The sequence below is a fragment of the Vicugna pacos genome, chromosome 2 (genome assembly GCF_048564905.1).
Source record: "Vicugna pacos chromosome 2, VicPac4, whole genome shotgun sequence".
Lineage (NCBI taxonomy): Eukaryota > Metazoa > Chordata > Mammalia > Artiodactyla > Camelidae > Vicugna > Vicugna pacos.
This window is the reverse complement of record NC_132988.1, coordinates 83,011,999-83,258,097: the sequence shown is the minus strand read 5'-3', so window position 1 is coordinate 83,258,097 and position 246,099 is coordinate 83,011,999. Positions and strand designations below refer to the sequence as shown.

The following is a 246,099-nucleotide window of genomic DNA, read 5'->3' as shown; positions in this document are numbered from 1 at the left end:
TCACTCCTCATTCTAGGTCACTCTATTTATTATGCTGACAATTCTTTGACTCGACGATCTCTAGACAATTGATTCTATCACCTACCCTTCGTCTAAAAATCCATCACTTTCAGTTTCCTCTTTATCAAGCATAGACATCATTTCCTTGCATATACCTTAAATTCTCCCTTTCCTTGAACTGAAAACTCAAATCTTACTTGTATCCAATTACTGTAACTACTCTGCACCTGTACCTAAGAAGCTGAACATGGCAGGGAAAGAAATCAAAGATGCTGACTCTTTTGACTTGAAATGTGTGGCCCTGCAAATCAGGGGCCCACAACACCCTGTGAGAATGCTTACACATTTTCCTGGTTAATTCACATGTAACCTCTACCCTGTAAGTATTTCACACCTTCTCTGTACTCAGACCTTCTATCCTCCCTCCTCACTCTCAGCCTGCTCCTTTTTTCACTGAGGAAATGGAAAGAATGAGAAAAGTTTCTCAGTCACCAAATCTCTTAACACATCTGTGTCCATAGAACTTCCTTCCCTCCTCGTATAGCATGATGGGTCTCTCCTCCAGCTATTCCATCTAGTTGTGATCAGTATTCATTCCTTCTACCATTCAAAAGACTCCTGCAGTTAACCTCACATTCTAGTCATTTTTGCTCTGTAGGCTTGTTCCCACTTGCATACGTACCTCCCATTTCCACTTGCCCATTCTAAAACCCTCCTAAACCCTACCATTCCGTTTTTTGTACCCTTCATACCAAAAATTCCTTGGAAAAGGGTTGAATATACTCAGCTCATCCCACCTTTCCATCTTGAACTATTCTAATCACGCTTTATTCCAATTACTCCAGTCAAACCATTCTTTTCAAGGCCCCAACAACCCCCATGTGTTCTGTATTTCAATTATTACCTTTTTCTCACTTAGTATTTCCACTTGGTGCTTTTGTTGTTGTTGAAGTATGTCAGTTTACAATGTGTCAATTTCTGGTGTACAGCACAGTGCTTCAGTCATACATGAATATACATACATTCTTTTTCATATTCTTTTTCACCACACTTAGTGCTTTTTTGTTACTTTCTGTTGTTATTTAATACCGCTCCTATTTTTCTTTGTGGAAGGGTTGGGTGTAGATACAGCTTTAAAATCATGCATTGGGGCAGCTGGATCTATAAAAGGACTGATTAATGAACTTTATTTGAAACAAGACCCATCTATATATATGTATATAATTCAAAACATAGAAGGGGGAAATCACTACAAATACATCAGGTATCAAAATTTTTTAAATGAAGATGATTATATGCTAATATATAAAATGGATAAATTCCATGAAAATTTAAAATGCTGAAATTTGGTACAAGAAATAATGCAGAACTCCACTAGAACATGTGTTAAAGAAATTGAAAGACAGTCAAATGAAAGGGTCTGGGATTTTATTTTACCTGAATTGCAAGCTAATGAGTTAACCTATTACTGTTTCCTAAATGCTGGCATAAAATAGAGACTATTGGATCAGAGATAAAGGTCTTTATTTTTCACGGCCCAGCAAGCAGCATAGCATCATGTTTGCACTGGTTCGCTGTACCTCTCCAAACCCCACGGGACAATGTGGAGGGACCCAGGGGACCACTAAGCATGCAGAGGTTCGTGTCACAGCCTAAGAACGCTGAGCTTAGTTACTCCATCTCTTTTATAGCAAGCAATTAGTGAGCCTGCCCTTTGTCCCAGAATGATACATTGCTTCATCCCTCGAGGTTGCTCACTGCAAACACAGTGCTGAGACAGGGCCCGAGTAAAGATCATTCAGGGCCTTGTCTTTCCTGGCACACCTACAACAAGAATATAGAGGGATTCCTCAGGGTCCATGGCAAATTGCCTCTCCCAGGGATGATCTACCCCTTAATCCTATACATTCTTGGCCAAACTTGAGTATGCCACTCCACTGACCACCTGCTCAGCAGAGGCTGGGACAATGTGTTCATACAGCATAAATGAAGGTTACTATCAATAAGATTACAAAGTAGAAGAAGGAGGCTAACCAGTAGTGCTGACCTCAATCAAGCCTCCCAGGATCCCAGACACAACCAACTGTAGCTGTCACGGGGAGCAGTGGGTGTTATCTTAGGCATCTAGGAGGTAGTCTAAAGTCAACCTGTTATTCATTATGACTCATGCAATTTAGACTGGCCTGCTAATCTCTGGTGTCATTGCCAGCAGGGCAATAGATGAGCAAAAAAGCCACTCTCATCCACAGTGAAGAGTCTGTGACCATCTCTCTTCCACAGACAAACAGCATGAAGGTTACAAGTCACTCTAGTGTGGAGTATGTTGTTAAACTTGATTTGGATCGTCATTACATTGGTTTGGTTGAGAAACCAGGGCTACGTCCCTGGGTAGCTGCAGCCTTGAGAGCTGTACATGGCAAAACCCAAGGCTGCTCAGCTGTCGGGAGAAGCACGGGAATTTGTATCAGTAAGATTTTAAAAAGTTTGTGCTGGTCTGTGTGTTTGTACATGTACGAGGCAGAGTCCACATCCAGGAGTGACCATCGAAGGCATTAAGCATAGAAAAATAAATGGTTCAAGAGTGGATGAGCTCTGTTTGCGTAGCACGTGGACAGGAATGACAGACACAGCAGCAGGTCAGACTGCCAGCCACTGCAGTTTCTTGATTCAGGCAGACCATATGATTTTTTGCCAGGCTGCAGTGTAGGCTCTTTGTAGGGGACAAAGAGAGCATTCATTGCTATTAGTTTGGGCCCCGCTCAAAATATGCTGATTTGTGGGTTAGCTGATATAAAGGACCGAATAGAATGCCCAAGTGAGGCACATACTGTCTCCAGTTCCCCAAAAGTCCAACAAGAAGCCAAACCTCCTTTTTGGTCAGGGAGAGGAGGGAAAGGGAGCAGAGCTACAGCTCTTTTTTCTGGGGTTCCCGAGGAACAGAGGGCTGTGAATCTGCCCATTTAATCCCAAGAAACTTCACTTGGAAAGCAAGCCTCTGAATTTTGTTGAGGTTTATCAGCCACCCTGCTTGGATAAGCATCTGACTAGCCAACCAGTTGGATATCATTTATAGGGTGAAAACTTTGAAATCAGAGGGTAAGGAAAGGCACACATGCCAAATCCTGGCTTACCCACTAGTGACAAATGGCAGTGGAGTTTGTCCCACTAACATGTCTACTTTCTGCTCTTGCCTGATTGGAGTAATCCTCTGTGACACTTACAGGATGGAAGCATAACACTCAATTCCTAACACTTACTCAGATGTACAAGCAACAACAGCACACTGAGTTAGTCCTTAAGTTCGCACCCATAAAGTCAAATCAGCTTCTCTTCCCCATTCAGGACCCTGCCCAAATCCCATCAGTTAAATTCGAGCATCATTGGACGAGGTAGGATGGCAACTTGGATGGCTATAATCCAAGGGAGCCATAGAAATTTAAGTCCTCCCCTCCCTGAAGTTCCTAAGTATATTTGTGCAGAGTATGTATGGCCTTCAACCTTGACACAGTCATTTGGTTCCTTAAAGTATCAAGACTTTCCTGAGGTCAGGAAAGAGAAGAAGGCACAGAGGGAGAGAGCAGCTCCTACGTGTGGGTGAAGAATGTCACCTGCCACATCAGTAACAAAAGACGTTGCAGCCATCAAGCCATCAGCCACTGTAGCAGCCCCAGACTGTACACCCTGAGGGGATTCAGGATGCAACCAGGACACTGGCCCTGGAAAGCAGAAGTTCATATCAAAGGAATGGTTTCAGTGGCCCAGATTCTTGCATCTTCCCATACATAGAAAAGCACCAAATTCATTAACTCAAGGTGTCTGTTTTTCTTTAATTAACAGTAATCTTTTGATGTTTTCACTACCTGGTTTTTGTTGCAGAAACTTGTATATATCCTGGCGCCTCCCTTGCCTCTTTGGGGCAGTCCCTCAGAGCTATCTGAGAGGCTGTCTTTGGCACTTAAGTCTTCAGTTTTGTCCACCAAATAAAACAAAATTCTCAACTCCTAGGGGTTGTACTTTTCTTTCTTTTTTTTTCAGTTGACATCCCCAATAAGCAAAGCTTTGCACTGACTTCTGGTTTCAAGTGCCTGAACCAAAGTCCTGTGTCTTTACTGCTGACACTGTTTGTTTCAACAGCCACAGTGGGTGGCCTTTTGACTGGGGCGGAGGGGCTTGCTGCCCCATCGTCATGACGACATCTCATTTCTGTCCCACCTGAGGAGGAGAAAACTGTTCAGACAGCTTGTTTCAACCCCACCTCTCATTGCTTAGCCTCTAAGTATTTTCATTAACAGGTAGGACCGACTGGGACTGCTATGTCCTCCCTGCCACCCAATGCTTGGGTGAGAGAGCATGCTCGCTACTACCAGTTCCTGCACCAGCTCCACCTGTCCCCTAACTTCATCCCTTCTTTTCCAAGAGCCACATCTGTCATCACCTATCCTTGTCACCCAGATTGAAGAACTGTGAGTGTTCTGAGACTTTGCCCTGCTGGTCGCCTGGCATGGAGCCTGCCACAGCTTCATGAGTGCCAGCAGAAGACATGAGGCTTCTGGGTCAGGGACGAGGCTCGTTGTCACTGCACAGCAGGCGGTCTGAGTTTTACACCAGTTCATCGTGTTCCCAGATCCCACAGGGAGCACGCAAGAAGGCCTAGCTGGATACTGCACCTGCAGTGGGTTTATATCACAGCTGAGGAGCCAGAATTTAGGAAACCTCAGTCTCCTGTAAGGGGCTTCAAGCAAACCTGCCAACCTTTGCCCTGGAAGAAGGTCTCTTTCTTGTATTGGACAGAAAACAAAAGCTGCCCCCTGCTCTAGGATGACACTATCTCTACCCTTCCAAGGCTATACAAAAATCCTTGAAAAGGTAGTCCAGAATGAAGACTGTCCATGCCTCTGCTAAAAAGACACAGAAATGAGAGCTCTATGGAGAGTTGTCCACCAACACTTGTAATGTTCATTGTTTTCTCTTGTGGTAAAATACACATAAAATTTACCAGTTTAACAATTTTTAAGTGTACAATTCAGTGGCATTAAATACATTCTCAATGTTGTAGAACTGTCACCACTATCCATTTCCAGAATTGATTTTCTAGCATTTAATTTGGATTTTTCCTCTATACTCATAGGTGGCACTGGCCCTTAGTTATCTTTTGTAGGGAAACAGCATTGTCTAGCTTTGTTGTCATGGTCATCCTAGCTTCCTAGAATGGGTTGTAAAATCTCTTTTCCCATGCCCTGGAACTCTTGGCATTACATAGAAATTGTCTCCTTAATAGTTTGTTAGAGCTGACTTATGAAATCACCTGGGTAGGTGTATTTTTTAGAAGAAAATATTTGACCACCTTCTCAGTTTCTTCTAAAAATATTGATCTATTCCAATTTTCTCTCCTTTCTCAAGTTAGTTTTGGAAACTCAGTTTTTCTGGAATCCGTATCTTAATTATTTCTCTTTTCTTGTGAAATATTTACTTTGTGTGTCTCCTCACTGAATGACCTTTTCCTAGGAATCAACTTTTAATTTTGCTGATCAAATCTACTGTTTGATTTGTTTATTTTTTTGGCAGGGAGTGGTAAATTTGGTTTGTTTGTTTGTTTGTTTTAATGGAGGTACTGGGGATTGAATAGGAGCTTGTGCATGCTAACCATGTGCTTTACCACTGACCTATACTCTCCCCCCGATTTGTTTTCTGTTTCATTAACTTCTGCTTTCATTCTTTCCTTCTGCTTTCTTTGCTTTTATTTGCTTTCATTCTTGAGTTATATATTCAGTTTACTTTTAATCTTTCTTAAATTTCCTCTAATAACTTTAGGCTATTTTGTCATTACTTTTTGTCATTACTTTCTAGATTCCAATTTCAGTTCTGGATTATTTAAACTGGGGTCACTATATAATTTATCATCCAAATTGGGATACTTTTGTGGGGGAAATGTACATATTGTCTGGATAATAGGTGTGAGCTGGGACTGTTTTGGATGAATCACAAAGTATGATCACCGTATTTTTAACATGAGTTACTTTAAAGGAAGTTTAAAATTTTTCACATAGGATTTTGTTACAAATTCCTAATTTATTGAATTTTAATCAAAGAATGTGGTGTGCATGGATTTTGTTGTTTGGAATTTATTGAGGTTTTTGGGGGGGTGCACTAAAACTTGGTAAATTTTTGTGACTGTTTCAAATGGTTTTGTACAGAATGCATATTTTCTGTTTGTTGGATACACATTTCTTTTTTGGGGGGGATAATTGGGTTTATTTATTTTTAGAACAGCTACTGGGGATTGAACCCAGGACCTCTTGCATACTAAGGATGCAGTCTACCACCTGAGCTACACCCTCCCCCAGATACGCATTTCTTGATATCTTTTAGGTCAAGCTTGTTAATTTTCTAAAAATTTATTTTTGTCTATGTGATATCAATTTCTAAGAAAAGTTAAAACGTCTCCCACAATGAGAGCAGATTTATAACTGCTTTCAATTTTTGGTTTAAATAATTCAAATTTTCTATTGTTAGATACATAAATTTTCAAAACTGTTATTTTTGTTGTTGGTTTGTACCTTTTATTTTAGCATTTAGTACTCTTAACCTTGAAATCTCTTGTATCAGATATTAATATTGTTCCTTATGCTTTCTTCTCTTTTTTAACAGCTTTATTGAGATATAAATTATATATTTCCATAAAATTCACACATTTACATTGTATGATTTGATGATGTTTAGTATAGTCACAGGGTTGTGCAACCATTACCACAATCAATTCTAGAACATCTCCATCATCCTAGAAAGAAACCCTACACCTATTAAGAGTTGATCTCCATTTTCCCTTCAACATCCCCAACCATGCATCTACTACTGTCTCTATAAATTTACCTGTCTGGACATTTGATATAAGTGGAATCATACAGTGTGTGCTCTTTTGCGTTTGGCTTCTTTCATTTAGCATAACACTTTCATGGTTCATCATGTTGTAGCATGTATCAGTACTTCATTTCTTTTATTGTTGAATGTTCCATTGTATGGATAATACCACCTTCATTTAATCTTATTAATTAGTTGATGGACATTTTGATCATTTCCACTTTTGGCCATTATAAGTAATGCTACTATAAACATTCAGGTACATGTTTTGTGTGGATATATGCTTTCACTTCTCTTGGGTGTGTATTTAGGAGTGGAATTTCTGGGTCATATGGTAACTCCGTATTTAATGTATTTAGGAACTGCCAGCTATTTCCCAAAGTGGCTGCACCATTTTACATCACCACCTGCAATGTGTGAGGGTTCCAATGTTTCTACATCCTCACCAACACTTGTTATTATCTATCTTCTTTTTAAATTATTTCTATCCTAGTGGGTGTAAAGTGGTATTTCACTGTGGTTTTGATTTGCATTTCCCTGATGCTTAATGGTGTTGAGCACCTTTTCATTTGCTTATTGGACACTTGTATATCTTTGTTGGAGAAATGTCTATTGAGATCCTCTGCCCATTTTATTTTTTTAATGTATTATTATTGAAGTATGGTCAGTTTACAATGCTTTGCCCATTTTAAAAGTGTAATATTTCTCTTTTTACCTGTTGAACTGTACAAGGTCTTTATATACTCTGCATGCAGGTCCCTAATCAGATACATATATGATTTGCAAATACAGGTATCCCCCAGTCATCAAAAGCTTGCTTGATGCCATTCACTTTTACCAAAGTCCTACATTAGTACCTGTTTTTGCTAACTAAAAGAAATCCAAGAAGGATTTTTGCTTTTACCAAAAAAAAAAAAAAAAAAAGGCAAAAAGCAAAAACAGTGTTCAGCATTGGTTTTGCAGCAAGCTGTTCTACAAAAGGCACACATCCCAAGCAGTGACAGTGGCAGTGCCAACTCCTTCTCTGAGAACCACACTCAGCATCTCAGCATCCAGCTGCCATAACTTTGAACTGTGTCTGTGAGCATGTGTGCTTTATCTCAATTTATCTTGTGCATCTATTAGCAAGAAGTGTTCTAAGGTAATTGCTTCTTTGCTTTATACTATTTCAACTTATGAAAGTCTCATAGGAATGTTCTACTTTCAGAATTCAGGGCCACCTGTATATTTTCCCATTCTGTGAGGTATATTTTCACTTCCTTGAGGATATTATTTGCAGTACAAAAGTTTTTAATTTTGATGTGGCAGACATGGTGGGATATAGACCCTTGAGGCTTTGGAAGTCCAGGGTCTAACTCAGCGTTTCTCAGCCTTGGCAATACTGACATTTTAGACGAGATAATTCTTGGCTGTGGGATGCATTGTTCTGTGCATTGTAGGATGTTTAGCAGCATCTCTGGCCTCTACCCACTAGATGCCAGTAGTAGCACCTACCAACCAGCTGTGACAACCAAAAATGTCTCCAGACGCTGCCAAATGTCTCCTAGAGGAAAAATTATCCACACTTGAGTACTGGTTTAACTATATAACTTAACTATATAATTTCTTTTGCACATTCTTTGACCAGTAACTTCTAATATAGCAGTTAAATGGTTAAAAATTTTCAAAATTCTTAACGTTTTGCATCCTCCTTTAGTATTGTTAAAGTCTCTGAAAATCCGTGTCTTGCATGCCCTTGCATGCCAAAAGTGGAACAGGGGACTGAGACCTGCTTTGATGTGCCACACTGTTATTGTAGCCCCACACGTGGTAACTGTGAACCAAGGTCTTTGCAAAGTGAGGGGGAAAAGTAGCACCTGTCAAAAGTGGTGCCTGATAACTTCTGATTTGTGAGGCCCATGAGACCTAGAAAGTTCTAATATGAGCATAAATTCTCTATAACTCTTTCAGTATTTTAAGAGTGTATAATTGGGTGTTCCTTGCCCTGCAAAATTAAGACAGTAGACTTACACTTGATTTATGTAAAGCTGAATTTTTCTTGAGTGTGTATTCATGTCTTTGGCAAGACTACAATAAGTCAAGAAAAGACTCCAGTTACATAGGTTCTACGCATTTAATTTTTGGCTTCTAGTGCTGCTAGATCAATTCAAAGGGAACTTGCTTAACCCTTTATAAAATTCATTATGCTTATTTGAAATAAAGCAGACATCATTTAGAATACGCAAGCACTGAACAATGAATGATACCTATATTTACAAAAATACACAACCATATTTTACTCTGGTAGTTAATTAAAATGTTTAGCTAGAAAAACCCAGCTGGATAAGGCAATAAGCACTAGATTCTCCCTGTATCAAGGTTGCTCCTTTAAGTAAGGTATCTGCATTAAATTTAGAGTAGTCCTGTTTTTGGCATTGGGACATCTGACTTAAGATGGCATACCTATTAGGGTTAACCTTCATCTGCATCTTTGGTCACAAATGATTTGTTTTGTTTTGTTTTTTGCTTTGTTTTCAATTTCTTGTTTAATAATGATACGAAATTATTTTTAGGATCTTTGCAGGCGGAGTGAAGAAAAGATCACCAGAAACTGATTTCCAAGTTCCATCGAAATAGTCACTGCAAAACATGGAGAAAAAGTCTCAGTGCTTCCAGTTTGGCCACAAAAGGAAAAGATAAATCATTTTCTTAAAATTTCAAAGTCAATGTTTAATTTCATCATGGCTGGGGCCAATAATGCTCAATGTCAGTGTAACTTTGTTCAGACATACAGCGACTCAGCAAAGCAGTTACGAGCCTCTTCTGTGTGGCATCTTTCAACTTGTTTGACTTTCCGGAGTCCCAATGCCATTTCTCACTGTTGGGGTTCTGCAGGGCGAAACTCCCTCTGGAGTCCAGGTCGCTCTCCTTAGTCTCCGGCTGATCCAGGTACCAGCGGCTGGATTTGCATGCCGAGGGGTGGTCCCGGGTTCTTGCGCCAAGTGAGCCTCCCTGGGTGCCCGCCATAGTCACCTCAGACCCCAGGGTTCAGCCGACCCTCGGGCCATCCCCCGCAGGGGTGGGGAGGGCACTGACCAATCCCACGCCCTTCCCGGTGCCCGGCTCAGGTTTCTGGGCATCCCGCCCCCCTCAAGGAAGGGAGCGGTCCGGCGCGCGTCTTCCCTCGAGGGCGCGAAAGGGAACTCGGGGCTGCTCCGCGCCAGGGCCCGGCTGTCCAGCGGCGAAGCCGGGCGGGGCCGCGGCGCGGGTCCGAGCGCCCGAGGCGCGGGCGGAGCATGTGACCACGCCGCGCGGGGCCGGGCGCGCAGTGCCGCGCGGTGGCGGCGGCGGGGAGAGCAATGGAGGCCGCGGCCGCCTGAGAGGCGGGTGCGCTGCCGGTGCTGCTGCGGAGGCTGCTGGTGCTGCGAAGCCGCCGCGGGCTGTGCATCCGCGCTCGCCGCCCGCGCAGGATCGCGGGTCGCCGTCTGGCCGCTCTGCCACCCCTGGCGCCTGACCAGGACCTCAGGTGAGCGCCCTCTCGGCCCGCGGCCGGAGCCAGACAATGGGTGCAGCGCGCCGGCTTGTCCCCTCCCCTCGCGACCCCCCGGGCCAGGCCCCCGCGGCGCCCCGGGATCCTCGATCTTGTAGCTGCCCCAGGGGTGTGGGCTCGGCGTGGCGGGCCGTGGACTTCGGGGCGGTGTCCTGGCGCGTGCTGCGGAGACCCTCCCCGAGGAACCGGCGCGTCGTGTGCGCCGCTTTGGATCCCACGCGAGGAACCTGAGGACGGGCTGCGCCCTCGGGAACTTGCCGAGAGCGTGGGACCTTCTAATTCCCTCTGTCCTTCCCGCGCCGCGGCGTCCTGCCCCGGGGTCCCTGGCTCGGGTGCGGGCAGCGGCCGGGGTCAGAGAGAGACCTCGCCGTCTGGGATCACGGACGCTGACCCGGCTCAGCCTTCTCCCCTCGCCAGAGCTGCATTGCTTTGTTTAACCTCTGCCAGGCCATTTCGCACCAACTCTTGTTGCCCCAATTCTGATGAGCCACCAGTTCGATGGCTCTGAGGCAAGACAAAGGTTTTCCCTGTTTACAAAGGCTGGAGCTGGGAAACTGCACACTGCTGGTGGTGTAAAATGTGTTTTCCTTATCTTCTCCCAGGGGTTCTTGCGATGGTTTTCCTGGTTCTATAACCGTCCTTTCTTGCAGAGCTCTGTAGTGGCGAGATTGGACCTCCTAACCCTACCGAGACGGTGGGTGGGGTATGGCTTTATTCATCCTTATCAGTAAACAGAAGGGCAGACTTTCACATTTTAGATGTTCTCAGAATAGAGGCATAGTAATCATTTTCTGAGTTCTGCATTTTAAGAGAAAATAAATATTTAAAGACACATTAATTTCGTGGTTGGGCGGGGTGACAGTGGGGAGAAAACCTAGCAACTACAACCATGTGTTGTGAAATTTTAATATGGTTTTAAGAATAATGGCCCGGAAACTGATCTGGGGTAGGTGAGGGAGTGCGTGTGTGTTGGGGGTGGGGGTGATGGAGAGGGAGTGGTTAGAATACAAAGGATAAGGCAATTTTAGTAAACGGTTCTTAGTAAATATCTTGTACTAATTTTCAGTTCATCAAGTTGTCATTAAATTATTGTTTCCCTGTAAAAATCACCTATAGTAGTTGTTGAATTATATATAAAATGGCTAGCAGGTATTTGGCATTGTATGTGAGTCAGGAATATGGAAACAGCAATCAGTTTTGAGTAATTTTAAAAAGTCAACAAAGGAAAGACACTTCCACTACTCCCTCCTTTATTCTGTGGGAAAACGGAATCCTAGTTTAATATATTCAACAGAAAATAACCTGTAAGAAAAAAATTTCAAAGGCAAGGTTTTTTAAAGAAGCATTGTGAGAAATGCATCTTATATAGGTGATAATGGTTGCATTGCTTCAACTCAGATATGTGAAAGGAAAAAGAGCAGGCTACTAGATTGGTCCTTTCCAGTATTAAAATGTATTTTCTTCCAGACGCGATTTGAAATGGAGAAACTTTCACTCTAAAGACTTAGCAGTCATTTAGTGCTGAATTTGGAGTCAGGAAGATAATATTACTAACCTGACATACTTAGGTAATTGGTATGAGAAACAAAAGCTTCCACATAGTTCTTTCCAAACTATGAAGTACTTTAGTAAATGTAAGTTACTATGATTGCTAGATAAGGAGGCTGTATTTTCTAATTTTCTCTCACACAATTTTGGGAAAATTAATTGAAATTAATGTGAAATTATCCAGTCTGGCATATAGTAGATGTTCAATAAATAATTGAGGAAAGAATGAGTTAATGAAAAATAAAATGCAAATGGATAGAACATACATTCAGATCGAATTGGTTTACTTCTTTTAGTTTAATCAATACTTACTGAAGGCCTACTGTGTGCCAAGAACTGTGCGGACTGTTTCCACGTACAGTTCATAAAAGCCTGGTAATCTTCCTTTTTTGATTGTGTGATGTATGTTTCCATAAAGAATGGGGCCCCTTAGGTCATAGTAATCATCATCGCATATAACTGAGTAGCACAGTAGAACATTTCACTTGTTTTATGTGCAAATACTTTCTCACAGTGGCCTGTGGGGAGGCAGGGCAGATGCTATCATTCCCGTTTTGTAGGTGAGGAAATCCAGACACAGCGAGATTAAATGACTTGCCAGCTCCTCACTACTGAAGCAACAGTGCCAGGGACAGAAGCTGGACCTCAAGCCTAATGCTTTCATCTCTGAACCACACTGTCTTCTCCAAGATACACTGCACCTCCAGAAAATCTCTCTTGATTTAGGCCTCATGAAATAGTCTATCTTTGGGGAAGGAGAGTATAGCTCAATTGGCAGAGTGCAGGCTTAGCATGCATGAGGTCCTGGGTTTAATTCCCCAGTACCTTCTTTAAATAAAAACAAACAAATAAACCTAATCACCCCCCAAAAGCCTGCCTTTGGAATAACTTTAAGGAAAAGTTATATCTTACAAGCTACTACTTAGTGAAGTGGTTAAATATGCAATTTCTGGAGGCAGGTGACTACATTTGAACATGAGAATGAATAAATAAAAATACTTAGCACAAAGTCTAGTAGAAACTAAGCATTCAGTGTCGGCTAAATTATTTTTATTCTCATTTTTATAATGAAGCAGTGGCTTTTAAACTTTTTTGGGGGGGCCACAATAAGAGATGCTTTTTACTTTGCCATCCAGTATATTGATACATTACAAATGTGTTTAATTAAAAAAAATCATGAATCAGTACTTAGACTTCCTATGTGCAGTGCATTCTTATATTTTTCATTCTGTTTTATTGAGAAATTTAGGATGAGAGACACTGAATGATTTCACATCCCATTAATGCGTCAGGACCTGCAGTTTGAAAAGCACTAATGTAAAGGATAATCAGATTAATAAGTGCGTTAAAGAAGAATCTATCATTTAATCTTTATACTTTCCCCTTCTAATGATTGACAACATCAGTTGGAATTTGAATATTAAATTATACTGAAAATAGATTCTTAAACATTTCTTAGCAATTCTAACTGTATATGGAGTACTTACTGTGGTCTAGGTACTGTGCTGAGCAGTCTGTGTGTGTATGTTATCTAATTTAGTGCTTGAGACAGCCCTGTAAGGATGTCTTGTGTTTCCATTTGATAATTAACATTAAGACTCAGACTGGTTTTATGAACTTGCCCAAGGTCATAAAGTTAGTGAGAGATGAAGCAAGAATTCAAACAATTCTGTTTGACCCCAACCCTCTGTTCTGATGTTCTCTCACAGTGACTTCTGAAGATACGTCATTCCTTCTCTTACATAAATTTGAATGGCGTCTTGAGAACTTATGTGTTGGGGTATATCTTTTGTAGTTTCCTTTGAAAGGACCAATTTGAAGAAAATTTTCAAGTTAGTAAAGTAAGAGCATACTGGGTAGCATTAGTATTAGACTAGTATTTCACTTTGACTTTGATGTAAATATTTTGGAATAGCTTCTCAAGTTTTTATGACAGTGTCGATTAATTGGTCAGTTTTATTGAGCACCCGAAGTTTTAATATATCTTCAGAGGAGACATGAAATAGCTGTGTAACTATAAAAAGACTTCATTACAAATGAATGTCAGCTTTTGTTAAGGCACAAAATGAAGACTTAAGAGCTACAAAGAGTACTTTATATTATATTGATTTGTTTCAAAATCACCAGACAGTGAAAGTATTTATTTTGTTAAGTACTTGTAAGACACCACCACTAACTGTGCTATTAATTTTTTTGTTGTATTTCAGTTCTTTGCACGTGTTTCTTAAATTTTTAGCAGTATTTTAATTTTAACTTTTTAGTAGTTCTGGGACTTTCTTCCTCTTTAAAAAATATTGTGAGAAAGAATTAAGGAACTGTATTTTATAAGGAGTACTTAGAAACACAAGTAGATAATTTTACATGACAGTGGAAAGGAAATTTCACTGTTTCTTTTCACTCATGTCTTCCAGACTCAGACTCTTTCAGTGTCTGGTTTGCATATTGCTGTTGACATGTAGGAGTGTATCTTATAAATAAAATAATTACCAGGTGCTTAAAGATACATAGATATGCTCTGCTTTTGCATTACAGTTTCCCTGTACATGGGGCTTTAAACTTTCAATGGTATGTTTAGTTTATTTGTTGAATTAAGGTTAGGGTTTTCAAAACTGATAATTTTTTAAAAAATTAGAGCTTGTGTAGCTCATGATAATCTTATTAGACAAAGAACAGCAGTTTCATGGTTTATGTGGTTTGAAAATCCACATACTTCTTTTCATCAGTCATCATTTCTAATAAGATTAGATAAAAGTGAGTATATTGTTTCACTTAATGTTGGACATCAGATTTTACCCTTAGATGAGCCCTCAAAAAATCGTTTTGCCCCTAACGAAATTGTGTACAGTTGTCATAAGCTTATGTTTTATGCTTATTTTGTTAACTTATTCCTTTTGTCTAACACTTGACCCCTAGTGGATTGGTATAGTTTTTGTGAGCATCAAGGCATATTCCAGCTATTGAATGGTCACTGTAATTTTTCTTTGTTTAGGCAGGTAAACTGGATTCCCATTACATTTTGTACTACTTTTATTCTTGATGTGAGAATTCTTAGAGATAAAAAGAGCAAAATCAATTTAGATATATAGTTGTACTAGTGCCTTTGAGACAGATACATATGCATATTTTAGATTTACATATATGTGTGGTTTCTGAAGTTATATGAGAAGTGCAAAATTACAAACTCTTAATCCATAAATTTAGAAATTATCTTAAGTAACTCTGTGGAAATACAGAAGCTGCATAAAACCTTTAAGAGTTGTTAAATGCTTTAATCACTAAATGCTTAATGTTATCAGAAATATTTAAGAAGCCAAATAGAACAACCATATATAATAGCTTTTATAGTCTAGTAAGTTTATATATGGAAAGGTGATGCCATTTAAAATTGTGAAAAATGAAGTACAGAAATATTTTCAGTCAGATTTTAAAATCGTCACCAGCTCTTCCAGATATTTGCAGAATTTTTCAAATAGTATATTTCGGGGCTTACGTGGAAATTTCAATAAACTTGCTTCCAAAACTGGTACTATTTTAAATATGTTTGAGGAAAAGATATAGAAGTTGCCTCCCTGAAACACTTTGGGAAGTATTTAAATTGGGAGTAAGTACTCAGCTCACTAGAGACAGGCTGTTAGAATAGAATTTAGAGCAGATACCAGCTGCTGAGAAAAATTATTCCCAGGAACAAGAAGGGAAGGGAAACTTGCAAAAAAATGTGTTGGTCTTTTTACCAGGGAGGGTAAGACCAACCCACCCAGAGGTCCACAGTCTGGCTCCAGTCCCTGGAGAGCGATTGGCCGGCACTAATGGGGGAGGGGAGCAGGCAGGGGGAGGGGGCAACAGAGAAACTTAGTTATTGTTGAAATCTAGGATAAGCCAGATTCATTAAATAATCTGTTTAAATTCTTGTGTACAATTGTTAACCCACAGTTTCCTCACTTGGGAGAAATAAAAAGGATAGTCCATGGTTCCCATGGAAGAGGAAACATCAGAACCCCATTGTCAAAGCCATTTATGGTCTCAGGTCGAGGCCACAGCTGATGCTCTTAGTTAGGGAAGCTTGTGACAGGTTCAGCAGAGCTGGTAAGACACTGCTGATGATTTCCAGGCTGTCCTAAATGATTGTATTCCGGGTTTTCTTCTTTTTGAAAAGTTCTTAGTAAATATAGAGTGACTTTTTCTCTACCAGAGCATCACTGTGACAGACGGAGGGGGCTTGCTTGGCGCGCCTTCTGATGCAGCTGCCCGTGCATGTTTGTGATGGGTTAACTGTTTTCTAGAGTTAATGAGGTCAGGGTCACAGGTTCAGTTCCTGGGAAGGCCAGTTAGCTTTGCTTTGTTCTCTGATCTCATATTGTACTCTTAACCCAGACCAGCCATCTGGCGAAGGCAGATCATTGATCACAAAGGGACTAATAAGCGAGACGGTGTGGGAGGAGCAGCGTGAATCTTTCTCAGTGGATGTTGAGTAATTAGAGAAGCAATTCCAAAAGCATGTGCACGTTTGTGTTTCATAGCATTATCTTAATATGTGCAAGATAACGTGGCTGCCACATAACTTTCTTTGTCATTTCTGTTGAACTCCCATTTTAACGGTTGTTTTTTCAAGTTACAAGTTCTTAGGAGCCTCATTCATTCTGCAGTTATACATTGTCTCAAAGATTCTTAGATTCCCTCTCCGTTTGTAGGACAGCGGCTCTGTTTGTGAGAACAGGATAAGTCTGAAAGTAGTAGATCAAACTACCTACTTGATTGTTTACAGATCCAACTCCATTGAGTTAAAAAATAAAAGTTAAAAAAAAGCAAAAACACTTTTGGATGAGAATAAATAGATTGAGAATATCCAGGAAAATACCTTGCAGTTTTTCTAAGCCTCTTTGCATCTATAAATCTCTTACTCCCTTTATTAAAATTACTTCTAGTGTCAAGAGAAATATCTGAAATCATCTAGACCTGTGCTGTCTGTACCTGTAGCCACTGGTCCCCTGTGGCTATTGAGCATTTGAAATGTGGCCTGTCCAAATTGGAATGTGCCCTAAGTTTAAATAAGCACCAGATTCCAAACGCTTGGTATGAAAAAAAAAAAAGTAAACTATGTTATTGATAATTTTAAAATACCAGTAACATGTTGAAAAAATGTTTTAGCTATGTTAGATTGACTAAAAACATCATTCAAGTTAATTTTAACCTTTCTTAATTTTTCAAAATGTGCCTCCTAGAAAATTAAAACCTACCTATGTGACTTGCGTTATATTTCTCTTAGGTAGTGTTGTTCTAGACCATCCCTTCATTTTACAGATGAGAAGGCTAAGTTCAGAGGTTAAGTAACTGAGCTGAGTTCTTTCCACTGCCTGTAATCTCTCCCTGCTAATGGGTTAGGTGCTCAAGAAAATGGGGACTCTTTGAACCATTAAAACACCATTTAGTCCATGGCAATTACCGTATGTTGCAAGGTCTGCGTCTAAGTCATTGCGTGTTAGGTATTATGCCAGGGGTGTGTGTGTTTGTATAGGAGAGGTGCTTGGTTTCATTTATAATGTTGCTATTTAGGGTCTGTCCTATATAGGTCAGAGACCCTCTAGCTTTATTCAGTTCTGAGAAGAGCACATTCAATGATTAGACATTAACAGTTGTAACTCTGGGATAAATGAGATGTGGTGCTCATTTGGGTGGGTACTTCAATATATATTTCTTGTTGCCAAGTTTTGAATGAACCTTAAGGACCAAGCAGCAAGCGTGTCAGGCTGTATTCGTTTTGGAAGGAGGAGAACTGCCGTGAAGAGAGATTACTTAGCCTGTGTTCTGAAGAAAGAGCTTATGAGCTGTTAGTCACCATCTCTTACCCATGGATGTGCCTTATGTCCCAGACGAAGAAGTAGCCAGGATTGAGTGCTGCCAAGCTCTGGTGCCAGAATGGGGGCTTCCTGTTAGTTTTCTGACATAATAGTCTTTAACTGGCAACGATAAAAAGGAAGAAAACCTCAGGACCAAATTTGTTATTTTTAGTGGAGATTTTTTGTTTTCCTAATCAACATAGGCAGCTCAAATGAACATTTTTTTATTGAGTTATAGTCATTTTACGATGTGTCAAATTCCAGTGTAGAGCACAATTTTTCAGTTATACATGAACATACATATATTCATTGTCACATTCTCTTTTTGCTGTGAGCCACCACAAGATCCTGTATACATTTCCCTGTGCTACACGGTACAGTCTTGTTTATCTATTCTACATTTTGAAATCCCAGTCTGTCCCTTCCCACCCCCCATCCCCCTGGCAACCACAAGTTTGTATTTTATGTCTATTGAGCCTGTTTCTGTTTTGTTTGTATGTATGTATGTATGTATGTATTTATTTATTTATAGATTCTGCATATAAGTGATCTCATATGGTATTTTTCTTTCTCTTTCTGCTTACTTCACTTAGAGTGACATTCTCTAGGAACATCCATGTTGCTGCAAATGGTGTTATGCTGTCGGTTTTTATGGCTGAATAGTATTCTATTGTATAAATATACCACATCTTCTTTATCCAGTCATCTGTTGTTGGACATTTAGGCTGTTTCCATGTCTTGGCTATTGTAAATAGTGCTGCAATGAACATTGGGGTGCAGTTGTCATTTTGAAGTAGAGTTCCTTCTGGATATATGCCCAGGAGCAGGATTCCTGGGTCATCTGGTAAGTCTATTCCCAGTCTTTTGAGGAATTCAAATGAACATCTTAAAGGTGTTATGTTGTTATGTTATGCAGTTTCAGATCTAGCCTTTCTTTTTTCTGCCCACAGCGTGCTAAGTTGCTATCAGTTTGTTATCTGTGACAACTCGTGAACAACTTTGTCAGGCAATCCCTGACACTTAAGTTAATCTCATCGTCCATACTAGTTGGTAATGTACATGAATTTATCCTTTTAGTAGGGGTGGTGTGGAGGCTTAGAGAAGATATACAGCCACTTCCTTATAAAAATATTTCCGGATCATCATTTTCCTATGCTTTTTGTCTGTTATGAACAACTCAGATTTGATCCTAGGTACAGAGAAACAAAACAAGAGAGCAACCTTTGAATGGTTACCTTGGAGTAGGGCAACATAAGTAACTGTGGTATGAAGTTTAATGAGAAATACCATGACCATCCACATCCCATTGTAACCCCAGTTTACAGTGAGTCATTGTAAACCCAGTTTATCTTATGTCAGCGGACATGTGTTGAGTACTGTGCACCCTGGGCTGGGCACTATGGGCTTAGCACCAAAAGAACTAAGTTGAGGGGGGAATACAAGTTGCTTGAATGTGAACTTTGGTTGTAGTTTCTAGTTGAGAAAAGAAGGTAGCATTTTTGCATTGCTGCAGGTTGAATGAATGAATGCATTAGGGTTTATGTTCGACAATTCACTAGCTGATTTCATGTGCTGTCATGTTTAATGTCATGTCCCGTTTCTAGCAGTAACCAGCTTTTTTCCTTTGTGTCTCTGGAACAGTCATTTGGGATGTTGGGAGGTGTGTTGCCCCGTGGGGAGTCACATTGAACGTGGAAGGGTAGCACTTGTACCCTGATTCCTCCTCCTTTCCCAGATCCAGTGGTTCATACCAGGCACTGTGGAGTTGCTAGTGAATATAAAAATGAAGAACTCACAGTCTAATGAAGAAGAAAGACAAGGCAGAATGTAAAGCGTGCTATGATAGAAGGTCGAAGTGCTGTGGGAACTCAGAGGAAGGGGTGTTCTGGTGAAGGAGAGAATGAAGAAAGATGAGGAGGTAGCTTACAGAGGAAGTGATATTTGAGCTGGATCTTGAAGGCTGGGTAGAGTTTTGACAGATGGAGAGGATTGAAAGGGTATTGTAGAGGTAGGGAACAGAGTGAGCAAAGATAAGGCAAGCGTGAGAACCATGGTATACTGAGGTGGCAGGAACATCAGGCATGGCAGAGAGTGGTGGGAGGCAAGACTACAAAGAGAGATTTGAAAGGCTAAAGAGTGCCAACATTTTTCAGGCACTGGGGGGGAGCTATCAGAAGCAAGGAGTGGTGTAATTGTACATAATCTGGAAGGATGATTGGAAGTTAAGCCTGTTTCAAAGGCCAGGTTTCCCTCTAATTAACTTAGTGACCATGGGCAAGTCACTTTACTTCTCTGGGCCTCAGATAATCGCATGTATAAAACAAAAGGGCGGGGCAAGAGTTACCCAGTCAATCAGTAAACAAATACAGTAATTACCAGGAGCTTGGTCTGTGCCAGGTGCTGTTGTTGGTGCTGGGATATGAAAGGAAACATACAGGGGACAGGGTATGGCTCAGTGGTAAAGTGTGTGCTTAGTGTGCATGAGGTCCTGGGTTCAGTCCCCAGTACCTCCATTAAAATAAATGAATGAATGAATAGTAAATAAATAAACTTAATTACACCCCCCCCCCAAAAGCAGACATACAGTCAGGGCCCATTGCTGTGGAGATGATCTTCCGGTGTACGTGTATAATACAGCATCAGGTGGTGATAAGTGCTATAAGGAAAATCCAGCTGAGCGAGCGGGGTGAAACGTGGTCCTGTTTCGAGAGAGAGCAGCCCGGAGAACTTTGAATGAAGTGGAAGAAGCCATGGGAACATTTGGAGTCTCTTCCAGATCTCGAATCATACGTATAACTAAGTGAAAAGCTATGGGAGTTCAGTCTCTTCTTCAACATTGATTAAAGTCAGTTTCCAAACAGATGTTGTTCTTACAGTTTTGATTAGTGTTCCACCACTAATGGTTATTGATGGGCAGACTCCTTTGAGCACTCCATCTTTGAAATAGCTCGACTAAGTACAGCATAATCTCATTTTAGAAAACAATTTCTTCAGTGTTCTGAAAGAATGCCCCTTGTGTTGGTAATCCTCCACCTCATCCGCCAGCGCATTACCCATCTCAAAGCTTGTGGCTTAGGGAAGGGGAAGCATTTAAGCAATGAGATTTAGGGTGGTAGTTCAATATATCAGATGGCTCTTATAAGTTATTTTAATATAAATTAAAATTAAGTGGGAGCTCTGGGACAGCCTTGTTTTAATTAGAGTTGGAATGCATCTTAGGAGACCATTTCTGCCAGTTATAATCATAACAGTGGCATTATATTTTTTCTAAAAAAAGAATCCTTAATAAGCTGGGTCTTTCCTGAGGTCTTAAGAAGTTTATTTTATAGATGATTCATATCAAATCACGTCTTTGGCCCTAAACCTTTTCCTTGGAGATGTGAAACAATTGCACAGTAATCCTCAGAAGAGGATGCTTAAAACTGTCTTGTTCTTGACATGCACTGTTAGGTTGGGAAATCTGGACTTAACAATGTATCAAGGACCATTCACAGGAAGTTTTATTTTACTTTATTTTTTTCCATTTTTAAAAATTGAAGTATAGTCAGTTTACAATGTTGTGTCAGTTTCTGGTGTACAGCATAATGTTTCAGTCATACATATACATACCTATCTTCCTTTTCATATTCTTTGTCATTATAGGTTCACACAAGCTCTTTAAAATTTTTTTTAATTTTAAAAATTAAATTTATTATTTAAAAAAAACTACTTTTTTGGGGGAGGTAGTTAGGTAGTAAACCTGACTTATTTATTTATTTATTTATGTTTGCTAAGCATGTGCTCTACCACTTGAGCTATACCCACCTCCCCCAAGGTATTGAATATAGTTCCCTGTGCTGTACAGTAGAAACTTGTTGTTTACTCATGGAGTTTTAAATTGATTTCCCACAAGTTAGGTCTGAAGTGTTGGGAAGCTAGAGTGAGCGGTAAACTACTCTCAGAGAGAGTGTAAGGTGGGATCCCTGACCTTAACGTTGGCGTGGAATCCAGGCTGTTGCTTTGCTTCCTTGCCTAGCCGTTCACAGCCAGTGACACTGGCCCTGCCTGAATTATTTAGCTCATCTTATCCTTGAAGATAGTTACAAGGAGTTGTTCTAGAACCAGATGACTTACAAATTTGGGGCTTGCACATGTATTTTTGTCTTCTCTTTGTTCCCCCTCCTCCTGAAGATAGAAATACCTCCTAGTCTTTGGTTCTTGCCTGCTGGTTGTTTATAATCCCTGCTCTAGATTGCCTCATTCTGCCAGTCCCTGTTGCAATATGATTTATCGTTTTAAAATTAAATTCTCATTATAGTTCCCTCATGCATCTACCTTCCTCAGAATGTTTAGTTGTGCTATAGAGCTTAAGAAAGAGAGGTAAGCACAAAATGTTATGATAAATCACAGAGAAAAAATTGTGAAAAAAAAAAGAAAGAGAGGTAAGAAAAAGGAAGGAAGAAAGGAAGGAGGGAAAAAAGAAAGGGAATTCTGTTTGAACCTTGTACTAACAGGTCATGTTAATATTTGATTAGCTCATTATATCTGAATTTCCAATACTCTTTCCCCTCTAAATGTTAAAAAATATTTTTATTGTAAAATATTTATACAGTTTACCATTTTAACCGTTTTTAAGTGTACAGTTTATTGACATTAGGGGCATTCAAAATGTTATGCAACCATCACCCCATCCACTTCCAGAACTTTCTCACATCCCAAACAGAAACTCTGTATCTGTTATCAACAAGTCCTCATTTCCCCCATTCCCTGGTAACCTCTAATCCACTTTCTATCTTTGTGAATTTGCCTATTCTAGGTACCTCATGTAAGTGGGATCACATAATACGTCTTTTTGTGGCTGACTTATTTCATTTAGAATGATAATTTCAAGATTTATTTATGTTATAGTATATATCAGACCTTTATTCGTTATGGCTGAATAAGATTCCATTGTATGAATATAATACATTTAAAAAAAATCCATTCATCTGTTGATGAACACTTGGGCTGCTTCCATGTTTTGGTTGTTGTGAATAATGCTGCTTTGAACATGGGTGTACAAATATCTCTGTGAGAACCTGCTTTCAGTGTCTTTGGATATGTACCTAGGAATGGAATTGATGGATCATATGGTAATTCTATTTTTTGAGGAATCACCATACTGTTTTCTATGTTGACTATACCATTTTAAATTCCTACCAGCAAAGCTCAAGGGTTTTGATTTCTCTACATCCTTGCCAACTATTGTTTCTTTTTTTTTTATAGTAACTATCCTGAGAGATGTGAAGTGATATCTTGTTTTTGATTTGCTTTTCCCTAAGAATTAGAACTTGAATATCTTATCTTGTGTTTATTGGCCATTCCTGTATCTTCCTTGGAGACATGTCTGCTCAAGTTGCTTTCCCACTTTTGAATCAGATTGTTTGCTTTTTTGTTGTCAAGTTTTAGGAGTTCTCTATATATTTTGGCTTTTAATCCCTTATCAGATATATGATTTGCAAATATTTTCTTCTATTCTGTGGTTCCCCTTTTACTCTGTGGATAGTGTCTTTTGATGCACAAAATTTAAAAATTTTCATAAAATCAAATGTGTCTGTTTTTTCTTTTGTTACCTGTGTCTTTGTGGTCATATGCAAGAAATCATTGCCAAATCCAATATTGTGAAGCTTTTGTCCTATGTTTTCTTCTAAGAGTTTTATTGTTTTAGATCTTACAGTTTGGTCCTTGATTCATTTTGAGTTAATTTTTGTATGTGGTGTTAGGTAAGGGTCCAGCTTCACCTTTCTGCATGTGGATGTCAACTTTTCCTAGCACCATTTGTTGAAAAGACTGTTCTTTCTGCATTGAATGATCTTAGTGCCCTTGTCAAAAATCATTTGACCTGCGGGGGAGGGTATAGCTCAGTGGTAGAGCACATTTTTAGCATGGGTTTGATCCCCAGTTCCTCTGTCAAATAGAAAATAATAATGATAATAAATAAATAAAATAAATATTACCCCCCCCCCAATATCATTTGACCCTATGTGCAATAGTTGATTGCTGGGCTCTCTGTTGTATTCCATTGGTCCATACGTCTTTCCTTATGACTGCATTGTTTGGATTGCTATAGCTTTGTATTATGTTTTGACATTAGGAAGTGTGAATCTTCCAGTTTCGTTCTTCTGTTTCAAGATTGTTGTGGCTATTAGGTGCTCCTAGAGATTCCATATGAATTTTAGGATAAGTTTTCTATGTTTGCCAAAAATCATCATTGGGATTTTGATGGGGATTGCATTGAATCTGTAGATGGCTTTGAGTAGTATTGACATTTTAACAATATCAAGTCTTCAAATCCATGAACATGGGATGTGTTTCCATTTATTTTTATTTCATTTCTTTTAGCAGTGTTTTGCAGTTTTCATTATACAAGTCTACACTGTCTTGGTTAAGTTAATTGTGATGTATTTTATTCTTTTTGATGGTATTGTAAATGGAATTTTTTTGTAATTTCCTTTTCAGATTGTTGATTGTGTGTAGAGATACAATTGATTTTTGTGTGCTAACTTCGTATCCTGCTACTTTGCTGAATTCATTTTTTCTAACAGCTTTATTGTGGAGTCGCTAGGGTTTTCTACAGAGATAATTTTACATCTTTCTTTCTTTCCAATTTGGATGCCTTTTTTTCTTTTTCTTGTCTAATTGTTCTGGCTAGAACTTCCAGGACTATGTGGAATAGAAGTGGTGAAAGCAGACATCTTTGCTTTGTTGCTGATACTAGGGGGGAAACTTTCAGTCTTTTGCCATTGAGTATGATGTTTTCTGTGGGTTTTTATCTGAATAGACCAATAACAAATAATTTAGAAAATAAAAGCAATATAGATTTTCCCCTGTGATTTAATCTTGGTAGTTTTTTTTGTTTGTTTCAGGGAATTTGTCCATTTCATCTAGGTTATCCAATTTTTTGGCAAACAACTGATCATAGTACTCTCTTTTAATACTTTTTATTTCTGTAGAATTAGTGGTAATGGCCCACTTTCATTCCTGATTTTAGTAATTTGAATCTTTTATCTTTTTTTCTTAGTCCAATGAAAGGTTTGTCAATTTTGTTGATCATTTCAAAGAACCAACTTTTGGTTTCATTGATATTCTCTGCTATTTTACTATTCTCTGTTTCATTTCTCTCTGCTCTAATCTTGATTATTTCCTTACTTTTGCTAGTTTGGGGTTTAGTTTGTTCTTTTTCTAGTTCTTTAAGTTGTAAAGTTAGGTTGTTGATTTAACTCTCATTTTTTAATGTAAATATTTATAGCTAATAATTTCCCTCCTAGCACTGCTTTTGCTGTGTCCCATAAATGTTGGTATGTTGTGTTTTCACTTTCATTAATCTCTAAACATTTTAAAATTTCCCTTGTGATTTCTTCTTTGATCCATTGGTTGTTTAAAAGTGTTTTGTTTAATTTCCACAGTTTTGTGAATTTTCCACTTTTACTTTTGTTATTGATTTCTTACTTTATCCTGTTGTGGTCAGAGAAGACACTTTGATATCTGTCTTTAAAATCTATTGAGACTTAATTTGTTGTCTAACAGAAGGTCTGTCCTGGAAAACGTCCCATGTATACTTGTTGGGTAAAGTGTTTTGTATGTCTGTTGGATCTAGTTGGTTTATTTTGTTGTTTAAATCCTCTCTTTCCTTATTTACCTTCTGTGTGGTTGTCCTACCCATTTATTGTGAGTGGAGTATTGAAGTCTCCAACCGTTATAGGTCTTCCTTGAGTTACAATGGGGTTATGTTCCAGTAAACTCATCATAAGCTGAAAATATCATAAGTTGAAAAAGCACTTAATATATCTTACCTACTGAACATCATAGCTTAACCTAGCCTATCTTAAATGTACTCATTTACATTGGCCTACAGCTGGGCAAAATAATCTGACCCAAAACCTATTTTATAATAAAGTGTTTAATATCTCATGTAATTCATTGACTGCTGAACTGTAAGTGAAAAACGCAATGGTTATTAAGTATATTGGTTGTTTAGCGTCATGATTTTGTGGCTGACTAGGAGCTGCAGCTCGCTGCTACTGTCCAGCATCATGAGAGAGTATCATCCCGCATATCTCTAGCCAAGGGAAAGATCAAAGTCTGAAATTCGAACTACAATTTCTATTGAATGTGTATGACTTTAACACCATCGTAAGGTCAAAACACTGTAAATTGAACCATCATAAATAGGGAACCTGTTCCTGGGTCATGTGTTTTTATCTATTCTGCCAATCTGTGTCTTTTGATTGGAGAGTTTAATTCATTTACATTTAAAGTGATTACTGATAAGTAGGGATTTACTTCTGTCATTGTGTTATTTGTCTTCTATTTGCCTTCAGGCTTTTTTATCCCTCATTTCCTACATTACTGTCTTTTTCTGTTTAGTTGTTTTTTTATAGTCAAATGTTTAAAGTCCTTTCCCATTTCCTTTTGTGTATATTCTGTAGCTATTTTCTTTGCGGTTACCATGGGGATTACATTTAACATCCTAAAGTTGTAATACTCTAATTAGATTTTATACTAGCTTAACTTCAATAACATTCAAAAACTGCCCCTTTACAGCTCTTTCCCCACCCCTTTTGGTTGTTGTTGTCATAAAATTACATCTTTATGTTTATTGTGTGCCAAAAAATGTACTCTAATAATTCTTTTAAATGCATTCATCTCCTAACTTACATAGAAATCAATATTTGGAGTTACACACATTGTTACAGTAATACTAGCTTTTACATTAATAATTATTTTTTCTCTTAAATCATGTAGAAAGCAAACAAAAAGTATAGTTACAAACCCTTGTTACAATAATACTAGCTTTTATAATTGCTCATGTGGTTACCTTTCTTGAGATCTTTATTTCTTCATACAGCTTTGAGTTACTGTCTGTAGTGCCCTTTCATTTCACCTAGCAGGACTCTCTTGAGCATTTCTTGCAGATCAGGTATAGTGGTCATAAACTCCCTCAGTTTTGGTTTATTTGGGAAGGTCTTAATTTCTCCCTCACTTTTGAAGGACAGTTTTGGTGGATATTGGTTTCTTGGTTGACAGTGTTTTTTGTTTGTTTGTTTGTTTTTTAGCACATTGAATATACCAGCCCACTGCCCCCTGGCCTCCAAAATTCCCATGAGAAATCTGATGATAATCCTGTTGAGGAACCCTTGTATGTGGTGATTTGCTTCTCTCTTGCTGCTTTAATGTTTCTCTCTTTGTCTTTTGATTTGTTAATCATTGTGTCTTGGTGTGGTTTCTGAGTTCATCTTAGTTGATATTCATTGAACTTTTGGGATTTTTATATTTATGTCTTTCATCAAATTTGTGCAGTTTCAGCCAGTACTTCTTCTAATATTCTCTCTGTCCCTTTCCTTTCTCTCTCTTCTCACTCTAGGATTCTCATGATGCATATGTTGGTTAGCTTGATGGTATTCCACAGGTCCCTTAGGTTCTCTTTGCTCTTCTTCAATCTTTTTTTCTTTCTTTTCCTCAGCCTTAATAATTTCTATTGCCTGTCTTCGAGTTCATGAATTCTTTCTTCTGCCTGCTTAAATCTACCTTTGAATCCATCTAATGAATTTTTCATTTTGGTTACTGTACTTTTCAGCTCCAGAATTTCTTTTTAGATTTTGTATTTCTTTATTGATATTTCCATTTTGTTCACACATTATTTTCTTAACTTTCTCCATCTCTTCCTTTAGTTTCTTGAGCATCTTTAAGATAGTTGTTTTGAAGTCTTTGTCTAGTATATCTGTCATTAGGTCTCTCAGGGACAGCTACTAGTCTACTGATTTATTTTTTCCTTTGAATGGACCTTGCTTTCCTGTTTCTTTGTAAGCCATGTGATTTTGTTGTTGTTGAACACTGGACATTTGAGTCCAACTCTGGAAATCAGAGTCTCCCTATCCCCCGGGGTTTGCTATCTTCTGTTATTTTGTTGTTGTTTTGATTGTTGTAGGTTGTCCCTGTGCTGAGAATTAGCCTGAAGAGTAAACTTAATGTCTTCTAAGTTCTTTTCTGAACCTTTCCCAGGGTATATGTGATCACTTCTAATTTTTCCCATATATGCAGTTGGTTTTGGATATCCTGGTCTTGAATGTCTGACTCCCAAAAGGAAAGAAAGTGAAAAAAGAAGGAGGAGGGAAATGGGTATTGGCCTTTTAAGTTCCCAGAAGTCACTTCAGCCACAGGGAGAGGAGCTTATAACAATGGGAAGAGATATAGCAACAATGGCTGCCAGCTCCTTTGCCTGCACCTCTGTGGTCAGGAGTAGCAATCAGCAATCACAGCACAGCTCCCCAGTATTTGGCAGGGGCAGAGCCCTTTTTGCCCACCCTGGCTCTCTCATGCTGTGTGCAATCTGCTCTAGGAACCATGCACAGCTGCCTGCCATGTGGCTGAGGGTGGGGGATGGATAACTGCTGTGGTGCCAAGAGCTAAAATTGCTGAAATTGACCAGAATTTACAGTCCAGGTCTTCCCCTGGAAATTTTAAGCTTTCAAGAGATTCCCAGCTTCCAAAATAGTTGCATCAAACAGGTTCTGCCAGTACAGTTGTTTTCTAGGTAGGGAGACAGATTCTCTGCCATCCTCCCAGAATCCCTCTCCCCTTTGCCCATTTTTGAATTGGAATATTTGCCTTCTTTGTTGTTGAGTTGTAGGAGTTTTTTTCTATATTCTGGATATTGATCACTTACCAGATACATGATTTATAAATATTTTCTCTCAATCTAAGGATTGTCTTTTCACTTGTTAACATGTTTTCTTAACAGTAGTAGTTAATATAGTTTCAAAGGCAAGCAGCAAACACATACTCATCTATTCAGGTAGTTACTAAGATTGATGCTGTTTGATGAAGACTCCCAGGAGATGACAAGATGAAGAAGTCTCTGAATCCCAGTCTGGATTCAGATTCCCTGAGAGTTTACAACTGCTCCTTCTAGGAAGCCAATGGGCAAAGCCATGAGTGAATATTGAGAAATGTAGGGCTTCCTACAGCCAGGGCATCTGACATAAAGTGGAGTTGGCTATTGGTCATTCATGTGTTTTTCCTCCATGTTGCTTTCCAAACTTTGCTGATAACCCCATGTTCTGGTTTTCTTATATATTTCCATCTGCTTTGATTCGGCAGTGATGCTCTGCCCACAGTGTTCACCTGCTTTTCCCTGTCATATCTGTTTCTGTGCTAATTGTCCCTTCTGTGCCCATAGCGCATGTTGGTGAGAGAAAAGCTGCCCACTAGTTTGAGGAGTAACCAGATAAGCTTTCACTCTGGTTATTTCTTTTGGGGACAGGATTATCCATTACAGTTCCATCTACAAGATTGTTTTTTTTATTGGAAGTCTTCTGTTTGCAGCTGCTGTATACAGCTTTCTCAAGAAATTTGCTTTTTGACTGGAATTGTCATTGTTTGTGTACAGCCTAAAGCTTGCAGTGGTGGTGCTTACGGTTTTCACTGTCTGAATGAAGAAAATTGCCTTTATTACTCTCTCCAAACTCATACTTAGGACACTGGGAAGAAAACACAATTGCATACTTAATGGTTCTCTCCATCTGGCAAAGACTACTTTGTGGTGGTACATGGGGGCTGAGTAGGGAAGCAAAAAAACCGCACAATACATGTTTTCAGGAAATCGTCTCTGCAGTGTGAAGATGGAGAAACAGTATGAGGAGATAGCTTGAGTTCTCAGTATGTGATCCCTTGTCTTTAAGTCTAGTAAGTGAAATGAAAACAAAACAGAAAAAGTTCTCTAAGAGACTGAAGATCATTAAGAAGTGTAGAAATAGTCATGTTTTCTGACTTGTCTCTGTAGAGATACAAAGATACTAACTGCTATAGTTCCATCTGTATTTGATGAGAGAGGTGCATGGGAGGGGCTACTTTTTGTGCATGAAATCAACTCCAAGTGCAGTGGGCTGTAGAATTAGCATTGACAGATAGATTCATATCAAAGCAGGAATAGAGCTATTAATCATGCCCTCTTTCTATTCCCAGGGTGCCATCTCTGTTTTCAGGTATGGGTAAATTTCACATCCCCAGTATTGCACAAATAGATTCAATCATTATAGAATTTGGGGGCGGGGCACTTTTGTCCTCTTGTAAGAGAACAAGAGTTGTTCTTAGATGCAGTCAAATTTTTAGTTTTAGTTAGTGAAATAATAACATCATCAAACTGCTTTGCTAGAATAATTTTATGGTTACTGAATTTTCTATGTGTATGAACATGAGTGTCCACCTGTACATATGACTTTGTTTTTATGCAATCTTATTTATAAATCATTTCTCAAAATAGAATATTTGGTTTTGATAGGTTAGAGAGCCAGTCTCTTTAAAAAGGTAATAAGGAAACAAATATTTCCTCAGAGAATATTTTAGAGTTTTACTACACCAAGTAATGTTTCAGTGTAAAAGAAATGAGCCATTTCTGTACCTAGCCTCAGGTTATTGAGTCTTGCAGTATTTTTTGGCCTTCTTCCTTCAGCTGCGACGAATGTGTTAGCATCTGTCCCAGAGCTAAGAATAGCTTAATATAAATTCCATACCACCCACCAACCTTGCAACAAGAGAAGGAATAAATAAGGACTTTCTCATTCTGAGTTGATTGAAACTTTTGAACCCTGGCAGATCTTATTTTGTCCAGCATCTCTAAATGCCTCTGTGCTTTTTCAAGGGTAGAGACAGCGAGGCTTCACGATTGGACTTGGAGCTCATGGACTCATCTCCAGCTGTGGCATCCTGTGGACTTCTTTCTCCAGACTCTGCAGACTGGAGCTCCCTTCTCTGAGTGCAGTGTTCTTGCCTTTCAGTGCCCCCATTTTCTCATAGTGCTCTTCTTTCCTTTTTGCCTCTATTCTGAGTTTTTCTCCTTTTTTTTACCCCCTCCTGTTTGTTCAGTGCATCAGTCTCCTACCTACCCTCATGCTCAGCCTGGGGTCCGAGAGCAAACGTGTCAGTACTCATCAGTACTCCCCTCCTGGCACCCCGGAGACACCCCCCGGAACCCCAGCTGTTACACAGCCTGGAGCACTTCCCTTTACTGCCAGCCTTCGTCACTGCTTCTATTGCACGTTTATATTGCCGGTCCTTGACTCAGCCGTCATTATTTGTCAGGACTAAAAGGTTCCCAATAAAATACTAATTAAAAGTTTCACTGACTTCTTATGTTACTGCCCTTGACTCCCTAACACATTCTTCAAAACATTTATTTCAAACTTCATCTATACACTTCAAATCTGCCTTCAATTTTGGATGACTTTGCCTCTTGCTTTGCTCAGAAAATTCAGTGTGAACTTGCTTTTCTTCTCTTTTTCTCAAGTATTTCAGTTTCCATAACTGTCTCACTATCTTAGGTTTTCTCTAGATCTCAGTTTTGGTTTTTTTTCCCCAGAAGGGAGGTAGTTAGGTTTTATTATTTATTTTTAGAGGCGGTACCCAGGATCTCGTGCAGGACCTCGTGCATGCTAAGCATGCATTTTACCACTTGAGCTATACCCTACCGCCTAGATCTCAGTTATTTTAACAGACGTGTTTTGAATGCCTGCCTTGTTGGCATTTGGTAGATGCTGCGTGGTACTAACTCCCGTTAGAGTGGGTCAGTACATGTCACAAAGTACTCACACACACATTATCTCACTGAATCACTGTCAAGCGCCTCTTTAGTGTTCTGGAAGAAAAACTTCTCCTTTTCCAAAGTTGGACTTTGTGTTTGTTCTCTTGACCTTATTCCCTCCCGTATTCTCAGAAACTTAGGTCTTAGATTATCCCCTTTTCCCCACCAATTTTTTCCCTACTTACTCTACAAGTATCTTTAGGCCTGACTTACAATGTAAAATTTTTTTAAAAAACCAAATTCTCAGGACTTACTTCCTCTTTGAGATGCTGTTCTGTGTTTTTGTCTTCACTCACTCACAGATTTTCCACAAGTATAGCCTTAAATCTCCATCTAAACTTTTAAATTTTCCACACTTCCCTTATCTCATGCATTCTGGTTTCTTATTCTCATCTTGAACTGAAACTACTTTGTAAGGATTCGCCAATAATTTAAATCACAGCCCCCACAAAATGCAGTGCCCTTTGCCATCTGTATCTGGACAGCAGCTGGTCACAGACCAGTCATCTAAAGTGATTCTTCACCCGTGAAGACTACTGAAGTCGTCTGAGGTTTGGCATCGTGGCTGTGGTTGTCGGGCAGTGGGCGGAGGACATGAGCCAAATGCAGTAGGCTCTCCAGGTGACTGCCTCTGGAACCTCTTGACATGAGCCTTGATGATCACACCAGTGACAAGGGACTGTTATTTTCTATGGAGATATAAAATTGAGAGCCTTTAGTAGGGGTAATGTTTAAAGCAATGAGCATACCAGAAATTGACACAACACTGTGAACTGACTATACTTCAATAAAAAAAATTTTTTTAAATAAAGGTAACATGCAAAAAAAAAAGTAAAGCAATGAGTGTGGATGAGATCCTCAAGGAGAAAGTGTCAGAAGAGAATTGCTCCGTGAACCGAGTCCTAGGGCTCTCCTATGTTCAGAGGTTGGGCATTGAGGAGGATTTAGGAAGACTGGCTGGTGAGCTCTTTCTGGCAGAAATCTGGCAAGGAGCCCTGAATCTTTCTCCCTTTCTGAGCATCAGGAGGAAAAATTATGTGTTGAGTTACAGACCTTCTACCTTGTGCTCAAGTCGCTTTTGTTCTATACTAATCTCAAGGTGTCTTCCACCAGGGGACAGTTTATATCAGGAAGAAAGCATGGGGGGCCCTTTCTCTTGTTCAAGAATGAGCTTGTGTAGAAGGCTGCCAGCATACAACTGAAGCAGCAGAAAAGCTGTGTTTCCCGTTCTTCCCTCTCCACTCCAGAAGAGAGAATATACCAGATCAAAGGAGGAATTAGAATCAATTAGAGAGTAGGCTCTTTCAAATCGTCGTAGCAGGTTGAGACTAGAAAGGCCTTAATTAATGTGTGCACAGCTCAGCACAGCTCTATGTATAATGGGTGAGCAACTTTCGTAATTATTATTAGTTAATAGCTATTTTCTAATCCTAAACCGTCACTTTATAGATAATGAAATTGAGACTCAGACATTCAGGAACCAACAGTGATTCCTTTAAGCTATACAGAAAGAAAGAGAAATCAGTGAAAAGTCATTAGCTTGGCACCCAACACTCTCTGCTTTCTGGTTCCAACCCCATTTCCATTCAACCCTCGGCCACCGCTCGCCCGTTCGACCTCTGCTTGGTACCTCCACTCACCCCCTCTCTGTGCTGCCAGTGGCCCCTGTCAATTCCATGCTTCCCCCATGAGTGCTTTGCCTGCCGCCCCTCCCACTTCTCTCTCCTGGTCCAAGTTCTGGCCCATTTTCATGGCCCGTTCATTTCGTGAATTCCATCCTGACCTGTCCAGTCACATGATGCTCTTCGTTGAAATTCTCTAGCACTATTTCCATGACAACATCTGGGTGCTGCAGCTATGGTGGTGATGGTGGTGGTAGGAAGTAAAATGCTATTAGCCTCCAGTCCCCATCCCTCTCCTGCAGACATTTCTTGCCTATGCTGTGGAGCAGAACCTGCTGGGTAAATATGGGGCAGGGGAAAGCAGTCCAGGAGCTGTGCGATGTGTGTGTGTGTTTGTGTGTGTGTGCACCTGCACACACCTGCACACGTACCCTCTTGGACAGGTACCTTTGGGCTCCCAGGGAAGGGCGAAAAATGGTCTCTTTTGCTTAGCAGTTGGTCTCTTTTGCTTAGCAGTTGCCCGGACGAATCCCTTCTAAACAGAAGTTGTGTATTGTGTCTGGCATGGCCTGTGTGACATTTTGCCAGTATTTATCACCTTGCTGTAAAAAGACCTTGTAAAGCTTTGAAGTTGGATCCCTCTCATAAGAATATCTGAGTTAAAATCGCAAGCGTAATAACCCTATTTGTACTGAGAACTTCTAAGAATCAAATAACTTAACTTCTTTTGGTGAGACTTTTATTCTCCTACAGTTTTTGTACTAGGATAAACTTAGGATAACCCTGGAAAAGAGAAAACTGATTTCTTTGTGAGAAAGATACTGATGACAGTGATGTGTGCTGGTGCTAACTGGTGTCTTTTCAGGTAAACAATTTCTGGCTTTAAGGGCTGAGAAATGACAAAGCTTCCCTGGTGATAGTAATGAAGGATCAGTCCTTTTGTATCTACCTTTGCTCTTCTGCCCAAAATTGTATTTACCTTGTTGATGGAAGACCTAGGTTATTTTTCTCTACCTTAATATGTTGTGATGGTAACATTTCCTGTTAGTGCGGGTTGTATTTATTTATTGAATTCTTACAAAAGTTTCAAAATTGGATATATGGGTCCAGATAAAGTATGAACTCTGGCTAAGTTACGTAGTATAAGAGACATAAATTATGCATGTCTTTATACTTCTACACTCAGAAGTTATTTTATATATGCTTTTCTATCAAGGTACATAATTTTGTATTACACTTTTTATATAATGAACATTTGTGTACGAGTTTTTGAGTGAATGTATGTTTTCAGTGTCTCAGGTGTGTTCCTAGGTGTGGAATTGCTGGGTCATACGGTAACTCTTGTGTTTAATGTTTTCAGGAAATGCCAGACTCTTCCAAAGTGGCTGCACCATTTTACATTCCCTCCAGTAGCGTATGAGGGATCTAGTTTCTCTACATACTTGCTAGCACTTATTATTATGAGTGTTTTGGAGAATAACTATCCTGTGGCTCTGAAGTGGTATCTCAGGGTGATTTTGATTTGCATTTCCCTGATGGCTAATGACGTAAAGCTTTTCTTTTGATGTGCTTATGTCCATTTGTGTATCTTCTTTGGAGAAATGTCTATTGAGATCCTTTGCCAATTTTATATTGGGTTGGTTTTTTAAAATTTGTTTTGTAAGAGTTCTTTATATATTCTAGGTACATGATTTGCAAATATTTTCTTCCATTCTGTGAGTTGTCCTTTCACTTTCTGGATGATGTCCTTTGAACCACACAAGCTTTACATTGTGGTATAGTCCAGTTGATCTATTTTTTCCTTTTGTCATTTGTGCTTTTTGTGTCAAATTTAAGAAACTGTTGCCTAATCCATGGTCACGAAGATCTATGCCTATGTTTTCTTCTAAGAGCTTTATAGTTTTAGCTCTTGCATTTTAGGTCTTTGACCCCTTTTAGTTAATTTTTGTGTATGGTGTAGGGTAGGGCTCCAGTTTTATTCTTCTGCCTGTGGATGTGGTGTTGTCCTGGTAAGAAAAGTCTGTTCTTTCCCCCCCTGAATTGTCTTCACATCCTTGGTGAAAGTCAGTTGTCCATAAATAGGAGGGTTTACTTTTGGGCAGTTGATTCTTTTCCATTGTTCTGTATGTCTGTCCTTATGCCAGTGCCACACTGTTTGATTAATATGGCTTTACTCTTTTTAATACTCACATTACAAAAGGGAACACTTAATTGTATACACAGGCGTTGTCTCTTATCGGATCAGATAGTAAAGCCAATGGGAAAGGCACAGAACAAACACAGGAGCAGTTTACCCTTAAAAATCCTTAAGAAGTTGCAGTGTTGGAGATCAAGCACCATATTTCATTGGTTCAGCACGGCCGCTTTTTACCTGATTGTTTCTTTAGTTGAGCACCAGCTGAAGAAGTCAGCTTCCATTCAGGGGCTCTGCGATTTGCAAAATACTGACCTTTGAACACTAGAATTTCAGTGCACACAGAAGTTGGGTCCAAGGCAGATTCACATTTCTTTTCCCAGGCCCTCACGGTGCAGATGCTCATTGGGTAATGGCTGAACTGCTTACAATATTCATTTCCATTGGTCCTTCCTCCCTCCTCCTCTACTATCCCTTTGTCTTCTGCCTCTTTCTGCCTCTCTCTCCTCTTCACTGCACCCCTGCTCCCACCCACTACTTACCTTTCCCCTTTTCCTCCTCTCTTTCTTTCAGCTCCCCCAAACCCCCAGCACACTTTGCTGAATTTCTGTATCTTCATGTAGCTGTGATACAGGCTGTTATAACCCTGAATTAAAATGTAAATAAAATGAAAAAAAATGTAAATAAAATGAACCAACCTCTGTCTCTTACAGTTTTTTTAAATCTTTTTTATTTTTTTGTTGGGGGGAAGTAATTAGGTTTGTTTGTTCGTTCCTTTATTTTTTTTAATGGAGGTACTGGGGATTGAACCCAGGACCTCATGCATGCTACGCATGCACTCTACCAATGAGCTATACCCTCCCCCCTCTCTCTTACAGTTTAGATTTGAGCAGTTAAAGTTCACCTTGTGGCAGGCAGTCAGATATTAGGATACTGTAGATACTTCTGAGGGTCTCAGCTGCCGGTGGTCTGGCAGTGGAGGTGATGTTTTCGCCAGTGGATGCTGTTAAAGAAATAAACCCTGAGACTTGTATTCACACAATGAGCCGGTAAGGGGTTGCCTTTCTCCAGTCCTGGACGCATAGCCCCTGGCCTGCCTATTGGTGGCTTCTTTCCCAGTCAACAGCCTTGTCCATTTATCTTGATTTCACCCACATGAGGATCTTCAGGGCGGGTGGGGCGGGGAGGAGAACACACGGTGTGACCTCTCTCAACGCAGCCCTTCTGGACAACTAGTAAGCAGTTTTCTGTGCTTTAACGGATCTCTAGAATTGAGATCTGTCAACATTTAACTATGCTGGCTTCAGATGACCAAACTCTTCAAGATCAATGGCAAGTGAGAGATGGATGAATAAATAGATAATAAAAAGCAGTTTGCTTAGCTGCCTGATTAAAGAGGATGTCACACTCATGGACAGAGAATACAGACTTGTGGTTACCAGGGGGGTAGAGGGTGGGAAGGGATAGACTGGGATTTCAAAATTGTAGAATAGATAAACAAGATTACACTGTATAGCACAGGGAAATACACACAAAATATTATGATAAATCACAGAGAAAAAAATGTGACAGTAAGTGTATATGTGTCCATGAATGACTGAAGGATTGTGCTGGACACTGGAATTTGACACAACATTGTAGAATGATTATAGATCAATAAAAAATGTTAAAAAAAAAGAGGATGTCACATAATCATTGTGAAAAATGTATGCAACTCAGAAGAGTGTTAAAACAGTAAAGATCATCCTATTAGCCACATTGGGGTCACACATAATTTTAGTTCGGAATTATTTACCATCGCACGCCCTTTAGCTGAACGTTGATCTGGCTGTTTTTAATGAGGAGTGTGCATTCTCAACAGGGAGGGTGCTGCCTTCAAGCACTCAAAAACTGGTTCTTGGAGGGGCCAAAGTCTTAGATATAACAATGGTTTGTGGCCCTTCAAAGGGCCACAGCATGTAAACAGATATTTATGTTTCGTGTGTGAGGGGAGTGACGAGGGGAAAATGTCTCAAAAGGCTCCCTGGCGGGTGCTTCTCCCTCAAATTCATGTGTTGAAAATGTTGACATCCTAACCCCTCATACCTCAGATGCTGACTGATTTGGAGATAGGGCCTTAAAGAGGTAATTAAGGGTAAAATGAGGTCATTAGGATGGGCCCTAATCCAACATGACTGGTGTCCTTATAAGAAGAGGAGATTAGTACAAAGTAGAGCAGAGAGGAAAACCATGTGAAGACAAAGGGAGGAGATGGCCATCTACGAGCCAAGGAGGGAGGCCTCAGAAGAAATTAACCCAGCTGACACCTTAATCTGGGACTTCCAGCCTCTAGGATGGGGAGAAAATAAACTTCTCTTGTTTAAGCCACCCAGCCTGGTGCTTTGTTATGACAGCCCTAGTGGACTAATGAGGGCGGGGGGCAGTGATAATGGCAAAAAGGTTGAGAAACACCAGTGTAGAATAAATTCCTCTGTTTTATGTTCTTTTAACTTCAGTTCTATTTCTTTCCAGTTCTCTATGTTAATAAAAATTACAACATTGGGTTTCAATTTTATAATCTTATTAATAAGTACCATTCACCAAGGGATTTACCCATCCCCATCAATATCTAATTTGAACCTCAGAATTGCTTTCTACGGTGCTTGGGCATTCAGATTTCTATTTTATAGATGCCCCTGGGCATTTATACATGTCAGTCCGTTGCCTAGAAAGACATTTCCCTACCCACACTGTGCTATCCCTTTTCTCCACTAAATTCCTTCAGGACCTTGCTCCTCCAGGAGGCTTTTCCTGACCTGCTAACATGCTTCTTAGCACTGTTTCCCCACAATGGTGCTAATCACCCTTACGGTGTTACCTATTTATTTTCTGTTTCCTTTACCAGACTGGCAGCCCTGTGAGTGACTGGCAGCTCTCTGTTTCTTATCACTGAATTTCCGGCATCCAACAGAGTGCCAGGATATTTTGTTGATGAATGTATCAGATTATATAGCTAATAAATTGAACTTAGTTTATTCAGCATCTAAATTCAGATCTTTCTCAACAATACTGTGCTGCTTCTCTGATAATTCATCAGAATTATTTATCATAGTGGGTGTGGCTTTGTCTCTGTGTACAAAAGAATATTCGTGGGGTCTGCTCTCTGCATGTGCTGTAGACCCCTGCCGTACTCTGACAGTGTGGCGTATATGTATGTGTGCATGCATGTGTGTGTGTATATAGTGGACTCAGCCTTGACTTGTTCCCCAGAGGATTTCCTGCTGCCTACCACATCAGAAAAGAGTCCTGTTAGTTCTTCTGTAATTTGCCAGTAACTTCTTAACGGCGATCGTGATGCAAAAATGTGCCTTCTTCCTTCCAGTAGTTGCTAGAGGTGGGTTTTGGACAATGTTTATGATATAACATGAAGTTAACAAGGCTGAATCCAAAGTATATGTACAGCACAGTTGTAACTGTAATTGTTTCAGTCCTTTTCACATGCGACTTGCAAGTGGTGTGTGAGGTCTTGGGTTATATAAGGTGACTACGAAAGGCCTTTAGAGGGGAGGGTATAGCTCAGTGGTAGAGTGCCTGCTTGGCATGCACGAGGTCCTGGGTTCAATCTCCAGCGCCTCCATTAAGGAATAGATTAAATAAATAAAACTAATTACCTCCCCCTCAAAAAACCACAACAAAACAGAAAGGCCTCTGCTCTCATGGCGCATACAATTTTTTGAAGACTAGTCATGAAAACAGATGAATTCTGCAGGATTGGTGCTACAGCAGAGATGGGAAGAGGATGCTGCAAGGCCTGACGAGCCCAGCAGATGCTCTGCTGGGAGGTATTTTGGGAAGGCATCATACATGAGCTGGGTTTGAAAGGAGAATAGGAATTTGCCAGATGAAAAATGGGAAAAAATACACAAAGGCACCAACCTAGGGGAAGGTCTCGTCTAAAGAGGAATGTGTACATGGCAGAAAGCTGGAAAGGAATGGCCCCAAGTGAATCGCTGGTGTTCCATGGCTGTGAAATTATCAGTTTTCTTTTTTCTTTTTCAGAATTTCCTTTAATACTGTAGCTCTGTTGTTTTCATAACTCAAAATAAAATGAAGTAAACACCTGTGATGGTTGTATTAGAGCATTAGAATGAATTACTTTCTTTTTCTTAAAATTCTTTTATTTCATATTGCCTGTATTTGTACTTAAGTTGACATCCAGATTAAAAAAGCTAGTATTGCCCATTTGACTAAATTGTTATTAGGTTTTCAGGAGAGGGCACAAAACAGGATACCGTTTGGTTCCTTTTTTGATAAACAGACTCCGAGTTTCCTTTTGCCTTGAGTTTTCATTGACTGGCTCTCCCCTTGGCTGCCAGGCTAGGCCTGGAAGTGTCATCTTTTCTGAGGTACATGGGGAAAAGGTGTCTTCAACCTGGTTGGCAGAGAGAGTTTACCCTGGGTGCAATTAGTGGAGTGCATTCAGCCAAGGAGGTGCGACAGCAGGGTGGCTGGAAGGGGTCTGGGAGAGACTGGATTATTTTAGTTACAAGGGAAGAATCCACAGATGGAACTCTCAGAGGCACAGCAGGTCCAGGGAATGGAGCAAAAAGCACTGGGCAGGTGAAGCTGGGCTGTACAGGAAACGAAGTCTGCAGACACTTGGCTGGTGATGGAAGGTTCCTTTTATGTGGAGTCCAGCATGTCTTGCCAGGGCAGGGGAAGCCATTTAAAGGCACCGTGCCGGCCCAGACACCAGGCACTGGAGGTTTTCCCAAAACAACTTCAGAGCCAGGCTGAATGGACTTCTCAGTGCACTGTGTATACCGAAGGTTTCAGCCAACTCTAAAGGTCTACATGCAGAGATATCTCCTTTCTGATTTCATTTGTGGAGGGAAGATTTTAAAAACAGATTTTAAATTACTTCATATTTGAATCATCACACTGTTTTGGATTTTTTTTCCTGCTTCTGAGGAGGTAGGAATAGACATGGTTTATGCGGTAGGCACTCAAGATTTGGCCTTTTGCCTAATAATTGTTAATTGCATCTGGATCAAAACCAAACTTATTTCTTATGCCCCCCCAATAACTTTTGCTTTTAATCTTCCCCTTCTTTAAAAATGAAAAAACTCAACTTTAACTGTGCGGTAGCAGATTTCTCTTTCCCCCAAGAAGGTGAGTGTAGGTTTACCATTTGAACGGTTTAATAATTTGAAGGATCAGAATGTGAGCACTAGCAGAGTGACATGAGAGGGGAAATGCCGGCCAGGATGAGGGAAACGGCAACTCAGAAGGACCGTTTTCTAATGCTTCTGAGTTGTGTTATTAGCTGAGTATCAAATATTTTAAATTACCTTTCAGAACAATGTTACAAAACATGGTAAAAAAATGAAAGGAATTATTTCAAAATAGTAGCATTTGCTGGAAATGTGATTATGGGTTCTGGCCCATAAAATGCTGTATTTTTTTTCAGAGATAGTACAATTCTAAATTTGATGTGTGTAAATCATCTTATATTATTTGTAAGCAACCAGGTCCACTGGATCAGATACTAAGTTGCACCAGATCTTCCCCCGTCTTCAGGGCCTATTGTGCCGTGTCCAGAGATCACATGTCACGTCAGCTTAAGAAGCCCTACATACGTTTTCTTTTGTTTTCTCTTTTTTTTTAACAGGGCTGTTACAACACACACACACGTTACTACATGGGTGATTAAAAGCTTCTTGTTTTGTTTGTCAGATAATCTCTGATTATAAACTAAAGAGTGGTTCACACCCTCACGGAACCTCCTTTGAGCTAGAGTAGGGCACAGGCTGTGGTAGATGGTGGTAGCTTGCCAACTCGTTAGTAAGGTCAGTTTTCTAGAAGATATAGTTACAAAATAAAGTCCCCTCTCTCATCAACAGATAGTTTCAGTGGCAAAGTCAAAGTGACAAGACTTAAAATATTTATTACCCCTAAAGGCACCCACCCAGCAACCAGGACATCAGACCTTTATTAACAGAGACAAATGATCTGCTAAGAGTAGTGATGCCCTTCTTTCTAAAAACAAAATTCCTAAAAATGTCTTATTTCTCAAGCTACATTAGATCTGTAAACTCATTTTCTCTTGTCCCAATTATCTTGTTACCAGAGATCAAATTAAACACCTACATCATGTCTTTTTTTTTTAATGAAGTATAGTCATCTTATGATTTTGTGTCAATTTATGGTGTATAGTATAATGTTTCAGTCCTATAAATGTGTACATATATTTGTTTTCATATTCTTTTTCATTATAGGTTACTATAAGATAGTAACTGTAGTTCCCTGTGCTATACAGTATAAACTTGTTGTTTATCTATTTTATATATAGTAGTTAGTCTGCATGATGTCTTCTGTTCAAATTCTTTCATATCAACACCACTTTATACTTACTGCCATTTTGCCTAAGACTCACCTGGATGGTTTATGGAGAATGTATCACATATAGTTTTATTTTTAATGATCTGAGCACCTGCACAGTATGACTGTCAGAAATTCAAAGATATCCTTGAGGTAGAGTGCTCAGGTTAATTACTGATTACTTTTCTGACCAAAGTATTGTTTGTTTCCTGCCTCTATTCATTCAACTATTGGGAGGTCCATACTTAATATTTAAGGTAGTTAATATTTGTGTTTGATAATGGTGGCATCATGAAAAGTTAAATAATATATTAAGTGAAAGCATCAGTATAAGAGATGTAGCAGGACCCAAGGAATCAAATTAATGCTCTGAAGTTATAAAGGAAAAATATCATTGTAGGCTAGAGTAGTTAAGGAGAGCTTTGGAAAGACTGTAGGGTTTTTGTTCATTCATTCAATAAGTGGTGCTGGGACCACTGGACAGTTACGTGTAAAAGAATGAAATTAGAACATTTTCTCACACCACATACAAAAATAAACTCAAAATAGATTAAAGACCTAAATTTAAGACTGGATACTATAAAACTCCTAGAGGAAAACATAGGCAGAACACCCTTTGATAAAAATTGCAGGAATATTTTTTTGGATCCGTCTCCCAAAATAAAGGAAATAAAAGCAAAAATAAGCAAATGGGACCTGATTAAACGTAAAAGCTTTTGTATAGCAAAGGAAACGATTGACAAAATGAAAAGACAACCTACTGAATGGTAGAAAATATTTGCAAATGATATGACTGACAAGGGATTACTACCCAACATATATAAATAACTTGTGCAACTCAACATCAAAACAAACAAACTGATTAAGAAATGGGCAAAAGAACTGAAGAGACATTTTTCCAAAGAGGAGATGCAGATGGCCAACAGGCACATGAAAAGATGCTCAACATTGCTAATCATCAGAAAAATGATCTAATATGATCTAATAGGAGTGGCTGTCTTCAAAAAGAACATAAATAACAAATGTTGGCGAGGATATGGAGAAGAGAGACCCCTCGTACACCATTGGTGGGATGTAAATGGTGCAGCTGTTGTGGAAAACAATGTGGAGGTTTCTCAAAAAACTGAAAATAGAACTACCATATGACCCAGCAGTTCCACTTCTGGGTATATATCAAAATAAAACAAAAACACTAATTCAAAAAGATATATATCCACCCAATGTTCACAGCAGCGTTATTTATAATTGCCAAAATATGGAAACAACCTGTGTCCATCAACAGATGAATGGATAAAGAATATGTCTACAATGGAATACTACTCAACCATAAAAAATAGTGAAAGTAGATGGACTTGGAGGGCATTATGCTAAGTGAAATAAGTCAGACAGAGGAAGACAAATACTGGATAATATCACTTATATGTGGAATCTAAAAAATACAACATCCAGTGAATATAACAAAAAAGAAGCAGACTTACAGACATAGAGAACAAACTAGTGGTTACCAGTGGGAGGGCAGGGAGGAGCAAAAATGGGGTGGGGAGGGTGGGAGGCACAAACCATTGGATATAAAACAGGCTCAAGGATGTATTGCCCAACACGATGAATATAGCCAATATTTTGTAATAACTATAAATGGAAAGTAACCTTTAAAATTGTATAAAAATTAAAAAGTTTAAAAAATAAAAAATAATTTTTAAAGAAGTTTATTGAGATCTTACTAAGTTCCTGGAACCTCTCTAGGTATTGGGCATACAGCAGTGGACAAGACTGACCAGTCTTCTGCTCCTGAAGTTCTTACATTCTGGTGGAAGAACAAGACAATAAACAAAGGAAAAATCTATTTAACAAGAAATCGTTGACAATGGCTCTGCAGAACTGTAGGATTAGTTCCTATAGGGTGGTGTGATAGAGTGCCTTGGGAGGTTACTTTAGACTGTTGGTCAACATAGGCTGCTTTGAAGTGGTGACATTTTAGCTGAGGCCTGAATGACAAGGAAGCAGCCATGTGATGACATCTGGGCCCCTCAGATAGCAGGGCATCCAGTGCCCAAGCCCTAACGCAGGAAGGAGCTTCATATGTTTAAGGGACAAAAAGATGAGATCAGAGAGGTTGGTAGGGAGCAGATCATGTGAATGTGTATGTAGGTTTTTGGATAAGAAGTTCGGATTAAATGCTAATTGCAATGGCAAACAATGGGAGGTGTTTGAGCAAGGGAGGGCCGTGAGCTGGTTTCTGTTTTAGAATTTCATTGTGGACACTGTGTAAAGAATGGATTTAGGGAAGGCAAGAGCAAAAGCCGGGGTACTAAACAGGGAGCAACTGTAGAAGTCCAAGTGAGAGACTTACGGTGTCTTCTACAGAAGGGTGATAGGGGCAGGGGGTGAAGTGGGTAGATTTGGGAAATACTTGGGGTGTAGAGCCCACAAGATCTGTGCATGGCTTTGAAATGAGAGACGAGGAAATAGAATTCAAAGATGAGTTCTAGATTTCTGGCCAAAGCAACTGGGTAAATGATGGTGAACTTTGAAGAAAGGATAGAATTTGGAGAAAAGGAACCAAAAATTTCATATATGGAAGTAGGAATAGATATAACTTGTGGGGTAGGCTTTTAAGATTTGGTAAAAATCAAAAGCTCCTTCTCAGGGTTCCAAGAACAGAGGGCATAACATTCTATTGAATAAAATTTTAGAAATGTTTTAAATGTATAGTTTATTTTTTGCATGATGGCCTGTCAGGAGCAATGGAACAGGAAGGTTGGGGAAAAGAAGAAAGAGTGGAAAATAGAAACAAGAGGAATAGGTAAGTCAGAGAGAAAGACAGAGATGGAGAGATACAGAAAGAAAAACTACAGACTAAAGAGGCAGATGCTCAGAATTAGAGACACGAAGGACACGTGTTCCTGTGCAGGTTCTGCTTTCTCCTGCTTCTATACTCAGAGCCAAAGACGGATGCTGGAGGCAGTTGTAAGGAGGTGAGAATAGTTTTTCCTTATTGTAATTAACTGTAGAAGTGATACCAAGATACCGACCAAAAGCAAATGAGACCAGATCTTTTTCAGAAGTAGGAAAATTGCCTTTCTTTCATTCTTTGTTATTATTAGAAAGGATCTTGGACCCTGAATGTTTCCAGGATAAAATGTTTTTTACAGTTTGTTATTAGGTAAGCAGTGGATTAAATAATGGCCTGAAAAATGTATCAGTGGCAGTGAACAATTAATTCGTTTTTTAAAGACAAGGGGCTCCCCAAAAGAGTTCTTTCTCCTTAATGGACAAAGTGAAAAGTTAACTGTCAATTGACAGGTTAAGTTGAGCTGCAGGAGTAAACACATAAACACATGCATACGTTCTGTCCCCTATCCTGTCATACCATAGCATACCCAAGCCCACCTACATTTCTTGATGCAATAAATAGGCTCAATTTAGAATAGAAAAACACTTGGAGTTTTTTTGTTTGATTATTGTAAGTAGGATCTATATCCATCCTAGATTCATTGTGAATTTTCTTAAAAATTGATTATTGGTTAAAATGTGTTTACTAGAAATCCACAAGGACCTACAAATGAATCAGTTCAATGGGGAGCTATAAGGAACAAGATATTAGACGTGTGTAATTAGAAGACCAAGCAACATGCTAGGGTACTGTAAGGACAGGTGAGTTATCCGCTTCACCCCAAAAGACCAGTGAAAGTATCACAAATAATAAAAGTAACTGGGAGAGTTCAGGGGCCATGGAACTACATTGGGCTGAGGATTTTTCTTTTTATCCCTCTCCTCACCTCCTTCCCTCTTTCCTTCTCTCCGTCTTTCCTTCTTTTTTTCTTTTGAATTTTTATATTTTCCTAAGATGACATGAAAAGAACACTCACTTAAGACATTATACTTGGGTTCTATTATTTATGATTATGTCCTAGTATTTTCGTGAAAAAAATTGGGCTTGATTCTAAAACTTAACATTCAGAAATAATCCTCACTATGAAATTTGCATTTCTCCTTTTGTCCCGGCTTCTTGGTTGTTAGGATATTTATGATGATGTTTATCATATTGTTCCTGTCGGGTCAGCTCTGCCCGGCTCCGGGACAGAATGAAGCCAGGGGCACTAAGAAATGTCTGATGAGATGACTGGGGATGTGTTGTGATTTATAAAGTCAGATAAATTATCACTGCCCTTTCTTAGTAATGGTAGTAAATAACTGCCCCAAGCGGAGTTGTTTATGAATGGCCATGCAGGGCAGAGAGGTAAAACGGAGAATCATCTGGTTAGTTGGAAAGATTTATGCAGGGCTTACTACCATATGAATTTTCTTTGGACGTTTCAAGGTGAGTTTTGATCATTACACATTATTCATCAAAGGTTAGGTAAATGAATTACACAGAAAACTGTTTTAAGTATTAAAAGAGATATTCTAGCGGGGTGGGATATAGCTTGGTCATAGAGTGCGTGCTTGGCATGCATGTGGTCCTGGAATACCTCCATTAAAGGAAAAAAAAAGAGAGAGAGGGACATTTTGACCTGGGTCACCACTTAAGCCACATGAAAGTCTCTTGGCATGGCCTTCACTACAGGTGGTGTGATTGTCACAGAGCTTCACAGTTTGGTTTTATGCGTGGGTTTGAGTGGAGTGCTAGTGCCTGGCCAAGCTCCCTGACATACCTTCTCTGCAAACGTTCCTATCCAGGTGACAGAGATGAGAATAGATTTCAGGAGGCACCTTAGGAGGAAAAGGGGAATGTAGAAAAGGCAAATCTGAGGGATGTGTGTTGTCCATCACTAAATATTTCCCTCCCATTTCACATTTCTCAGCCAGGAGTCCTTAAAAAAATTTGTAGTAGAATCTTTTATTTTAACGTTTTATGTACGTGGCTCTCTCAGAGACCTTAATGATTCCCCTTTTTTATTTTCAAGTGGGAATTAATACAAGTCTGTTTGGCTGACAGTCCTATTAGCTCTGCAGGGTGTGGTTGGGAGAGTGGGAGTCTAGGATTCTTGTGGGAGTTCTCCTGCAAAACAGGTGTGTGGCTTCAAGAAAGTCTGCCCTCCTGGGCACCAAAATCTTCATCTGCACCAGGGGAAGAAGTTTTCTTGTAATAGACCAGGAAGTAAATATTTTAGGCTTTCCAGGCTGAGTATGGTATCTGTTGAGATTCTGCTTTGGTTTTATTTGTCTTTTATAACCCTTAAAAAAATGTAAAGAACATTCTTAGCTCCTAGGCCACATGTAAGCAGGGTGTGGGCTGATTTGGCCCCTCTGTCTTAGTTTGCCCACCCCAAACTATATAAAGGAGAAAAGGAGGAGAAAAAAGTAAAAAGAGTTTGAACTGACAGTTGTTTAGATATAAGACTCCAAGGAACATCAAACTGAAGAGTAGATTCTGGAGGCAAGGGGTTTTGTTTGCTTGTTTTTTGTTTTATTTTAAATATTATGTATTTATTCATGATATAGCTTCTCTTTTGTAATTTTCTCGGTTTTAAATTTGATTTCACTTCTCAGTCCTGTTTTTCAACTTTCCAAGCATATTACTGTTTACCCTTTGTCGCACTCCCCCAAATTTCTTACTGCATACAAATTGTCTAGAGAAGCAAACTAGTTAGAGGAATGGCTTTCTTTACAGATGGAGATGTGACCTTTCTCTTACAAAAAGGGAAGCAGCCATTTTATTGCCCTCAAGCAAAGAAATGAGTATTAAGTAGGCCTGACCCCAGCAACTCTGATTTCTGGAAAGGAGCTGCCAGGAAGGAACAGGGAATGGCAGGAGGAGGCGGCGGGAGTGAATGTTAAGAAATGCCCCAGTCCTTCCTTTCTGGCAGAGTTCTGATCGAGTCCTGTCACTCACACTTAACCGGCAGTCCAGGGTTCTAGTTAAAAGTGTCCCCTTAGTTCATGTTGGGAGGTGCTGGCTTTTTGATTTCCTGGAGGAAAAGTCCCAGAAGGGGGCGCAATGAGCCACACCCCCCAAACTCCCCCACTTTCCCTCTACCTCTTCCCCCACCCATACGCCCCAGTCCAGGGCCCCCTCCTGTTTTCTCCTCTTGCCTGATTTCCATGGCAGTCGGGAGCTGTCCAGCCACATCGCTTTCCCAGCACAGCCCAGAGAGTTTCTTGCAGCTTCCTCCACTGTTGCTGTTGGTGGGGCAGTTGGTGAGGAGGCCCAGCCCCCATTCATGCCATGGGGTCTGATTATGACCTTGAGGTTTTGATTCCAGAACCACTCTGAACACTTTCCTCCTGTCCTCGGGCAGGCACATTTGAAAAAGAAGTCTACACTCCATGTTTTCACCTTCTATTCACTTGTTCATCTCAGTAATTTGGTAATAGTTGCCCCCGACTCTCCAAAAATGCACTGTCTGCCCTTTTTTCTTTCGGAAGAGTCACTAGTGGTTTTGGCTTTGATACATGGAACGACACTCTTTCAGTCCTTCCCGAACTGAGCATCTTTGTTGCAGAGACACTGTTGGCCACTGATGCACTGAGATGCCTTATTACCAGGTTGCTTGGCTCCTTCTCGTGCTTCTCTGCCCCTTTTCATGCAGTCTCCTATCTTGGCTCGCTTTCTGCCCACCGCTTTAGTGTTGTGGTTTCCCTCCCCTGGGTGCTTTCCAAAACTATCTTCCCCTACATGCTTTCTTGAGCTGGTTTTGTTCATTCTTGAGGTGTTGACTACCGCCTCCATGTTTGTGGCTCTGCCAAAAGTGCCAAAAGTGCATCTCCACTCCAGCCTTTCCTCCTCAATCTCACACTCCTTTATCCAGATGCCTGCTGGACGAACTAGTTAGACTCCCCACAGACATCACAAAATTCAGTCTATGCAAAACTAACTTCAACACCATCTCCCCAAAACTTGAAGCTCTTCTTTTGTTCCCCGTCTCCATCAACCAAGTCACCCAAGCCAGAAGCGTGAACGTCCTCCTAGATCTTGAAGTTTCTCCTTTGTCTACTCCCTTCCTACCCAATCACTTAGCAAGTTCTGCTGAATTTGTCTCACCACTGCCTCTCCTGTGTATCCCTCCTCCTCTGCCACCAGTCACTAATTCGAGCCCTCGTCACCTCTCTCTGCTTTCCTCTTTTCTAGTTTTGTCCTCCATAAATTCATCCTTCCCTCTGTAGCCACATCTAAAATTCACACCTCTTACCACATCACACTCCTTGAAAGTCTTTAGCAGCAACCCATCATCTACAGAATGAAACCCCACTTCCTTAGGTACCTCCATGCTCTGGCTCCTCCTCCTCTTCAGACCCAGTTCCTGACGTTCTTTGTCCACTTTTCCCTCTAGTAATACCACCTTTGCAGACTTCTAGGAGCAGTCCATGCTCTTTCATGCTTACATGCCTTTTCTTGTTCTGTTCCTTTTCATGGACTTCAAAACTCAGCTCAGATTTGATCCCACACATTGTACATCCCTCTCTCACCACCTTTGTTGCAGTTATTTGTTGATATCGATGTCTCCCTTATGGACTGTGCTCTCTTCTAAGACAGAGGAGTCTTGTTTGTTCCTCATTGAATCCCAAAGCCTCCCTCTCAGTGAACACTCATGATAACCCTGTGCAGTTGACATTATTATACTCAATCTGTGGATGAGGAAACTAAAGCTCAAAAGAAGCTAAGTAAATATCTTCCTAAATGTCATGTAGGTAGTGTAGCAGGTGAGCTGGGATTTTGTTAGTATTTACACATGCTAGTCATACATCCAGAGTAAAGCAATAACTTGCAGTTGTAAATTTAAGAAATACTCACTTTACCACTATTTACCTGTGAGTTTTGAGGCTGTAGAAAGAACAGTAGAGAGAGGACGGGGAATGGGACGAAGGCATTCAAGAGGTACCGACTTCCAGTTATAAGATAAATTAAGTGCTAGGGATGTCATGTACAACATGATAAATATTAACACTGCTCTATGTTATATATGAAAGTTAAGAGAATAAATCCCAAGAGTTCTCAACATAAGGAAAAAAATTTTTTCTGTGTCTTTAACTTTGTATCTATATGAGATGATGGATATTCCCTAAACTTATTGTAATCATTTTATAATGTGCATAAGTCAAATCTTTAGACCATACACCTTAAACTGATAAAAGTGCTATACGTCAATTATATCTCAATAAAACTGGAAGGAAAAAAGAACAATGGGTTTGGTGTCAAAGGCCTAGGTTGAAGTATTGTCTCAGCCATTTCTAACCAAATGGACTGATGTCAAGTTACTTCCTCCCTCGGAGCCTTTACTGAAACCGTATACTGCATGTGGAGGTGCTTTGTAGGGGTCATGCAAATAGGACTTATTACTTAGTTTTTATTTGAGTTTATGTATGTGGGTGCACCTCAGAGACCAGATGCTGGCAAATTATTTTCATTTTTTCACAGTAATACAATCTCAAATTCTTTATAGAGATCGTTTCCTTTAGTTTTGAGTAGATTAATTAATACTTAGAATCGCCAGCAAAGCGCGCCACGTAGAACGCCCTGCAGAAGTCTAGGAGTACAAACGTACGTGTCTTGAAAAGTGCATACCTCAACTCCGAAGCGGGACTGTGTGTGCCAGCTAAATTGGGCCACTTTCTCGGTGAAAGGAGCTTGTATTGCTCCAGACACAGGGCTTCTCACCCTTCTTTTTGTAAAGCTGCAGACACGATGCTTCCCTCTCCCTCACTGCTCCGTTGCTGCTTTTGTTACCCGAGGGTTCACTTTGCAGGTTTTTTTCTGAGCCCTATCACTTTTCTTGACAGGATGTCTGCTGTTAAGCTGCCGCCCATGGGCTCCACTTCCTGTAGGGAAGCTAGCTAGAGCGTACAGGAGTCCTTCAGACAGCGTAGCTTTGGGGAGGGTATTATAGGATGTCGTGGTCTGCAGCATTGGATTCCCAGTTGAGTTGCTCCAGGTGCCCACTTACAAAGGAGGAGGATTTATTTCATTGGCTGATAGAATTTCAAGCTATCATTAAGTTGTATAAAAAGTTTTTAATGAGGAGTTTTAAATTTACTCTATGTCTTCACCTTAAATTTTCCTTTTAAAGTAGTTTCATTTAAACAGATATGTTGAAAGGCATCTATGTGCTAAGAAACTGCTGGTGAGGAGATACAGACCAGGAGGGACTCATATTCTGCCTTCCTTGAGTTTACGGCATACTCTGAAAGGTAAACTTTAAATAAGTGGTTACACTTATGTGTGATGAATATAGTGAGAGGGGAGATGCAGGATTTAGGGGAGCTGTGGTGGACTTCAGTGGGTTTGTCTGCCTGGCACCCCTTTCCTAAGAATTACCCCTTATACCCAACCATCCACGTGGTCATTACGAGTGGAACCAAAGCTGAAGTCACAGTTGATTGGCTCAAAGGTGAGCACCTGTCGCTGGGCCAATGACTGTTCTCCCCCAGGAATTTTGGAAATGGAACAGAGGCAGGAAGGCCAAGGAGTTTCTGGGTGTCTAAACAGTAATGTGAATGCATGGGAACTTTCAGGGTCACCATAAGGCCTGGATGAGGGGAGGAGGCCATAGGAAGAGAATGGGAGGAAGTGAATCCAGTACTCAGAGATGTGGATACCAGAGATGGAGAGAAAGTTACATCTCCATGAGATCCATTCAGAGTTCCCAGAATCTTTACGATACATTTCCCTTTTTTGCTTAAGGTAGTTTGGGTTGAATTTCTCCTGGATGACACCAGCGCAGTCTTTTCTAATACAGACACGTGTAGCCCCAGGACCTAACCCGAATCAAGGAATCAGGGAAAGCCACCTACAACATATTTTTACACAGTGTTGTCATTGTTGGTTAGATTCCCAGGATAACCCACACAGGATCATCTAACCCATATAGTGTAGCTGGAATTGATTTCTGTTTCTCCTTAGAATGGATTCATTCATTCATACTGAAGGCCTGCTGTGTTCCAGGAATTATACCAGGACCTGGGGAAGTAAAGTGATCACAGGGCACTGGGCCTTGGAGGAGCTTTTGCTCTTTGCTAAACCACCTGCTGACACTGTCTTGTGTACTGTTATCTCCTCCTAGGTTTTGGTTACATTATGGGTTAAGTAGACTTTGGTGGGCTAGTCCAGGAAACTGACCTCCATATGACATTGTTTCTATGGTAAATGCATTTCCCATTTGATGGGAAGAATTTATACCCTTTGGCTATAGCAGTTCATAATGCAGCAAATATTTTTTGAATACCTTCTATGTGTTGGATAGCATTCCAAGCTTTGGAAACAGTGATGAAAGACATGGAAAAGGCTTGGCTGTCATGAAACTTAAATGTTACTTGGGGGAGGTGGGCAATAAACAGTGGACAAATAAATGAACAGATAATTTAGCCAGCAATACGCGCCATGAAGAAAAGTAAAAGAGGATATGGTGGAGGAGCGTGACTGGGGTGGAGTGGAGAGCGACTTTGGGGTCAGGAAAGGCATCACTCAAGAAGGAACTTTTCAGATGAGAGACACCTGACCCAGGGAAAGAAGGGAATATGGTGCTTCCAGGAACATGTCTGTCCATTCCACTAGCTGTGAGATGGAGAAGACTTACCAGTCTTGGGCCCTGAGGGATGGCCTCTTTGCTTACGGGAGTCAGAGTGGTATAGACCTGGGCTGTCCCAGTGCCAAGATCACTAGCCACAGTTGACTTTCAAGCACTGAACAGGGCTAGTCCAAATCAAAATGTTCTCTTAGTGTGAAATACATGCTGGATTCCGAAGACTTAGTATAAAAAAAGACTGTAGGTATTTTCAGTAATTTTTATATTGATTGCACGATGAATTGACAACATGTTGACATATTTGCTATATAAAATATATAATTAAAATAAAATTTTACTAAGTGCTTTTTGCTCTTTTAACGTGACTGCTGGAAGGTTAAACATTGTTTCCATGGCTCGTGTTACGTTTCTGTTGTGGTGGTGTGTGTGCTGTGTGGATACACAGTTTTTTGGACTCAGACTGATGGGGGTTTGAGTACCTGAGGATTTTGTTGTAGTTTCTGTGCTTGTTTTGGACAATTTGTTTGATTCTCCTCTGTCCTGTGTCATCTATCAAATGGGGCTAGTAATACTATATTGGATTGTTTTGAGGGTTAGATCGGATTTGGTAGAGTGCCCACCGTGTACTAGGCCCTGGGAAATCACACTTGCTGCTAGTTTACAAATGTTTGTTTCCTTCCCTCACTTTCTGATGTGACACAAGTTAGTCACACGTGCCTGTGGGTATTTGGGGATGCGTTTGGAACTCAGAGAGTGACTGTGTTGAGAAATTGCTATGTAGGTTCTTTACGTTATTTTAATTTTTGGGGTTTTTTTTTTGCCTTGTTCTTTTCGTATGAGGTTTCTGAGGTCTTTATTGTATGATGAAAATAATTACTCCCATTTTACAAGTAAAGAGATTACGTTATATCCGGAGTGGCTCCAGGGAGTTTGCTAGGCACGTTGAGCCTGGCCTCATGTTTCCTGCAACCAGGCCAACTTCCCTTCTCATAAATGCTGTAGTCTTTCTCCGCAAGGTAGGTGAGTCCTTCCGCCGCAAACCCTGAATAGGAATTCTGGTGCCAGGTTCCAGGCCAGAGTGATGCCTTATCTTCTGAATGTTTTTGATACTCTTGTTCTACGGAAGTGACAATATCAGAATTCTGAACACCTTATTTATGCTTCAAGAGGTCAGGTAACCAGAGACCCTTCTGGCCTAATGCCATTTTAGATAGCGATTAGTTGGAAGAAAATGCTGATGCTTTTTTTTTTTTTTGGCAGAAACACAAAGGTCTTCCCTTCCCTGGTGGTCTCTGTTTCCCTGCTAGTAATGTACGCACTGTGGCTGGAAGTTCCTAGGCTTCAAGTTGGGACCCTGGTAGTCGTGATAATTGAGGTTATCAATGACCAAAGTCATTTGGTTTGAATAAGGACACCTTAAAATGACATTATTTGGAGGACTGAATTTGGCTCCTTGTTAAGATAGTCACCAGGAGTTGTTGGCATAGCATGGAAATGTTTGCTTAAGTCTTAGTTCAATGCAAGTAATAGTTACTGAGTCCAATGTCAGAAAAATAGTTTGCTGCTTTATTAGATGACTGGGGAATTTGAAAATTGTATTTGAAAGAAAAACTATTTGAAATGAAGTGAAAGCTAGATTGGTTTACATGTATCTTTTCTTGCAATAACTACTTGTTACTTTTAAATTTTTGCATCTCAAGGAGCTTTCTCCTTCTTCCCTAAGGAGTCACAATAATATTTGCAACTCTATTCTATTGACTCCTGTAGTCTTTTAATTGGAAATGTAAGCATAAGAAAATATGGAAGGAATTTCTATAATGACTTTATACATATGTTCCATAACTCCATATACATTTGTCTATATATATTTAACAGAATTATCTATTAGAAATCTTTAAAAAATTACATTTCTTGTAATAAAAATATAATTTATTTTGGATACCGATTTATACATCCACCAGAAAAGTATGAGAGTTACAATTTATCTACATCCTTAGCACCCCTTGCTGTTGGCAGATAGCTTGGTTTTTGCCCATTTCACAAGTGTAAAATGGTATTTCATGTTTGTCTCAGTCTGCATTTTCCAATCAGCAGTGCAGTTGAGCATCTTTTCTTAGAATTATTGACCTTTTGAACCTCCTTTCTCTGAGTTGCCTCATCATCAGGGTCGTCCATTCTTCAATTGATGCATTTTTTTTCTTTCCGCCTTTAAGGAAGTCTTTATATATTTTGAATCTTCTCTCCATCTCTTTGTTGTCTTTTAGCTTTATTTATGTCATCTTCAGTCAGGAAAAAGTAAAGCAACTTATCGGTTCCCTCCTTTATTATTTGTACTGTTTGTTTCTTTTTAAAGAAATGGCATAAAGTTATATCTGAGTCAAGAAAGATTTCGTAAATAAGACATTAAAATGCATAGGAAATTTTTAAAAGAGTGATAAATAGAGTATATCAAAATTTAAAACAATATAATATATCGTTTAAATCATATGTTCATCATACTTTCATTCATTCAACAATTATTTATTGACTACTGTGCATGAGGAACTCTTCTGGGCTCTGAGAATATCTGTGTAGAAAAAAATTCCTGCTCTCCTGCACTGACATTTTAGTGAAGGAAACAGACAGTAAACTAAAAATAGGAACACACAGTGTATCAGTACCATCAGTACTGCAATGGGTAAATATTGATGACCTCCACAGAGAACAGTCAGAGAAAGGAAATAGGGAGTGTTACAGTTATAAATAGAATTGTTAGGGAGGCCTCACTCAGGAGGCGGTATTTGAGCAAAGACCTGAAGAAACCGAGGTGGGAGCCTGTGGTTATAGTGGGAAAGAATGAACCAGGCTGAAGACAGAGCACGTGGAAAGGCTCTGGGGTGGGAATGTGCCTGGCTTGTTCAAGGAGCAAGATAATGTGTCTGGAATGGAGTGAGCTGGGGGAAGAGTAGTGGGAGATGAGGTAACCTGATACCCTCGTGCAAGGCCTTGTAGGTCATTGCAAAGACTTTGGCTTTTATCTCAGAGGGATGGAAAGTCGTTGGAGGATTATGACAGAGGAGTGATATAATCTAACTTATTAGGGTCACTCTGACGTCTGTGTGGAGAGTAACAGTGAGGGGGAGACCCAGTGGGAAACCCTTGCTCATCTCGTTGAGATATGATGGTGTTAGCTATGGAGTAGTGAGAAATGGTTGGATTTTAGATATAGTTTTATATGTTTCATATTTTTCAAAGGTGGAACTAACAGAATTTGATGTTATATTGGACTTGGGAGATGAAAGAGAAGAGTCAAGGATGGCACCAAGTTTTCTGTCTGAGCCATTGGAAGGATGGGCTTGCTAATTACGGAGACGAGGAAAGGCTGGAGAATGAGCATGTTTGGAGGGGAAGATCAGAGGTTCAGTTTTGGTTATAATAAGTAGAGATGTCTGTTAGACATTCAGGTAGAGATGTAGATGAGGCAAAGGAATACATATGGCTGGCGTTCAGAGGCGAGATCTGGGCAGAAATACAAATTTGGGAAGCATCAATATTTAGATATTTAAAGCTATGAGACTATATGATGTAACCCAGAGAGTAGGTTTAAATTACAAAAAGAAGAGGTTCAAGGACTGAGTCCTGAAGCACTTCAGTGTTTAAAGGCTTGGAAGGACTCAACAGAGACTGAGAAAGTCTCCAGTGAGGTAGTGATGGTGAAGTTCTAAAACCAACAGAGGACAGTGTTTCAAGAAAGGAGGAAACCACCTGCAGCCTCTAGCGCTGCTGAAAGGTCAAGGAGGATGAGGACCGTGAACTGACCACCAGATTATTGGTGACACAAACAAGGGCAGTTCAGTGGAATGGTGGTGGAGACAGACTGATTGGAATAGGTTTAAGGGGTAACAAAAGGAGTTGAATTAGAGACACCAAATAGAAACAACTATTTTTTTTTAATGCAGGTACTGGGAATTGAACTCAGGACCTCATGTATGCTAAGCGTGCACTCTACCACTGAGATTTTTTCCCTCCCCCCAAGACAACTGAGTTTTGCTGTAACATGGAGCAGAGAAATGGGACCAAAGCTATAAAAGAAAGCAAGTGTCAAGAAAGTTAATTTTTTTTTATTGAAGTACAGTCAGTTACAATGTGTCAGTTTCTTGTGTACAGCACAATGTCCCAGTCATGCATATAAGAAAGTTATTTTTTTAAGATGGGAAATGTAGGATGTTTCTGTGCTCTCATATGTGCCAGTGGATACCTAAGTAGAGTGGGAAAATAAATGAGGCAGGAGAAATGGGAAGAACTGCTGGAGGCTTCCCCTCGAATGGTTAAGAGTGGTTGGGGTCTGGCACAAAGTGGAGGGGTTGGTCTTAGGGAAATGGACGCATCATCCATAGTAATAGGAGGGAAAAGGGAATACCATACGTGGGCGGTCCCAGCTACAGGTGGGTGACTAGTGCAGTGGTGAGAGCTCGTGGCCTGTCTCTTCTGGTTGCCCTCTCTTCCATCAGCTGAGAGTAAGAGAGTGGGGAGGCCCTGTTGGATGTTGGAGGAAAGGGGATAAGCTGCAGAACAGTTGTCCAGGTTGGTGAAGAATGGACGGTATGGTCGTATCTTAGGATTGTGACCATTCTAAGTGCTCTGTTGCTTGAAGTTTGTGATCATGAATTAAAAATTTGACTAGTCATTCTAGTTAACTGTATTTTCTCTAGACATGTTCAAAAACACTGGTACTGTTGTGGAAGAGGTAAGGATTAGGTTTTACTGGATTTGGTGTTTTGACCCGTGAATAGGATGAAACGAGAAGAAGGCTAGGGAGGTGAAGGTGTGTACAAGGAAGGGATGATTATGAAAGACCATGGATCTATCTGGCTGGCTAAGAAGAAACCTGAGGACAAGAAAATAGTGAATGATGGTGAAAACGGCATGGGGTCAACGGCTTGCAGGTATAGTGGGGACAAGGAATTGTTAGAGATGTTTGGAGGGAAAAAAGGAAGTGATAGAGGATTAGGTGGAGGGGGTTGCTGTTATTTATAATTTAAGAGAAGCGGTGTTTTAATTTTTGATTTGATTTTTAGTTGGCAATTTTAAAAGAATTATCTCTTTGGCCTGCTTTCCCCTCTGTTGTTAACATTCTATAAACCAATGCTTAAATTTCTCCGAGAGCTCTAAAATGAAAATATTTATGTGTATGTTTAGTTTTCAAAAAGAAGGTTTTTTAAAACCATCGATGGTTGCTGGTTTTTGCTGCTTCTTTAAAATATTTTTAAAATGCCCTTTGGCAAATCCAATGAATTTAGATTTTCCTGTTTGAAGTTCTGGTGCTTTAAGCTAGCTTTGCACATTGACTTGACAAATGTTTTACTGCAGCATATGTAGAGTGCATAGTGAAGTTTCTTTGAAATTGAACTAGAATTATCTGGCATTTAAAGCATAATGTGAAAAACAGTAAGGACTTAAGGTTTTCTGGTAGAGCAATGTGATAGATTTTGCTATGAGCAGGTTGTAATATAAACTCTGCCTTGATTTTTCATATTTTCATATATGAAATTTTGAAAACAATTTTAGTTTTTCATTTTCACATATGATGCCATAAGTTCAGTGTTAACTCTTTATGTGCGTCTAAGTATATAAATTTGATAAAAATGTAAGGAACTATTACTATGACCTTGGGAAATTCTACAAAGTGTGATCAACTTTAAAAAGAATATTAATTACTGAGGCTTATTCTGACCTACTCTCTAAGAGTAATTTTAGTTGTCACAGATTTAGAGCACTGTTGCTTCATTTTTAATAACTGATATAATTAACTCTTCTTCCACTTAATAATAACGAGAACTTGAGGTGTCAACAGGATAATTCCCAGTGGTTGACAGCTTGTTTCAGGAGACCTCCTCTTTTAAACTTGATGCTGCCACCAGTAGCTATTCTTTACCAAGATAAACAGCATGAACTCTCTGCTGAATTCCTGCACTGTTAATTACATTAGAAACATCATTTGCATAGATCCGATGACCATTCATTGAGGAGCAGGTAGCTGTTTAGTTTCACTTGAAGGTATAGGTAACTGTGGGGTTCTGTCTGAATCATCAAAGTCTTCTTTGAGAACTTGGTCCTCCATCTGTCGTGAGTACCTTTAGAGTCACATGGCAGACTTTGGGTAGGCTGGACTTGTATATCTGCTAGTGATTATCTTATTCAAGTACCGTTTTTAGGGCCAGGATCTGACATTAGTATTTGATGTTTTCTGTTTCCTCTGGCTCCTTTATTTTTCCAGATGAAGTTGGGTCTTATAAAATACTGCTTTTTGGGGACATACTTTGATAATGTACTCACCTGTCTTTCGTGTAAGGTATGCCTTGGCCAAAACCACAGTTTCCCCAAATGAAAAGTAGATATGTCCATGGCTTAAGGCACAGTGTCCTTCAGCTGCCCTCACTGGACATTTAAGGTTTTGGCATGTTGACTGTTCCGAAATGGCCAGTTTCCATGACTCCCAGTGTCCTTTGATGGTTTTACCCTAATGAGACCTGGCTCTCTTTCCTGTGACTTACATGCTCAAGAAAGGAGGCTCTGTGTGGGTTAGCAGACATCGAGACTTCTGCAGGCCAAGCCAGCAGAGTTCAATTTGTCACTTAATTGGGCTAAATTAAGTGAGCAACATGCTGGAAGTGGGACAGACTGGCCAACTGTACATCATACAATGCTGCATGTGTTGCTGTGGACTAACTCCGAAATGGCCATGTCTCTCTGTTAGCAGAGCCTATTGAAATAATATGCTGGAGAAATCATATGTCTGTGTCATTTTTGGCATCAGACATTAGTTCTTGGAAACCAGTTGTGTGGTGTGTTTCCAACCAAATTATTTCTAGAAAATGAATGAGATTTTTTTTAAAAGAAGACATCATTATTTAATTTTAATGTCAGAATGAACCTTGCTTGACTATCATAAATAGCTAAATCTAATCATTGATTTACTCAGCTTTAAGCAGCCCTATATACAAATTGTCCCCAAGTTAATTATGAAGAAAGTGTGATGTTTTAGTGACAAGAAGTAAACAGTTATAGAATTAGAGTAGTTAAATTTTTTAAATCAGTGTATAGTTGTTGTACAATATGAGTTACAGGTGCACAATATAGTGATTCGCAATTTTTAAGTTATACTCCACATATAAAATATTGGCTATCTTCCTGTTGTGCAATATAGCCTTGTAGCTTCTTTTATACCTAATAGTTAGTACCTCTTACTCCCCCACGCTTATGTTACCCCTTCTCCCTTCCCTATCCCCATTGATAACCACTAGTTTGTTCTCTATACCTGTGATTCTGCTTCTACTGTTATATTCATTAGTTTGTTGTATTTTCTAGATTCCACATATAAGTGATATACAGTATTTGTCTTTCTCTGTCTGACTTATTTCATTTAGCATGATGCCCTCCAAGTCCATCCATGTTGCTGCACATAGTAAAATTTTGTTCTCTTTTAAGACTGAATAGTATTCTATTGTATGACTACCACATTATCTTTACCCATTCATCTACTGATGGACACTTAGGTTGCTTCCATATCTTGGCAATTGTAAATAATGTTGCTATGAACTTTGGGGTGCACATATCTTTTCAAATTAGTGTTTTTGTTTTTTTCAGGTAAATACCCAGGATTGGAATTGCTGGGTCATATGGTAGTTCTACTTTTAGTTTTTAGGGAAACCTCCATACTATTTTCCACAGTGGCTGCACCAATTTACAAATTTAAATTAGTAGTAAGTTAGTAAATTTTTGCTACTTCCTCCCACAAACCTATTAGTATGAAAGATTTAGGGCTTTCCTATTGTTGTGGGTTGAATTATGTCACTACCAAAATTCACATGTTGAAGTCCTAACCCCTAGTATCTCAGAATGTGATGCTATTTGGAGATTAAGTCTTTACAGAGGTAATTGAGTTAAAATGAGGTTGGGCCCTAATCCAGTATTAGTATCCTTACAAGAAAAGCAAAGTCGGACTCAGACACACACAGAGGAAGACAATGTGAAGACACAGGGGAAAGATAGCCATGGATAAGCCAAGGAGGGAGTCCAGAAGAAATCAACCCTGCCTTGATCATGGACTTACAGCTTCCACATCTGTGAGAAAATAGTTTTTTTGTTGTTTAAGCCTCACAGTCAGTGGGACAGTGTTACAGGAGCTCCAGCACACGGGCACACATGTCATGTGTGAGCAAGAGGATAAAACACAAGATTTCATAGATAAATTAGTAAATGCAAATTTTAAAACCTTAAGTTAGATTATACATGATCTGAGTGGGGAAAACCAAGGCTTATCCCCCCTGTCGCCAGTGCCAGAGCCCCAGCTGAGACGGGGGAGCATGAAGTACAGTAGAAAACCATGAGATTTTTAGATCTGGAAAGGAAGGACCTTAGGCACCATCTCTTGCAGCCTCCTTATTTATAGAGGAGGCAGCCAACACCAGGAGCACATGGAGGGTTCATTCAGGGCTGCAGTTAGTTACGGGCACATCCGTGCCCAGGTGTCTCCCTTTCTGGTTCAGGCCATGCCCACCTCCTTCTCTTCCCAATGCTGTGTGTGCATACACATCAGCAGTTCTGCTGTTTTGGTATTTTTGATTTAGAAAAGCAACCTGTTTTTCTTTCTCCCTTACTCCTGTCCTTTTTTGTGTGTGTTAAGAATATTTTTCTATATACAAAAAAGCATAAAGATAATATAGTAATTACCTTGTGCATCCACCACCTACTTGAACCTGTTAAAATATTACAAATCAAGTTAAAGCCCCTTCTCTGGTCATATTTCCCTCCCTTCCCCTAGCGATGACTAGTTTTCCCATGTACTTTTGTACTTTTATCAAAAATGAATGTATTACTCTATGTATAAAGCAGATAAACAACAAGGACCTACTTATAACACAGGGAGCTATATTCAGTTTCTTATAATAACCTATAATGGAAAAGAATGTGAAAAGAAAAAAGAACACATATGTATATGCATAACTGACTCGCTTTGCGATACACCTGAAACTAACATTGTAAATCAAATACACGTCAATAAAAAATTTAAAATTTTTAAATGCATTTATTACTAAACAATAAATAGTGTCATTATACATATCTTAAACATTACATAAAAGATACCATGTCAAGTATATCCTCAATTTGTTTTCTTAAGTTTTCTTTGTGGGAGGAGGTAGTTAGGTCTATTTATTTATTTCTTTTTAAAGGAGGTGCTGTGGATTGGACCCCAGACCTCATGCATGCTAGGCATGTGCTCTACCACTTGAGCTATCCCCTCGCCCTCAGTTTGTTTTTATCCCGCTCAGTGTCGCTTAAGAGGTCTGTCCTTGTTGCTGTATACGTGCTCCATTGTGTTCATTCCCACCGCGGTCTAGGTGTCCTTGTTATGACTGTGCTATCTTTCTGTAGCCTTCTGCTGATATTTAGGCTGTTCTATTTCGTTCAGAAATGCTGCTGCTGTAACTAGTCTTACGTATGTTTCCTTGTGCGTAAACGTCCCACGTGTGAAAGTTTATTTAGCGTAGGCATCTGTGGGTGGAATTGCTAAATCATGGGTTGTGTACATGTTCAGTCTCTCCAGATACTGCCCAACTGCGCTGCAAAGTGGCAGTACTGGTTTACACTCCTCCTTAATAGTATGAGGTCCTGTTCCACATCCTTGCCGGCAGTGGTTTTGTGTCAGTTGAATGCATTTTAATTTCTCTAATTGTTAATGAACATTAACATCTTTCCCATATTTATTGGCCACTTGGGTTTTTGAAGTGTATCTTTTATTTTCTTTCTCTAATCAGAGTCCCAGGACCACAGCAGGAGGAGTGGTCCATTGCCCATTTCTTCATTTTAAAAAGGCAGAAACGAAAGAAAACACTAGAAAAATGTAGTGACTAGTTCATCATCCCCAAATAGATGAAAAAACTTCCACAAAACAGTCCACTTTTCTTTCTCTTATACCAAAGAGTCAAATCATGTGTTTGGATGAACTACTTTTTTTTGGTGTCGTTAAGAACAGAGTCCAGAGCTAAAGAGATGGATCTGAAGAGTTTAATTGGTGAGTGTGTGAGGATTACATATATGCTTTTGTTGGATCAGAATTTTCTGCAAACCCGAATCATCACCTCCTTGTTGAAAACCGTGTAGGCTCCCCATTGCTTGCTGGAAAGTCAGGACCACTTAACCCAGTCTGCGGGATCGGGCCCCTCCTGTCTCTTCAGGCTCTCCTGGGTCCCTCCTTGGCTCTCCTCCAGCCACACAGGCTTTCTCTTGTCTTCACACTTGCCCAGCCCCTTCCTCTGTGGGGCCCTTAGTTCTCCCTACCTGCAGCTCTTAGCTCAGTCACTTCCGCAGGGAAGCCTTCCTGGACTTTCCTACTAGACCGCATCCCTGCTTTATGCTCACAAGGCCGTCTGCCTTTCAGAGCACTCAGCCACAGTTGTAGATGTTCATTTATGTGTACGATTATTTGTTAAGGTCTCTCTTCCCCGTCCGTCCTCAAGTCTCATGAAATCAGGGACTGTTTTTGCTCACTCACCATTCCATTCCTAGTTTTTAGCAATGAGCCTGATATATGGTTGGAACTCAGTCGCTATTTGTAGAATAAGTGAATGAATAAAGGGTCAGAGTCTTTAAGAAGTTCATCTTACCTAACTCCCTGGAGGAAAACTATATCTAATTGGGCTCACACATTTCCTTCTCAGTCTAGCCCTGTGCTGCATTTCTCAGGAAAAGAGCAATACCAGATGGGCTGTATTAAAGACTGACATTCATGCCTCAAAGGATATGGCAAGGGGATAGACAGAATAGCAGAAAAGGGGGGGAAATGAATTAGCCATTGGGAGGGGGCATGCTGGATCAATAGCTCCCTAATCAGGCAGCCCTCAGAATGGGCCATGTGAGCTTTGAGGGGTTCCAGTGCAGCTGGCTGGCTGGATTTTGTTACTTTAATCCTTAAAGAATAATGGAACTCCTGGCAGAGTCGAAATGGTGAGAGCCTAGTCCAACTCTAAACCTTGCTTTTATTATTAGGTTTTCTATTCCATGTCTTTTGTAATCTCAGCATTACCTAAAATAGAGGAGGAGACATCGCTACCTTTTTGAAGGCATATCCACAGTTCTTAAAACATTAAATAGCTATAATTCTTCTCTGTTATTAATTCACCATCAAAAGAAATACATTCTCCTTGAACTGTTCGCTAAGCAATTGGTAGTCAACACGTATTTTCAAGATAGATGATAATGAATTGTCATATTTTTCTGTTTAGCTTTGGTATCTATTTCTTGGGCAGGGAGTTAAGAACTTCTGCAAGTCTTCACTTTGCTCACAGCCTTGGGAACTCAGGGTTCTCAATGGAACACACTCTTTGAGCTCTATGTTTTCACTAAAAGCAAAGGGCAACTCTGATGTTGCAAGAATGCCGTGGATGAACCTTGAAGCTAATTAAACAAAACCATCTGCCCCCAAGTAATGTCTTATGTTATAGAATAGAAGATACTTGCCTGTAGTATATTATTAATCTTTCAGAGGACTCTTTAAGGTAGTTATTATGAGCATCCAGTTATTTTGATTTTTGAAGAAGTAAAAATAACTGAAACAGGGAGCTTGAGTTGTTTCATGTATTAGGAGCGAAGTGCACACTTAAATCGGTTTTCATGTTTAATTAAATAATGGAACCTACTAATGTGTAATTAAAGGACCTACCTCATGTGAGGTAACAGAAGTAAGTATACAGGTTTAGAGCTGGCCTCCCACATAATAAGCTCTATGTTGAGTGTTACTTATTATTTATTGTTATTACTATTATCTGATGCCTTTCACTATAGCAAACCTACGTAGTCTTTTTCAGTGAAGAAAGAGCATCCTTTCCAATCCTTTAATACCTTTGTTTTCTGTCAAAATGTATAGAGTCTGAACATGAACTAGAATATGATTCTAAATGTGGAATATCTATGGTATTTGCTGGACATTATTACATCTGATCCTAATCCCTTCCTTCCGTTGCTGATACTCTGCAAATCCATCCCCAGAAAATTGAATTCTTTCTTCTGATCTTTGGGCGAGTGTTTCCAAGTCATCCTTCTTGTGACCTCTGACTTCCTTTGGGGTTCTTTTTCTAACACCAAGCTCTTATCCTCATTAAAACCTACTTTCTGGAAAGTTGCTGTGTGTTATGTTGAAGTTACTATGTTAGAGCTTGGTCTCTCGAGGAGGACTGTCAGACCAGAGTGAAAAGTTGTGTTGGGCATTTTTCTGGGCTGCTTCCTTTCTGACCTCCCAGTTGGGAGCTTGGATGCAGAGGCCAACTTTCCCTGCAAGTCTGGGCTTCTTGTCTTTTTAAAGCTCTTTATTTTTTATTTTATTAAAAAAATTTTTTTTTATTGAAGTACAGTCAGTTACAATGTGTCAGTTTCTGGGGTACAGCACAATGTCCTAGTCATGCATATACATATAGATACTCATTTTCATATTCTTTTTCATTAAAGGTTATTACAAGATACTGAATATAGTTCCCTGTGCTATACAGAAGAAACTTGGGTTTTTTAAAAATCTATTTTTATGTATAGTGGCTAACATTTGCAAATCTCAAACTCCTAAGTTTATCCCTTCCCACCCCTTTCCCGGTAACCATAAGATTGTTTACTATGTCTGTGAATCTGTTTCTGTTTTGTAGATGAGTTCATAGTGTCCTTTTTCTTTCATTTTTTTTTAGAGTCCACATATGAGTGATAGCATATGGTATTTTTCTTTCTCTTTCTGGCTTACTTCACTCAGAATGACGGTCTCTAGGTCCATCCATGTTGCTGCAAATGGCATTTTTTATTCTTTTTGTGGCTGAGTAGTATTCCATTGTATAAATATACCACAGCTTCTTCATTCAGTCATTGGTCGATGAACATTTAGGTTGCTTCCGTGTTTTGGCTATTGTATATTGTGCTCCTATGAACATTGGGGTGCGTGTATCTTTTTGAACTAGAGTTCCCTCTGGATATATGCCCAGGAGTGGGATTGCTGGATCATATGATAAGTCTGTTTTTAGTTTTTTGAAGAATCTCCATACTGTTTTCCACAGTGGCTGCACCAAACTGCATTCCCTTCAGCAGTATAGGAAGGTTCCCTTTTCTTCACATCCTCTGCATTATTTATTAAAGCTGTTTATAATTTCATTTGTCCCCAGGCCACACATCTTCAAGCCAAACCATCTCTGTCCTTTCAACTTCTGCTGGAGGTGGGAAGGGCCTGTGGGATCCTCAGAATTCTAAACTGTAAATAGCCAAAAGCACGGTGAGAGGAGACATGAAGTTCATGTCTCAAGAGTGGATCCTACTCTGCAGAATTAAAAAATGAAACTCTGGAGACCGCTAGTGTTTAAAAGCACTTGTCCTTATTGAGGGAGATCTATGTTTTTCTTTACCTTTCTGACACTGTCAGTCTGAATAGTGTATTTGGAAAGTTCCTGGGCTGGCAAGATGGATTTATTCCAATCTGCAAACCTTTTCAGTGTTAGTTGTGTGGAAATTTTCTCATCAGCCTTAAGAAAGCTATTTTATAGTCAGAGCAGGTCACAGAGTTCCCCAAAGCAAATAGTAGGCCAGCTTATCTGAGTGCAAGAAGGGAAATCATGATTCTTTTTTCCTCTTTTTTCTTGGTTCCTCTGTAATAGGTTGCCCTTTAATAATCAGATCTCATTTGAGTTGTACAAGAACATGAGAACTTTTAATGAACACCATTGAACTATGAAGGTTGTCCTTGTGGAAGAGCACAAATATATTTACTAGAAAACCACAAAGCATATTTAAGGCCAAGCTCTGTTTTCACACTAAGGCTATGCAACGTAAGATAATAGTGCCTTGGGTGGTACCAGAGATAATTGGTGAAACTTGCCAACCATGCACATGAATTTCTAGAGGAGGCAGTGGACATAATATCTGAAGAGCAACAGTGGCTAAGTCAGACAGCCTGGCCACTTACTGTATGACCTTGGACAGGTTATTGCCCTCTTAGTGCCTCCATATCTCCCCTCTGTACAATGGGGGCAGTGATGGTACCCACTTTACAGGGTTACTGCTTTTTGATAATGCACTCAACAGTGTCTGGCACATATTTCATAAATTTTAGTGACTGTTATTCCTTTTCTTCTCTTTTCTTGTTTCTAAACCTATACTTTTTTCCATTTCTTCTTTCCTCTTTCCAGTTTTCCAACTTCTCATTTCTTTAGTTTTTGGTTCCCTCAGGGCCCACAAGCACTGGCGGTCCTTTTGGTCCATTCAGGGCTCCCTCTTGTAGTGAAAATGGGGTGTCCTTTTCATTTATGGAGTTTCCAATTTAGAGCTTAGTCTTCAGATCATCCAATCCAGATATGTATTCTACTTTTGGGAAGGTGAACACAAATGTTGTCGTTTCTGAGATGGGCATTTACTGCTGGGAGGCAAGATGAAAATGGATTGATAGAGGTGATGGGGTTGACACATTGTATATGATTTTTTTCCTTGTCAGGGAGGTACCTATATTTTTGTACAAGCTAAGATTCAAACATTAGATCATTGCTAGTTACTTGCCAAATTTTTAGTCTTATTTAACAAAAGGAGCCATAAAACCACTACGTATTTAGATCCCCAGACTGTGTTAGACCTAAGGATGTTGAAAATCCTGTTGCCTTGGATGACTACTTATTTTTGAAGTTTTCAGGAGGAAAAGGTCCCTTTTCTGTTTGTTTTAGATGGAATACAGGAAAAACAGTAAACAAGTTAATCCAGAGCACCTCCTTTTGGTTAAAATGGGCTGATTAACTTAATTGCTTGCCTGCCTGCTACCTTTTCTCAATTACAAAGGGAAAAATACTACATTTACAGTTGAGAAACATGAGAGACACCATCTTAACTAAGTGATCAAGATTAAGACCTCCAGGAGTGTAAATTGGTGCAGCAATTATGGAAAACAATGTGGAGGTTCCTTAAAAAAAAACTGAAAATAGAGTTGCCATATGACCCAGCAATCCCACTCCTGGGCATATATCCAGAAAAATTTGTAATTCGAAAAGATATATGCGTGCCTGTGTTCACAGCAGCACTATTTACAACAGCCAAGACATGGAAGCAACCCAGATGTCCATTGACAGATGACTGGATAAAGAAGATGCAATATATATACACAATGAACTACTACTTAGCCATAAAAAAAGAATGAAATAATGCCATTTATGGCAACATGGATGAACCTAGAGATTATTATACAAAATGTAGTAAGTCACATAGAGAAGGACAAATATATGATATCACTTACATGTGGAATCTAAAATATGATACAAATGAACTTATTTACAAAACAGAAGTAGACTCACAGACATAGAAAACAAACTTATAGTTACCAAACGGGAAACGGGGTGAGGAGGGGTAAATTAGGAGTTTGGGATTAGCAGATACACACTACTATATATAAAGTAGATAAACAACAAAGTTCTACTGTATAGCATGGGGAATTATATTCAATGTCCTGTAATAAACTATAATGGAAAAGAATGTGATAAAGAATGTAAGAATATATATACTTATTTGAGTCACTTTGCTGTACACCAGAAGCTAACACATTGTAAATCAACCATACTTTAATTAAAAAAAAAGAGATCAACACCACCCAAAATACAATATATTAATATCCTTGATATGATGCACTTTGAAGGACACACATAGTTTCTCTGGTATTTTTGTAAAAATGCATAACCTCAATCCAATCATGAGAAAATATCAGACAAACTCAAACTGGGAGGATATACCAAATACTGTGACTTGACTGGTACTCATCCCAGGTATCAAAGTATGAAAGATAAGGAAAGACTGAGGATCTGTCACAGATTGGAGATTAAGGAGCCATAACAACTAAACGGAGTGTGGGATCCTGGAACAGAAACGGGTCTTCAGGGGCAAAACTGGTGAAGCTTGAATAAAGCCAATAGTTTCATTAAGAGTATTATAGCAACATTAACTTTCTGGCTTTGCTAATTTTGCCATGATTGTGTATGTTGTTGACGTCAGAGAAAGTGGAGTGAAAGTTACGTATGCACTGTAAAATTCTTGCAGCACTTGTGTAAATTTAAAATTATTTCAAAATTAAACATGAAAAAGAAGGAATTAAAATACCATAGGTAAATAAAAAATATAATGAAGAGGTTTGGAAGATAAAGTTGAGGAAAACTCTCAGAAGACAGAGGAAAAAAGACAAAGATAAAAAATTTAAGAAAGTTAGAATATCAGTATTGGAGGCCCAACAACCCAATCACAGGAGATGCACAAAGGAGTAATGGAAGGAAGAAAGTTATCAAAGAAATATTTCACAGATTCCCAGAACTGGGGGCCATGAGCTTCTATATTGAAAAGGCCCATTGAGCTCTCAGCACAATAGATGCCAGTGGACCTATAAAGAAGACTCCTGGTGTGACATGGCAAAATATCCAGGATAAAGAAGACCTTAACAGCTTCTAGAGAAAAGGGCAAAGCGTTACATACCTAAAGGTAAGAGAGTCAGAATGGCACTGCTGGAACACAGAGACACAGTAAAGCAGTAGAAAGAATACAGTAAGAAAATGAAACAATGCCATCAAAATTCTGGAGGAAGTATTTTCACCCTAGGATTCTATCTTTTGGCAAACAATGTATGAGGGTAGAATAAATACATTTTCAGGCATTCAAGGTCTCAAAAATTTTACTTCCCAGGAAGTTACTGGAAGATACGCTTCATCAAAGTGAGGTTGTCAAAAAAGATAGAAAAACACGAAAAGCAAGAAAATAATAGATTTAACACAAAAAATGAGGCAAAGGGACTCTTCAGGACGACGGTGAAGGAACATCTCAAGATGAGAGCTTTGCTGGAGGGCCGGGGGAAATAGTCCAGATTTGAGCAGATCAGAAATATCAGAGGCCATGTCTCCCAGAGGATGAAATTGACAGAATTCTTGATTCAGCTCGTGAAGAGAAGTTGTAGACACTTTGTGGAGAATTTTCAAAATAACTGGTGTTAAATACATTAAAAAACGAAAAAAATAAGTCAGTCCCTGAAGGTGGGGTTAAGGTGGGAATAGGAGTTTTTCAAGAAAAGAAGAATTATTAGCGTACCACATGGCTCAGCAGTAAATAGCATTTACGCGATGATAATGTAGACTTCGAATATAGAACCATTCAGAACGATGGTATAACTATAGTGGGAGGATGAGAAGTGGGGGTGTGTGCGTGTGGCTTGGGAGGAGGGTTGATTTCCATAATGGGAAAGCAAAAGATAATAAACTCTTATAGCTAAAAAGAAATCAAGAGTAGCAACATAGCTTTGCCTTTGAAGATACGGAGATCAGTGCCAAAAGAAACAACGAAGAAGTTTGAATGTGGTTGCCTCTGGGAAGTGGGAAAAATGGGATGGGAAGACACTGCTTGTGTAATGAGCCTTGCAGAACTATTTGATTCTTTAAACTGCCTGTATGTGTAACTTTGGTGTCAGGAAACATAAATATAAAAAAGGAAAGCAATTAAATAAAAGTGAAAACTAGTGCCCCAAATAGAAGTTACTTGAGAAGTTTAAAATATGTAATTTGCCCGAAGAAGTGAATTTTTTATGGTCCCAAGTGGCAACCATAAGACTAAAGAAAAGAACGATGAAAAGCAGCTGAAGGATTTGTTAGAGGCACCGACTTTGTGTACATGACAATTTGCCAGTTGTCCTGGTTACCTAAACCTTCTTCAAAACCTTTTGTTTTCTTTGAGGAAAAAAAGACACTCATAGGCTAACATAGAAATTGCACCTAAACCATATTGTTTGAAATCCATGTTTAACCCAGTCCTTTGCTCTCCTTCACCCCCATTTCTTCTGGCCAGCGGGGGGTCGGGCATGGTGTTTGTTTGTACTGGGGTCCTGGTTTTTTAAGTTAGTTTCAATTTTAGTAATTAGGCTAAGTTAATCTTTGGTTTGAAAATACAGCCACTGTGACTAAAGGTTTTGGATCTAAGACAAAAAAAATCATAGTATAGACTTAAGTGTGTCTGTCTGTCTGTTAGAGTCTGATTATAATGTTGCAAACAGTGTATTAAGGTCACTGCGATCTTAATGTGGACTTTGCTCTAATAGCTTGATTCGATTAGCTAAGTTGCTGTATTAATAAAAATCCTTGTTTCTAAGTTTGTTGTTTTAAGTTTTTGTTTTTATCTGACAAAATTTACTGCCTTATTGTTCTGGTTAGTCCACTGTCTGTTGTTCTAGTGTGTGATGATAAATAAAAATATCAGTTATCTTTGGTTGTTGATCTTTTCCAAGTGCTAAAATAGAGGTCATTTGACACCCACTGTTGCACCAGTTTAACTGACAAATGCAAGGTAACTGTGATGTGAAGTGACAGGCAGTAAGCCTTTTCCTAGTTTGCAAAAAGCTATTCGGAGATTTAATTGAAAAAACAAAATTCTTTTCCATGGGATGTTTTTAGCGATCATAGAAGGGTTTCACTGGAAGCCATGGGAAGGTATTTCTGCACATTATTCCACTTAAAAATAATCTTTTTCGATGCATTTTTAGAGGAGAAATGAAGTTGCTAAGACAATTGAACAAAATTTGTTAGTTTTTATTGCCCTTTGAAAGGCGTGTGAATCCCTTCTGTCTCATCTTGGCCTCCCCCACCACTCCCCAGTGCCCTGTAGGCACCTGTCATAGCATTTATCTCATGATACACAGACCTGTTATCTCTTTATTTCTTGTACCAGACTATAAGCCTCTCAGTCTTCTATTCTTTGTGGTACCTTCAGTGACTAGCACTGTGCCTGGGGATGAAATTAAACAAATACTTTACAATTTAAATTTTTACAAAAAGGGATTCTTTTCTATGAACAGATCACAGTAGGCATTTTCCATACTGGACATCTCCAAAGCCTTTCTTGTGTAAGTAAATGCACTGGAGGCCCTCCATAATAAATTCCAGAAAAGATTCCCTTCCTTCTAAAGACTCCCATCTCCCTTCTAAAAAAAATTTACCTCTCATGGAGGATCATTGAAGTCCAAAAATGTGTACTGAGTATAAGACCATTTTGGAATATGTCCAGCTATAAATAACCAAAATCCTAAAAGTGGCTTAAGCAAGTAAGGCTGTTATTTGTCTCACATAATGAAATGTCTAGGGTGTACAGACCGTGGCTGATCTGGTGGCTCTGTGATGTTGCCATGGACTTGGTTTCCTTCTCTTCTTATGTTCCTCCTTGTAGATCTTGTTCTCATACTTGTCAGTAGGTGTCCATCACATCCCCAGGTGTCGCCTGCACATTTCAGACAAGAAGAAGGGGAAGAAGGGCAAAGGGCTGACGGGCATCCAAGAGAATCCAGCCCCTTTCACAGATGTTCGTAAAGGCAGTCCATTGACTCTGCTTACACCTCATTTGCCAGAAATGGGTCATGGCCGTGCATAGCTGCAAGGGAGTCTGGGAAGATAAGTATTTAGCTTTGCAGCATCTGTAGGAAGATGAGGAATAAGTAGATTGTGAATGACTTTTGGGTAGTCCAACTATGAAATGCATTTCAGAAAACAGATCTTCCTTTAAATATTTCTTTCTCTTTTCAAAACTTTTCTCGAGCACTAATTTTCAAACCGGAGGGCAAGATTCATTAAAGGGTCATAAACGTCAGTCTAGTCCATTGCTATGATTATTAAAAAGAATGAAATAGAGTAAAATGGAAAAGAATAGAGAATTATCAGAGTGTATCTTAACTTTTTTTTTACTTTTTTTATTGAGTTATAGTCATTTTACAATGTTCAGAGTGTATCTTAACTTGATTAGGGCAAGTGTTTGTGAAACACCTGTTTCATTTAAATATTTCTATTTATATGTAGTATATGTGTTCTGGGGCACAATGTAAAATACTTCTTACCTGTGCATTCTAGTTAAAAAAAAACATCGAAAGCCATTGTTCTGGAGAATCATTGATTTTTCCAAGGATTTATTTATTATTACAAGGAATATGACGATCTTATATGAGATAAAGCATGTGCATCAATGTTTGTAATCCGGGAAGAAAGCTGTATGTGCTGTAAAAGATACTGATTAAAAAAAAACGCTGTGGAAGGTCACTGGAGTTCAAGTTATAGTAATTCTAACCCCTGGAGGGGGTGGGGGTGGGGTGAGCAGAGGTTCAGAAAGATCTCTGAAGGGAGTGTGGCATTTGAACTGAGACTTGAAGCATCAGAGGGCTCTCCTTTTTTCCTGCTCCTGTAAAGCACTGAGCATTGTTCACACCTGTGTTAGAGCTGCTCATGCCTATTTAAGAACACAATGTTTTAGAGCTATAAAGATTTTAAAGTACTTTTATTTCACTCTGGACCTATTCATTTTGCCTTAAAAAAAAAAAAAGACTGCATTTTCTAAATCCCAGAATATTAGGGTGACTTTTGGACAAATCGTCTTTACCTCCAGATCTCAGATAATAATTAATGTTCTTATCTTACTGGAAAAAAATATGATCATGTATGTACTCCTTTATTTTTCCAGTGAGATAATGGCAAAGCCTTTATAGAAATAGAAGATTGGTGTTGCCAGCCAGTGAAATAGAGCAAAGTTTGTTTGTTTGTTTGTTTATTTAATGGAGGTACTGGGGATTGAACCCAGGAGCTCCTGCATGCTAAGCAGGCACTCTACCACTGAACTATTTCTCTCCCCCTAAGCATAGTTTGTTTTAAAATCGAAGTTTAGGAATCTAGACTCAGTTTTAGTGTTGGAAGATGCTTCAGAGATAGGTGGTCCACCCTCACCTAACTTGCACTGAGAAAGTGGAGATTCAAAGATGTTAAAGTAATGAAGCATAAACCAGGAACGCAACCGGAGTTGTTGACTTCCGAGCCGTTGCTGGTTTTTTTCACTATTTCTCCAGTTAGCAACTTTGAGAGGGATGAGGAAGTGAGAACCCGAGAGAAAGCTATTTCAGGACCGTCTCTTCTTGTTAGAAACAAAATGATTTCATACCTTGCAAATTATGTGATACTAACGTAGCCAGAACCACCAGAGTTAATTGTTTTCATCCCTACTGCTCTGTTCCTCTGGTCAGCATTCTCTGTTTTACTGACTGATTTTTACAGTCACTAGAATTCTGAGGCTACTGCTGAGGATACAGTGACCCATTTTCAGAATCCAAAACATCAGCTCATCTGTCTCCTTGCCAGTCAGTGTTAGGTGTTGGCAGCGCTGTGCTTTCCTCTGCCTGCACTCTTGAATAATTGCTTTAACCAGCAAGCTTAGTCATCTTCTCTGTCTGGAAGGTGATAAGTTGTACCAGTTCCAGCCTATCAGAGATTATAATAAATGTTCTTTCTCCTGTGGGTACGTGGATCTTATCCAGTTCCGTGAATGACACCACTTCTGCTCTTTGACTCAGGAAGCCTAGCACTGATGTTCTGGTTTCATAATAGCATTGGGGAAAAGAACTTTTGTAAGAAGGAAATGAATGGAACCAATTTTATCCAGAGCCTAGACATGGCAGGATAAACCCTATATAGACAGCCAGTGTGGGCATCATGGTCTTCATTTCTATGGGGCAGACATTCTTGTCTTCCTTTTACAAGGTCGGAGTCAGTAACAGAGCTGTAATTGAATCCCAGGTCCTTCTGATTCCTGTGTCCTGCACAGTGGTGATCATATAGGACGTAGAGAAGGATCTTTGCTTAAGAGTAGGTTTCTTAAAAGGACTGGATATTTACACTCTCTGCTGCAGTAATTTCAGTTCTCATCACCAAGTTTGTCAAGTCTGCCCTATCTTTTTTTAGCCTCCTTATTGTAAGTAAACTTAAGCAGTTTAAAAATATGTGCCATAACACATCTTCCTTTTTTGACTTTTTCCAAGTGACTGGATTTTTAATTTTTCAAAATTGTAGAATAGATAAACAAGATTATACTGTATAGCACAGGGAAATATACACAAAATGTTATGATAAATCACAGAGAAAAAAATGTGACAATAAGTGTGTATATGTCCATGAATGACTGAAAAATTGTGCTGAACACTGGAATTTGACACAACACTGTAAAATGATTATGAATCAATAAAAAATGTAAAAAAAAAATAAGAAAATGCCAAAAAAAAGTCAAGATATTGAAGTCCATTTCAGTCTTTCAAAAACAATTGAGATGACTTTTCACACGAATTAGTAGGTGTATAGTAGTTTAAATAAATTTCTCGTTTGTCCTATTTCAAGATAAAAAAATAAAATAAAATTGCTTTTTCATAAAAACAGCAATACTTTTTGAATATTGAAACAGCAAAAATGAAGCCTGTTCTCTGTATCATTTGTTTCTATTCTACTGACAGATTTTCATCATTAATGGCAGTGGACACATGTCATGCCATTATGATGAGAGACATCGACCATACGCTAATCATCAACTGGACCAGAAGGGACCGCAGAGGTCACCTTGCGCCCCTCCTTATTTTGCCTACAATCCAGATTATCCCTTTTCTTGTCCTGCATGCTCCTGAGTTCTTTCTTTTGTTTGTTTGTTCATTCATTGATATATTCATTCATTAAAACACTACTGAGTATCTACCACACGCTAAGTACTGGTTTGGGTTCCGAGGCTGTAGTGATGAAAACAGTGCATTTTTTGACTTCAAAGTGCCTACAAATCTAAGGGGAGAAACAGTCTCCCACTTGGCTAATTATGATACAGGCTGATAAGTGGAGTAATGGAGCCATAAACCATGGAAGTTTTGAGCACATCTTGGTTAGTTCTGCCCTAAAACATTTTCATCCTTTGTTGTAGTGGATGATTAGGAAACCTAGGGTTTTGTTTTATTTTTTGTTCATGGAGTCTTGAACTGTTTAAAGTAGGAAAAGATCAGAGACCTCGGGTTGTTACTAATATCAACAGGGAAAGAATACAAGAGTGCAATTTCCTTCAATGCAGTAACTTCTCAATCAAGTTCTTCTATAGAGTGACGATTGTATGTACATAATCAGAGAATATACTGAGTCTGTATTTATTATATAGTGAATTTTGTTTTACTGAAATCAACAAAATACTCTTTATATGGGCCATCCTTTGGGAAATTAAAATAGAAGTTAAAAACATATTAACAATACAGCCAGTGTTTATTAAGTTCTTGCTGTATGGCCAGAATTCTCATAAGTTCTGTGGTGGATTCATCATCACCATCATAGTAGCTAACATTTATTGAGTGCTTTCTCTGTGCCAGACACTGTGCAAAGCACTTTTCACATGTCATCTCATCTGCTTCTCAGAAAAACCAAACATAGTGGTTACTGCAAGATCCTTATTATACAGGTAAGGAAACCGAGGCCCAGAGAGGTTATGTAACTTACCCATAATCACCCAGCTCCTGAGTGGCAGAGTTAGGACTGTCTGTCACAGAGCCCATGCTCTTAGCAGCTACTCTGAATAAAAGAAGTAAAAGACAGCAACCTGTAGTTTAGGAAAGTTCATGCTTTTTCGTGACAAGGTAAAATTGTAAGGAATAATGTTGAGACCATATATAATCAAGTTCCATTCTTAATCTTTTCACTGACACATACTCTCTGTAGCCAGTTTCATCCAGCTGGGTGATTCTAATTCCCATCTCTCAGCTGATGACTTCTCAAGCTCTCCCAGCAAGCCCCACCTCTCTTACGATTGCAGACCTGCTTTTCCAGCTTCTGCTGGACATCTGCATATTTTGTCCCATAGACATCTCACACCCATTGAGTCTAAAAATTAACTTATGAACTGATCATCCATATCTGCTCATTCTGTTTCAGAGTTTGTTAACCACATCACTGTCTACACCATTCTCCAAAGCACAGCTGTCCCAATGGTGCCCTTCTTTTTTTCCACCATCCTGTAGCTGATTGCACTTTAATCTACCATTTTCACTGTGCCCGTTTATCTGAGACATTCTGATTTCAGGATCTGGCGGTAAAATTAATTAAATAGATTTCCATGAAGATGAACTGTTCAAAATGATCACACTGCTTGAATGTGAAGAAAAAGTCCATGCAAAATCAGCTTTCACTGTTTATATATTCAATTCCGACATATGTGTCAGAATTCTTTTTTTTTTTTTTGTATTGTAGTCAGTTTACAGTGTTGCATCAACTTCTGGTGTACAGCATAATGTTCCAGTCATACGTGTACATCCATATATTCCTTTTGGTATATTTCATTATAGATTCCTACAAAATATTGAATATAGTTCCCTCTGCCATACAGTATAAACTTGTTTATCTATTTTATATATCTATTTTATCTATATAAAATTCGTTATATATAAAAATTCGTTAGTACGGAATTCAGTCTTGATTTCAAAGTAGTTGAGGTTTAGATCTCGCTATGAGTTAATTCTCTTAGTTCCTGTAGTACTTTGTATCTCTGTGCTCTCACTGGTCACATTTTCATAATTATTTGTTTATATTTACTGTTCTGTTGAATAGCAGAGAGTCTGGTCCTATGTCTTTGAAGCCCAGCCACCACCAGCAAGCATAGTGCCAGACACAGCAAATGTTTACTAACGTTTGCTATTTGAAGGGATAACTCACAGTAATTTTAAAACTGAAAACCGCCAATAAGCTAGGAAAGCATAATTTACTTTTTGAAGATGTTATCAAGTTGCTGTTTATTAGTAAGCTATCAGTCAAATAATTTTAGAAAATCTTAGCCTTCTTCACATCAATTTACACAGTGCAAGTTGTTAAATCTCAGGATATACAGTGTTTCTTCTTAAGAATCTTGAGTGGCTGCTCATTACCTACTAATCAAGTGTCCTTTCAACTCTGATTACGAAGCTCTGGTCCATGATTTCCTACCTGAAGGATCCTAAAATCTGATGTGAAGGTAGATATTAGGCCACAGTAATGAGGAGAGTGGTTATAAATATTCACATGTGAACCATGACTCAGTAGCATTAATGCCAGCAATTAGCAGTTTGGGTTTTGTTTCATATTTTGTGAAAGACAGTTATCTATCTGATTTGGGTTGTCCTGCCCTTTTAAAAACATGTTTGGTTTATACGTATGATTATCACAAAATAACCCAGAAATTTGTCTGTTCTTGCATTTGACAGCTGGAACACGACCAGTCAATACTGCTGGTTCTGATACTTATCCTCAAGGTCTTCGGTTTTTAATACTGCTAAGTGATTAATTGCAACACAGAAGAGTATCAAAGACAATGGCATACTGACTGTATCTAACCAGAGATGGATCATTTTTTTAATACTCCCTTTATACAGAATCATTACTTTTGTTAACCATTTAATATCAGAAACAAGCATTATTTTCTATATAATAGTTATTATTATAGTATGTCAATTTCTGGTGTACAGCATAATGTTTCAGTCATACATATGCATACGTATATTCATTTTCATGTTCTTTTTTATTATAGGTTACTACAAGATATTGAATATAGTTCCCTGTGCTATACAGAAGAAGTTTTTTAATCTGTTATTCTTTAGTTTTAAAAAACAGTTATAAACAATAACAAATTGCAACTTTAAAGATATTCTTTATATTCATTAAAGTATTTCTTATATAAAATAAACGTTATGCTTACCAAAAAAAAAAAAATACTGCACCTTGCAAGTCTCACTGTTTGAAATACAAATTAAAAACTTCAGATGGTCACATAAATGACAGAAATGAAGTAACTAAAATTCTGTTTCTTCGTATGACAGTCACTGGACTGTCATTGTTTATTTGAATCTGCTGTTTCAGTGCAGGAATCTGTGGCAGGACAGGGGTTATACGAACCCCCTGTGAAGCCAGATTGCACAATTCTGAACCATCACCAATTCATTTACTCTATAAATGAATATTTGTAGCTGAATCTGCTTCCATGGATGTGTAAATGGGCGTTCGCCAAGCTTAACTTTCATGGAGAGTAAATGCTTGTTAGAGTTAAAGAATTAGGAATGTGCTAATTTGAAGCTTATGTGTATATTATTATACAGTGTAACAGTCACTGCAGTAGTTATTTAGAATTTAGAGTAACAAAAGATTTTTGGGAGGAGGAATATTTTACCACTGACATTGTTTCAAATTGCCAGCGCATGATAATAATAAAATGCACACTGAGTTTTAGTATCCACGCTTTTAAATTCTCTCCAGACATCCTATGGCCCCGTTGTCGCTACTGGAGCAGACCCCTCCCACCGCTTGCACTTCAGACATCATTGATCGTACTGAATGGCTTTGGTTTCTCCTTCATGGGTCCATACATGGTAATCTGCGCTGACAAACCTAGGTCATACATTTCTGCAGGTGGAGCCTGACTTCTGTCCTGGATTCAGTCATCTTCCGCTGCGTGCAGTATCTCCCACCATCTTCCCTTCTGATCTTCATTCCTTGTCCTCAGTAACCTCAGCAATTTCACCAAACCTGTGCTCTCAGAGAAGAGGCAGGAGGCCATCCTTTTTATTAAGCTTTAGCTTTGTTATATTTCTAAATCTCAATAGCAGAAAACGTTATTGGTGAGTCAGCTTGATTTGCATTTTCCAGCCCTGCTTATGCTGGTCTGATGTTATATCCGCAGATGAATATCAGTGATGTATTGCCTTGAAGACAAAATGTGTTTCCAAATAAATTGGTTCACAAAAGGGCAGCTGGGGTGGCTTCTCGCTATTCTGCATCTCAATAACTGTTTTGGTCAATTAATATGAAGGAACATATTGTTTTCTCAAACTGTAATAAGCATAAATGTGTCACCACCAAATGCCACATCCATTAAATTTTAGGAAATCTGGAATGGTATTAAAGTGTTTAATAGCTATCAAAGCTAGTGTCTTATGTGAGATTTTCAACAGCGGTAGAGTAGAAGTCGTCATAGATTTATTTTTAATGTGATCAGCTGATGAACGTTGTGAATAGCTACCATTCGCTGATGGCTTACCATGTGTGAAGCACTGTTCTAAGTCCTTCAGATGGCTTTGCTGAGGTAGGTACTCTTATTATTCCCATTTTATAGATTAGGAAACTGAGGCATAGAGAGATCAAGCAATTTTTTCTATATCATGCAGCTAGGCAGAGTTGGGATTCTAGTCTGGGCCATCTGGCTCCAGACACCACTGTGTTAATCACTACAATCTCAGTGGTACTTAAAAGGACCATGGAGTTACCACCTAGTTCTAGAAATACCAGAACCTAGCAGGCATTTAATAAACGGTTACTGAAATGAAATCAGTCATATATGTCCAGAATCTGAACACATCCTGACTAATCACAGTTTGTTCATACCTATAACTAATAGTGCTTCCTTACTTTAAAAAAAATTCTTAATGATGGAAATTTCCAAACATGCAAAAGTAGAGAGGATAGTATAATGAACTCTTGCAAACTCATCACCTAGATTTGACAGTTATCAACACGTGATCAATCTTGTATCCTCTCTCTCCCCCCACTACCACCCTCACTGGAATATTTTAAAACAAATTTCAGACATCATATTATCTGCAAGTTTTTTCACTAAGTATCTTATCAAAAAAGGACCCCTTTAAAAATGTAATCTCAATCACACTATCACCTAAAAATCAAAATTAATGAATCAATATCAATTATTTAGCAGTGTTCAAATTTTCCTGTCATAAATGTATCTTATTGTTGGTTTGTTTGAGTCAGCATCCAAATAAGATTCTCATGTTGCATTTGGTTGATATATTTCTTGTCTCCTGTAGTCCATAAACATTCCTTCTCTTCCCTTTTTCCCCCTCTTACCACTTGTTGAAGAATAAGGGTCATTTATTCTGTAGTATTTTCTATGTTGTCTCGCCCTACTTTTGGGTGAGAAAGAGTTGCTTTTCATTTCCCTAAAGCTTAGGAGAGGATAGAACAGCGTGGGCTGTGATATCTCTAAGTGGAACCACTGGCCCCTGGGAGCTGAGAGGGACAATGGCCAATTTGACGGTCCCAGTGTGCTACTGGGGAACTCTTTCTGGGCAGTGATCCTTTTATCTTTTATAGTCATATTGATAATAAAGAGGCATAGAAAGGTACAGGAGTGCCTTCTGAATCCTTAAATAATTATCAGATGACGCTGAGTATGTATTAACTGATACATTCTAGTTCTTTGAAAACCAGTACTCAGGTTCACAGATGTTCTGTACATTTATTTTCTATTAGCTCGGATATGTAATTAGAATATGCAATGTTGTGTTTATTCTTAAAATCTAGATTCAGGAAGTGGAAATCTTCCAAGTAAGGAATATGCTGGGTGTCACTTCGAGACCATGTATTTTATTATCCAGTGATTTTTCTCATGTCTGTTGATGATCCTTGCCTAAATCAGTTGTTACATGGGGGTTGCAAAATGATGATTTTTCTAATTTTATTGTTTCTTCTACATTTATTCGTTGACATTCTTCTTCAAGAAAACCTTTTTACTTAGAAACTGTCTTAACCAGTGGTTCTTTACCAATTTTGAGTCTCCACCCATCTTGAAAATCTAATGAAAGTGGATTCTAGCGCTGGAAAAATGCTCATATTCACAGATTTTATGTACAATTTTATTGGGTTCTTGGACTTCTAAAGCCCAGTTATCTCTATGAAACCCCCTTCATATAAGATCCTGGTTGTGTTCCAATCCTGCCATATTATGTTCGTGTAAGGAAGCTTGGTGTCTGGGAAGGTTTCAGTGATGTCCTTAAGGTTACACGTTAGTAGAAATAAACTTGACCTTAGGGTTTTTTTGTTTGTTTGTTTCTTATTCTCATGAAAAACCACTGGTTTGCCTACATATAACTCACAAAAAGTTCTGTAATATAGTGAGAAAAAGCTCCTCAAATGAAAAGAATGGCCTTGTAGAGTGAAGCGAGGAGGGGCAGATTTTTATTTTAGGAACAAGTCCATAGACGCAGGGCACCTGAGTATTCAAGTTTCAAAATAATAGAATTCTTTGTTACTGAAACTGTTTTCTATAATTCCTTTTTCTTGCTTTCCTCACCCTAATGTTTAATGTAAAAAGTGGCTGATGTTTTCGGAGGCAGAGGCTAATCCGGTGTTTCAGGAAATGATGGTTTGTGGCACTTTTCTCGCTGTGAAGGGGCGCTCTCCCTGCTGGACAGCACCTGTTCCCTTAGGGTCTCGTAAGATAGCTATCTGGGCGCGTGTGACTGGCTTTACAAAATGCTATCATCGGTCATCATGTGTTTTCTATTAGCACATCTCGGTTGTATCTGAGCCATATGCAGTTTTTTAGGATTAATGTAGTTTTTTAGGATTTCTGCAGAAACCGTGTTATTCAACACACCACTGTGACCTTCAGTCTGGAAAGCCTCATTACATCTCGGCCTTGCTCCGGACAGCCAAAGCCGGCTCCAAGGCAGCACATATCATGACTGTCTGCAGGCTTTGTTTGCACAAAGGGACACGTCTATTTCATTGTCCTTGGTATCACAATGGGTGGAAAAGGGAAATGGTACCGCTTTCTCTCTAGCATTTTCTTGTGGTGGAAGAGATTGATGAAGTACAGGCAGGCGGTAGAATTTGTGCAAAATAAGATGGGAGTCGTCACGATGTCCCGTCTTGTCAGTATTTCCTGGTTTGTGTGTGTAGCGGGGGAAGATGGGGATGCAGAGAGGGCTGGAAGTCAAATAATGCTGGAAAAATACAGGCCGCTTAAAATATAGGTGACCCAGGGGATGATTTTAACCCAAACAGGCTATAAAATAATAGATGACTTTAAGTTACTGCTTTTCATAGTGTATAAAATAGTCTACAAAGCATGAGCTGCAGACCTCTGGGACACTGACCGCAGAGCTTTTATCAGGATGGGACAGAGTTCCTGCTTCTGTCTCCTTGTGTGTAAAGGAATCCTTAGTCACTGCTGATTGGGGAATTCTTTACTTCCGGTGCCTGGTATTGTAATTAATTTGTTTGCTGGGCAGATCCCTTATCCCATCCCTGAAAAGTTTCCTTGACAAGGGTGACTGGATCCCTTTCTACTGTTTCTAGATCCAGACAAACTGGAAAGGCAGTTTGGAAGGTGTTTCAATTTTGATCTTTATGAAATAGATGGATAAAAATAATAGTTCAAATAAGATATAAATAAAAAATATTTTTTAGGTTTCTGAACTTCCCACATAAAATATTCTCTTCTACATTAAAAAAAAATCAAAGATCAAATTCTGTGATAACCAGACAAGTGCTGAAGATACTTTAAATAATAAACTGCGCTGTATTGACTAATGTTTGAGTCACTAACATTTCTGAAATAAACTTTCTTGAAGTAGTATTTATTTTTCAGGAGACGATATATCAAGCGTAGTTATTTTGGGACTCTGTTTAAAAAAAAAACTAACAGCCCTTCTGAATTGTTTTACCAACCTAGAAAACTTTTCTTGTGATGTTTATCATGAGTATCTGATTGCTTCTGAGAAAAACAAAGATAAGCATTAAAACTTCATATGAACTGGCTTTTTGTTGTACGGATTTAGATATTTAGGTAGGGGAAGAGGTGGCGGCAAGGTGGGGGAATTTGGCGTATGTGTCAATTTCCTGTTACTTTACAGAGGTTTTAGGCTTGTAAGACTAATGCTCCGTCAACTGTTCATGTCCCTCCTTGGTGTGCCGCAACGTGTGGCTGCTGCCACCAGGTGGATGCTGGTGCCTAGGCACAGCTATGCCTTCCAAACTGGAGACTGGGAGGCAGTGATTCAGCAGTTTAACAAGCATCTATCAACTCACTATGCGTCAGGCACTGTGCTGGGTGCTGAGTATACAAAGATGAATGAGACAGAATCCCTGCCTGTGGGAGACAGACACAAGACAAAAAACAGGCAGACACTGTTTCTTTTTTTTTTTTTTTAAGTGATGGAATTATGCGTACAGGGCTCCCAAAGGACAAAGAGAAAACAAATCACTACCCTTGATTTTATGGAAGATGTCCTGAAGGGAACTGCTATGGAGCTGCACCTTGAGGCGTGATGATGAGTTAGGTTAAATTAAGGAGAGTCCTGCAGATGACCGATTCCAAGCGAATATATATATATATGTTGTGTTTTTCTGGAAAACTGTAATGATAAACTCAAATCAAAACTCCCTAAATCTCTAATTACTAAAAGTAGTAATGAATAAATGTAGGAAAATTATTTGGAACAAGATTTAAAAGACTGTAAATGTCTTAATATTTTTAATTACCATCCGGTTAATCTCCTGCTGTTAACCAATTCTTATTCTGATATCCTTTTAAAACCATCTTAAAATTACCCTAAATTTTTTAAGATCAAAACTCAGTGGATCCTCCCTTCCCTATCTCTTTATGTCTCTTTATTTATCTGTTTGTCTCTGTATCTAATCTGTCTATATCTATCTTACCATCCATCAGAAGTAAGGACTTCCAGGTAGCTTGGAATTTTTTTAAAAAGTCTTTGTATTCTAATTTTCTTATCCACTAGATGGTTAATGCATAATACACAGTTATTGTACAGTTCTTGTCTGTTTCTTGGCCTGAGACATAATTGGCTCTTTGCCCGCTTGATATGCACTCAACACCATGAAGCTGCCTTTGCCAGGTCACTGTCTCCTTGTTACTAAATCTAACAGACATTTGTTCGTACACACCTTTCTTGAAGATTACATAATTTCTCTGCTTAGAACCACTTGTGTCTTCATGGCTTTTAGGATGAAGTTCAAACGCTTTAATATGACCACACCTGACCCTACTCGTGCCTCCAGCCTCATCTCTTACCACGCTTCCCCACTCCCTGTTAAGATCCCACACAACTGACCTTCTTTTGGTGTTTTGAATGTGCCCTGTCTCCTCACCTCCAGGACTTGCTGTTCCGTCTGTTCTTTCCTTCTCTACCCCTTTGCTGCCCACTCCTATCCATCCTTCAGGCTCGAGTTCAGACTTACGCTTTCCTTTGAAAGAAACTAAACTCCAATCATGTCCTTAAAAAAAAAGAACTGTCCACTTCTTCCAACCTCAGTACCAGCTGAGTACTGGTCTGTAGTCTATACAATCGTTACTACGTGTCAGGACTACTCTAAAAACTCCCAAACCCGTGTTTCTGCTTCTACTCTCGCCCTTCTGCATAATCCATTCTCCACTCATCCACAAGAGTGATCTCTTAAAACACAATTGGGATCATGTCACTTTTATTTAAAGCCCTCCAGTGGCTTAGCATGTAATTCAACTTAGGTGATCAAGCATCTTACCGCTTCACAGCTGCAAATCCTGCTCTCACCCTTGCTGGCATGCTCAGTTCTAAGGTAGGCATCCAGGTGATTCACGATGTGCTTACCTCATTACAAAATGTTACTAGAATAGGGTGGTGGTGGTATAGCTCCATGGTAGCACACATGCTTAGTTAGCTTTCATGAGGTTCTGGGTTCAATCCCTAGTACCTCCATTAAAATAAATAAATAAATAATTTTAAAAAGAATGTTATTAGAACAAAAATACAAAGCTAAAAAATTCTTACAGAAAATGTCCAGACTTTTGAGGCACCTTCCCTCTTTAAGAAACACTGACTCAAGCCTTCCTCTGGCACCTGTGCCCCACCTCCCCAGCCAGGGTGATGACCCTCTTTTCTGTGCTTCTTTCTTTAGGACTTAAAATGTCAAGTGATTTTCTTTAAGTTTCTTGAGTGATTGCAATGTTCTCTGTGTTTACTACTAGTCCATCTCCAGTGCAGTGCTCAGCTCAGGAAATATTTTTTCAGTTGACTAGTTGAAATTATAACATTTTTCTGGACTTACTCTTGTTCTCTGCCTTGGAAGACCCGGTATTTACAGTATTATCATGTACAGTATATTCTCATTATCATAGATTTTTGTCATTTTATAATATATTATCGTAAGAATAACAACATACTCCTTTGGAAAATATTTCAGGTTTCAGGAAAACAAATTTATTCTTGCTAGTGACATGAATGTGCCTGGCATATATTATGTAATGGTACTAGGGTTTGTTGAACTGAGTGAGCTAAATTGGTAACTGCCTTTATAAATTTGGCCTATTTTCTTTTAATGTTTTTCTACTATTTTTTAAAATCTTATGATTATACTGTTTATATACTATTTGGAATTTTACTTTTTAAAAGCCTACTAATATTAAGTATTGGCATGTTTCATAGATGTAACTTTTAATGGCTGCCTGATATTTTCTTTATGGGCTAATTACCGTAATTATACATAGTTGACTTACAAAATGTTTATCAAATGTCTGTTGTGTGCCATGACTGTCCAATGGTGAATAAGACATAGTCCTTGACCTAGAGGTACTTTCAGACTAGCATGTAGGGAGGAAGAAAGTAAAGAGACAATTATGTTCCCGTATTTTAGACATTAGGTTATTTCTAGAATTTCATTATGAGTCTTGACATATGTTGTCAAAATTCATTCTAGGTATTGTGGCAATCGGCCCTCCCACCAGTACACAAGATCTAGAATCCAGAGCACAGGATGGGGTTGGAATTCTTCCACATTTAGCGGTATCTGAGCCTGTTGCTTTATCTCACCTGAGAAGATTAATAAGCTAACGCTGAGATCCTGTCACTTTTTAGATCTATGCTGTCCAGGATGATAGCCACTAGTCACAGGTGGCTATTGAGCACGTGAAGTGTGACTCTGAATTAAGATGTGCTGTCAGTGTAGAAGCTACACTGGATTTGAAATTTACTCTAAAAAAGGAATGTGGACTATCTCATTAATAATTTGTATGCAGATGACATGTTGAAATGATAGTATTTTGAATATATATATATATATTAATTTCATCTGTTTTATTTTAATGTGGCTACTAGGTGATTTAAAATTACATGTATGGCTCACACTATGTTTCTACTGGACAGCGCTGTGATAGACCCTAAACTAAAGTAAAAAGGTTTTCGTTGAATCTCAATGTGACATTGTGACATCGGAATCTCCTTTCTGGGCCTTTCCTTCCTGTGTGTTCTCTCTTTCTCGCTGTCTCTCTCTTTTTTTCTCTCCCTCTGTCTCTGCTTTCAGATTAGCCATTTGCCACTTCTTGAGGCTCATTTCCTCATATGTAAAATGGAGATAGTATTGCTTTCTGATTGCACTATTGGCTTGTTTGTTGTAAAGGTAAAATAAAATAGTAGACGAAAAATGCTTTTGTGAGTCATAAAGCAGCACATAAATGAAATGCATTATCATGCCTTTGTGTCTATATTTTGGTATGAATTTAAATTCTTACCAATATGTCACCATTAATTTAAACTCTTAAAGTAAGTCTGGTAATGGAATGAAAGATTTCATCTCCAGGCTGGGCTACCACATGGTATAAGCTAGGCTTTGGAGTCTGGTAGACTGGTCCAAGTTACTTAACCTCTCTGAGACTTAGTTTCCTCATCTCCAAATAGGTACTTAATATTTTGCAAAGTTGCACAGTTTAAATGAGTTGACCTAATGTGTCACAGAATGCTTGCCCGACGTGTCACACAGATGATTGATAAACTGTCTTTCCCTTTTCTCCTTCTTATTTCTAGTGAGAGCCAGAGATTGTTTTTTGGTCAAGAGTCATGTAAAGATGGTCCTGAAATCATACACAGGCACCAGTGGTGTCTTATTTTGTTCATAGTTTACTCTCCTTCCTAAACATAGTGACAGACTTGAAGCCAGATATAATAAAGATTTAAATGCAACCCATTGCGTTTGGCTTTGTATCTGTGTAGAATGGAGTTTCTACAGCATCTGCTCTTGTGAGCAGCCATCCCAGGAGATTATGAACTTAATAGGCTCAGGAAGACACCAGACTTTTTCAAGCATGAGGACTCCTTAATTTTATTGAATAATATTGTCTTTTAGAATATTTAGTGTTTTTTCATACTACAAAAGCAATATATTCTCATTATAACAGTTTAAAATGCAGAAACTTATAATATATACAGTGAAAACACACCTATAAATCTCTCCCAAAATTAATACTGTAGTTTATATTTTCTAAAATTTTCTATGAACATGTCATAATACATTTACATATGTTAAAGTAGTATTTACAACAAATATTTATTTATTTAAAAATTTAGGTTATTTTATATATAGACGGATACTTTTCCTTTTAGACTTAACTAATTTTGGACCTTTTTCCGTGTAAGTACATGGAAAATTTTAACATTTCAACAGCTTTTAGTAATCTTAGATGATAGTAGTGACAATACTGGCTATGAATTCAATTACATTTTAAAATACATTCTAGAAATTAAAGACAAGAGTAATCGTATACATTGGAAACTTGGCAATATTTTTGTGTGAAACGTATAATCTATGTGGTGTTTGGCATACGGTATTCAGACAATGAACTTGGTGCTCATATGAATCTGTTGGGATCCTTGAATAACTCCCTGTTTCCCACAAGCTGGGAACTACTGCATGACAACTAGCTTAGCTATGGACGGTCTATACAGACTAGTCTCCCAGGCGTGCCTGGTTTACCTGAAATTGACATCTTCCATAAAAGCTACAGTAAAATAATAATTATCTGATGGTCATAATAAATGCTCTGTTGGGTATGTATCAACTGTGGGGTGCCCTTTTCCTGGCTTTTAGTGACTGCAGCAATTTCAGGGGCTTTTCTAAAACTGGGACCCATTCAGAAGCCACTCAGGAGAGTCTAAATCAGGTTTGGTTGTGTAACCCGCACCTGTCAGGGGACTGTTACCTGCTCTGAGGGAGATCCGCTTCAACATGGACTTTGGAAAATATTCTCCTTGCAAGTAGAATGTGACTTTGGGGATTTACCTGCTTTCTTGCATTTGCCTCTACCAACTGAAATCTTACTTTTTTTTTCAAGACTCATATTATCAGTGAAATCTCTCTGGCCCTTCTCCTCTGTTCTGACTGGCTGTGCTGCAGATGTTCGCACTTCCTCATATTCCGCTTCACATTGTTCTTCAATGGCTTCGGTATAAATCGACTTTCCTGTGGGCTTCTAGAGGACATTTGCTCCCCCGAGGACACAGCGTAAGACTGGATGGTCAGTAGTCCCTTACTAGGTACCTACTTCTTTAAGTTATTAGGCACTTTCTTAAGCTTTATTTTTCTCTCTCCTCCTTCTAATCAATTAGCTAATAAACCTAAATTCAAGCATCTAAAATAAATCCTGTAGTGGTACTGAGCTGTTGGAGAAAAGTCAAGGGATCTCTGTGAGGCCAGGAAGCACCAACTGCTATTGGCCGTGGACAGCAGAGAGCTCTAATACTGATCAGTTTTGCAGCAGCAAACAACACAGCAGAAAGCTGGTGGAGGTCTGATTGCCCTTGGAGCTGGCACTCTTTTGCTGAGTCACTACTTCGGAACTCTTGTTAGACTGGCTGGAGTCTATTCCAACGTTTTCTTCTACCTGCAATGTGAAAAACCTTCATTTCATTGGAAATTGATTATTTAGAGACAAGAGCAATCAGTGATGAGGATTTTACCCTTTGAGTACTCTTAATAGGTTAGTAATTTATAGGTATGAAAACTCCAAAGGACAAAGTGTAGTGTGGGTAAAGGAATACCTTGCATCATTTTAATGTTATCTTCAAAGGAAGTGCATATTTGTTGTTGATATTTTAGTTTTAGTTATTCTGAATTTTAAAAAGATGGCACTTTGATTTTGGATTCGTCTGCCACATCTCACCACCTCCATCAAATAATCAACCAATCAATCAACATATATTTATGAGGCATGATGACAAACATATGAGAGAAAATGTAATTCAGTTCAACAAATATTTACCGAGCATTTATTCCATGTCAAGCCCTGTGCCAGTGGAAGAGATACAGCAGTTAACAAGAATTGACTCCCTGCCTCCTTGAATTTACAATCTGCCTGAAAACAAACAGTAAGCAGATAATTACAAAGGTGATCCAGATTAAATCTGTATCAAATTAAACTGCATTGATTGATATAAATATGACACAGCCCCTATTCCTAAGGAGCTTATACTTTGTGTTGAAAGAGATATATACAACTTACTTGAACGGCAGGCAGAATACATCTTGTAGTAGTGGTATAAAGATAGTACTTTGAGGACAAAGACTAGAAAATGATTAATCTGGACCTCAGGAATTGTAGGTAATTCCACGATTAAGAAGTCAGCCTAAAAGGGTAGACATTTTGACAGTCAAATGAAGGAAAGAAAGGCAGTCTAGGTGTTGGTGCTAATTAATCATACTTCTCATTTGCTCCTGTTAATGGCTGAGATTAGACTATCTGATCAGCTGAATTGCTATTCAAACTGAGTTGAGGAACATGACTGGGACCCATACGGCCTACAGCGTTTCTCTGTCCTCCTCAGTTTCATGTGTCTGTTGAGGTCAGAGGCTCAACAGCTGGAAAACTGCATACTGCCTTCCAGAGGAGGCTGGCTCTGCTTATGGGCAAGAGGCTCTGTCTGAGAAAGGGGGCTAACGAGAAACTCGTCATGCCTGAGTACTGACCTTCTCTCCAGATTATGTTTCTTGAGGGGTGGAAATATGAGAAGTGTCAAGAGTGAAAACTTCCTCCTCATTACTTCTCCAAGAGAGCAGAACTGTGGGCAGAAGTTCCAGACTACAGGCAAAGCCAGAAACTTGGGGAGAGGAAGAGAAGAAGTCCCTCTTCTTTTTTGGGTAAGAAAACGGACAACTGTAATGATAAATTGCATAACACAAACTGAAAATTCTACCTAGATTGGAGACTGGGGAGAAGGGATGTCAGTGGTCCTAGAGTGGTCCAGGAAGGCTGTCTGCCTGGAGACGATAGAACTTGAGCTGTGTCTGTGGTTCAGTTGCAAAGAGCAGATTCACACTCGGTTTTGTTTTTCTTCCCCCCCTGAATGGCATGTAGTACATCACTAGAACACAAGCTGAATTATATGTTTTTACTAAAAGCTGTGTGGCAATTCAGGCAGTTTCTTGGAACAGTGTGTTAACTGGCAAAGAACAACAGGTTGGATTTGAGAGCTCCAAAGCAGTTCCAGGTAAGGGGGCATCCAGGTGGCATAGAAAGGAACAAGGAAATATCCAGTGTCCACTTTCAGTGCTCCCTCGCCCCTCCATTAGCATTGATCAAGTGTCTTCTCTATTGTTTCCTAACCCTTCATCTCCAACCTACACATCCTGGTAGAGGGAAATAGGTATCATATTTAAAACAGTATTTCATGGATGGATGCCAGCATCATTTGAAATGGTGTTGAGTGGATTAGGAATGAGGAAATCTGAAATGCATGTTGAAGAAGCAGTGAGCAGTTGAACGCTCAGGGTATTTTTTTTTAACACTTTTATTGAGGTTAGAGTGACATACAATAAATTGCACATTTAAAGTGTGCAATTTGATGAGATTTGACATATGAATACACCTGAACTGTATTCTACTCTCACAGGGAAGTAATGAGGAAACCCTCACCACAATTAAGATAAGAATATTTCATCCTGCAAAATACATTCATGCTCCTTTGAAACCCATCCTTCTTTCCACTCCTGTTCCAGGCAACTTATATGCTCTCTATCTCCATAAATTAATTTGCATTTTATAAAATTTTAAGGTAACTGAAATTATACAGTATGTACTTTTTTTTTTTTCGGTCTGGCTTTTTTCTTCCAACATAATGATTTTGAGATTCATTCAAGTTGTGTATATCAGTAGTTTGTTCCTTTTTATTGCTGGGTAATATTCTATCCTATGAGTATATGATTTTGTTTATTTTCCCATCGATGGAAATTTAAAATAAAGCTGCCGTGAACATTCATGTAAGTCGTGTGCACGTAGGTTTCATTTCTCTCAGATAAATATGTAGGAGTGAAATGGCGGCTGGATTGTATGGTATGTATATGTTTTAAGTTTGTAAGTAACTGGTAAACTGTCTTCCCAAGTGACTGTAGCATTTTGCATTCTCACTAGCAGCGTATGAGAGGTTGCTTCACATCTTCAGCAGTACTTGCTAATGTCAGTCTTTTTCACTTTAGCCATTCTAGTCGATATGGTATCTGTTTGTGGTTTTTGATTTGCATTTGCCTAATGACTAATGACGTTGAACATACTATCTTGTGCTTGTTTGCCATCTGTATATACTCTTTGTAGAGTATCTGTTCAAATCTTAGGCCCATTTTCTTCCTGGGGGCTTGCTTTCTTGTTATTGAGTTATAATAGTTCTTTATATATTCTGGATACAAGTATTTTGTTGGATAGATATCTTAGAGATCTTTTCTTCCACTCTTGCCTTTTCATTTTTTTAAGTGTCTTTTGAAGAACAAGTTTTTCATTTTGATAAAGTCCACTGTATTGTTCCTTATATAGTTTGTGCTTGTGTCCTATTAAGAAATATTTGCTTAATCCAAAATAACAAAGATTTTATCTTATGTTTTCTTCTGGAAGTTTTAGTTTTAGTTCTTATATTTAGATCTATCACTATTTCATGTTAACTTTTGTTTGTGGTGTGAGATAAAAGATAGAGCAAGGTGTATTTATTTGCTCATACATACCCTCCTTGAATAATTCCCACACTTTTGTTGAAAATCAGTTGCATGTATGTATGGCTCTGTTTCTGGATTCTCTATTCTGTTTAATTCGTCTTGAGGTCTGTCTTTACAATACCGCACTGTCCCGAGTAGTGTAGCTTTATAATAAGCCTTGAAAACACATAGGTTAAGTTCTCCAACTTGGTTCTTTTTCAGAATTTTTTTTTACCCTTTTAAGTCCTTTTATTTCTATAAAAATGTTAGCATCAGTTTCTCTTTTCTATAGAAAAAAAATGTTTGCAGGGATTTAGGATTTTGATTGGGATTACGTTAAATCACTAGATCAATTTGGGGAGAATTGACATCTTAGCAATATTGAGTCTTCCAGCACATGAGTGTGAATGATTATTCTTTATTTGTTTAGGTCTCCTTTAATTTCTCTCAGCAATTTTCTTTTGCTTTAAACATTTAATTATCTTTTAAAGATGCTTCAAATTTAAGAAAAACAAGTATTTTGTATTTACTCCCATATTTATTGTTTAGGCAGCTCGTTATGCTTTTGTGTAGATCCAGATTTCCATCTGGTATCACTTTCCTTTTACCTAAAATTTCTTGTGCTTTACAAAGTTGGTGATTAATTTTATTTCACCCTTCTTTTTGAAAGATATCTTCACTGGATAGAGAATTCTACACTAACAGTATTTAAATTTTCTTTCTGACTTCACAGGTGTCGTACTACTGTTACCTGTCCTCTATTGAAACCCACTGTCATTCTTTATTCTTTTATGTATACTGTATCTTTTTTTTTTTTCTGGCTTTTTAGTGATTTTCCTCTTTACCACTGGTTTCAGTAATTTGGTTTTGTTGTATCTCTGTATGGTTTTCTTCATATTTTTTCTGCCCAAGTATTTGTTCAGCTTACTGGATCTGAATTTATAGTTTTTAGGAAATGGAAATTTTCAACCATTATTTCTCCAAATAAATTTTCTCTCTTCTTACCTTTATTCTTTCCCCCTGAAACTCCAGTTATACTTATGTTGGGTCGCTGATGTCCCACAGCTCACTGTTGATCTGTTTGTTTAATTCATTTTAGTAATTTTGCTCTTTGTATTTCATTTCAGGGAGTTTTTATTGCTATGTCTTCATATTTACTAATCTTTTCTTCTGTACTGTCTTGTCTGTTGTTAATCCCATCCAGTGTATTTTTCATCTCTGCAAGTTTGATTTCGTCTTCTTTATATCTTTTCTCTCTCTTATTGTGCTCATACTTTCCTGTATCTTCTTGAATGTATGGAGTATATTTTATATATACTCAGACTCACATAAATAAATCCTCAGGCTGTTAGCTGTTTTTATTTTTATTTTTTATTGAACTGTAGTTCATTTACACTGTTAGTTTCAAGTATACAGCAAAGTATATATATATATAAAACTAAATATATGTGTATATTAATATTCTTTTCCACTATAGCTTATTACAAGACATTGAATATAGTTTCCTGTGCTATACAGTAGGTCCTTGTTGTGTATCTGTTTTACATATAGTAATGTGTATCTGTTAATACCAAATGTTAGCTGTTTTAACACCTTTGTCTACCAAGTTTCTCAGTCATGTCATTTCTGGGCTTGCTTCTGTTGATTAACTTTTCTTCTCATTATTGGACATATTATTTGCTTCTTCCTCAGTCTGGAAATTTTTATTGGATGTTAGGCATTGTGAGTTTTATGCTATTGGGTGCTGGATTTTTTTTTTAATTCCTTGAAATAGTTTTGGACTTTGTACTATGATGTGGCTAACTGGGGAGGGGGCAGTTTGATCTTCTGAGAAGCAGGTGATCTGTTCAGATTTTCCTGTTGGCCTTGAGTCTAGTGCACAATTGTTCCCACTACTCAGGCAGTACCCTTCTGAGGATTGTACTCCTTGCCCATATGTTAGAAGGTCTTTCCATTCTGACTAGTGGGAACAGGAACTATTCATTCTCCTGCGTGAACTCCACTTGTGCCCTCTCATCCATGGTTTAGGTAGTTTCCTCACATGTATGTGTGAGTCAGTACTCAGCCAAAGACTCAGGGTAATCCTTTGCAGATCTCCAGACCTCTGTCTTTCTCTGTAGTCGTCCCCTTATTACTGCCCTGTCCCCGAATTCCAGCTGCCTTGGCTTCCCTAACTCTCAACAGTTTCCTCAACCCTGAGAGATCACTGGGCTGTTCCTAGCCTCCTTCCTCCTGCACTATGGGCTGTAAGTTCGCTCCAGTCAGTAAATTAGGGAATCTGTAGGGCTCACCTCTTTTATTTGCCATCTCTTGGGGATCACTGTCCTGCACTGACTGTCGTCTAGTGTCTGAGAAACATTGCTTTGTATATTTTGTCCAGTTTTTAGTCGTTTTAATCTGGGGAGGAAAATCTGGTCCCTCTTACTTCATCATTGCCACAATTCTGGTAACATTTTAACGAATGAAAAAAATGGAAAGTGTGTGTATTTAAAGAGTGGTGTTTCTTCAGATTCTGTGATCATTTTAAGAGTGGAGCAAGAAATTAGATAAGACTTCTTTCTCCACTGAACTTCAATAGAAAGCTTTTGCATTAAGCCTCATTAATCCTTTCCTTTGACTCTATCTTTCAGAGGATTAGATATTCTAGTCCAGGTTTGGGTGATGGCAGCCCCCAATAGTCCTGTGTTGGCCTTGGTGAATTTCTCTGAGATGATGATCTAAAGGTTTGAATCATTGATTTAGGAGATATATTGGGTGATGAAGGAATGACATTAAATCACTAACACTTCAGTCTCTGATTCTGGATTCAGACTTTATCTAGTAACTATCCTGTACCATGTGGCTGCACTTGAACTCCCTGTGTGTAAAAGGACAGTTTATCATCCTCTATCAGAAGAGCCTGAAACATGAGATTTGGAAAGGTTTGACCCTACCTAAGACTAGAGGGAAATCCTTTCTAATTTCAAACCTTTCAACTTAGAAAACTGAAAATAATTTGTCTTTCCTAATCAACAAAGAAAACACATTTGATGATTTCTTTCTCATCCTTTCCTGAAGATATTGTCCCTTTTCTCAGCAGATTTCAAAAAGCTCTGATTATCTGTGCCTCCAATAATAAGCATAACTTTAGTAGGCTTCAGAATTAGGCCAGTGTGTATAATAATTCTTCTGATGAAAGGACACTGATGACATGAAGAAAAGTGCTAATGAAATTGTCAATGGCATCTGTGTATCAAGGGGTCCAAATTAAGCCAGAGAAGTCATTTTGAAGTTTATTTCCACAAAAAGGTACTTCCATACTCAGTTATAAATATCTTTAAGTGATAAAATCTCTTTTCCTCATGATACTTGACTTGTGAAATTACTTTACTATTTAATAATCATCATATGTCATAATATTACTGTCATGCCTCTAAAGCTTTCTTAGGAGCAAGAAACAAGCCTTGCTTTACCTCTTTCTCTTCTTTTTGAGTCCTCTCTCTCTCTCTGTCTGTCTCTGTCTTTTTCATGTTTACTTGGGAAGGAGCCTTCTTTCCTTTTTACTACATCCCCAGAGGCAAGGATGTAGACAAAAACAACAACAACAAAAAAGCCATCCTCTGTAAACCTTGTAGTAACTGAAAAGCTTAGAGCGTTCCTTTGTTTTTAAGCAGATAATGAAAGAAAGGAGATTCTGAAAGGAATGCCAAGGCATTGTCTGAATTTTCATTTTCTTTCACATTTTCATTTAATTTTTAATTTTCATTTTATGTCATAGCCCCTGAATCTCCAATTCACCTCAGAAGCAAATGAAACAGTGACTATATGAAAGGAAGAGAAATGCTTCAGGATGCTGAGATAATTGACATATAGGAAGAACATGGGTTTGTGTCCCTGGGAATACAGTGAATAATTACATATATATGTATAAAGGGGGAAAGTCTATAAACATCCCCACATATTTTAAACTTTTCTATTCCTGTCAATGTTTGTCCACCCACATAATTATTTTGAAATAAAAATCATAACATAAATACAGCTTGATATTCAGGTTTTTAAAATCAGCTTCACATAATACAAATTTTTCATGCTTTCAGCAGTTTTTTTTTTTCTGGATTACTGTAAAGTCATTTAGTTTTGCCTCACTACGTGTGCTGATAAAAGTTTGGTCACCAGAAGACAATCGGTTTTCATCTCTTCTTTGGGGAAGTGTATATTTTAACCCGTTATAGCATTTTATGCCTCATTCTCTTGGCCTTTCTCCCTCTGTCCACAGATACTCTCCCAGGTTCATTTTAACTGAGATCTTGTGGGCTGGTGGTCCCTCAGGCATCGTCACTGGGCATCACATTTACCTTGTTCTTTGGCCTTTGCTCTGGATCATAGCGGAGCCTGCAGATGATTGTGCGTGGGTCTGGGGAAGGTCCATAGGGTAATAAATACTGCTGAGTTATTAACGTGCTCTTTTCGGTGTCCCATGTGCCTTCTACTGTAGTTGCCTTTTGCTATTTGTGTCTGTTTTGCTGCTTAGTCTCTGAAGCATGCATTACACTCACCATTAAAAAAAGGGAAAAATCTTTCCTTAGTAAGTGTGATTGATCAAACTTTTCTTTCCTTTTGAATTTCTATTTCTTATACCTGGCAGAATGACATAAATATTCCTAAGTTATATGATTACTTGTGCACACAAACTTTCCTATTCTCTGGAAATGGGTAGTCATTGCCCCAGATAATGAAAGATAAATGAAAAATGGTCCTGCAAAACCTACGGAACATGTCACAGGGCTAGTTTTTGAAAATCCACTGTCTCCCTATCTGATAGCTCTCATTCTCATTTTTATCCCACCCACATTAAGAGTTAAGTGTCCATAGTCCTTTCTAACAGTCACTCTCTTGGCAGTATCCTGAACTTTCTTGCCCTTCCATAATGCAAGCCCTATATAAACTAAACCCTGAGTTAATTCTAACTATTTGCTTTCTCCTTGCCTGTTCCTAGGCTGCTGAGTTCATCTGGAAAATGATCAATCATACTACTAGGCATAAGTGAATGTATGAATTAGAGAAAAGTACTGTCCACCAGTATGTGAACAAGTAAAATGTTTTGGTGGCACAGAATAACAGTTATAGAAGTCAAAGAAAGAGGAGATCATTGTGGATTGGGATAATCAGAGAAGGATGAGTTTTAACTTCCCTTCAGTTTTCTGCCATTACTTCTGGTAACTGCTACCAAGTGGGATTTTATGAAGTGCCAAACCCAAACATTTAACAACAAAACTAAAGTTGTTAAAACCCTACGTACCACAGATAAACACCAAACAAATTCTTGAATATTTTCCACTAAAGAAACAAAGACTGACATGACAGAAGGTTTACCTAGGGAGTAATGGGAGACTGGAAGGTAAAACTGCACCAGTTGATGGAAGGTCTTGAAATACTAGACAGAGGATTTTAAAACATGTTGGAAATATTTTCTTCTAGTTACCTGTCATCGAACAGAGATTTACCTGTCACTAAAGATTTCAAGAGATACCCTAGAACTTGGCATAAAAGTTCCTTAAAGATAATTCATTTTCAGTTTAGAAAATTTCAGCTTCTCTTGTTTGATTGTTTTCTTTAATACCTTTCACTAATTTTGAGAGTAATAGAAAAAAGTTAGAATGTAAGAACAGTTTTAAAGAAGAAAATAAAATTCCATTCTTTTAAACCCAGAAGTGACCACTGTTACCATTTTATTGTCCGTTATATATGTAAACATTTTACAACAAAGGGATTATGGTACTCAAATCTGTTTTTTTTAAAAAATGTATCTTTTCCTTTTAAAAAAATACACTCTTTGTTCTAGGCGGGTAGGTAATTAGGTTTATTTATTTATTTTTTAATGGAGGTAACTGGGGACTGAACCTAGGACCTCATTCATGCTAGGCATGCGCTCTACCACTGAGCTAGCTATACCCTCCCCTCTCAAATCTGTTTCTTAGACCTTTTTTCTTCTTAATATATCATGGGTGTTCTTCCATATCAGGAAGTAGAGATCTGCATTATGTTATTTAATGGCTAGATAGTATTCTGTGGCATGACTGTGCCATAATGTAATTAACTTCTCTAATGATGGCATTTAGGTTGATTCCACATTTTCACCTTTATTCAGAGTGCACGTCTGAAAGTTTATAATACCATTTCGTACTATCAACCTTGTAAGAAAAATATCCATTTCTTTATATCCTTGAGAAGTCTGGGAATTATCAAATGTTTTCCCAATTTACTTTTTTCAGAAATACTTTTGTGCTAGATATTTTACGTTGGAAAACTGGCACCCGCTAGCGGTCACTACCATTTTCCCCCAACTTCCCTCTCACCTCCAGCCCTAGGCAACCATTAATCCACTTTCTGTCTCTATTGATTTGCCTATTCTGGGTATTTTATATAATGAGATTATGTAATATGTGGCCTTTAGTGACTGACCTCTATCATTTAGCATAATATTTTCAAGGTTCACCCATACTGTAACATATATATATATTTAATTCATTCCTTTTTATTCCTAAATAATATTCCATTTATGGATATTTCACATTTTATTTATCCATTCATCAGCTGATGGACAATTGGGTTGTTTCCACTTTTGGCTGTTATAATGATACTGCTACGAACATTCACGTACAAGTTTTTGGGTAGACATATGCTTTACTTTCTTTTGAGCCTAGGAGTTGAATTGCTGAGTAATATAGTAACTCTACATTTAACCTTTGAAAAACAGACGGTTTCCAAAGTCGTTACACTATTTTAGTGCCACCAGCAATGTATGAAGGTTATAATTTCTTCACCAACTCTTGTTACTTCCTATCTTTCTGACTGTAATCATCTGTTACAGATTTAATTGCTCCATCACCCCTCCCTCCACTTATGTATCGAAGCCTTAGCCCCCCCAAGACTATACTGGAGATATGGCTTTTAAAGAGATAATTGAGGTTAAATAAGGTTTTAAGGGTGGAGTCCTAGTCCAATAGGGTTGGTGTCCTTATAAGAAGAGGAAGAGATACCAGGTCACCACACACACACGCAGAGAAAAGGCTACGTGAGGACATGGGCAGAAGGTGACCATTTGCAATCCAAAGAGAGAGGCCTCAGGAAAGACTAAACCCACTGACACCTTGATCTTGGACTTTTGGCCTCTACAGCTGTGAGAAAATAAATTTCTGTTGTTTAACCCCCCCCCCCCAACCCCAGTCTGTGGTATTTTGTTAAGCAGTCCTAGCAGACAAATACATCGTCCTAGTTGGTGTGGAGTGGTGTCTGGTGCTTTTGGATGGTATTTCCCTAATGGCCAATGATGCCAAGCATCTTTTGTATTTGTTATTATCCCTTGCATTTTTTAATATCTTCTGTTTGTTATGATTTCATGCTGTTCCTTTTACTTTCTTTCCTATCTTTTTCTGAGTTGATCAGCTTCATAAATTTAAAATCCCATTTCAGTTGTAATAATGTTTATCCTTAGGTTTTTATAAATGTTTTTAAACATATATTTTCTGTCTGTGCCAAGACTGAAACAGTGAGACCTGAAGCAGGCTTTTTCTTCTCTTCTCCAGTGTCATGACTGTCAGCTCTCCTCCCGCTCCCTGCCACTGCTGCTTATTGATCTCAACTCTACTTTCCATGTCATCGTAAAACTGATTCGAGTTATGTAAGAGATGAGGCCTATTTCTGGACTGTACTGCAAGTTCAGTACAAACTTCTAGCCTTTCAAAAAGAAAGCTACAATTCTCAAACTCCTTGACTCCTACTGCTTGAAACTGGTAAATCTTTCAGATAGGAAAAGAAAATTGATTCCTTCTTGGGAATTGCCTTTTCAAGTTTCTTTTAAATGTTCTACATTTGTTTATCTATAAATTTTGGAAATATAACTACTGAAAAATGGAAAGTACATGGGATAATGTTTGGGCAAAACAAAATGTGGAGTTTTTTTAGGAGGCAAGACATTACATAAATCCAAAGCCAGTAAAGAAAATCAAAAGCTCTGATTTCTTTTCAAAATATGATATAGTGAAATTGGCTCAATAGAGCTTTGTCAAGTATAAAAACCTGGTTTTCAGAGTGATTTTGAATTTTTATGATTACACATAATTCCTTCAAATGGTTTGTGTGTGGATTGCTATCTCAAACCCACTGGTCTCTTTGAAATTGCTTTGATGTATTTTCATGCATTCTTGCCGTCAAAATCATGCAACCCTTTTGCCTTTTACTTCAGTGTTAATGTTCTTCTAGTTTAAGTGAGTTTTTAAAGACTTCTGCCTTGTGATTTAAAAGTCAGGCTCTCAGCATTGATTGACGGACTGAAAAATATTTCAGCACACTGCACAACAGTTTATGGTTCTATTAGAAATAACAAATTGCTTAGTTAGTCAACAGTATTTATCAAGCCTCAGTTTCAAAGCACCGCACTAAATACTGTGGAAATATGTGAGAAATCCCTCGTGAACCCAAATCTAATAACATGCATTAAAAAAATATAAAAAAACCAAAGCACAGAAAAAATTGAAAGCACAACATAGTGGTTAAATTTGCAAGCTCCAAGTCAGCCTAAGTGGATTCATGTCCCCATTTGTTAGCGCCGATGTTGGAAAAGTCACTAAGCTTCAGTTTGTACATATGTGGAATGGGGAATACAGGAATAGTACCTGCCTCATAGGCTGGGAAAGTTTAAACAGGATAAAACATGTATATATGCTCAATATAGTAGCTGACACATAGTAGGCGGTCAGTACATGTAAGTGATTGTTTTTAAGAATTTTTAAATGATTAAATATTACATATATCCAGAAAGTGAGCAAATCATACATGTGCATGTTAACAAATCATAATAAAATGAGCACTGGTGGAATCACTACTCTGATGACAGCACATGCAACGTTGCCAGCATCCAGAAACCTACTCTCTGAGAACCTTCCCCATTATAACTCATTCCTTCCCTCCCTCCCTCATTTCTTGACTATTATTATAATCATTTTCTTACTCTTCTTAAAGTTTTACCACCTAGACAATATATTTTAGTTTTGTCTATTTTTGGACTATATTAAAGGGATGTATTTTGCTTCTTTCACTCAGCATTGTCTGTGAGAATCATTGTTGGTGAGTGTTGCTCTAATTCATTCCTTCTCATTGCTGTATGGTATTCCACCATATAAATATCTAAACAGTTTATTCTGTTTTATTGATGGATATCTAAGTTATTTTCAGTATTTAATTCTTAAAAACAGTGCTGCCACGAACATCCTGGTGCTCAAACTAAAGAGATTCTCTAGGAATGCAATTATTGAGTCATAGAGGATGTTTGTCTTCAATTTTATGAGTTAATGCCAAATAAACAGTGTTCTGAAATGGTCCTTCCAGTTTTCACTCTCATTAGCTCTGAATGAGGGTTTCCATTACTTCATATTCTCACGAGTACTAGATACTTGTCAGATTTTAATGTTTACAATCTGTTATGTAGATATATTATTGCAACTCATTTTTTAAAAAATAATCTCAAACTTACAGAAAAGTTGCAAGTACAGCACAAATAACCATTTTTTTCTTGAACCATCTGAGGGTAATTTGCCAGCATAATACCCTAATGTCCCAGAATACTTTAGTTTGTGTTTTCTACAAAAAAGGACATTCTTTTATGTATCCATAATATAATCAACAAAATCAGGAAACTTACTTGATTACATTGGCTCTACAGACCCCATATTGGTTTCACTGTCTGAATCATGTCCTTCATGGTAAAAAGATCCAGTTTAGAATGCATATTGTGTTTAGTTGCCACATCCTTCTGGTCTCTAATCTGGAACCATTGCTTGGTCTTTTCTTGACTCTCATATCCTTGAAGCTTTTGCAGAAAACAGGCAATTTATTTTGTTGATTATGGCTCAATTTATGATTGTTGTTTTCTCATGATTAGATTCGAATTAGATATTCTTCCAGGAATATAAACAGAAGATGGTCTACTGTGTTCTCATTGCATCCTAGCCAGTGGCAGGTGATTTTGATTCATCTTATTACTGCTGATGATGAACACGTGATTAAAGTGATGACTGCTGAGCTTCTCATCATACAATTACTCTTTTTTCTTTCTGTAGTAAATAAGTATTTTTGGCCTGTGAGAGCCACTTCAAGCTGCCTTTCTGTCTTTTTGACAGGTCACCCTCTTTTACTGCTTCGTAACTTTCTAGTGTCCACTCTTCATGCTAAGTCATCCTCCCATGGGAAAGCCCTCCTTTCCTGTAGGTGGCCACTCCCAAATTTATTGCTTGCTCAGATCTCCTCTCTGAATTTCATCCCTGTCTATCCAGTTGCCTACCTGGCTTTTCCTGTTGGGTATCTAATGGGCATCTTCAGTTTTATTAGCTCAGAATACAATTCCTTACTTTATCCAGTAAATGGGGTCTTCCCCTGGGCGTCTCCATCTCAGTCAGTTGCATCGCCATCTTCCTCCTGCCTTAGGCCCAGAAACCTCCATGTCAGCCTTTAGGCTTTGCTTCAGACCGTCAGCAAGTTTTGCACATCTACCTCCTAAATATGCCTCCTGTCTTTCCAGTTGGCTTGGCTCACTCCCGCCTTCCTCTTGGGTGTTTACAGTAGCCTCTTCACTGGTTTTGCCCCATACCTCATTACTCTCTATTAAAACACCCTCTTTTCTTCACAGGACTTGTATGTGAAGGCATTTGCTTCTTAACTTGCCTGTTGCCTCCTTTTCCGCATTAGACTCCAAGCTCATGAGATCAGCAGCTCGTGCCCTGTTAACAGGGTGTTAGGAAAGAGTCACGGTGGTTCAGTACTTAATGCCACCAGAGAGGAACACAGTGCAATTGTCTAAAAGAGAAAATGCACCCTTTTTGAGGTACAGAGAAGAAGATTATATGCTAATGTTGATGTAAGAGAATAAAATGATTTTTAGAAGCTGATTTTTCCAAAACTACAAAAGGCTGAGACAGGAAAACAGAATCAATGAGAATCTATTAATAAAGCATGATGGAATCTGCATCAGTGACTTCTCTTACCTTTAAATTGAAAACAGCTTGTCTCTCAAGGCAATAGAGCTTGTAAGAGAGGCCTCTCAGAGCCAGTCTCCCAACTTCCGTTTTGTAAATCACGGCTCCCAAGGAGGATGTACTGTACGCCTATGTAGAGCGGGAAACTGAGCCGAGCAGAGGGCTTATCATTATCGCTAAGGTTTTGTCAGGGGACGTGGTGACTAGGTAAAGGGAAAATGAAAACAAGCAGCAGTGAAGAATGGGAACCCAGTTACTTTTCTGAGAGAGAGTTGTAACAATTAGACTCACTCAGGTCTGTTGTGAAGATTTGGGATTTTTACCCAGTGATTTTTTTTAAGTGTTTCAAAACTGATTTTTTTGGTTAAAGTAGAAATTTAATCTAATAGTAATGATAACAATTGCTATTTGAGTCAACTGTTCTATGGTAACAAATAGCCCCCAAGTTTCAGTGGCTTGCAAGAGCGGAGGTTTATTTCTTGCCTACATCTTGTGTCTTTAACAGATTGGCATTGAATCTGCTCTTGCTCCTTGTGTCTTTTCATTCCGTGATCCAGGCTGAAGGAGCAGCCTTTCTTTCTGGGACATAGTGTGCTCATGGCAGAGGGAAAAAGAGAGAGCCAGTGGAAAATGCATCACCTATTAAAACTTCTGCTCAAACATTGTGTCATGTCTTCTCATAGGCTAGTGGCCAAGGCAAGTCACATGGCCAAGTCCATTGTCAATGAGTTGAGGGCGAAGTAATCCTCCTCCAGGATCTTGTGAACCACATGGAACCACTGGACACAGGGGACATCCTGTGGATACCTGAGGAGCCAGGAAGGGCACTGACATATTTGGAAACAGTAGTACAATTTACCACGTTGGCAAACGTTTACTGAATGCTATTTGCCAGGTACTTTTTCATGTGCTTTACATTTATTAACTCACTAAGTCCCCACAGTTATCCTATCAGGTAGGTATTATTAATTACTCCCATTTTACAGATGTGGAAACTGAGGCCTGAATCCACACAGCTCGTAACTAGCAGAGCCAGGCTTCAAACCCAGGCGTCTAGATTTGAAGGCATCCACAGTCTAGGAAATTTGAGAATAAACACAAGTTGTTGGTTGACACATTTTTGTGTGTGCTTTTTTAGAACAGTGCTGCATACTGATTAGTGTTAAATTGTGTTAGTAGTTTCTCATCTAGGAATAGTACATTTCTAAGGCACGAAGAATTTAAAGGGACCTAACTGTGATAACTACATGGACCAATCGTTTGATCTCTTAAGGACCTGAGAATTCTCTCCATTCAAATTTGCCTTTCATATCAGCATTCTGATTTGTGAACCCATGGAGATTGATGTATTTTGCTTCATAGATTTATTGAGTTCATACTGTTTGCTTAGCACTTTGGTTTTCTTGATTTCCTTAGTCTTTCAGAAGTGACATTAAAATCCCATTGATTCACTTAAAGGTGCAGCTCAATACCTTTTCCCCTGGGAAACCTTCCTTGGCATCTCAAGTTGAGTTTGCCACTCCCACCTCTGAGGCCCGTTAGACGGAGCTCAGGAGACCTGATATCATCACTTGTCAACTGTGTGACCTGGGGATAGGCTCTGTCTCCTCTGAGTAAAGAGGTCTGGAATACATACCTCACAGAATGCTCATGAAGCTTCAATAATATTTCATTTAAAAGTACATTGTGACTGTTAAGGTTTTCTGCACAAATGTAAGGATCTGATCAATCTTTGTAACATTCTTCCTGACTTTTTCTCTGACCTTTCTGCCCTCCCCTCTTCTGTTCATTCACTCAACAGAGATTTCCTGAGCCCCTGCTGTTAAGAACAGCGCTGCAGTGCTTAGGGACACGGACCCTGGGGCCAGACTGCTTGAAATCCATGCTCTACCATTTATTCTCAGTTTAATATTTAACTTTACCTTGCCCTCAGTTTTCTAATCTGTAAAATGGAAATAGTAATAATACCTTTATTTCTTGGCTTATTGTGGGGATTAAATTAATATATGTAAATAGCTTAGAACTCTGCCTGGTATGTATCATTATCTCTTAGAATGTATTCTTTCCATAAGGGTAGTGATTTTTTTTTTAGTTTGTGTTTTTTTATGGCTGTGACTCAGTGTCAAGCACAGTGTCTAGAAATAATAGGCACTCAATAAATATCTGTTAAATGAGTGAGTGAATATGATAAGCTTTATGGAGGAAAAAAAATTGAAGACAGAGTGAAATCATGTAGTAAATGCTTTCAGTGAAGCCTGGAAAATAATGTTCTTTGTATCATCCTTTCCACGTAGCCATGAAGAGTTACAGTCAAAACTTAGACAAGTAAGGGCCCTGACAAAAAATACCTTTGAAAATCAGTTTACCAAACCATGAGTTCTTCAAGTATTGGGATTGTGTCTCATTATGCCTTTGAATCCACAGCACCTACCTTGATTCCCAGCTTCTAGGACGAGTTCAAAAAAATGAATGGACAAGTGAATGAATGAGTAGTGTCTATTCTCTGAAAGACTGACTGGAAGAAATGTCATCCACCCACTCTTTTTTTGAACTCCTGAATCTTATCATTCAATCTGCCAGTCAATAACACTGCTGAGCAAAATTACCTTAGTCACTTAAGGAATCCCCTTCCTGGAGTTGAGTTTTAATGTTTTGGCCTGTTTGTTTTTTTTTAAATCAAAGGATGATACAAGGAAATAAAAACATATAAAATCAGTTACTACTTTTATTACTGAAGTTTTAGGGTAGTGTCACTGTCTCAGTTCAGTCCCTCCACCCCCATTCCACCCCACCCTGGCAAGAGTGTTCCATTTGAGAATTGCCTTTGAAAATCATGGGCTAGGGAAACTGCTTTCCTTAAGTGTTGCGTGCCTCCTCTTTTCTGCTCTTGAGAATGATGTGACCAATTGTGCCTCTTTTTTCATTTTGACTGCCTGGAGTTTAATTATAGCATGTGTATTTGTGTCTTTCAGTTCAGTGGTTTTGAATTTCTACTGTCACTTAAGTTTTCCCAGCCTAGACTTTACAATGTCTATTAATATTTTACTGTTACTTGGTTACACGTGTACTTGCTGAAAGCTACCCCAAATCCCTATGCAATGAGGTAAATTGTAAATAAATACACATGCATGCATCCTTACAGTCCTAAAAACAGCTACTCACACAGAGTTCTTTAAGTTTGTCTGCTGACACCCTAAAAACAGCTACTCACACAGAGTTCTTTAAGTTTGTCTGCTGACACTGAATAGGAAGAATCTCTTCTCCACAGAGCAAGTAAAACTACCAAGTGCAGTTCCTCTGTGTTGTCTCTGTGCATCCTACGTTATAAATAGGTTCATTAAAATGTTTGGATCAAGCAGATGTAGTTTTCTGAAAATAAGCCGCCTACTTTTGTGTTCTTTCCGTTTGCTAAAATAGTGCTTTTGCCTGAAAGCCTCTTGGGCCATACAGAAAAATCCTCTGAGTAAATTAATGTTTTTTTATGGCTTTCTCAAAGGAAAGTGCTTGGGCAAAGGTACACCTTGTTTGTGTTCTGTCTGTTATTCTCAAAAAAGAACATTTTGGGGGAGTTGTAATCATTTCAGCTCGATTGGCAACTATTTTATTAGCGTTTTGTAGAAGAAGATAAATCTCTGCCTAAGACCTACAACTTGTCTACTTGATATTTGTTTTAGGGGGAAATAATGCCTTATCTTTATGGCTGGCTGTCACCTTTGTGATGATGTGTCAACAGGAGAGAGAAGAATGTGCATCACAAGGTGACAGCAAAGTGCCACATCCGTCAGGGTGATGTCACAGAGCTGGCACTGCCATCAGTCAGCTCTGTAAGGATTCTGGCTGAATTCTAAAGTCACATATTGATGAAAGATTGAGAACCATTTCAGCACAGCTTCTTTTTCAGTATTATTTGAACTTCAGGGAAACACAAGCTTGCACTCTTACTCCTCCAAACCTTAAATGCTCTTTTTTCGTCTTCTTTCCTGCTTCCTCAGCTGGCAGAAATCTGATACTTTCTTCATATTCAGCCCAAAGTCATTTCTCTGGACCACTGCCCACCTCCCCTGTGCAGAAGTAGCTGCATGTTGTATGTTGTGTGGTAGAAGTTGTTACTTGATAGTGTTGTGATTGCTCACCCCTCCGGGGAGGAAATACTCTTAAAGTCCTGTTTTGATGTCATTATGAAAAAGGAGGAAAATTGTCATTAATATTCACAGAAGAGAAAAAGATTCTCACACTTACTGCCATACCTCTAGTGCGTTTTCTCCTCTTTCTTGGGAGAGGGTCTCCTTAGTAAAGCTATACAAAACCTTTCTAAATGTACTCGGCCTGTCCAAATACTGTCATTGCACACATTCCTAACTAACCCTAGGAGCCTCTTCAACCTCCCGGACACAGTGCTGCATAGTACCTGTGCACTTATCCTGGACTTTACAAATATTAATAACTTTTATTGGAATTTCCCTTTGTATAAAAATCAATGCATGTTTATTACAGAAACGCTATCAAAAGCAGCCATACCAGAAAAGTCATAGCTGAGTCACTCCTATATTTTGATATTTTTAACCATTCTGTATTTTGAACAGGAAATAGTTTCATACTGTTTTGCTGCCTGCTTGTTGTTTGCTTGTTTTTACTGAAGTAAAGTTGATTTATAATGTTTCAGGTGTACAGCAAAGTGATTCAGTTATATATATATCTATATATACTTTTTCAGATTCTTTTCCATTATAGGTTATTATAAGGAATTGAATATAGTTCCCTGTGCTATCCAGTAGGTCTTTATTATTTATCTGTTGTATATGTAGTAGTGTGTATCCATTAATCCCAAACTCCTAATTTATCCCTCCCCTACCCCCCTTTCCCCTTTGGTAACTATAAATTTGTTTTCTATGTCTGTGAGTTGGTTTCTGTTCTGTAAATAAGTTCATTTGTGTCATTTTTTTAGATTTCACATATGTGATATCATACAATATTTGTCTTTCTCTGACTTACTTCACTTAGTATAATAATCTCTAGGTCCACTCATGTTGCTGCAAATGGCATTATTTCATTATTTTTATGGCTGAGTAATATTCCTGTGTGTGTGTGTGTGTGTGTGTGTATCACAATTTTTTTATCCAGTCATCTGTTGACATTTAGGTTGCTTCCATGTCTTGGCTATTGTAAATAGAGCTGCTGTGAACATTGAGGTGCATGTATCTTTTCGAATTAGACTTTTTGTCTTTACTGGATATATGCTCAGGAGTGGTATTGCTGGATCATGTGGTAAATCTATTTTTAGTTTTTTAAGGAATCTCCATACTGTTTCCCACAGTGGCTGCACCAATTTACATTCCCACCACCAGTGTAGGAGGGTTCCTTTTTCTCCACACCTCTCCAACATTTATTATTCACTGCCTGGTTATTAAAGCAAGCTACTTATAAGTTCTTATTAAGTAGAACAGACTCTACAGAAGACATGACTCCTTCTACAGAAGACAGGTGTTGCATGGCAGATCAGTAAGGACACCAAATAGAGAGAGACTGTGCACCGAATCCAGGTTTGAATCCTGCTTTTGCCCTTTTTCAGATATGTGACTTTGGGCAAGCTGCTTAAACCTTGGGAACCTCAGTTTCCTCATTTTACTGATGAAAGTATGTCTGCCTTTCCCAGGCACTATAAAAATGAAATGATTTGACGAGCATACATGCACTTGTTACATGGCAAGTTTTTAGTCTCTTCACCTCTGCCTGCCCGTCCAGCTTCACTCTCGGTGCCCTGTGTGTCTGCCATTTGAAATTCCTGCAGTTCATCAACTAGACCAGAATACTTTATGCAGATTTACTCGTGACTCATGTACATCCTGACGCTGGTCACTAGTGCAGGAGGAAGGTAAAGGACTCTAGATGAAGGCTTTCCCTGGGGGTTCTGGATACAGTAAGATAACTACCGAAATATTCCTCATCCTAAACAAGATCTGTAGTTAAAAAAACAAACCATTAATGTCTATGAAGAAAGCAATTAAGTGAAAAATGTTCATTATTCCTGGTGATCGTAATAACTAGTTCTCAGTCTTTGGATTTGGCGGGATAACACAACATAAGATGTTTGTTTCTATAGGAAGATCACTTAATGAAAGTGATTCTATCAGGAAGGACTAAAATAGCATTTTGCCCCAGGAATCCCACTCCTGGGCTTGTACCCAGAAGGAAATCTACTTCAGGATGACACCTGCACTCCAATGTTCATAGCAGCACTATTTACAATAGCCAAAACATGGAAACAACCTAAATGTCCATCAACAGGTGACTGGATAAAGAAGATGTGGTATATTTATACAATGGAATATTACTCAGCCATAAAAACTGACAACATAATGCCATTTGCAGCAACATGGATGCTCCTAGAGAATGTCATTCTAAGTGAAGTAAGCCAGAAAGAGAAAGAAAAATACCATATGAGATCGCTCATATGTGGAATCTAAAAAACAAAAACAAACAAACAAACAAAAACAAAGCATAAATACAGGACAGAAATAGACTCATGGACAGAGAATACAGACTTGTGGTTACCGGGGGTGGGGTAGAGGGTGGGAAGGGATAGACTGGGATTTCAAAATTGTAGAATAGATAAACAAGATTACACTGTATAACACAGGGAAATATACACAAAATGTTATGATAAATCACAGAGAAAAAAATGTGACAATGAGTGTGTATATGTCCATGAATGACTGAAAAATTGTGCTGAACACTGGAATTTGACACAACACTGTAAAATGATTATGAATCAATAAAAAATGTAAAAAAAAATAAAATAAAATAGCATTTTGCTTTTGCATACATTTACGTGTTTAGGCAATGTGTAAAATTAAGAGGAACCACTGAAAGAAAACTGTTTTCTTCTGGCATTTGGGGATGAGAAAAAAGAGCCTCACAGACTGATACAATTTGGGGCCCAAGAATGATTTTATCATGTATGCCCACCAGACACTTCCCATTCCTGGCAAATGAAATCTCTTCCTTTTTAAACTATGGATACTTTGTGTTTTGACACACTTCTGCTTATGCGTTCTTTAAGCTGATACTAACTACAGCCTAACCAGGGCGGGTGAAACTGCAACTACCTGCTTTGTTGAAAAGCACAATTTTGGAAAAGAGGTGTGTAGGTGTTGCTTTATTTTTTTATTTTTATGCTTAGATTGCTAAATTGAATAAATTGTATAAATAATAAATTGTATACATAATAAATATTGTTGTAAATTTATCAATTTAAATACCACTCACTGAAACATATATCTTTGCTGCACATAACTTCTCCCATATTTTGGATTATTTCCTAAAGATAAAGTCATAAAAGTGGAAAACCTGGTTAAGAGGAATTAATATGTTTATGGTTCAGAATGCAAACTGCCTTCCAAACTGTATTAATTTATATTTCCATTAGCAGCACATTCATCACAGAGGTCTCCATTTGAACTCTTTGCTTGCTAATGTAAGAAGCAAAATATTGAGCAGAGGGTAAAGCTCAATTGTAGAGCATATACTTAGCATGCACGAGGTCCTGGGTTCAATCCCTAGTCTCCGTTAAAAAATAAATAAAAAGAAATAAACCTAATTACCCTCCCAAAAAAGAAGCAAACTATTAAAATCTCATTTGATTGCTTTATTTCTTTGATTACAAGGTAATCATTTTTTGTAGATATGTTAGTTCATATTTCATTTTTTCTGGTAAATTGTCTATTAATGATGTTTGACCTTGTATCTCATGAGGTAGCACTGTTTCTACATAAATGGGATAGCTTTATTTGATTTTTGCAGATATTTCCTAAGGCATCTAGCACTGATGTTCTGGGACTCAATAAGGACAGCCTTTCTGCTGACCTGTCCACTGCTCAGAGAGGCTGAGGGCACAGACTGAGGAGTGAGTTTGCCTGGGTTTCAACCCAGATTCTGCTGCTTACTAGCTGCATATCCTGGGACAAGTTACTTAACTCACAGGGCTTCAGTCTCTTCACCTTAACATGAGAGTTAAAATAATAGCCTCTGTGCTCCATAGTTGCATAAATTAAACATCAGTCCCTGTAGCACCTCGTACATAGCAAGTACTCAGTAAATGTGAGCTGTTAGCCATCGTTTAGAATGTAAGCTCCAGGAGAGCAAGGCCATAGGCCTTGTTTGTTGTTATGAGTCTGCTGGTCAAGTGCTCAGCAGGTATGTCAGTGGGTTGTCCTCAACTGACAAGCCCTAGAAACAAGACTGAGAGCAGCACTCAAGTGCCTGCAGTTGGCACTTTGCTTTTCTCTGGGCAGGTTGAGGTGTAGATGTGGGGCAGACTGAACATAGCAGAAAGTGATATAATTTACATCAATTTCCTTCACACAGTGAAACAAGAGTTTCTCAGGAGTCTGTGAACAATGGCCAGAAACTGCCATCTGGGTGAGGACCTTCTAACTGCTGGAGTGTTTTCTCTTTCCTCCCACTTGCTTTGGGAGACTGGCCCTGTGCCCAGGTGCCCGCTGTGCTATCTTTGAGAGGAAACAAATGAAGTGCCTCTGACCCAAATCTCAGTGTTAGCTCCCTTTCTGAATTTAACCTGAAGAGCAATTTATCGGAACCTTTTAGTCCTGTTCACTATTTATCTTTGCCCGAGGAACTCTTTAACAGCTTTGGACAGATTTATTGAGGTCTAGTTGATATACAGTGGACTTCATCCTTTTTCAGCTACACCTTGAACAATGCGATGATATCACAATCAAAGTGTATAACATTTCCATCCCTCCAAAAGGTCCCCTCATGCCCCTTTACCGTCAGTCCCCTCCTCCTGTCCCCAGCCCCTGGCAACCACTGATCCGAAAGATGTCTGTATGGTTTTGCTCTTTCCCAAGTGTCATGTAAGTGGCATCATCCAGTACTCAGCCTTTTGTGTTTGGTTCCTTTCACTCAACATCATGCTTTTGAGATTTATCCACATTGTAACGTGCGTCAGTATTTCCTTCCGTTTTACTTCTGAGTAATTTAAAATTTCTTTTTTGAGCAATTTAAAAATTATCCTCTTTACTCCCTAAGAGTAAATTCTTCCTACCTATTTTTTAATCTAATGTTTTTATTTTTTTAATTTGTTTTTATTTTTATTTATTATTATTATTATTTTTGTTTCATTTATTTTTAATTGAAGTACAGTCAGTTACAATGCATCAGTTTCCGGTGTACAGCGCAGTGTCCCAGTCATGCATATACACACAAGTATTTGTTTTCATATTCTTTTTCATTAAAGGTTATTACAAGATATTGAACATAGTTCCCTGTGCTATACAGAAGAAACTTTTTTCTAAATCTATTTTTATATATAGTGTCTTTTGTTACAGAAACTCCACGAGTGTCAGATGCCTATGAGGTACATGCAGAGGACTTTTATTAACTCAGAAAAATCTGAATAACAGGAAGATATCGTGGCTATGTACCTTGCTGAGTACAAATCGCAGTGTTTCTTAATTATACAGATTTTTTTTCTTCCTGTTGTGTTAAGAAATAAATACTTAAAAAAACTATTTGGTCCCAGTAGAAAATTTCATGTAACGTAAGTTTTAAAGGTGGTTCCTAAAAATAAAGTGTGTTGCAATCAAACTAGATAAAAATGGCTAGTTTGCTAGCATAAGGGGATGCTTGTGTGTGCACAGGGTAGACTGGTTTGTTTACTCATCTTCTTTGGGATGATTAAAGAGCAAGCATCGATTTAACATAAGAAAAAGACATTCAGCTGAGTAAATCAGAATACGTAAACTGTCTCATCCATCTTCACAACATCTGTGTTGTCTGAGGGAAATATTATCAATATTCATAGCTTTAAAATGGACTCATTGACAGAGGTTAAATGTCTCACTTAAAGTCACATGAGCTTTTTCTCATCTTGGAGCTTTTGGAGGGAAGAGACTGATTTTATCCATTTTGCAGCCTCATTTGTGCATTTTCCTTGCACACAGAAGATGCTGAGTGTATCAGTTTGGCTGAATGAGGCAGCATAATAGCCTGGGAATAAAGACTGTATGTCTTAGAGCAGAGCCTGTTTTTGGCAAGTAAAGTTATTGGCACTGAGACACGCCCATTTATTAAAGTACCCTCTGTGGGTGCTTTTTCTCTGCAACAGCAGAGTTGTGTACTTTTATCAGGGAACGTCTGGGCCCCGAGCCTAAAATAAGTACCATCTGGCCCTTTACAGAAGAAGTTTGCCAGTCCCTGCCTTTGAGTCACACTGTCCAGGTTCAAATCTCAATTCTTAAACTTACTGTGTGATGCTGGGCAAGTGGCTTGATTTATTCCAAGCTTCAGTTCTTCCTCTGTGAAATACAAATCATAGGAGTAGCTACCTCGGAAGCATTAAAACTCAAGCCCTGGCAAGACCAACAGATCCAGTGGAACTTCGGCTGATTATTTCTAGATTGTAAACTATCTACTAGATTTTAAACTCCTTGACAGGTACAGTTTTGAATTTCTCATGCTTGGTTGTTCTCCTGAAGCTCCAGGCTTCAATAAACTTGCTTTAAATGCAAAGCTGTGGTAGGTGGACTCTCAGTGAATAATGTATTTGTAAGTATTAGCTTTGCCTCTTAACAACTTACTTATTTCAAAGGACAATATGAAAAAGCAAGAATTATGAGGGTAAAATATGAATGATCCTAAATGTCCTACAACAGATGAACAGATAAGTAAATTAAGAAACACTATGCAATGGAAAAAAAGAAGAAACACTATGCAATGGAATAGTAAGCAAGTGATTAAAATGATGATAGTGAGGACAATTTAGCAACATGGAAAAATGATAATTATAAAATATTAACTTAAAAATTGAAAAAAGTGACAATACAAAATTGCATGTAAACTATAATTTAAAAAAAATTTTTTTAAAAGGCAAAGGCCTTCAAGTAACAGTTTTCAGACTTCAGCTGTAAATCTTGCAGTGCTAAGGCCTCCTACTCAGAAATTCTGATTTAATAAATGTGTGACAGTGCCCTGGAATCTGCCCGTTTGACAGGCATCCAAGGTGATTCTGGGGTGAGCAGTCCATCCACCAGACTTTGAAAACACTCTCTTGAAAGAACTAAACCAACATGGTTTAGTGGGATTGTGGATTCTTTTTTTTAACATCTTAATTTTTCTTTTGTGGTTGTTGTTATTTCCTGCTTTTACAATGAAAAAAGGAATTTTATATTTAATTATATAATTGGTTAAATTATTAATACATTTATAAATTACTTTAAGTTTTAAGTAAGCCAGGTTACATCCATAGCACTATTAAAAAGAAGATGCCAATCTACATTATACTGATATGCAACGACTTCCAAAGCACCTTGTAAGGGAAATTAGAAATGTGTGGGACAGTGTGTATTACATCTAATTTCTGTGTCAAGAAAAAGAAAGGGAGAAAGAGTTGAGGACATGCACATATAGGTTGTATATACAAAGGATCCCTGGAAAGACGTAGAAGAAACTGGAACCATCCCTTTCCCACCTTCCTTGAGATCAAGGGGATGCAGGAACACAGAAAGACTTCTGGTCCCTGTCACACTACTGCAGTGATACGGATAATTCAGCATGAAAGCTAGTCTGGGAGCCTCATGGTCATTTATCACATAGTTTCTGTAGGAAAAGGCCATCGGCATTTCCACAGCTGACTTTACAGCCCAGCATATAAAATCACGTTTTGAGGGGTTAAAGACTGCCAATGTTGGTGGGACATACCACAGAGGCATTACTGAGACTGCTAGGATTCATCAGGGACTGGAATGTGGATGGATCAGCAGAAGTCTATTCCCAGGGCTAGGGAGCAAATGAACAGATGGAGAGAGATGTTGGTTTTTGTCTTTTTTTTTTTTTCCATAGCTGAATCAGGGAAGATTTTCTACTGTATTCTCAAATCCCATCAAAGGAGACCAGAGTTGAGTTAAGTCAGAAAGTACTTTATGAGGTAAAATGAGGTGAAAAAGATATGGGAAAGTGAAAATAGAATTGGAAATTCAGGAGAGCCTTACGTATTTCAGGATTGTCGTCTTAGAATTATGTCGAAGTATAAATAATTTTCATCATCTGATCGAGAATCACGGCTTCCTAGCATTAGCTTAAGTAATAGTACGTAGTCTCAGAAGGAAAGATTGTTGGCCATCTATCTCAAAGCTCTACCTTCCATACCTGGTGAATAGGTGAACAGGTTCCTGATCCCATACTAAGCCTATCCTCTCATGCCTGAACCCTAGATTTCCCTTTTAAGAATATAGGAAATAAATAGCCATTTATTCTCTGACCAAATATTAGAGAGATGAAGTTTATTCCCTAAGAGGTGCTTTTGAAACGTTGCCTTTGAGAAGCTGAAATAAAGAAACAGATTCGTTTACTCATCTGTAATTCAAGCAACCAGCAGGGGTATTTATCTGGTGAGCTACTTTATTGCAAAGAATTGAATGAGTTCAGTCTATGATGCTCAGGTTCTGTTTATAGTTTCACTGATCAGCGGAACAAAAAGCCTTCCTTTTCCCTGCTCTTCCTCCTCCACCCTCCGTAACAGAATACTCTCCTGTTGCAAAGAATGCCAACTTTACAAACACAGAGGACTCTTCATCACTTGGTTTGCCACTCCCTGCCTATCATATGCTTTCTGGTTTGAGTGGAGTAACACTTCCTGGTAGAGTCCAGTTAGTCTGAAGATTGCAGGCTCCTTGCCGGGAGTATGCGTGCGCTGTGGCTCTGCTGGGAATGGTGGTCACAGAGGTAGTAGGAATGTTAAATGGAAGGTCCAGGGAAAACCAAGTGTTTTTCTATGCTGCTCATTGAAAGTAAGGAAGGCTTAGAGTTGAGACTCATCCTGACTATTTGTGGGATGCAAGGACACTGATTTGCCCAGAGGAGATAATTTGTGATGGGGGTGGGGGATGGTAGATGTTAGGTAAGAGAAATAGCTTGGATAGATTAAGTGGGGCCAGGTTTTTGGGTGAGGGGGTCTTGAATGCCAGACTCAGCTAGAAATATTCTGAAATAAATAATGGGGAGTCATTGCATGTTTTGTAGAAAGGGAGTAACTTAATGCAAGCAGAGTTTCCTGAATTAATCTGGCAGTAATATTTAGGGAATAGCAGAGCAGACAAACTGAGTAACATGATATTGCAGCAAGACAGACACGAGCAAGTGAAAATTAGGATGCTGACAGAGAACAGATTAAAGAGGCATCAAGGAAAGAAACAGATAAGATTAAAAAAAACCCCAAAAAACTACCCAGGCATGGACAATGATGGAGAACAAAAAGGTAAAATGACAGTAGGAAAACTATGTAATATTTGCTTTGCCTTGAAGATTTATCAATGGAGGGAGAAAAGAGGGTTAAAAGCGATCAGAAGACGCAGTTTTCAAGGAACCTGAAGAAACAGACAATATCATGTAGCGGTGTCCAGTTGACGGCATCCTATATTAGCGGCTGTTGGTGGGAGGGTGGTGAGTGTTGAGACAATTGTGACTTAAGCACAGACCTGTTTGGACTCAGATCATTAGTGACTTTCAGAAGTGCAGTTTGAGTAGAAGGGCGGGATCAGGAGTGATTTGGAGGGTTAAGGAGAGAACAATGCTGAGATGAATGAAAGGTAGTAAAGACCACTTACTTGCCTCTGAAGTTTCATAGTGAAAGGAAAACAGATGAAAATTAATAGTAGTAGCACCATTACAGATTTCCAGAACTTGTGGTTTAGCTAAGGGTTTTCTATTCAGAGGAATGGTAGAAAATTATAAGATCTGGAAGGCCGAAAGGGTGGATTTCAACCCTTGAGCCTGACTCCTGTGAGTAAGGCATTTGTGATATTTCCATGTGCTGACAGTTTTTTTTACAGCTCCAGTCCCAAAGCTTTGGGTGTATGTTTTGCACCTATGCGTTCCCATAAGTTCTGTTAGATAAGAGGCTGGGGAAGGCAAGAGATGAAGGAATCGAATTTCTGTTCTCCTCCTGCTAGTGCCTGGAGGTGGAGGAGAAAGGGAAGGAGGTAATTTGTATCCTTTTTTTTTTTTTTTTGAACTTCACAGTATAATTTCATATACAGCTGAGACTGGAATGTGGCTGTCCTGGCCTGAAGTCCAGGTCATTCTTACTGCACCCTGATATCAGACTGGGGGCCTTAGAGGAGGAAAAGGAGAAAAGTATCACTGCTCAGGTCCTGCTGTCCACTGAGAGTCACCAAAACTGGTGTCACGGCTTTTCTTGCCAATTGCTATTGAGAACAGGCTGCAAATGCACTGCTCAAAGTGACCATGTGGTGTCTGTCTGCAAAGCTGAAGTCACCCAGGCAGAAACCTAATTCTACGTGGCCAGAGCCAGCAGCACAGTTACCACCCCTGGGCAGAAACCTTCCGAGTAATTCAGCTACAGTTTCTCTGTTACAATCTGTTCTCAAGTGGCAGGTCACAGGCATCATGACTTGCAGAAGTAAATGAATCCTGGCGATGTGGTCCTGACATCCAGTCTTCCTGATTGCTGGACTGAGAACTTGAAATACTGGAAACTAATTCTTAACACTGGTTTTTGGGGGATGGACCCCACAGTCAGCAGGGGCTGTGAAACATCCTATATGTGGTCATGGCAAATGGAAAATGTCCACTTTTCGATTTATCCAAAGAAATTTACCTGGAGATCTATACTCTGGGTCCACTGAAGGATCACAGTAAGATTCATCTTCCCAGTCAGTCCCCATGGTGTGGTGCCAAACATGTATAGGAAGGAAATGAATCGAGATGGGGTGGTGAGGGTTCAAGCCTAAGTGTTTAACATGGAACGAAAGACAAGTGCTAAATTGCTACCACCGCAGTAAGTGGGCTTCCACGTGTTACTGACCAGGGCCCTTGAGCTCTTTAATCAATGGAAATTGATTAGACGCCAGATGAGGAATTCTGGCAAGGCTTTATTGGGACTCATGCTCTAGCACGAGGGAGTGAAAATAAGAAACAGGTGCCCTTGCTTGCTCCCTGAAGAGGGGTAAGCTGGTTCCTTAAATGGGGTGGGAGTGGATCAGTGAGTGGGGCCGGAGGGGTGGCTTGCATGGTCTCCCCACCCCCTTGGGGGTGCTGTGTGCAGGGATCATGCACAGTACCCTGCTTTTGCTCTAAGCAACTCAGAAGTGGTAGTTGATTTTTGGCCTTTTTGTATCTTTTTGTGCATAATTTGCCCTAACTGCATGCATGTAGTTATTTTTAGTCCCTTACAGTTTCTTTGTATTCTGTTGCTCAAGGAGAGGAGACTTTGTCCAGGTATAAGCACTGCACTAAAGGGCCCCAGGTCCCAGCCTGTCTTACATGAAGCTAGTTCTGTTGCAAGGAGTTGTGAAATATACTTGGAACTTCACCAGGCCTCTTTTCTCTAAATGGGGAGAAGTTTAAGAGAGAAAAACCAGATTTCAGACTTGGAACCATATATACAGTCAATCCTCATTATTCTTGGATTCTATATTTGCCAATTTGCTTATGAGTTAAAATTTATTTTTAACCCTAAAACCAGTACGTGTAACATGTAAGTGGTTATTTGCACTCATACACAGAATGGCAAAAAATTTGAGTTACCCAAAATGTGTGGTCCCTGCTGAGGTCAAACAAGGCAGTGCTCTGCCTTCTTGTTCTGCTCTAATACTGTGAAGAATTGTCCTTTTCACAGTCTGTTTAGTGCTGTGTGTTTGCATATTTGTGAGGTTTCTTTGGTGGTGGTGGTGGTGGTAATTTTGCTACTTAAAACAGCTTCTCCTCAGCATATGCCAATGCCCAAGAAGGCTTTGATATACTTTATGGAGAAATGCACACATAGTTAGATAAGCTTCATTTAGGCATGAGTTACAGGCTGTTGGCTGTGAATTTGATGTTGATAATCAACAATACATATTAAATAAGGTATCTTTAAATAGAAACTTACATAAAGTAAGATGATGTGTGTGTTTTGATGGCTTGCTGAGGATGTTGTGAACAGAGGCTCTCAGGAACCTAACCTTGTATTTCCGCAGGAGCAGTGGCTCAGTGTTCACTAATTCAGTATAACTTTATAGAAAACACCTACTGCAGGTAATGAGAAGCAACTGCACATAAAGCAAGTGCCTCTTGTAGAGTGAGATATATTTCACTAATAATGTTGGGTTAATGATGGTTATTAAATGTCATCCCAAATGAAAATTATAATCATGAGGCTGGAGCAAGGTTTAGAAGGCCTGAGAAGCCGAGGTGTTGCCATCACTGGTCAACCTCCGGGTCCTTGAGCACCAGGGAAGAGGGGGTTCTTTAGGAGAGGATGAGCTCATTTTACTGTTGGTAGGTAATGGGGAGCCCTCTAGAAAGTCCTGCTCAGTGATTTTATTTAAACTTAGTTCTCAGTTGTCGCTAACAGGAGGATAAAGAGTTAAGAGCATGAAATTTTTTTCTGAGGAGTGCCTTTTTTTCTCTTTTGCTACTACCTTCTATCTTTACTGTTTTCTTAGGGAAATCAATGTTGATGATTATTCTTGATTCTGCCACCCAGAAAGTGACTTCCCAAGTTTACTGTATTTTGTGTGTGTTTGCTTTTGGAGTGTGGCTGAGAAAGATGTTGTGTTTATTTTTTAGTATTGTTGTAGCAAAACTGAACAAAGAAAGAAAGAAAGGAAGGAAGAAAGGAAGAGAGAGAGGGAGGGAGGGAGGGAGGAAGGAAGGAAGGAAGGAAGGAAGGAAGGGGAAGGAAATACTGGAACAAATAAGTAATAATGCCTGTTTTTCTTTCTATTTGACTTTACTTTAGAACATTAAATACTGTGAACCATTTACATATAGTCTCTTGATGTCCTGCTAATTTTGAAAACAAAGGTCCTAGATACTTTTTTCTGTCCTTTTGTGATAATCCTGTTGGGCAGACTGACATCAGTGTACATTAGGAAAATGTATCCAGTGACAAAGACCTCAGTCTTCAGTTGCCTTACCTCTTCCTTAAAGCCAGGAAAGGATTAACTGGTGATAAAAACAGTGGAGCTTGAAAGAAGGATGTGTACCATATGAAGGTGGTGGTGGTGGAGGTGGTAGAGATCATGATTGTAGGTGGTGGGTGAAGTGGTGGTGATGGTGGTGGTAGAGGTTTTACTTGTAAGTGATGGTAGAGGTGGTAGTGGTGGAGGTCATGGCTGTAGGTGGTGGTGGAGGTGGTGGTGGTGGATGGCAATAGGTGGTAATGGGGAAGATGATGGTGGTGTATGTGCTAGATGCCCTTTGGTGGTGTTTGCCCAAATGTCAATACTTTCAATTCCTTTTTCTTTGAGAAACACAACCTCCTGACCTCCATTCTCTAGGGATGACTCCCTGGCACCCATTTTTATACAGTGTAACTCTGTCTTTCAGATGATAGTAAATCATACTGACCCAGTTAGGCCCAATCAGAGTCCAATTTGAATCAGAATTAAGAGCTTTTAACCTTAATCCGGGCTGTACTGTTGAACAGAAGATATCCAAAAATGTGGCAGGTCCCATCTTCTGCCTGCCTTGTAGACCAGAAAAAAAAAAAAAAAAAGACCTGTAGAGAGAGAAAAAATAGCAGTTACAAAGAGAGAAGCAGATATGAGAAGTGGTCGGTCTGTAGGCCCAAGTGTTAAATTTTTTTTCTGCAACCAATTTGTACACTTACTCCAAAAGTTCTGTTTAAATATGTAGGTATCATTATAATAGATTCTATTTTTTCTCAAGCTTGCCTAAGTCAGTTTCTGTTACATGCAAGTAAATGAATCCTGATGAATACAATATGATACTGTCTTATCTTAAGATTCCTCACTCCACTTTTATTCTAAAATCTTAGCGAAGTAGCCAAAGATATTCTTCAAGGTTATTCATATTAAATTGCCATCGGTGTTTTATCCTTTTGAGAGTTTAGTCACTCTAAGAAAAGGAAATGGAAGACAAGCATCATCTCAAGTATTCCCTTTTTTGGGAAACATTTCCAATTCAGCCTGAGTTAGGGGCCCTAATTGTGGATTTCCATGGCACAGAGTTGACAGATAAAATGCAGGAGACCCCAATATTGCATGAGATGTCCCTATACTAAAAACTATGTGTTGTTTATCTGAAGTTCAGATTTAACTGGACATCCTGTATTTTACCTGGCAATGCTAGATCCAGGCAAAGGGTACCAGGATCAAGAGTTGTACATGTGAAATTGCCAGCCATTAGGTGTTGCTGGAGCATAGACTTTGCAGAGTTTGAGTCATTTAGGGACAAAGCTGGAGAAGAGGGCAGAGGCCAAGTCATAAAGGACCTTTCTTCATAACACTTATAACACTGTGGTAATTATCTAATGATTTTTCTGCTTCTGTCAACTGGGGCAAGATGTGCCTCTTTCCTCCTTCCCAGGTCTCTAGCACAGTGGTTTTCAAGCTGTAAATGAAGATTCACTTTCTACAAACAAAAAAAGTTTGTTTATAAACTTTGACTATTGAATATATTGAATGTTGTAAAACATTCATGAAGTTGAAATTTTAAAAGGTGAGATAAAGATAAAATAATTTAAATTTTTTTAAAAATAATATTTAAAAAAATTAATTAAAATAAATAAAATAAAATTTTATTTTATTGGTTAACATTTCAAAAAAATTCTCTTTGCTTTATGAAAACACAGTGATTGCATATATGTCACTCTTTTTTGCTTTGTTTTGTTTTGGTTTCAGCACTGTGTGATACAGACATTTGATGGTGTGATTACAAGTTCATTTTATTTTGAGAATTGAGTTTTAATAGCCAAAAAAGATAACTCATTAAGAAGTGTTGATCCAAATAGAAGAATGACATCATTGGCTGCACTTGGTAAATCATCATATATGCTTTTCCATCTCATTCACCAGCTGTGTCAAGATTTTTGTTTCAATTCAGCTATTGTTATTTTCCCATGTCGTTAAATTATTCTTACAAATTATGATTCAGATATTACATTTTTATATTTCTAACAGAGTTCAAAACTCATTAAAATTCATTTGGAAGATTTAGAAAATTCTGTTTCCAAGTTTTTAAAGTGTACAGATGTGAAGATTTTATAAACTCCTTGTTCTTTTGACATTCACATATTCAAGTATTATTGCTAGGCATTGTTCTAGACCTTGGAGCTAGAATATTGAACACAAAACAGACAAAAATTCCTACTCTCATCATGGAGAGGGAGATAGACAATAACAGATAAACAAGTGTAGTTAAAATATATTAGATGTTGATAAACTTTAAAGAGAAAAACAAAACAATGAAGAGAAATGGGAAGGGTTGGGAGTAGTTGCTGTTTTAGATGAAGGCCAGGGAAGGCCTAATGGAAAAGTGACTTTTCAGTAGAAATCTGAAGAAGGTATGAGAAGATATCTGGAACAATATTCAAGGCAATGAGAGCAGCCAGTGCAAAGGCCCTGGGGTCACACGTGCCTGGCTTCTTTGAGGCATGGCACCATTGGGACTGGAGTGGAGTAAATAAAGAAGACGGGAACAGGAAATGATGTCAGTTAGGTAATGGTGTAATGGCCCAATCATTCAGGGACTTATAGGCCATTGTAGGGAGTCTGGCTTTTACTTTGAGATATACGGGAAACTATTGGATGTTTTTGAGCAGGAGTGTTAATAGAGTGACTCTGACTGCTGGGGACAGTGGTGCAGTGAAGGAGTTGGAGGAGTACATACAGGGAGGTCAACTTGGCAGCTGCTGCTATAACCTAGGAGACAGATGATAGGGGCCAGGACTGGCATTAGCATGGTAGCAGTTGTAGAAGATGAGGAGTGGTTGTGGTCACAATGTATTTTAAAGATACGTCAGTTAGTTGTCGGAAGAGAAAATTAGAGTTGGGACAATTTGTTGTGGGAAGTGTGAGAAAGAGAGAATTCAAGGATGACTCCTAAAAGTGATGGCTTTGATCATTTTCAGCAATGACAAAAGTCACCTTATGGAAAACTCTCTAAACACCCCTTTTCACAGTATTCTTTCCATAGGGTGAATTTCCTTGGAAAGTAGTTACCACTCATCGTTAAAGCATCACCTTTATCAGTGAACAACCGGCTATCAGCTGGATCTCTATTTAGAAAATATTTTTGGAAGAAAAAAAAAGAATAGGTTGAACATGTTTTCTTTCTTTCTTTTTTTTCCACCAAAAACCTCTCTTCTAAAGCCAACAGCTGACAGTTGCCTTCAGTGAAGCAGTCAGGATATTTTAGAGCACTTGTCACTTGTAATAGAACACATGTGAGTCAACTTAAAACTTAACAACTCTTCTTGGTGTGGTGGGATGCAATAACCAAGGAGCCACTGTGTCATGTAAAAGATTTTCATAATCCCATGTTATGACAAGGTTTTATTTGTTTTTTATTTTTTGGGGAGGGAGGAGGTAATTAGGTTTATTTATTTGTTTTTAATGAAGGTTGTGCTCAGTGCTGAACACTGGAATTTGACACAACATTGTAAAATGATTATAAATCAATAAAAAATGTTTAAAAATAAATAAAAATAAAAATATGCAACAGTAAAAAAAAAAAAAAGAAGGTTGTGCTCGCTTCGGCAGCACATATACTAAAGTATTTTTAATGAAGGTGCTAGGGATTGAACCCAGGACCTCATGCATGCTAAGCATGTGCTCTACCACTGAGCTACACCCTTCCCCCTACAAGGTTTTATATTGATTCTACTAAATTGCCAGTTACATTCTGGAGCACAGTTACTCTTCTGGATTCAGTCTCTTTTCTGTAATATTTTGCCTCTGAACGATGCAATGGATGCTTTTCGCAAGTGATATTATCTTTTCCTGGACTCCTTTCTTCTTTTTAAATACCTATTTCCTCAGATCTCCACCAACATTTTCTTTAACTATTAACTAGGAATGAGTTTGATTGATTGCCAATTTTTCATCTGTGCATTATTTGTCAGTCAATTTTTGATACCAGTGCCTGATTTTTGTGTATTGTTTAAATCATTTTTTACAGACGCAGGGAGAACAGCTATTTCACAGTTGAGGTGTAGCCTGTCATTTGTTTGAAAATAATCATCACTGAGTATTGTATTGGGTACCATAGTGACTTAACGTCAGGGAAAAATACAGAGATTTGTATTCACATTTTATAGACTTAATTGTAAAATGTCTTGCTAATCACACTGGCTTTGTAATGTTGTTACTTGCCCTTTTAAGGCACTTATAATGAAGTTCGTGCCTAATAATGAGTGGATGTAAATCAGTATTTCAAATAGTTATATTGACAGTTTCACATCTTAGGAGCTGATGGTTTATCATCAGACATCAGGTCAACGTTGTTTTAACCTCATAATGTTGCTGACAGAGAGCTCATATTCGAGATTCTGGAAACTTTGCAACATCCTTGCATTTATGTCTATTTTTCTCTATCTGTTTCTCTGTAAGAATAAAAGCAAAAAATTTAAAAGCAAAAGAGGCCCTGTGCTTGCCTTGGGGAACCACAGTAAGGGAGCTGAGGAGAGTTAATCTGTCTGACATCAGTGTGCTGGGCAGAAGAGTCTTAGATCATAGAGCTGAGATGAGAAGCCTTGGCTCTGCTTTTGAAGGGCCTGCTAAAGAGTTTATCAGTGTTACTAGCCTTCTTCAAAGGACGAGTTTTTACCTTTGTTGATTTTTCTCTACTTATGATTGTTTTCTATCTAGTTCATTGATTTCTTCTTCGATCCATGCTATTTAGAGGTATACTGCTTAATTTTCAAACATTTGAGAATTCTCTGGTTAACATTTTTATGTTGACGTCAAGCTTAATTGAAAACCTACTGTGACATATATTAGTTAATCTTCAACAAAGGTGCTATCACATTTTAATGGAGAAAGGAAAGTCTTTTCAACAAATGTTGCAGGAACAAGTGGAGGAAAAATTTACCTCTTTCCCCTTCCTCACACTACAAACAAAAATTAATATGAGATAGATCACAGACATAAACATAAAGCTAAAACTATAAAACTTCTTGAAAAAAAGTAAGTGAATATCTTTTAGGCTTTGAAGTAGGCAAAGATTTCTTAAAAGATGACAAAAGCATTAAACATAAAGAAAAAATTGGGATTCATCAACATCAAAAACTTCTGCTCATCAAAAGATGATTGGAAATTGAAAAGGCAAACAATGGGCTGGGAGCAAATGTAATACATAATCTACGAAAGACTGGCATCAGAATATAAAATGAGCTCCTATAAATCAGGTACTTTTTAAAAATGCAATTTGAAAAAAATGGACAAAAGACTTGAACGCACAAAACTATATTCAATTTCGTGTAATAATGTATAACGGGAAAAAATCTGAAAAAAAATATGTCTGTATATGTGTAACTAAATCGCTTTGCTGTATGCCTGAAACTAACATTGTAAATCAACTACACGTCAATAAAAACAAAACAAAACAAAATAAAACTTGAACAGACACCGCACAGAGAACGTAAGCAGAAAGCTACCATTAGCCACCAGGGAAATGCATGTCAAAACCTTGCACTGGAATGGGACAGACTAAAAGTCTGCCAACACCAAATGCTGATGAGGCTTTGTCAGCTGGAACTCTCATGTATTACTGGTGGGAGTATAAAATGATGCAACTACTTTGGGAAAATGTTTGGCAATTTCTTATAAAATTAAACATTCACCAACCCTATAACCAAGCAGTTCCACTCCTAGGTATTTACCCAAGAGGAATGAAAATGTATGTGCACAAAAAAACTTATATAAGAATATTTATAATAGCTTTAGTTATAATAGACCTAAAATGGAAACAACCAAATACCCATCTGCAAAGGAATATATTAAAAAGTTGTAGTATTTACTGTTCATTGCTCAGCAGTAAAGAAGAGTAAACTGTTGATACACTCAACAGTGTAGATGAATCTTGGAGACATTAAATAACACCAGACACAAAAGAGTACATACTATATGAGCCCATTTTTTATGAAGCTCAAGAACCAGCAAAACTAATCTGCAGTAATAGCGGTGAGAACAGTGCTTGCCTTTGGGATGTGGAGATTGACAAAAAGGCACATGAGGGAACTTTCTGGAGTGATGAAAATATTTTATATTTTTATTTTGTTGGCGGTTACACAGTTGGATTCCTTTATTGAAATGTATCAAGTTGTACATTTGAAAGCAGTCTATTTTACTGTATGTAAAATTTACTTCAATTTTAAAAATGGTACTGCTTGCAATTTCCTCTGAATCTATATTCCTTCAAAATAATAGGTTCAAAAAAGTACTCTGTTGGAGACAGGGTATAGCTCAGTGGTAGAATGTGTGCCTAACACGTGTGAGGTCCTGGGTTCAATCCCCAGTACCTCTATTAAGGAAGAAAGAAATAAAAACCTAATTGCCGCCCCTCTCAAAAAAAAAATACTCTGTGGTTTCCATTTATGGAGATTTCTTGAAACATTTATGATCCACATGTGGTTAATTTCTGTAAATGTTAATGTGTGTATGTTAAAACACTAATCACAGTTGTTGAGTGAGGTATTCTTTATAAATAGGTTACAAAGGTTGAGTTTTGTTACTGTGTTGTTCAAATCTTACGTATCCTTATGTGTTTTTGCTTGTTTTGTGAGTCACTAAGAAATGTGTGTTAAAATATTTTGTAATCTTTATAATTTTGAATGTATTAATCATTGTTATTTTAAAAATCATGTCCTGTGGCTCTACCTCGGTCACCCCTGCGTCTGTTTTCATTGTCTCTATTTCTCTGGAATCTATTTGCTGTTATGTCTAGTAATTGTTGATTGAATGCAGGACATTATGTGTAAAGAGTCATAGATGTCTTTCTCCGGAGGCTTACTTTTGCTTCTCATAGGCAGTCAGGGTAAGGCAGACCTCTTTAATCCAATGAGGGACTGAACTGATTTGAGGCTCAGTTCTGGTATTTTTCAGGCCTTCATTCTAGGATGTTGCCCTTTAAGGGTCCTAACAGAAAGTATAGGATATTTACCTGGGCCGTGAACTCTAATTTTCCTTCCTCCAGCATCATGAAACTGTCAAAAGCTCTGTTAGCAGGGAGGGTGTAGCCCAGTGGTAGAGTGCATGCCTAGCATGCACGAGGTCCTGGGTTCAATCCCAGGTACCTCAATTAAAGAAAAAAATAAATTACCCCCCCAAAACAAAAGCAATCAAAGAAACAAAAAAGCTCTGTTTAATTCCCCAGCCTCTTACCTGCTGTTTTCTGCTTGGTTTACATTCCTTATCAATGAGCAAATGCTTAGAAAGGCAGACTGTCCAGCTTGCTTTTCTGGGCTAACCTTCCCTTCGGGGTCTCCTCAACCTGTGAGTCTGCCAAAAGGTCTGGTACCTTTATGTGCTTTGCAGCAGTTGCTTTCTGCTTGGCTTCTTGGCAGTTTTGCCCTGTGCCCCTAAAAGACTAGTAACGTTCCTGAGAGGAAAAGTAGTATGATGACTTGCCTCATTTTTTATTTCCCTTCTCCCTAAGATCTTGCCTCTCATGTCCTGGCTGCCTTGGTAGCTGGACTCCAGTGCTTTCGAACAGGTTTTTAAAATCATTTTATCCAGCTTTTCTAGTTGTGTTCAATGGAAGTTGGTCTGATACCAGCTCATCCCTTATAGCAGTAACTGGGAATCCTTCGCTAAGCACATATGGTCAACTCCTCAAAAGGACCCAGCAGCCATCGTCAGTCTGAGAATTGAAGTGATTTCTTCCCATATTTTTGTTGCCCCAGAATGTTGTCTTCTTTTCCTGGGCTTTGCAAAGGGCAGATTTGAATCTGAGGTTGTGTCCTGGACATTTTCCACCTCCCTTCCAGTTAAAATCTACATCATGGTCATTACATCATGGTTTTCATTCCAGTGTGTTTAGAAGGGATTGTGTGTGCCCTACCCACAGGGAGCCCGTTGACCTAGTTAATTCTGTGATTGGCATTTGAATGAAAAGGTGCCTTCATTACCTCGGGGGGGAAGAAGTAATCTAATGATTACTGGGTTCACTTCTCCACTAGGGTGAATCTGTGCCTTCTGGATACTTAAATTTTAGCCAAACTACCATGAAAAATGAACGCGAGAATTCTGTATGTAAGAAGGATGGGAACCTCAGTATCCACGAGTATGATTCTTTCAGTCCCTTCAAAAGGGGAAACCGTTTATAATAAATGCTTTTAAGGCCCTAGAATAAATTTAGACTAAGGAATGCAAATTTAATATTACTAAACCTAATTGGAAACCTCAGCCAAAAAACTCTTCTGTACTGACTTCCTCCAAGGGATAGAAAAGAGATTCATTTTAAAGGTGTCCCCAGAGAGAATTGAAGATATAAAGCTCTTGATGTTTGTTTGTTTTTTTTCCTCAACAGTTCACAAGAGCAGTGATTCCCTGGCTTTTTCAACAACGTACCCTGTTTCCTGGCACACTCACCACTGAGGGTAAATTCTTTGCACAAGAAGAAGATTTTGGAGGAGAGCTGTCTAACAAGGAAAGGACGTGTGGCTATTGAGATAGGTAAGTCATTTGTTTCGAGGATGGGGAAGGAAGTAGCGTACAAAGAAAATACTAAAGAACGTTTTCATTTATTGTGAGTGAGTCTCTAGAAATGGGTAGTATGCATTTCACGAAATATGAATTTAAAAGATCCTCATCATTTATCTTCTAATTCTAGACTTACTCACCAGCTCTTCTACTTATCAGCTGTGTAATCTTAGACCAGTCACTTAGATTCTCAGAGCCCTGGTTCAGTCATCTATAAAAGAAAATTTCATATGAAAGTGCTTTGCAAATGGGAGAGTGGAAGATGAAAATGTAATTGTTTATTGTTCGTTGTTATTATTGTTTGTTGCTGTTGTCTGTGGAATAGTTAGTGGCCACGTGTCTCATGGTGCTTTTGGACCATAGAGCTTGTTACTGTGAATCCGGGGGCTTTGTCCTGTGTGCCCCGAGTGGGAGGCATTTCCCACCCGGCCCCCTGTAAGAACAACATCATGTCATTCTTTTGGCTGCAGGTATCTATTGCCTACTTTTTGGAAGTTGGGGGAAAGGATGGAAGTTTAAGACGAGATCAAAGAAGAGAAAATAACAGCTACCTGTATTAGTGTTATTACCACAAACAGTGTATCACATGTGGGTTCATTTAATCCACATACCAAGCCTTGAAATGTGGGTGTTATTCCCACCATGACGTTTTTCCTCAGGAGACAGGATTCCTTAAGAGGAGTCACTGAAAAGAAGATAAAAACTATCCTGGTTTATCATGATTTGTGAGATATTATTGGCTGGAGGGAATTTGAAGTTTTTAATTTTTTTCTGATGTCTTATGATACAAATGGACAGCTTCTATAATTATAAAGTGATTAATTAAACATAAATGATGGATTAAAAAAAATCTTTGTTGAGCACCTGTTATGAACCTTGGTCCTATTCTAGTTGCTTGTTCTCATCAGTGAATAAAACAGGTGAAGATCCCTGCCCTCGTGGAGCTTGTTCTAGCTTGGCGAGAGATAGATAATAAATAATGCACATGATAGAGAATGAAATAAATGACTAGGATATTAGAAGCCAGAAAGATTCTGGAAAAAAGAGAAAGTAAAGCCAAGTAAGGGTAACTGGGAATGCCAGGTAGGCGAGAGGACAGACTGCAGTGTTAAGTGAAGTGGCAGGGTCTCCCTTACGGAGGAGAGACAGGAATTCAGGGGTTAGCCCTGGCGTGTTCCTAGCAGAGGGAGCAGCTGATGCAAAGGCCCTGAGGAGGGAACATGGTGGGGCGTCCCAGGTGCAGCCAGGAGGCCAGTGAGCTGGAGCAGAGTGGGTGGGAAGGACAGGAGCACTGTCAGCTCCCGAAGAAATAATGCCATTTCCTTGATTTGGATACGTAAGAAAAGTTACCTTGTTTTCATCTTGTCTATCTGGTTTGTTCTAAATGTCTTTCCTCTGCAATTAAAATGCGCACATATACAATAAATACATTACACCTCCTGCACTCTGTTAGTACCTAGCGTTACTATAACAAAGAACCACAGACTGGGTGGCTTAAAACAACAACTGTGAGATGTATTGTCTCAACAGTTCTGCAGGCTGGAAGTCCAAAATCAAGGGAGGGCTACACTTCCTTGGAGACATATGAGGGGAATCCTTCCTGTTCTCTTTGGAGCTGGTAGTGGTGACCATCCATCACTCCAGTCTGCCGCCATAGTCGTGTGACATTCTCCTATGTGTGTGCATCTTCGCATGGCCCTTCTTCCTCTTATGAGGACACCAGACATACTGGATTAAGGGCCTAACCTACCCCAGGATGACCTCATCTTAACTATGACATCTGCAATCACCCTATTTCAAAATAAAGTCACATTCTGTGGCACTAGGGGGTTAGGAATTCTATGTATCCTTTTTTCAAGGGGGGCACATTCAGCCATAACAACACCTTAAATAACAAACAACAGGCATTACTAGTCCTATCTTGCAAGTGGAGAAACAGGCTTAGGACGCTTATATGACTTGGCGAAGGTCAGAGCCCATAAGCAGAAGAGCCCGGCTGGTGTGATTTTATCATGGGCATGATCAGTGTTTTTATCAGGTCGATTCTGTCATGTGTTGGCAGTGATGTAAGGACGGAGGTGATGGGGAATTGCGCGGCTCGGGACAGGATTTCACACATACAACACTGCAGCCCTCATCCACCCTGCTTAACCCCAAGAGAGCTCAAACTGATGCTCTACCTTGGCATTCCTATCAGAGGGTAAATAGATGCCCCTTCTGTACCCCGCTCCCCATGTTGCACTTCATTCCACAGCGACAAACATAGGAAACAGATGCTTTTTTCCTCTTCTAGGAATTTTTCCAGAAAAACAATACTGTAGTTTCTGTGGCATGTAGAACATTTTGTGACAGGACCACACGTTTTTTTCTCACACAACATAGGAAAAAAGAGTGTGACTCTCCGAATCAGCTGGCATATTGCAGTACAATTAGTGGAGTTTGAAAGCATTTAATATATTTTGCTTTCTCAGCATATCTAAACATTTCTCCTTGATACAAAGCTTGTCTAGCCATTTGTGAAGTCAACACTAGAACCTTATTTTAGGCTCTGTCTTGAAGGATACACTGAGGAAAGGAGGGATACAGCCAAATGGAACTGAACACTTGTGCGTGAGTCACAGTGAGGAGGGACATCCCTGGGCCAGGCTGCATGCATGAGGCCGCCAAAGGCAAGACTCCCAAAAGAATACCTGCATCTTGGTCAAGGAAGTCAGACGCTTAAAGTTAAGCATTAAGTCTAGGATGTGAGACCAAGCCACGGTTGGAAAAAATGTTGTAAGGTCAAAACCGGAAAAATTAGAGCTACATCAAGAAGCAGAGTGTGAGACAAACTGAATGGTTCGGAAGTTGGCTGGGCGAGGGTTTGGGCGGCTTGTTTGTCCGTGGCCCTGACTGCACCTTGTGGGGCTGCAAGGGGGAGGACGAGGGTTAAGACTGGACAGTCTCACACCTGCTTTTGCCAAGTAGGATTGTTAGCCATCTTTTGTTGTTGTCACATAGTCTTGTAGTTTCTTTTCAAGTTCCCTTCTCTCTCCCTCTGTTGTCAGAATTTTTTTCTCCCTGATTTCCTGGGCTCTTCTTTCCACTGAATAGATGACCACTTTGGATCTGTGTGTCGAGGCATATGTTCTTCCTAGTATCAAAAAGAAGTGAGGAGAAAAACTGCCTCTCTCTCAAAGATGCTTCTGTTCTTTGTTAAAATTGATTTTCTTTGATCCTGAAAGCCGGTGGAAAGACCAAGGTCTTTGTATTTTGGTACTGAATTAAAATGACCTATAGCCTTTGTCTGATGTCCTCACTGTGGGAAGCCCACGCCCCAGAGCACAGCTCGATCGCACAGGTCTGCTGGGGCCCAGGGTTAGGAATCACGGGCGCACCCCCTCCACTTGTGGTCGTCTTGCTGGTGCTGGTAACTCCAGACAAACAGTGGCTGCTCTTGCTGCTGCTGCAGGTGCCGATTGTGAGGGGCCAGCAAGTCAGGGGTCCCTGGTGAGAATGACTTCCCTGCTCCAGACTTTCTGGAAAAAAATGCTTTTTATAAGAAAGACCAAAAGGTGACAAATATTGCAACCTAGAGATCTATTTAATTTCCTTATCACGGCAGGATGGGCATAAAATCCTCCTTATCTCCAGGTAGTGGTAGATTTGTTGAGCCATGAGAAATAGGCCTTTCATGAGAAAACATCTCACTATAAAATATTTTTTATTCAGGTGAAATGCACATAACATAAAATTAACCATGTTAAGGAGAATGGCTCAGTGGCGTTTAGTGCATTCACAAGATTATGTAACCACCACCTCTGTCTCGTCCCCAGACATGGTCATGACCCCCAGATAAGACGTTCTACCCACAAAGCAGTTACTCCACATTTTTCCCTCCCTTCAACCCTTGGAAACCACCAATCCGCTTTCTGTTTCTATAGGTTTACCTATTCTAGCCATTTCATATATATGAAATCATATAATATGTGACTTTCTGTGTCTGAAAAACGTTGATTTTAAATTACAAGTAATTTCTTTTCTCCATCTCCTCTTATCATTACGCTGGGAGAGCTGGGGTGTTAGAGGACTGTCAACAGCTCTGTAATTAGGACTTGAGAAAAACCTGCTGTACTTTCCTGGCTGGTGAGTTTCCCTTCATGAGACAGATGACAGTTTAGAATTAAGTTATTTAATTTGCAAGGATTTGAAAACTTCAGTTTTACCTTATTTCAGTCCTGTCCTGAGGCTCAATCTCCTCCGGCACCCTCTCCCCCAACCCTGACCTCCAGTTTATGTCTTGTCTAGCAGTCTGGACACCAATTTATCCCATTATCCAAATGAACCTGTAATTGATATTTTGGCATCGGGATACTAGGGATTATATTGCTGGCCTCAGCGACAAAGCATAATCTCCCCCCAGGGAGATAAATGATACCAGCCGTTGAAGATGAAAATTTAAGAAATACTTGACACTCTCCTCTGTTGAGGAGGCTGATCCCCGTCCCTCCTCCCTGCTCTCCCTGGTGAAAGAGAGGCTGCTCAGGGAGGGCTCTGGGATGCAGACAGCGGAGGCTTGAAATGAGATTCCTCTCTCCATCTGCCGGACGTAACCCAAGATGAGTTGCACAGATGAAGCTGGCAGAGAAATGGGGGGACTGGATGGCCAGCAAGGTTCTAAGCTTAGGGACCAAAATCCTAGTTAAATTCTTTTGCGGGAGCAAAAGTGCCTGCTGATGTAATAATGCAGAACCCAAGAAATCAATTGCTGTAGAGCTAATGGTTCAGTGAATGCAGCGTCTGTCAGTCTCTTTTCTGTAGGCCTCCTGGGAGCATTATTAACATGCTCTGTGGGACGACAGTTAAATACAGGACAAATTATGACTTGTCTCCATCCTTTGGTTATTATCATGTACTATTTTCTGTGCTACATGAGATTCAGTCATCAACTCTCTGCCCCAAGATATCTCTTCCAGGAGCCTGAAAATACTACTTTAGAGTGACTAGTGGGTTTGACAGTGTACAGCAGTCACAGGGAAGGGTGGGGCATTTTTGTTGGTTCCCCTCCTTTCCCTCCCTCCCTCCCACTGGCTCCCACAACCTCCCCACCCCCATCTCCCTCCCTTCGTTAACTTGGATGGAACCTGTTATGCGTGCCAGACGTTGTGCTGAGGGATAAGGATTTGAAATAAGACCCTGCCACGAAGGAGTTCCCACCACCCCTCCTTCTTGTCTTCTCCCCCTGCCTTCTGTTCTTCTGTTATTTGTCTGTCTCCCCTAGTAGGAAGTAGCTTCTAAAGGCCAGAGTCCTTCCTGCCTTTGAGCCTTTGAATCTAGCACTGCCCTAGCAGAACTTTATTGAATTGACTTCAATTGTGTAAACAGATAACCGGATAAAATGCGATTAGTGATATTCCAGAGAGTTTTGCACTGAGTGCCTGGAAGCCCAAAGGGCAGAGTAAACAATGGCCACAGGGAGCCAGGGGGCCTCCCAGCGGTGTCACTGGAGCTGCTTGAAAGATGAGAAGGTGTTTGCCAGACAAACAAGGGGGGACACACAATCTCCAGGGGTCACACCTACCTGAATGTGTTTCTTGGGAGGGGCCCTTTGATCCTCTGAATCCTGCCCTTTCTTTCTTTAATGAAACTTCAGGAAGTAACTACTTGATTTGCCAGTAGTTTTGGATCCAGCCCTGGGACGGTATCGAAAGGCATCTTTCTAGAAAGGTGACTCGTGGTGTTTCTTCTAGGGATTAAAGCCTAATCCAAACCCTAACCCCACCAAAAAAAAAAAAAATTCTGTTTAATTCCTCACCCCTAAAATGCCACCTACTTTAATCTTCTTTCTCCTTATGGAAATAAGTTTCAGAAGTTAAAAGTTTCTTTTTCTAAATGGATTCGACTTGGAGCCAGGATTTCACTTCCATGATCCTCACTGTTGCAACAAAGATACCTAGAGTGGCTCCGCTCCTCTGGAGGGGAGACTTACAGAGAGCCAGCAGGGAGACAGTTTCTGCTCCCAAGGAGCCTAGAATTGACACCAAAACAGGAAGCTAACATCAGCACGGAAATGCGCCTCCTCTCCCAGTTACTATTAAAGCAGAGTCTTCCATGCACACAGAACTGACATTGAAACTTTTTGAAATCGATGACTCTCATCCTGAACTGGTTAAGAAGCCCAAGGAACAGTGAGGAAAGCTATACTTACCACCAGAAGGTTTACCAGGAAAAGGGAAAAAGCATCTTTAGTCTAAACTTTACTGGCATGTATTTTAAGAAGCCACAGAAAGTCTGTTCTATGCAGAAAAATACTTCCAAAAGAAACATTTAAGACAGACCTTAAAAGTTTTATGTTAAGTATTTGGTTATATATACTCCCATATTTTAAGACATCTATCACTTTATTTTTATTTGTTCGTGATAAATTTTGGTGTTTGTGTGGGTCTTAAGAATTTTCTAGGACTGGAACCCCTATTTGATATTGCACAGACAAGAATATGGTTTACCACAGCTTGTCTTGCTTTCCTCATCTAGAAACAACTTAGTTCTTGAGTTGAGTAGCACCCGTAATAGGTAAGGTTGCTCCCCCAGACTCCCCCTCTTCTCTCTCTTCCCATCGTCCGCCCTGCTGTCCTTAAAAGACTTAAAATTCAAATGCCAGATCTTCATAGTTCATTCTGACACCTGCCCCCTCTTCCCAGAAGTGGTTTTTTTTTTCCCTCCAAACATCCACAGCAGCTCACCGCTGTCACCTCTGCCTCCCCTTTTCTCCTCCACCCATGTATGCACACAGAACCTAACATTTTCTACCTGGATTGTATTTTTTGATAACTATCTCATATCTCCTACTAAGTGATCCTTCCCTTGGAGTCAGTGATATTTTCTTTATGTCTTTATATCTCATCCCCTTCTCCTTCATCCCAGTACCTATCTCGACATAAAGCCATACCAGATACTTGGTAATAATTCCCTGAATGGAGTCAGTGGATGGAATTTAAATCTAGATAAATGTATCAAGAATGACTGCATCCATTCCAGATGCCATCATCCATGGCCTAAACCCTTAAACTATCGTTTCCCAAAGTAAGTTCCATGAACAGTAATTCTGAAGAATGTTAAAAAAAATCCTTAAAATGTCTATGGTTAAATACTTTTGGGAAATTCTAAACAAAGTTAAACAGGATTCTTACTGTAGGACTTCTCAGATTGTAGGCATTGGAATGGAGTTGTAGTTTCTGAAGTCTAAAATGAGGCAACAAGTCTGTGTTGCTTCTGGACACCTGAGGGGAGAATCCCTTTTCCTTGCCTTTTCTAGCTTCGAGAGACGTCCTGCCTTCCTTGGCTTGTGGCCTCTTCCTCCGTCTTCGAAGCCAGCCATGTGGTGGAGGAGTGAAAAATTTTCCCATTTTCCCTTTTTCCCTTCTAGGTTCTCTGGCTAGTCTAATAATTAAGCTGCCAGGAGATAGATTAACAGGAGAAAAACAGATTTAATTTTGTATGTATGGGAGTCCCATAAAAGTATGAGACTCAGAGAAATAACCAAAGTAGGAAGCTTTTACCTCTTGGACAAAGATACAATAAATTTGTGACGAGTTGACAAAACAAAGAAGTTTGGGCTTGGAGTAATACATTAGTGAAGAAGTAACAAGGTTTGTTTGTACAGCCTTCTTGGCTCTAAATTCTCTCTCTCTGGGTTAATGATGCCTTCCACCCTGCTGGTACAGAGAGAGAGTACCTTTCAAATGGGAGACTTATTTCCCACTTTTAGCGGGGACACAGGAGGGTCAGAGCCTCCTGCTTGCACTAGCTGTATCCCAGGTAACTTGAATTCAGGATAGCCGGTATGCCAAAATGGCATGTTTTAGGGTGGCACATTCTCCTCTTTAGAAGCATCTTCTAATCTCAGTCTCTCTCTTCCTCTCTCTCTCTCTGACCCCTGCTTCTGTCATCACATCTCTTCCTGTGACCCCTGCCACTCTTGCCTCCTTCTTAAAAGGGTGGTTGTGATTGCATTGGGCCCACCTGGAAAATCCAGGCTAATCTTCCCATCTCAACATTCTTAACTTAATCACCTCTGCAAAGTTCCTTTGCCACGGAAGGTAATGTATTCACAGGTTCCAGGGATTAGAAAGTGGCCGTCTCTGGGGGCCGTTAGCCTGCCTGCCCCGGGACATGTCCTGCAGCAGCACTGCGACTGTTCAGGGAATAAGCCCTTTGGTCCTCGATGGAGAACTGGGTGGGATAGCCACCACCACCTATGACATTATTTCTAAGGGAAGATGAATTCTGAGTTGTGATATAAAACAAATTCACATCTGCGATACACAATCATGGAGAAACTGTGAACTCTTTGTGTAGGGCCCTCAGCAATTATGACAATAAAGATTGCTAATGGCCTTCTTGCACCCAAATCTGCTTAAATCCTTCTCTCACAGTCCAGGTAGGTAGCCCTTGTTTTCATAGTATATCAGATGAATTTTGTGATAGAACTACCCACTAGGATCTTTTTTCCTTTCAGAGTTTTTCAAGACCTTTTAAACTGTATATAAATATGAACCAATTATACATCATTTTGCAATGAGTTTACTCTTTGTTCAGCAAGGTACACTGGGCTGGCAGTCTTAATGTTAACCATGTCCTGCCCACTGCCCCGTAGACTTCAGCAACATCTATCTGATACTACTGAGTAGGGCATGATACAAATGTTAAAATAGGAACATGGAGAAGGTTAATAATGTTTGAAGACTTGTGGGAAGAGGTTGACCATGAGGAAGAGTAGAAAAATAAAACTAGAGGTGAAAAGAAAGCTGACCAAGAGATAGAAACATGAATTGAAGTCTATCATATGTCATGTTTTAGAAGACTTTGGGGGAAAAACCCATACATATTGTCCTTGGCAGAGGAAACCAAGGAATTTAAGGAAACTATTTGAGTTCAAATAAGTAGAATGAGAGGACTTTTCCCCTAGTGTCAAAAAATTGGACTTCTTAAAAAATATAGGCATGAAAGATCTTGGAAATTCCACATAGAATCATCATATCAAACATTAAGGGGGAGCAGTATAAAACTGAATAATACTAGCCTCCCTTCACCCCACACAGACTACACTATCTCAAAAGACAGTTCCTCCAGGGCCGGGACAAGGCCTGATTAATCCTTGGGTCCCCAGCCCTCAAACATAGTTTGGCCTATTGTCATAATGTTTCTTGATCACCAAGTAAAATGACTGCAGAGTTAGTCCCTTCCTGCATATTGATTCATTTGGAAGAAATTATGTTTTAAAAAACTGACAAGAGAAGGGGTGTATGAGAAAAGAAATAGAGTATGGTTTGTTGAGATTTTCAAATGACATGTCTAGAGATTTTTTCATTCCCAGATTGTTCATTTCACTACAGTTACACTAAAGTTTTCCACCCCCGCCCCCCCAAAAATTCAGTTATCAGTAGAGAACAACAAAAGTGTATTGAGATTCAGATGTTGATATTGGGTTATGAGAATCATTCTTCAACTAAATTGCATATTGTTACTTGTATGCCCACTCTTGTGTGCATAATCTCAGGGAATCACTTTGCAAGTGATCGAGTTGGCAAGTGCTAAATCAAAGAATGCTTATAGGCGACTATGTTTTATTTAGAAGATTAGGAAGAAGAGTTTATATATTTTTTTGTATTCCAATAGTGGAGCATTCTCTATATCCTTCCTCTGTTGAGATGGTAAATTTGCTGAGGACAGATTATGACTTCTTATGCTGCTTTTTTCTACCCCTAGTTTGTGTAGTTCAATGTTGTGGGCTTCATGGGCACTCAGTAAGTAGTAGAGGACTTGGATCAAATGGAAAAATATACCAATATGAGCACTGTAAAGGTCGGCGTGGGTAGCGTAGAATGATTTAGAAACATATTCTCACATACAGTGAATTATATTGACCTATTTTCCCAGTTCTTTATTTAACATTCCACAATCAGATGGGTAGATTATAAAAGATAAATTGACAGGTGGTGCTTTGCAGTGTACAATGGAAATAGATCCTACAAAGGAAAGCATGTAACTGATTTCAGGTGGGTCTAACAGAGGACATTTGTAAGTCAGTCCCAGGAAACTGCATTCAGAAGCAACATTGTGGTATTCACAGCAGTATGACAGTAGTAACTAACAAAAAGTAGTGTAACGTCAAAATGTCAAAACGTCCAGTTCTTCAGTGATGACAGAATTTAAGGTTACCACTGACAGAGTAATGAAGCTGAGGAAGCAGCTAAGAGATACATAAAAGGGATCAAAATTGAATAAGGAACTGTTAATATTATACCTTATGTTTCAGTGATAAGCGAAGTGAAAAGTAAAAACCATGGGAAATAGGGATAATTCTCTGACAGTGGATTAACCTCCTCCAGTGGTTTGACCATCTTGGATAAATCTGGACAAGTCTAAATAAAGAGATAACACTGATGTTGAGACTGTAAATTATCATACCGATAAATTCAATAACCGTAAGAGAGAGGGATGGAAGTAATAACTTTAGAGACTTCTGTTGTAATGTTTTTAATAAAAGGTGTAAGAAAAGTATTCAGTTTCATCTTTCTGCTTGAGATTTTTCATAGGTGATGAAATAGCCATGAAAAGGCTGTTTTGAGTTTAAGGAAATACTTCATTCTGTGATATAGAAGTAGGGAGGATATGTGACTTGCTTAATACAGCCGCTGTGCTGGGATATGGGAGTTTCAAAGCATAGAAGGAAGCATGGTCAAAGCATGGCTATAAATTTGTAGGGGAAAGATGCATGAGTACTTCATAGCAAAATGTGATAAGAAACCGCTGATAAAAACATACAAACTACAAATTGTAGATCCACAGTTGAAAGTTTATGGAAATGCAGAAAAATGAATGCTTCAAAAATGTGATTGGTATTTGAAAAAGGTTAAAAAAAAGAAAAAAAATATATATGGCATTATGGTAGTAAGACAATTCAGGTGATGACTTACATCAAGTGGGAAGATGGATGCCAAAGGAACCTATGGGCATAAGCTAGAAAATCTCATGGAATTTAATTTTTCTAAAGAAACAGAACTTAAAACAGAAGTGTGTTATATCTGGCAAAGCAGGAGGATAAAAATTGACCTTATTATCAATATAAATGTTTCAAAAATTATTTTTACCTTAGTTTGTCAATCCAGGATAATTTTTTCTGTGATAACCTCTGTGAGGATGGATATTTGCAAACAATTTTAAGTGACTTGGGAAATAATGCAGGAGTGAAAGAAAACACGATGATGATGGTGATAATGATGATGTTTTATAAACCTATTCTCGTATCTTAAAAATATTATGAGACATTAGGCTGTAATAACAATACAAATCTTGGGTATTAGAAAGCATTCTGAAACAGAAGAGATGAAATATGAGAGGGTTATAGACTTGGCAAGATACAATTTTTTATGCATAGTTTGGAAATTATGTCATTTTACCCAGTATAAATAAACTTTGACTCTATTACTACTAAAAAGGAAAGCACCCTTGAACTAATCCTGCCTTTCCTTTTCAGGAGGAATACAGTAAATTTCTCTCTTGGGGCAGGGGTCAGCGATTTGATGGAGACTGTAATTCAGTGAGCGTGCAGTTTTGTAGACTGGGAAATGCAATAATAATTTGTGCTTTATTACAGGATCACTTTGTCTCCCCCATCTCTTCCATTTTATTACATATTGTATGCATCAACATGATGAAAGGTAATGTTTTCTTCCAGTGAAGTGGAGGACATAGGACGGAATTGATAAGAGTAGGCCCTCTTTTTTTCTTTTTCCAATTTTGTAAGCTTTGTGCTCATAGATTATATGCTGTACTTTGTATTTCAGTAACATTTAACAAAACCATGGCCATGGAGGAAATTAAACTTACACAGAATGTCCATAATGAGTCTCTGAGTGCTGACGTTTCAGGTATGGTACAAAGTGGCTACTCTGAGTTGCAAATTAAAGAGACACAGAAGCCATCTTTTCCCTATTGTTGTTAGTGGATTTAACCACAATTAACCTGTACAATAACCTCGACTGTCTGGGATCCAATGAAGCACCTATATGTAAGCAAAGCAAAGGCAGCTAAAACAGATGCCTTTCATCCCCTAAACTCCTACAGGAGCTTCTTGGGCTTTCCATAGGCACCCAGTGATCCTCTCTTTACATACAATTCTGTCATGCTTGATTATCGAATTTCCTTTCTCACAAGCACAAGAAGCAATACATTAGAAAGAAGAGGAAATTATGAGAGTCAGACTCACCAACCTAATAAGAAATGACAATTAAACACATGAAAGAAGGAGGCAGAATACTTATTTTAAAATAAGCACAAAAAATGCTTTAAGGTAGGAGGACCATTGATAGGGACAGACCATCCTGTCTACTTTAGGTTCTCTTCACAATATAATTTTATTGCATCTCAGCGTAATAGGAATACCCCTGAGACATCAAGAACAGTTTATATTCTAGTCAGTGTATAATCCATTACAGAAAAATTTCTGTTCAAAATGCTTTCATTTTAAAAAATTTTGATACTGATAGGGATAACGTTTAGTTAACTTCTTCCTTCAATAATACCATAGAAATAAGAATTATATCACATGGATGAACCCTCAAATTCGTCTATTTTTATTACTAATAATCAGAACATTCTGATTTTTAACTCCCATTTCAATTTCTTTTTTTTTTTTCTCCCTCAGAATTCCTTCAAACGAATTACATGGAAATTAGCAACAGTTAGATTGACCCCACCTTTCTTGGCAGAGATCAAAAAGGATATGTGTATGCTAGTTCATTCTGGCTGGTTAATTTCCTGGGTGTTACATGTTTTTGTTTTATCCAGAGCAGAATTTCTCTCCCTTTAAAAAAAGATAGGTCAGAAATAGCTTATCTGAGTTTTATACGCTTTTTTCTTTGAGATAGTAGAGATCTAAATTAGGGTAAGTGAGCCTTGGAAAACATTCTGCGTTGTGCCTGCACTAGACTTCTCTTCCTCCCTCTTTATCCCCACCTCACCGACACACACACCCTTGGGCCAATGTGACATTACAGGGTGTTTGTGAAAGCCTGTCCTGGGAATAGCTTTCTGTGATTCATACTGTGAAGCTTTTAGTACTTTTCTAGGGAGGTTACAAAGTCTACTGGACCTCCCTATTTCCTTATTGTGGAGGGTAAAATTTTTTTAGGAAATGCGTTTTATTTTTGTTAAATAAATGACTCCCTTGACAACAAGATTTCTTATCTTTCCTCATTAGCAATCCCAATTTCACTTTGCTATGCAATTGACCTACAATTATTTGTTGTTATTTGGGTATAAAGCTGTTGGTTTTCTCAAGTTTCTCTTATCTCAACCCCAGATAAACCAGATTCCATGTTTGGATTAGAAAACAAAATGTATATATACTGCCATATGTATGATGGCAGTACACCTGCCGTCTATTTTAAACTGTCATATCTTTGAGATATGAGAAATTGTGCAGTTCATTGACCATGAACCTCAGTACCTCCGTAGACGTTCAGGTTTGGTTGTTGTTGTTGTTGTTGTTTTGAGCACAAGCCACCCATTCTCCTTGTTTGGCCCCGTAGTAAACCTTTCTCTACTCAAAAAAATAAAAAATAAAAGGAAGAAGAGGACGACAGGAGAAGGCAATTTCTCCTGAGGGAATTTGTGTTATTATGGATCTTTGACATTTTAAAGTTGGCTCTAGCCTTTAATTGGGAAAGAAACAGACCCATAATGACCTCATCACTACTCTCCTGTAATACAGCAAGATATATTTCTATCTATCTATTCCTTGGATGGGGTAAGGGGTAGTATTTAATACAGAAATGGGAAGGGGGGTAAAAAGAAGGTATTTGCTGAACTGCTTAGTATCTGATAAGAAGTAGATACATAAAACCTTCATAAACAGAGCTCTTCTTCTATACATATGGAAGTTTTTTATTACCTACTGTGTCCAGGCACTGGGTTCTCTGTTACTTCTTCACAAGAATCATTTTTTCTTAGAGCTATGGCTATAGTGTCCATAGGACAGGAAAAGAAAATTTGTTCCTTTCCCATGCTGGCTTAAAAAAAAAAAAGCAGAATAGAAAATTGGTGCCCTCAAAGTTGAAGGGGAAAATTAATAGCATAGAGAAAATAATATACTTTAAAATGAGACCAAAGTGTTGCCTTAGGTCACTGCTTTTTAATGCTGGTGATTGGTGATTCAGATTTAGTAAAACTGGGTGAGGTGGGTATAGCTCAGTGGTAGAGCACATGTTTAGCATGCACGAGGTCCTGGGTTCAATCCCCAGTACCTGCATTAAAAAATAAGTAAATAAGAACAAAAAAATAAATATAGTAAAACCTAAGCAGCCACAGATCACTTAGGTTCAGTCAGAATTTTCCTATGTTTTCCATTCACCAAGTGGAATCCCTTGTATTTTACCAGCTTCAGGGTTTTGTTTGTGTTTTGGTGGGTGGGCTCCTTCTCAGCTTCTCAGAGTGGAGGGGCATTTTAGGCAGGTCAGCCCCCACAGCCTGAAGAATAATAGGCAAGACAGAGCCTAAAGAAAGGTGTCCCCAGCCCCACATACTCCTGTCATGGGAAGATGATCTGAAAAAACAGCCACCGGAATGAGATAGAGTCCACAAACATACTGTCAAGGTGGCAAACCGAAAGTAGAGGAAATGTCAAAATTCTGTGGCAAATAATGTTTAAATTTTTTACATGCTTTTTTTTTTTTTGAGGATGGGTAATTAGGTTGGTTTGTTTGTTTATTATTTTTTATTTAACAGAGGTACTGGGGATCAAACCCATGACCTTGTGCATGCCAGGCATATGTTCTACCACTGAACTATACCCTCCTCCCCTTTTTCATGCTTTGGGCGGTGTGTTAATTTAGATATGGGGGACAGGCCTGGTTTGAGAGAACCTAACATTTCTTTATGCCCTTAGTTTGAAGTCTAACCAATATTGGTGTGATTTATGCCTCACTCTCTAAGAACTTCTCAAGTTTCCTTCCAGAAAGAAGTGTTCTCTTCCCTGAACTTCCAAGGACAGATTTCACATCACTGAAAATTGATTTAAATTTGTGACTCCCAAGTTGGGGTAGTGGCCCTTCCCGTAGACCAGACCACCCTAACACAGAAATATTCTTTTATTCCCATTCATGATTTGGGACAACAAATGGATTTTATTTTTATCATTTCCTTTCAAAGAGTAGAAACTTGAAAACACGCAGAAGCCTATTTTTATTGGATTCATTAAAACAGTTTCACTTGTCCCGTGATGATTGCTGGCTTCTCGTTTAGCCTCCTAGACGGGCCCTTTGTTGTAGGTTCTTCCTTTCTTTCTGGCTTAGCGTTCATATAGGAAGTTCTGAAGGAATAGCCAGTCCCCCGAATACTCTCATTCATTACATTATGCTAGTGATAAATGGAATTAATTTATTCTCTGTTGCTTTTTAATTAACCTAGAACTCAGTTTTCTCCTGTGAAATAGTTCTATGCAGTACATTTTCATTAATCACCAGCTGGAACCCCAGGAGCTGAGCCAGAATAGAAAGAAGAGGGGTGGCTCTTTCCCTCCCGGTATTAATACCGTTATTTCTAGTAAGCGTAGTGGGTGCATGGGTCACTCTCCTCAGGGTCTGTAAGTTGCCCAAGGACAACAGTCACCCAGAAGTTTTTGAATATGCTGACACCCATTTCACTGATTCTGCATGAAGCGACTTCCACCTGCTCATCAAAATCATTGCCAAGAACAAGAGGTTGCAAAGAGGCTTGTGATGCTATAGCTTTTATATATTCTACTTCCTTCCAGAATTTTCAACATAAAATTAGTGGAAACTTTACAGAGAATACTCTTTATTCTCTAGGTTGATTTGTTTGTTTGTTTTTTAGTACACTTTATTTTTTAGATTAGTTTTAGGTTCAGAGCAAAATAAGTCAGTGCAGTATCTTAACTTAAAAATTCTGTTTACACAAAAAACTTTATTGAGATATTATATACATATCATAAATTTTACCTTTTTGAAGTGTACAATTCTGTGTTTCTTACTATCTTCATGGAGTTGTGCAACTGTCACCACTCTAGGTTCAGAATGAAAATTTACTTTTAAATGATGGAATTAAAAATACCATTTACACAATTGAAAGGAGAAAAAAAATATCCTTCAAATTCACCAGTTTGACAAGCCCTAACTAAATGCTTGTCTTTTTTGGTGCATTTTATTTTAGATTTTTTTTTAACATTGAGATATATTTTACAAAGAATGATGAGAGTGTTCTGTGTCATTATTTAAATTTTTTCTTTTGAGAGTAGATGGCTTTGTCTCTTTAAACTGCTCCCAGCGTGATGAAGTGTGCCGTGACTCTTACTGCTGTGTGTACACATGAAATTATTCAAGTGAAGAAAAACTTCATGGCTGTGTATGCTGTGGTGTGATGCTCTCTTTTAAGCCATTTCGCTTAGTATTTGAGCATCCGGAGCACTGTTAAAGCTTTAGACTTTTGATCATTAGTTGTGGAAAGATGTCTTTTATTCCTTTGTGCTTCAGTGTGAAAACCTTAAAAGCTTAACTAATTTAATAAAGCTGGAATGTCCTTAGATGGTGGGGTCCCGTCAGACTAAGGTCAGATATGGCACTGGGCATTGGGAAGGAGTGATGTCAACTAGCATTGATAGGGGACTGGACAATAAACATGTAAGTGTGAACAATAAGAGAAAGACGGTGGAAACATAGACAGTGGATCTGAACACATTTACAGAAGTTACAAAAATGACAAAAAAATATGAAAAGATCCTCTGGGGATGTGACTGAAACACTTTTTCTGGAATCAGATTAAGAACAATTGGAAAAAATGGATAATGTTAAGCGCAATAAAGGATATGGGAAATGAGGTACTTATATGCTGTGAGTGTAATCATTCAACCTTTTAAGAGGCTAGTTTGATAGCTTTTATTAAGATTTAAAATGTCTACCATCTTTGATTGAAGAATAGCACTCTTAAGAATTCTGCAGAAGTAATATCATTATACATAAAAATATATGTACGGAGATGTTCATTGAAGCCATACTTGCAGTAACAAGAAATTGGAAACAAAATCTGTTGCTCAGCAGAAGGAAAATAGGCTAAATAAATTATGGTTCAGACAGCCAATAAAAAGGACAAGGTAGTTACGTGTATATGTACTGCTCAGTGCAGATGTGCATGTGAAAAAGTGGAAATATTATATACACCCTTTTATTTTAAAAAAAAAGTATATTTGTAGGTAGTCTGTTTATGTGTAGGAAAACTAGGGTTGGAGGATATTTTGCTTTTTATTTTACATGATTTTTTCAATTGATTGGATTATGAGTGATTTTTACTTTCTTTTTCCTTGTGTTTTTCAAACCCCAAATTCGGAAAATTAAGTGACATTCTTAAGGCTGTCACAGATGAAAGGATGCAGCAGTTTGAACCAGGCTGGAAGTATTGCCAGGGGGAACTCCTTAAGGAACCAGCTTTAATAAATAGCTAAAATTGATTTCTAATTGGTGTATCAGCAGTGTATATGGGAAAAGGTATTTCTAAAGTAGATGGAAATAGTTTTTACCCAGGTTAAGTCTTTAAAATAATTTTTATTTTTTTCTAATCATAAAAGTAAAATCTAATCATTATAAAACACTTTGAAAAAAATAAGAATACGAAGAAGATAATAAAAATTACTTATAATTCTGTCACCTAGAGATGCACCTAGAGATGATAGTAGGCTAAGTATTAAAACCTCATCTGTGCTATCAATTTGAAATTTGAAAAAGATTTTTATTTTTCACAATGAGAGCATGCTTCACCCTAATCACTTGTCCAGTGGCTGAATTTGAGGGGGGATTCATACAATCACAATGAAGTTTCCTGAATGCTTCCTACAGAAAACTGGCTTTGGTAAGATTGCATGTTGTAATCAGAATTAAAAGAGAAGGACAAAAATGCTGAACGGTAAAAGAAGGTGGGTAGGAGGACGGACAGTCAAATCCTACATTTTCACACTATTAGAGAAGGGCATAGAAGTGTCTGTGATCAAACCAGCCAGTAAAGAAATTTCCCCTTGTTTCTCCCCTCCTGCTGTTAGTGCTGGCAGCCAACCAGCAATCTTGGAGGAGCCGGCGAGAGTGGAAAGGACCATCAGTGACCTGAGTACTTGTGTCATTTGGTACCCAGAGCGTAATTCTCTGAGGGACTCGAATCCTCACGAATACACTCATACTTGTAGGAGGAGAGATTGGGTTACAGAGTTCACCACCCTCAGCTGCTCACCCCTGGCACTGTTACTTAAGTTTCCCCTTTGCGTGATGGGCCCCGATTCCTCCCTCATGATCTGTCCATACATCACAAGCAGGTCCGGTCAGTAGCTTCTTGAGGTCCCTTCCCCCCTTCCCCCCCAAGTTCAGAATTGCATATTGAGCTGTGCTCCCAGAGGCTAGAGCACTGAGTAATTTCTAGCCCATCAGCGCTTTACTGTGCCATCTTCACTGTAAGGATGGCACATAATTTGCAGGGTCCAGTGAAGAACAAAAACGTGGACCCCTTGTCTAAAAGTTAAGAATTTTAAGACAGTGCAAGCAAAGCATTACAACAGGTGGGGGCCTTTGGAACTGCAGGTTGCATGTCCACGAAGTTGGCTCTGCTCACCTCACCCTCGCCTCCTGACCAGAGGTGTCCTGTTACTGAGAGAGACACATAGATCATACCCCAGTTCCTCCTTTCCTTTTTTGAGTTCATCTAGTACTTAACGTCTGTATGGGGTTGCCAGCCTTCTGATCCTTAGGACAGAACTGCTCTTTGAGGAGGACTGGTATTGTAGGGCAGGGAAGACATCCTTTTTCCTCCTGCCCTCCTTGGCACTCCACCTGGGCCCTGTAAATTACACTAACAGACAGATTATCAGGGGAGAAACAAGCAAACATTTATTAACATGTGCAAAACACTCAGCCAAGGGCGTACCCAGAGATGAGTCATTCTGAGGGCTGGTAGAGCTTGGGCTTAAAAAGCATCTTAGTCAAGGAACAGTACATTTTTAGAGAAGTGACAAGACAAAGGAAAAGGACTTTGAGTTTATGGTGCAATAGATTGTTAGAAAGGCAAATATATGAGGAACTAGCGGATAAGGGATTTCAAAATTATAGAACAGATAAACAAGATTACACTGTATAGCACAGGGAAATATACACAAAATGTTATGATAAATCACAGAGAAAAAAAAATGTGACAATGAGTGTGTATATGTCCATGTATGACTGAAAAATTGTACTGAACACTGGAATTTGACACAACACTGTAAAATAATTATGAATCAATAAAAATGTAAAAAAAAAAAAGAAATAAGAGCTAGTTAGTAAGGTTTGTTATGTAGGTGCCTCTGGTGCCATCGCTGGGCCAACTTGAGTCTAAAGTTGTCTCTGGTGGTTAAGTTTTGTCCTTTCTGCTAGAAGGTGTAGGTGGAAGCACATTTTTGTAAATTTATGTCCTGCTTTTGGGCAAATAGAGGGAGAGAAGAGGGCTTTTCTTGTATCTGCTTCTCAGTTACCTTATGCTTAAGTGGCATATTTTGGGGTGGCATATTCTGGGGCGGCATTTTCTGCTGTCCTGCGTTGTCCTTTCTGGGCAGATGCAGCCCATGAGCCCTTGATTGACACCTTGTGCATATTCAAAGAAGACTGCCCTTCCTTCCTGCAGACACAGCCTTGTGCTGGGGCACCTAGCTGGGCCCTGGGTGAGTGGCAGGCAAGCTGGATTTCATTCTCATCTAGCATCCTTGGCTGGGCATCCTCGTGCAAGGAACAGCCTGCATAATCCTACACAGTTGCCTTGCCCAGGGAACAACCTGGCTGCTCGCTTGTCACAGAGTGACAAGATCAATAGGCTAGACTGTCCTTTCTCCTTAACTGTTCCCGCATGACCATCCAAATCCCTTGATTTGGAGTCCTTGAGTCCCTAGGCTTTTCGGGTTTACACTCTAGGCTGTAACTCTTTGTCCTTTCTGTTGGTTGGTTTTTGCTCACTTATTTGTTGTTGTTGTTGTTGCTGTTTGGGGGTAATTAGGTTTATTTATTTACCTATTTATTTTAATGGAGGTACTGGGGACTGAACCCAGAACCTTGTGCATGCCAAGCATGCGCTCTACAATTGAGCTATACCCTCTTCCCTTTGCTCACTTATTTTTAAAATTCCTTTTCTTATGATTAAAAACCTTCTATTATTGGGATCCATCTACCTAGCTTTGCTAGTTTCCTCAGTGGCAGGCAATCAGATCCACTAGCCTCTTCATCCATCTTTCTGTTCTAAGTTGGCAGGAGTTTTGGTCTCACTCCTAGAATGATATATGTTTAAACAAAGAAAAGAAATGAATGAAATATAAAAGAGAGAAATGAACTATTATAATGTTTATAGTATTTTGTAATTCCTGGCTAGCTTTGCCTGAGAGTAAGCCAGGGAAAGGTGAGAACTGAGGGAAGAAAAGAACAGGTGAAGCCAGGTTCTTGAGAAGGGTTTTTTAAACTCGGTTCTGACATTAAAAATTAAAAGGACATCAGATTCCCTTCCTTTCCCACACCTATCAAAAATAAATAACGTGTACACTCAGAAAGAGTTATGGAAGGTAGAATTTGTTCATATTGGCTTTTAAAACCCTGCGTATGTTCCTCCCATGCAATTGTAGTTGAGTCGCAGAAGAGCCGTGCTGAGTTGCTCCCGGACCATCTAGCCTGGTGTTCAGATTGCAGAGACTGCAGTGTTGCCGAGGAGTGGATTGAGGTGGGACAGGGACTGGGGATGTACTTTAAGTGATGAAATCATCTAAAAGAGACTGAGCCCCTATCCACTTTTCTAAATTCTTTTATAATTTGTTTAAATGTGTGTGTGTGTGTTGGGGAGAGGCTTGGAAACTAAAAGTCCAGTACTCATTATAGAAAAAAATACTTCCCCTCATTTACTTGCTTAGAGCCTCGGGTTTGTTCCAGATTTGTTTGCTATTTCTGATGGTGGTAATTCAGGGTCTGTGGTTTTGAAACAGATTTAGGTACTCCCATAGCTTAGTATTGTACCTGTGAACTTAGAGATATTCTGTATGAACAGATTTGTAAACAAAGATGTAAACTATGTGTGCATGTGTTCCTACTCACCTTTTCTCTAGATAAATACAGAATTTATAGGAATATGAGATTCCCTTCGTTAAAAATATTTAAGGCAGACTAGAAGAATATTTTCTTTGATTTTTATCTGAAAGCAAAACTTTCTTTTACTCTTCCATATTGCTTTGTTACTGATAACAGAATTGGACCCCTAGGTTACTGTGAATTAATATGTGCTCATTTTACTAGTTAGAATATAAGCTTGACCGTGAAGAGCAGGACCCCAAATAACAGTGATATGTTGGAAATTTATCTTCTTGTAACAGCTCAAGGATAGACCGTTCAGGGACAATATGGTGGCTCTGCTCCATAAGGACATCTGGGACCTAAGTTCCTTCTCCCTTGTTACTTGGCCATCCTTCGTGTGTGTTCCTCACCAGTGTGGCCCTAGATGGCCTGCTACAATATCCATGTTCTCGGCACCAGGATGGAGGCAGGGAAAGAAAAACAGCACATGCCTTCCCTTTAAGCACAGTCCTGGAAGTTGCCTATATCCCATTAGTCAGACCTTAACCATAAACTCTGTAGTGGGTGGCCAGGTACCTAGCTGAAAATCTTGGAGTTTAACGTCATTGAAGAAAGGGAGAGTGCACACTGGAGGACAGCTGTCAGTCTTTGTCACGTGTACCTCTGAGATTGTTCTGCTCGTCACATTTTGAACCCAGAGCACCAAATGTTACATGACATAATTAGCTTATTAAGAAGATAGGCACAAAATCTGACATTAATTGCAAATGGCTTCCATGTCACCAGTCGATGTTGATCGCATGCCAGTGGCTGCCTGTGGCATGGTAAGCAGGATTGTAGGACTATGTTTGCACTGATCCAGAAAATGATTACATGATCAATAAGTGATACCTGCCCTGGGCCCAGATAGGAGAATAATGTTATGTATTTGCTATATTAGTCTTAATTCAGAGAACAGCTCTTATAAAGTCATAGATTTTTGTTGTCGGTAGCACGTTAGAGGTGTTTCCTTTTTTCCCCAATGATTTATTCCATAGCCACCAAGCAAGGGTTTAAATCAAGCAATGGAATTGGGGCTTTATATATAGTGTAAATATCACTGACTAGTGGAAAGGTAGGTTCAATTGAATGACCAATTAAAATCAAGTTTTAGAACACTCAGGTAAACCTGAAGGCGCTAAGAAAGCCACCACTGTGTGATCATATTCAGGGAAGAAAGGGTGAGACACAGACTAGTAAGAATCAGTTAATTTTCTTCTTGCTCGGAACTTGTTTGTATGACTGACTTAGTGGTTTCAAATAGTGTGTGTGTACTTCCTTGTTTTGCTTTATCTTTGTATGTGTTTTGTCTCATCAACCAGACTGTGAGCTCTTAAGAAACGGGTCTACATGGGACATCTCCCTGTGTCCCCGATGTCTCTAACACACATCTTAAACACAGAGAAAGTGCAATAGATATTTGTTGATTGCTGGATTGAAACCATGAATGGTGTTCTAGTTTGCATTTTGTTTTCCTTTTGTATTCAAGGAGTTTGCTCACTGCATGAGTGTTACTACCTCGATTTGTCTTTCGGATGCTGAGGTTGAAGGTGATTAAATGAATTGTACCATTCTTCCTGGGGCTCCGAATGCATTATTGATTGGTAGCAGAATTGACTAGCATAAATGGCAGCAGAGGATTTTCTTCCTCTCTTTTACCTTGTGTTGTTTTGGCAGGAGAGGTGAAGGACAGTTTTCAAGGTTCTCCAAAAGCTGCATGATAAATAACTGCTGGATAAATTCATATCCTCTTCTAGATGAGAGCAAAACAAGGGGCCAGATCTGGCCGTCCTGGTTTTGCTTCCCTTGGGCAGCCCACTGGCAGGAGTCACTTTGCTCTTGGTTCGGATCCTAGTCCCTCCCTTGCATGTCTGTAACTGTGGGTGAGTCATGGCAACCTTGCTGCTCTCCTTTTTCCGATTGTAAAACATAGATGAGTTGCCACCAGATGTCTTCAAGTGCCTCTGACTTCCAGAATGGAAGACCCTCTGGAAGCAGGAAGCATCGTTGTTGCAGGAAGCGGGCTCTTTGCATGATAACTCACTCATTTTCCCCCTCCCCTCAACCAGATTTCCTGCTGAGGTAAGGAATATGGAGTAGGTTTTTTGTTTTTTGTATTTTTTTCTTCAGCTTTCAGTTCGTTTTGTGTATGTCTGGCCTTGTAAACGTGGTGAATAAATGCTATAATTATAACTCTTTTTGACAGCTCTGTAATTTAATTGTAATTCACTTTAAGACAATGGTGTGTATTGAAGATGCAGCTGCTCCAGTCTCATCTACTAAACTGACAGGAATCGTTGGAATCATCATCCCAGCAACTGTGGGAACTTTCAATCTATTCAGGGCCAAATATAGGAATATACTCTGTGTGTGTGTGTGTGTGTGTGTGTGTGTGTGTGAGAGAGAGAGAGAGAGAGAGAGAGAGAGAGAGAGAGAGAGAGAGAGAGACCACTTTCTGTTTCCTGGCTTGGCAAAAGTAGCAATGCCATATTTACAGAGAAACATCACTTAATAGTGGCCTTTGCATAAATATGTAAAATATACATTCTAAAGTGGGAAAACTCTTGGATTTATTTTCTTCAGTATTTCTTTGCTAACATTTATAGGAAGTCACTCTATCAACCTGAAGCTGATTCCTGCCAGCATTGGCAGGTGGTCACTGGACACCCATCGGTCATCAGATGTTGTGTTAGTTCCTTCGGCTGCCGAGTGGCTTACACAAGAGGAATTGGTTGTTCCGCTCTCTGTGTTCTGCAGGCTAGAAGTCCAAGATCAAGGTGCTGGCGGGGGGTTGGTTCCTTCCAAGTGCTGGGAAGGAGAATCTGTGTATTCCTCTCTCCTAGCTCCTGGTGGCTTCGGGTGTTCCTTGGCTTGTACGTGATGTTCTCTCTGTGTCTTCACACCATCTTCCCTCTATGGGTGTCTCTGTCCAGGTTTCCCCTTTTTATTAGGACATCAGTCATATGGATTAGGGCCCATCCTAATGACCTCATTTTAACTTGATTACTTCAGTAAAGACCCTGTCTCCAAATAAGGGCACTTCTGAGGTACTAGGGGTTAGGACTCGAACGTATATTGTCTGGAGTGGGCACCGTTCAACTCGCAACATATATCTACTTGAATATGCAGAAATTTTCTTCTTATAATAGCTGTAAATAATTTTATCCAAAAAATAATTATAATTATAGGATAATTATTGGAAGACTCTCATAAGAATTATTTATTTTATAATGATATTGTTCCTCGTATTTATTTTGGGCTATAATGCAGAGAAATTAAATCTACCATCTTTGGCCAAGTAGTTGGCAGTGGAGCCTAGCTTGCCATTTGACCTTCACTGCCCTCAGTACAACTTACTGGATGCAAGATGTTGTGAAAGAATTGAGAATAGCAGGTCACCTCAGAACCTTCTAATTGGTAGGTGAACTGAAGGTGAGTTCTTCTAATTGAAGCTGAATAACATGAGTCTCCCCCAGCCCCAGTTCTTTCCTTCCCCACCACTTCTGCTCCCTGTTGCAAGTGGGAGTTTGGATATAATTCAAGAAGATGTTCAGGAAATTTCTTCATTTGAGGATTCTGGTGGGCTGGATCACAGATTGCTATGAAACAGAAATTTGAAAATAAAATCTAAGATTAAGGAAATAAAGTGGAAGAAATGAAGGTGAGTTGATTGTGATAGAAATAACAGAGAACTGGATATTAGGAAAACAGACTCTAGTCAAGTTTCTCCAGTTAACTAACGTGACCTTGGACAAGTAAATCCACCTTTCTGTTTGCTGACTGTACAGAGTGGGCATTGGATCATTATAGGGGATCTCTCGGATACCTCCCGGCTTAAAGGCCTGCGATTCCAGGGTCACTGGTGCATAAGAAGCAGCAGTTCGGTAGCAATGATTTAGCTCAGTGCTCAGATGTCGTGCTTGGCGAAGCCTCCAAAGTGTTGGGTCAGAGATTCAACATCATCTGTGAAAACATGAAGTACCAGGTGCATTGAGGCTTACACTACAAGGGGGCAAAATGGGGAAACGAGTTGGGGAAATTCAGCTGTAAGAAATACGAGAAAGAAGATCAAAAGATTATATGTGAGTGAAAGAAAAAAAAGGAGGAGTAAAAGCTCTCAGAAACCTACCTACAGTTGTGGTAGGCAGCCACCATTCTGAGGAGCCTCCTCTGCTCTCGCCCTTTGATCCACAGTCACACCCATATTTTTATTACCACTCCAGTATATTTCTGAAGCCAAATATTTACTTTCCCCATAATCTCAAATATCCTAAACATGCAAGAACAAACAGTGGTGTGATTGCAGGCTTCCTTTGCTTTCTAGGAGATTAGCACAGGGGTCTAATTAGGAGGACATGTCATTTCGAGTCTCTGCTCTTGTGATCAGCTCTTAGCTCTCCATAGACAAGCTCTCTGAACTTCACTCCGCTCCCTAAGAAATGAGATGGTGGGATTTTAGTTGGCATGTGCCTAAGGGAAAAGTGACCTTGTTTGAAGGAGTTGAGTAGCCTGCTGGAGCCTGTTGGAGGAAGGGCACACGCCTCGCTGCAGTTCTTGGTGTGCTGTGTGAATCTGCGGGATGTTGCTTTCAGGACCATCTAGAATGAGGACAAGCCAATAAATTCATTTCAGTGTAGTGATTTTTTTTTCTTGCAAGCCTGACTTTTGGTTTTTTTGAGGAGGGGGGCGAGAATCCTGTTCTTTGACCTTAGTACCCTTGGAGAAGGAACTGGGTTGGCTGTAAGGCATGATTATCCATTTACTAAATACTGGCTAGAACAAGTAATAGTTATGGCACACTGTGACACGTACTGTATTGGAAGTTTGAACAAAGGACTCTGTGCACTTTAGCGAAGTGGGGAAATAGCGGAAGGGGAGCATAATCCCTAGAAGTCCTGCTTGGAGGAAGTGAGGGCAGGCTTCCTAAAGGGTGTTGCATTTTAGCTGGGTCTTTAAGATGGTCTTTAAGGACAGGTAGAAAGTGAAAAGAAGTTCCAGGCAGATAGATAACCATGGACAAAGAAGAAAATGCTTGATGTATTCAGAATCTAGCCCAGTAATTCAGTGTGCTTGAGGCTTAGGGTTTGTAGTGAGGAGGGACAGGGCAGACGCCTGGAAAGGCAGTAGGTTAAGGCTTGATTATGAAAGATGTCGAATGTGCCATGCTAGGGAGCTGAACTTGATCCTATAGGTGAGAGAGACTCTGAAAGTTTTTAAACAGGTTCAGATCTGCATTTTAGGAAGATCATCCTGACAGCCACATGGAGCATGGATCAGAAGGCTCCAAACCACAGTCAGGAAAATGAATTTGGAAACTATTGCAGCATCCCCATTGAGCAAAGCAAGAACAACGGACTACTGTCAGCCTTTTCAGGAGCTTCTACTAAGAAGCTTTTATCATGGTCATTACAAGGTTAAGAGATGCTGCTTTTTTGTTAACTTCATTGGATTTTTAAAGTTTTCTTTCTTTAATTTAATTTTTAAATACGCAATGAATTTCCATATGTCAAAAATACGAAAGTTTAAAAGGTGTATGGTGAACTCTTCTTCACGTCCCATGTCTCACGTCAGTTTCCCCCTCCCCAGGATACCACTGTTTTTCCAAAGACTATTTCATGGGTGGTATGTTCTTCCAAGTGGGGCAGACAGTATCAGGTTTTCTCTTTTTTTTTTTTTTTTGTGGCTTCTTTTACTTTCATGGTTTCATTTTTAATATTTTCGTCTTTGCCCTACTCGGAGTTTATCTTGATGTATGGTGTGGGTAAGCCTCCAAATTTATCTTTTTCCAGTTGGCTAACCAGTCATTCCAGCAACATTTATGGAATGGTCTCTCTTTCCCCACTGCTTTAAGATGCCACTTTTATCATATATTAAATCCCCAAATGTTATTTGGGTCATTTTCTGGGTTTCTGTTCTGTTCCATTGATCCATCTGTGTCTTCATGCAGTAGTTTCATATTGGGTTGATGACCGAGGGTCTATAAAACACCTTTCTGTCTGGTAGCGTTCGTGTCCCCTTATCACCCTTCTTTTTCAGAGCTTTGCTCACTCTTCTTTTTTTATTGGAATTGCATTTGACTTCTAGGTTAAGTTAGGAAGAATGATGTCTTTATGATGTCAGGTTTTCCTTCCCACGAACCTTTCCATTTGACCACTTATCTGTCCCTTAGAAGTGTCTGGAAGTGTTCTTCATATAGTCTTTCACATTGTTCTTAAGTTTATCCCTAGATATTTTGTTGTTTTGGCTGTTATTATAGTTGACAACTTCTCACCCATTATACCCTCTGTTTGTTGTTTATGAAAGCCATTGAGCCATTCTCCATCAGATTTGTAAATTCTCTTCTGTTTTAGTAGTTTTTCAGTTGACTTTCTTGGGGTTTTCATCATATGGTTTAAACCGCCTCTGTTCCAAGCTTTCATTCATCTAACCCTTTTCTACTGTGTTGGCTAAACCTTTCGCTTACTTAATCCTGGTTCAAACCTGTTCTTTCCTCAGTTGCTTGTACTGTTTTTTTTTACTGCATATTTGCTTTGGCTTGAATCCGACTCTTCCAGCACTCCCTGGCAGCAGATGACACAATGGCCTCCTTTCCCCTAGAGCTGGGTGCCAGCTATGATCGATTGGTATCAGATCTAGTGAGAGTTGGGTGTCAAAGGATACAAGCCCTACGCCATGCCTCTCCATCTAAACAGCAGGCTCTTTACACCCTATTCTTGTAAGAAAATTAGCATTTGTGATCTTCTCTCAAGAATGTAATTTTTTTTTTAACAGAGGTACTGGGGATTGAACCCAGGACCTTGTGCATGCTAAGCATGTGCTCTTCCACTGAGCTATACTCCCCACCCCAATGACACTGTAATTTTTTGAATAAAGACATCTTTTTTTTTTAATTGAAGTATAGTTGATTGACAATGCTGTGTTAGTTTCTGGTGTCCAGCATAGAAATTCAGTTATACATGTGTATTCTTTTTCATTATAGTTTATTACAAGATATTGAATATAACTCCCTGTGCTATACAGTAGGACCTTGTTGTTTATCTATTCTGTATATAGTACTGTGTATCTGCTAATCCCAAACTCCTAATTTATCCCTTCTCGACCCTTCCCCCTTGGTAACCATGAGTTTGTTTTCTATGCCTGTGAGTCTGTTTCTGTTTTGTAAATAAGTTCATTTGTATCATTTAGCTAAAGACATCACGACTGAATCTTCCTCTTCTATGTATTGCTCTTTTTAATCTTCTTTTCTTTCGCCTCCATGTCCCTCTGCCTCCCTGGACCCTTTTCTTCATAACTTTCTTTTGTTTATTTCTCTCTTCTCTGTTTTCCATCTTTCTCTTTCATCGGTTCCCCCGTATTCTTTGTATTATATTTGATTTTGAGTCTTGGCATGGTTAAATTCTTCTTATAGAGAAGAAATCTTATAGCTGGACTTACCATGCTTTATTAGGTAGGAATATTTAGGACTTTCTTTGAGCTCTTCATTGTGAAACTGAGGCAGGAATGACAGGTCATTGCAGCAGGTGCCTGGTGTTGGAGTCTCTCTGATGGCTCTTGGAACTTCAGGGAGTAAGTAATTCAAAGTCAGAACATTAGTCATTGTAAAACAATTCTTTGAGATATACTTGTGTGATACAGAGAAATCTCCATTTTTAGACAGATTTTATTCTTGGAAACCACATCTTAAAGCTCTTGTTGTGGGGCAAAATCCTGACTATGGAAAGCAAGTGCTCTGACTGCTCATGAACTTTCTCCTTATCCATTTAGACATTGTTCACCATCATCAGAAAATAGAGTACATGTGTGAGTGGGGCCCTGAAAGAAAATACTAGGCTTTATCAGATAACATTAAATGAACAAAATAGCAAAATATGAAGCTATAAGAAATGGGGCCTTCTTACCCACATACAATCTTATATGAGAACACTGGGCTTTCTACCAAGGTTGGTATCTTATAAGGGCAGAAGCCATGTCTTAATTATCTTTGAATTTAAGACTATGACTGACCCAGAGGAGGCATATTGTAAATATTTGGTGATTTGGTGAACTAAACTAGACAGGATAGTTGTGGTTTCAATGTTTATGTCCCCCCCCAAATTCACTTGTTGAAATCTTCATGCCCAGTGTGATGGTATTAGGAGGTGGGGCCTCAGGGAGTTGATCAGTCACGAGGGCAGAACCTTCACGAATGGGATTAGAGCCTTTAGAGCAGGGAGTCCAGAGAGCTCCCTGGCCCCTTGGCCATGTGAAGATACCCAGAAGGGGGCCCTCACCCAAGCGTGCTCGCACCCGGATCTCAAACTTCCAGCCTCCAGAACTATGAGAATCAAAGTTCTGTTGTTTGTAGCCTCCCTCCAGCCCAGTCTGTGGGATTTTGTTACAGCAGCCTATGTGGACTAAGACAAAGACCCACCCATTGGATAGGCACTCTTTTTTTTGATCTAGGAATTTTGGCATGAGATTGGTGGTTGACCTAGATCACCTTCCAATCCTGGCATCCAGTGTAGGATGACTTCTGAGAATGAGAGAAGGAGAAAAGTAGATAAGAGAACTATGAAGTCAGTTTTCCCCTATTTTTTTGTTAGCTCAATTAACCTCCCTTCCTTGGTGGCCTCGGAGGGCTACCATGTAACAAATCTCATGATGATGAGTCTGAGTCAGCAAAAAAAAAAGGTTAAACTGTGTTTTCTATACTATGTTGCTAATAGAAAATTATGAAAATCATATAAGAAAGGATTCTATTAAAAGTTGTAAAAATACTGTGAAAAATATACTGTTTTGTTTTGGGGGAGGTAATTAGATTTATGTATTTATTTATTTATTCATTCATGCATGCATTCATTCATTTATTTAATGGAGGTACTGGGGATTGAACCTAGGACCCTGTGCATGCTAGGCATGCACTCTACCACTGAGCTATATCCTCCTACAGAGAGGATACTTCTTTTTTTTTTTTTAAGTTGAAATATAGTCAGTTATAATGTGTCAAATTCTGATGTACAGCACAATGTCCCACTCATGCATATATGTGCATATATTCATTTTCATATTCTTTTTCATTAAAGGTTATTAGAGAGGAGGGAGATAGCTCAGTGGTAGAGTGCATGCCTAGCATGCACAGGGTCCTGGGTTCAATCTCCAGTACCTCCATTAAATAAATAAATAAACCTAATTACCTCCCCTCCCCCCTCAAAAATGCAAACCAAAAAGAATTTTTTTAAAAAAAATGGTTATTGTAAGATATTGAATATAGTTCCCTGTGCTGTACAGAAGAAATTTGTTTTTTATCTACTTTTATATATAGATAAAATTTTAATATTTGCAAATCTCAAACTCTCAGATTTATCCCTTCCCACCCCCTTTCCCCTGGTAACCATAAGATTGTTTACTATGTCTGAGTCTATTTCTGTTTTGTAGATGAGTTCACTAGTGACCTCTTTCTTCTTTTTCTTTTCTTTCTTTCTTTCTTTCTTTCTTTCTTTCTTTCTTTCTTTCTTTCTTTCTTTCTTTTTTTTTAGATTCCATATATGAGTGATATCATATAGTATTTTTCTTTTTCTTTCTGGCTTACTTCACTTAGAATGGTGATCTCCATGTCCATCCATGTTGCTGCAAATGGCACTGTTTTATTTTTATCAGTGAATAGTATTCCACTGTATAAATATACCACAACTTCTTTATCCAGTCATCTGTCGATGGACATTTAAGTTGCTTCCATGTCTTGGCTATTGTATATAGTGCTGCTATGAACATGGAGGTGCACGTATCTTTTCAAATAAGAATTCCCCGAGGGTATACTTCTGTTAACTCAAAAAAATCTGCTACTTCTTTATGGTTATATAAAGCAAGTTGTTGACCTAATACTTCTACTGACTATTGTATAAACAACTCATTCTTTTTCTACCCTAACATTTCCAATGAACGTGAGCATTAGGGAATAATCCCGTAGTTAGACATAGTCCACCAGTGCTAGAAAACTTCAGGTCCATGGCACAAGAGTGGGTAGAATAACCTCAGCTTCACAAACAGACACAGTTAGACAGAGTGGTCAAGTGAAGGGGTCAGAGACCAGAGCGATGGATTGTAAGGAAGGAAACTTTCTGGCCTTTCTAAATCTGCTGACGTCTGGATCTCCTTTGCCAAAAATTGCTTTGTGATTCCTTATTAAAAAACAGAAGCAGATTTTACAGCAGAGGTCGGCAGACTTCCGTCCAGGACCAGATGGAAAATCTGTTAAGCTCTGCTGCAGCTCCTCAGCTCCATCCTCTTCGTGCATAAATAGCCAAAGGCAGTGCTCAAACAAATGGGTGTGGCTGTGTCCCAATAAAACTTTACTTACAGAAGCAGTGTAGGCTGGACCTTGTTGTAGAGAATTACCTGTTTGAAATGAATGCTACTGCCCATGATCAGCAGCAGGTGTGTCCTCTATCATACAGACTGTGTAACTGCAGGATGCAGCCCACCAATAGTCTACCGCATCACCTTCTCTCTTTCTCCTTTTCTCTCTTCCTCTCCTACTCTGTCTCTTAGTAGCTACTTAACCTCCACCTGTGGTTCAGTCCTGACCCATATTTATGGAGCATCAAGTCAGCCTTGCTGTTTGTTCTGCTTCACTGTGTATCCAGTTCCAGGTCTTGGATCCCTGCCTTGGAGGCCTCCTGGTACCCCAGTTCTGTTAAGACTGAAGTTCTGTCTTGTCCTCCTAACCTCAGTCATTGCAGTGACTATGTCCTCATACAACGCTCGGCATTTTATTGAAACAAAACCAAAAATCATTGACTTCTATTTATTGAGTGCCTACCCTGTGCTAGGCACTGGTACATGTTCATGAGTAAACGCTATGATACCACCTTTTACAGCCAAAGGATTTGGTCTTCAGCAGAAACAGGACTTCAACATGTTAAACAATTAGATATAAAATAATTTAACGGTGTAACAAATGATTTAACAACTGTGGCTTACTACTAATTATATTGAGTATAATGAATTGCCAAAATGTGCGATTCAGATGTAAATTGCTTTTGGTGGAAGATTATATCTACCAGACACTTATGCTGGGCCTTAAAGGCTGTGTAGAGTTTGGTGAAATGAAGAAAGGAGGACATTCAGGGAGGGTGTTGTTATGAGCAAGCAGCTAGAGGGTGTGGGAGAGAAGTGGAGAGAAGGTTAGACGAGGAAGGTCCTGGATGGGGAGGGACTGGAAAGCCATGCTGAGGCTGAGGAGTTTATCAAGAGGACAGTGGAGAACATCTGATGGTGTTTAATGTAGTTTAGTGTAAAGTAGTTGTTATGGAAGAATGATGGACTCAACACCAGAAGTTCAAGGTGCCTGTTTCAGCTCTGCCACTTATTAACTCTGAGACCTTAGAGTCATCACTTACCGTCCTGAAGCCTAAGTTTCCTAGTCTGTTAAATGGCAAGTACATAGTACAGCAATGTTATGAGGGTAAAATGAAAAAAAATAGATGTGAAAAGTATTTTGAACATCATAATGTTCTCAACAAATGCCAGAAGTTGCAATCATACTCTAAGAGTGCTGATGTAAGAAGAGTGTACTTACAGGTCTGAGCAACAGAAATTTGTAATGAAATGAGACATAGTTGACAAGCTTGTTTGAGTAGCATGTGAATCACGGAAGAGGACCTGTACTGTGCCGTGTATGGATTACCAATGGAGAAATAACTCAAACGCAGTTAAAAAAAAAATCCACAGTAAAACTTCATCGAATGTATACCCTGATGCTTCATTGCTGATACACATTGCCACCTCGTAATCATCATTATAAGCTCCAATTCTAAAAGTTCTCTGTGCTATCTTCTAAAGAAAGGGAAGATTGCCCTTTCATAAACTCAACTAGAAGACATACACTAGTTCAGGAGCTCATTTTCATTGCTTCCATTGATGTCTCTGCTCTGCAGTTTTTCTCTAGGTGTGTTAGTCCATCTCTCCAGTACTCACCTTCTTTATTGATGGAAAAACAACTAACAGGAGCAAAACTTGGAGCAAACGTTACTGCCTAGCAATAAAAATATCTTTAGGAAAAAAAAAGAAAAACATGCCCTCATGTTTGCCCCTGCACTGTAGGGCTTACTGCTTATTATTTCTTTGTGTCGTTTATCTTCCCTTTAAAGCTTGAAAATAGTCCACTTCCCTGCCCATCTGTTCACCACATTAATTGCTCTGGGCTGGAAGGAGTTTCTTCAATATAGGTCTTCCTGCTTTTGGTTTTAAATCCATTATATAACCCCAGCTGCTTTATTATTTAACTTCCTAATCCTCTTCTTACTGGTCTTGGGAAATGTCCTTGGTGCCGCGGGGCAGGTTAGGTATGGAGACTGAAATGAGCCTTTTAGCTCCTTTGTAATACATGTGCATGACGAGGACATTGTGCTGTACCCCAGAAACTAACATGCTGTAACTGACTATACTTCAATTTTGAAAAATGCATTGCTTTTCCTATATATAATCTACTTGGAGTGGTGAACAGCAGGTATATATCAATTGTTTGATTAAAAAATATATTCTGAGCACTGCTGTCTCTCTGCTGGCCTGGTTGGAGACCCAGAGGCATAAAGCATTGCTCGTATGATTGGAGAGTGTAGAGTCCACTTGAAAAGCAGTGGTGTGTTGAAAAGGATTAGGTTCCAAGTCAGAAGATCTGCAGCTGTCTTGCTTATGGCCTTGTTTCAGCCTCTCTTTCTAGAAAATGAATGGATTGAATTGGATCAATGTTTTTTTTTTAATTGAAGTATAGTTGATTTACAATGTTGTATTAGTTTCTGGTGTACAACATAGTGATTCAGTTATACATATATAATATACACACATATGTATTCCTTTTCATATTCTTTTTCATTGTAGATTATTACAAGATACTGAATATAGTTCCCTGTGCTGTACAGTAGGACCTTGTTGTGGATCAGTGGTTTCAAACAGTCTCTCTCAAAGAGACTTGATGCTTAGCACCCTTTGCCTTAGAGGGCTGTGCAGATAGGGCTTCTTCCAAATGCTCCGCTTTTATATTTGATTTTCATATAATTTCAAATAAAGTCTTCCACAGCTAAAATATTTGAAAGCAAGTGACCAAATGAGTCCTAACATCTCTTCCAATTATGATTTTCTGTGAGCCTAGGACCTTGCAACAAAATATAAGAAATATAGAAGCATGTGCTAAATATGTGACAGAATTCTCTGTCAGTCATTCAGCTTTCACTAAATTCCTTGCAGATTGGAGAATAGCTTCTGGACATCATACTGTCTTCAGTTAGGTATTCTATGGATTCCAGTCAAGTTGTATGTGAAATTTTGCATGGCTGGTAGTCCTAGAAAATACAGAAAAGTAGAAAAAATTGCTAATAAGTCCTACATTTAATAAAGACAGTCATTCTGACATTTCTGATTTATTTTCCTTCCAGGTTATTTTACTGTATACCATGATATTTTAACATAGTTTTGAGTATATAAACATACACGGTTTATATCCTGGCTCTCTAGTTAATCTTAGAGCAAGAATGCTTTCCTAAGGGCTACAAGGCAAAAGCCAGTGTATAACCAACACTTGCACAGTGCCTGGCCAACAGGAGATGCTCAACAAATAGTAACTAATCAGATTATTTACATCAATCCTGGGGTGGGGGTATAGCTCAGTGGCAAAGTGTGTGCTTAGCATGCACGAGGTCCTGGGTTCAACCCCCAGGACCTCCATTAAAATACGTAAGTAAAATAAATAAATTTAATTACCTCCTCCCAAAACAAAAAAACAAACAAAAAATAAATAAAATATTTTTAAAATAATAATTAAATAAATTAATCCCAAGCAAATGTACAAGTTATATTTCTGCGTATTGTGTGATACTAAAAGCTCCGGTTGCCTGTTTTGCAAAGCTGAATATATGCACACCATAAGGTCCAGCAGCTCCACTCCCAGGTGAATACCTGACAGAAACACATACGTATATTCACTGAAAGGTAAGTTTTAGAATGTTATAGGAGGAGTCCTAATAATAGCCCTAAGCTAAAAACTACCCAGCTGCCTATCAACATACATTGAGATAAATATGTGGATTCACACAAGGAATACAAAACAGCAGTGCTAATGAACAGTCCACAACTGGACACAAAGCCAGACACAAAAGAGTACATGCTGCGTGATTCCATTTAAAAGTGCAGGAAGACCAGTCTGTGCTATTAGAAGCCAGTTCAGGGAGCATGGGGAGGACTTCTGGATGCTGGCACTGCTGAATTTCTTGACCTGGGTGCTGCATGATTGTGTCAGCTTGCAAAACCTCATCAAGCTGTACACTTAAGATATATGTACTTTCTATGTGTATATTATACTTCAGTTTAAAATATTGAAAGAACCCCTGCAGTTTTCTAAATTATAGGTGATCCAATACAATAGTAAAGCACTGTTAAGTACTTTTAAGGATTTGATCCTATTCCACTTAAAAAAGTAGAATTGAATCTCTTCTGCATCTGTTTATTAAGACACCCCTTGGATATGCTCTGATGTCACTCTGTAGTTCCCCGTTGTAGCACTTATCACACTTTATTATAATTGTCTATTTTTCTTTTCTCCCCAGCAGACCTTAAGCTTCCGGGTCAGGAACATGGTCTAGCTTGCTCACTGTCGTATCCTCAGCACCTGGTCGGTACTCAAGTGCTTGTTAAGTGAATGGAATGTGTAGTCCATACAAGGAAGATGTAGGAATAGGGGCACTGTCCCAGGCTCCTGGTGGTTATTCTGGTGTTTTATTTATGATGTTCTGTCAAGTTGATACCCTCATCCTGAGTTTGCACACATTTTATACAGGGGAAAACTGCAGATGAAGGAATGTACTCTAAATCACTTAAAAATAGTGCTGCAAGAACTACAGTTGCAATCATATCAGATCAACACTTTATTCTGTCCTTTGAGAGTCTTTTATATTTTGAATCAGATCATCCACCAATTATACATAACTGGGTTACATAATCTGCCTTTTAATTGGTATGGTCCCTTTATCAGTTAATTTAAAATCTATATAAAAATATGTAGAGAAAAAGCAGGATTAAAAAAATATACTCCATATACACAGGTGAAAAACAATTAGTGAATAATAATATTGTATGCTGGGATTAGAAGACCATCAGTGGCATCTCGTAAGAGGCCCTATCAAGCCTCTGCAAATGCTTCATAAAGGACAACAGTAACGTATATATCTGCATTGTATGTTAAGATGATAAAGTGCCAAATTACTCAATACAAATAAAAATATATAATAGAGTGCTAATTTTGTGCTATACAGATTTGATGCAGTAGGGGCTAGAAGAAGGAATAAAAATGGCTGATAAGTAAAACAATAAAAATTTCAAGCTCATTAATAAATAAATAATTGCAAATTAAATGAAGAGTGAACATTTTCATCTACATGTAAGCAGCTTGGTTCACGTGGATGAATTATGATATGGTATAGATACACCCAGACCCTCTTAACAATTGGCATCTTTCTGGAGTAAAATTTACCATTGTATAAAAAATATTAAAATCTGCCTATTCTTTGACCTAGCTATTTAGTTTTTCAGACTTTACATTCAAGCAGCTATACAGTTGATCCTCCAATGATTAATTCACTAAAGAGCATGTATTGAATACACACTGTGCATCATAAAAGAATACTTACGGTGAATAATTGTATTTATGGCAGTTATGATAAATTTATAAGCGTGGAGAAAAATGAAAACAACACATCTCCAACAGTAGAGGCATATGTAATCCCTCCTTCCTGCCCCTTCCTCCATTCCCATTCCCATTCCTGTTGCCCAACTCCCACCTCCAGGCAACCTCTAATCTTCTTTCTGTCCTATTATATGAGTTTACATTTTCTAGAATTTTATACAACAGAACTATGCAGTATGTTCGTTCTCCTTTTTGTCTGGCTTCTTAACTCAGTGTAATTATTTTGAACAACTCAGATTCATCTATGTTATAGCATGTATAAATACTTCATTCCTTTTCATTGTCAAGTAGTATTCCATTGTATGGGCTATTTGTTTGTTTGTGGACTTTTAGGTTGGGGCTGCTGTGATTAAATGTTCTAGTGTAAGTCTTTCATTTCTCTTGGGTTTATTTTCACTTCTCTTGGGGAAATTCCCAGGAGTGAAATGGCTGATCATATGGTGGATGTATGCTTAACTGCTTATCTTTTAAAGAAATTGCTGAAATGTTTTCCAAAGTTGCATTCTCACTAGCAGTATATGAGTCACAGTTCCTCTATATCTTTGCCAACAATTGGTATGTTCAAACCTTTTAATTTTAGTTGATATAATAGGTGTGTAGCAGTACCTCACGGTGGCTTAAAATAGGCATATCTCTAATAACTAATTTTGTTGAATTTCTTTTCATGTGCTTAGTTACCATTGTATATTTATTTTGGTAAAGTGACTGTTCAGATGTTTTCCCATTTTTTGATTGGGTAACTTGTTATCTTATTATTTAGTTGCAAGAATTATTTATATATCTTGGACTCAAGTTCGTTTACAAGATGTATGATGTGGACATATTTTCTTCCAGTCAGTGGCTTATCATTTTATTCTCTTCATGGTGTCTTTTGAAGAACAGTTTTTAGTTTTGATCAGGTCCAGTTTATCTGTTTGCTCTTTTATATAGATCGTGCTTTTGATGTCATGTCTAAGACATGACCTGTATGGCCATATCACATGTCTGTGACATCTTTGCTTAATCCAAGTTCTCAAAGGTTTTCTCCTATGTTTTCTTCTAGAAGCTTTATAGTTTTAGGTTTTATAGTTAGGTCCATATTCCATTTTTGGTTCATTTTTGTGTATGGTGTGAGATGTGGATCAAAATTTTTCTCTTTTGTATAATGAATATCCAAATTTCTAGCACCATTTGTTGAAAAGATTAACATTTTTTCACTAAATTGCTCTTAAACTTTTGTCAAAAATCAATTGTCAGTGTTAACATGGGCTGGACTCTATTCTGTTTTTTTTTTTTAATCTTTTTTATCTTTTTGTTTATCTTTTATCTATTTATGCTGATACCACACTGTCTTGATTACTGCACCTTTATAATTCTTGAAATCAGGCAGTATTAATTCTCCAATTTTATTCATCTTTAGATTCTTTGCAATTCCATATAAATTTTAGAATCAGTCAATTTCAACAAAAAAATCTAATGAGAATTTGACTGGGATTGTGTTGAATCTATAGGCCAGTTTGGTGAAGAACTGACTTGAGTCTTCCAATCCATAGATATGGTTTATCTTACCAGTCACTTAGGTCATCTTTAATTTCTCTTGTCAATGTTTGTAGTTTTTCTGTATATAGGCCTTTCACATCTTTTGTCAGATTGATCTTAAGAATGTTATATTTTGTAGGTTGTATTATTTCCTAATTTTAATTTCCTATTGTTGCTATCATATAGAAATATAATCAATTTTAATATATTGATCTTGTATGCTGCCATCTTGTTAGACTCATTTACTAGTTCTAGTAACTTATTTGTAGATTCCATAATTTTTCACAAGTTTTATTGAGGTATAATTTACATACTAGAAAGTTCACTCTTTTAAAGTGTGCAATTCAGTGTTTCTTAGTACATTTAAAATGTCATGCAGCCATCACTGCTATCTAATTTTAGAACATCTTCATCACTCAGAAGACAAATCAATACCTGTTAGCCATCACTCCCCAGTCCTCCCCTCCCAATAGCTTCTAGCTGTTTTGGTCCTCTACTCTTGTCTTTTCCAGAATGTCACATAAATGGGATAATACAATATGTGGCCTTTTATCACTGGCTTATTTCGCTTAACATGTTTTAAGGCTCATCCATATTTTGTAGCATGAAGAAGTACTTCATTCCTTTTCGTGGCTGAATAATATTGAATTGTATGAAAATATACCACATTTTGTTAATTCGTTCATCAGTTGATGGACTTTGGATTGTTTCTACCTTTAAACTGTTATCCGTAATGCTGCTATGAACATTTGTATACAAGTTTTTGTGTGGCGATTCCACAGATTTTAAACTCGGTTTGTTACAATAAAAGTATTATTTTTGTAAAAAGGGAAAATAGTGGGAAAAAAGGATTAGAGAAGAAGTGATCATTGGTGAGATAGTATTGTCACTAAAGATTCAATTAAGAAATAGGCCTTATAGGATGGGTCAGGTTATATAAAAACATAAAGTTGGGTGGTGGGGGTTATTTCAGATGATAGGAGAGCATGAGGAAAGGAAAAAAGACTGTCTGGAGCCAAGGTTTTGTGCCAGAAAGTGGTAGAAAATAAAGATTATAAGCAGATCAAGGGTGAATGACAGAGGGTCTTAAATGCCAAGCAGAGGTGTAGGAATGGGCAGTAGGAAGACTATGATCTTTAATCCAAAGAGTAGTATAATAAATGTGATGCTTTAAGAATATTTACCTATAGCAGTATGTAGAATGTATTAAAATATGGAGAGTTTGTGAGAGGAATACCAGCAAGAAGGCAATTGTAATAGATTCATAAGGTGACTAGTGAAAGTGAAAAGGAAGGAATAAGTGCAAGTAACACTGCCTGCATTACGGTAGAGGGGCCACCCCAACAACTTTTTTGAAGAAATAGAAAAATCCATCCTAAAATTCATATGGAATCTCAAGAGACTCGAAATAGCCAAAACAATCTTTGAAAAGAACAAAGTTGGAGTTCTCACACTTGCTGATTCCAGAACTTACTACAAAGCTACAGTAATCAAAACTGTGTGGTACTGCCATGGAGACAGACTTATAGACAAATAGAATAGGATAGAAGGCCCAGAAATAAGCCCTCACATAAGTGGTCAGATGATTTTTAATGGAGGGGAAAGGACATTCAATGGGGAGAGGACAATCTTTCCAAGCAAATGGTGTAGGAAGATGAGATATCCACATGCAAAAATGAAGTTGGACATTACCTCACAGCATTGACAGATGAATGGATGAACAAAATTTGGGATATACATATAATGGTATGTTACTTAGTCTTTAAAAGGAAGAAAATTCTGACGCATGCTGCAATGTGAATGAACCTTGAAAACATTAAGTGAAAGAAGCCAGCCATAAAAGGACAAATATGGTATGACTCCACTTACTTGATACACCTAGAATAGTCAAATTCCTAAAGACAGGAAGAATGGTGGTTGCCAGGACCTAGGGGTGGGGGGAGCAGGGAGTTACAGTTTAAAGGGTACAGAGTTTCAGTTTGAGATGAGAAGAAGTTCTGGAGGTGGATGGTGGGGAATGTATTTAGTGCCACTAAACTGTACACTTAGAAATGGGGTTAAAATGGTGAGTTTTATGTTAGTATATTTCACCACAATAAAAAATAGTAGATATGCAATAAATGTTTACTGAATGACTAAATGGTTAAAAAGTCAACAGGATTTGATAAGGTGAATGAAAGGTAGGGACAAAGGTGACTACGATGTTTCAAGTCTTAGTGGTACAACAGACAGACTTTGGGAAATGGTAGGGATGTTGATTGATTTGCTTTCACGTGACATCCTTCTTTTTTTTTTTTTTTTTGGAGGGAAGGTAATTAGGTTTATTTATTTATTTTTTGGAGGAGGTACTGGGGATTGAACCCAGGACCTTGTGCATGCTAAGCATGTGCTCTACCACTTGAGCTATACCTTACCCCACGTGACATCCTTATATATATGACAAGTGGGAAAGTTGGAGTAGACAATTAGAGCTTAGATGGAAGATTAAGGCTGAAAATAACAGACTTAGAAATTACCATAGTGGTACTATTAGGGCCAAGGGAGCTCTCTGATTTTTCCCAGGCATTAACGGGGAATTAAGCACCTACTGCCTCTACTCCACCCTCCCCTCTTATTCATAGGGTAGCATCCTATTGTGTTTTAGGGCATATTTTCAACAATTCATTGACATTGTAGACTTATAATAAAATTGACTTTTAAGGTGTCTTCATACTGTGGATTTTACAATAATTAAAATGTCTCACCCTGTTTTCATTTGACAGGTAAAAATGCAAGATTATGTGCCTGAAAAGATACAGTGGGAGCAGGGGAAGAATTATATAATCTCTTATTAACTCCTATCTGACCAGATGCCATAAAACAATAAATCTTAGGGTATTTGTCAAGCCAAGGCTTTCATCAAAAGCAGATAAGACATCTAAAGCTGGAGCTGCCTGGATTTACATTAACAATTGAAGGATTATGTTTAGGAACACTGAAAAGTTACAGAACTAGAAACTTGAATTTTGTGAGATGTCTGTGGAAAGGTTATTTTGAAGGTTTTTTTAAAAAAAATTATTTGGAGGAACAAGAAATAGATTAGCATGATTTGTAGTGCTCTAGACTCATTAAATACCAGTTCACGTCCCTATCAGTAAAGCTAAGTTCATTGAGGAATGGAATTGCTCTTTCTGAACAAAGGTATCAAGACAAACCACTTGTCTAGAAGTCGTAATCACACGAGTATACAGCCTCTCTGAACGGTGGCAGCAAAGTACTAACTGAAGGTCATACTTCAAGTGCTCAGTGTAGAAAGGACAGTCCTGTCCTGAGTCTGTTCAGCCACTCCCACACCCACTAGTGCTAATCATTAACAGTGTACTTAGCTTTTAAAACAAAGGTCTAAGCAACTATAAAGGAAAAAGATTGATAGATTTGACCATAGGAAGTCTGACCATATTGTAACTTTTGTGCTACAAAATATACCATGAAAATAGTTTAAAAGCAGAGAGGAAAAGTATTTGCAACATAAGACAAGTGGTTTACATTCTAGATATATAAAAAGTGCATAACATTGAGACTGTTTTCTCCCCGTTAGAGAGAGAGAGAGAAAGTTAGTTGCTGGTAAGGGTGCGGGGAAATATACTTTAATACCTTTGTGTGAATAAATAATTTAAAGAGAGCCAGGCATGAACCACTGATGAATATAAGTAATGTAAGTTTTTATACCTAAGGTCCATTTATTTGCACGTAAGCTCCTATAAAAAAGTGGTAAGAAAAATGGACCACAGGTGCAAAGAATTTGATTAATTATAATTTTTGACTCATGACTCACTATCTTGTCAGTAAATGCAGTTTCACATAATCACTTTTTTGGTCGCTGCCTAGTAATTGATCATTTGAGTATAAAGCAGTATATTTCATCAGTTGCCTGTTGCTGAACATTTTAGATGGTTTCAAAATATTTAGTTTTATAGATAATGCTATGTAACCGTTTTTGTATACTTTCCAAGTATTTTTGGGGGACTGAAATTGCTAGGTTAAAAGATATCTACATATATCTGTATGTATATAGATAGATTGACATCTAAATACAGATGTATATAGATAGATAGTTATATAAGTATAGTTATAAAGTATATAGAGATCTTTAAATGCAGCAATATATTATATGTAGTGGTAAATTATAATATATTGACATATACTATATAATGTTCTAGGTGTCTCATAAAACAAACTACTCCAGAACACTCTCTACACACATATACACACACACATATATAGGTATCTTTTAACCCAGCAGTATATATAATGTTTTAGTTACCTAGTGCTATATAACAACCTATCCAAAACTTAGTACTTCAAACAACAGCATTTGAATTTGCAGTCTGGACAGGGCTCAGTTAGGATGGCTTATTTCTGCTCCATTTGACATTGGCTGAGGAGGCTGGAATCTTCTGAAGGTTTCCCTCTCATGGCTGGTGCTAGGCTGGGGAGAGTCAGACGGCTGGAAGTTGGAACAGCTGGGACTCCCTGGGCATTTTTCTCACTGTCCGTGGTCTTTTTAGTGTGTCCACTTCCCAGTAGCTCAACTCCTCACATGGCAGCTGCGGGCCGCAGAGGCTTGTGTCCCAGCAGAGTACCGGTAGAGGTGATGTGGCCTTTTCTCACTTAGCCTTGGAATCCGTGCGACATCACTTCCAGTGTACAGGCCAGCGCAGGTTGGGGAGGACACATAGACCCCCACATCTCAGTAGAGGTGCATCGGCACCACACGGGGGATGGTGGACTGTATTGATGTGACCATCTTTAAATATAATCTGCTGCATACATTTTTAAGACTTTTGAATACACAGTGCCAAACAGCCACTTCAGATATTGTATAGTGATGAAAATGATTATTTTGAAAAAGGAAATGCTAAACCAAGGGTGTTATTATTTTTCATCTTTGCTAATCTGATCAGCAAAGATAGTGTCTCATTTTTTTAGTTTACTTTTTCATTGCTACTGAAGTATATTGGCCGTTTTTATTTATTTTGTGAGCTGTCTGTTCACATCTTTTATAGAAATAATAAGATAGTCATAATATCTGAAATTTTTTTGTTATAGTATAGTAGATTTACAGTGTTGTGTTAGGTTCTGGTGTGCAGTATAGTGATTCAGTTATACATATATATTTTCTTTTTCATATTCTTTTTTATTATAGGCTATTACAAGCTATTGAATATAGTTCCCTGTGCTATACCATAGGACCTTGTTATTTATCTATTTTATATATAGTAGTTTGTATCTGCTAATCCCAAACTCCGCCTTCCCCTTTGGTGACCATAAGTTTATTTTCTATGTCTGTGAATCTGTTTCTGTTTTGTAAATAAGTTCATTTGTGTCATTTTTAAAGATTGCATATGCAAATGATATCATATGGTATTTGTGTAATATCTGAAATTTTTAATTAGAGTCTTAGAGAGCAGTTTCTTGAAACTTCCTCTTTTTACTGATAGGGAAACTGAGTCACAGAGTCCCAAGTTACAAGTTTCATAAATTCACATTTGATAGTAAACACTGGTTGGATGTGGCAGTGATTGAAAGTAATTCATCGTTTGGAACTGTAGTGGGTTGAAAATAATATCTCGGTAGAAATTTTGTAACCAGGAGCTCTGCCTCTATAAAAAAGATCCTACCTATGTAATATCTCTTAGAAAAGATTTCAGTACTACTCTAAGGTACATCCCCAACTAAAGAGTACGTGGGTGACAAATTGCGTTTTTGCTTCCACTTAGTGAGTCAAGCACTGTATTGGGTCCTGGGTACACAGTGGTTTGTAAAACAGACTCTGTCCTCAGGCAGCTTGTCCTCTGCCGATAGCGATGGGCGTTAAACAGATAGCCACAAAGACAAATACAAAATTCTAAGTTGCCATGAGCGTTGTGAAGGAACGGGGCAGGGTGCAGGAAGCATCGCATACGAGGGCTACTACTTAAATATCACCAAGGAAGTGACATTTCACTGAGGGAGGAGTGGGAGACGTGGAAGCAAGAGTTAGGGGAAGGGTTTTCACTGAGGAGGCAAGGACCCACAGAAAGGAGAGGACTTGTGTGTTTGAAGAACTGATAGGATCTTGGTGTGCCCCGGGGGAGCAGGCAAAGATGGAGCTGGAGAGGCAGGCAGGGCCACAGCAGGTGAGCCAACAGTAAGGATTCTGGCCCTTACTTGACCTACTTTGTTAAAAGATTCCTTGGCTACTGTGCAGAGAAAGGGCTGGAGTCGGTAAGCATATAAATGGATTGCAGTCGTCCGAGCAAAAATGAGAGTGTCTTGGACAAGGGTGCTGATGGCAGCTGGGCCAAAATGTGACGAGTATTTTCAGGTAGAGGTTACTGGACTTCTGCTCCACATTTCAGCGCTGTCTGTGGTTCGGTCCACATCCCGGGGCCCCGGGGGCTTGGCCTTTCTTGACAGGGTCTCTTCCGAATCCATCCGCTAAGTGTCAGAGCGACGTCAGTGTGGTCATGGTGCTGAGGCTGTCCAGAGCGAACCGTAGTTTTCTGATCTGATGCTCCAGCGGGCAAGGGAGGGAAGACCCCTTCTGGCATGCTTTCTGACTCCTCTTTGGCTTCTCCCCACTTCCTGAAGCAGAGGAGAAGTAGCATGATGAAGGCCTAGGGTTTCTCAACAGAAGAGAATTGAGGGCGGTTGGAGCAGCTTAGAGGGAAATGGGAACAGCATCGAAATCCTCTCTTTTGCAGCCTTTTTATTCCCCTCTGTTTTATCAGAACTTTCTATTTTCTCTGTTGCATCCTCTAAGAAAGAAAGTCCTTGTAAGAAAAGTTGCCTTCCATGAGGAAAAAAAAATAGATAGAAGCATCTTTGAACTAGAATCCTTATTTAATTAAATTGATTCAGAGCCACAGACATGTACCAGGAAACTGCAGTGTCCCAGGCACTATGGTGAGCTGACATCTTATTTATCCCTCACCCGGGCCTTGGAGGATGGGTGTCAAGTTCCGTTTACAGATGTGGAAACTGACCTTTCATGTAAAACATCAACATCTACTCTCTGTTTTCATCAAAGAATAGTAAAGAGAACCATCAAAACCTCCCTTTCCCCCAAGTTCAGTTGAAATGAACAAGGGCCTAACTCCCATCCAAGTGCATTTAAGGACTGGACCTATAGCAAATTCAGGTCATCTTTGCCCCTGAAAAAAAGGGGGGGGTCTAAATATAGAGGTGAGATGAATTTTGTCAGGTCAGATTGACCACTGTGAAAACAAAGTCCGCCATCATCCAAGTCAGTTAGCCCTCAGCTCTGGGATGTCTTGGCCCCCACCCCCACTCCCTGCCCTAGTCCCCTCCATGTTAAGAACACAAGAACACTAGACCATAATAAAAGGCTTTGCCTTATAATTACCTCAAAACCTGTAGACTTCTGGGATAGAAACTCTTCTTAAAGGACAGAGGGACGTCTGCTCTGCTGATGTTAATGTATGAACTCAGACAGAAGCCGTGAGAAAGTATTAAATCTATGACTCTTACTCTAGAACTTTTAAAGAGCAATAAAATTCCAGATATTTTAATTTTATTCATGTCGTTCGTATTGTTCATCATCTAACATGATCCAGGTGTATCCTAGGCTTCAAGAATACAGAGCTCTATGACATAAGATTCATTTATTAAAATGATGGGGGAATGTATAACTCAGAGGTAGAGCGCGTGCTCAGCACGCATGAGGTCCTGGGTTCAATCCCTGGTACCTCCGTTAAATAAATAAGTAAATAAATAAACCTAATTACCTCTCCCCAGACAAACAAACAAAAAGATAAACTATTTTGTTAGTAAAAATGTATACTGTTCTTCTACCAAAAGGTGTATGAATGAGATCGTTCCCAACCTCAAGAAGCGGGGAAGATTGACGAGGATGCAGACAAGAAATACCCTGAGAGAGAGAGCACTTGGTGGTTGGGAGGGGAGCATCTAGCACACAGTGGGGTAGGGGAGTGGGGCACCCCCAAGAGAGATTCCCTGGAGGAATAAGTAGGTTACACAGAAATTATCAACACAGTTTAGCTGAGTGTATGTGCTTCACATTTTGCTCTGTTTGCCTCTTTCCTTGCTCACTAGAATCCTTGCTCCTAGAAGACCAGCCACAATTTTAAGCAGGGTGTAATAGCTGGGCTCAATCATAGAGTTGCTCTTGCATTTAGCCAGCTGAATGCCTGATCGTGAAAAAGAAGATTCGTAGGTTGTATCTGCTGCTCTTTCGGCCTATTCCTGTACATCTCAGAAACTTACTCTTACATTGCCTGCCCCCACCCCGATCCCGAGAGTTCCATTAATGCAGCCATGACTCAGTCTGTCTGCACATCCACCACAGCTTGGGAGACATTCTGCTGCACTGTCAGCGTGATGGACAGGCCTGCATCAGGGCAGCGGCGGGGGGATGAGAGAGATGGAGGAGCTCAGATCGCCCAGTCATCTGTTCAGCCTACCAGTCAAAGTCCATGCTTAGAGCAGGTGCCCTCTTCTTCCCTGTATCTGGTTGACATATGGAAAAGGGCAGACTAACCTAGAGTGCTCATGACATTTTCCTACTCTTTATGGCTCTTCTTCCCAATGATTGCACATTATAGGGCTTTTGCTTTTTTCCGGGTCTGTTAACTCCCCTCTTTTTAACCTGGATGGGTTTCTGTCCATTGCAACCAAAGGGCCTTGACTAATAAAATACTCAAAGCCTAAGTTTATGCATCTTTTTATCTGACCAGCAATCCAGTGGCTTAATTCTCCCAGGTAAATTTCTGTTCCCGAAATTCCATCGAGTTGAGTCTTGTAGAGGACGTTTCCTCTGCTTGGCTCAGTTAATTTTGAGCCGTCGAGGGAATGAGTGAAAGAAAGTAACCAAAGTGAGTGATTCCTCCCTCTTCTCTGCCCTTCAGTTCACTGGGGGACTTTTGTTTCCAACTGGAAATCAGCATTTCTCTTATTCACTCAGTAAGTGAATATATAACCAGCAAGTGCTGTGTTCCAGCCATGGTTTATAGGCACTAGGAATGTGACAATAAATAAGACATGGACCTTGTCCTCCAGGAGCTCACAGTTTAGTGGGAAAGAATGACCAGTAAACCAGGGATTACAATACAGTAAAAATACAGCACAGCTATTTAGGAGAACACTGGGTGCTGTGGAAACACAGGTGCAGCACCTGGTCAGCCTTTGGAAGAGGACTAGGAGGCAGTCAAGGAAGGCTTCTTGTAGGAGCCGACACCTGACATGCGTTCTAGAAGGATGAGTTAGCCAGAGGAAGAAGCTGAAGAGGGTGTACCATGTTCATAATCTAACATAGGCCAAAACAGGAAAGTAAAAGAGAGTCAGGTTCTTTCATGCCAAATTATAATGTTTTTATATCAAGTTTTGTTCCCAAAAATTATCTTTCAGGGTAAAGAGAGTTGCCTTATATTCAGGTCTTTTAAACCCTTTTACATTATAGGGCACTCTCTCAATTACTTTATTTTAAACCACAAAAGAATTGTTTAGAAACACAATAGCCCGAAACTGTCTTTGTCACTGCTGGTTTGTATGCTTATAGAGGTCATTTGACAAAGAGACAAAGAAATTCAATATAGATTTAGTAAGTATTTGGGGGCCAGGGAAGGGATGGGGAATGACTTCACAACTGCAAGTCTTGGATATCATTGCAAATAAGCCTTTTAAAGATCACTTTAAAATGAAACACAATTAGTGGTTACTTTGTGGAGATCATGAGTATACACCCACAGGATGAAGGGAAAAATAAAACTGTTCTTATTTTAAGCAAATGGATATTTGTGGCTTGAGGTAAAATTTCCAGTGATAACATCATGTACAGATGAAAAAATATATTTCCAGTTTCAAGATAGTAAAGGAAGGCCATTTTCACATCCTTCTCCTTTTTCAGTTCCCCCAAATGATAAAGTGAACAAGAAACAGGAACTCAGACTTTACCTTTGATGATGTTAGGAGATGTATGTAACCTTGAACTAGAATTTTTGAAGACTGAAAAGTGGCAGAGGAATGGTAAGAGAACAAGAAGGTCAAACTCAAGTTCCCACAATACAGGCATCCAAAGAACCCCTGAAAAGCTCGAAAATAAAGCATCGGGGACCACAGGAGATGGACAGGGTGGGAGGCCGAGAATAGGGGTTTTAGAAGAAAGTCTGTCCAAGGAGCTGTTGCACCCCAGTTCCCCACCCACATTTCACATGGACATGAAACCAGACTTCTCCCCCACACCCCTCACATAAAATCAGAAGTTTATTCCCTGGGGAAGGTAAACCAGAGGACCACCAGACTCAGACATCAGGCACAGAGGAGGTAGGAGTGAGGAGCCCTAGTCTGGACACTTGACAGTGAACACCAGCAGCCTGGACAGCCCAGGGGACAGGTTAGAGGATCCACCTCTAGAGAAAATGAACTACCCCAGAGCAAAACCTGAAAATACTGACATTTGGGAGTCCCTAACTTGGAGATGACCCAAGTGTCCCCCACGATCTATTCTCCCTTTCATCCTTTTTACTAATAGAATACTCTCAAGTTTCGGCAAGGAACAGGGCTGCCTAGGCAGAGACTACATTTCCCAGGCTCCCTTGCAGTGCAATGTGACCACCACAAACTAAATTCTTGAGCCCTGGGAGCAGCGTCTACTTCACTCTCTTGTCTTCCCCTTCCTCTCAGTCCTTTCAAAGGTGGGATGTGGATGTGGTGCTGGTGAGGCAGCCTCAGCCAGGCGGACCAGGCCTTGGAGGGACATACAGCAGCAAAACAGAATAGAAAGAGCAGCAGCAGCAGCTTGTCCTGCGCCACCCACCAACTGTGGCGTGTTAAGAGAGAGAGAGGTGACCGCCTTCCTTGTATGAGCCATTGTATTTGGGGACCTCTTTGTTGTAGCAGCTTAGCCTGTAACTTAACTAATACACTATGTATATTTCAAAAAAAAACAAAAACAGAAACCATCCTGGAGTTTTGCTCAAATACTTTATAGTGAAGCCTACCAGTTCGTATCACATGCTAGCTTCAAGACAGCTTTCTCACACTTCATTATTAAATATGAATAGACAGCTAAGAATCACTAGACATTTGATTAAAGCATCTAGCATGAGCGGCTGAAACCAGAGTGAAGAAGCAGGGAAAGGGAACTCAAAGGAATGAGAAGCAATGCAGGGCAGGGAGCAGCAGAAAACTTCAAAGGAAACATGGTTAAATCCTCAGAGAGATAAGAAAAGATACTGCTGACATGAGAGAAGGAGTAGAATGATCGTCATTCAGAGAGTTAGAAAGAACTCTTGGAGGTTAATCATTTACAAAGTAGATAGTTCAGTAAAAGGGTTGGAAGATGAGATTACAGAAATTTCCCAGAAAGTAAAAGAAAGAATACAAAAGGTTGGGCAATGGTGAGAAAAAATAAGAAAAATGGACAGTATTTCAGTAAGCCCAATGTTTACTAATATGAATTTCAGGAAGAGTGGGAAGACAAAATAATGAGGAAGAATATTCAAGAAATAAGCAAAAATAATTTGTTACTGATTTATAAAATGTCAGAGTTGAATAATATAGTATTTCCGGATTACTATATTAATTTAATTTAATATAGGCATAATTAAACTAATGTAATATTTTTAAGAACACATTTGACTGTATTTTAGCTACATCTCTAAAATATTATATATGTAAGTTGATCAAAAAGTCAAGGGATAGGAAGATAGTCTTCTTATTGGAAAAACGTGAGAGTGCCTATCTGAGATTCAGGACTACCTTATATTTGATATGTTCTGGAAACTTCAGCAGATTCTGAAAGCAGAAGCAAAGACTGTGAAAGAGAGAGTAGCCCTGGCTCCCAGCAAAACTCACGCAATGATGGGTCCCCAAAACTCGGAAGAGGGTTCATATGCTGCATATGCTGGCCATGATGTTATAGGTCTGATCATGATTCCCAAATTTCTGACCTGAGTGCTTGAGTAGTTTGTGATGCTGTTTCCTGAAGTAATCATAGATGTTACACATTTAGGAAAGCATGTGATGGGTTTAGTTTTATTTGGATTTACTGTCTTTGGGGTATCTGTGGGACATCCAAGTAGAGGTCTTATCCATGGATCTGAAAAACAAAAGCTTTAGGTAGCTTTGGGTATTTAAAAAATTCATTCACTCATTCATTCATACATGCATACCTTAGACAGAACTGAAATTCAGCTAGCATATTTGGCTCCGGGGGCTGTACTGGTTGCTAAAATTCTGAAATACTCGGTACTCATTGGTAAATAGCACCTCTTCCAAACCCCACAAAGTCACCCCTTCCCACACCCGAGCTGTCCTAACCCTTCCTGTCCTAACCCATTCAGTCCTATTTGCAGCAACAGAAGGGGTAACATCTCGCCTAGAAGCGGCCTGTCCCAGCCCTGTATCTGTCCTGTCTGCTCTTACTGTTAAAGTTTTTATTTAACTGCTGCTTATAGCTCATGAAGGCCAAACGCATTTCCCACATATCCATGTGCTTAGTCTGTGTCCTGACCTTCCATAAATCTGTTGGTACCAGTCCTCTCCAAGTCTCCTCTGCCTCCAGCAATCAGAACTGCTCTCTGCTCCCTGGCTCCCTGCATTTTCTCACCTTCATCTCTTTGGGCTCACTACTCAGAAAGACTTCTCTGATTTCTGAGCAGTCTATGTTTTATTCATCCTTCAAGGCCAGTTCATTTCCCCCTTCTACCAGAAAGTCTTCTTTATCTAGAAATGATGATTTCCTCCTTGAAATAACCATCCCCTTCCCATGTAACATATCATTTCCTATCTTACATTAGTGATATCTTAGTACTTTCTATAAGGTCTTTTTCATAGTGGATAGGCAACAGCAACTGTTGAGCGAATAAGAGTATGAATCTAAATTTAAGGACTCTCTACCAAGTACCACCGGTATATAGTTGCTAGCACTTTTCATCGTTTCTTTAGAATATCTGTGTGGTGTAATCTCAGATTCTCTCCAGATCTCCCTGTGCCTGATTTCTATATTTCATTACATGCCCCCCCAAGCCCCAAAATAAAACAGCAATAACAAAAAACAAACAGATGAAGAAATGTTTGCTGATTTTCTGAACGAAGGCTTTTGATATTTTCAAGTTGTTTTCATCCCTCTTTAATAGTAAAAGGGTGATAGTAATTTTCCATTTTCTACATTGACTTAAATTTATCTCTCAGAAATGCTAGAGCAGAGCCTTTCTTCTAAGGAGGGTTACACTGTTTGCTCTGCTGCAGCAAATCAGGCTCCTGTTGTGACATTGGCAACAGTGATGAGTCATTGCTTTGGCTGGGACAAAGTGTTTCCGGAAGTCAGATACAAGAGCAGAATACCTAATGGTACCTTGCTACCTATAATCTCTCTCAAACACACTCTCCTATTGCCCTTCACAGAAGTGAAGTAAAAATCAAATTTCCAATGTTTGGTGGAGGTAGCAAATAATTTGCACTAAAGGTCATTGATATATTTTCATATATCTAAATCCTTTTATTTTTTCCCCTCTCTTCTTTTAAATAAGTTCGAGGTAAAATGTAGGCCATGGTGTGTTTCTCATGTAATGATGCCTCAGTCTGTTTTGCCCAGAAGCCGTGTCTGGCATTTGCTCTGGGTAGATATGATGGAGTGGAGGATGGACAGGGGGCATTGACAGAGGCCTGCAGGGTACCTAAGGCTGTGATGTCCAGTCCCAACCTCCTGGCCCAAGCACCTAGCCACATCTCTTCTTCAATGCTCAGAAAATCTTTATTTTGCCAGAGAGAGGGGAAATGAAACTTCCTTGAGATGCCGTTTTCCTATTCTCTGAAACTAGGAAATGCTGAATGGAACTGAAGTATCTCATCTCTTCCCTCTCAACTCCCTTATTTTTTCTTGATATCTTTTAATGAGGAGATGATATATTTTCACCTGGGGCCGTATGTGGGTGCTGAAGTGAAGTGAAGTTAGTTGACGAAGAGATAACTTCAGGGTCAGGAAGGAAGCAGGCACAGTACCATGGAGGGCAGTTCTGCCGTTTCATGAAGTGTTTCTTGGAGCAACTGTCAGGAGCAGAATCTTGAGTTGAATATTCCGTTGGCCGTTTTCTCCTTACTGGAATTAGAAGTATGTCAAAAGCCAACCCAACTGTACCTGAACCTAACCTGAGTTGTGCTGGGGGGTTTGTGATCGTAACGTACCGAGTGCCCTGCTGGGCCGTGCATCCCCCCTGTTGCGATGTCTCTGACTGGGATAACTTGCCAGCTGGGAGAGTATCATTTATTTGGTGGGGACACTTCAGTCAGCCCAGAACGTAAGTGTGTAGAATGTGAAGAAAAGGCCCTAGACTTGCCCTCTGAAATTGGGAAATGGGGAAGAAAATAGGCAAACGGTTGTCATCCTAAATGACGTCAGAGCATGGCCTCCAGCTTCTGGTCTCCCTGGTAGTGGGGCTTCTACAAGGCTGTAACCTGCAAGCACTCTTATTATTAGTGAGGGACCTCAGTTCTCAAAAATGCTCGGGTGCGTTCAGTGTTAGCCCTCTGTGAATCATTCCCACTTGCCTTTATTTTATTTATGTGGGGGGGGTAATTAGGTTTGTTTATTTATTTGTTTATATATTTTAATGGAGCAGTGTACTGGGGATTGAACCCAGGACTTCATGCGTGCCAAGCTCACGCTCAACCACTGAGCTATACCCTCCCTGCTAGCCTTCATTTTAATAAACTTTGTTGCATGGGAGAGAAAAGGATGCATTATCGCTGGGACAGAGAGTTATCCATAATTCAAGCTCTGTGCTCTGTGACCATCGCCTGTCATAGGGACTGTGGAAAAGTAAGACTGAAAACCACTGTGGCTTGAGACCCTCTTGCCTACTGTGCCTCTTCTTTCTGTTTGATTAGCTAAGAGTCAGGGCCCAGATGTAGTCAGATCTTCTGAAGCTCTTAAGTCTCTCTTGCTAGTTCAGTCCTGCGGGATGAAACGCTCTTCTGATGGCCTTTTCTCACCTGGCTCTACTTCTGTGCTGTGAGTGATAATGTATCAGCCACTTTTCCAGCTCGGTGATCTGCCAGTTGTTGAGTGGCAGCTGATGATAACTCGGGCATCTAAAGAAAAGCCCATCTGGGTTTTCAGAGTTCCATGAGGGATCTCCACGTCCTTCCTCTCTCCCCGTAGCTGGGAGCATTCCAATTAATAATCGGGAGAGGGAAGCTCAGCAGAGTTCTGCTGTGGTATTTGGAAGGGGATTTTGCATGCGAGGCTTCATACTTACAGCATCCCACAGTATTTTATCAAGATAAATAATATGTGAGAGTGGATTCCGTGAGGCTGAGGATAATGCTATATGGTGCCCCTCCCCCCAGATAAATAAGTAAATGAATAAAACCTCACAGCAGGCCCAGGCGTGGAATGAATCTCTCAGGGGGGCAGGGCTGTGGGATCCCATTAGAGAGTATTCAGTTTATCCTCCTCATACAGGCTCTCCTCGCAGACAGACAAGGAGCATGATTTGTTTCCCACTGAAAAGTCAGGAGCGTCGTGGAGGATGACACAGTGCCATTTGTTTACAGAGAGCTTCCTCCATTCAAGTTATTAGAAAATATTTCTCGAGTAAGTCATCCTGAGTCAGAGCTGGCATGTTACTAGGAAAACTGCACATTTGAGGGACCTAGTGTTGCTCACACATGGGAGATTCTGTGTTTTAAACTTTCGGTAATTAATCTTTCACTTTCAATGAGCTAGAACTACAGTTCAGCCATGAGATACTTACCAAATGCTTCTTTGCTCCCACTGCAATTCATTGGGTCACATTAGGGGTCCAAGAAAGCAGAGGACACTGCGCTTATGTGGCTTACAGTCTGCTTGGAGAGAGAACAGCAGCGTGGATTTTTAAAACTTAAGATGCAATCAAGTCTCAGTGCATTATTTAGATGTGCTGAATTTCACTGAAACACCAGGTTATCTACCTTAACAGTTGTCTTTCGGAGTCTGCTCAAGCCTCCATTTCCACAGAGTCCTCTTGGACCGTGTTGGAGGGGGGGGGGGGAGGAGGAGGAGGAGGATTGCTCTTGGAACGTGTCTTTACCTTTTACCCCAGAGCCTGGCAGTGACCCGCAGAGTTCAGAGCTATTATCAAGATATAGGTTGGTTTCTAGCCCTCCTAGAAAAAGAGAATGCCTCATCTCATGGTTATTTGAACTCTAATTTCAAATTGTATGTGCTCCTATAATTGCGTGTGTATCTGATATATTATAAATATTATTTATGTGTTTGTCTAGAATTGTAGGCAGCTTGAAAGAGGGCAACATTATTTTTTCACTATCTAGAATACATGCCAGTGAGATTTAATATGTTTTGGGATTGGGGTGAAACAAGATAAAGAAACCTTTATTTACATCTTTTGAGGCAATCTGAATTACTCTGAGAAATATCGAAAGCTTTTAAACTTTTTTTCTCATACAAGTGATACATGATATTTGTCTTTCTCTGTCTGACTTACTTTACTTAGTATGATAGTCCACCCATGTTGCTGCAAGTGATGTTATTTCATTCTTTTTATGGCTGAGTAATATACATACATACCACATTTCTTTATCATTTCATCTGTTGATGGACGTTTTGCTGTTGACGGACAGGTTGTCTCCATGTCTTGGCTATTGTAAATAGTACTGCTGTGCACATTGGGGTGCATGTGTATTTTTGTTTATAGATTTCTTCTTTTCTTGATATATGCCCAGGAGTAGGATTGCTGGATCATATGGTAACTATATTTTTAGTTTTTTAAGGAACCTCCACACTGTTTTCCATAGTGGCTGCACCAATTTACATTCCCACCAACAGGGTAGGAGGGTTCCCTTTTCTCCACATCCTCTCTAGCATTTATTATTTGCAGACTTTTTGATAATGGCCATTCTGACCGGTGTGAGGTGATCAGTGAATTTCTTAATACTAACTAGCACTATAATCGCTAATGTTTGTTTTAGTATTCACCGTATGCTGACATTCTGCAAAGTTCTTTATATGCAGTTACACTTAATCCTTACAAGTCAATAAGCTTTGTATTATTATTATTCATATGCTACAGAAGAGAACAGAAACTTAAGAGATTATGGAACTTATCCAGAGTCTCGTAGCTAGCAAGTGAAGTGAGACTCAGACCCAGGATCTGACTCCAGAGCATGAGTCTCATGTAGAGTTAGCTCCCAGTCATGTAGTGTCACCAGCACACGCTTTCAGAATGCAGCAAAATGGTTAAGAGCGTGGTATTTGGAATTAGACAGTCTTGGTTTGAATCTCAGCATTGCCACTTAGTAGCCGTGTAACACTGGGCAGATCATTTCACCTCTCTGAGCCTGTCTCCTCACCTATTGAAATGTGAAAAATAAGAACTTACAGAGTGGTTTGAAGATACTACCTGTAAAACTTTTAAGCCTGACCTATCCAAGGCTTAACAAAGTTTACTGGTATTATTATTTATGAGAAAAAATAGCATTTACCCCTTCTGCCGTCAACTTCATTTAATTTTTACAAACATATTTTGAAATATCTTGTAAGTGTCCTCCATAACCATTGGGAATTTATCATGAATGAGTCTGAAGATGCCTTTCATCCTTTCATGTCTTCAACCAATGTGGTTCTGGGCGTTAGTAACAAGTTCTAAAATTTCCCACATGATTTGTGAAGGAGATTGAGACAGTACTTCCATTTAACAGTTCCAGAGTGATTTTCAGTCTTTTTGTCCAATACCCTGGTGCTTCATCAATACTTTGGATACTGATCTAGGAAAGGAATTCTTGAAAAAGTGATGGAGAGGAATGGAATATTCCTCAACAGTCTGTCTTCTGGCCTGGCTAGACAGCTGGAGATCAGACTTAGAATCCACAGACCTGTTTTCTTCACTCACTTGGCATCTGACCTTGTTCAGCTAATGTAGCTTCTCTAGTCCAATGTGGAAAGCAAGTAGTGAGTTAACCATCACTCCCAACTCCTTGAAATTGCTCTGTGAAAGGCACTTGAAAAGTAAAGTGATGTGATTGAGCAGAAATGAATCTGGTGGAGCAGATTTGATTCCCTGCATGAAATTTTATACCAAAGGAATTTTATACTGATGTTAAAGCATATACAAAAGGTAAAGCAGAAGACTTTTTTTTTATTAAAATTATGCCCCAAATTAGGAGTTTTTAAGTTAGGCTCCAAAACCAAGCTCAACAGCCACAAAGACTCAAGTTTAATAAACCTTTTTTCCTTCTTTAATGAAGAAGTGGAAGATTCTTTTATTCAACTCTAAAAGAGAGTTTTGCTGTTTGAGAAGCAGAATGATCAAAGCCAAAGTAGAGATTCCACAGCATGAGCATCAGCTCTGGCTTTGGCAGTGTCAGGGAGCTTATTTAATCGCTTTGGCAGCTCCCAGCCCGTTTTGCATGCATCACTTTCTCTCATTTAGTCAGAGTGACTGTCACATATGCAGTGGCTTGTGTTGATAAATAGTTGTTGACTCTTGTGTCACAGTGCATGCCTAGCTCACTAGGAAGTCTGTTCATTTTTCTTGATTAGCATTTCTCAAATGTTTTTGACTTGATCTAGAGCATGAAATATGTCTTACATCCGAACATATGTGCATATAAAGTTGTGTATACCCGTATACATAAACACACATATATAAACTAGAAACCAAAGTTTCATGAAATCGTACTGACCCTGTTTTTTATTCTACTCTCTTCTCTTCTTTTCTTAGTTTTAAAGAGTTCTTGGTCCTGGCCCACTAAATTGATAGCAGTGTCCACTAAATGAGCTGTCACTCACCACTTGAAGGAGTGAGTGGCTTTAGGATTCCCCTTAGTTCAAACCTCCCTGGGCTTCACATGTCCTCAAAGGAAGACTTTACATCTTCTTTTCAGCCCACCCCCAGTACACACACATGCCACCATCGTCACCAGCATTCAAGCCTTTGGACCCTCGGGTAGAAGGAGCCCTATCAGCTGCTACCAGGGGGGTTTTCCCCAGGAAGACTTCAATTTTTTCTCATAGGAGGCCAGAATGTTGAAAACTTTGTGAATCTTGAAAAAACAGCTTATTCTCCTCTTAAGTTTTGAGTATTAGCTGTCGGGAACACAAGAATTCCTGTGATATGCCAGTGCTAGCTCAGTGCTCTGTACCCAGTAGGACTGCAGTAAGTATGTGTTGGTCAGTCATCACCCCAAATCTGCACTGATCACCATGGACACAGGGCCCTTGCAGGGTTAGCGCTGACCTGTGCTGGATGGAATAGCATTGCTTCTCCATAGGTGCGCTGAGTTTAGAGGACAGGACATTAAGTTGTAGGATTATTAGGTGAAGTAAGAACCCAGGTAGGGCGTATATTCCTGAATATATAAGACACCAAGAAAAGCAGACAGGCAAATGCAGGGCTAGCAAAATCTGAATACACTGAGGCAGAATTGGTCAGCAGCTAAAGCTGTCTCCATTTGTATCATTGACCCGGAAGTCTCAGGCTGTCTGGGACTCATCTGACTTTGCCTTTCAGGACTTAAAAGAACCCTGAGTGGCTAATGTAATCCCTGATATCTTAGAGGTGTATCTGAAGGCAGGTCCACGTGTTTTTCCCAGATTTGCCATTCATGTTAGTCACTTTTCTTAGAAACTTAAGTGATTCAGACCCCAGGATGTCAGTGGGGTAATGGGGTTCAAGTTCTAGGGTTGTGACACTATTCCTTCTCCATCAGCATTCTCATTCTTAGGAGTGGGACCCTGGATCCTGACACAAAGAGATGGAATGACTTGGCTCTCTTTGCTGGCTTGCAGACTGTGTTATTGCTGCTTCCAAACCCTGAAAGTCCTTAATTTTGCAAAATAAGCACAGTGGTAGCAAAGCCATTGTAATTAGGAGACAAGCCAGGAATGGAGAAAATATAATGAATATAATTAATAGATAATTTATGAAAAGAGTTACAGGTCTTATAAGCCAGAATATATTCTGAACTTCCCTAGCTTTTTAAAGAAACAATTTATAGAATTTTAGAACAGGGAGGAGACCTTAGATAGTATATAGTTTAGTTGCTTCATTTTACAGATGTGGAAACTGAGGTCCTCAGAATCTAGAAAATGGCAGCAGTGACTAAATAAACCCAGATCTTCAAGATTCTGAGGCTTGTTTCCCCACCTTCACATGACTTCTTGAGATGAAGAGCACATCTCCTTATTGTTGAGAAATAGGACACAGAAAATCACAGTTTTAGCCGCTATTGGACTCAGTGATGCTAAAACAAACAAATCAAAAAGCAGCAGTATTTGCCCTGAAGGCTGAGGTAATAAAATTCGAACCATGAAGTTTTGTGGTCCAGGAGTGAGGTTTCCTTTGTGAGGTTTCCTGATGTTCGTTGTGGAGCTCCTGTGACTCCCCTTGAAGGCTTGGATGGTGAGTTGTATGGCAGAAATTTTCATTCCTAAGACACTTGTCACTTCAGAACCTAGATTACCTCACAGAAATGATTCCCAACCATAAAAGGACAAAGGATAGCTTTGGGTTTTTTCCCTGCTTCCACGTCACACAAACCCAGTGGGTACTAGTCAAAGAAGTAACACATCTAAGATGTGGGTGGAAATATAGATCATTGACCCTTAGAGTCTCAGAATTGGATTATCATTTATCCCACCAGTACCTGGTACATGAATTAATGGAGAAGTTCAACAAAACAGGTAGTGGGTGTGTCTTTTTGTGTCTCTCCAGAATAAGACATTGCCAGCGTGAATCTGTTCCCTGTCTGAGCTGTTGTCTGAGATTGACTCTGGGAATGAGAGCTGGTGGGAGGGCAGTGATTCTCGAAGGACGGCTTCATCCCCACAGAGTGCTCTCCAGTGAGAAGAGAGTAAGGAGCCAAAAGAAATAAACATGGTATTAGTGGGGAAAAAATGGGGTTTGGCTCAAAGAAGAATAGCCTGACAGGACCACCTGACACAATCTGGAATACTGAGACAGACTATAGAATTTTATTGGGAAATCTTTTAAAATAGTTTTTTTTTTTTTTCTGTTTTCAGAAATGATAGCTCTATCCATTGGTAGGCACAGAGGACCAGGTGAGGCCTTACTCCTTTCCTAAACCATGTGAACACTAATGGTTTCATTCTGTTACCACTTGGGTCTGTATTTCCTAGGTCATGTACTCAACAAGCAACAAGCACTTTGCCCGATGGGTCCAGGAGTGTCACTTTGACCTTGATTCACTTTCAACTAGTACCATCTAGAATCCCTGCTAAATTTATCAATAACTGATGCTCACATAATAGAACCTAGTGACTTCTGTCACATCGCTAAGAATTTTACATACTCAGGTGTGGTTCCAGAATTTGACCCTCAAGTCATTTTTATCTAGAAGGAACTAAAATTGCACCTGCCCCTAAGTTAAAAAAAAAAAAGTATTAGTCAATCAAATCATTCTGAAATCTGTAACTTATTATTTAGCTAACCTTAATCCAATCTTGTATTATCAATAATTACTACAGTTTTTCTTATAATTTTCAGGTGTCTAACCACTTAGCTCATTTCGCATCAAACTTGTGATAGTCACATAAGTTAACAGAAGATCCTCCATTCAACAAGCCTCAGTAAACATTGACATTGTTCAGGGCTCTTCTCTGGTGTATCAGTACCACTCAGCTCTCAATTTAATGAAGGTACCAATGTAAAGACATAAAGATTTTGAAATTGTTAACAGTTCAGGATTGAAAGAATATCAGACTGAGACCACTGAATCTTTTAAAAATCAGTTTGTTTTTAAAAGAAATGAGTGACACATAATGATGTCACAGAGGCTACAACCTTGCAAATGTGGTGATTGGACCTGGTGAGCAGGAGGCAGCAATCACTCTAGACATACTGGCCAGACGTTTTTGTGACAGAGGATGGGAAATAAATTCCACTGAAATTCAGGGGGTTTTCACATTAATAAAATGTCTAGGGGTCTGGTAGTCTGGGGCATGTCATGATAATCCCTCCCAAGGAGAAGGCTAAGTTGTTGTATCTGACCCCTCCTGCCACCAGACGTCCACTGCCTGGTGGGTTTTGGAGGCAGCATATTCCTCATTTGGGTCTGCGTCTCTGGCCCATTTACCAAGCAACTCGAAAAGCTGTTCATTTGGAGTAGTGCCCAGAGCAAGAGAAAGTTCTGCAGTAGGTCCACGCTGCCGTGCAGACTGCTCTGCCCTTTGATCCATGGGGCTCAGCAGATCCAGAGGTGCTTGAAGTGGCAGTGGCAGATGGGGACGCTGTCTGGGGCCTTTGGAGGCCCCTGTAGGTGAATCACAACACATACCCTTAGGGTTTTGGAGCAAAACCCTGCCATCTTCTGTAGAAAACTCTCTCCTTTTGAGATACAGTTTTTGCTTGCCTGTGGTAGGTGTTAGCAGAGACTGAATGCTTAACTGCAGGCCACCAAGTTACCGTATGACCTGAGCTGCCCTTCATGACCTGGGTGTTGTCTGACCCACCAGGCCATAAAGCTGGGCATGCACAGCAGCACTCCATCATTAAGGGAAGTGCTATATATGAGATCAGGTTCGTGCAGGCTCTGAAGGCACAAGTAAGTTACAGGAAGAAGTGGCCCAAATGCCCTTGGTCCCCACTCCTGCTCACTGCCTTCTCTCTCCCAGCCTGCACCTCTGGCCCCATGGGGAGTTCCCTACGACTAGTTGACTGAGGAAGAGAAAATTCAGACCTGGCTTAGGGATGGTTTTGCATGATATTCAGGCACCACACGAAAGCTGTCACGTTCTAGCCCCTTCCTAGGACAGCCCTAAAGGACAGTGGTGAATGGAAATCCTTCCAGTGGGCAGAACTTCAATCAGTGCATCTGGTTGTTGATGTTTTTTGTTAGGAGAAATGGTCAAAGGTTTAAGTCTGTAACAAGTCATAGGTTGTGGCCAGTGGTTTGGCTGGTTGGAAGGAATATGATTGGAAGATGGATGACAAAGGGATCTGGGCAAGAGGTGGGTTGATAGACCTCTCTAAGTGGGCAAAGGGTTTTAAGATATTTGTGTCTTAAATGCTCTCCAAAGGATGACCTAAGGAGGATTTTAACAGTCAAGGGATAGGATGACCCATTCTGCAGATACCTGTCAGCCTCTTTTCCCAGCCACACTGTCATTGTCCAGTGGGCTTATGAACAAAATGGCCACGGTGTTCAGGGATGGAGGTTATGGTTGGGCTCAGCAACTCTGACTTCCACTCACCAAGGCCCGAGACCATCATTGAGTCCCCAGTATGACACCATTCCCTCAGTTAATCAGCTAGCTACCAGTTTCAAGTTCATTAAATTGGACTGCTTCCATTATGGGAAGAGCAGCACTTTGTTCTTATTAGAACAGGTACTCTGGATACAGATTTGCCTTCTCTGCACGCAGTGCTTCTGTCAAAACTATCATCCATGCACTTACAGACTATTGTATCTACTATAATGGAAGTTCACACAGCATCACTTCTGATCAAGGAACTTGATAGGTCCTTGCTCATGGAATTCACTGGTCTTGCCATGCTCCCCATCATTCTGTAGCAGCTGGCTTGGTACAGTGGCAGAATGGCCTTTAGAAGACTTGGTTACAGTGCCAGCGAGGTAGCAATGCTTTGTGAGACTGGAGCACTGTCTTCTAGGATGCAGTGGGTGTTCTAAGTCAGTGTCCAATATGTGGGGTACTGTTTCTCTCATAGCCAGGCTTCGTGGGTCCAGGAATCAAGGTGTGATTATGGGAGTGGCTCCATTCTCTGTCACCCCTAGTGATCTAGTCAGAAAATTTTTCTTCCTGTCTCCTTCACCTTAGGTTCTGCTTGTCTAGGGTTCTTAGTTCCAGTGGGAGGAATGCTTCCACTAGGAAACACCACAGTGATTCTATTGAAATTCTTGAGACTGTCACACAGTCTACTAGAGGGGCTACTCCCATCTCTCAATCAGCAGGCAAAGAAGTGGGCCACTGTGTGGGTTGGAGTGATGGACTCTGATTACCAAGGGAAAATTCACCACTGCTGTATAATGGAGGTCAGGAAGAGTATGTCTGGAATACAGGAGATCCTTTAGGACATCTCCTGGTATTCTTGTGTCCTGTGAGGGAATCAAAACTACAACAGCCCAGTTCAGGACAGCTAATGGATCAGGTTCTGCAGGAATGCAGGTTTGAGTCATCTAACCAGGCGAAGAACCGTAATCAGCTGAGGTCCTTGCTTAGGGCAAAAGAAATACGGAATGGGTAGTGAACGGAGATCGCTATAAAGACCAGCTACAACCACATGGCCATTGCAGAAACAACCCATAATAGTTATAAGCAATTCTTCCTTATTTTGTCATGAATACATTTGTATATGTTAACCAAATGTTTTTGCTTTCTCTCTTATCTCCTTATCATCTAACATGAGATGTATTAATAATAACTTTATATCTCAGTATATAAATTGCAGAAGTGTGAGCATCATCCAAGGACTTTGCGTCTCTTTCTGGGGGATGGCTTAGTGTGTTTTCAGATGTAGGCAGGATAGTTGTATCATGTCAGTGGAAGTATGACTTTGTCGTGGACTCTATTTGGAAAGGAAGTATGGTTTAAGGAGCTGTGCACAAGTGCCAAGTTGACAGAGGGTGGAGTGTGATGGCCATTTTGATGTGTCAGCTTGGCTAGGATATACTCCCCAGTTATTTAATCAAACACAAATACTGTTTAATTGAGCTGTTGATGTGAAGGGACTTTGTTTGAAGTTGAAGTACGTAATCAGTTGACTATAAGCAAGGGAGATTATTCAGCATAATCTGGGTGGGCCTGGTTCTATAAATCGAAAGGCCTTAAAAACAGGATTGAGGCTTCCCTGAGAGAAGAAATTCCACCTGTGAACCAGCAGCAAATTCCAGCCTGCCCTTCCTGAGGTCTTGCCCTGTGGGTTTCAGACTTGTTTAGCCAGCCCCCACCTGGCAGATGCCAACTCCTGGCAATGAATCTCTTAATATATCTTACATTCACGCACGCACGCACGCATGCATGCAAAACACCTCCTGCTGGTTCTGTTTCTCTGATTAAACCCTGATACAGCCTCAGATGTCCCTAAAAGCTTTTGTTTCAACCATCAGTGCTGCCAGCTGGGCCCCTGCACTGATCTTATAGCTATTGGGTGTTCAATAATATGTGTTGAACTGAGATGAGTTTAAGGTGTTCAGCCCTTGTGTAGCGGTATTCTCTATTGAGGCTCTTTGCTACTGTACTAAATATGCAGGGCAAGGTCCCAGGCAGCTCCCCTTGCCAGTATTTTCCACTCAGAGTCAGGTGTTGATTCACAGCACCCTCTGAAACTCAAGTGGCAGAAATTGGCAGTGAAAAGAACTGCCACCCACACATTTCCTCGTAGTGGGAGAGATGTGGCCAAATACTGAGGCTTCCTATTAAAAATCATATCTGCCTCTGTTACTATTTCTCAGTATTATTTGGATTCTCCTGTGAATTGTTGTGAAACATTCTTAAAAGGGGGTTCTGAGATAAACCAATGGGAAAAACTAGAAAAATTAAAAATGGATGTGGTTTTGAGTAACCTAGGGCCCGAGAAACAGCCAAGTAGTTATCATTTTCATTGGTAGGTCCTTACCTAGATCTAGGAAGTGCAGTACAAACCTATTTCAGTAGGTTCTGTTCAGTACGTACAGTCAATTCTCCTGTCACGTGACATGTGTGTTGCTAAAAGTCAATGAGCTGTGCAAAATCACAAAATGAAAACCAAGGGCTAATGGGAAAAATGGGATAGCAGCACAACACACAAAAAATTATCAGTGAGATATTTAAAACAGTAGGAACCTAACAAAAGATGCAGCACAGTTTTACACATGTTGAATAGTAATGAAGTAAATCAGTACTACAATAAGTACGGTACTTTACCTGGAACAAGACCTGAAGTTTGCTTGTGGACCAGAGCATCGGAGGAGGGCTGCACCTTGTACATCATTGTGAGGCGGTGGAAGGGGGGTTTTCTGACATTGGACAGAAAGCTGTAACCCCACATGTGCATGGGTTAATCTCATAACACAAGTGGCAGTGTGGGGAAACTGGTAGACATTTGAGGGTGTGTGTGTGTGTGTGTGTGTTGTGTGTATTCCTACGCACCTCCATTCAGCTGGGTGCAGTGTTCTGCACTCACCTAGTGTTTCTCATGGATGAGACAGCATATATCAATCACACTGGAACAAATTTGCATTTTCAAAACAAGTGTGATTGCAGAACTGATTGTATTGCTCAAAGAGATCACCATCCTTTTTACCTGTACTTTCAAAATCCCAAAAGTTCTTTGTAAGTTTGGCACAAATTTGTTTGTTAGCAAAAATTAAGGTAAATAAATGCTTTCCAGAAACACTGTATTTGATTATAAATGCCTGTCACAGACCCCACTGGGATCTAAATATGCCTCTATGCAATCTGAAAAATTCTGATTTCTAAAACACATCTGGCACCAAGGAAATAGGGAACAGTTGATCTGTATATTGAGTGTCTGCTTTGTGTCAGGCATTGTGATAGGGGCTGCAGGTGGAGAATGAACAAGGTGCAATCCCTGTGGCCAGGGAAGTTGCATCCAGGAGCTGTGGTGTGCTTCGTGGCAGTGTAATAGATGTGTGTGTATGCACAGATGGAGAACAGAGGAGGGAGTCGATCTTTCTGGCCAGAGTGTTCAAGGAAGGCCTTCCAGAGCATGTGACTCCTGGACTGTTTAGGGGGATAGTTAGGAGTTCTCGAGGCAGAGGGAGAAAGGCATTTCAGGGAGAAGAAGAACATCTGTAAAAGTGTGAAGGCACAGAGTCCCAAAACAGATACAGAGTGATCCTTTTTTGATATCACAGAATCACAATGTGGTATATCAGTTCACTAGGGCTTCCATAACAAAGTACCACTGACCCAGTGGCTTAACACAATTTATTTTCTCATGATTCTGCAGGCGAGATGTCCAAGATCAAGGTGTCATTGGTGTTGGTTTCTTCTGAGGCTTCTTTCCTTGGCTTGTAGATGGCTTGTCTTTTCTCTGTGTCCTCACAGGGTCTTCCCTCCATGTGTGCCTGTGCTCTAATCTCTTCTTTTAAAGATACCAGTCATGTTGGGTTAGGGACCACCTTAATGACCTTTTTATCTTAGTTACCTCTTTAAAGAACTTGTCTCCAAATACAGTCACATTCTGAGGTACTTGTCGGGTTAGGACTTCCACATATGACTTTGGGCAGACACAGTTCAGCTCATAACACGTGGTGTGGCACAACAGAAGTATGAGCAAAGTGGACAGAAGCCAGAGGAAGGTGTGCTTAATTATCACTGGGCTTGGGGATTTGGGAAAAGCTTCAAGGACATAGATCTTGAAGAATGACTAGAATTTCATCATATTGGGAAGGAAGAAATGACATTTCTGGCCCAGGGATCAAAGCCAGTCCAAGTGCTGGGCCTGCCTTGCAGGACCTCAGCATGTGCCATGGCCCTTCCACCCAAGTGTCCAGGACCTGCCATTCCCTGCTGTGGGTTGGTTACCACCATCTCTGCCTTTGACCCCTGACTTTTGAGAAGCACAGTGTCTACCCACCTGGAACTTTTCACCATTTGTTCCAGGGACCCCTGCCCTCTTTTGAAAGAGTTTTATTGATGCTGTATCTTCATTTTCTGCAACAGCAAAACAGCAAAATATCATTCTCCCTCTATGCTTCCCTGGAAGAGGAGACAGCTGTTCCTTCTCCCCCCATGTAACCTGATAGGTGCCACCACGCCCCTTCCTTCCTCTCTGGAAGTAGCATCTCAGTCCTCAGTCTTGTGGTGGCACCAGAGAGCATGGCCCATTTGACATGTTGCCAGCACCTGAGTCTGAACTGAAATATACTGAGACCATGCGGTCCCTTAAAGATGTGCCAGCCACCAAGTACTTGTGCATCAGAATGTACTTCTGCTATCTTTTTTTAACTGAACAGTTTCTTCTTAAAAGTATTCTGATGTTCCAGAGCTAAGAAAAGCCCTGCAAAATTCCTCTTAGATTAGTAAAATTATAGGATTCAGGCAATTGCTGTGTACCGTGTCCTAATATATATGCTATTTACACGCGTGTTTGAAATCACAACTTGGCCACAACGTTAGGTTTATTTAACCAGTAAGACCCCAGATGTTTCAGTTGACTCACTCATGTTTACTGAGCGGTGTGCTCCAGGATTCAGGAAGGTGTGTGTGTAAAAGATATGGTACCTAAAGAAACTGAAAGGTGTTTGAAAGAAATAATGAAGACATTGTTTCCCAGAGTATGTGCAAAGGAACACTAGTCATGGTGAATATCCAGAAAGTCGTTTCCACGGCCAGACAAGTTTGGGCAGCACTGCCTAGTCTCTGATCTTTTGGAGCACAGTGATGATATCAGCATATCAAAGACTCTGAAAGATCCCATAGTAAAGAAGCATACTTAACTTTGTTTTATGTGAATTCTCAAATGTACTGATCTTTGAATGAGAACCTGGTGCTGCCCCCGCAGAGCACATCCTGAGAAACTCTAGCCTAAGACATTGATGATGTTCCAAATGAACTGTGAGAGGAAATTCTGCTTCTCATTTGGAAGTGTACCATACAAATCCAGTGCTGAGAAATTGTATGCTTTTATTATTTTAGGTTTAGAAATGAAAATGTAAGAATTGCATCCTTATGACAAATGGAAAATGAATCAGATTTGCTTGACTTGCCTGGTGATTTTTAATTTGTAGAATCTTCTGTATAAACTAGCAATTACGATGATGCAGCCATTAAATGGTATGTAATTATACCCATGAAATAATGGATTGTGAGCACTTTTTTAAATGAAAAAAAAATCCCTAAAGTAATTATTGGATGATGAAAATAAATTAATTTTATTCAGTACTTAAAGAAGGAAAATTACTGTGATCCCTGAAGCAATGTATATGCAGATACAGGTTCTTTCATGTGAAAAATTACAGCCAAAAAATGCTAAAATATTAAATAAATGTGGCACCCACTGCTTTTTCTCCTATAAATTCAATTAAGATGGCGGATTTCCTTAGAGGCTGGTAAGCAGATGTTACACAGCTAGTAAGACATGGGATCAGGATTCGGGTCAGCTACTCTTGTCGCATACACTTAACCCCTAACTTGAGCTGCAGTTAGTAAAAAAAAAAAAACTTAGTAGAAATTACATTTCTTTTTTCTCCGCTTCCCCTCTCCCCACTGCCCCAACCACCCAACAAAAGTAAATTTCTGTTGTAAGATTCTAAAATGCCATCCTAAATACTTTGATGTCGGAAGCTACTTTGCTAAACCATACTCTCTCTACATGACCACTGTATTTTGGAATATTTCACAGTAGCATTGCAGAAGTGCTCTGTTTTACTACATTGTGAAAATTGCTTTAATCTTTCAGGCTCCATCTGTACAAAAATACTGACAGTAACAGTTGGCATTATTAGTCAAGAGAATAGCAGTCAGTGATGACCATGTACTTAACCCAGTTGATTCTGTGGAGACAGACTGTTAATACAGTCCCCAAATCATAAGTTGATCATAAAATAATTTATTGAATGGATATGTGTAGACCACAAGCTCAGGTTTTCATGATGGTGGTTGTGGCATAGAATTGCAAAAGCTTCATAAAATTTAGGTACCTGGTTTTTTGATATGAAAGATCTTAGACCTATACATTGAGAATCAAACTGGGGAGTCAAGTAAATAAGTGTGTAACTTCTTTCCTGATATATAAAATTTCATTCCCTATTAAGTTGCTTAATCACCGTTTGCTGTCTGAATGTTGGATGGGCCTAGTTGCAATTACTGAGTTTTTTCCAAAGTTAATCCTGGAAAATTAATTAATTGCTACAGTCAATAATAAAATAATCGTAAAAATAAACTTTTCGATTTTATTTGAAATTTAAAGATACTTCTGAAAGGAATGTGTAATTCATTTTGGAAGTGAGCATGGGGATTTTTTTTTTCATAACTGAGATGTCACCAAAGACAAAGACTTTGAGGCAGACTTCTAATGACAGTGTCTGTGTTCTGACTCCTCCTTCGAGGAAAGATTGGTGTTAGGGGTTAGAATTTTTTGTTTTCTCATGGTAAGGATTGGTTGTTGGATGGAGAGTTCAAGTAGGTTTTACTGTTTCTTTACCTTCCCGGTAATAAGTAAGGCATTGATGAAACAGCCTTTCCCGAGTAGTTTATGAGAAGGGTGCTGTCTGACATCTGGACTTTGGCACGTCTTCCAGGATGAAGTCTGTGGACTCACGCCAAGTGATTGCCTACATAACCTGCAGCATAATGTGCTAGACTGCCTGGTTCACAAGCAATTCGCAAGTGGCCAGCTCTGCAGATCGCCTGACAGAGACCATTCTCTGCTTGCATGAAGCCACCAAGTTCTCCAGGCTGAGACTTCCATATCCTGGTGTCCTCTCCAAGACTGTCTGTTCACTTTCTGTCTCCACCCCTACTGCCCAACAATATGACCAATGCTGCAAATATTGTATATGGTGGCTGCCACCATTTAAGACAGTGAGGCAGTACAAAGGCCCTCATCAGCCTTCTTGGCTGACCATGTAGACCAAGTTGCCCATCAGTTAAATACACAAATAACTCATTAAAGAATCTGTACTTTGTCTTTAGTTATAGTTACTTCCCTTGGTTCCAGCTCAGCTGAACCCCACCAAATCTACCCTGACTTCAGAGCAAGTGATGACTCCTTTTTCCTGACACTAAATTCGAACAATCTAAAATTCTCTACTTAGTTTGAAAGCTAGGTGTATGGATCCAGGCTCGGGGTAATGACGTCATAACTGATACTTTTAGAATTTTGCTGTGCTCTTTTAGAATATTTCTGTTTAGAGAATTTGGGGTTAGGTATTTCTACAGTGGGGAAAAAACAATTGACATAAAAGAAAAAAAGAATTTACTTCAGAAATAAATGAAGTGTAACATAAAGTACATGTTTGACCATTTACTGTGATGCTATCAAACCTAGAAATCAGATGTCACTTACATATTTTGAACCTTGGACAGTCGTAGTGAAAGCATTCACTTGTTTCACCAGTCAGTGCCCAAGACCAATTATATAATAATGTAATGATACCTGTGGTGCCTTATAGAATTGTTTTATTAAAATTTTTTCAGTTGACTCATTTTATATAGAGTCAGTTCTTCTAACACTTGCCTAAAGTGCTTTGATGGTCTTCCACAACCACTGACTATAATTTTTTAAATTCTCTGTTGGAAATTTTACTGATGGGAACCAAAAGTAGGTTTCATAAAAATCTCTGGTCTATACTCCTGAATAAATAACCACTGAAAATATATAAACATTCTGAAATCAAATCCTCCAGTTTTTTTACTTTTTACCATTTTTAAATGATATGATCTCAGTTATATTGCACATTCTCTTGCCTTGTCAATAATGCACAGTGAAAATAATTTAACTCTTTGAGGACTGCATGCCTAGCACAATGCCTTATGTATGTGGGGCATCTGCTGTGTTATAAATCTCCTTTCCTTTTATTACTTTTTTATTTTATTTTGTTTTTTATTGAAGTATAATTGATTTACAATGTTGTGTTAGTTTCAGGTGTATAGCAAAGTGATTCAGTTATACATGTACATATATATATATTTTTTTCAGATTTTTTCCATTATAGGTTATTACAGGATATTAAATATAGTTAGTTCCCTGTGCTATACAGTAGGTCTTTGTTGTTTGTCTGTTTTATATATAGTAGTGTGTATATGTTAATCCCAAACTCCTAATTTATCCCTGCCCCCTACCCCTTTCCCTTTTGGTAACCATAGTTTGTTTTCTATGTTTGTGAGTCTTAAATCTCTTTTACTTTTAAGGGTGAGATAAAACATTGTTTTGGGGATTGCTGAAGTTTGAAAGTGTGGTTGCACCTGTGCTAAAGATCCCAGACTGTTGTCTTTTTGTAATTAGTGATTATTCTTTCTGTGTTGTCCCTTCCTCACATCACATTTTCTGTGAACTTTTAGTGAGGCCAGAACTGCAGGTCACCAGAGATGACTACCTTGAGCATCATTAACCTGGATTTTTATACCCAGATCTCTCCATAGACTTTGGCCAGCAGAGATCTGGGGACTCTGATACCCAGTTGGGGGCTCGTACCTGTGTGTTTTTTGCAGGTACTTTTCCATACACCAGTGTGTTTCCACCTTTCCTTTTCCCTCAGAGCTCCTGGCTCCCGCTTCAAAGATATGTTTCCCATGACAGACAAGTAATTTCATCTCTCTGGGCATCAGGTTCCTCATCTGTGAAATAGGGATGTTAGTAGTATCTATCTCCCAGGGTTGTTTTGAGGATAACTGAGTTAATATCTGTAGAGTTTTTTGAGCAGTCATGCATAGTAAGGGTTTAAAAAAAAAGAGGAGGGAGGGTATAGCTCAAGTGGTAAAGCACATGCTTGGCATGCATGAGGTCCTGGGTTCAATCCCCAGTATCTCCTTTAAAAAATAAATAAATACATAAACTTAATTACCTCCCCTCCACCAAAAAAAAAAAAAAAAGATTGACCACTGGATAAATGACTCTAAGCTTCTTAAAGAAAAGGAAAGATCTGAGAAGATGCTCCTTCTAATAGAGGGTGATTTGTACTTTCTTTTCTCGGGGAGACATGGAGTCATTTGGAAGAATTTGTATCTTAAGGAGCAGAACTGAAAAGTATTACCTAAAATATCTGTAGGAAGTGCTGGCAGTGAGCCTGGGTCCCGACTGGATCAAGTAATACGTGGAAAGATGTTCATAGCAAGTCTTTTGGGGCTTTTCGTGGAAGATCTTAAAAGGGTACAGGGAGGAATTAACTAGAAATATATGGGGATGGAGGGAATTGCGGGCAAAACTTACGCCAAGAGTTGGCAGTTATCTTCTTTAATCTAACAAAGTGTGAAAGAGAGTGATTCTCAGGGGAGATTTATATTATATAGAATATAAATCTTTTAAACGCCTGTCTGACGTCGCTGTTTTTCTCATCCTTTTCCGTGGAGAGGGGCCCTGGCCATCTGCTTTGTCAAGGCAAGCAGGCACCACCTTTGTGCAGGGGGTGCAGAGCCGGCCACCACGAGGCTGGTTGAGAGCGGGAGGGCGGAGGCCGGGTGTCCTGGGCCGGCCTCGCCCGATGCTGCCGCGCGGACCCGCTGCCCGTGGGCGCTGGCGCGGGCCCTGGTGGCTCCTCGCTCCCACGGCCGCCCTTTGCCCCCAGCTTGCAGCGCAGCTCGGCTGTAATTCGCTCTTCGGCTCACAGGTGCAGCCCTGTCCAACTGCGGCGTGTGTTTATCTTGTGATCCACAGACAAGAAGAAGGGAGGCAAATTCCAGCCTTTTAAGAAGTTGCTTGGCAGAAGGAAAAAGAAAGGCACGTCGGTGTGCCGGGAGGGGTCTGCGGGACAGAAGAGTCGCTCTCCCCCGAGTGTCAGCGATGGGACCTTCTCTTCCGACGAGGAGATCCTGGAGGACAGTCTGAGGTAAGAACTCTTTGCACTTTGTTTTCAGATCTTTGGCGGAGTTCCGGGGTGGGAGCGGGGTCCCGAAGGAGGCAGGGGGCAGCAGCCCGGAAGGGTTCCACCTCCGGGAGGGTGGACTGGGGGACGTGGTGCGTCCTGTGCGGAGACACCACCTCGGGGAGTTGGCACACGAGGCTGGCCTCACTTGCTGGGAGAGCACAGGGACCTGCGCCTTCATTTTGCTGCCCTCACTGGTGGAGGAAGGCAGCGCCTCACTGCCCCGGCTCAGCAAGCTTCCTTGGACTGAAGGAGATCATGTCCTTTCTCCGGTTGCCTGGCAGGGAGAAAGGGTGCTTCATACACTAGGTTTTACTCCTGCAGACTGTTCAGGCACCAGGTGTCACCCTTCATACCCCTGGCCATCTCTAGCAGCTTCTGGAACCTGCCTGCCATGGAGCTTTCAATTTCTGCTCCTTGTTCCCCAACTTCCCTCTCCTCCCCTCCCCTCTCCTCCCTCCTCCTCCTCTCCCTCTCTCTCTCCCCCTCTCCTCTCCCTCCTTTTTCTCTCTCTCTCCCTCTTAGAGCACAGGCACGAAGTCTGGCTGTGACAGTGTCGAGAACTCAGACAAGCAGGGTCAGGAGGTACTTTCTCACCTGAGTGCTGGGAATTGAAGTCAGAGTCAGAGACTGTTAAGCGCTGCTACTGACAGCTCAGAAGTGGGCTCCTCTGAGAAGCCCTTTTCCACCACCCGGTCTGATTTGCTGGCCCTTGATTGCTTTTCCCCAGCATTGCGAGCCTGGTTCCTGCAAAGAACTTAGCGCTTTCTGTGGAAATGATTGATTGGCTTGTCTGTCTCTCTCACTCAGCTGCCAGGCCCACAAAGTCAGGGACCAGGTTTTATTCAGCCTCATTGTAGGTGCTCAGAAAGTGTTTCCTATGACTGCCTGGCACGGCATTAAATTGCCCTAGTACATGTTGAAGCCATAGATGATGTAATTTGTGACCCTACTGTGTTTCAAGGACAAAGATAAAAGCACCCTTGGTGGGCTGTCTGTGTCAACTACAGTTGAGCTCAGATTACAGAATCCTCAGGCAAGCTGTGCACATTAAGCTTTACAATAGCCACAACAGCATTTGTTAGTCCTAAGTAATGCTGATTGCTTTCCTCCAAAGGCCTGTGTTTGTTTAGCATTGTCTTTAGTAAGAAAACTATTGAATTTAACCGACGGAAACTATTTCACTGAAAGGAGAACACAGCTAGCACCAAACTAACGCAATTGTTGGAATGTCAGTATGGATGCAGAGTTGAGGATTGTCCAGCATGAATCGGGTTTGATTTTACTTCAGTTTCTTCCCTTGCAAAATAAGGATGTGAACCTTTTTTTGCCTCACAGCATCAGAATAAGGTATACAAATGTGACCAAGTAGCAATTTAATGCAAAATGAGATCAAGCCTGGATAGTTCTCCTTTGGAAGGACTGTCCTTTAAAGACACAACCCATCCTTTTTATAGCAGGTTATGGTTTTGTCAAGTCTCTGATTGGACTCTTAGAGGAGCCTGGACCCTGGTTCTCTTCCCATTGAAGTTATATTCCATTTACCTCTTGGGGTTTTCCTTAAGGTTTTAAATTTTATAAAGTCTTGGGGAAATCTGCATTGGATCCAACAGCTGCATTTCTATTAAATATAGATAATGCTATATTGACTTACTGATAAACCTATATTTATGAGACATGCTATATTTTAATTATTCAACATTTATTTGTATAAATAGGCTGGAAGGGTAAACTTTGGACGATGAGTTTTAAAATGGCTCTTTATGTGTTTTTAAAATGAAAAAAGATAGGCAAATAGAAGTCACTTAAAATATATATTCCCTTTTTCTTCTCAGAAGTTTTCAATTGCAAAATAGTTCCACCCATGAAGTAAGTATTACATGCATTGCTTACGGTGTAGCTGAACTTCTGATTATTCACCCTATTTACAGATGGAGAAAATGAAAAATGTTGTTTCCAACAATTCTTACTGTCAGCTCACTGCTCAGTTAACAGACATGTGACATTACGTTACGTTGTGTAAGGATCCAAAAAATGTCTGATTTATTTGCTATCTCCAAAATGGGCAGCTCTCACTTAAACACCAAACTCGTGATTTCATGGACATGATTTTGGATGGAGGTTCCCAGGAGGCAGATTTCAGCCCATTGTGAGAGAGAATTTCCTCATTACCAGAGCTGCCTAGACATGGGGAGGCTGGGTGTGTGCCAGAGGGATTGGGACTGATGAAGGGGCATTTCTGCACTGGGTGGGCATTTAAAGAAGCTGAACTTTAACAGGCTGTCAGACTCTAAGAATCTGTAATTCTAGAAATGTCTCCGTGGTCAAAAGTAGCTCATTATCGATCTGCTCCTTCTGCCTGAAATTTCTCTCATTTCCTTTGGGTTTTCAAGCATTCTGTTCTTTCTCTAGGTTAGAAGCCTTTATTTCTCCTAGGCTGCTGCTTTTAAATTATACATGCCTGTGGGAAAAGCAAAATAGTAAAACATGATCAATTTTAACAACTTAATATGACTTCCTTTATTAACTAAATACAGCTAATATTATGTTTCCCAAAGTGTTAAATTTAAAAAGGGGGAGAGGGTCATTTTGACAAATAGGTTTGGGAAATTCTGGACCAAAACGAATTAAATAGGATCCTTTACATAGGACTTTTCAGAGCTTTTACTATGCCAGTGTGCTCTGGGAATCTCCAAGAAGAGAGATGTACTTGGAAGCTTTTCCAAGATTCCTTTAACCACAAATCTTTCTTTTTTTTCCACAGAGAATACCCATTGGTGCACATTAAAGCTACCACTTATTAAACTTAACACAATGTGTTTTGAATAGGTGAACTCTTGTTAATATTTACCATGACTCTCTGAGATTGACATTATTACTCCCATTTCAAAGATGAGAAAACCAGGGCTAGAGAATGACTTGCTGGTGAGTTGCTGAGCTGCCAAGCAGTGATGAGTGCATTCATAAGCATCCACTATTCTGCCTCTCTATTCTGCTGTGGCCTTACTAGGGAGCTGGTCACATGGTCCTGAGCTGTCCTGCTGGTCCTCAGGTCTCTTCCTGCCTTCAGCTGCCTGACAGAGGCACTGCTGGGACACCACTTGCCCTACTTCCAGTTTCTGCCTGACACCTGGCATTTACTGCATCATGCTCAGCTACAGCACGCTATAGTAAGTGCCAGCTGTAAGCATGGTGAGAACTGAAGGGGCTCCATGGAGCAGGGGCTCACTCTGGGACTGGAGCAGACAGGAAGGGGCTCCGGAATGAGGAGGCCTGCAGCTGTCTCCCAGCAATGGTCAGGACTTGGACTGGCTGAGAGGCACGGATGTTCCAGGTCAGGATAGCATGAGTAGAGACTTCCACACAAGAATGACTATGGCAAATAGTAGAAGAGAAGGAAGCTTTCCAACTCACTTTGTGAGGCCAGTGTTATCCTAATACCACAACCAGGCAGTGACATCACACAAAACAGAAAACTACGGACCAATATCTTTCATGAATAAAGACATAAAAATCCCAAACAAAAGACTAGCAAACTAAATCTAGCAACATAGAAAAAGGACCATGGCCAAATGGGATTTATCTCAGGAGTACAGGGTTAGTTTAACATGGAAAAATTAATCAGTATAACATACCCTGTTAATAAAAGAAAGGACAAAAACCACATGATCATCCTAATACAAGCAGAAAAAGTATTTGAAGAAATCAAACACCTTTAGTAGTAAAAACACTAAAGGCTAGAGATAGAAAGGATTTTCTCCAACTTGATAAAAGGCCATCTATGAAAATCTGCAGTTTACATTGTACTTAATGGTGAAAGAATGATCCCAGTGCCCTTGGGATCAGGAAAAAGACAAGAATGTCTGTTGAACACAGTACTGTACTGTAAGGTATAGTTAGGACAGTTAGGCAAGGAAAAGAAAGAAAAGGCACCAATTTTGGAAAGGAGGAAATAGAGCTATCTATTTGCAGATGCCATGATCTTACATAGAGAAAATCCCAAGGAATCCACAAAATTAACTATTTGGCTAATAAATAAGATTGGGTAAGACTGCAGAATTCAAGATTGGGGCTTTTGTATTTCAGTGTGTTTGCTGCTCCTGAGAAGAGTCCAGGCTTCCCACAGCCCTCCTTTTAGTCCCACCTGTCCTCCAGCCAGCCGGGGGGCTCGTCTTCCCTGTGTTGGATGGACCCTAGGACTGGGGTGCCCAATATTGAGCTTGAACCCCTCACTCCCCAGGGAGGCTCTCTTCCCTTGTAATCTCCATTTTCTTCTGAGTACCCTCCCTGTGGCACAGGTCTTCACACCCATTAGGAAGGCTATAATAGAAAAAAACAGACAATACTAAGTGTTGGTGAGGATGTGGAGAATTTGGAGCCCTCATATGTTGCTGATAATGTGAAATGGTGCAGCCACCTTTGAAAACAGTTTGCCTGTTCCTCAAAATGTTAAATATAGAGTTACCATATGACCCAGCAACTCCACTCCTAAGTATATACCCAAGAGAAATGAAAACATACATTCACACAAAAATTTGTGCACAAATGCTCACAGCAACGTTATTCATAATATCCAGAAAGTTGGAACCATCCAAGTGTCTATCAAAAGATGAATAGATAAATACAGTGTGATGTATATCCATACAATGGAATATTTGGGGGGAATTTAAAAAATGTAGTACTGATATGCATGGTATGACATGGATAAACTTTAAAAACATTACGTTTTTTTAAATATATTTTTCTTGAAGTATAGTCAGTTTACACTGTTGTGTCAATGTCTGATGTATAGCACCATAGTTCAGTCATAGGAACATTCGTATATTTGTTATCATATTCTCTTTCACTATAGGTTACTACAGGATATTGAATATAGTTCCCTGTGCTATACAGTATAAACGTACTTATCTAAAAACATTATGTTAAGTGAAGGAAGCCAGTTAAAACGTACCACCATTATATGATTCCATTTATATACAATGTTCCAAATAGGCAAATCCACAGAGATGGAAGGATTAGTGATTGCCAGGTGCACAGAAGGGTAGGGGGTGATGGCTAATGGATATAGGATTTCTTTGGGGAATTATAAAAATCTTCTAAACTTAGGTGGTAGAGATTGTTGCCCAGTTTTGTGAATATACAAAAAAAATCATTGAAATATACTCTTTAAAAGGAAGAATTTTATGGTATCTGAATTACATCTCAATAAAGATGTTTTAAAAAAAAGGATGAATGTAGCACTGATGAGGTCATACCTAGCTGAGGTGGTAAGTTCATGTTGGCAGGGGAGAGAAGGGGCTTATTTGCCTCCTCTGAAACCCTAAAACAGGTGGTAGAAATTTGGGACAGAACAGAAAGGGATAATTTTGAAGTAGGGCATAATTGCAGAGTATAGCAGGCTAGCTTGGACAGGTAAGCTCCCGTTTGCTGAAGGGTTTTGTACCCTGCATTGGGGTACATGGTCATCTTGACAGGAGAGAGGACAGATGTGGGGACAGATTCAGGGCATGTTTGGGACTACCTACCTAAAATGTTTGCCTCTCGTTGACCCCATGACCCCTGCCTCCCTTGTCCAAAAACTAATGGAAATTCTGCTCCTCTTATATGATACCCTTACTCAGTAATCTCTCTCCTTGACCCCTCTCCCACGAACACATTAAAGATTTAAGGTAATTTTTAGTCCTGATCCAGTACCTTCACTTTACAAGTGCTACTAGTGTTAGAGAGAAGACCAGAATTCAAGCCAGCTGATTTTGCACATGATCATCCTTTTGTCTGGAACAGCCCCACCCCCTACCTCCACCTCCTTCACCTTGCTCATTCCTCTACATCCTTCAGTTTTCTGCACAAACTCACCTTCCTCAGGGGAACAAACTTTGTCCCCTAAGCCTAGGTCAGGACTCTCTGCCATTGTTCTCACAACTTCCTTTACTTTTCCATATGAGTACGCCTGCATGGCTTGTCTTTCATTGTATTTCCAGCCTCTAGCACCGTGTCTGGCGCATAGCAGGCATTATAATGATTGATTCAATGAATGACTACATGAATTCTGCCCTTCTTATCATACTGACTCTTCCTACTGTACCAGTCAACGTTTGTCTAATTCATCCTTCAGTTTCCCCCCGTGGTAAAGAGTATCTCTCCCTCTGACCTGCTGGAAAAGGAAAATCACATGGTTGGTGTAGTGAGACAGCATGTCACCAATGAAACGACAGTGAAGCTCGGCTCCCTGATTACCGAGTGTGCCTTAGGTCCCCTGGCCTTGCTGCTTTTCAGAGGATGAAATCAGAAAAGACTTCTATTACTTGATCATTTATACTGCAGCCATAGAAACCTAGGATGTGCTGAAATTGAAAAGGGAGTAGAGAAGAGGTTCTAAAAGCATTAAATGCATGAAAATTAGAACTAAGCAGGAGATAAACAACAAGATCCTACTTTACAGCACAGGAAACTATACTCCATACTTTGTAATAGCTTATAATGAAAAAGACTATGAAAAGGAGTGTATAAGGAAAAGGAATCACTCTGCTGTACAGCGGAAATTAACACAACATTGTAAATTGGCTATACTTCAAAAAAAAAAAAAGAAACTAAGCAAGAGAATTAATGGAGCTGGGCTGAGTAAGTCTGGGGGAAGAAGGCTGATGAATCAGTTACGGTCATTATTGGAGACAGAAGATGTGGGAGAGGAACAGATCAGAGGCCAGGAGTCCTCTTGTGAATCTAGGTGCTTTCACTCAAGAGCTGTGTGACCTTAACCAAGCCAGCCTCTTTATATGTCCATGGATATGGTATCTTCCAGGATTATTACGAGGACAAAAAAAATGCGCATTACATTACGCTATCTGCTACAAAAAAGCACTTTACAAACCCAGGGTAATATTATTACTGAGACGAAGAGGAGAGAGATGACTGAGATACCTAGTTTTCTATTTCCAGAGCATAGACCAAAACTAAATTGATTCCAAATTCCCCTTGAATTTTTTATGACGTATCCTGTTTCTGTCGTAATTATTAGGTAATTTGGTACTCTGTAGCCCATTGAGGACCATATATTTTCATAGACAACCAGAGTGTGGGATGAACCTCCAAGATGCCACACAAAATATAGTCTGACTTCAGTCTCTTCCAGCAACTCTAGTTTGTTTGATGAGGATAGTTAATTGCTCTTTAGCATTTCATTTGAATGAGACTCACAGATCTGTTTAGGAGGAAAACTGCTGATCAATTACAAGTGCCCCTGTTGTCATGGAAACAAGCTGCAATTGGACTATAATTATATTTCCTTATTCGTGAAGTGAATCCCTAATCATTGCCATGGTAATTACCCAATATCTATGGTCCCAAATTACATGATGCTTGTCCAGAAAAGACAAAGGAGAAGGAGTAGGAGGGCTGGCCTGAGACTTGTGTTAACTGTGCAGCTGCAGAGAACCTTCTCCTTTTTGTTGGGTGAGGGGAAACTTCCTCTTTGTAGGCTTCTACTCCAAGGTTAGATGATGTCAGTGGGTCTTAGATGTGCCCAGAGTTTAGAGTAGTGGCTAGAAGGCTGTATCAGGTAGGATGATTTCGGCTGTAACAGAAAACCAACTAATCTAATCTTCAACAGTAATGAAATATATTATCTGATTCCTGATAGTCTGGAAGACTTTCCAAGTTCCAAAGTCCATTAATGAAGCAACCCAGCAGCAGCATCAAGATCCAGTCTGATTCCTTTTTTTCTCTGGCATTTTCAGGGAGTAAGCTCTTGTCCTCAGGCTTCTTTTCTCATAGCCCCAAGATGGCTGCCACAGTTCCAGATGTCGCATGCAGATGACAAAGGCCAGGGACAGAAGGGGGATGATCCTTGTCTTGTGTCATGTTTTATGAATGGGGAGAATTCCCATTCCCAGAAACACTTCCCCCAGCAAACTCTTCCTCCCTTTTCATTGTTCCTTTCACACAAGACCCCACTGCAAACAGTAGTTCCAGACAACAGAACTGAAAATGGAGATGGCTCTATTTGACTCTTCCCCGCTCTCCTGAGCACTGAGTGCACAGTGGGAGAGGGGTGGAATAGCAAGACTACAGGGCTAACTTAGTTTGCTTTGCTTTCCTGCTCACCTTCTCTCTCTGCTGTCACCTCCTAGTGCCTAAGCACCAGGCCGCAGGCCCATCGTGCACCCTCTATCCAATCTTCTGCAGAAAACCATGGGCACAGGGCACTGGACTTGGGCTTGGGCATCCTAGTAGCATGGGGCATGGCACCCTTTGCTCTCAGGCAGCAGCACGTGCCACTAAGAAAGAAAGGCAGCCTCTTGGAGGAGAAGTAGAATCAACACCAGAGAGTCTTCAAATGAGCTGTCCATCCAGATGGGCTCAGTGGGAGAGGAGAATTAAAAGGAAATCCAAAAGCATAGTGCAGTGGCTGTTTTGGTAATTTAGGGGCTAGCATCTAGTTCCTCTTCTCAGCAGCACCCACATTTCCTTCCAGGGAATCAACTTTACCTCCCTCTGTGCACTTCTGACAAGACCTAGTGTCTGCTTCCTATCACAGAAGCCAAAAGGACCAGGTCTTGTTCTTTTAATTGAAGTATAGTCAGTTACAATGTGTCGATTTCTGGTTTACAGCATAATGTTTCAGTCATGCATATACATACAGATACTCATTTTCGTATTCTTTTTCATTATAGGTTATTACAGAATACTGAATATAGTTCCCTGTGCTATACAGAAGAAATTTGGTTTCCTATCTATTTTATATACAGTAGTTAATATTTGTGAATCTCCAACTCCTGGTTTATCCCGTCCCACTCCCTTTCCCCTGGTAACCATAAGTTTGTGTACTATGCTAAAGGGCCAGATCTTCTACTTGCCCTCCCACTGCAGCCTGGCATGAGCATGTGGCCCAGCCGGGCCCATCAGTCTTTGTCTCCTAGGGCTTTGACTTGGCAGGTGGATCCAGGAAGTAAGGACACATGACAGGAGCAGCCTGTAACTGGCCTTTTCCCACAGCGTGACAGCTGCTGTGGTTCCTGATGCCTAGAGCACCAGAGCTCTCTACGCCTGTCTTTCTGCGAGCCTTGGCACTAGCTTTTGTTGCTCTTCGAACCCTTGTTGTTGAACCCAAGTTCGTGTGCCCAGTGCACAGTGAGGCCAAACATACCCAAATGTCTTGAATTTGGGGCAGGGAAAGGTTAATTGCAGGGCAGGGCCAAGCAAAGAGAACGGTGTGGCTCATGCTCTGAAGACCCAAACTCCCCGATGGATTTCAGAGAAGCATTTTTAAAGGCAAGGTGAGGGAGGAGAGTCGCAGGGTGTGTGATCAGCTCATGCACAATTCTCTGATTGGTTGATGGTGAGGTAACGGAGCAGTGTCACAGGGGTTCACAATATCTATCTTCAGGCTCCAGTAGGTCTGGGGGCTGCATGCTCATGGTCATCAAGTAGTTAACGTCTTCCATTTGCTGGGGGTTTAGCATCTGTAAAACAACTCAGGAAATGTGCATTAGATACTGTTATCTGGGTAATTCAGGGAGGAACTAAATATTCTGTGACTGCATATGGCTGATTGACTGTTTAAATTCTTACCAGTTCTCCTGGCCCAACTATTTTTGCCACTACATATTCACCCCCTTTCAATAATTCTTGAGCCAGGCTTTTGTGACTCAGGGGAGGCCTGGGAGACTCCAGCTTTTCTGGAGGCAGGCAGAGGACATGGGGGGAAGGGTCCGTGCCAGGAAGGCCGCGGATGGTCCTGCTTGGTTACCCCTTCACTGTTCTCCTAGTAGATTTTCTTTTGGTTGAGTGAGACAAAGTTAGTGCCTGTTGCTTGCAGCTAAGAACTATAATTGACATGGAGTGAAACCTGGAAAACTTGATGAGAGAGAAGGTGTGAAATCGCAGGTGGGAAACAAAACCTGGCGCAGTTCCCTGTTTGGAGTTGAAAAGGAGGCCTAGACGTGACTGTAAAGGTGCTGAACATCCTGACTTGCTCACCCTTTGGCTTCTCAGAACTTTCCACCATGGCCTCCTACGTAGGCCTGCCCTCCCTGAGAAATACCCACCATCTGAAAATACTCCCCTCCTCCCATCAGTATGTTTGCATCTGCAGTGTGCTTTCCTCTCCCTCAGTAACTTGTTTATGGGAAACTCATCTGATAAACGAACTACCCTACAGCATTAATCCTTTACTCATCCACTGAGAAAATTCACTCACAAACTTTATTTTGTAAAGCCCTGTGGGAGAAACAAAGATCCTAGATGTGACCCCTGCCCTCATGCAGTTCCCAGTACTGTGTTGGAGGCAAGGTGAGACCATTATCATTACCGGAATCATGTCTGTGTAGCACTTCATATTATGCAAAGGACTTCTACGTTCCCTCTCATTTAAGGCATGATTATAATAACCATAACATAAACATGTAAGTAATGAGATACATGCATAGGGCTTTCGAACGGGAAAAAAGACCCACTTCTTCCAAGGAAGCAGGAAAGGCTGTGTAGGGGTGAGAAGATGTGAGCTGGACCTTGAAGGATGGATAGGAGCTGAACTGAGAAATTGGCCTTGGGCAGTCAGTCCATGGAGAGGAAGAGCCTGTGCAGCGAAGAGCCCAGAGAGGAGATGTGGGGAACTGAGTGGTTGGGTTGACCTTGCAGGGTGTTTGAAGTAGGGTAACATTTGATGATAACAGCTAACACTTATGTAAGCACTTACATCATTTTAAGTTTTTTGCATATGGTAACTCATCTAATCCTATCAGAAGCTCCATGAGGTAGGTCCTGTCCTCATCCTCATCTACAGATAAGGAAACTGAGGCACATGGAGGTTTAGTGACGCCCGAGGCCACACAGCTGGTAAGTAGTGGAAGCAAGTTTCAGAGGCAGGCGCACTGGCTTGAGTCGGAGCACTAAATCCCTCCACTACATGACTCCATTTCATGGAACCAGGGTGGTTTAGGGTCTTTAAATGCCAACGTGAAGAGCCTCAAATGCCAAGCCATCACTGTAGCTTCATCTGGGAGGATTTTGGCAAAAAGGAACCACTGGAGGTTTCTGAGCTGGCAGATTAACTGCTTGAAGATTATGGTAGGATTTGCGAGGAAGTGGAGTTGAAGAGGACTCTGGTTGGAGACGATTTGCAGATGTCAATGATAATACCGAAATAAGCAGAGGATCCGCCGAGGGCAGTTGAAGGGCCAGTGAGTGTCTTACTGTCACTGTCCCGTGGCTGCAGTTCTGTCTTGATCCGGTCTTTCTCTTCACCTCCCTGGGGCCTCACCTTCTTTGTCCGAAAGGATTCTAGTTGTGGCCTCCGTGATCAGAGTCAGCAGTGACTGCTGGCTGTGTGAGGACTGCCATCTGTCGGAGCTGACACTGCCCTGGGTTAGTGCCTAGCTCTTTTACTGCTGGCTTCCTTCCCAGACCCGCTCAAGGTGTGGTTAACAGCTCTCTGGGCCTCCAGGCGCCGTCGTGGAGGAGTGTGTCAGGAAGAACCGAGTGCAGGCTTAAAATGGGTCCAGGAGCTCAGGATTCCAGGTCCAGGCTTTGCACAGATTTGATTTCTGTGTTAATTTTGAAGGACATCTGCATGTGAAAGGACGGTTGCTGTTACTCATTAAAGACTTTTGCACTCTTCCTTTCCTCTAACCTGGATCTGACCTCACTTTCAAAATATTATAGCACACAGCATGTGAGGAATGAGAGGAGCAAAGAAATACGAAAGATTGGGGTTTTGTGGGAAACACCTGATGAGTTTGATGTTGTCCGTGTTGAGTTTGCAGAGACAGTGGGATAGCCAGGTAGCAGGGTCCATTGTGTAGCCGGAGACCCGTGGGTAGAAAAGAGGGTCATAGTGGAATTAGATAGACAGCTATTAAAAGTGATTGTTACAGCCCAGAAGGTACGTAGACTCAGGCTCTCCTACCCTCTCTGCCTTTAGAAGGATAACCGGAGGAGTCAGTGAAGAGTTGAGAGGACGAAAAGCTGGTTTCCATGGGCTGACTCGATGCCTCTGATTAGATGTTTGGAATCCGAACCTCTCTGCCAGTAACTGTATTACCAATGACAACAACAACAACAACAAAGCCAGGACAGAAATATGGAAATGAGACTTACGACATGTCAGCTGTGCCTCTGTCTGTCCATAAGACCCCAGTCACTTCTGCTCTTTGGACGTCCAAGTCCAAACGGACCATTTTTCTGACATCTATAGGTCATGGCTCTGTGGGTCTTCTCTAAGCTCAGAGCCCAGTGTTCTCCTAAATTTCCCAAATCATGGGCCTCTCTTCCATTCCTTCCAGAGTTTGCTTTTTCCTACATGTGCTTTGCTTTTAACTTCAGATCTTGTTTAAATTAAAATGACTGCAAGTGACTGTATTGACAATCCTTCAGTTAAAAACTGGGGGATTTTAGAGGTCTTCTATTCATCTCACAGCCAAGCATCACAAGAGAAAGTTCCCCCACAGCAAGTCCTGTGTCTTCCGTGAGCAGATATTCCAGGGGGAGCGTTGGATCACTGAGGCTCAGTGGCCCCTCCCCTCTTGGCTCATTCCTAATGAACAGAAGGTGGGCGGGGATTGGCCTGTTTCACAGCCAGTTGTAAAAGGTCTTTAAATGTCAAGAATAAAAAAGTCCAGATGAACTCTGCTAAGGTGCAGTTTGTGGTAAATTGCCCCTTCACCTCCCAATCCTGTAATTCGTAGTTCCCAGCTGGTTAAGGACAATGGTCCCACCAAGCTCTTTGTTCCTTAGAACGTAGTTTCAAGCTGAGATCTCCACAGGTGGGCTATTCAGTTTCCATTCCAGCCCTGACTTAAAATCTGGAACGTTGGGTGCCGGTCAAGGGATCAAAAAGGCTCAGGGCGGCTGCCAAGAGGAGGAGAAGGCAGCCGAGCTGTAGGCAATCTCAGAGCAATGCTGGGCAATGTTCTTGCCCCCTCTTTGTCTCAGCTTCCTCTTCAGAGAAAAGGAAATCAGCTATATGGCAGAGTTGTTTGGAGCCGAAGTTGGTAACCATGATCACCGAAGATTTAAAGTTACGCAAATTGCCAAGCATGTAATGTTAACTTGCATTACGGAAACAATTATTTCAAAGAGTGTTCATTCGTGAAACTAATAAACAATGACCATTCTCCTCCACTGTTTCTTCTCAGAGCTTTAAAGTGGGACGAAGCCCAATATAAGAAGAAAAAGGTACAAATATTTTTCATCACTTTGAAAAGTAATCCTCTTAAGAGCAACGGCCATATCAATAAGTAGTCTCTGACGTGGTAGAAACTCAATAAACATCAAGAAGTTATTTAGTTACTTTCACTTCTGGCTGTGATGAAGCAAACCACGGCTCCCACCAAGAACAACTAGAAATACATATAGAATGGTAAAGCAAAGACAATTGTCTGAAGGTGTCAGGTTGCAGCTAAGGCACCAGACTGAAGCAGTGAAACCTTGGAGAAAAGGGAAGCCCCATGGAGTTGAGCCCAGCTTCCTGCATGTTGCTTCTCTCCTGTGGGCATTAGTTTTCTCCTGGGTGCAGGTCAAGGGATCAAAAAGGTGCAGGGTGGCTGCCAAGAGGAGGAAAAGGCAGCAGAGCTGTAGGCAATCTCAGGGGGCTGGGAACACAAAGATTAGAGTCCGAGACAGCCAGGACTTGAGGGACTAAATTCCCCAGGAGAAGAAAAGCTCAGAAGAATGAACCTAAATCTGGGCAGCAGTTTTCCTTTTGAGCTACCTGTTGATAAAGCTGCACTAGGATAGCGGCTGAAAAATCAAGGCAGAGTTTTTGGCAGCCTGTGGTGATGGAGGGACAGAAATTGGAGAATGAGACCCACCAAGGAGGAGGGGCTTAGGAAGTAACCTGGTTCTTAGCTGACACTCCAGGAGGCCTGTCCCCTAGAAGTGGGACAAAGCAGAGGTAGTCTGAACCTTACAAAGATTGCTGACCAGCCATGATTAGCTTGGTCCCTCATGGGATTGAGGTGAACTGCTCCTTTGCTGCCTGTGAGAGGAGCCAGCAGATCCTCTCTAGAAGGAGAAAGCCCACCCTCTACAATTTTTCAGGCATTATGTGTAGAATTCAATTAAAAAAAAATTACCAGGCAGTTAAGAAACAGACTATGGAGAAAACATGGTAATAGACCCTCTGAGGACTAAGATATTGCAGTTTCAGACAGAGCCTTTTAAATAATTGTGATTCATATATTCAGCAAAATAGTTGACAAGATGGAGAATTTCACTAGAGAACTGGAATCTATTGAAAAAAATTAGATGGAGTGGGAGAGGGTGTAGCTCAATGGTAGAGCACATGCTTAGCATGCACAAGGTCCTGGGTTCAATCCCCAGTGCCTCCATTTAAAAAAATTAATAAATAAATGAACCTAATTACACCCCCCCCAAAAAAAGTAGAAATGAAAAGAATCTAAAGGAAATTCTAAATCTGAAAAATGCTACTGATAGTAGGAACTCAGTAGGTAGTTTTAACAGCAAAGTGGACACCACTAAAGAGATTAATGAGCTGAAAGGTAGGTCAGTAGGAAAATCTAGACTGAATCATATTGGTGAAAAGAATGACAGATACAGAAAAGAGCATGAAAGACATGTGGCTCATGTGGAAAAGTTCAAACTCTGGAGACTCAGGTGGGGAGTAGAGGAAAAATAGGGCAGAAGCAGTATTTGAAGAAAGAATGGCTGAGAATTTTTCCAAATTGATGAAAGATACCAAGCCACAAGTTTAAGGGACATTATGTACCACAAGCTAGATGAATTCACTCTAGCCACAACTCAGAAAACCATAGAAAAATCTTAAAATCAGCTATAAATAAGACACTGTGTGTCTTTTCAAAGAAGCAGTAATATAGTGCATTTACAAAAACTCTATAGCTCACATCATAACTTAAGGTAAAATCTTGAATGCTTTTCTGCTCAATTAGGAAACATGACAAAGTCTATCATCACCACTTCTATGTAAGTTTGTATGAAGATCCTAGATAATGCAGTATGGCAGAAACAGAGAGAGGGAGGGAGGGAAAAGTAAGATTGAAAATGAAAAAATTAAACTGTCTTTTGCTGTAGACAACCTGATTGTATACACAGAAAATCCAAAAGACACAACAATCATATTATGATTAATTAATAAATTTAGCCTAGTTATAAGATCAATAATAAAAAACCAAGTGACATTTTAATATTCTACCAATAAACAATTAAAAAATAAAAATTTTAACTTACATCATTTCTAGTAGATTCAGAAACATCAAATATGTGTAAGACTTCTACACAGAAAACTACAGAACAATATTGAGAGAAAGTAAAGAGGATCTAAGTAAACGAAGGGATATCCAATGTTCATGGATTAAAAAATTGACTTGTAAAGATGTCAGTTATCCCAAAATTTATCTGTGGATCTAATGCCATCACAGAAGTAGTCCTAGGAGTATGTTAGAGAATGTGTGTGTGTAAGTTTATGTAGAAATGCAGAGACAAGAATAGCTATCTGGGGAAAAAAAAAAAGCTGGGGAATATAAACTGCTATATATCAAGACTCATTAAAAATCGATGGTAACTAAGACAGTGCGGGATTATTGCTGTGAAAACAGACAGACCCGTGGAACACAGGCCAGAAACGGATTCACACGTACACAGTCACTTAATTTATGGCAGGTGACTCACCGTCTTCAAGCCTTAGTTTCCTCGTCTATAAATAGGTTTAATGAGAGTGCCTACCACATAAGGTTTAAATATTATCTATCAAAAGGATTCTGGTATGTATTAAAGAAGCTAGCACATATGCAGGGGACGTAGCAAGTGCTCAGTAAAATTTAGCCAGTATTGCTCCTTCCACTGTGACTACCACTATTATTACAATTATTACTACCACTATTCCTACTCTTCATTTTCTCTATTTTTCAATATGACCATCTAGAAGTGGGGAATGTGGGGACATCAAATCCTGGCTGGCGACAAGGAACATCTGGGGCAACGCAGTGAGCAGGAGAGTGTCCGTTCTTAGCCTTCCTGGAAAAAGAATGAGAACAGGAGTTAAACTTCATGATTCAGTCAAAAGATTGACTTAGAAACTGTAAGAGAGCTTGGCCTAGTGCTGGTGTATCGTGTACATGCAACTGTGAGACATTAGGCAACGCTTCTTAAGCATCTGACGTGGACTTGTGCATGTATGTGTCTGTAAGAACAGCTGAGAGCCTGTGTGTGTATGTAAACCATTTATAAAAACGCTTTCTAGAAAATGACACCAGTTACCTCTTCTTTCATCTGAGTCATAGCCTAGGGATCTGAGAAAAAAGTTTAGACAGGGTATTAAAAGGTCTGATTCCATTACTTTGAATGAAAAGTTTATCTCATAGCATCTTTAGGTGAACTTGGAAGTTCATTTTGTAGCATAGGTCACAAAGTCCCTGAGGACAGGGAGATTGTGACATGTCTCATTTCCTTTCATATTCACATTCAGATCCTAAAACAAAGCCTCATACTTCATCAAGTGGGTTGCTGCTGCACAGTGAAGGCTTACCCATCATTCCAGCTATTTAGCATCTCCAACACTCCCATATTGCAGCCCACGGGGCACTAGCATCCTGTCTTCCTCTCCCACTGATCCGCCCAAACTCCATCTCACTCATGGGAAGGAATACTGGAGCCCTTCCACCACTCTGAAACACGGCAGCTGCCTGGCATGAGACTGTATTTAGTAGATCTGAATTCAGTTTCTCCCACGGCCACTTGTATGTGGGTGACTTTAAATAAGGTTATTTACCCCCTGAGTTTTATTCGCAGCAAATTTTGGTGATGAGATAATGAAAGTAAAACTTTCCACATGGTGTTGTCATCAAAGTAAGAGCTGGTGGCAGTGATGATGGTGATGATGACGATAATGATGACTATTACCAAAGATCACACAGCCAGGAGGCTCACATCCAAGCATTTGCTTCTAAACCTCATGTGCTTTGTTACCATGCTGCTTGTTATTTGGCAAATTTGATGATATGATTTGGTACTGAGTCTCCCCAGGTAGGTCTGGACCTGGTTGGGACCCTGCCCGCTGTCTTTCTGTAGTTCAGTTCAGAAGTACCAGCCAGAGGCCCCTTTCCTCCAGTGCTGGCTCTTCCTTTCTGCCGTTGGTCACTGATAAAACCTCCAGGTGGGACCGCTTTCTGGGGAGGAGAGAGAGTGAGGTGGGGTGCTTTCACCCCAGGAGAGCTGCCTGTGTGCCTGGCATCGAGGAGTGTGCCTGCCTTGCCTTACGGAGGGTGTGTGAATCTGCCTGCCCCTGTGATTTCCTTCCCAGAGATAACTTAATTTCCAAGATCAAGTAAGGAACAGCTGGCTTCTGCAGTTCACCCAACCTATATTCCCAGTCAGGTAGAAGTCCAGACTTCCTTGAAGTCCAGCCCTTCAACTGAAAAATGTTTATTTTTCAAACCAAAAGCTGCTCAGTGCATGAAGCCCATCGGAATCTTCCTAACACACATTTCTCCCCCTTTCTCTGAATTCCTAAAGAGTCTCGACAGAGAGACTATTCCCATAGTCCTGGTCAGCAATTCGAGTCCTTGTCAAGTCTTTATTTGAGATGCATGTATCTTTCTTCCAATTTGATTGCAATCTGAAAGAAGCTCTTGCCTCTTACTTCTAGATCTGCATGTTACTTAAAAAGTACTGGCTGGAAGACTTACGAGGGTAAAGCTGATAGTGACAGCCTGTCAGGAGAAAGGCCCCTGCAGTTAAAATTCCTGTAGCAAACTTTGAGTTCTCCCAGTGAGTGGCTCTGAAACATTGTTGTGTTGGAGACATGCTCCCTTATTCCTTTGGGACCCTTCTGTCTACCCAGCTCCTTGGCTGACCCCTATCAGAAAAGGACCCCATTGCTGGAAGTGCTTTCTGAATGAGACAGTGAATGTGGGTGGAGTCCCCTAAATCAGGAGGAGCAAGAAACTGAATTGCCAGAAGGAATCTTATCATCCTAATAAAATGAAGCACATGATTTGCATTCCAGGTCCTTCAACTATTCTTTGGGAACCCGGGCGTTTTCCCATGACAGTATTTTTATCCCTGATGGGGGAGCAGAAAGTGAGCAGACAGTTCAAGCAATGTCACAGGACAACATCCTGGGCAAAGTCAAAACTCTTCAGGTAAGACAGCTTGAGATTGAAGGTCTGAGCCATAGGAAGGGGCCCAGCTACGGAGGGAAGTGGGAAAAGTTCCGAACGTGGCCTTGAGTAATGGACTGGGAGGTCCAGGGGAAGCTCCTGCTGAGAAAATTTGCTTTCTCAAACCTGACTCAGTTCTCTGGAAGCCTGTCTCTGTCCACCTGTGAGAAGTACACTATCACCACTGTACCCACCTACATAACACCCCATCTCCTTTTCTCCCAAGGTGCCCCCTTGTTTTTAACTGGACTTCATGGGACAAGTGCCCACGAGAAGCTGCAGGACTTGGGTGGGAGGAAAGAGCTAACTAAGTGTTGGCCGTGATCCCTGAGCACAGGGTTGACTGTGAGCTGACAGTGCACAGCAGGCGTTCCCTTTCCACGTCTCCATACTTGAACAGTGGATGGTGAGACACTATCATCCTGTCGTGTTTGTAAATCTGGCTCCCCTGGGCAGCCCTGTCTCAGAGGGATGTCATGAAGCTCTCTCACCTCCCACTCGTCCACACTGCAGGGTTGGGCGGTTTTCCCACATGAAATTGACTCGGGTGGTAACTCCTTAATAATGAAAATATAATAAAATAATTCTTCACTAAATGCAATTGAAATAGTGGGGAATCCAGGAGAAAAGCAAATTCGACTCTGCCAGGGTTGCCTGAATGCTGAGTAGAATCCATTCGCCCAACAGAAAGGCCTTCTCTGAGTTGGGGGTGTTTGGAGGCGATCCAGATTATGAATGGGGGCCACTCTGGCTTGCTGGTGTCCATCTGTCTCTGAGTCTCCAACAATGAATGAATAACTGAATGAATGAGCAAAACAAAGAGGATAAAGGGAACAGCTGGTTTGAGCTGCTGACACAATGAAGCACTGAACTCAAAGGCAATTTTCTGTTTTCTTGAAATGTTCTTGTTTCTACTGACCGTTTGCTGAGTGTTTTGTGATCTGTGTTTGGTTACACATTCCACACACACTCAGCTGAATCTAGCATATGGCCAGCTGGGGAATAGCCAACACCCTGGAACCACACCCGGACTTGCCTCGATCTTTACACCCACTGCACCGCAGCCCCGGGGCCAGAGTCCTGCCCTCAGAACTAACCTAGACACTGCCTTCAAATTTCAGCGTTTCCTAACTAGGGCACTGAGGGCCCATTCTTGGTTCTTGCTGGTTGCATTGCCCCATTTTATAGCTTCAGAAGAAAAAGTAAGCTGTCGCTTCTCATTAGTTGGAGAAGAGAGATGGGTGGTGATGGCCAAAGAAAACCTTCACCTCCCCCACTCTTGTTTTTCCCTCTTGAAGTCTTTTGAGTCCTGGGATATTATTCCTAAGAAGTTCTGAACCCTCAAAACATCCCCTTTCTAAGGGGGATGACTTACAGATTTCCATCTCCTAAACAGCTGTATTTTACAAGGGCCTTTCAAGGAGGTCTTTAAAAATTAGATAATGGCCTATTGTCTTAAAACGGTATCTGCTTTGTAACGTCACACCACATGGCCACTGCCACCCCAAGAAATGGATCTGGAGTTGTAAAAAATGGATAATTCTGCAGTATTGAAAATAGAGAAGCTCAGTTAAAATATGTAAATGCCTGTTGTTCGTATTAATGATATAAGGCATAAGTTTAAAGGATCTGATTTCGTAATGAATAAAATGGAAAGCAACCGACCTCCCTGAAGTGACAATTCTGTTAACACAGGAGGAGAAATATGGGTGAAGCTATCTGAGTGCTAATCGGAGTGCTCTCCTTTGAACAATAGCTACTCGGGTCTGCCTAATTTTGCTTCTGCTGCGTGGATTCACAGCTTCCTTATAGCTCTAGAGTTACATGTTTTTAAACAATAAAATAAGAGACTTTGCTCTTTGAGGAGGGGAATGGGGACCATTTTTGTAGCAAATGTGATTTTTTTGGAGTGACATAAGATGTAACTGTATCACCCCCAAAAGACTGTGCTTTATTTTTCAGTCGACTAAGCAGTATGTTCCTGGTAAGTCGTAGCAATCGTAGTTAATTTTATTCCCTTGCATGGATGCTTTGCATTTTTCCATGGAAACGTTATGCTGGTATTGATGCTCAGTAAGCAGCAGAGACTCCAGCATGGAATGAGGGTGTCTAGTTACGTCAGAGGCATGTATGTTTTTCACGTCTGAAATTGTCTTTGTGTATGTGTATGTTTATTAAAAAAGAGAGAGAGAGACAGAAGTCATAGATAACACCTATTTGACAGTAAATGTCCTAGCAAGCTGACAAGCCACCATTATTAAGAGATTCTTTTGAAATGAGATTTCTACTGGAATGCCATTAAAAAAAAAAAAAACTGTTTTCCTCTGGCTTAAACTTACTAGCCCTTGGAAAGAACTGCGCCTGTAATGACTGCATTTGGAAAGGTTGCCCCCTAGTGTCCACGTATAGTCATCTCAGCTAGGACTGTTCTGTGTGGTACGGGTGGCGGTTAGTATCTGTCTCCTGAGTACAGAATGACTGAATACAGCATAAATCAGCCTACACTTTACTGAATAAAGTGAATCTACCACCTGCCAAAATTTCTGTGGCAAGCAACTGAACCTTTAAAAGAAAAAGTACCTTTTTTTCCCCTTGAGTGTAAAAATAATACATGTGCATAGTGAGAACAAATTTGAATATATGGAACAGTTATAGGGACAAAAGCCACAATGGTGTCCTTTTTGAGGACTCTATACATAACAGTTGTTCTGTGGCCAGTGGGGGAAATATAAAGCCCACGCCAGGCCTCCGCCACCATCTGGCTGTGTGGCCTCAGGGGAAGCCATTTAACTTCTCACCCTCATTTTCCCCATCCGAAAAACAAGTGGATGCATGTGATGGATGATCTGAAGGGCCCCTCCTGTTCTTAAAATCTGCCATCAATAGAAGATCACCATTCACCTGCTATAGCACGAGGTGGCTTTGTAAGCGCTGCATTTCATTGCATTTGGACCACAATGACCTTGATGTTCCCTGCAGATGCCCGGAGCATGGATCAGGGAGGTGCCTGTTTATTTCAGATCAAACCAGGCTGTGAAGTCTGTGTGTACCTACTGATGATAAAACTCAGGAACGTCACAGTCTAAGCCTGCAGGTGATTTTTAGAATTAGACCACCCCTTTGTGAGAAAGTGCTCGGTCTGTTAGTCCACGGACTGTTTACTTCAGGAGGGAGAACCTCCATCTTCAGCAGCTGCCGTCTCCTGCTGAGCTGGATTTCACTTTAAAATGCCAAAGAGTCTTTCCTTTGAGGATTCTGGCACCTCATGCAGCTGTCAAGGACACAAAGAATAAATACCTGCTCTTGGCCCCTTCTGCACAGAGTCGACGTCTTTAAATCTCTGTGCTTTCGCTTTTTCTTATTCTTCTAAATTCGTTTTAATTATGGGAGGATCTGTAGTTCACTCAAGAGGACAGCAACTTTATTTTCCCTTGGCTTTGTTCTTACAGACGTGGTCTGAAGGCTGGCTGTGAAAAATCTGGGGAAATCTAAACTGGCAGTGTGAGAGCTGCAGAATATGATGTGCTTGGAATTTCCACACCAGAGGGAAAAAGCCTCATAAATATGGATGTGCATTCCTATAACATCATTCTCCAGCATTCCATATTCCACCAAAATGGCCCAATTTGAATGAATAAAATACAGCTTTTTGCGCACATTCCACCCTAACAGTAACTCCATTCATAGCCACAAATAACGTGGACTCAGTCTAGGCACAGTGCTTCCACTCTCTCCTCGGGTTCTAATCTCAGTGCGTATAAAGAATCCATGGGTGTGCAAAGAAATATCTATATGTGGAGGGAGTGGTAATAGTTTATTTCTCTGAAAACTTAAGGGCAAGCTCATCTTAACAGTCTGGTTTTCAGTGACTTCTGGTATCACAGTTCTTCTCATGACAGTGAGTAGTGGGCAGAATAAAAATCACCAAAAAGCCACATTTAGCTTTATATTCAGTTCACCCAACACCTGCGATTGCCAGATAGGATTTAGCAGTCACCTTTTAGCTGTCAGTAAACCACACAAATTACCCGACAGCCCCGTCCCCTTTGAGTCAGCTGAAGGAAGCGTTCGGAGCAGGAACCATAGGGTGGGGAACTCGTGCAGGTGCAGAAGCCTTGGCCTCGAGAGCCTGAGCATCAGTCACCATGGCCTTGGACCTTCAGTCCTACCCGGCCTGTTCTGCTGTCTCATCCCTGACCACTGCAGGCTGTGTCAGGAAGACAGCCCCTCGTCTGCGCAGAGAGGCGGCAGCCCTATCCCGGGATGGAGGCCGTCATTTTAGTGACCTGGGTCCCCCCTCCTCCCGAGCTCCCTAGCCAGCAGCCTGGGTCTGTTTTCTTTAGAGGGATTTGCAATCAGCTGCCTTCTGGAGGTGCACGTCGTCATCCTCAAAGGCAACAGCATTGTGTTTCTTTTGCAGGATGAGCAGATCTGTGACGTAAATCACCGCTCTGATATGCACACGTTCTCATTCCCTCTCGCTCTCTCCCGCTTCCTCCTTCCGACCCCCCTCCCCGCCCCCTCCAGCGGTTGCACCTGCCATCGGGGCTGCAGCTCCTCCCTGTGCCTCTTCGCTGCCCCCTGCACCCTCCCCTCAGTTTGCCTCTTTGACCCTCCGCTTCATTTGTTAACATCACTCTCCATTTCCCAGCTTAGTCCCGTGTGCCTTATTTCACCTGTTTTTATTGCATCTAGTTTTCCCCTCATTTTCTCTTTCATTTTCCATTTGTGGTCTTGATAGCCATCCCATCTGAGGAGTTTATTTCAGGCTGGCCTGTGATTAGATTTTGCCTGTGTGTGTGTGTGTGTGTGTGTGTGTGTGTGTGTGTGTGTGTGTCCTGAGTGTCAGGTTGGACCAACATCAGTACTTTAAAATATGTGCTAATGAAGAAAAATATCAGCATGTTCATTCTTTTTTGTGGTGGTGGCAGAAATCCTAGCTAAATGGCCTTAGGGTAGTAAGCCAGGTTTTCCTTAGAAGCTCATTAAAGAATTACTCTTTCCATTATAAGCAGAAGAAATACCCTCATCTCGGTCATTCAAGAGCATGGGTAGCTGTCAGACCCTGACAGCAGGAGGTCTCAGTTGAAGGAGATTCACAACAATTTTTACCTCTTAGCCAACACGCCTAGAGAAGAGATAACTGGTCAACCAAAGGCTGGGCTGGGAGTCGCAGAAGGAACTCCTGCTCGGGCTGTCACTGGGATGCAGGGACTTGTCCCCCTTCTCCTGCCCAGGTCCCCGTCCCTCCCCCACAGGGCAGCAAGTGAGGCGGGCCAGGGGCTTTGTACACTTCGTCCTCTTGTCTAACACCATCGGCTGTCCTAACCGTGCCTGCTTACTGATCTGCTTAGAGTAGATACTAACTGCTGCTTCCTGCTAAACTTGTTTTTAGAAGTTGCCCTTCCACAGCCTTCTCCTCCCCAAAACCCTTTTAGGTTGCTCAGGCTGTCCTTCACTGGCTGAACTTGGGCTGTGGACGTGTGCTCCCTCCCTGTGGGGCCAGGGGGCCAGGCTCCAGCTGAGATGCCAGCAGACCCAATACAAGTCTTTGTCTCTCTGTGCTCCTGACTTGGCATGCCGGGGGGCCGGGGGGCCAGGGAGGGGGCCTGGGGCTCGTCTCTTTCATGTCTCTGCAGCCTCACTGCCCACCACGCAAGGCTGAGGGGGAGCTGGGTGAAGGTGGGTGGATTCCATACCCTTGAGTTCAGAGGGAAAAGGGACATTTCCCTTGAGGGGTTCCTCTGCTGGGGAACTTCAGGAAGGTAGTAAAAATGCTGCTAATCTTTCTCTCTGTCCCGGTAAGACGAAGGAAGCACGATGTGAAATTTATGGGAACCAGTGGAGTACAAGAAAAATAACACCGAATGTTGTTTTTAGAAGACGTAGATTCAAATCCCTTTGGGGGCCACTCATTCTTTCCATAAGCTTGGGCCAGTCACCTCTCCCCGCTGGACCTCTGACGTTTTTTGTGAAGTGAGGACACTGGATGATGTGATTGCTAAGGTGTTTTGCAGCTTTGTAGGATTAAATATTAGCCACATTAAAGAGAAATATCAGATCATGTATTCTTTTTTTTTTCCTTTGAAACATAAAAAGACTATGAAACCCAAGTACCTCGATCTAGAACAGTAGTTTTCAGCCAGAGGCAGTTTCACCCTTAAGGGGATATTGGACAGCGTCTGGAGGCATGTTTGGTTGTCTAAAGTGAGGAGGGGTTGCTACTGGCATCTGGTGTCCAGAGGCCAGGGGTGACGCGAAACACCCTATAGCGCACAGGACAGCTCCCCACAGCAAAGAATCATCTGGCCAGAAATGTCAACAGTGCTGAGCCCTGAGGTAGAGAAAGGCAGTAGTTAGTATAATACATTCAATTCAGTAGCCTTTCAGACGACCAGGACATCCCTCTTTTTCTTCCAGAGTCATTTGCTTTCTCTACCCATTAAATATTTTATATCTCATGTATCTAGCCCATGAAATATCTTGCCCCTTCATAAGCTATTATGTTTATATATTTTTCCCCAGAGAATTCATTTCCTTTTTAGGTCTGGCTTTTCTCTAATTCTAAATACTATTTACCTTCCTAATTTCTATCCCCTGTGTTTCCTCCTTTCTCCCTAGCTATTCAGTGCCCTCCCACCAGGGATCAGCCCCTCTTTGGCCCTTCCTCCACTTGGCTCCTTCTGGCCTGTAGGTCACAGTAGGTAGCTGCCGCAAGGCAAAGGTGACGTCCTAGTAGCAGGACAAGACTGCGCTCACCTTTTTATTTTTATTTTTAGTGGAGGTACTAGGGATTGAACCCAGGACCTCGTGCGTATTAAACATTCACTCTACCACTGAGCCATGCCCTCTCCTTAAGACTGCTGTCCTCTTTTCTGTGAATTCAGCATCGATCATGGCAAGACTTGCGGACCCTGGGGCCTTCTTCCCCTCGCCAGCAGTACCCACTGTGACCCAGACATGATGTTCAAGCTAGGGGCTGGTGACGGAAGTAGATGAAACATAAGTATTCAAGAGGAGTGTGTCCAGAAGAGGCTGGAGGGTTCCCTTGTCTGTGCAGCCACAAGGGTGTTGATTTCCCCTAGTGGTTCCTGCATTTCATGAAACTATTTTCTATTCAGTTTTTGTACCTTTAAAAGACTTTGATATAAATTAATTTATAGGTTAATCAAAAAATTTTTGTCATATCCGACTTTTGGTTCAGAAATACGGTCTCTCTACCCTCCTGGAAATGTTGGCATCTCCAGGAAAGAGGTGGCTGGATGGCTCATGGCTCGAAGGTGGGAAAGAGAAGGAGAAGCTGTTAGACAGGATCGGTCACTGTGGGTGGCATCAGGGTTTGCTGGGGTGTTGTCTAGTCTAGAAACTAGCCCTGTACGGAGTACGCCTCAGGGCCTGCTGGGCACGCTGGGGAGCCGGGTCATGGTTATTGGGAGCCGCTTCACTGCTTCAGAACATCTCTCTTTCGTTTCTCTCCAGCGACAGTTGGGCAAGAACATCAAGTTTGGGCAGCCACCACCCACCGCCATTCCCATGAAGAAGGCAGACAGTGGCGAGGCCCGCTTAGAAGAGGATCCATTCCTGACCAGTCCCATGGAAACTGTGACTCAGCAGGACAGCATCCTCTCTGACCCCGAGAACAAAGTAAGGCTCCTCCAGGGAATGACTCGGATGCTAATAAGTCCTGAAGGATGTTGGGCAGTGGACAGGAGCATCAGGAACCCGAGGTCTGCAGTGAGGGGCGTAAGGGGGGGTGGTTTCCCGATGAGTAGCCCAGGGCTGGAGGGGCACGTCCTGGGTGAGTGCCTGCCCCACAGTGGAGCCAGCGTGGAAGAGGGGGAGGCAGGGGAGACGTGCCCTTTCCACACACTCTTCTCACTGTCTTCCTCTTGGGTTAGCCCACCTCTTCTGGGAGCCTTGCCTGGCCTCACCCCCAAGCTATCCTGTCCCCTCTGTGCCTTCGCTGTGCATCATTAGTGCCTCTTACACATTTGTTCTCTATCTGCATCTGTGCCCATGGAACTGTTTTCTCCCCATCTCAAAATGTCGAGTTCCTTGAGGACAGACTGGATCTTACACATCTGTCTCCCCAGGATGTAGCTACTGCTTACTTAGGAGCACTGAATAATTACTTGTCAAGTTGGACTAATTTAAAGGGAAATGAGGAAAGAAAGAAGTATGTGCTCAATAAGATAGAACATATCACACAGACCAGCTTGAAGTCTGCTTAGTGTGGAAAGAAATTCACATTGGTCCAGCACCGTCCTCTCTGAATGTGGTCTTTTGACACTTTGGAAGAAACCCAGTGAGCGTATCCTGAAATAAGAGTCCAAGCAGCAGAAAGGATGCCCTCAGGCCTCTCTGGGAAAAGGAAGAGAAGTCCTTCCAGCAGCTAGATAAACTGTTCTCCCAGTGAGGCTCGGAGCCTTCCGTTCGTAGAGGAAAGCGTTCTCTGTGCTGAGCCTACCATGGTGCCTGAGATGATGCTGGGTGTTATTAAAATGTCCCTGGAGGAGGTCATGCTTCTTATCAGCTAATATGTCATAAGAGTAGTAAGAAAGATAAGCGACTTGTAGAGCAAAGGAAGGAGGAAAAAGGACAGTCTCCCCTGTGGGCCGTCTCTGCCTGGGCCGGACCCTGCTGACTCCTGGCGCCCACACATGTGGGTGGTGGGTGGGGTGGCGGGGGAAGCAGGTACGGGGCCCATCTCTCTCCCTGGGTCATCATCACAGAAATGCTCCCTCCAACTCGGGTGCTAGGCAGCAGCGATGGCCACCAGCCTTGATTCAGGGATTTCCTACGGGCCAAAGCAAATGTCTTTCCTGTTACCGAAGATCTAATAAGGGCAGGACACTGTGGCCTGGGGGAGAAGGAGGATCCTTGGTTCAGCAGGCGATACCCCGATACCCGGGCTGTGAGTCCCACAGAGATAAGCAGGATTAGGCCAGGGGCTGCCTCCGGGTAGTTTGCATTCTAATAAGAGGAGAGTCAGACAACAAGCAAGTCAACAAATAGAGACATCGCATGGTTTGGGATTAATAAAAATGCTACGTAGGAAGTAAAACAGGATAATTGAAAAGTGAGTGATGTGGTTGGAGAGAGGTTGCTTCTTTAGATAAGGAGGTCAGAACAGTGTAAGCAGATCTGGGGGAGCAGGGTGAGGGATGTTCTAGGCTGAAGGAAGAGCAGGTACATGGGCCCAGAGATGAGGCGGGCTTGTCCTGAAGGACGAACAGAAAGGCCAGTGTGGACGAGGGCAGGGGTGGGTAGAGCACAATACGGAGGCTGGATTGTGTAGACCACTGGAGAAGGGGTGAATTCTGTTCAAAAAGTAATAGTAATTTTAATCAGGGTAGCGACATAATCTGATAAGTGTTTTCTAAAGATGCAACTAAGTGTGATGTAGAAAATGAGTTGAGGTAGAGCATGCTGATGTTAGGGCTCTGGAATGGACCGTGAGACCCTTTTGTAAAAATGGGTGATGCAAGAGAGAAGGTGTCGCTGGTGCAGATGACATGAGGTGTGTGTACCCAGGGCAGACAAGGTGCATGGGGTGTGAATTGTCGGCCTTTTTCTTTTCCTTCCTTCCTTACGTTCCTTCCTTCCTGAGCTTTCTCGCCTCCTCTGGTCAGCCACCTTCTCAGCCCAGCCCCTGTGTACCATTGGAATGGCCCTCTTTCCTTCTTATGGAGAAGAGGTCTGGCAGATGAAGGGGGTGGGAGGCAGCCAGCAAAGCTGGAAGCTCTGAGGTTGGAGCTGGCTTCCCAGGTAGGGTGGCGGTAGGGCAGCACCCCAGATTCTCTCAGCAGTGGGGAAACACCTCAAGGGCGGCAGTTGGAGGCCACCTGGCTGGGAAACGTGTTGGCTCGGGGAAGAGGGGCGTGCACACTGAGCCTCAGGATCCCCTGAGATGGAGTCTGGACATCAGCAGAGTCCCCTGCGTGGGGGAGGGGCGACCCTCGCCAGCACAGACAGTGAGTGCCTGGTTAACCGCCCGGCACTTCCTGTCCTAGCCTGTGACTGGAGCGCTCTCTCTACTGTTCCAGACCAGTGAGACGTCAAGTTCTCCGAGTCCTCTGAACCTGCCTGGAGCCAGAAGTGAGATGGAAGAGAAGGTAATATGATTTGAACTTATGTATTTAGCATCCTTACTTTAACTTCCATTTTTCCTTTTTTTTGGTGATCTCTTGCCTCATTTTTCCATTCATAAATGCTGTCTTTATCCACTTCTTTAAATCCTTCAAAATGCAACCAGTGGTAGATGTTGGAGTGTCTGTTTCCATGGCGATGCAACTGCTGGAACTGAACCCAGCTCAGAAAAATAGCCACACTCCCGGCATGCCTGTGTTTGGAGTCTCAGGTATTGGTAGTTTTCCTCAATGTATCTTGTACTTCAAGACACTGGTAAGCCATTTAAAAAAAGACATTCCAGAACACCTGAAGGTAAAGGGTCTCCTATTTAGAGATGCAAAATAAATAAATAAATAAATAAAAGAACTTCGCATTTCTCTCCTTGTCTGTATTTTTGGTTTTTAACATTGCATTGAAACCTGGACTTGGCCTGCAGGAGTCTAGGGAGTCCTGTGGAGATCACGTGCACCTTTTCCGAAGAGGCCGGTCCACTCTCATGAGGGTTTGTCACCTGCACTGGGGTCCAGGTGTCCTCCTGGGGATTGACAGATAGTCTGGGGACAGGTCCTGTCCCCAAGTCTTCTGAAGGGGGTGGCTCAAGACAATTCCACCACCTAGATGACGAAGAGGCCCCACGTGACTAACTAGAAGCAGAATGTTGCATTTGAATCTCAGCTTCAGTTGTTCTATCTGTGTCTTCAATCTATCACATTTGGCTCTAACTCCTTTTACTCATGCATCCATTAGGGGATGGAAATAAATGTTTAATTCATTTCTCATCAACAGTAGTTCAGAATTTGACACCTATTATAAAGATAACCATAAATAAATAAAGGCTTAGGAGACCTAAGCTTGGAATTATTTTTCCTTACCTCCATGCTTCTTGTCATAAATTAATGTTTACTGAGCACTCATTTTGTTCCTGCAGCTAGCTGGGTCCTTTTACTTTGTGCATAAATAGGGAAGGTAATTGCAAAAAGCAAAGCCATCGGCTAAACCCCAATGACCCTGCACTCACAGATGAACCTTGGCCTCAGTGGGTGCTGCACCTGTGTCTGAGCTGCCAAGAGCGCCCTCTGCTGCACAGTGCGTGGTGTTGCCAGGAGCCCTTGCCTCGCTGCTGGCCTATGAATTCTCTGTAGTTGCAGGCGTAGCTTCTTACCATCTGATTCAGTGTGGCTTCTGAGCCACAGTCCCTCTGACGTAACTAAATGTGCATAGTTGATCCGAGGTTGTGGTTTTTAAGTGACTACATCTGTATTATAGACCTGCAAGCATGGTGCAGTCCATCCTTTGAAGAATTGCCCCTCCCCTGTGTGTGGCACATTTCTGCCCTTCATGTCCTCACCCAGGCTTCCTCCTTTTCCCTTCTAGGTGAGCTTCAGTGCTTGGTAACTTTGGAGTGATTGTGCAAAAACATTTTTGCTGCTTAGGAATTTTATGCCCTAGGCACAGAGGTTATACTTTATTGTTCCTCCATTCTTTCAACAAATTTTTATTGAGCACTTACCAAGTGAAATGTGCTACTTGGGCATAAAGAAGACTGATACAGATGTGAAAATGAAATATTCCCTGTCCTAAAGAGGCTAAGGTAGGAGCTGAGGAATGTACACACGATGTCTGAGGCAGTGGAAGGCACTTGAGTTCTTAGCATACAGATGAGCTAGTCCCGGGCACAGTAAACTGCTACCTATTTTAGACCTTGGGGCCACAGCGTTGCAACTACCAGACTCTCCTTTGTTCTGCGCTTCCTCTGTAGTGCAGAAGCAGCCAAGAACAATGTGTACCAGCAAAACTTTCTTTACCCAAACAGGCTTTGGGCATGATTGGACCCTCTAGCTATGTCTTATTGACTCCTGATCTAATCTAACGCCCGTATCACTGAGAGGAGGAAAACTAGTCCCTGAAAGATTAAATGGCCTTTACAAGTTAATACAAATTGTCACCAACAAAACAAATACTCAACGTCTTTTGATAAGCAGTGCTCATTTCACTATGCCCGTGGGCGCCCCCTGCTGGCCAGCATCGCCTGGGTCGGTCCTGGCTGGGCAAGCTGACCGCGTATTTCCATCTCCACTGTAGGTTGCTCCAGTAAAACCGTCTCGGCCAAAAAGGCACTTCTCTTCTGCTGGCACCATCGAAAGTGTCAACCTAGATGCCATCCCCCTGGCCATCGCTCGCCTGGACAACAGTGCCGCCAAGCACAAACTGTCCGTTAAGCCAAAAAACCAGAGGGTGTCAAAGAAGCACAGGCGACTTGTTGGGGTACGTATGTCCTGGCTGCCCAGGAAGATGCCCTTGTTGGCTGGGCACTAATGCTGCCTAGCAGGGTGGTGCTGTGAGGAGCCTATGGGAGGAACAAGGTCTCTCCCTTCCAGGGATGTAGCCCTATTGCAGGGAACGAGGGTGAATGGTCCATTTCCTTCCCACTGCCCTTTCTGACTCGTCCTTCAGGGTCTGGTGGACCTCAGAGAGAGGGGCCTGCCTTCCCAGGGGCTCCAGACACTGCATTTGCTTTGCAGCAGACAGATGGCCCACTTTCTTCTGCCACAGCTTAGCCAAAGGTTCTTCGGTTTGATTAGAGCAGACTTCTGAGTCACAAGTTTCAGGGGACATTGATGAAGTGCAAATCTCATTTTTCCCTCATCTTCCTAATGCTGGACTACCGGTGATTACTCATGTGTTTTAAGAAAAAGGAATCTGAGGATGACATAGAGGAAACAAAAATGAAGTGCCCCCCACAGTTTATTCTTGGTGTGAGAGATGCCCAAGATTAGGGGTCTCTGCTTAGGCAGGTTGCCCATCCTTTTGAGATGAAGAGGGCCCCCCACATTGTGACTAGGATTGTAATGGTAGCCTGTGCACAAGGCAAGCTAACTCTGTCCCCCTTCGCAATGTTAGGATCGACAGAACGAGCATGGTGTCCTTCGACGTCAGCTGTCCCTGGACCAGAACGGACACCCCGGAGAAGAAAAGCCCATTTGGCATGAAGAGGAGCCAGACCTGCTGGACTCGGAGGAAGAGAGGCGACGCCAAGAAGAATACTGGCGAGAGCTTGAGGCCAAGTGCAAACGGCAGAAAGCCGAAGCTGCGGAGAGGCGACGCCTGGAAGAACAGAGACTCCAGGCCCTGGAGAGGAGGCTGTGGGAGGAGAACCGTCGGCAAGAGCTCCTGGAGGAGGAAGGGGAGGGAGAGGAGGAGGAGGAGGAGAGGGATGTCCAGGAGGAGGTAGAAAAAAGACAGCGTGAAGCGGAGAGGCCGAGCCTGGAAGAGCCGGGCTGCCGAGGCCCAGAGCGGAGGGAGCAGAAGGAAGGAGGGCGCGCGGAGGCCGGGGAGCCAAGGCGTCCGGAGGAAGAGGTGCATCAGGAGGAGTCGGTGGCACTGAGCCTGGGGGAGGCCCCGAGGCAGTCGCTGGAAGAGGAGGAAAGAGAATTGAAGGAACTCAGAAGACTGGAGGAGCAGAGACAGCAGGAGGCCGAGAAGCAGCGGCTGGAAGAGGAGAAGAGGCTGGAGGAGCTCAGGCGGCAGGAGGAGGAGGAGCTCAGGCGGCGGGAGGAGGAGGAAGAACAGAGGCGGCGGGAGGAGGAGGAGCAGAGGCGGCGGGAGGAGGAGGAGCAGAGGCGGCGGGAGGAGGAGGAGCAGAGGCGGCGGGAGGCAGAGGAAAAACGAATGGAGGAGCTCAGAAGGCAGGAAGAACTGGAGCTGCAGAGGCGGCGGGAGGAGGAGGAGGCGGCGAAGAGGAGGGAAGAGCTGAGGAAGTGGGAGGACACTGAGGCAAAGAGGAGGCAGGAAGCGGAAAAGAAGCTTCGGGAAGCACCGAGAGAGGAAGAGGAGCATCCGCCGCAGCTGGACCACAAAAGGGGCTTGAGGAGCCCATTTCAGAGCGACTTTGCAGAGAAGCTAGAAGAACACGAACACCTGAAACTCAAGAAGCCAGAAGAAAACCCTGAGGAACCAAGTATTTGCGAGAAGCAGAGCCCAGTGGCCGCCGAGCCATCTGGGGAGCAGCAGGGAAAGCAGAGCGATGTTCCCGGGGATGATCGTTGCGGACATCAGGAAAAGAGAGAAGAAACCAACGCACAGCCTCCACAGAAACAAGAGGCACGCGTGGAAGAGACGCTGGCACCACGGGAGAAGAAAGAAGCTTCTGCTCCAGAAACAGACAGAAAGGTGGAGGAACTCAGATGGCAGGAAGTGGATGAGAGGCAGACCATGCCCAGACCCTACACTTTCCAGGTGTCGTCAGGAGGGAAGCAAATTCTCTTCCCCAAAGTCAATCTGAGCCCGGTGACGCCGATGAAAGATGTGGGACTCGCCTCCACTCCCCAAGAGCCAAAAGCGCCCAAAGCCAGCCCGGCGTCCCATGCCCTGGCCTCCTCCCTGAGCATACCCCACACGGCCATTCTGGTCACGGGAGCACAGCTCTGTGGGCCAGCGGTCAACCTGAGCCAGATCAAGGACACAGCTTGCAAGTCTCTCCTGGGCTTGTCAGAAGAAAAGAAGCACATGGATGTCCCCGCTCTGGAGAACCCACCTCGAGCCCCCGGCGACCCCCGGGCAGGTGGTGGGAAGGCCAGGTCCCCGCAGGAATCTCCCAGCAGTGTGGCCGCACTTGCTGAATGGGCTTCCATTCGGTCCAGAATCCTGAAGAACGCAGAGGGTGATCAGCGCAGCGAGAGAGGCCAGGCCCGGCCCGGTGATGAGCACCTTCCCAGGGGCCGATGTGATTCCCGCGGGAACCTCCGGAGGACCCCGCCGGTAAACGCGAAGTTCTCCATTAAGCCTGCCTGGCAGAAATTCCCAGATGCGGGCGCGGAGGCCTCCAAACAGAACACAGAAGCGGAAAGCATTAGAAAAAGATTGGTGCCGGGACCCAGCGAAGAGGCAGCGCCTCAGCCCCCTGCTGCTGACACTCATGAGGCCCTGAAGCCTGCAGGGAAACCGGGGGCGCGCCAGGAGCCAACGGACACCACAGAGGGGTACAAATTTGCCAAAGACCTTCCCTCTTTCCTTGTTCCAAGCCTTCCTTACCCTCTGCAGAAAGTAGTGGCCCAGGCAGAGCCCGTGACCATTTCGGACAGTGAGACCATAGGTGGTGTAGGAAAGCCAGACCCCGTGATGCCAGGTGGAGAGGAAAAAGCCTCCCCTTTTGGAATAAAATTGAGAAGGACCAACTACTCCTTGCGCTTCCACTGTGACCAGCAGACAGAACAAAAAAAGAAGAAAAGGCACAGCAGCACGGGGGACAATATCGATGGGGCGCCCCCGGCCCCGGGGGGCACAAATGAAGAGAAGGAGAGGGAGGCTGCGGCCCTCAGGCATGGCCCGTCCTTCCCCCCGGAGAGGAAGCAAGCCCCATCCACCTGGAAGGACCTCACTGAAAGCCCTTACAGCCATTCCCCTCCTGCAGGCCAGCCCCGGCCCCCACCAGGCAGCAGCCAGCCCCCAGCTCCAGAGCATGACAAGGCAGCGAACAGAATGCCCTTGGCCCAGAAGCCAGCCCTGGCTCCAAAGCCCACAGGTCAGACCCCACCGTCCTCCCCGCTCTCCAAAGTAAGCCGGCCCTACTTGGTAGAGCTGCTGGCTCGCCGGGTCGGGAAGCCAGACCCAGAGCCCAATGAGCCGTGCAAGGAGGGCCAGGACAGCCGTGACCCCCGGTCATTGTCACCCCCACCCCCTGAGGAGAGGAAGCGACAGAAGTGGGATGAGGAGGAAGAGATGGAAACAGAGAGGAGACCAGCTTCCCTGGCTCCTACTGCAGCCCGGCAAGAGAAGCCTTCTCTGACCCCTGAAGCCGGGAGGAAAGGTGCGTAGCTGTAGGTTGCAAAATTCTGCTTCTATCCAGCCCGTTGTCTGTGTCACAGCTAAAGCCAGAGCTGCCCAGGCCTGGGAGTAGCCCACAGAGCTGATGTTGGAGCACTTCCCTTCATTAGAGGCTGGTGCGCCATTCTCCCAGGGCCCTCACTTGTGAGTCATAGGGAAAAGCTTTACTTCTCTTTACAGCTGTGGACTGACTCTCTTATGTGGCCCACTCCCATTAATGATCCTTCCTTACACAGGTAGCCACAGAATGATACGCTTTCACTTGACGATGGAAGTTGAAATGTGGTCCAGATCAATGCAGATGTCATTAATCTTGATGAGGGGTCTGTGCAGTTACGTAAAGACTGGAGTTCCCTAGACCAGTGTCTGTGCTGTCTCTTGGCAGTAGCTGCACCGAGGTGGGAAGTTAGGGGGCTGTTGATGGCTGTATCTGCCCAGGGAACCTAGGTGTGCATAATCAGCTTTGTCTCACTTTTATGCACAACACTCTGCCTGTGCATCCCCCACACATCAGCTTTCCACCGTGATGCCCTCCGATAAAGACATGATAGGGCAACCTTTACTCCTGGGTGCCCTTCGTGTTTCTTCATACTGCGTGTTTGGGGCAGCTCGGCCATCACTTAGATTGGCTTTGGTGCCCCTGAGAACATTCATCTGATACTTTTTCTTTTCTGTTTTGCAAATTGATCAGGTGTGGGTTGTAGCCCAGGAAGTTACATTTCTCAGAGAAATTCTCCCCTTAGGTTTTTTAAGGGCAGCTTTAAGCCTTCTCTCTCTCTTCTTCTTCTTTTTTTTTTTTTTTAAATAAGGAGACAGCGGGGCATAGTGACACTTTATTTCTTGTTTGTTTGTTGTTTGCCCCTTCGGAGTCAGAAATGGTGGCTGGCACTGGAGATACAACAGGTAACATGACACAGTGTTACCTGCTCTTGCACCTTCTTCTAGACACAGTTACAATTCAGTGTGATAACAGAAATTCAGCCAAGTGCAGGGGCTGTGAAATGAAACAAAAATATTATTCATCCCAGGTGTGGGAGAGGGCAATGATCAGGGAATACTTTCTGGAAGAACCTCTGTCTAAACTATAACATGAGAGAGAAGTAGGGGTTTGCCAAGTGAAGACAAGCAAGGATGTTACAGGCAAATATCTGGAAGCCAGAAAGTGCATGGTGCCTTCTGGAGAACTTGAAACAGTTCAGCATTGCTAGAGTTTAGAGTGAGATGGGGTGTGCTGAGAAATACCACTGCCAATCATGAAAGGGTTCTCACTACGTTGAAAAGTTTGTACCAATTCCTAGGAGCGGTAGGTGTCTACCCTAGGAAGGTGCTGCCTGCCTTAACTGTAAACCAAGCAGCCTGCCGTGAGCTTGACATTCATTACCTCAGTGTACCTCCTCAGTACAGTTCAGTAAGGTAACTGCTATTTTCTTATTCTCACAGATGAGAAAACCGAAGGTAACCACGTTTATGCAGCTTGCTTAAGATCAAACAGCAGCTCCTAAGTAGCAGAGCTAGGATATGAACCCCAATTTTTCTGATTCCAAAACCCTCCTGGCTGTGGGTCACTGTGCCAGGAATGTGGTTTATGGCGAGCGTGTGTCTCGGCGTCGGCTACCCATTTCCTTGTGGGTTTTTTCTGTACACCTGATGTGGAGGAGTCACTCATCTAGTTTGTGGATTTGTTTTAGAAGGAATTGTCCTGTGTGTGGCTGTAAATTTAGTGTGTCTGTGGAAGGAGGGGAGTTCAGGATCCTCTGATGTCACCGTCTTGAACCGGAACCCCCATGTTTAGTTTTGACACTAGTGTCTGTGTTACTAGCTTCCATGGTATCATCAGAGTTCCTCTCAAGCCTATTGATGGACATTTGGGTTGCTTCCATCTCTTGGACATTGTGAATCATGCTGCTGTGAACATGAGTATGCAAATATCTTTTTTAGATTTTACTTCCAATTATTTTGGAAAAATAACCCAGAAGTGGAATTTCTGGATCATATGGTAATCTATTTTTAATTTTTTGAGAAACCACTCGATTATTTTCCATAGTGGCTGCACCATTTTATATTCCTACCAGTGTCACTCAAGGGTTCCAATTTCTCCACATCCTCACCAACACTTGCTATTTGTGGGTTTGTTTGTTTGTTTGTTTTTTAATAATATACATTCTAACAGGTGTGAGGTGATAGCTCATTGTGGTTTTGATTAATGAGCACCTTTTCATATGCTGTGGGTCATTTATATGTCGTCTTAGGAGAAACATCTATTTAAACCCTTTGTCCATTTTTTAATTGGGTTTTGTTGTTGCTGATTTCTAGGAGTTCTTTCTATATTTTTTCAGTCCCTTTTAATAGTAAAAAATCCTCTAGGCACCTTTAGTGATAACTCTCTCATGTTAGTAATTAATCTGTTGCCTCCAGTGTCATAATCAAAACTCCAAGCTATATTTCAGACTAAGTATCTCCCTTGTAATTTGGCGTGCTTTGGGCTGAAATGCTTATAGTGGGGACGCAGACACAGTCGACTTCTGCCCTTCCTTCCAGCCCAGAAACAGGCTCCACAGCTGGGGTGAAGGAAGGGGGAGGGGTAAAGCAATGAAGTTTGCTGCATTTGGGGGATACAGTGCTGATTCTTCTGTATGTTCCTCAGACCCCTCACCTGCCACTTTCTCTTCCTGCAATTCCCTTATTTCAGTGGTGCCTCCTCCAGGCAGCCCTGCCCCTCTCTCCGCCACCCACTTGGCCCGCACCTGAACCTCATGCAGCACTCAACAAGTGTCGTCTCAGCACAAGGGCCTCTTTTCCAGGCCCCTGGCAGACACTGTCCTTGCCTTTGAACTTGTCCAGGTGTGAATAGAACCTCAGGTGTGCAGTTTGCCCCACAGACTCCAGGAGACCCATCAGTTCGTCTGAGTGTCTCATTGAGGACCTTCTCCTTTGGCTTAGCCCCCTTCCCTCTCTAGGGGAGAGGATGTGGGAACACACCACGCTCCAATAGTCTTTTCCAAAGAAATTCTCTGGCTGCTTTTGCCTCAGCTCTGATATTTCTATGATCTTGAGGTGGCTGTTTGGTGATTAACCTGAGTAGGTGATTGAGCACATCTGCTCAGAATGAGGGAGCTGGTGCCATTGATTATTTGTTACTGACGTTCTGGGGCTTCCCCGGCTGAAACTCAGACAGGAGTCCCATTTTAACATCCTGTTTTCTGTTTATTGATCCCCAACTACTTCCAGACCTGTTAGGCCCTTTACACATACTACATTATAGCCTTTTTAAAAGTCTGGTCCGTAACTCCAGGATGTGCTACAGATCTAAGAAGATAAAAACCTGGCTAGAGATTTACCTTTTCAAGTTATTTTAATTAACTGTAACTGTAAATAATTATGCTTTAAAGATATTTGGGCCTTTGTGATAAACCCAGTCCAAGTTGTTGGCAGGTAACTGGCCCGTTGCTTGAAGGACCTTCCCAAGCAAGTTCAAGTGCGATTCCCTCTTACATAACTGCTTTAAGTGGAAATCAGATCTGGGCAATTTGAGTTTTAGACATTTTACAAACAGGTGTTACCCAGCCCTTGAGTTGAAAAAAAAAAAAAGAAAAAAGAAACTCATTTAGTTCCGGTGTATGTCAAGTGTCTCAGTTAAGCACAATGATTTAAGTGGTAAATATTTTTAATTTTCTGGTTAACTGAAGATTAATCAAAAACTCCTTTCAGTCTGAGTTTTAAAAAAAACTTGTGAAATGTGTTGCTTTTCTTTCCTTTGTTAGATCGTAACCAAATCTTTATTTGATGATTAGGAATATTGCAATGCCCAAGACTCATTATAAATATGAATTCTCCTTGTACAGCATTATAGATCTTAAAGTTGTAGAAAATTAAGAGGAATCTTCCCTTTTTTGTGCTTGAATTCCTGGTTTGGTGGTTCTTAATATGAAGTTCGGTTAACTTGGAGCCCTGGTTGGTAACAGGTGTATCATCAAAGTGTAAATTTTTGTTTGGTTTCAAAAGAACAAGACTTAGAGCGAGCCCTTTCCCTTGGAGACAGTGAAGGATTCAGTGTCAGAACAGTTATCTCTGAAAGTATGTAATTTTCACCTGGGATCCCTTTAGTCAGGGATCATTGTCTCACAGACATAAGTAACAAGAACACTTGCCTTTGTGGAGTGGTCACTTTATGCCAAGCACTATTCTAAATGTTCTTCTACCCAGGACCTCTTTTAATCTTCACAGCAGCCTGATGAGGCATGCGACATTCTCATCTCCATTGTATGGATTAGAAAACACAAAAGCTTAGGGAAGTAGCATTTCTGAGGTCAAACCCAGGTCTGCTCAATTCCAGAGCCAACTACAACCTCTGATCCCATCCGCCTGGGAAGCCTGTTGCCGCCAGTTGCACAGGCGGGACAGCCCACCAGGAGAAAAGCCCAGACCGGGAGTCCGAAGTCCTAGATTCAGGTTTGAGCCCCAGCACTAACTGCTGGGTGACTCCGGGCGCTGCTCTTGATGGCTGTGGACCCAAGTACTCACATCTATCCAAAGAGGCCCTGGACCATGTCCCACTGTGTTCCTTAGAGTCCTGCTGTCCTCGGCAGCCCCTCTAGGCAGAGCAGTGCCCCGCTTTCCTCCTTGAAATACTGGTATTCCACTTGTTTGGTGGAGGGAAGAAGGTCCCACTGAAAAAATTAAAAAGCAATTTAAAAAGAACAACAATTAATGAAATAACTGCCTCTGTAGGCCTGAGGGTTTTGACATTGAAGACTATTTTTTCTTCCATTTTGAGGGAAGACGAATGCTTGTTTTTTTTTTTTGTTGATAGAAGATGTTATTTTTCCACCCAGTGGAGTCACTCAGGCATCAGTACAGCGTGCATTAGAAAGGGATAGTTGACTATTTCATGGGCTGATTAATATGTCACAAGTTTTAAGAAGTGAGGGACTGAGCTGAGTGAGCAGTTGGTTTCAGTGCACACCTGCTTTTGTCTTTACTGATTATGATCTCAATTTCAGCATGTTGAAAGGGATTGGCGGCTGGGTTCTCACACCACCAAGCAGTTCTGACACCAGCTGGTGTCAATTCAATTTAGTTCTGACATTTTCTGCCTGGAGATAGCATCAGATCCCACAGGTTAAGGGCTCAGTCCCACCAGGCTGCATCTAATCTAGATGCCAGTCACAAATCCGGGCTGTTAATTTACTAGAGCAGTTCACACAACTCAGGGAAACATTTTACTTGTTAGATTATCAACTTATTATAAAAGGATATAACTCAAACAGCCAGGTGAAAGAGGTACACGGGGAAGAGTATGTGAAAGGGGCCTAGAGCTTCCTTGCTTTCCAAGCAAGTCACTCTCCCAGCACTTCCACGTGTTCCCAACCCAGCTCTACAAACCAGTCTGGTTTTGTATGGAGGCCTCATTACATAGTCATGATCAATTAAGTCATCAAGAACTGCTCATGGAACTCAAACTCCAGCGCCTCGCTCCTCCCCGGAGGTAGAGGTGGGACTAAAAGTTCTAAACCCTCTCTAATCAGGTGATTGGCTCCACTGGCAGGCAGCCTCCATCTTGAGGTGCTTTCCAAAAGTCACTCATTAACAGAACAAAAGACACCTTTATGCTCTCATCATTTAGGAAATTGCAAGGATTTTAGGAGTTCTGTGCCAAATATGTATTTCTTGCTGTGTATCACAATATCATAGTCTCTTTTTCCCCACAGAAAAGCCAGTGCTTCAGAGCAGACACTCTCTAGATGGCTCCAAACTTGTGGAGAAAGTTGAAACCCCGCAGCCACTGTGGATAACATTGGCGCTGCAAAAGCAGAAAGGATTTCGGGAGCAGCAAGCGACTCGAGAGGAGAGGAAGCAAGCCAGGGAGGCCAAACAGGCAGAAAAGCTCTCCAAAGAAAACGTGAGTAGCCTGGTCTTCAACTTTAACTGTGTCTTCCTGAGCTTGGCTCTCTGAGTTCACAGGATTTCTTTTTAAATGTCGGTGGGTGGGGGTGGCTAGCTGGGAGTGGTGGAGAATACGTAGAAAATAGAGCAATAAATAAGTTGACCACTGTTAAACCAAGGAGGCATTTTCAATTAGAAATTTGATTTGATTTCCTGATGCTCCTAGGTTAACCATATTCAGCAGAACCCATGCACACAACCCTGATATAAGAAATATAAAAATGATTTTATTTGAGCAATGAGTTGAGAGGAAATTAGGAGCCTTGCTTCGTGGCCCTGATTGTATAGCTAGTCCAGTGGGGCTCTTCTAGGAAAGTACAAAGTACATAGTGTCCCCTCTTTGTGACATTTGCACTGAGCTGCTCCACAGCTGGGGCCAGGGTTGAGCGCACGCTGCTCCCCCACGCAGTCCAGCTCTCCCTTTGGGAGCAGAGGATGGGGGCTGGCAGGTGGAAGCCTCCAAGGCCTTGCACAGTCAGTCTTTCCCTGTCCTTGGGTTGAAAACAGGCTTTCCATGACTTTCTCTGCCCACCCAGGTCAGTGGCAGCCCGCAGCCGGGAAGCAGCAGTGTCAGCAGAGGCAGTTCCCTGCACAAGTCCACCGCTCAACCAGAAGAAAAGAAGCCGGAGACAGCAGTGTCCAGGCTTGAGCGCAGAGAACAGCTGAAAAAGGCCAACACTCTCCCTACATCTGTGACAGGTAAGGGAGCAGGTCCATTCCTATTTAACTGTACTTTAAGGTTTTTCTCTTTAGGGCGTGTTTTATTTCTCTAGTGTAATAACTAGCACTTCAGGCATTTCAAAACACAGGCTCACAACCCCATTCATGAACACTGACACTGATAAAGCTCATCTGATAAAGAGGATCAGAAACTCCTCCACTGTCAGTGGTGTGATGATGAACATTTAGCAGTCAGCTCTTTGGGGAACGGAGAGACCTCTGATTTGTACTATTTGCCATTTTCCGTGGTGTAAATATGGCCCCCATAGCTAATTTCAAGTTACCAATGTAATATCAAGTGGCTTATTAAATTCCTGAATTTTTAACAAGGTGATACGAGCCTTCTCCAACTCCACTGCCTGTAGTTCAGCAAAAAAGTTTTATTAACTTCCTGTAGCAAGGAAGACTGAATACCATAAGAACCTTCTAATCTTATATTAGGATTTGGGGGAAAGGGTGAAGTTTAGGTAAAATTTAAATGGAGCAGTGCTTTGATAGGCTCAAAGCAAGGCAGCTGACGTCAACTCTGAGCTGAAAAGCAGGAAAAGGGCCTGTTTCCCTTCTTAAGATAAATGTGCGGAAGCTGTATCTGAAAACCCCTACCTGGAGCTCTGCTCTGGCTGGAAATAGAAGCTGCTTCTCTGAATCATGGTGATTTAAGTGGCTCCGATGCTCCAGGCAAAAGTGGGGCGGTCCCTTCTCACTGATGTGATTTCAGACAGCTGACCCAGGTGTGACTTTGGAGTGCAAGGTTGTTCTGCTCTAAGTCCTTGATGTTAATTAACAACAGCAGTGTATAGGTTCATGCCACATAAGAGACAGGCACATTTTTAAAAACTTCTTTATTCTGTTAAGAGGTAAAATGATCCCATAACATCTACAGCTATTTCCTCGTTACATATCCCTTGGAGGATGGAGAGTCTGAGAGAGCTTCCTCCCAGAGGTTATTAGGGCATCTGTTTCCCCCGCTAGGCAGCCCTGGTCCTCACACCGAACCTCTAGACCCAGGATTCTTTTATGTCTTGGATACCTACTAGCTGAAGTCTGGAAATGTAAAGACGTTTCACTATGAAAGCTACATTTACTATTTGGTGAAGAGGAAAAAAAAAACTTTGTATTTTGAAGCAGTGTACAGTTTCTTAGGACCCTCCATGGGCATTATTTCGTTTGATCTTACACCCAGGAGTTAAGGGTTCTAAACATTCATTATATGGGTGTGTCAAGAGAAAATTCTTTCAGAATAGTGAAAGCTCCAAAGTCAAAGAAATCAACCTTTCTCTGATTTCTTGGAAGCACCGAAGGGTTAATGCAGTTCAGAGTGGCTGCACCTTAGTAAAGCAAGCCTTCTGAAGTTTCTGTCTTTTCAATATTTCCTGAGTTCTGCATGTTTGTGCCACAGGCACTAAGTATGAAAGGGTAAGATGGGACCCCTCAGCTTATGAAGCCTCCAAGTTCTAGTAAATAGAATAGGATGTGCAGGAACTGGTAGAAAAGACTGAGTCATAAGAGCTGGCAGATCCATGGGCCTCAGAGGGTGGAGGCACCCAGAGTACGCTTGGTAGAGGAGGTAACTTTTGACCTCACTCACCAACTACTAAGTTCAGACTGCTCGTTTGATCTTTTGCCTCATGAAACTGACTGGTTGTGTGACTAGAGTCACAGAACTTACCTTTACTTGTTATTATCATGCAGGCATAGCTTCTGTGCACAGAAAAAATTAGGTTTCTAGAAATTCTCAGAAATGAGAGTTGACTGCGCTGTGCTCACTGGAGTTCTGTATGAAATAGTTATGATCCCATAGCTTTCTTTCCCTAATTCTGCTCCCCAAAGATGCCCCAGTGTTTCACTGGGTTTTCCCTTCTCATCCTTTGATAAATCTAAACGTGGCTCTGACTTGTTGCTTTCTGCTCTTCCCTCAAAATGCAATCTAGTGGAGATCTCCGATTCGGCTCCCCCAGCGCCCCTGGTGAAGGAAGTCACAAAGAGGTTCTCTACGCCAGACGCTGCGCCCTTGTCAACAGAACCAGCCTGGCTGGCTTTGGCCAAGAGGAAAGCCAAGGCCTGGAGCGACTGTCCACAGATTATTAAGTAAAGAATGACTCATCCATTTCCTTTGCCAGTTACTGGCTCTTCTCTTGCCCTTTTTATTTATTTATTTTTTATATGAGGTAAAGAAACCAAGCTAGGGAAAAGCAGCATGTTTTATAGGCTCTAAAATAATGTTTAGAAACTGAACTGGTGGTGTTCCTTGTAAAAAGTGTATTTGCACAACCCTAGGTCCTGGTGCCTTGAGCTCCTCCTAGTTCTGAAGAGAAAAATTCCGTCCAAGGGACCACACGAAGCAAAGTCTCCAGACTAAGAATTCCTCACAAGAGCCTGCCGTACCCATTCTGTGGCCCTTCTACACATGCACACCCACACACCGTTCAGAACGGGTGCTTATGCCAATCTCTGTACTGGTTTTTTAATTCTTTACTCCAGTTTCTTTTATCCAAACCATTTACCATATCTTTGGGGATTCCTACCTTTTTCCAGTAATAGTGAAAGGGTCATATACAGAAAGAAACAAGAATGCCCATTCTCCTGACTGCAGTAAGCAACTGGAAACTGCAAGTACAAGTCTGGCTCCTGGCTCTGTGCCCATGTCCGCTTTTCATGACTTGTCCGCAGCCAGACTCTGTGACATAGAGAGTGAGTCCACCACACGTCTACCCCTCTGCTGAGCTGCAGGCCTTGTTAGACCAGAACTCTCCTTAAGGACATGTTAACCATGTGGCCCAGCTGGCTCCTAGGGAATATTTTTATTTCAAGTGATTAAAATAAAAATAAAAATAAAAGGAAGCTACAAATTCTCTGTCTCTAGCATCCCCATCTAGTGTAGTTGTTCTTAAGATGTCCAGGCTCCATCCCAGACTTACTCAATCAGAGATCCTGTGAGGATGGGACCAGATGTATATACTCTGGCAGAAACTATTCAGATAAATTCTGACATATCAGAAAGTTTGAGAACCTTAGGATACACTGCTTCTAGTGTAATCTAGTTTTTAAAACTCCGAAGGGGAGGCTCACTTCATCCAAATCAGCAAAGATGAGAAGGAAAAATAATAAAACAACCCCCCCAAACCAGCCATTTATTATAAGGCACAAGAAGCTATTGACATTACCTGTCTCTGAAAATTCTGTAGGTCTTTAGGGAAAGTTAACAGTAAGATAAGATTTGAAACCTTTGTACTAAGGATTTCCTGTGGGAAGTTTCTTTACCACAGTCAAGTAACTCATATTTAAAGTCAAATGTTCAATAACATTTATAATGTAGAGCATTCACCTTGCTACCTTTAAAAACATCTGAGTTTTAAGTGGCCTTGTTTTATACACATGTGCTACAAAGAAGGGACTTGGCAACTTGAAAGCCACATATATTCACTTCTATGTTCCCTAAATTTGCTTTACATGAAACACATATAGCAGACTCACATGTTGTTAGTAGTAACTTACATTTCATGGTGTTGGGCATCTTCCCCTTTTCTTAGATTCTGACTTCAAAATCTAAGTAGAAATCCTCTGCCTAGTACAAGGGAAGGAATTACATCCTTTTGTCCTCTCCTACAAAAATACATTTTATTAGTATCATTTTCCTTTATGCTTATTCAATAGAGTGTGCTGTTATTCTACTATTTAAAGGATGACAGCAGTTATTTACCTTACAGAAGGCATTTTCTTTCTGGAAACGATGGCTCAGCCTCCTGGTAGCAGCTGGCACGTGTGGTGAAGCGGACAGTTGTACTTTTTGCAAGGTGGAGTTAATACTATATATAGTGGTCCTTCAGACTGTTAAGACTCAATGGAACTTTAATTTTTTATGGCTATGAGAAGCAATTAATATTCCACTGCACGTTTTCCACACTCATGTTCATTTCTAAACCAGATATACAGGCATTTGTTAGTTTCAATGATTTCTTCACTAACACTTTTAATAAATAGGAATCTTTCCACTTAGAGCCCTGGAAATACAGTGCTACATTAATTATTCTGAATGGACTTTTTCTTTCATCCTGTCAGCTCTGACTAGTATCACAGTAATGGTAGAAAACAGGCGAAGAAATCAGATCACTAACAAAGAGTGGTACACAAGTTAACTGTACTGGCTTACCTACCACTGAGCCCATACAAGGAGAAATACCTCAGTTGAAAAACTTCCATCAGAGTCTTTAAGAGTATACTGAGGAAATGACAGTCACAGCACTTAACTTCCAAAAACTTCTAAAGGCTACATGTTTAATATTTCATGCAAAAATTACTCCAAATTTGCACTATTTACCAATGAAGTGTTATTTTGCTTTAGCTGTGTTGCAGTCTTTTCTGATCAACAAACTATGGGGGAAGTTCTATAAAGCATATAAAAAATTCAAGACTAAAGAAACATGAACGATTGCTATGTTAAATACGCAAGCTTAGTTTTTTTTTTAAACATATATACATTTCTGGCAAGGTTACAGATGATTAACCTCTGTTCATAAGACTTATACATACAAAACTAGAGTTTTTATGTTTACTTTTTTAATTTTTCAAGTGCAATTGTTTCTTATACAACATTAATTACTATTATCATTTTAGCCAGTTATTAGCAAATTGTAGTATGTATTGTCTCTTCTTGTGATGTTTAGTTTTAATTGCTTATTTTAAAGCAGAAACATTAGAGTTACAAGTGTCTTGCAATATTTTTATCAATAATAAAATGAAGTAGAGACTTAACAATGAAAATACCTTAGTGTGATTTTAGTATTATTTTGAGATTTTGGTTGTATAAAGTTTTAATGTAAAATGTTCACTATTGAAGGAAAAAGACCTTTCAATAAAAAACACCCACAAGATCTTTGGCACTGATGGAGTTTCCTTTTCAATGACCATCTATACCAAGCTCATGCTTACACAGATTTTGTCAAGAGAAAAATTTCAAGACATTTTATAGGGTATGTTATCAATTTTCCAGTGAACATGGCGGAGTAGTAGGACCATGATCTTGCCTCTTCTCACGGCTACGACAGAACCACAACTGACCGCTAACCAACCATCAAAAAATAGACCGGGGCTTCGCAAAAAAGATCTCCTTCAACTGGAAGCTTAAAGGGGGAACCACAGTGGGATGGTAGGAGGAGCGTGCTCATGATATAATCAGGACCCATACCCGCCCAGGTGGGCAACCCACAAGCTGAAGAATAATTAAGTCACAGAGGCCCTCCCACAGGAATGAGAGTTCTGAGCTCCACATTAGGCTCCCCAGCCCAGGGTTCCACTACTGGGAGGAGGAGACCCCAGGACATCTGGTTTTGAAGGCCTGTGGAGCTTAACTTCAAGAGCCTCATGGGACTGGGAGAAACAGACTTCATTCTCTTGGGAAGCATACACAGAATCTCGTGTGCACCAGGTACAAGGGCAGAGGCAGTGATTTCATAGGAACCTGGGCCAGACCTACCTGCTGGTTTTGGAAGGTCTCCTGAGGAAGGAGGGGACATAAAAGCTAGTGCCAGGAGTCTTCATCTACGTGAGCTTTCCTGGAGGCTGCCATCTTGATTGGATCAGTAGCACCAAGACCTAGACCCACCCAACAGCCTGTAGGATTAAGGGCTGGGAAGCCTCAGGCCAGACAACCTACTGGATGGGGACACAG

The 246,099-nt window shown here is 40.5% G+C and overlaps 2 protein-coding genes across 5 annotated transcripts; one reads left to right on the top strand and one right to left on the bottom strand.

The window, feature by feature from the left end:
- Positions 1-127,637: 127,637 nt before the first annotated feature.
- On the top strand, positions 127,638-245,302 carry CRACD (capping protein inhibiting regulator of actin dynamics). 4 transcript variants are annotated; one of them, XM_072943517.1, is made up of 10 exons: positions 127,638-127,761; positions 199,473-199,644; positions 217,661-217,796; positions 225,294-225,458; positions 227,861-227,929; positions 230,028-230,210; positions 230,847-233,751; positions 239,477-239,667; positions 240,248-240,410; positions 242,363-245,302. In XM_072943517.1, the coding sequence occupies exons 3-10, from the start codon at positions 217,755-217,757 to the stop codon at positions 242,521-242,523; spliced, it is 3,879 nt and encodes a 1,292-aa protein (XP_072799618.1). In that variant the 5' UTR covers positions 127,638-127,761; positions 199,473-199,644; positions 217,661-217,754; the 3' UTR covers positions 242,524-245,302. The 4 variants fall into 4 exon arrangements, with proteins under 4 accessions (XP_072799618.1, XP_072799616.1, XP_072799617.1 ...); XM_072943515.1 differs by lacking the exon at positions 127,638-127,761 and adding an exon at positions 180,286-180,473; XM_072943516.1 differs by lacking the exon at positions 127,638-127,761 and adding an exon at positions 181,697-181,771.
- On the bottom strand, positions 171,634-180,455 carry LOC140687193 (uncharacterized). The gene is made up of 4 exons (XM_072943519.1): positions 180,361-180,455; positions 180,092-180,274; positions 178,030-178,273; positions 171,634-172,779 (listed from the first exon to the last, which is right to left on the bottom strand). The coding sequence occupies exons 1-4, from the start codon at positions 180,437-180,439 to the stop codon at positions 172,527-172,529; spliced, it is 759 nt and encodes a 252-aa protein (XP_072799620.1). The 5' UTR covers positions 180,440-180,455; the 3' UTR covers positions 171,634-172,526.
- Positions 245,303-246,099: the final 797 nt, after the last annotated feature.

Coding starts and splice junctions, on each gene's coding strand:
- CRACD (XM_072943515.1), top strand. CDS start 180,398: ATGTCTCTGACTGGGATAACTTGCCAGCTGGGAGAGTATCATTTATTT. Junction 180,474..199,472: donor CACTTCAGTCAGCCCAGAAC/GTAAGTGTGTAG, acceptor TGTGATCCACAG/ACAAGAAGAAGGGAGGCAAA. Junction 199,645..217,660: donor ATCCTGGAGGACAGTCTGAG/GTAAGAACTCTT, acceptor TTTGCATTCCAG/GTCCTTCAACTATTCTTTGG.
- LOC140687193 (XM_072943519.1), bottom strand. CDS start 180,439: ATGATACTCTCCCAGCTGGCAAGTTATCCCAGTCAGAGACATCGCAAC. Junction 178,274..180,091: donor GCACCCACATACGGCCCCAG/GTGAAAATATAT, acceptor TTTGTTTTTCAG/ATCCATGGATAAGACCTCTA. Junction 172,780..178,029: donor TTTTGGGGACCCATCATTGC/GTGAGTTTTGCT, acceptor CCTCTGCTTCAG/GAAGTGGGGAGAAGCCAAAG.